Genomic DNA, 243,793 nt, shown 5'->3' with positions numbered 1-243,793 from the left:
TCCAAACAGGTTTGTAGACAACGCCAGAAGGATTTCAATCTGCCAAACTCACATTCAATCACCATTCTACACCTGCTGAGAGTGCAATTAAATCTTCTTTTGCCAAGCTCTCTGAGATCAGGATACGGTTCCATCAGCCAAGGCAAAAGGGGTTACACTGGGGGACCCAAGCTAAAAAATTCTTAACCTAGGGTCACCAATGAGTGTGGACACGCAAGCCCTGGGCTTTCAAACCCAGGGTTCATGAACTCAAATCCCAGTAACCCAGGTCTTACACTGCAGTGTAGAGATACCCTCAACTGACCAGCCTGCCAAGCCTATGAAGGAGGTGGACAGAGCGCTTCACCCTCAGGAGTCAACATCATTCTTGCGGGAATGGAATGAACACAACAGCCAGAATGAGTCAGACCAGTGGTTCATCTAGCCACGCATCCTGTCTTTTGTCAGTAGCCAACAACAGATGCTTCACAAGGAATGAATAAAACAAGGCAATCATCAAGTGATACATTCCCGTCATCCAGTTTCAGCATCTGTCAGTCAGAGGTATAGGGACATCTAGTGCATGGAGTTGCATCACTGACCACCTTGGCTAATAGCCACTAATGAATTTATCTAATTCTTTTTTTAATCCAGTTATAATTTTGGCCTTCACAACATCCGCTGGCAATGAGGTCCATAGATTGACGGTGCACTGTATGACAAAGTGCTTCCTTTTGTTTGCTTTAAACCTGCTGCCTAATTTCATTGCGTGACCCTTGGTTCTTGTACTATGTGAAGGGGTAAATAACACTTCCTTATTCACTTTCTCCACACCATTCATGATTTTATAGACTGCTATTATCATATCCTCCCTTGGCTGTCTCTGTTCCAAGCTGAATAGTCCCAATTTTTGTTCTCTCTCCTCTTATATAAGCTACTCTATACCCTTAATAATTTTTGTTCTGAACCTTTTCCATTTCCATTTTTTTTAGATGGGGTGACCAGAACAGCATGCAGTATTCAAGTATTCCCAATGCTTCCGAACATTCTTTTAGCTTTTTGACTGCTGCTGCACAGTGAGCAGATGTTTTCAGAGAACTATCCACAGTGACTCCAAGATCTCTTTCTTGAGTGGTAACAGCTCATTTAGACCCCATCACTTTTTAAGTATAGTCGGCATTATATTTTCCATGTATATTATATGGAATTATATTGTATTTCCATATACATTATATGTATTACTCTGCATTTATCAACATTGAACTTCAGCTGCCATTTTTTTGCCCACTCACCCTGTTTGTGAGATCCCTTTATAACTTTTCATAGTGTGCTTTAGACTTAACTATCTTAATTTTGTATCATCAACAAACTTTGCCTTCTCAGTTTACCCCTTTTTCTAGATCAAGCAGGAAGAGCCCAGCAGCTCAGGGTAACTGTTCCCTTCTCCCCGACTCATAACCAACAGGACAGCTCCTAAACCCTTCCCCCAGCCTGGTACTGGTAGGGTGAAAGTCCCAGGAGGGGCATGGTGGTAGAAGGGGGCAGGATTGGCTGGTGTAACCAGGCCCTCTCACCAGTACTCTTTTACTGTTTTCTTATGCTCACCTATCTGCCTGCATGCATCTGTTTTCTCATCTTGGACTGTAAGCTCTTTGAGGCAGGGCCTGTGACTTTGTTCTGTTTGTACAGCACCTAGCACAATGCAGTCTTCATCTATGACTGGGCCTCCTCAGTGGCACTACAGGACTACTGATAATAGTGCTTAATTTGGGGGTTCAAGGCAGAGTCAATTGCTGGCCAGCGAGATGCGGGGGCCAGGTAGGAGAACTCCTGCGGCAAGAGTCAAAACGCGCCTCAGGGGGCAGGCACCGGCAGCAGACCACTTGTTTAGTTTTAAGCTGGACCATCCTGCCTTTTTACGGTTGGTCCCCTGCCCAGTGGTAAGACAAAACGAAACGTGACTTTGTCTGTCATCACCACCACCACCACCACCACCACTCCGGCAGCCGCAGGGCAGCACACGCTCCTGAACGGCGCCCAGCGGCGGCGCGCCCTTGCTGCTCCGGCGCTCCGCCCGCTCCCGTCCGGTAGCTTCTGTGGGTGACGCTGCCATCAACACCCAGGAGAGGCGGTTCAAATAACAAGAGCGAGAGCGAGATCCCCCGCGGCTCCCAGGCCCAACTCATGGCTTCCGGCGGCCTGGAGGGGTGGTTTGGTTATAAACCCCACGGGGTCGTCACAGGGGAGGCCACAGCTCAGCCCCCGGCCAAGCCGGCCTCCTCTGCCGAGGGACTGCGGAGTGGAAGGAGTTCCCGTCCCCAGGCTGGCGGCCACAGCGAAGTCGAGCCGGCCAACGGCTCGCCGAGGGCCGTTGAAAGGGGTGACTCGCGCCCGCCCACCACAGCGCACCCCCAGGGGCGGAGCTTGTTGCCGGGCGCGCTCGCGAGGCCGCGCGAGGCCGCGCGAGGCTCCCGGGCCAAGCCGCCGCCATTTTGGGTGCTGTGCGGGGCAGCTTCCGCCGCCGTGAAATAAACAAGGGGGCGGAGGGAGCGAAAGGACGGAGCCGGAGCCACCGCGGGAAGCTTGTTTGGCTGGTGGGAGGCGGGACGCTGCTTGCCAGAGCCGCTGATGCGGCGGGAGCGGAGGCGCCAGTGTGGCCTGGGCCCAGGTTAGCGTGAAGCGCAGCAGGGAGCCGCCGCCGCCGCCAGGTGAGGGGCTGGGGCCCTGAGGGGAGAGGCTGACGGGCCGGCGATGGGAGGAGGAGTGATGGAGCTGTCTTTTCTCCCAGCTGCCCAGAGCCAGACCCCGGTGCTGGCAGGTCCCTCGTCTCCGCGGGGCCGGGCAGCGTGAGTCCGCACAGAGCGGAGACCCAGTGCTTGGCGCGGCGCAGCTCGGGCGGCCCGCCCCCTCCCGGGGCTCGCTGTCCGTCCGTCCGTCCGTGCTGCCTGCAGCCGGGGGGTTATCCGAGCCGGGGGGCGCTTGGCCGTACCTAACACGCGCATCCCGGTGATGCACACGGGCACCTGGGGGACGGCCAGCCCGGCTAGAAGCGCCGTTGGGGCGGCGGAGGGGGAGTATTTTCCAAGTAATAATTGTGGCGCCAGGTTAATTGTTGTAAGCGAGCTGGGGCAGGGCTGCTTATTTGCAAAGCATCCCGTGCACTGATGTTGCTTCCTGTTGAAGAACAGCAGTAAACTTCCCTAGCTGTAGTTGTAGGTGCTCTAATGACTGCTTGTCGCGGCCCCAGACCACCAGCCCTTGTTCTGTTTCTCTTCCACGCACTCTTAATGCTTCATCCCAAACGCAGGCACAACAAGCCCGCTCAGCATCTGTTCGGTTTGTTCATGTGAAGGAAGTAGGCTTGCATTAAAACGTTGACTATCATTGGTCGGCTTCTATTGTGTCTGTGCCTTTCTCAACACTCAAAACTTGAACGTTAAACAACATCTGCTTTATTTCTCATCTGAATTAATGACTGAACTGCCTAATTGCTTTGGAGTGTGATTTGCATTGCAAGCAAGTTATTGTAGCATATGCCCAGACTTGGCATCTGGGAAAATCGCAGGTACCAAATAAACTAATCTGTATTGAGAAATCTCTTGAGAAAATATCTTGATGAATCAGATAAGCAGAAAAGTATTAAGTGAAGCTAAATCTCTTCTATAGTGACACTTTGTTATGACTGGTTTTACACTGTATATCTTTTTCAGCCAAGTTCATTACAGGCTATGATTTGGAAAGAACTTGTCAGTAACATATTGTGTCCTAGGCAAGCTGGAGAGTATTATTAATAGGGTTTGTTTGGTACTTTAAGCATATGGAAAATGTTCATCTGTTAATGTCTGCTCAAATGATGACACCCATGTTGTGATTTTTTTTTTCATCGTGAAAATGTTGTCTGCTGTGTCCAGTGTTGCCTTTCACTGTTTGCTGTTGTCTGTAATTGTTTCAGGATTCAGTATGGTGGAATGTTTGGTATTTCAGAAACACAAGGCCAAGTTTGGTTAATTACCTGACTGAATTTATTTTTTTCTTAAATTTGGTCTGCAGGACGAATGGCCTCGTTTTCCTTAATGGCATCCACTTTGGATCTTTTCTGTGGACAAATGATACTTAAACTTTTTTTAAAAAATTTATTGATGGAACTGGTCTCAATATTGCAGCCTACACTTTAAAAAAAATCCTGATATCTTAATCATGTATAAAATAAAAATTATATCTGTTCCTACATTCTGTTGCAAAAAATATGCTTTTAATGAACTGTATGCTCAAGTGCAAAAAGTTCCATAATATAGTACTTTTGAAGTCTAATCAGGATTACTGTCTATGTTCAGTTCTGTGTGCACCATAGATTTCAGTAATTGAGCGTTTTCAGAATTTAATTTTGTTTCTTTTCGCCACTGCTGTCTGTGGCAAATAGATTCATAAATACTAAGGTCAGAAGGGATCATTATGATCATCTAGTCCGACCTCCTGCACAACGCAGGACACGGAATCTCACCCACCCACTCCTGCGATAAACCTCTCACCTATGTCTGAGCTATTGAAGTTCTCAAATCGTGGTTTAAACACTTCAAGGAGCAGAGAATCTTCCAGCAAGTGACCTGTGCCCTATGCTTCAGAGGAAGGCGAAAAACCTCCAGGGCCTCTTCCAATCTGCCCTGGAGGAAAATTCCTTCCCAACCCCAAATATGGCGATCAGCTAAACCCTGAGCATATGGGCAAGATTCACCTGCCAGATACTACAGAAAATTCTTTCCTGGATAACTCAGATCCCACCCCATCTAACATCCCATCACTGGCCATTGGGCCTATTTACTATGAATAATTAAAGATCAATTAATTACCAACATCATGTTATCCCATCATACCATCTCCTCCATAAACTTATCGAGTTTAATCTTAAAGCCAGATAGGTCTTTTGCCCCCACTGCTTCCCTTGGAAGGCTATTCCAAAACTTCACTCCTCTGATGGTTAGAAACCTTCATCTAACTTCAAGTCTAAACTTCCCAATGACCAGTTTATATCCATTTGTTCTTGTGTCCACATTGGTACTGAGCTTAAATAATTCCTCTCCCTCTCTGGTATTTATCCCTCTGATATATTTATAGAGAGCAATCATATCTCCCCTCAACCTTCTTTTAGTTAGGCTAAACAAGCCAAGCTCCTTGAGTCTCCTTTCATAAGACTGATTTTCCATTCCTCGGATCATCCTAGTAGCCCTTCTCTGTACCTGTTCCAGTTTGAATTCATCCTTCTTAAACATGGGAGACCAGAACTACACACAGTATTCCAGGTGAGGTCTCACCAATGCCTTGTATAACGGTACTAAAATCTCCTTATCCCTACTGGAAATACCTCGCCTGATGCATCCCAAGACCGCATTAGTTTTTTTCACGGCCATATCACATTGGCGGCTCATAGTCATCCTATGATCAACCAGTACTCCCAAGGCCCTTCTCCTCCTCCGTTACTTCTAATTGATGTGTCCCCAGCTTATAACTAAAATTCTTGTTATTAATCCCTAAATGCATGACCTTACACTTCTCACTATTAAATTTCATCCTATTACTCCAGTTTACAAGGTCATCCAGATCCTCCTGTAGGGTATCCCTGTCCTTCTCTAAATTGGCAATACCTCCCAGCTTTGTACCATCAGCAAACTTTATTAGCACACTCCCACTTTTTGTGCCGAGGTCAGTAATAAAAAGATTGGTCCCAAAACTGATCCCTGAGGAACTCCATTGGTAACCTTCCTCCAGCCTGAGAGTTTACCTTTCAGTAGGACCCGCTGTAGTCTCCCTGTTAACAAATTCCTTATCCACCTTTCAGTTTTCATATTGATCCCCATCTTTTCCAATTTAGCTAATAATTCCCCATGTGGCATGGTATCAAATGCCTTACTGAAATCTAGGTAAATTAGATACACTGCATTTCCTTTGTCTAAAAAATCTGTTACTTTCTCAAAGAAGGAGATCAGGTTGGTTTGGCACGATCTACCTTTTGTAAAACCATGTTGTACTTTGTCCCATTTACCATTGACTTCAATGTCCTTAACTACTTTCACCTTCAAAAAATTTTTCCAAAACCTTGCATACTACAGATGTCAAACTAACAGGCCTATAGTTACCCGGATCACTTTTTTTTCCCTTTCTTAAAAATAGGAACTGTGTTAGCAATTCTCCAATCATACGGTACAACCCCTGAGTTTACAGATTCATTAAAAATTCTTGCTAATGGGCTTGCAATTTCATGTGCCAATTCCTTTAATATTCTTGGATGAAGATTATCTGGGCCCCCTGAGTTAGTCCCATTAAACTGTTTGAGTTTCGCTTCTACCTCAGATATGGTAATATCTACCTCCATATCCTCATTCCCATTTGTCATGCTACCATTATCCCTAAGATCCTACTTTGCCTCAGTCTTTAATAAGGCTAAAGATTTGTTTAGATATTGGGCCATGCGTAGATTATCCTTGACCTCCACTCCATCCTCAGTGTTTAGTGGTCCTTCTTATTTATACGGCTATAGAACCTTTTACTATTGGTCCAACTCTACTTGACTTTTAGCCTGTCTCACTTTATCTCTACATGTTCTGACCTCAATAATGTAGCTTTCCTTGCTGATCTCTCCCATCTTACACTCCCTGTACACTTTCTGCTTTTTCTTAATCACCTCTCTGAGATGCTTGGTCTACAACTCCTCCCAATGAATTTTTTCCCCTTTCTTGGGATGCAGGCTTCCGATAGCTTCTGCAGCTTTGATTTAAAGTAATCCCAGGCTTCCTCTGCCTTTTAGATCCATAAATTCTTCAGTCCAATCCACTTCCTTAACTAATTTCCTTAATTTTTGAAAGTCAGCCCTTTTGAAATCATAAACCCTAGTTGCAGATTTATATTTGTTAATCCTTCTGTTCAGTTTGAACTGAATTAGCTCATGATCACTTGAACCAAGATTGTTCCCTACAACCATTTCTTCTATGAGGTCCTCACTACTCACCAAAACCAAATCTAAAATGGCATCCCCTCTAGTTGGTTCAGCAACTACTTGATGAAGGAATCCATCAGCTATCGCATCTAGGAAAATCTGAGCCCTATTATGACTAGCACTCGTCCTCCAGTCTATATCTGGGAAGTTAAAGTCTCCCATGATCACACAGTTTCCATTAGTATTTACTTTATTAAAAAGATTAAAAAGGGCTCTGTCCATATCCAAATTAGATCCCGGCGGTCTATAGCACACCCCAAGCACTATCCCAGTGGAGGCTCTAATAGTTTTCTTCCCCATTGTAACTTTTGCCCAGACAGACTCTCTTATCCATTCCATTGCTTCTTATTTCTTTACATTCTACCTCATCATTGATATACAATGCTACTCCACCACCTTTACCTTTATTTCGGTCTTTCCTAAACAGCACATGCCCTTCAATACCTGTAGCCCAGTCATGACGACTATTCCACCATGTTTCTGTTATCCCTATAATATCTGGTTTCACTTCCTGCACCAGTAGCTCTAGTTCCTCCATTTTGTTACCTAGGCTCCTCGCATCGGTGTACAAACATCTTAATTTTTGCTGTTTGGCCTCGCTCACATTCTGTACCCTATTAGGCACGGTCATTCTACAGCCAGTATAACCTATTAGACTGGTATCCACACTGCCCTTCTTCCTTATAGGTTTCAGAGTAACAGCCATGTTAGTGAGCTGTAGCTCACAAAAGCTTATGCTCAAATAAATTGGTTAGTCTCCAAGGTGCCACAAGTACTCCTTTTCTTCCTCCTTATATACATTCTCCTACCCACGGTTGTATCCTTTCTTAATTCGTTTTCTTCCCTCTCTATGCTAAAATGCGGTGTGGAGATTACCTGGACATCTCCCAACCATCTTCCCCAGATTCCTAGTTTAAAGGTTTCTTAATCAGTTGTGCCAGCCTCCATCCTAGAAGTCTATTTCCTTCCCTACTCAGATGAAGTCCATCCTGAGAGAACTGTCCTCTGTCCATGAATGCCTCCCAGTGGCCATACATCCCAAAGCCCTTCTTATAGCACCACTGCCTAAGCCATTTGTTGATAGTCATAATCTTGTCACACCTTTGTTGCCCTTCTCTAGGAACAGGCAGAATCCCACTAAAGATCACCATATAGATTCAAGGGTACACTTGTGACTGGAAAATAGTGCTTTGGTTCTCTATCGGCCCTTCTACTGAGCAGATTGGTAATCCATCACATTCTCTATATAGACACACTTCAGGCAATCTAGTAGAAATGCCCTGTTGACCGTGTGATGCTTCTGTGGCAGTTAATCTAACCTTGATTGGACCTGAATTTTAATTAACCTGCCTATACAGTTGCAGAAGGCACCCAATCCATAGAGGAGCAAAAACTGGCAAATACATTATTCATTACTATGCTGGGCCCTTTGCTTCCTCTATACAAATAGAAAGCCATCTGCAGCTTGGTCAGAAATTTCAGATGAATAGCCTATTGCAGCACAGTAGTAATGACTTTCTGCACGCTTATGTTCATGAGTTTATGGATCATTGTGGATAAATTAAATAAGTGCATGAGAATGTGTTTACAGTAGTGCATTATCAAAATAAGCTTGTGTTGTGAATGCTGCCAATTCTGGGATAGAACAGGGATATTGAAAGGATAAGGACATGGAAACGCAACTTGTCAGTATATGTTCAAATTTGATTATTTCGTGTTACAAACAGAGCGTCTGACCATGCTTTCTCTCTGTTACTTTGACTCATGCTCAAAAATAACTTTGTGAACAATATGGTTGTGATGGGGAGGGGAGAATAGCTAGGAAATGTAGTTAAGGGAGCAATGAATATTCCTTACCATATTTTACTTTATGCATCCTTTTGTGCTATCTAGCAACTATATCTGTGATAAATGTTTCACTTTTTTTTGTCAGCTATAATGCTTTTTTTATAATGCAGTTCGCTGAAACATTTAGCAAATGAAAGCTTGTTGGGAATTGCACAAGTAACTTTCCAAGCTTCAAACTGACAATATATTATTGACCTTAACCATAGTACCTGAATAGTCATTTTCTGACTGAAGATGTCTGTCTTTTTACAGAAAGTTTGGGGTTTGGGGGGTTTTCCTGTAGGACTGCCCCAGTATTTGGAGGACTGGGAATGAGATATTATACAGGCCATGTCAATTTATTGTGATCTCATGTTCTGAGTCTTTGAAAAACTGCTGAAGTCAGGACTTGACATTTGACAAATTCTTGTTTTTTTTTCTTTTTTTTTAAATTTCATTATTCTATCTTAATACATCAGAGCACTAAAGTAAAAGTAAAGGATTAATGGGCACAAACTGTTTTAATTTTGGTTTCGAAGCTGACATCTGTAACTCTAAAAACATCCTAAATGTTATCTTCATTTTAAAATGGGCTTACAAAATCTGACCCTAAATTTTATCCCTGTCCATAACTTATTTTCTTAATTTATTATTTCCCCCCATAATAGGCAAAGCAAGGTAGAACTTGCAGAACACCATGTTTTAAAAGAAATGCATACTGTTGAGAATTGGGTACCTGTTTGCCATATCACATCTATTCAACTTAATAGAATAACATTTTGAATATCTAATTAGAATGTAAACTGTGGTGCTCATCTAGATGTTTAGCCCAAGAATTAAACTTCACTAATATTCATGAAATGTAGCTGTTTAGAAGTTAGCACTAATTGGCACCTTCGTAGTCTCAGCAAAGAAGGTGCCAATTGAATGGACCTGGAACCAAAACTATTTTTTTCACCCTAAAATGTGATGGTCAAGTCAGGATTGAGACTCATTGATTTGGGAGGGGATGTGTAATAGCAAGGATAAAGTGTCTCTTATAGGGTCTGGGGAAGAGTGCACACATAATGTCTTCGCGCAGTAGTGAGACGGGAAGTGCAACTGACCATTCACAAAATAGTGAAATTAAACAATCTGAAAAGAGTTTTTTCTCTAATCTTTTGGTTTCATTAATCTTAAATTTTACTTGTAACTGTGGAAGGTACAATGCTTTCATATGTTAAGATAATATCCAAGATGACTTCTCTTCCAGACTTACGAAAGAAACACCATTAGGTAGCATAGAAATAAGCTGTCACAGGGTTGATAGCTCCTATTTTGAAAAAAATTCCGTTTCACCATAGCATTTTCCGCATTTTTCAGTTTTGACTTGACGTTGATGTAGCAAGAGGAAACTTCTCTTGTGAAAATTCTATCCTGTGATGTGTATTTCCATGGTGCCTGGGACCAGGACCCCTTTGTGCTGTAAGTACTTAATGTCTCTGTATTCTGTGGAGGTATGGAGAGTAATACATTTTTCTTATTTTGATAGAATGAAACGAGGAAGGAAAAATAGTGAGGCCAACAATAGTTCATCAGAGGAGGAGATTGGAGGAGAATCTAAGAAACAGAAGATTACAGATGAAGAATCCACTGAGATCTCTCTGAGTCCTGATTGGGGTAACCTCCTTCCAGACATTATTCTGCAGGTGTTTCAGTACTTACCTCTTCTTGATCGTGCTCATGCATCCCAAGTCTGCCGAAGATGGAATCAGGTGTTTCATATGCCTGATCTCTGGAGATGTTTTGAGTTTGAACTGAATCAACCAGCTACATCTTATTTGAGGGCTACGCATCCTGAGCTTATCAATCAAATTATTAAAAGGCATTCCAATCATCTGCAGTATGTTAGCTTCAAGGTAACATCTTTTACATTCTTATGTTTGAAAATGAGTAATTAAAAAAATTGATTTGCATTTCAAATAAGGTTTGAAATTGAACAAGTTTATTGCAGTTCTATTAAATTTAAACAATTCTTAAAACTCCTTTTTATTTGTGTATGACATGGCTGAAGATAACAAAATAGTATTTCTTGAATACTCCAAGATAGCTTTCACAGTCTTGATAGTATGAGTTGTAAGAGATTTCACTTATCCAAGAAGCAATAATTGGAAAAAAAGTAGCATTATTGATTAAGTGAACAAAGCATTTTAACATAATGACGTTTCCTAATTCACTTAGAAAAACAGCTTCCATTTTAAAAGCCTGTAAGTGCAAAGTTAAAAGACCATCCTAATCATGAGTATTGTCAGTATAAAGTGATATGGGTAGTTGTGATTTTTATGTATCTCCTTTCTTCAGAATGTTTCCTTGTAGAACAGAGGAACTTAATGAGTGGAAAGGGATTAATAACAAAGTACATACTGACTTTTCAAATGAAAGGTGTAGTGGTATTACAGGGAGGAGGTTTATTTGGTGTGGAGAATTGGCAAGGCGTGGCTAGTGGATTTTTCAGAATATATATCTTTTTCTCATTTTCCCCCTTTATTGTCTGGCCTGCAGCCACAGACAATCACACTTGGGTTCCTGCACATAGTGTTTCTTCTGGGACCTATCCGAAGCAGGAAGTGCTGTGAACAGTAGCAGAGATATTGACCTGTTGAGGTGGCTGACTAGATGAACAGGGAAAGGAAGAAGCATATGAGAGAGAGCGTGAAAAGAAGGGTGGCTGAAACAGAAGGGAAAATGAGAGTGGAAAAAGGAAGAGACTGAAATAGGTGATGTGGTGGTAAAATGCAAAAATGAGTGGGAAAGACTGGCAGAAAAGGTGTCAAGAATGAAATATAAAAGGAAGGGGAAGACCTAGAAATGGGAGAGGTGAATCAAAAACAGAAGAATTACTTAGAGCTAGTTGACACTGAAACCTTATATTATCATGGCTAAGTCTGAGAAGTGTGCAAAGTCCACCTCCCTGAGACATAGCAATGCTGACCAAAACTCCACTGGGTCAACAGAAGAATTCTTCCATCGTACTAGCTACCGTTCTCGGGGAGGTGGATTAACTACAGCTATGGGAGAATCCCCTGCAGTTGCTATAGTGAGTGTATACATGGCAGCATTACAGCAGTGCCACTATAGGTTATGTCTACGCTATGACTTTTGTTGGTGTGACTTATGTTTTTCAGGGTGTGAAAAAACACCCTGGTGAGCACCATAAGTTACACCAACAGAAGTGCTGGTGTGAACAGTGCTATGTCGATGAGAGAGCTTCTCCCACCAACATACCTCCCTGAGCAATGTTAGCTGTTTTTATTATGTCAGTGGGAGAGCTCTCTCCTGTTGGCATAGAGCAGCTAAATGAGCGATCTCACAGTGGCGCAGCTGCAGCAGTACAGCTGTGCTGCTGTAAGCTTGCTAGTGTAGATGTGGCCTAAGAGTGCAGCCTTTAGTCTTAGGATGGACATACTTTCTACCCAGAAGACTAGCTGGATTGGTAGCCACAAGAAACTCAAATCTTTTGCCTAAAATTTTGGCATATTTCTCTTTCCCAATCCTATTCAAAAGGGCATCTGGATGTGTTTGTGTGTAGTTTGTTCCCCCTCCTTTCCTTCTGTCCACACAAATTAAATTAAAAACTTAGCACTGAGTAAATTTGGATGTTTTGGTTACTACCCCAGTCTAGATCAAAACACCCAACTCGGCTCAGTTCAATATTTGCAGTTTCTGCTGTGGTATATGAATTGCAACGTAGCACAGTTCCAAGTCAAAATTGTGATGTATTGGCAGAGTACAAGGAGGAAACTTGCTCAATCTTTGGCTATGTATCCCTGTTCTAGCCTATATAACAAATTTATCACTACATATTTGTTCTGTAGTTCATCACCAAAATGGCAATTAATAGCCACTTGAATTTGAGTCTAATGTAAATGTGGAAAAGCAAAGGCCAGTGTTTTAACTTGCGCCACTAATGTATTCCCAGATTACGATGATTTTACCTCTTGAGAGCCCAAGCTCTGAATCCTTGGGAGATGCTGTTTTTCTTGCCTGCCTGCATTCCTTCTAAATAAGGCTAAGGAGACTTAAGGAAGACTAGTTAGCCACACGCACTGTACCTGTTGGACTGTGTGTGTGGCTGTGCCTGAGGTAAAGACCACTATTAGTCAAACAGTGAATGCAGAAGGGTCATCTAAGTGATGTTCCAAAAAACAAAAATGTGAGATTAGTTGGAAAACTAGACAACTGGTGATTGGAGTAGTTGCATTTTCAACAGACTTAAGAAAAAAAATTAATACAAAAGTAGGCAATTCCTGTTTAGTTTTCTGTTGTGTGTCAATCTTGTCTGGCAACCCCTGGCTATATCTATTCTAGGCGTCTCCGATTTAGAGGTCGCCAAGCAGTCATGCTGAGTTAAAGGGACATTGGCTCAAATTTCTTGAAATTGACTAATTTTTAAAAAGTATTGTATGTGATATACAACCTTTAAATAGCACATGCTCATTTTATTAAAATATTCCGATAAAAATCTAATGAGCTTTTTTTGCTTCTCTAGCTATTTTTACAAGGTTATTGTATTGAACTGAATAACACTACCAAAAAATATTCAGGCCTCTCTCTTCTTCTCCCTTCCCTCTGTTTACATGCTGCTGTGCTATCTGGTTTTATGGTTACTTTCCCAGACCATATACAGGAGTTCTTCTGAGAGTCGTGTATTGGGCATTAGCATCCTCACAGGAAGTGCAGTTAACTATCAGCAAAAATAAAGTAGTTATTTTTCTCTCTAACTTTAACTTTAGAAGGTACAAAATCTTCAGACAAAAACGTGGGGTTTCAAATGGACTGTATCCATTTAAGCTAAACGGTGGAGGTGGTTGTTAATGTTTAGAAATACAGATTAAGATCTCAACTCTCTTTCACTACTGTCTTAAACCAGATTTGCTGTTAGTATTCTTTTCACCTTCAAATATTTGAACTAATAGTGAACTAATCTGCATTCAACTCACTTGGGTTCCCAATTTTGTTTTATAAAAATGTAAAGAAAAAGCAGTAATAAAAAATACCCATAAATTTAACAAGAAATGATCACCTAGTTGGACCTGTCAACCCCTATCCCTGCCTTCACTTCATAAGTCTATTTTAAGGGTAATTTAAACAGGGGAACCAGAGAAAGCACAACATGGCCTGGAGTCCCTTCACTTCCCCCCTTCTAAATTGATTTCTTTCTGCTTAGAACCCTTCTACCAACTCACTTTTTTTTTTAAATCTAAACTTCTGCTGTGGCAACTGGCAGGTGATTTGTGTCCAGCTGTATGGCTGGAAGCTACCTGGGCCAGTGAGAAGTACCTGCTTCTCTTTATCCAAGACCATAGTCTCTGTATAGAAGTACCTTATTCCGTTTCCCTCTCACTCTGCCTTTTGGATGCACCATGTCTCACATCACTCTTCATGGAGCAGCTGCATCCCATACAGGACAGACTTGCAATAACCAATACATCCCCATGTCGATATGCAAGCAAGTTACATACAGTAACTTTAAGTGTAGTGCTAGTCCAAAAAGTGACATGATAAAAATAGTACCTTCTTTTCAACAGAACTGCTTCTGTGTGTACTTGCTCATTTTTCGTTGACTAAAAATGGGTTGGGCAATAATTTAGTCAATTGGTCAATCAAACATTCTGATCAGATATTTTAAAGCACTACCTTATTTGAACAGTAACAAAAAGGAGTAAGACTTTGTGGTCTCCAATGGATGTAGCCTTAAATATTTAAGCCTAATTACCAAAAAAAGTTACTTAATTGAGTTATTTTAAATCAGAAAAATGCAAAACAGTGAAATCAAGCTCTAAAAAAATTCAGGAATAATTACCTGTTGCAATATTGCATTAGCATTTTCATGTGAATATTAGTCTTACTGAACAGATACAAAAGAGGAAAAATGAAATGAAACAAAACAAAGACAGCAACTATAAAATTTTGTAAATGTACTTATGCTAGGTAAGGAGCAGGCCAATTCTTCAAGCATCTTGCTTCTATTTTCTTTATTGGCTCCCACTGCTTCATCTGTATTCCTGTCATTATCAAATTCATCAGTCTCCTTCCTCTTCATCTGATGAATATTGAGTTGACTCCACATGTGCCATTTTCTTCTTGTGATACAGTCACCAGTTTCCCCGCAGCGGAGAACTTTTGTCTGCTTCTGGGTTTTGAATGGATGATTCTCCAAACTAACCGCTCTTTTGTTATGCACATGCAGTAGTACATGGAAGTGTTAAAATTTTCTCCCATTGTAGCTAGAGTACAGGGAGGACTCGGCCCTTTCTACTATGATGAGGCAAATTATTTTGATTCAACTGCTGGGATTGTACTCCATATTGTTCTACAACTGAATAGGCTTCTTGTTTTATAACTTTCTAGATCCATCAGAGTTATTTGTTTGTATGTTTAAAATTTGCAACAGCCACTCTGAGGTTACAAGCTGGATCAGATTCATCATCAGAAAGGTCTTGGTCCTGGAAGCATCAAGAAGGTAGGCAGCAACATATGCAGGACTGATCATTTGATTTCCCCCTCCCCCATGATATTTTATCTGTCTATTTTTCTTCCACTTTTGTAAGTGGACAGCATTCAGAATTTTTGCAGATATATTTTTTTTTCACGTTCAGGAACTTGTTCTTGGTATCAAAACAGAGTAGAACTATCATTTTCCGTACTCTGAAAGGACTGAGCTACAGGTTCAAGCAGTGAAATGAATTTTGTTTTCAAAAAACATTGTCATGAAGAATGTCAGTGCAAATTACTTTTGGGCAACACTGAGCCGCTCCTTCAACAGCAACTGCGTGAAGAGCCTTCTTGAATATTTGGAGGCCTTTGAAACATTTAATTAAGATGTCCATTGAGTCGGCCAGGCTTACTCAGTGTGGACAAAAATGAGTGCAGTATTAAATGATGCTGAAAAATGGCTGCTGATACCAGTTTTTGAAAAACTTGAAAATGCCGTTCACTTTTACATAAGTGATAAGAAACTTGTTACATCTCAACAATCGCCTGTGAAGAGCTGCATTGTATGGGCAGCACATCCGTAACACAAGTAGATATTGATTTAGCAAAAATGCTCAAGCACCTTTCTTAGCCATGTTGTCTGTCACAACCAAAATAACTTTCCATTGACTCAATTAATTGCTTATATTTTTAAACTGGTCAGCAATACATTGGGCTGAGTCATGTGGTGATGCTCAGTTGTGCATTGGAATCAGGTTGTGGAGTTGTTACCAGGAAGTTAGTGACACCTTTATCATGAATATTTCTCCATCTAGTAAGCAATAGAGACACGTGAGGAATTTGTGCAATAACAACACCAACTCTTTTTCATTTCATCCACTTCAGCATTCAGAAGACTTCCTTGTTTCCAACGTGATACTTCGTAAATTGGATGCAACTTATGGAAAAAATGCAAGCATTTAATGGTGAATGAAATGGTGTATTGTTGACATAAATACCTCTAACAAACTTAGCTGTGTTTTGGTTTTTTTTCTAGGCCTGGGACATTCAATCGAAAAACCTTTTAATACCAATTTAATGTGCATCTGAAGACTTTCCAGGAGTAGGAGTTTTCAGTGCTGAAGCAGATAGGGTAGCTATCTACTAGCTATAGAGTAAACTCTTGTTAGAAGATGAAGAAATAGAATTAGTTTCACTTTCATTAGAGATACAAAGTAGGTGAGGCAATATTGTGTATTGGACTAACTTCTGTTGGTGAAAGATACAAGCTTTCAAGTTTACACAGAGCTCTTCTTCAGGTCAGGGAAACATACTCAGGCCTGGTCTACACTACACCGCTAGGTCAATATAAGGCAACTTATGTCAACTCAGTTATGTCAGTGTACACACTATAGCCTTGTCCCACTGATGTAAGTGCGCCACTACATTGATGTAATAACTCCACCTCCATGAGAGGTATAGGGCTTGTGTCGGTGTAGTGAGGGCGCAGTGTCTGTCTGTGTAGACACTGCATTACTTACATTAGCTGTAAGCTGTCTTGCTCCATGCTGGAGCTGTGGAAATTGACCAGAAAGCTGGATAACTAGAGCCTGGGTGTCCCATCTCTCTCCGGGCGGCTGCTCACTGCTCCTGGACTCTCAGCCCCCTCCACCCCTCTTCAGTCGGTGGAAGCACTCCTAGTGAGGATGCACATCACCAGCAGAAGGAGGGTAGTGTGGACATCAGCCACCAACGTAATTACTATGTTGGCTGTAAGTTGACCTAACATAAGTTGTCGACTTAAGTTAGTAGTGTAGACATGCCCTCAGAGTGTCACAGCTAAATACTGTACAAGGTGGAACAGACAGGCCTGCCGACAGGGGTGGGGGGCAAAAGGGGCAATTTAAAAGGGCCTGGGGGCTCCCGGCAGCGCAGCAGAGCTAAGGCAGCTTTCCTGCCTGCCCTCACTCCGCGCTGCTCCTAGAAGCGGCCAGAACGGCCCTACGGCCCCAGGGGAGCAGGGGGTCTCTGAGCGCTGCTCCCACCCGAGTGCTGACTCCGCAGCTCCCATTAGCCGGGAACTGCGGCCAATGGGAGCTGCAGGGGCGGTGCCTGCGGGCAGTGGCTCATGGAGACCCCCTGGGGCTACTGCCAGAGGGGTGTGCTGGTCTCTTTTGAGAGCCGCCCGAGGTAAGCACTGACCCTATAACCCCCTCATTCACCGCTTCCCAGAGCCTGCACCCCTTCCCACGCACCCCTCCTAGAGTCTTCACCCCCCCAGCCTGGTGAAAGTGAGTGAAGGTGTGGAAGACCAAGTGATGGAGGGAGGGGGGATGGAGTGAGAAGGGGTGGAACAGGGGCGTGGTCTCAGGGAAAGGGCAGGGCAAGGGACTTTGGATTTATGCAATTAGACAGTTGGCAACCCTAGCAGGCAGGCACGTGGAAGCCCTGGCCATGCTGGAAGAGCGAGCCCAGCAGCTCAGCTGGCAGCTCATTCGGCACCAGCCAGCGCAGGCACAGCACCACCCAAATGTCAGGCAGACTGCATCAGCTCTGGTGCAGCTTGTGCGTGTGTGAGGGCCAATTGACTGTTCTGCCCTGGGACCTGGAATTGCTCGGGCCTGGGAACAGATTGTTTAGCATAAGCAGGAAGGTAGTTTTGTGCATCTGAAAGTTCTGCAGCCACTGCTCGTCATCCCATACTTGTATTACGATGCAGTCCCACCACTCGGTTCTTATTTTCCAAGCTCCATACCAGTGGTCCACCATGTGCATCTGCTCCTTGAATGCCAACAGCAATCTTGAATTGTTTCTTTCCATTGCTCGCAGCAAGGCAGACGCCACTGTGTCATCGTCATCAAATTTGCAGCTCCTGAAATAATGCAGAATCAGTTGTTGTGTTCATGACGCTCATCACAAGATAGAGCTGTGCAGGATCCATGCTTTCAGATAGCAGCACGCAATTTACTGGGGCTGTTGAAAAACAGTGCAAAACATAGTCGGAAACCCATGGAATGATGGGATGGAGAAAACTGCATCATGGGCTGGTGAGCCTGCCCCTATGAGACACTGTGATCCCTTCCCAGAGCACCCAGCGGCAGATGGTGGTGAATTGTACAATGAGATAGCAGGGTGCTGTTGGTAGCTCTCTCGATGCAAGAGCACCAATGGTGGATGCGCTCTGCCATCACAAGGAGCATTGTGTGGACATACAAAAGCTGTTTAATTACAGTGGTGGATGATTGTCCAGTTTAATTAAGTCAACTGAACTATGTAGTGTAGACGTAGCCTGTATCTGAAATCTTTGTTTATTAAGGGAGAGGGTTAATGGTTTTGCATCTCTTCTCTTTGTATTGGTGGAGAGGCTTAATGAGTGGGAACCCTCCTCTTCTTTCTGTGTTTTTGTATGTTTTTCTAGTCAGTTTTAAATTGCAAGCTCTTTAGGGCAAGGACTGCCTTTTAACTTGTTTTAATGTACTTTTGTAAGCTGCCATGTAGGTGGTTGGCCCAGTATGCAAATAAAGATAGACATACTTGTTACATCTGTTGACCATCTTTGCTCAAAAATAAAACCTAATAAAGTGATAGGGAATAGCCAACATGGATTTGTCAAGAACAAATCATGCCAAAAAACCTAGTTTAATTCTGAGATGTATTAACAGGTGTTGTATGTAAGACACAGGAGGCAATTGTTCCCACTCTGTTTGGCACTATTGAGGATTCAGATGGAGTACTATGTCCAGTTTTCAATATCACAGTGTAAGAAAAGTGAACAAACTGAAGAGTCCAAAACTAAGAAGTCTTCAGATGTTTTCTTAACAAGTTTAGAGACCTGGACATTTTAAGGCAAGAGAAGGCTTAGGGTGCGAACATGGAAACAATCCTCAAATAATAAAAAGTAATTGTATAAAGAGGGTGGTAATCAATTGTTTTCCCTATTCTCCAGGGGTAGAACAAGGAGTAATCAGTTTAGGGTGCAGTAAGGGAGATTTAGGCTGGGTGTTAGGAAATGCTTTCCAACTAAAAGAATAGTAAAGCATTGCAACCGGTGACATGGGGTGAAATCTCTGTCTCTGGAAGTTTTTAAGAACAGTTTAGACAAACATTTGTCTGGAACGATCTAGGTGTACTTGATTCTGCCTCAACTGAGGCGGGTAGACTAAATGAATTGTCCTTTCCAGCTGTATATTTCCATGATTCTCTATTCTCCTTGCTATAATGTAATTACATCAGCAGACATATGTTCTTCTTTGATAATGTTGCTTGGTGAGTGGAGTTGACTTAGCTCAGGCAACATACTGGGATGGATAGGTCAGCGCTTGTTTGGCTTGGTTCCTTCACGGCTGAGAGGTCCCAGGTAGTTGTCTTGGGTAAATGTATGAGGGTTGTCATAAATATAAAGGGAAGGGTAAACACCTTTAAAATCCCTCCTGGCCAGAGGAAAAATGCTTTCACCTGGAAAGGGTTAAAAAGCTAGGATAACCTCTCTGGCATCTGACCAAAATGACCAATGAAGAGACAAGATACTTTCAAAAGCTCGGAGGAGGGAAAAAAACAAAGGGTCTGTGTCTGTCTGTGTGTGATGCTTTTGCCGGGGACAGCACAGGAATGGAGTCTTAGAACTTAGTAAGTAATCTAGCTAGATATGCGTTGGATTATGATTTCTTTAAATGGCTGAGAAATTAAGCTGTGCTGAATAGAATGGATATTCCTGTCTGTGTGTCTTTTTGTAACTTAAGGTTTTGCCTAGAGGGATTCTCTGTTTTGAATTTAACTACCCTGTAAGGTATTTACCATCCTGATTTTACAGAGGTGATTCTTTTTTTCTTTTTACTTCTATTAAAATCCTTCTTTTCAGAAACTGAATGCTTTTTCATTGTTAAGATCCAAGGGTTTGGGTCTGTGGTCACCTATGCAAATTGATGAGGATTTTTACCAAACCTTCCCCAGGAAGTGGGGTGCAAGGGTTGGGAGGATTTTGGGGGGAAAGACGTTTCCAAACAATGCTTTCCTAATAAAAATAAACCCAGATAAACATTTGGTGGTGGCAGTAGAAGTCCAAGGGCAAAGCGTAAAAATAGTTTGTACCTTGGGGAAGTTTTACCCTAAGCTGGTAAAAGTAAGCTTAGGAGGTTTTCATGCAGGTCCCCACATCTGTACCCTAGAGTTCAGAGTGGGGAAAGAACCTTGACAAGGGTCCTCTCATGAGAGGTGCCACAGTTTATCTTGTTACCCCTTTTTTTAAATGGGGGGGGGCTGTTCAGAGGCTGAGGTATGGGTTAGTGTTTATACTCAACATTGTCTCTATCTTGCTTGATCTCAGATGAAGGGGACTGAGTCCGATGGCGTACATAAGAACAAAATGGGACTAATCCAGACAAGATACTGATGTGGATAGGTTGGGGGAGAAAAATGGAAGCTATAGCTAGAGTCTTATCAGCTTGCTTAATTTGAGGATGTGTGCCCATTGTGGGTTTTTTTTTGTTTTTTTTTTCAAGTTCTTAATTTAAGAATTTGGTGAGAACAGCAGCTGCATTTAGATGATCAAGTAGCAGTTTTGGCCAGGAGAGCTTTTTTCCATCTACACTTGACCAGAGGAGCCACTCTTCTTTCACATGCTGTTCTTGATATTATGTCTGTCACTTGGAAGTAAAAAGAAAAGGAGTACTTGTGGCACCTTAGAGACTAACCAATTTATTTGAGCATAAGCTTTTGTGAGCTACAGCTCACTTCATCGTGTATGCATCCGATGAAGTGAGCTGTAGCTCACAAAAGCTTATGCTCAAATAAATTGGTTAGTCTCTAAGGTGCCACAAGTACTCCTTTTCTTTTTGCGAATACAGACTAACACAGCTGTTACTCTGAAACTTGGAAGTAAGATTACTGTAGTGTTCTCTAGGTTGGTCTTACAATATAACAGCATTTTTTTTCAAAGTTTGGGTCGCGATCCAGTACTGGGTCGTGGCACGTAAGGCACTGAGTCACTCTGGTCAGCAATGCTAACCAGGATGTTAAAAGTCCCATTGGCGGTGCTGCCCAGCTAAGGCAGGATAGTGCCTCCCTGTTCAGACACCGTGCTGTGCCACAGAAGCAGCTAGCAGCAGGTCTGGCTTCTAAGCAGGGGGACCATGGGGCTCCACATACTGCCCCCACCCCAAGCACTGGCTCCGCACTCCCATTGGCTAGTGGCGCCTTTGGGCGAGAGCCGCACGGAACCGCTTGCACGCCTCCACCTAGGAGCCAGACCTGCTGCTGGCCACTTCTGGCGCAGCGTGGTCCAAGGTGTCGGGACAGGTGGGAAGCCCGCTTCTGCGCTGCTGACTGGGAGCCGCCAGAGGTAAGTCTGTACCCCAACCCCGCACCTCAATCCACTGCACCCCAACCCCGCACCTCAATCCACTGCACCCCAAACCCCTCATCCTCAGCCCAGAGCCCTGACCTCCTCCCACACCCCAACCCCCGCAACAGCCATGAGCCCCCCAAACCCAGAGCCCCCTCCAGCTCCCCCAACCTCTTTGCCCCAGCTCCGTTGGGTCACAGGCATCGACAGTTTTCTTCAACTGGGTCCCCAGAAAAAAAATTTGAAACCACTGCAATATAAGCCACTTACTGAATAGTGGTGTTGGCAGGAGGATTTGACCCCGCTGTTATCCACACTGCTTGCTAGCTGACTTTCAAGTAGAATTTAGGTGTTTGGATTTCATCCTGCAAGGTCCTAACTGATCCTGATATCTGCCCAATTGAAAGGAAGCCTTTCTCCCAAAGCAGCATTCCCACAGATGAGATCAGGAGAGGTGATCAGACTGACTCTTTCCTTTTGTAATCATGGGAGAGACCTACCAGTGGGATATTCACAATGAAGCGCACCTTCAGATTTGTAATTCTTTTCCCTTTTCTGTGGCTCTGATCCCTGGATCTGAAATAGCCCAGATCTGTTGGACTTTGTGACATGCTGTCAGGCACATCTGTTTTTAGGACTTTCAGTGAGGAGGAGAATATAAAGGAAATGGGATAGGATTTGAGGCTGTATGGATATTGGCTTGTTTATTACTTGATGCAGGTTGGATTTTTGTAAGAGGAATAGACTGGCTGAGGTGCTTTATTGTATTGACTAACTTCATATGTAATTTTTAACTGATGATCAGTGGTTCACAGTCATGCTGGAAGGGCATAATGAGTGGGGTCCCACAGGGATCAGTTCTGAGCCCAGTTCTGTTCAATATCTTCATCAGTGATTTAGATAATGGCATAGAGAATACACTTTTTTATAAAATTTGCAGATGCAACCCCTTCCAGCTTTGTATCAAGTGCTTTGGAGCATAGGATTATAATTCAAAATGATCTGGACAAACTGGAGGAATGATCTGAAGTAAATAGGATGAAATTCAATGAGGATAAATGCAAAGTCCACTTAGGAAGGAACCATCAGTTGCGCGCGCACACAAAATGGGAAGTGACTACCTGGGAAAGGGATCTGGGGGTCATAGTGGACCACAAACTAAATGAGTCAACAGTGTAACACTGTTACATCCCAGAATGATGTTCGCTTTTTTTTGTATTAGCAGGAGTGTTGTAAGAAAGACACGAGAAGTAGTTCTTCCACTCTACTCAGCGCTGATTAGACCTCAACTGGAGTATTGTCCAGTTCTGGGTGCCACATTTCAGGAAAGATGTGGACAAATTGGAAAAAGTCCAGAGAAGAGCAGCAAAAATGATTAAAAGTCTAGAAAACATGATCTCTGAGGGAAGATTGGAAAAGAGAAGACTGAGAGGGGACATAAGTTTTCAAGTACAAGTAACAAAAGGTTGTTACAAGGAGGAGGGCAAAAAATTGTTCCTCTTAACCTCTGAGGATAGGACAAGAAGCAATGGGTTTAACTTGCAGCAAGGGAGGTTTAGGTTGGGCATTAGGGAAAACTTACTAACTATCAGGGTGGTTAAGCACTGGAATAAATTGCCTAGGGAGGTTGTGGAATCTCCATCATTGGAGATTTTTAAGAGCAGGTTAGACAACCACCTGTCCGGGATGGTCTAGATAATACTTAGTCCTGCAATAAGTGCAGGGGACTGGACTAGATGACCTCTCGAGGTCCCTTCCAGTCCTTTGATTCTTTGACTGAACTGTTGATAAGCACTTTTTTTAAGAAATTGAGAACGTTCAGTGTAGAATTAGTAAGACACACATGGGACCCTACGCTGAGATTTTTACACTTTTCAAAGTAGAACTGCAGTTAAAGGAAAGCTGTTCTTTTTGAACTCTTTATTGCAAAGTTCATTGGCTTGATGTGTTGTTTTCCTGGACTAATAAATGGTTTGTTTCCATTTAAGGTGGACAGCAGCAAGGAATCAGCAGAAGCAGCTTGTGATATTTTATCACAACTTGTGAATTGCTCTTTAAAAACACTTGGACTAATTTCAACCGCTCGACCAAGCTTCATGGATTTACCTAAGGTAGCTTGTGCATGTTTAATTTATTTATTGAAAGACTGTAGTGGTAAGTATGATACTGATATAACTTAAAGTATATAGATTTTAAAGCAGTAGGTTCTCTGTGGCTTCATCTGCTCCTGGGAGCTCTTAAAATGCAAGCACTGAGACTAGTACTTAAATTTGACTAGAACTTTATTGATTGTATCTGCATCATGTGGGTGTTTACAGTACTTGTTTAACTTCCCAAATATTTCCCCAACATACGTTGGCTTCAGTGTAAAAATCTGTGCAATATTCTCTAGTAACATAGTCCTAGTCAAGAATCTGGAGGGACTATGCTTAGGATATTGCATACATGTGTGTGTGTGTGTGTGTGTGTGTGTGTGTGTGTGTGTGTGTGTGTGCGTGTGCACACGAGAGAGAGAGAGAGCATCACAGTCTGTATATAAAATAAATCTAAGACCAGCAAAGAGCATTCTGATCATCTAGTCTGACCATCTGCATGATACAGGACATAAAATTTCACCCAGTAATTCCTGCATCAAGCCAATAACTTTTCTGGTTGAGCTAGAACATAATTTTTAGAAATGTATCTGATTTTCATGTCCTAACTTGAAGCAATGGAGAGTCCATTGCATCCCTAAGTAAGCTGTTCCAATGATTAATAGCCATCACTGTTAAAATTTTGCCTCTTATTTCTAGTGGGACTTGGTCTAGCTTCACTTTCCAGCTATTGGATTTTGTTGTGCCTCTGCTAGATTAAAGAGCTTCCACTACCGGAAATCTCCCCATCCATAAGGATGCTTATAGACCAGGGGAGGGCAAAGTATGGCCTGCAGGCCGGATCCAGCCCGTGGGATTGCCAGCCTCATGGTGCAGCAGGGCTAAGGCAAGCTCCCTGCCTGCTCTGGCCCCACGCCACTCCTGGAAGCAACTAGCACCACATCCCTGCAGTCCCTGGGGGTGGGGAGGGCAGAGGACTCTGTGCGCTGCCCTCGCCACCAGGCACTGCCCCCCGCAGCTCCCATTGACCAGGAACGGGGAACCGCAACCAATGGGAGCTTCGGGGCTGGTACCTACAGGCGAGGGCAACGTGTGGCGGAGCCGGCTGCCCCACCCCGCCCCCAGGAGCCACTGCCGGACATGCTGGCCACTAAGGGAGTCTGCCTTAGCTGCACTGCGCGCCGCTGCCACCCCAGAGCCACTCAAGGTAAGCTGCACTGGGCCAGAATCCACCTCCCTATCCTTCCTCAGTGTCGGGTAGGTCTTCCTCTTCAGTGAACAGCATTACTGTCTGGTTGTGGTGTTGCAGCAGCATACTAAAAGTGATCTGAATCTTGTTTTTCTTCACAGCTGCTCACAGGGTTCTCAATAGCAGCAGTGAAAACTGAGAAGACAAGTCAGTTTTCATTCTCCTGCTTGAGAAACAAAGGTACTGGAGCTGTCTGTCTGCAGATTTAGGAATACAGCACTCTTTGAATTATACTTGGTTCTTCAAGTGATTGCACTTGTCCATTACACTTCAAGTCTGTGTGCATATGGTGCACTGGAGCTGGAGATGTTTTTCACATAGCTGTACCTGTCAGAGCAGCACATGTGCCCTCAACACCATTGTGCTACCAGCTGCAGTATAATGGCATGTAGCCACCCCAAACTCCCTCAGTTCCTTTTAACTGCCCATGATCATTAATTGGACTGCCTGTGCTTGTGTGCACCAGTTTCTCTTTGAGAATAGCTAATTTATATTTGTTAGTATAGTAGTACTCATAGCTTATTGTATAGTTTTTGTTTCCTGTCTTTGGACTTAGTGTCAGATCTCTTCTTACGAGATAAGGTGCAAACACTTGGTACTGGGGTATGCTTCAGTCCCCAGGTTTTAAGCCCTGTGCTGAAAGCAGGAAGTCCAAAGTTGGTTAGTGATACTCATTCTCTGTGCCTGAAGTGTCTGGGTGAGGGCAATGTTCGTGATCGGTGCCAACTTTGTAGAGATTTCAAGCCCCATGCTAAAAAGGACAGAGGTAAGCCTTTACCACATCCTAATGGAGGCTGTCTTGCATCCTTCCTCTGAGCCCCGCCATTGATACACTCACTACCCCATCTACGAGTGCTCCTGAAGACTATGCCCTCTCTTCTCCTAGAAAAATTTCTGAGAGGGAGACACTGTTCCCATTCTTTGGTGCCCATAAGAAATTAGATGACCGCTGATCTTTAAAAGCTGGAAGGTCTCCTCCTCTTAGGAGCTCTAGGGTCTCAGGTGGCATCCTTGAGCAGGAGGGAGGGTACTGGGGGTACAGTTCCAGCCTTGGCTTGGCACTCCCCAACACCACATACCACTGCCTTCTGTCAGCCATAGTCACTGACTCCAGCAACTACCTTGGTGCCATCAAGATTGGCTCCTATGAATGTTCATGCTTCTTCAGTACAGGGGTGTCAAACCAAGGATGCCTCTCAATACCACAACTCCAGAGACTCTCTGCCTCGCAATACTGGACTCTGATTGTCCAGGTTGTAAATTTATCAGTACTAGTCACCTCACAAGCTTTGGTCCAGCCTGTGTCAATTGGGGCATCCCATTCCACTCTGGCTATTGAGCGTTAGCCCTCAGGACTGATAGCAGTCAAGGCTTTAACAGACCTCCCCTGGCCATGCAGTGCCATCACAAATTAAACAGTGTACTGACTACATCAAATCAGAGATCCTAATTACCAGCACCAAGCAGTATCGCACAGCCTTGGCCATCAGACTACTCCATGTTTTCCTGGGAGTACCTAATTCTGCAACAAGAGGCCTTACATTCCTTTGCCCTCATCAGGAAAATCGAGGTTTCAGTACCCATACGGGTACAGAAGCAGATCTAAAGAGAAGGAACCATGGAACAGTCTTAATTGGGATCCTATGCCACATAAGTTGCCTTTCTATAACCCATGAGTGATGCCACCCACATCATGTTCTATGCCAGTTTCCTCAGCTGACAGCTTATCTCAGTGGCAACACTGGAGGTCACCAGACAAGATGAACCATGGTCCTGGTACCAGTCTCAATACCAGTTGAAATTCAGAGGTCCCTCACCAGGATTTTGTCCCATCAGCTTCGCATTCATATCCAAGAGGTCCAGATTCAGTCTTCCATGAACGTGTCCTCCCTGCCTCCATATGAGGTGACAGTGTTGGAGGCATCCTCTTGTCCAAGATGATTATAAATCTTAAGACTTGTTAGAGTAGCTAGCTCTCTTGATATTCAAATCAAAATGATTCAGGGGAGTTTGCCTAGATCAGTGGACATCTTGAATACGGCAGGGCCATCTGAAGAGGCTCTTCTAATAAATGAGGAAATTCCACCTCTAATTGGGGCCAACTCTGCAGCTAGAGTTATGGCATTTGTGTTTCCTCCAGAGATGCAGCACAGAATTCAGGCCCTATGTTGTTTTCAGGGAAAATGGCCCCGGCTGTGCATCTATCTTAACCTGTTGGGAATCCCACTTCTTAGATGCTCAGACCCATATTACAACTGATCGCTGGATTCTAAGCACCGTGGAACTAGGATACACCCTGCAGTTTTTCTTTCCCTCCTTCCTACTTACCTTCCCCATCTCTCTTCAGGGTCCATTTTTATGAGGCTACTCTTATACAAGAGGTACAATCTCTTAAACACCTGGGAGTCACAGAAGAGGTTCCTCCTCCTTAAAGGGGGAAGGGTTTTTATTCCAATTATCTTCTGGTTCGAAGTCAAAAGGCAGACTCAGACCTATTCTGGACCTGCAAAACCTAAACAAATACTTTAAAGAACAGAAAATATTTGTATGGTCATTCTGGCTCCATCATTCCTTCCCTAGATCCTGGCAATTCATACACTGCCCTCAACTGGAAGGCTGTTTACTTCCACATGGCTATCCATCAGAACCACAGGTAGTTTAAGACTTGTGGCCATGGACCCTTATCAATTTGAAGTCCTCCATTTGACCTGTCTGAACCCCAAGAAGTCTTCATAAAGTGCATGGTGGTAGTACATTTTTCTCAGAAAAGCAGAAGTGTTCCTGTATCTGGATGATTGGCGGATCCAGGGTCACTCCAAAAATGAATGGAGATCAGTTTGGTCAGGGTTCTCTCTTTCATTCCTTGGGCCTGTTAATCAACAAGGACAAGTCAGTTCTTGATCCTGTTCAGAAAATAGAATTCCTAGGAGTTGTGCTCACTGTACAGTGTCAAAGGCACCTGTCTCAGCTCAGATTCCAAAAAATTCTGAATCTCTGCATGGACCTCAAGGCCTATCCTTGCACAAAGGTAAGAAATTGATGAAGACTTTTAGGACACCTAGCATCGTGCATGTCCATGACTTAGCATGCCAGACTTTACCTCAGGAAGCTGCAGTGGTGTCTGAAGTTTGTTTATACTCTCTCATCATCCACTGCACATCCTGACTCATGTACCTGCAAGGATTTTATATTCTCCCCAGACTGGAGGATGGATCCTGCCAATGTATATACAGGAGTCCCCTTCTCCCCATCTCTACCCTCAGTGACTTTATTTACGGTTGCTTCATCTTGGTTGGGAAGCACATATGGAGGACCTCCACAGATTCAGGACTTGTGAGCAGACCAAAATCTTTCTCTACACATAAGTGTCTGGGAATTGTGGGTAATTCACTTGGTGTTAGGCTTTCCTCTAGCACATCAAAAGAAGTGCAGTTTAAGTCCTCACAGACAATACAGTTGCAATATTCTGTTTGAACAGACAGCGTGGTGCCAGGTCAGATTGCCTTTGCCAAGAAGCTGTGGATCTGTGGGACTTTTTGTATTGGCAATGCATTAATATTCAAAGCCTCCTACCTCCCAGGTGTGCAGATCTGCCAGACAGTTCTCAGCTGATCTTTCTTTCAGCAAAAATCCCAAATGGTCTCAGACCGGATATCGTCACATTCATCTTTCATACTGTTGGGATGAGGTTACCAGAGTTAGATCTCTTCACCACTTGACTGACCAGAAAGTGCCACCTGTTTGTGTCCCACTCTGAAACAAGTGTTAGCTCCATGACAGATGCTTTCCTTTTGTCTTGGAGGAGCAAGCTACTGTATGCCTACCCCCTGATTCCAAAGGTGCTATAGAAGCTCAGACAGGATCATGTCCACATGAGCTTCATAGTGCCAGGCTGCCTTTGTCAACATTAGTCCTCAGACGTATTGAACGCTTCTGTCAAGAAAATGATAATACCTCAGGAATCTGAATTAATATCTCAAAGTCAAAGTTGGATGTTGCATCCCAATCTATCCATTCCATACCTGAGAGCATGGATGCTCAGTGGTTAATATCTCAGGAAGCAGAGTTTTGTCTGGGTTCAAAACATCCTTTAAATACCAGAAAACAGTCCACTAGATACTTAACTGATGAAGTGGAAGCATTTTTCAGTGTGGTCTCAGCATTTATTTAACTTTTGCATTCTTCCATCCAGGGTATTCTGGTCTGTTTACCTAAAAGGAGATGGCCTCTCTGTTCGTTGAAAGTTCACCTGGCAGCCATGCATTCTGTCCTCTGGAGGAGGATGGTCTGTTTTGTTTTTTGTTTTTTTTCTAACTCTGATTCTTTTTTTTTTTTTTTTTTTAAAGGTTTGGAAAGGCTAATTCTCATGTCGCAGAGCTCTCACTTCTCTGGGATTTAATTTGGTGCTGGCAACTCTAATGGAAGCCATTGTTGTTGGTAGCTGTTTCCTCAGCTGGGAGGATAAAGGAGTTGAACGTGTTGGTTGCTGCCACCACCCTCAAATGCAGCATTTTTTCTAAGGACAAGGACTGTTTACACCCTCACTGTAAATTCCTGACTAAACTTAACTGACTTGCCCCTTAATTAAGCTATCTATTTGCTTTCCTTTTTTCCAAAGCTACATTCCCATAAGGAGGAAGAGACACTGCATACTTTGGATGTTAAAGTGTTAGCTTTCTGTTTAGACAAAACCTACCTCTTTAGGAGATCTCCTTAGCTGTTTCCTTTGCTGACAGGATGAAGGGCCTTCCTTTAGGATTTCATCTTCTATTTGCATATGCTATGACATTGCCAAAGTCCCTATGCTGAGCAGTTTTAGCACACTCTACAAGAGCTCAAGAGGCTTCAGCTGCATTTGAGTCATATCAATAGGGTAAATCTGTAAAGCTGCAACCTGGTGACGTATACATGCTCTCACAAAACATTATGCTGTCATCATTAAAGGGATGATGCCAAATTCAGACGTGTAGTTTCACAGTCATTGTTCAGGTAGACTCTGAAACCCTTTTCTGGGCTGAATTGTTTGACTCAGTGGAAAATCCCTTTAAGAATCAAAAACAGTTACTAACGTACTTCAAGATGTGTTGCACACGTCCATTCCATGACCCACCCTCCTTTCCCCCTCTTATCTTATCAATCTCTTATCCAATAAGAAGGAACTGACAAGGACCAAATCCACCCCTTTAGACCATTGGCTGGCAGCATAAGTGTGTCAAGGGTGCATGTGCTGCCTCAGTGGGTACTGCTATGGGAAGAACATATCTGGCTCCGGTACACTGGGTGCACACACACCTGAAGTGGAATGGATTTGTGAAACACATTTCAAAGAACAGTTACAAAACAGGTTTACTCTTTTTTTACACATTTGGAAGACTGCCTTCACAATTATACGGGTGACCTGTGGTGCACAGGAGGTCAGACTATATGACCTAGTGTTCCCTTCTGGTCTTAAACTCTGGTATCTTCTTCTTTTAATAATTCTGATTAAATTTCAGACTTGCATTTTTGCTAAACTTAGTCTTTGTATGTAGATAAAGTGTTTAGAACAGATTTTATATATTGGAGTTTTCCTTCATGTCTGAGTCTGGAGGATGTTGCCTTGGAAGTGCACTTTGCAAGTAATCTTCAGAGCTTACTTTTAGGTTTGTGCACTTGTATAGGATATTTTGAATTTTACAGCACTTCATTTTTTTGGCCCAGTTCTTTTTAATGTTGAATATTATCAATGACCATTCATAGACAAGGATTTATAACAAAAAAACTAAATACTTGATTTAAAAAAAAAGCACACTTGATCAAATGTTTTACTGTCTAGTTGAAATAAAATGGATGCAGTAATGTTAAATATTGCGATAGATGCTACAGCTTCCTTTAGGCTATCTATATGTGAAGATGTAAGGAAACATTAGTTTTGAAAATATATTTGGAATGTTTCACATCCCTGTTTCACTGTTACTGTTTTTTCCCTTCTGCAGTCACATTTTATCTCTGCACTGACAGTGGTGTTTGTAAACTCCAAATCCCTCTCTTCACTTAAAATAGATGATACGCCAGTAGATGATCCATCCCTCAAAGTACTAGTGGCTAACAACAGTGATACGCTTAAGCTGTTAAAAATGAGCAGTTGTCCTTATGTTTCTCCTGCAGGTGAGCTACTCTGTGTGTGTGTGTGTGTGTGTGTGTGTTTAAAAAAATTTTTTTTCTTTTCTTTTTCTTTTATTTTCTTGCACAGTGTGAACTATCCAGAAATCTTCTGAAAAATTGGTGGGTCTTTTAGCTAGTATTTACAGCCTCTGACATTTTAATACTTGTTCCACTGTCTTTGTTTCATAAGAATATCAAAACTGTATGCCTATGAAACATAGTATTTGACCATCATGGACAAATAATTTTGAGCGGGGGGGGGCAGGACGAATGAAAATTGATTTTAATTTTTTTTTAAAAAATAAGCAGTATCTGTTTGCTGCTAAAGTTTTAAAGAGTGTGTTGAAGTGCTAAACCATCTTTTGACAGCAGTATCCTCTTCCACAAGTGCAGAACAAATATTTGTTTACTCCAGTTTGTTCAGTTCAGTGACTAGTTCATTCAAAGTTAATAACCCTATTAGGAGCTGAAAAAACAAGAAAACTTCTTTTTCTTTTCCTTTTCCAGTCTAAGAATAAAAATAAGGTGTGAGATTGACTAATTCTAAAATCTTAAAGGACATGGTAACCAGAAACAATCAGTTCAGTTCATTCACTACAGATGATGCATCCTTTGTTTAATAAATGTTTATCAAAAATATTTTGCATTTAACTTTTTTCTTTGTGTATCAATCACATAAAAAGTAGTTTCATTTAACCAATACAAATTTAAAATGCTGTTTTAGTGCATTTTTTAAATAAAATTCCAATTTCCATCCAAATAGAGCATGGTACAAATAAAAAGTTAATCCTCTAGTAAGTGGATCATTCACCATTTTCTAACATAAGGAAAAAATTAAGAATCTATATATGCTATATAATTGCTGAAATAAATGTGCATAGCTATAGTGATCCTCCTGATTACAATAAATTTGGTACTTTTTGATTAAGTTTTATATAGTTGCAAATCAGCATGTTTTAATGGCTACCAACTAATGAGAATAAACTTTTATTTAGGAAAATAACAAGTATAAATACACAAAATTAAAACCAGTGATTTAAATCAAGGTTTTCTACTTGTTGATTTAAATCAGCTCCACTCTGGAGGGTGATTGATTGTGGGGGGGACATGGAGGAATCTTTTAGAAGTCTCAATCCAATTTGATGACTTAAAATAGGTTGACAACTCTCTTGTGCTTCACTGGAAGTAGAATACATTCTCAGGTATTTCAGAATGTGAGTTTCTCCAGAGCAGTTCATTATGACTATGACTTGAATTATGGAGTGCCATGGATAATGGAGTGTCTCATTTCCTTGTTCTGAAAGAGCAATTTTATCCTTTACAGTAACTCTTCACTTAAAGTTGTCCTGGTTAACGTTGTTTTGTTGTTACATTGCTGATCAACTGGAGAACATGCTCGTTTAAAGTTGCGTAATGCTCCCTTATAATGTTGTTTGGCAGCCGCCTGCTTTGTCCGCTGCTTGCAGAAAGAGCAGCCCGTTGGAGCTAGCTGGTTGGGGCTTGGAACTAGGGTGGACCGGCAGCCTCCCTATCCATGGGCACCGACTCTGTGGGTGCTCCAAGGCTGGAGCATCCATGGGGGAAAAATTAGTGGGTGCTCTGCACCCACTGGCAGACAAGCTCCTCTCACCCCCACTTCACCTCCCAGCACTTCCCACCACCAAACAGCTGTTTGGCGGTGATTAGGACTTTCCAGGAGGGACCGGGGAGGATCAGGGATGTGGTGTGCTCAGGGGAGGAGGTGGAGAAGGGGCGGGGACTTGGGGGAAGGGGTGGAATGGGGGTGGGGCAAGGGCAGAGCCGGGGATGGGGTTGAGCACCCACTGGGAACAGTGGAATTTGGTGCCTGTGGCCCTAAGTTCCCTGTGTGGCAGCTGCCCAGCAGCTTAATTTTTGATTGATGACAAAATGATTAATTTTGTCAATTGCCGGGCAGCTCACCTGTCCCTCCCCCCACAGCTGTGTGCTGCTCCTGCCCTCTGCCTTGGAGCTGCTCCCTGGAGCCTCCTGCTTGCTGTGCAGAGGCGATGGGAACAGGGATGCTAATGTCAGGGTGTCCTGCTCCTGTACCCCATCTCCTGAACCTTATCTCCACAGGGGGGATGACACTACAGGGCTAAGGACTGAGGAAGCTTGCTGGCAGCAGTTGCTGTCTCAACTTGCTAATCTACTTTAAAAGGCAATGTACCTTTTGAGTGGAGTCAGCTTACTCAAAGGGGCAAGGCACATCTCTCTCACAGGGTGTATGTCTCTGTCTCTCTCTGCCATGCTGTCTCCCCTCCCTCCATTCATGCTGCCTTGTAGAGTGTGAGGCTACATTAACAACAATGGGATAACCCTTGAGGGCTCGGCTGAGTGCTAGTTCATCATTTAGCAGTAAGGCATTCCCTGGGAAATATCCCACCCTCTGACTTCACCACCTCAACCAAGCTTCACAATCGCTGTTGCTGAGTACAGTATTAAATTGATTGTTTTAAAACTTATTGTATAGTCTTTTGTCTGGTGAAAAACATTTCCCTGGAACCTATTTACATTGATTCTTATGGGGAAATTGGATTCACTTAACATTGGTTTGCTTAAAGTAGCATTTTTCAGGAACATAACTACAATGTTAAACGAGGAGTTACTGTACTTGAATTGAAAACAAGAAAATAGACACCCAACATCAAAGGGGTGAAGGACCTGGGCTGTACAACACATCTTCTGTCACTGACAGTTCTACTTCTCTAACACAGAAGGGTCTGCTGCAAAGGTGAAGCTAGTTTGTGTAGTAGACAGAGCATTCTCAAGCTGCTTCAAGACTGTAGAACTTTCTCCTGCAGGAACTAAGAACTACCTTAAATTTCACTACTTTCTGTTCCAAAAACAATGCATGATTTGAGCTTGCTTTCACAAATAACAGCACATCTGTTTAAAAATGACAGATACATTTTCCCAGAGGAAAAGAAAATAGCAGGAACCAAACATGACATGCTATTCATTTTCTTTAATTTATCTTTGGAAGGTAGTTGGACACCAGGGTGATACATATAATGTAAAAGCCTGAATGAAACAGTAATTTTAATAATTACATATAAAATTTAGCAGCACAATGCTTACTAAAGATGTAAGGAAAACAGGATAGTCCACCCAGAATGACCAGAAGTCTCAATCTAATAAATTTACTTGGTGGTATTTGGATGTGTAGCTTTGCACAAATAAGGGTATATAATGTTTTAACATGGAGAAATCTGTGGAGTGCTAGTATCTTTAAAAATTTTTAATCACAATTACTTTCAAGAAGACCTTGACTTGTACACTATATCATAGCACTAAAATAACTGTTTTTCTTCTCTTTCCTCCCCCTCCCCCCGGTTTACTGCTTAAGCACAGTAAAGTTTGTAATAGTTGGTATTTGACAATACTTTGCTTTCATGAACATAGAAAATCATCTTCTGTTTGTTTATATTCTAATGGCCTGGTTTAAATGTAAAGATTTTTAGGTGGAAAATGGCATTTTTAAGAAATAGAGCAAAACTACTGTTGCCCTTTTGTGAGGTGGTAGAATGGAGCAGAATGAAATAGTGACAAAACAATGGACTGTGCTAAGCAACTGGGAAAAGCACTCAGCTGAGGTCTGGTGTGCCTGGCTAGAGAGAACAGAGAGTGGAACAGACTGGAAATAAGCTAGCATGTAAACAGTTGGCTTCATGTTATGTTTGAGCTCCAAAGCAAGGAAACTACAATAGAAGCAAGAATATCTGGAAGAAAATAAGGAAATTTTGAGTACTCTGGCTTACCACTTTTTTGTGTGATTGGTTGGGGTGTTTGGGTTTTTTTTTGTTTTTTTGCATGGAAGTGATCCACTTACCAGATTGCTATAAACTGTTGAAAAACTTGAATTCATAGAATAATAGGATTGAAAGGGACCTCAGGAGGTCATCTAGTCCAACCCCCTGCTCAAAGCAGGACCAATCCCCAACTAAATCATCCCAGCCAGGGCTTTGTCAAGCCTGACCTTAAAAACCTCTAAGGAAGGAGAATCCACCACCTCCCTAGGTAACCCCTTCCAGTGCTTCACCACCTCCTAGTGAAAAAGCTTTTCCTAATATCCAACCTAAACCTCCCCCACTGCAATTTGAGACCATTACTCCTTGTTCTGTCATCTGCTACCACTGAGAACAGTCTAGATCCATCCTCTTTGGACCCTCTTTCAGGTAGTTGAAAGCAGCTATCATATCCCCCCTCATTCTTCTCTTCCACAGACTAAACAATCCCAGTTCCCTCAGCTTCTCCTCATAAGTCATGTGCTCCAGTCCCCTAATCATTTTTGTTGCCCTCTGCTGGACTCTTTCCAATTTCTCCACATCCTTTTTATAGTGTGGGGCCCAAAACTGGACACTGTACTCCAGATGAGGCCTCACCAGTGCTGAATAGAGGGGAATGATCACATCCCTCGATCTGCTGGCAATGATCCTACTTGTACAGCCCCAAATGCCGTTAGCCTTTTCGGCAACAAGAGCGTTGTTCACAATTCACAGTGCCTAAATCCTTTTGAGCATTCAATCCTAAGTGACTTGCCTAGAGTCATAGGATGTTTGTGGAGGAATAGGAATCCTACATTGCAGGCTAGTGCTCTAGCCACTGGACATTCCTTTCTCTCTGATTTATTATGGAGGCACCAGTCACAGCTCTTTGGTTGAGTTCTGCAGTTTATATTGTTTGAATTACAGTGAGGCACCTGACCATCATAGTTACCAGTCATCTAGAGGTTTTTATTATGATCTTCATATTTTCCTTTCAAAAATAATACTTCAGAAAGGATTACATTTCACTGAGTGCTGTTTTAGGAAACAGTTTCCTTTTTAACAAAAATATGAACATTTGTAATGTTACCATGAACAATTCTTACTCCCAAGTCTTGCAGTATCTCTGTATGTATCACTTTAGTTTTTCCATAGGGTTACTGGGGAAGAGGGCATCTCTGACCCCTCTATTTCAGTGTGTAAATTACTGAATCCCAGATTATGATGTAATTTAAGATTTTGGGTTTGTTACTTTGTACTCCAATCTTTATGAAGTTGAAGAATTTCACTCAAGTTTAATCTTAAAATTAATTTTGAGAATAAAGACAATGTTCATATTTGCATTATTTTTTACAAGAAATTAAATAGAAAAACACTTTAGTTATACAACAAAGAATTCAATGGTAAGACATTGAAATGAATTTAACTGGTATACACTAAATGCAGCATTAAAGTGACAGATTAGAGAATATTATTGATATAATGAAAACTGGTTTACATTTAATATTTCTGATCCTGAGGTAGAAAACACTTAAGTGTTTGTAGTTTTGTTGAAGAAATCATTACATTTTTAAGATCAATGTTTTGAGTAAGTAGAGTTTGACAGATATATATATATTCAGTTATTTCAAAGTTGTAGCTTAATTTTTCAGCTAAAATTTTCAGTTCCGAATCAAATGTTTGTTTGTTTTCTGTAGATAAACAAAATTGGACCATACCCAGCCTAAATTTTAGGCTGAATTCTGCAGCATGCAAAACCCAGAAGGCTGTATATAGTAGGAGTTTACTACAGTTGGAAAGGGTTGGGGTTTTTTTAGTTTAAATTTACCATAGAATGAGACTGCAAATACAAAATATAGGGAACATCTCATATATCATGGGGTGGTGGTAAAGATGTTGTGTGTTTTTTTGTTTGTTTGTTTTTTTTTATTGGCACTGTCTGCATGCTACTTAACCACTAGGCAACGTGGCTGCGTTACAGGAAGAAGTGAGCACTCTGCAGGGCCAAAAAAAACCCACTAAAAAACTCCACAGTAAAACAGCCACTCTGGAAGTTGCTGGCTCCAGTTTTCAGTTCCCTCCTTTCTACACTGCTACACTTATTCAGGCTTGGAAGGGCTGTAGTAATGTCCTTAGTGGACAGAGTGTGAAACAGGTTGTTAGGTGATTTTTTTTTTTTTCCCTTCCCATGTAAGACATCTAACTCTTCACTAGGAACTTGATACTCTCACCCCAAATCTTGCAGAAAGCAGACTTCGTGTCTCCTAATTGTTTTTCTAAAGCTGGTTGTGAGCTCCATATTTCCATTGTTTTTGTTTAGGAAACTGTCCCAAAACACACAGTGATTGCTGGAGGTGAAAGGAAAGCCCTGGCTGGGATGATTTAACTGGGGTTCAGTCCTGCTTTGAGCAGGGGGTTGGACTAGATGATCTCCTGAGGTCCTTTCCAACCCTGATATTCTACGATTCTATGATTCTTCAGCTAACAAGCTCCTGTTACCTGGCTGACAACTGTAAACTAATAGGGAGAATTGTTTTTCTACTGTCATGTTGATGTCTTTAAAATTCTTTCCTGGTTAACATCTGTCTACCTGGAAAGATTCTTTCTTTTCCCCCCACCTCCACTGAGGGCCTTAGGGGTGAGTACATTGACCTCAGTGCTTCCTCCTCCAACATACAGCAATTTGGCAGGACAAAGTCAAACTCCATGTAGAAATGTGTTACTACTTGAAATGTCAGGCCAGGGAGAAGTGCAGTAGTCACTTCAGAGCACATGTTATGCAGCTGTGGACGACCTTTATTCTTGATAATCCATCTGTTCTCACTGTACCTTTTTCTTATACTTGAAATTTTTACACTTCATAGAACAAACGTCAGTGCATAATATGAATGCTTTGGACACCGAAATTGCATGCTACAACAAAACATACGACTTGGTGTAGGAAAGAATGATTTGCAAGTGTAAAAGAAAACAAATGTTCAGTCATTAGTGCATATATGCCTAACTGTGTATGTACAGAGAATACATTATAGTACAGTCATGAAAAGGTCTTAAGGCAGGAGTTTGAGATTAATGAATTATTCACAAGGATGCTTATCAGCATCCTATCAAAGATAATTTTATTTCAGTGTCTGTAACTCATAATATAGATATTCTAGGTTACTCTGGATTTTGCACTTCAGAACTCCTGCTTCTGTTTGACATGCAAAAGCTAATTTTTGTTTGAGGTTAAATTCAAGAAAACTCGCTTTGATTTATAAGACATTTTCCATGAAAACAAATGTTAACACTTCAATGTTCTTTTCAAGGTATCCTTTGTGTGGCTGACCACTGTCATGGTTTACGTGAGTTGGCATTGAACTACCATCTCTTGAGTGATGAGCTTCTGCTTGCTTTGTCTTCTGAGAAACACGTCAGATTAGAACATTTGCGCATTGATGTAGTCAGTGAGAATCCTGGACAGACTCACTTCCACACAATTCAGAAGAGCAGCTGGGATGCTTTCATCAAGCATTCTCCCAAAGTAAACTTAGTCATATACTTTTTCTTATATGAAGAGGAGTTTGACCCATTCTTTCGTTATGAAACCCCTGTCACCCACCTTTACTTTGGGAGGTCAGTAAGCAAAGATGTACTTGGTCGTGTTGGAATGACATGTCCTCGATTAGTTGAACTGGTTGTGTGTGCCAATGGATTACGGCCACTAGATGAAGAGCTTATTCGTATTGCAGAACACTGTAAGAATCTGTCAGCTATTGGCCTAGGGGAATGCGAAGTCTCGTGCAGTGCCTTTGTGGAGTTCGTGAAGATGTGTGGTGGCCGCCTCTCTCAGCTGTCTATAATGGAGGAAGTCTTGATTCCTGATCAGAAGTACAGCTTGGAGCAGATTCATTGGGAAGTGTCAAAGCATCTTGGTAGAGTCTGGTTCCCAGACATGATGCCCACATGGTAAAGTCCTTAAAGACTTCACAGCATGTGAAATAGCACCTTAAATTTGAGAATACCATATTGCAACTTATCACAAGCTTATTTAATATTATTTTTATTGTAATGTCACTACTTCGATTAGTAAATGGATGTCCTATTTAGCACTAATTTCTGAAATCCACATTTTCTATGCTTAAATCTGGATATTCCAGAAACCTTTCATCCTAATAAAATTAGTCTGTTTTAGGTTTTCTCACTTTGCCATTGACAGTGACTCTAAATTTATGTAAATAATAAAATTTGAAAAGATAGACATATTTAAAAGTTGTGGTAGCAAAATATTAGCTATGAATTACAATATTTTATCCCTGTTACTTTGATATAAATATTAATAGTGAACATGACTGATTTGTATTGACTTACAAAGGGAGATGAGATTGAATGCTTTTACTGCAGACTATAGCAGTTACCTAGTGTTTAAATGATATGAACTGCCTGAAATACAGAATTTTAAGATTACATGGAGCATTTAGTAGGCTATGAAACTCATACATTACATAGTAGTAAATTAAGAGGTAAGGCAACAGAAATATTGTTTAGACACTTTAAAAATATTAAATTTGCTACTCATTTAATTTCTGATTAGTAATTTGCACAGGATATATTTTATAGATTTAATAATGAGGGTTACCAAAAGCTTTTTTTCCTCTATGCATTTTTTAATGTAAACTTGACATTTTAGGGTCTTCAGGGTCATTTCTAAACTTGTTTTAAAATATTAATTATAGCTCAGAAAGCGGAAGCATTCTGGAAGAAATTGTAGATACACTATATTTTTGACTGGTTGAAATTGACAGGCTTTTCTCAAAAGTTAATCAAATGCTGCAAGACTGGTTTTATCTGGAATACTGCATGTATTTCTAGGTAAGTGGAAGTTAAAAATATGCAGAGAAATGTTGAATGTAATAATGGCTGTTTAAGTAAAGATAACAGAGCAGAGTGAACACTGAATTTTAAAAGGAGTCTAACGAGCCATTTGACCAAAAAAACCATCTTGGAAGACCCATTAACTGCTTACAAATTTAAGAGAAAAATGGCTTTGTAACTAAACTGCCTAAACCATATATAAACATTTCTGAATAGCAATTTATATAAAGTGATGTTTGATAGCTATCCATTTTTTGTATTCCTTTATTTCAGCTAGTTTCAGATCATTTCATATTTAAAACTCAGAGAATCAAACCTGTGTGAAATAGAGCAATATGCAGAAATTAGATGTACAATTTCACAAAAGTATGGTTTATAAATTGTTTTGATCAAAGAAAATGTTAGCCTACAGTGAACTTTGCTGGTGGCATGCTTTCCATTTTTGGGTTCTACAGTTCTTGTAATAAATTAAGTAGATTTTGTTTACTTCTAATGTTCATTGTGCTCCAAATGTATAGTTTGAGGATAAACTGTAAAATTTATAATATGGGCATATTTAACTTTATAATGTTTTTGAGCAAGCATTACTCAGTGGACTGACATCTTAACAGTAAAGCTATATGTTTTTGTAGAGGTTTGTCATTAAGAATCATACTATTGAGTAGGCGATTTTTTTTGTATTAGAATTTGTTAAAAGCAATTTTAGTGCTATATTTTATCTGTACAAAGGTGTCAATATACTTAGTCTTTGTAAAAGAAAAATGTTAAGTTTGGTGTTTTAATACATGATATTTCTTTGCCTTTATTTTTGTAAATGGTCTTTGACACTGGTACTTCAAATGGTCACAGGCTGAGTGGTGATACTATAATGCCATTACAAGATTTTTCTAGGGAAAAATTACCAGTGATTACTTCAAGCAATATCAGCGGCCAAATCCCGCTGATATTGTATGACTATGGTAAGCAGTATTGGCCACTACTTATTGCATTGGCTCAGAATACCTGTGTGCGGAAAGTAAAGCAGTTAATTTACACCCCCGTCACCTCAAATTGTTGCTCATCACTAGGAATTTCATCCATTTGAGTGCCATCATTATGCTTCATAGATGCTGTTGACTATTGGATCCTGAGGAGAAAAGATGCAAGTAGAGGGAGGCGCTATAAGTATAATTAAAAGTTAATTGCCCCCAAGCTGAGTTAATTTTTCATCCTATGCAATTATAAAGAGAAATGTGAAATAAAGGTGGTTTTTGTTTAAATGAAAGTGGGTAAAACAATACATACAGAAACTACTCCAGGTGATGTCCTATCTCAATCAAAAACAAACAGTATTGATATAAAAATGATGAATAGTATTGTAATAGTATCAACCTTTAAAGCAATGTTGGTCAGAAAAGGGAAACATTTTGAAGTAGACAAGGCCTTCCACCTTAGATTGAAAATGTTCAGCCCCCAGTCAAAGTGGTGACAAAGCATTCTCAGTTTCAGGGAGCCAGATGTGGCTCAGATGTTTAGAGAGGATCAGGCACATCAGTCTGGTTGTCTTCACTAAAACTTTCATTTTCAAAATGGTCTCCCCCCCCCCCCCCCTTAAGAATGAAACTCGCATATTTACCTACACTTCTACCCCAAAAACACACCCAGCCAAAACAACCCTGAAACATCCACTCATTTAAAAACAAAAAACACCCTCCCTCAAAGGGAATAGGGCTTGTCTCCCATGAAGTCCACTGGGTATGTCACTGTTGATTTTATATAGAAGATGTTTATAATCTGGTTTAAGCAATATTGGGGCTCATTTTCTGCTACTTTCAAAGAGTATGTGAATACTTTTACATTTTGTAGGAGTTGACTTAAATGCTTCAAACATTTGTTAAATTTACAAACAAGTTGAATATAACTTCAAACTGAACTTTCAGCATATACTCAAATGCTAGCATATTAAGTAATCTGGGTTGATTTGTAGTAACACTAAAATGTCTCTTACGTTGTCATATCAATATGATCTGTAACTCCTGCTGAGAAAACGGCTTATTGAATGTTTTGGACATATTAGCTAAATCCATCAACTCCATTTACTTCACTGGAATTAACAGCATTAAATTTGCCCTCTTTGTATTTTCGATAGGTCTAGTTCATGAAGCAAAGTTTTGGTCATTTTTGGACTGTATTTCAGTAAACCAATCAGAGTCTCTCAATGGTCTAGATGACCAAGAGTGTTACTAATGCTACTGTCTTCTAAAATTAGAGTGCTTTGCTAACAAGTTTTTGGAAAACTGAAGTAGTTCAAGCAGTAATTTAGGTCAACTAGTAAATAGAACAGACTAACTTTCATTCTCATAGTATAGCAAAAATTTTAATATGCTGTTTGTCTACTGCAGAAGCTGATGATGCTTGCCTCTTGATTACTGGGGACAGGAAGTCAAAGGCTTTTGTATCTCCTTTTCCTGTACCCTTGTTATATTCTAGGATCGTTTGATGGAATTTCGTTTGACGAGCTCCATTTTCTTTCCTTGTGGGTTTTAGTAGAAAAACAATTACTTTTCACTTCTGCTTGACTCTGCAGGGGTAAGCTCAACTCAGAACTGCTTTACAGGGGAGGAATAGTAGACAGCAACACTGTCTCTATCATGTAATGGAAGCAGCTAGGCTTCTACATGATGGTACCAGCTAGCCTGAGGAGATTTTGTGGTCTAAAATCTTCAATTTGTGAGCAGGCTGATACTGTACTTTGTCTTATTTTTTTTGTCCCCTTCCATTCAGAGGCAAATCAGATGTCAGTCTTTGGCAATCTCTGAGAGTTCTGAGTAAGTCACAGGATCATTCCTTATTTGTAATGAGGTTCATTGGGTTCCTGCTCTGCGTAGCTTTGGAGATAGACCACACATGTGAGTCCCTGACAGGGGAGGTGTAGTCTACTTCCATGCTCCAGGAATGTAGGTCAACTCATATTCATGGAGTGCAGCATGGGGGAGAAGGCTGTGAAGAAAGAGGTAGACAAACTGTCTTGCTAGATGAGTACCTGTTCTGTGAGAGGCCTAGCCTCAGATCCTGCTGGCTGATGTGGAGCAGGGCTTTAAACCCCCATCTCCACCCCCTCCCCTCAACTACTAAGCTATGAAACCATTCTACTTCTATATAAATTAAATAGTCATTAGGCCAGAAAGAGCTAAAGGGTTAGGGTTCTGATGTGGGAGACACATGCTAGAATTTCCCATAGTCCAGGGCTTGGGGCACTTCCCTGAGACATGGGAGATGCAAGTTCAAATTCCTGCTCCATGTCTTCCAGAGGGGGATTTGAACCCACATGAGGTAGGTGCTCTCACTGCTGACCTAAAGGCTATAAGGGAGCAACACTTCCTTGGGCTTTTTTGTGAGAAGAAAGGCCTTTGGTGCTTAAAGAGGGTTCACAGCTGTGCATCCTGAGCAGAGCTAGCACTGAAGTGTGCCTTTTGAGGGAGTGTGGGTTGGCCAGTGTTCTCAACGACTGGCTGAGGAACAGAGCTGGTCCCTGAGATTTCCCTGATGCAGTTTAGGAAGGTAGGAAGCTGGTCCCTGGTATCAAAAAGGGTGAGAAATACTGGGTTAGGCCACACACCTTTCCTTAACATTTCCAGGATAGTTTAGGTGGATATATTTACTGTATAGCATGGAAAGATCAAAGCGTTCATCATCTGGTATTGAACAGAGAAGCCTTCAAGCTTCCATTTGTAGTAGTAATTATCTCAGAGATATACAAGTCAAAAAACACACTTCCATCTTTCAGAGTAAGAGCTCACCCGCTCAGTTATTGTAATGTCATGGGCAGAAAAAACTCTCTCATACAAAGTAGTCACCTGCTCAGCCAATCATTTTCTGATGCTGCCCTTGGTAGATGGGTGCTCCCCGGTACAGCATCCTGCTAACTACCCTATTTCACCATTGTACATAGCAGTGTCCCCCTTCGGGAACATACTAGTATGAAAATCCCAATGGCATGGAATTCTGGGCCTCATGAAAATTTTATATATTTCTTATTAAAAATTTAGGTTCTTGAAATAGAGATCTACCCTATGCTGAATAGGCTATTCTGTGGGGGAAAGATATGAGATGAGTTACTGGCACTCAGTTTGTTTCATTATATTCCATGCTCTTTAGAAGGATTGGTCTGTTAGTCTTAATGTTCACTTTCATTACTAAGGCTTGGTTTACACAACAAAGTAGGTCAATATAAGTCACCTTGTGTAGCCCTATTGGTACATGTTTCTAGACATAAATTTGTCTCCTGCTGACATAAGCCGCCTGTTATGGTGATGCAGTAACACCACCTTTCTGAACAGCATGCTGCTGTGCTTGACCTATGGAAGTCAACACACTGTGAATGTATATACTGCACAACCTGTATTGACTCTAACAGCAGTTGATGCATACTGGCCCATTCCCTGTAACACTGCTTGCTCACATCACAGTTGTAAACTCCCTGGGTCACAGAGAACCAAAATGACCCCCTTGCCCCTCTTTTAAAACCCAGTATTTTTGAAGTGCCTTTTCCTGATTGCCTGTTTTGGCAAGTACACCCATCAGTTCTCCCTTGTGTGCAACTCTCTCACCAACCACACCAGCTTGACACATTCCTGCCTGGAGTAGACAGGCGCTCTCAGCTTTCCTGGACCTGGAGGGAGAAGTCTGCCAGGCCAGCCATAGAAATGTGGACATCTGCAAAAAGATTGCATAGGGGATGCAGGAAAAGGCATACTCGGGAGCAGCAGCAGTGCCCCATGAAAACAAAGGAATTGTGGCAGGCATGTGGCGAGGGCAGGAAGTCCATCAAGCACTCTGGTGCTGAGCTGCGGACTTTGTGTCTACAAAGAGCTGCACACTAGAGACCCTAAAAACACCCCATAAAACACTATGGACATCTTGCAGGAGCCCAAGCCAGAGATCCTTGCCATGGTCAGTGAGCGGGAGACACACCTGGGCGAGGGGGGGTGGTCCAGCCATATTAGGAGCCATGATCAGTTCAAGTCCCACCGCAGTCTAGCTCGTCTGACTAGCCGAACACCGATGAGCCTGCTGAAGGGGAAGTGTGTGCATATATTTTCCCTTACAATGTTTAAATTTAAAGATGGTGCCCAGCTCATCCCCAAGCTGCCATGACACACAAATTGACTTTTCAGTGTTTTACTTGTTCAACAAACAGGGGTAGAGTTATCTGCATTTCACTTCCCCTGTCACATTTGGTGAGGGTGGCCATGTGAAGTACTTTATTTATGCACAGCGGGACATCCTCGTATTCTCTTGAGAGCTCTTGATGAAACTTTCACAGAGCTACTTTGCAATTCTTTCTCAAAAATGTATAGGGATAGCTTCCTTGTTTCTTCCTCCATGGTAGGACATGCCCCTATGTGAAAAGTTTGAGTGGAACCATTGCAGTAAACCTATTTTTTGCAATTTGTTTTTATCAAATCGATACATTTGTAGTTTTTAAAAATAAAATATCCGTTCACAACACATGGTATAATGCATAGTACTAGTCAAAGCACCCACTACTTGTAACGGTAGAGCACCACAGAGCCCATAGGTTAAAAAAAAATCATATTTATAAATGTACAGCAAGCCCTACACAATTCCTAGCAGTAGCAAAAGCTTCAGACACAGAGAACAATTCCACATAGAACACTACTGTGGCTGCCCACTGAAGTGTTCTTTCAAAGCCTTCCTCAACTACTTTGTTGAGCTCTTGTAATGACCCTTGTGTCTGGCGGCTCAAACTCAGTGGACAGTCACTGTGTAACTACTGCCCACGCCAGTGGCAGCTTCTGTCCCTTTGGGGCTACACAGCAGCAACACACCTGGGGCTGGCCTGCATAGCCAACTCAGGCTCACAGGGCTCAGACTGTGGAGCTGTTTCAGAGCTGTATAGAGTTCGGTGGCTGAGCTGAGGCCCAGACTACAGCAATGAAACAGCCCTGCAGCCCCAATGCGAGTTGGCTGGCACAGGCCAGCCACGGTTTTTCTTTGCTGCTTAGTCATACCCTTTGTCTCACAGCTATTATGCAAGCAACAAGAGGCAGCTCTAACCAGTGGGATATTTTTCTCACTGAGATCCAATCTAGTGTGTAAACACTGCCAGGGTCCCTTCAGTCTACCAAAAGCCCAGTCAGACTGCACCCACTGAGGCAGTAGTTGACTCTTTCTTTGGTGCTGTCATGGTGGCCATGAGCCAGGAGCACAAAGGGTAGGGTGGGGCTCCCAGAGTTATTGGCCTTTCATTATCACCAATAGTAATCTGCCAGTTGGGAAAGAATGTCTGAACAGTTATGTGTTCTTAAAGCTGTGAGCATCATGCACCTTCCGTGACAAGCCCATATTGATATCACTGAAGCATCCCCAGTGATCCATAAATGTTTGCATAACCACAGAAAAGGAGTCCTTTCTGTTGATGTACTCTGTTGCAAGAAGGGTTGGTGCCAAAATAGGGATGTCCACGCCACCTATCAACCCACTGCAGTTCAGGAACCACCTTGCTGTGTAACAGGAGATGATTGATGGCCCTACAGCTGTGCATTGGATTTTCCAATTCAAATCATAGCCCACTGATGGGTAGCAAGCCAGCGTTAAAAGCTTCCAGAGTGCGATCGCCCTGCACTTCTCATCTACCAGCGTGCAGCTCTGATTTGAATGTCCCTTCGCTGCAGGACTTGGGATTGCTCAGGCCACAGCAGCAGGAACATCTGCAGCCACTGCTCATTGTCCCAAACCTGCATTATGATACAATCCCACAAGTCAGTGCTCATTTCTTGGGTCCAGATGCAGTGCTCCATCATCCACAACTACTACATGTATGCCAACAACCACCTTGAATTGTTTTTCACTATGTCCCTTAGCAATCTTTCCTTGAAGAAATTGTTATATCCCTGTAATGGTCCTTTCTGCAGGTCTGCCAGTACAGGAGGGCTGTGCAGCCTGTATTTGCAACACACCTGCGACTAGTGCAAAGCTGGGGGGCGTGCTGTTGTGGATGGCTGCCAGAAAGGTGCTCCTCAGGTTTGTGGAATTTTTTAAAATGGCATGAAAATTATGGGTTTTGGATAACATTATGGGATGGTGAAAGTTGCATGCTGGAAACTTGACCACCAGCTCCCAGAGATCTAACCCCACCAGATGTGAAAATTTCCCACAAGGCATTTTGCCAAATGGTGGCATGTGACACACTGGGCTACCTACCCATGGTGCATCACACTTTGCATCAACACAAGCACTCCTGGTAAGTACATGCTGTGCTGACCCAAGCATGCACACCAACAAGCGCTATGCTAACTTTGGCAGCTGTCCACCAATGTAACTTGTATCAATCAAAGTTTGTAGTGCAGACATGGCCTGATACAGAGTGCTTAGATATTGTCTAGGCTGTGGAAACGTCTCAGCTGGCAGATTTTGCCCTGCCAGTGACTGAACGGTAAGATGTTCCTCCAAAGCTGCATAAAGCAGAGATCCTCAACATCATAGATCTGTGGCCCTCATTACTCCAAGGGAAATTTTCAGGTAAGGCACTGCAATTTTCATGTTGCCAGCCTAACCTGCTCAAACCATACTTAATGAAAGGCAGGGAGGGAGGCAAGAGTAGAGTTTCAAACTGGTAAATTCTTGGCGTTTGTCTACAAAAAGAAGAAAGTATTCTCTAAAGATTCATTTCACTAAACATTAGTAAGGTCTTATCTAGCCCTAATTTCAATAACTGGTGCTGCTACTACTTCTTACTAGAACAAACCCATGATCTTCACTGGCAGAGTTTACCCCACATTTCAAGCTTTCCTTGGCCAAGTATGTTGTTGGCTTTTGTTTAATTGATATGCAGGGGAGGAACACTCTGCTTAGTCTGGCTGAAAATCATATTTGTTGTTTAGAAGCCTATGTTTAGGCTCCCAATTTTTTTTAAATCTTAGCCTTTATCTACAATAGGGTTTTGCATTGATGCAACACTGCTTGTTGGACACAGGATTTCAGTGAGCCCAAGAGCCTCAGTGGATCAAAGGGTCAGGATTTATGTGGCTCACAGGAATATGCAGAGTAGTTAGTTACAGTAAATGCAACTGTTTTGTCAAGGATATTAAACCCTCACAATTTAGGCCTCTCAGGGGTGAGAACGAATTTTCCAGGAAGCTGCTTATTCTATAGGTGCCTGCCAGGGTGTCTCTGAAACATTTGGGACTAGCCTTTAAAGTGACAGAATACTGGATGAGGTGGACCACTAGTCTGACAACTATATTGTTATACTCTGTTCCTATATTGCTGAAATTAGTGCTAATCACCCCTAAGGCCTAAACAAAGGAGACAAATTTAAAGTCAGACTGAAAGATCAAAGGAGACGAAAGGCAGGGGTGGATAATGTGGGAGTCATCTATAACTGGTTGTTGGTTCTTAATCTCTCCCGGGAAGCTCCATACAGAAGGAAGCCATCCTTTGCTAGAAGCTCCCTTAAGCTCAGGCAGGGCCAGTCAAGCTGTCCTACTTGAGGCTCCTATAGGCTGGTAAGCAATGCAGCAGCCAGAGCTGCTGCTCCAGGGGAAGTGAGGAGAGATGTCCACTGTTCCTCCCCATAGTAACACTCCCTGCTCCCCAGACCCGCCGCCAACTGCCCCCTGCCGCCTCATCCAATCCCCCCCTCATTCCTGAGTGCCCCCCTGCGACCTCTGCCCCATCCAACCCCCCTGTTCCCTGCCCTCTGACTGCCCCAACCCCTATCCACACCCCCAACCACACCTCTGAACTCCCCTGCCATCTATCCAACCCCCCTGTCCCCTGACCGCGCTGCCTGGGGCGCTGGTGGCTGGCGGCGCTACAGCCATGCCGCCCAGAGCACCGAGTCAGGCTGCAGCTCTGCAACTGCACTGCCTGGCCGCCCAGAGCACTGCGCCCACGGCTTGGGGCATGGCTGCGGGGGAGGGGAAACAGCATGGGAGAGACTGGGACTAGCCTCCCGGGCCAGGAGCTCAGGGGCCGGGCTGGAGGGTCCCACGGGCTGGATGTGGCCCGAAGGACATAGTTTGCCCACTTCTGCTTTAGACAATAGCTCTAAAATGAAATTGCTCCTATCCATGCTAGAATCTATTGAACATAATTGGCAACACTAATTTTTATTTGCTAGTCCTTAGAGCAGAATCATCAAGATAACTGTACTATTGTTGGAGGCAGTGGCAGATACTGAGTGAAGCAGCTACTTTGGAATCAACATGCCCAAAAAGAAGAAGAAAAGATGCAGGGCTTCCATGTACCAAACATCAACTACCTGAGGCTTGCAACCTCCTCCTTTGGCCAAAAGTTCTAGCTATTAGTCTCTAGTTTTTATTTGGCAAGTTCGGTAATGCATTTCACTGATTGATGCCTTAAATTTGCTAGGTCTTCTACAATGTAAACTATACTGAATGTTAGGGGAAAATGTAGTAATTGTAGCAGACAGAGGGGGGAGCTGTCAGAGGGAGAAGGGGCTGTATAATACAGGTCTAACATGGGCCCTTATAATCGTACCCTGGTAGCTCTACCACCACTGCTATGTTAGCATATTCCAGAGTAGAGTGTTCATTTACATGAAAGGAATAATGCTACCAACTGTTATTAGACCAAATATTTTAATCTTTATTAACAAATTTACAAGTTTTGATGTTGCTTCTGTAACCAGTCACTAGTTCCAAATGTCATGCTTATAAGAAACACACAGGATCTTTTCCAGGGGAAAATGCAATATGCCGCGCTTATTGGCAATACAACAATTAGCATATGCATTCAATCACACGCACAAGTCGATGTTATACTTACCAGTTCAGAGTCCGGAGCAACCTAGTGGCCAGCTGGGCTGATCACAGGTACGGAGGAGCCGGGTTCTCTTGGTCGCAACACGATCCTCCGGGGAAGTCTTGGCAGGACGAACCCAAAGTTTCATGACAAAGCACCCTGTTTATATAGTGATCTTTCTTCATTGGGACCAATGAATTTTGCACTGTCATGCTGTAATCAATCGCCATTTGACGAGTGCTTGTTTTCTTAAATTGTTCTTCTCATCCTTTATCTGTCTCTCAGGAAGTTACCCCATGCTGATTTTGATCACAGCTATCTTGTCCTGATTGATAGGTGCCTGCTTCATCTTTAGAGTCGTCAATCTGCTCTCCTCTGACATCTCAATAGGGACATGTTGCAATCTCCTGGCGCCTTTATCTCTGTTCTTGGTTCTTCCCTAGAACATCTGGTCCGGTGATGGCCTTCATACTTATCTTCTAAAACACACATTCCTCATTCACACACAAAACTGGAATGATTTACACAGAACATTTGAACAGGAACATCAAATTGCAATGCAGCACAAAACAATCATTGCATTATTTTACTTATTTCAAAATGCTAATTTTAAACCTACAACAAAGTGGTGACCCTAAAGGTCTATTACTGCCTTGAAATCAGCTTCAGACACAAGATTCTGGCTGATGCATCTTTACCAATGGCACACTAGGCCATTCCTTTCTGCTTTCAGAAAGATGGCTGGCAGAATATGGTCAAATCATATCATACATCAATACATTTAATACACACTTTATCCTTCATTCTAAATTATACAAAATACAACCATAAAATCCTAGTACTACACAAACAGACTGCAAGCTCAAATTAGATGTGATTATTCCTCTTTCATCAATACCCATCACCTCAGCAGATTACCAACAGCAAAGTGTTCAGACGCTAACTCCCTAGAACCAGAGTCAGACTTTGCACATCACCACCACCACCTTCTAACAAAGGAGTCATCAGCATGACAGCTGTAATCTACTAACAGCTCTCAACCCATTTCCGTGTCTGCTGACTTCATCATGTTCCAGGACAACTGGTCCCAGTTCCATCCTTTCAAATATGAAATATACACTGTTCCAATGGGTATAAGGTACATTTTTGATGGAGTCAAGCTAGCAAGCCCCTGTGTCTGCTGGTAACCAGCTCCTGCAGATTCCCATCCTTAAGAAGAAGCAGATGATTGGCAATCATGTGGCCAATGACAGGTCCAAACCCCTTGAGAATTCCGGGGCTGTAATGCAGCTAGCAAGCAGGGGACTCTTTGTTCTGCCCTTCCTTGGGTGAAGAGTCAATGAATATACATAGAACCTACATTCAAAAAAGCCTTCTCACTGCAGATACAGTATAAGGAGCTGCCATTTCTGCAGTAATCGTACCAATATAACATCAACATCCTTAGGAACATCTGGGAGAAAGGGCATTTTTGGTACTAATGAAATAATTACAAACCAACCTTCATATAGTCTTCATTAGGTAAAGGGATCTCTTCATAAGTTATTTTGATGTAAGGGGACTTCATAGGTAAAAGCCAGTATTCTAAGTTGTAAAAGAGGTAAAACTGGTGGTTCAAGACAACCTGATCTACTATTTTTAAGACATTCAAGAAGAACTCCTCAACAGACTGATGAGGTTTGAATAGATAGTAGAAATCTCTTATGGCTGCAGCCACCGTCTTGTTTCCTAGAGGTCCAAAAATAGATGTTTCATTCCCCAAATAAATGGGTTCTCCAGTAAACAAAGTAATGCTGGTGTAATTTGTTTGTATCTTATTAAATACAGCCCCTAAATCGGCCAACTTCTGGTATGTTCTTAATATAAATTTCGAGCATTCATAAGATTCAAACCACACTACCGCATGCTTGTCAGGACTTGCTCGAACTGTCCAGGTCTCATAGTATATGCCAGTTTCGTTGTCACATTGTACCCATTTTCCCATTTGGTTAAACATTGTTCCTGTAAAAAATAAAAATAGGATATGTCCATAAGCATTATGGAAAACAATACTGACAAATGCATACAATTAATAGATTACAAAGCTAGAAGGGACCATTATGAACTTCCCCAAAATACTTCACAATGAGCATGCCTTTTAGAAAAAATCCAAACGTCATTTAAAAATGGTCAGTGCTGGAGAATCCACCACAACCCTTGGTAAATTGTTCCAATGGTTAATTATTAAGGCTATGATTTCGTCATGGAGATCGCAGAATTCACGGAATCCGTGACTTCCAAAGACCTCTGTGACTTCAGCCTCGGGAGCTAGGAGCTGAAGAGTCCTGCCACCTCCCCCAGCGGCGGGGAGCCGTGAGGTACCCCCGCCACCTGAGGCAGCGGGTCCCCAAGCTTTGAGCCGCCATGGGCGGTGGGGGTACCCCGCAGCTCCCGGCCGCCACAGGCTGCGGCGGTACCTTGCAGGTCCCAGCTGCTGAGGGTGACGGGGACCCCGGAGTTCCCCGCTGCTGGGGAGGGGGCAGGGAGACCCTGTAGCTCTCTGCCCCACAGGTGGTGGGGTCCCAGAGCTCCCAGCCACCCTGCAGCTGCCCAGCCTGTGCCCATTTTATCATGGAATATTTTTAGTAACAGTCAGGGACAGATCATGGGCTTCCGTGAATTTTAATTTATTGCCCCTGACCAGTCTGTGAGTTTTACTAAAAATATCCGTAACAAAATCTTAGCCTAATTAATTACTCTCACTGTTAAAAATTTACACCTTATTTCCAGTCTGAATTTGTCTAGCTTAAACTTCCAGCCATTGGATTATGTTATACCTTTCTCTGCTAGACTGAAGAGCCCTTTATTAAATATTTATTCCCTGTGTAGATATTAATAGGCTGTACTCAAGTCATCCCTTAACCTTCTCTTTGTTAAGCTAAACAGATTGACCTTTTTGAGTCTATTACTATCAGGCATGTGTTCTAATCCTTTAATCATTCTCATGTCTCTTCTCTGAACTCTCCAATTTGTTGACATCCTTGAATTGTGGGTGCCAGAGCTGGATACAATATTCCAGTAGTGATCACACCAGTGTCAAATACTGAGATAGAATACAGGGCTATTGACAGAGGTAAAATATAGGGTTATAAACCAGAGGTTCCGCTGTTTATGCATTTCAGGATTGCATTAGCTCTTTTGGCCACAGCATCACAATGAGAGCTCACATTCAGCTGTTTATCCACCATGACCCCAAAAGCTTTTTCAGTGTCACCGCTTCCTAGGATATAGTCCCCCATCATGTACATATGGCCTACATTCTTTGTTCCTAGATGTATACATTTACATTTATCCATATTAAAATACTTTGCTTGCACACACTTTACTAAGCAATTCAGATCAGTCTGAATCAGTGACCTGTCTTCATTATTTATCACTCCCACTATTTCTGTGTCATCTACAAACTTTATAAGTGATGATTTTATGTTTTCTTCCAGGTCATTGACAAAAATATTAGTGTAGGGCCATGAATCGATCCTTGTGGGATCCCACTGGAAACACACCCACTCGATGACAATTTTCTATTTACAATTACATTTTGAGACCTATCAATTATACAGTTTTTAATCAATTTAATGTGTGCCATGTTAATTTTAGATCATTCTAGTTTTTAATCAAAATGTCATGTGGTACAAAGCCACATGCCTTACACAACTCTAAGGGCTTGTCTTCGCTACTGTGCTAAATCGGCTGCCGCTGCAGTCTTGCCCTTCTCATATCCATTCAGAATGCTCTTGCGAATACCCTTTTCCTAGCCTGTTGCTTTGACCACATCACCTCTCTCTTCCATCCCTCCACTGCATCCCCTTTCGCTATTGCATCAAATCTAAGCTGCTTATCTTCACTTGTAAAGCCTTTAACTGTCTATCCCTACTCTGCCTATCCATCTCTCATTCACTTACCTCCAACTGGCCCATGATGCCAGCATCCATCACTCACTTGTCAAATTTTCAAATAAGCACCTGTGCTTTCTCCCATGCTGCCCCTCACTGCTTCAGAGGGGCTCCCCATACACATCCGAAAAGCCACTTAATTGTTCTCCTTCAAATCCCTCCTTTAAAAAAAAAACACTTTTGCCCCAAAGCCGACAAAACACTTGGCAACGGTTTGCTAAGACCACTGCCTAATATACTAACCAATTTTGTCTCATTGTTTCCTTGTACTCCCCTGTCTGTCTGTCTCCACCTGTTTTGTACTTAGATTAGAAGCTCTTTGGGGCAGGAACTGTCTTTTTCCTGTGTTTGTACAGCACCTAGCGCAAGGGGGTCCTGGGCCATAACTACAATACAAACAACAATAGCAACAACAATCCTATTCTTTTATCACAGTTAGTTGAATTTTTGGAACTTCCTATGATTCAGGTTCATAATAAAGCAAGTCATAAATCCTGTATTAACAGCCACCCTGTCACTGTATGCCGCACAGAGAAGAATTTTAATTACACTTCACATTCTTGGGGTGTGCCGCAGTGTATATCGTGGGATGGCGTTTCCCTCTCTTCACAAGACTGGGATTTTTATTGTTAAATAAAAAACACTGGCCACAAACAAACAAAAGATTATGCACGAACTGGGCATGCAATTTAAATTATCTTTTTTACTTTTTTAATGTTTCAAAACATATGCCCTTACTAACAACTCTGACTCTTTAAAGTGATTTTCAATTATTACAAAATGTAAATCACCAAAACTGGCACAAGCTACCCAAAACACGTTCAAACCTACCCACTGAAGAAATCCAACCCACACACATTTCTTACGAAGTTAAGGTCTGAGGGAGTAAAAGTGCCATGCCGTATTTTCTGAAGGTCAACACACTCCATCTTCAGAGCAATGAAGAAAGTGATTTCCAGAGCATTCTCCTATCACAGTGAGAATGCCAGTAAACCACAATTGCACAAGAAATGCTGTGGTATTAGGAGCCCAAAACTGCAGACTCTTGGTAGTGCTGATTTGCTTAGTTTTTGCAGCATTGGGTCCCAAGGTAGTAGGTCCAAAACCTCCCCACAGATTCCTTTGCTTCCTTGCAGAAAATGGTTTCTGAGGGGAAGTAAAGAGAAGCTGCATCAGTACTCACTCACCCTCCCTGGCAGCTTGGCAGCTCAGATGCTTCTGTTAGGGCAGCCAGAGAGAGAGGTAAATCACTGGGGGAAGTGGGATCTGGGGATGCGCTGGCCGCCCAGGGATGTTACCTAGGCCAGGGAGATGGTAGAATCCCCATCCTTAAAAACCTCTACGGCCTGGCTTGACAAAGCCCTGGCTGGGATGATTTAGTTGGTGTTGGTCCTGCTTTGAGCAGGGGATAGGACTAGATGACCTCCTGAGATCTCTTCCAACCCTAATATTCTAGTCTCAGCTGGGTGGGGTGGGGGAGGAAGAGGAGGATTGAGATGGAGTTCCCCCTTCCCTGCATAGAGCAGCCGGGGCTGGGTCAGATCAAGCCCCAGAAACTTCCCCTGGCTACAGGAAGTTCTGCACCATGGGGGTGTGTGGGGGTGTCTCTGTGCAGGGGGAGGGGGGGTCGTCTAGATGCACGGGGACTGGGCGGACAGGGAGCACAGCTCCCTGTACAGTGACACCCTCCCCACACCAAGCCCCCTCTGCATCAGGAACCCCCTGCACCTGGAACCCCCGACTGAGACCCTCAAATCCCTACCCGGCCAAGCCTCACTCCCTGCATCAGGATCCCCCACACCCAGACCCCCATCCCACTGAACAGCTGCACCCTGACCCCCACACATCCTCCCCCCCGCGCACACACACACGCACACTGAGCCCTAACCACCTTCATCTAGACTCCCCTGCAGAGTCCCATTCCCCCTGCATCCAGAACCCCACACCGAGCTGCCTGCACCCAGATTGCGCCACACAGACCCCTAGTGCTCAAGGGAATTCTGCACCAAAAATTTAAAAATCTGCAAAGTTCTGCATATTTTAATTGTCAAAATAACACAGAAACGCAACAACAATATATCCACATCATTTTCAATTATTTTCCCACAAGTATTTTGAAATAAAATTACCAAAATAATTGAAAATGGTGTGATTATATTGTTGTTGCGTTTCTGTGTTATTTTGACAATTAAAATATACTCCCAGAAGTGGCCAGCTCCTGGGGGTGGGGTGGGGCAGCCAGCTCCGCCACACGCTGCCCTCACCTGTAGGTACTACCCCTGAAGCTCCCATTGGCCATAGTTCCCCATTCCTGGCCAATGAGAGCTGAGGGGCGGTGCGGGGGGGGCAGTGCCTGCAGGCGAGGGCAGAGCACAGAGCCCTCTGCTCCCCTAGGGGCCACAGGGACGTGGTGTCGGCTGCTTCTGGAAGCAGCATGGGCCAGAGCAGGCAGGGACCCTGCCTTAGCCGTGGTGCAGCGAGGGGCTGGCAATCCCACAGGCCAGATTTAAAGCCCTGACGAGCTGGATCTGTCCCATGGTCCGTAGTTTGCGGTCCCCTGCACTAAGTAGTAATGATCACAAGACAATTAGATTCAACATCCTATGGGGAAGTCAGGTACCAAAAAACAACATAAATTACACTAAACTTTAGAAAGGAATATTTCAATAAAAAGGAGACTAGTCAAAAATGCCCTAAAGTCAAAAGTAAAGGCAGTTAAATCCTTAGATGTGGCATAAGGAAATAATAGCAAAGTCTCAGAAGGCATGTATACCTCTGAACAAAAAGGCATAAGGAAAGCAAAAAGGCAACCAGTCTGGCTAAATGGCCAGGTTAGAGAGGTTATTTGAACCAAACAGATCTTTCCAGATTTGGAAATATAATCCCAATGAAACCAATAAACACACATAAATTACAGCAAGCAATATGTAAAATGGAAATTAGGGGGGGTAACATGGATTTTGAAAAGCAAACAGCTAAAAAGGTATAAAAACAAACTATGAAATTTTGTAAGTCTATTAGAAATCAGAAGCCTGCAAAAAACTGGTGGTCTGTTGCATCAGAGGAGTGAAAGGGAGCAATTAAGGAGGATAATAAGGATACTGCTGAGAGAACAAATGATTCCTTTGCCTCAGTCATCACCATAAAGGACGTCAGGGAGATAGTTACCTCAGATCTGCTCTCTTCTGGTAATACACATGAGGTACCACCAGACATTGAGGTGTCAGAAGACAAGTTGATGGAGCAAACTGATAATTTAAAAAGCATCTAGTCACCAGGCCTAGTGTACGTCCAAGAGTGCTGAAGAAACTTAAGTATGAAGTGGCACACTGGCTACCAAAAATACACAATCATTAAAAACAGCCGGTATACTTTGGACAGAAAGGTGATATCTATGTTATAAGAAGGCTCCAAGGCTGATCCAGGGAATTACACACCAGTAAACCTAACAGCTGTACTTGATTGAAACGATAATTAAAACCCAAATAATAAAACACCTGGAAGATCATGATATGATGAGGCCTAACCACAAGGTTTCTGCAGAGGGAAGTTGTCTCAATAATCTCTTAAAATTCTTTGAATAGGTCAATAAAGTACCGGGCAAAAGAGAAACAACTCCCCTTCAACAAGGTCCCTAACAAGAAGCTACTAAAGAAGCTAAGTAGCCCTGCGGTGAGAAACAAATTAGTGTCCTGGATCAAAACTGGTTAGCATACAGAAACAAGAAGTAGAAATGGTCAATTTTCATCATGGCACAAGGTGAACAGTGGGGTGCCTCAAGATTCTGTGCTAGGTCCAGTGATGTTTAATACATTAACAATCTGGAAAGGATGCAAGTAGTGAGGTAGCAAAATTTGGAGATATTATAGAGTTATTTAGGATAGTCACATCCAGAGATGACTGTGATGGACCAAGCTAAATAAATGGACAGCACATCTGCAGATGAAGTTCAGTGTTGGTACATCCAAAGTAATGCATGTTGGAGGGGGGGAAAATTGAACTGCCTGTACACTTTATATGATTCTTAGTTAACTGTGTCAACTCAGGAAAGAAACCTCGGCATCAACGTAGACAGATTAATGAAAAACCACTGCTCAGTATACAGCCAAATTCACAACTGATGAAAAGAAATACTTTTTCATACAATGAATAATTAGACTATGGAACTCATTGCCACAGGATGTCACCAAGAGGGAGCATTTAACAAGAATTAAAAGAGGGATTAGGTATTTACAAGAACAACAAGAATATCCAGTGTTATAACAATCAACGTTAAACATTTTTGGAAAGGATATAAAACCTCATGCTTCGGGGCTTAAGCCAATCTCTAATTAAGAAGTAGGAGGCCACTGGGAGGGGTGGGGGGGGGAGGAGAAAGAGATTATCCCACATCTGCCTACTGTAGGTTTTTTGCATCTGCATATGAAGCACCTGTTGCTGACCATTGTTACAGATAGGAAACTGGAGTAGATGGACCATGGACCTGATGCTGTCTGGCAATTCCTATGTACACCAAATTAGCACATGTATATATGATTATACGAGACACACAGGAATAGAGATTCAGGTAAAAGATGTATGAGTGTCATCAATGTGCTGCAGCACTACAACCCAAACCATCTGACTTTCTCCCCAAGCAGATTCACGTATGTGCCAGAGAACAGGGAAAATGGAATGGAGTCAAGGATTACCTTCACAAAAGGCCCTTGGAAAAATGAGCAACCTGCCAAAACTGCACATAGCATCTCCCCAAAAGGAAAGTACCTCACAAATAATATTCTAACCACTCCCGCTAGGACCCACAGGAAAGTTCAAAAATACATTATGATCAACAGTACCAGAGGCTACCAACAAATCTGAAAGAACCGGTGTGGATGTATGAATAATATGGAGGAGACCCATGTAGTTAGTTAGTTAAGGCTCTGTCACTTTATATGGGCTGCTTTTTATTTCTTAGCAGCATCAGTCAAATGGAATCTGCAGACTCAAAGGTTGAGATGCCAAGCTGATGAAAATGGAAGGGAACTTAGGTAGAATAATACATTACGTTAGCATTTGAAGCACATAAGTCCATAGTTTTAATCGGATTTTTGCTGCTTAGAAAGAAAAGCAGCCTGTAGAGCAGGGGCGGGCAAACGTTTTGGCCTGAGGACCGCATCGGGTTTCAGAAATTGTATGGAGGGCCTGGCTCCCGCCCCCTATCCGACGCCCCCCGCTTCTCGCCCCCTGATGGCCCCCCGAGAATCCTGCCCATCCAACCCCCGCATTCCCTGACAACCCTTGCCCCATCCACCCACCCTGCTCTCTGTCCCCTGACCGCCCCCAAACCGCCCCACCCCTAACTGCCCCCCGCCACCCCATCCAACCCCCCCTCTCCTTCCTGACTGCTCCCCCAGGACCCCTGCCCCATCCAACCACCCCTTCTCCCTGACTGCCCCTGGAACCTCTGCCCCCATTCTACCCCCGTTCCCTGCCCTCTGACATCCCCGACCCCTATCCACACCCCCGGCCCCTGACCTCCCCTGCCCTCTATTCAAACCCCCTGCCGCCCCCTTACCGCGCTGCCTGGAGCACCACTGGCTGGCGATGCGGCTGCACCAGGACAGGCAGCCACGCCGCTCAGCTGGAGCCAGCCACGTACCGCGCAGCACAGAGCAGAGGGGTCTGGACGGGCTCTGCAGCCCTGCTGCCCAGAACATTGTGCTTGGCAGCGCAGTGAGCCGAGGCTGTAGGGGAGGGGGGACAGCGGAAGGTGGGCCGGGGGTGAGCCTCCCGGGCCAGGAGCTCGGGGGCCGGGCAGAATGGTCCTGCGGCTGGATGTGGCCCACGGGCCTTAGTTTGCCCACCTCTGCTGTAGAGTGTGCCAGAGGCTTAGCAGGCTAGGTGAACATACGGAACACTTCTATACATTTTATTTAAAAGGCAGCAGATTCTTGTATGAGCTTTTCATGCAATTTGTTCAGTATCTGTTAAGGAGAGTATTATTTTATTCTAGCATTTCAGTTTCACATTAAGGGGCCATGATGAGCCTATAATGTAGATTGAACCAAGAAGCTATTTTGATAAGCTATACAAAAAGACTAAGTATAATAAATACACCACTTGTCCTGCAATATGAGATAGATAATCCCAGTAGCAGTAATAGGCCTATTTGCAGCTTTATGATACAGCAGTTGGAAAAAAGAGACGAGTGACTGTAGCTGTTCTTGAGAGCATTTCCTGTTGTGCTCTCAAACCGATAAATAGAACACAACACAATTCTCTCAATTTTTCCATTTTAAAATTCATCTGCCACTTGACAGCAGGAGGTTGTGTTCCAACACAAGTGTATGAAAAGAGGCCAGAATGGTTCCGCTGTTTTGCTATTTTTACACTCAAAAGACTGCATTATTCCGACAGAGGTGCTCATGTGACATAGCAAGCAATTCTCACTTAACAGCATCTTTTTAGCATGGGTTGTTCAAAGAACAGTATTACCATATCACTTCCTATATTCAGAAAATTAGAAAACTAATATTTCAATTTCAAATTAACAACTTCAGTCACTGTGCATTGCAAATGACTCACAAAAAGTGAGTGGAAAGATATTGTCTGACATGATATTAGTGTCACCACAGGATTCCAAAATCTACCTGATATAGTAGTCACCAGAACCAAGGTCCCATTTTCCTTCCAGTGTACATCATCTATTCCTTCATAAAAGCAAGCAGCTCCCTGATTACACCAGAATGGTGCATCCCTGTCAGGCCGGAGATGCGGAAATGTGCAGTTTCCAAGCTGGAAGAGTTCATACCATTCCATTGTGTAGTTTTTGCCAGTTAGAGAGCTCTTGAAGCCAACAGCATCATGCATAATATTCTGAGGAAAGATCATGAACACAAAGAAAAATGGTCTGGTAGTGGCAACTTCACTTTGCATTACTTACCTACTGTACAGTAGTTTAGAAAACAGGGTACTGTAATGGGATGTACCACACTAAATTACACAAACATTGATTCACATCATACTTGTCTGTATCCTGCACCTACTTCCATTTGCAGCCTGTAGTAGTGGTAATTATGAGTTAGATATTCAATCGTAGTTAGGCATCAAACTCCCTCTTACCTTTGCATATCCCCCCCACCCCAAATTGTGGGCCAAGGATCAACAAACGAAGCTCCTTTTGTGGACCCAATCCTGTACAAAGTAATGTAAAGCATTTGAAAACCTCAGTGTTGCCAACTACAAGCATTCAAAAATCATGAGTCAGGCCCCCAAAATCATGGAATTACCTTAAAATTCATGCTGTTAACAATAAGCGTTGGATTCAGCTTATTTGCCTTTTCATTTTTTACTCTCTAGAGTCCGCCTATTTAAGCGTCCCTCTGCAACCATGAGGGCTAGAAACTTACTTTTAAAAAAAGCAGCTGAGATTCTGTTGCATTCACATGATTCCAGGAGCTGTGGCTTTAAGAGAAACACCATATATTGTAAGAGTTGTTATAAAAGTCAAAAGAGTTGGCAACACTGTCAGTGAGTGATCCACAGGGAAGACTGCAGTCTGGTTTTCCAGATCAGACAGATATCCATGTTCATACAAAATTTAATTCAAATCAGACTTTGTTTACTGTGAGATCTTACTTCTTCATTTAAAAAAAACAAAACAAAGCTGTAGATGTATAAGATTAACAAGATCTTTCCTACACACTAGCCAGACATTTTGTCATAAAGGATCAACTCAAAGGTGTTCTTTGTAAGTGATGTTAAAGTCAATGTAAAAATGCAAATAAATACAAGTTAATGCACACACAATACATTTCCAATGCTTGGTATGTAAGGGCAAAAATACCACATCATGTTCTTTTCCTAATCTGTCTTGAATTACTCCCATAATTCGTTTCAAGGTTAGTGGTTTTCTAGCCCATAGCCTTCAATACTCCACACAACTGTGCTGAAATAGTACAATGAATGAAGTCCTATTGTTGACATTTGCTGCTGAATTTAACTGATTTGCAACTACAAATTTTTGTTAAATGAAAACATCACCTTACCAAATGTCCAAGCAGATCCCCATATTTGAATTCCCACACTGGAGCCTGTAATCGATAGACTTCAATGACATCCTCATCCTTCATTACTGGAATGAGACAGCCAGTAGGACAGAAAGTGTAACGAGCTTGACAATAGGGATCTGTTTTTGGACGGTAATCAAAACGCCTACGTTTAAAAACAAAAGCATGGAAAACTCTCAGTGTAGCTTCAGAGGAAAGGTAGGAAGCCACAAAGACACTTATTTTAAGAGCCACTTTCCAAAACAGCCTCTAATGGCCTGATTTTTAGAAGTTCTGAGTACCTGGGGCTCCCCTTAAAGTCAATGGGAGCTATGGGTGTGCAGCACCTTTAAAAGTCATAATACCTCAATCCTGAAAACACGTACACAAATGAGTTCATAGGATTACTCAGGTGCATGTTTGTAGGACTGAGGCTTAAAATAGCGTCTTCAATATGTGCAAATAATAACATTTAGATGTCTAATGTGGGAAACAATGTTAATTGCACTGTAATTACTTGCACTTGCAAGTAACTTGCACACACTACACTGTGGTCACAAGATTAGAGGTTGGTTTAAGATGTGTCTCAAAATTTGGTCCTAAGGGCTTTTCTACACAGGAAATAGCTATTCTGGAATAGGTATTCCAGAATAGCACCCTGTAGACACTATTCTGGAATAAAAATTGACTTTACTCCAAAATAATTATTCTCCTCACAATGTGGAGTAATTATTCAGAAATGAGATCAGTTTTATTCTGAAACAGTGTCGACAAAAGAGAGTTATTTGGGAACAGCTAAATTATACCACAACAGCTATTCTGGAATACTGATACCAGTTAATTTCCCCCATATAAAGAAGGCCTAAGAATATGAAATCCACTCATATCCTCCAGAGATTTTCAGCTCTCCCATTAAACCTCATTCTAGGTAATCATACCTTGTTTTCACGATAACTGAAAACCAGACTCTACTTGTATAGTACTATCAATATAGAACATAAAACCATGATTTCTCCACTGCAAAAGTTCTCCAATAAAGATATGAGATGATCAGGCTCCTATATGCTTTATAAGGGTTGGTTTTGTTTCAACAAGTTTGAAGTCATAGCGCCTAATTCTGCACCCACTGAAGTCAATGGCAACCCCACCACGGACTTCAGTGGATGGAGGAACAATCCCTCAGTTACTATGTGTTTTGTTTCCTTTCTAGCATTCAGTAATCAGTCTTTGATACTGGGAATACACTGCCCCCATGGGCAGCGAGTTCTATGGGCCAGTGCACCAGGAATATTCCTGTCCCAGGGGCCCAGCTCCAGCAAAGTTTCCCACCTCCCCACCACACACACTCCCCCCACGTTTCCTCCGGCCCCACCTGCCACCCCCAGGCGATTATAAAATAGCCCGCGGGCTCCCGCCGCCACCCAGCAGGGCAGCGGGGCTAAGCGGCTATCTGCATGCTAGTTCCACGTGGCTGCTGGCAGGTCCTTGCGGCCCGTGTGAGGGGGTTGTGCTGCTGCGCGCTGCCCCCGCCCCAAACACCCCTGTGGCCAATGGGAAGCTGCAGGGGCGGTGCCTGGAGACAGCAGCATGAGGAGACCCCCCCCGGCCTGCCCCGCCTAGGAGCCGCTGTCGGAGGGGGTGCCCCAGGTAAGCATCGAACCCCCCCATCCACTTCCAGAACCTGCACTCACACCCCCTCTGCAAACACACCCTTCGGCCCCCAAATTTCCTCCTGCATCCCCACCCCCGCACCTCCTCTCGCCCCCAAACTCCCTCCCAGAGCCTGCACCCCTCACCCCGCACCCCCTCCCCCCTAACTCCCTCTTGCACTCCCACCCCTCCCCTGCACCTACTTTTGTCCCCAAACTCCCTCCCAGAGCCTGCACCCCTCCCCCCCATCCTGCACCCCGCACCTCCTCCCCCCTAACTCCCTCTTGCACTCCCACCCCTCCCCTACACCTACTTTTGTCCCCAAACTCCCTCCCAGAGCCTGCACACCCACCTGCTCCCGCACCCCTGCCCAGAGCCTGCACCCAGCACCCAAACTCGTTCCCAGAGCCTGCACTCCAGATCCCCTCCCCCACCCAAACTCCCTCCCAGAGCTCGACCTCTCACCCCTTCTGCACCCAAATTCCCTTCCAGAGCCTGCACCCTGCCCCCCAATCCCCTGCCCCAGCCCAGAGCCTGCACCCCAATCCCCGTCCCCCACCAAACTCCCTCCCAGAGCCTGACCTCTCACCCCTTCTGCACCCCAAACTCCCTCTCAGAGCCTGCATCCCCACCCCCTCGTGTACCCCAATCACCTGAACCCCAGACCCCCTCCCCCACCCAAACTCCCTCCCAGAGCCTTAGGCTGGTGTGTGTGTGGAGTTTGCGGGGGGAAGGGGGGGGTTGTTTCTGGGCACCACCAAAATTTCTACAAACCTGCTGCCCCCCTATCCCTCATACACTCACTAGATGTAATAATTTACACCCCTCTCTACCCCCTCCCACAAGTCCTTCCCTACTTTATAACACTGAATATTTAAATTTTAATTTAAATTAAAGAAAAAAAATCCTATGGCACAATTAACTTCTGTTAGCACTGAAGATTCCATACAGCCATAGAACAGTGAGCAGGAATCTATATTGGTTCATGCATCAATAACAATTTTTAACTAAGTTCCAATTACAAAATATTTTGACCTGATTTTCTGAGGCCTCAGGCAGCTGCAGCTCCTACTTACTACAATGAGAATTAAATTATAAGTATCACTGAAAATTGGGGCACTTATTACTGTTTGTGGCCAAGATCCACCAGCTAGAAAGAACACAGGTTGATTTTCAGATTCCAGGTCAAGTCTACAGGACCTATCCTCTTACTCATAAATTGAGAATTTGATGAGATGCTACTGACAAACAAGGAATTACTCTGAATGACTTAAAAAAGAAGTAAGTCCCAAACTTTAATTTTTTTTTTTAAAGGAGTCAATTGCTGCCAGTAGGGAATCGTTAGTACAGATTTATAGTCTCTCTGGAAATCTGAGTTTTAAATGGAAAGCATGCCAGGTGCTTTAACTATATCACTATTAACACCTTATTATGTACAATAATGAAATGGGAGGATGGAGTCTACCAAACTAAAACAGGTATCAGAAAAAAGCAGAGGTCTCACTTAAACAGTCCTTTGGCAAACTAGATTTACTAATGTACTAGAACTAGAAAAAAAATGACTAAAATGGTTCGAGTCCTGACACAGAAGTTCCAATTTTTAGGGCACTTAAAAAACACCCTTAGAAGAAAGAAAATCATTGCAGAAAAGAAATCAATGGTGACCTCAACATTTTTCAGCACTCTGCAATTTTCAGGCTTGCTCTTGACCCATTACACACTTCCTCAATCTGGACTGGAATTTTGAAAAGCAAAAACCAAAAAAGCCATCTTAATTAGTTACACAATATTTCACAAAACTTTTTGCTAAGTCAAACCAGTGAAGCACAATGACTTTCTGGAGTTATGAAACCTGTTTTCAGAGACTGTCCCTGGTTTTTTGTATTGGTTTAAGACTCTATCTTTTGCAGGCAGAAGAAGGGAAGTAAGTAGTTGCAGTTTCTATGCTTAAACAGTTCAGAGATGGCTTGATTTATAATGTGCTGTACATAAGAATGGCCACACTGGATCAGACCAATGATACATTTCCTCTGAAGCAGCTGACGCCACTGTCAGAGCACAGGATACTGGGCTACATGGACCATTGGTCTGACCCAGTATGGCCATTCTTAAAGTTTTTTAAGGCTTTGACCAAAACTGCAACTTGCAAACTGTTACTCACTTGGATAGTCCCTACTGATACAAATCAGCCCTTTGATTTCAAAAAGAGCTACCTGGATGAACAGAGACTCTTCCTGGGTGTATACCTCTGATTAGCCACTTCTGCAATCAAATCCAGGGGTCATTTCCAACTAAATAGGAAGCGTGCCTATAGCGCTGCAGGCGGACACTCAACGTAGGCCTTTTTAACCCTGTGAGTCCCTGAACAAGGAAGCTTTACAATGATGTCTGGTTTACACACACTCACCCAAAGAGGAGAGGCAAAGAGGCTCTGAATTAAGCGTCTAAAACAAACCCCAAAGTGGGAGTGATTTCGGCTGCCTGACTCTGTGTGTGTGTGTGTGTGTGTATACACACACAGTGAGTCAGCCTTGCTCCTTGAGCAGCCCACCAACTCACCTGTAAGGCACAGGCCACTTGCGCTGCTGCTGGGGCTGGGATCCTGCAAAGCGGGCAGGCATCCCAGCCACGAGCAGCAGCAGCAGCAGCTCCCGGTGGCCATCAGCCCTCATCTCTCGGCGCGGCCCCTTCCCGCAGGCCCCGGCCGCTGGTCCGGACGCCTGAAGCTGCCCCGGGTGGGGACGAGGCAGCGGACTCGAGTCCGCCCGTCACATGGGCTCCGTGACTCAGCCCTGGCAAGGGCGGGGGGATTATGCGGCCTCCGTTTTCCTTTCGCTTTCGGCTTCCTCCTCCTCCTCCTTCCCCCGCCGGCCTCTGCTCGCCTCCGCCCCGGGGCTGGCTCACCAAGCAAGGGGGCGGGGAGGGAGCAGACTGAGTGCCGGTCGCAGCTGGCCGCCTGCGAGGCCTTCGCCCCGGGCCCTTGCAGCGGGGGTGGCACCGTGCCCGCGGCCAACTTCTTGGTCCGCCTTTGGGCATCCAGTCTGGGGGGGCGGCGCACCAGCCGGCGGGGGGCTGGTTGCACTGTAGCTGCAGCCCGCGCCGGCCGGGCGCCGCTTTTCTTATTTATTTATTTATATTTTACTAAAAGCTCAGCTCTGCCTGGGTCCCTCTTTCTTCCCCACCTCCCAGCCTGGAGCCCCCTCCGGCGCCCCAAACCCCTCATCCCTGGCTCCACCCCAGAACCTGCACCTCAAGATGGAGCCTTCACCCTCCCCAGCCCAGAGCCCCCCCAACACCCCGAACCCCTCCTTTGTGGCCCCACCCTGGAGCCTGCACCCTCAGTGAGAGCCCTCCCCCACCTTAACCCCCTGCCCCAGCCCAGTGAAAGTGAGTGAGGATGGGGGAGAGCAAGCCAGGGAGGGAGGGGGAATGTAGTGAGCGAGGGGGGAGGGACAGGGTCTCGGAGAAGGCGGGGCATAGGGCGTGGCCTTATGGAAGGGGCGGGACTAGGGTGTTCAGTTTTGTGCCCTTAGAAAGTTGGCAACCCTAGTAGATGCATGTGGAGATCTGGGGTCAGTTGGGGGTGCATGGGGCCCTGCCTGGGGCAGTGGAGTGGAGGCGCTTGGGGCCCTGGCAGGGGCAGTTGGGGTGGAGGCGCATGGTGGGGTCCGTAGCTGGGGCAGTTGGGAGGAGGCACATGAGAGTCTGGCAGGGACAGTTGTGGGGCCCTTGCAGGGTCAGTTGGAGGGGCTCATGTCTTTTGGTTTTGGCTTTTTATTTTTTTTCCCGCACCACCAATGCTGGTTCATACAGCGCCCCGCCACCGACCAGCACTTAACTCACACTTGCCTGCCTGGCTTGGACTGGGGCGGTAGGCCAGGGGTGGCGCCGACCAGGGTCAGCAAGCTGTTTGCATGTGATCCGCGCCAGGTGCAGCATCGCCTCATCTCCGAGGGTGGCTCTTCCAAGCCTGCTGGGTCTTGCGCGCACGTCCATTCAGAGCCTGCCTCCTGTGAGCGGCCCTGGGTGAGTTAGGAGCCCGAGACAAGCAGCTGGAGCTGGAAATACTGGGGCGGAGCAAGCCTGCAGGTGTGTTTGGTCTCCTGGCCTCTTCCAACCAGGAAACCATCCTCACTGTCGCTTTGCAGCCTCACCTTGGCTCTGTGCCGCTGCTGCTGCTTTGCTGATATGCACCCTTCAATGTGAATCCCTGCTGGGACTGCTTGCATTTTTAGCTATTTAATGGAGGGAAAATCTGGTACCAGCCAACCCTGGTCCCTGCTATTCTGCACTGCTTGCTATTTTGATTTCACCCCTACTTCCCCCCTAAATGAGATGGGGTGGGATGGGCTAGACACTTCATTTACTATCGAACCACTTGGAAGATACAGGAATCTTTGATTTATCATTTGCAAGTGCCAAGATCAGGGCTGATGGAGAGACTCTGTAGGATGTAATTGGGAAAAGTGCCTATACCAGGTGCACTGCTGGGACTGAAAGAAAAAATTGAATGTCTTTGCCTATTCCATCCACTTAATGGGAAAATGCTTCACCGTTAGAGTGCACCTTAACTAACTGGGTGTGAAATCGACTCTCCACCTAGTGTAGATAAGGAAGAGCAATTATATTTAAAACCCCTAAGGTTTCAGAGTAACAGCCGTGTTAGTCTATATTCGCAAAAAAAAAAGGAGTACTTGTGGCAATTTCTTTTTGCGAAAACACCTAAGGTTAACCACAACAAGGTAACATGTTTTTAAACATGACTTGGCCTGGTCTACACCAGGTACAAAATCATGTTTATGATAAGGATAATTAAGACATTTTCTAACTGCACAGTCACCGTTGAGACAGTCCCCAAAGCAGCATTAGAAACAATTGAAATAAATAATCAACCGAATAATTTTCTCCCTCTAATGGTAACTTGTCTGAATAACCTGGAAAAAATATCACTTGTTCAGATTAGGTTTCTGGTTGTGTCGGTCTGCTGGATAATGGTGTATTCTCTAGTCTGGTTTAAGCACGGCTCTTTAATATACCAGATCTATCATTGAAAATGCCACTTCTGTGCTGTTAGAGAATGTGTCTGCCCAGCACATCCATCTTCTCACACTTAGGGAATTCCACTGAGAGGCCAAACAGTCTGAACCAGCGCAGCAATAGGACTTTCCTGTGGTGGCAGGGATGTCTTGGCAAACCTACTCAGATAGCAGCAGGTTTTTGCTGAAATAAACCACACAGCCTCATCCCCTCTCCCTGCAGGGAAAATGCCTTGCATGAAGGGGAACCCAGTGCATACACCAATGGCCAGGTTTCAGAGTAGCAACCGTGTTAGTCTGTATTCGCAAAAAGAAAAGGAGTACTTGTGGCACCTTAGAGACTAACCAATTTATTTGAGCATAAGCTTTTGTGAGCTACAGCTCACTTCATCGGATTCATAAAATGAATCCAAAGCATATGTGAGGTGGTTGTTGTAGAAAAACTATTGCGGTGGTTGCATACCCAGCAAAATAGACAGAGGACAAATAGATGCTTACATATGTGTTTACCATTTATTCAGTACACTTTCACATGCAAAACCCATTTGTTTTGTGGTAGATCAGGCACTCAGGTACCTGATTTTTAACTTGAAAGACCAAGTTTTGCACATATACCATAATCCTGTAAAGTTTCCTGTACATGCTTAATTTTAAGCACAGTTTAGTCCCTTTGAAATCAGTGTGAGCACAAATCTCTGCAGGATCAGGGCCATAATATGAACATGGATTGTGGGTTGAGGAAAAGTGGAAGCCCCTTGAAAAATTGGTTTATGCATATTTACTGAGCGTCAACTGCAGCGGGATACTCATAATTTGTCTCAGGAAACCAGTTTGTGTAGCATGAGAGACAGAGACCTTACAGCGCCCATAACACTGTTAAGGGCCAGCTGTTGAGCACTGCATGACATGTAGATGATGGGGACGAGCTTCTTGGCTACTTTTCTGCGCAGCACCTGGCACGATGGGGCTCTGCTCTTTGGCGTTGCTAGGTGCTTCAGGAATACAGACGATACTGTGGTTATTAATCAGAAGCGGCTGAAGCACTTTCCAGGCATATTCCCTTTAGGGACATTATGGCTGGTCCGTTCCTATCGTCTTGACTCCAAATCAACAAATCCCCGCTCCCTGCCCGTCCCCGAGGCTCGGATTGGAGGCGGCCCCTGTCGTGCCTAATACAAAGGCCGCTGGGCAGCAGCGCGGGGCGTGTAGTCCCCAACTTCCGGTGCCCGCAGTTCCCGACGCGTCCTGCAGCGGGTGCCTGGCCGAGCCGAGCGAGCGAGCGAGCGCGGCATGGGGAAGCGGGCGGCCCTGGTGCTGGCCGGCTGCGGGGTGTTCGATGGCAGCGAGGTGCACGAGGCCTCGGCCGCCCTGGTTCACCTCAGCAGGGGCGGAGCGCAGGTGAGAGCGGAGCCGCGCTGCACGGGGCGGGTCCCCGGCTCGGGAGCAGCCCCGGAGCCGGGGGGGCCGTGCTGCGGGCCGCTACGCCGGGACGGCCGCCGCCCCTTGGCGGGGCCTGGTCGCCGCGGGAGCCCTGGGGCAGCTGCTGCTGCAGCGCGCGTGGGACTCGTCGTGTCTCAGTCCAGAGTAACCGCTGGCTGGGGTCTTTGGCACGGGGACCCTTCTCCGCAGGCCGCAGACGCTGCGCTGTGGTGAGCTGCAGCGGCAGGTTTCAGAGTAGCAGCCGTGTTAGTGCGCTGTAGCTCACGAAAGCTTATGCTCCAATACGTTGGTTAGTCTCTAAGGTGCCACTAGTGCTCCTTTTCTTTTTGCGGCGAAAGGGGGTCTCTCTTCTTCCCCCTGCCCCCTCCTCTCATGGCCCCCTCCCCAGCCCAGGGTCAGAAAGAGCGTGAAAAGTAGAGGTGGGCCCGGGTTTTAAAAACTCTGATCCAAATACCTGCCCTCTTCTTCCCCCCCAACTTTGGATCTAGATCCAGATCCAAATTTTGCTGCTAGCCTGTGTCTTGGGCTAAATCAGTTTTATTGGGAGATGTTTGAACCTGGATTCAAATTTTGCGCTTGGGCCCCACCTCTGTATTCAGACAACAGAGACTGGCCCCCTCTCAGTTGTGCATAACAGATAATGAGGTGCTGGGCCTAGGAAACAACAGCCCTGGGAGCCCATCACAATCAGGGACATGGGTACAGATTTGAGATTTATTAATGGATAAAAATTAGATATTTCCTGTGCTTGTACAAAATGCAATAAATGCAACCAACGAAAGGTGTAAATAGAAGTGTGAAAAGCATGTTCCATAGTAGTTATGCAAAAATATCAACCATACCCCTTTTTTTGAGGCTTCATGGTTTTTCATGCTGACTTCTAAAGGCTTGTTGAAGAAATGTGTTCTTCTTTTAAAACCATTTTGTTCTTCCTCTTTAATCTTTCAACAAAAGGATAGGTTGCTGGATGAAAATGCAATTCCCATGGCAGTGAGCTATGACTGATTGTGAGGTAGAAAGCACATTTTCAGAAATAGAAAAGCAGAAAAAATCAGCCAACAAAATTGCTCTTCCTAGAAACTTTTTTTAAAGTTTGCTCTAATACAGGGGTTGGCAACCTTTGGCACGCACCCATCAGGGTAATCTGCTGGTGGCTGCAAGAAGTTTTGTTTACATTGACCATCCACAGGTACTCAGCTATAGAGCCCAGTGACAGGTGACTGCTCTAACCACTGGGTTAAAAGTTATAAATTGGGCACCACGACCACCTCTTCTGCCTCCTGCGATTTGGTGTGGAGTGAGGCAGGCACCTAAGCAGCCTGTCTCTGGGAAAGGGTTCCCAACTGTGGATCGCAAACAGAGAGAGCCTGCTCCCTGAAGCCCAGAGTTAGGTACCTAACTCTCTGTGAAAGGGTTAGGGCTTTGGACACAAGGTCCAAAGCTCCTGTCCTTGGCATCACCCATTGGTTATTTCAGGTGTTTCCCCACCTAGCATGCTGGCTTTTGTAGTCCGATTCTCAGACACGTCTATCTCCCAATCCAATGTTCTTGGGTAAGTGTCTCTAGTTTTAGTGAAGTTGTTGAACTGATATGATCCCTGGAGCTCTGCAGCTACAATGTGTTTTCCTAGTCTTAATTTGTTTCTATGTACAACCTATTTTGTTCTGTATCTGTATTTTAGGTAAGGATATTTGCACCAAACATAGAGCAGATGCATGTAGTAGATCATTTCAGAGGAAGTCCAACAGAAGAGAAGAGAAATGTGTTGGTTGAAAGTGCCAGGCTAGCAAGAGGCAACATTGAAGATCTGGCTGAACTGAAAGTTGGTGAATTTGATGCAGTCATTTTTCCAGGTGAGTTCTGTTTTAAAAATAAACAGAAAATGCCCCACCCCCATAAACTGTAATTACAAGTAACTATTTTAACTTTCTGTAGCTAATTTTTTACAAATCCCTTTAAATAAAGGACATTCTGGACCTGTCCAACTTGAGAATCTTTCTTATAAACATGGATTTTGTAGAGGGTCTCAAAATATTTCTGAATAAAAATTACTCCATATAGCTCTCCTTGTTAGGTGAGTATTGTTATCCCAATGTATAGGTGTCAGGATGCTGGATTTAATGTTAGCATACATGTCACATTGTTCCTTCTTGTCAGCAAGTTAAGGAAGTATGGGCTGGATGAATGCACTATAAGGTGGGTAGAAAGCTGGCTAGATTGTCGGGCTCAACGGGTAGTGATCAATGGCTCCATGTCTAGTTGGCAGCCGGTATCAAGTGGAGTACCCCAAGGGTCGGTCCTGGGGCCGGTTTTGTTCAATATCTTCATAAATGATCTGGAGGATGGTGTGGATTGCACTCTCAGCAAATTTGCGGATGATACTAAACTGGGAGGAGTGGTAGATACGCTGGAGGGGAGGGATAGGATACAGAGGGACCTAGACAAATTGGAGGATTGGGCCAAAAGAAATCTGATGAGGTTCAATAAGGATAAGTGCAGGGTCCTGCACTTAGGACGGAAGAACCCAATGCACAGCTACAGACTAGGGACCGAATGGCTAGGCAGCAGTTCTGCGGAAAAGGACCTAGGGGTGACAGTGGACGAGAAGCTGGATATGAGTCAGCAGTGTGCCCTTGTTGCCAAGAAGGCCAATGGCATTTTGGGATGTATAAGTAGGGGCATAGCGAGCAGATCGAGGGACGTGATCGTTCCCCTCTATTCGACATTGGTGAGGCCTCATCTGGAGTACTGTGCCCAGTTTTGGGCCCCACACTTCAAGAAGGATGTGGATAAATTGGAGAGAGTCCAGCGAAGGGCAACAAAAATGATTAGGGGACTGGAACACATGAGTTATGAGGAGAGGCTGAGGGAGCTGGGATTGTTTAGCCTGCAGAAGAGAAGAATGAGGGGGGATTTGATAGCTGCTTTCAACTACCTGAAAGGGGGTTCCAAAGAGGATGGCTCTCGACTGTTCTCAATGGTAGCAGATGACAGAACGAGGAGTAATGGTCTCAAGTTGCAGTGGGGGAGGTTTAGATTGGATATTAGGAAAAACTTTTTCACTAAGAGGGTGGTGAAACACTGGAATGCGTTACCTAGGGAGGTGGTAGAATCTCCTTCCTTAGAGGTTTTTAAGGTCAGGCTTGACAAAGCCCTGGCTGGGATGATTTTAACTGGGAATTGGTCCTGCTTCGAGCAGGGGGTTGGACTAGATGACCTTCTGGGGTCCCTTCCAACCCTGATATTCTATGATTCTCTCTAGGAGTCCATAGGTAGAGAATTGGGAGTTTACAAGACAAGAACAGAGCGCAGAGGAAGAGCAGAACAATGACGGAACTTGCCATTATACAACACTTGCTGTACTTTAGTGACTCTAAAATGGTTGCCAGAGTGTGATTCCCAGTTGGATAACATTCCCTGTCTGACATTTTGTTGAAATTATAGCTCCATTTTTTTTGCTGCTGACATAGCAACACTTAGCACATGTATAACTTCTTTCATTCATAGATCTTAAGATGCTTTACAAATATGGGTAATTATTATTTCCATTTACAGGTGGGAAAACCAAGCCCAACAACCCTGTGACTTGCTCAAGGTCGCTTTCCAGAATCACGTATACAAAACTTAAAGTACTAGCACCTCAGTTGGCCATTAGCAGCATTCATTTTTAAATCCTGATAGCGTTTTCGGTGGTAGAGCTGGTAGAGGGAGCACCAGTATAATACAGTATAGTAAAAGCTGTTTTATCTGGCACTTCACCAAGCAGAAAGCTCTATAAACCAGCATTTCTGATCTTCATTGAAATTCCGGTTTATGGTCTGGTTGGGGCAGGGCCAGCAGGGGGTTGAGGCACGGGAGGGGGTGTGGCGTGCAGGCTCCGGGAGGAAGTTTGAGTGCAGGAGGGGTCTTGGGGCAGCGGGTTGGGGCATGGGAGGGGGTGCTGGATCCAGGGGGCATTCACCTCTGGGTGGCTCCTTGGGAGCAGCTGGGACAGGGTGCTGCTTGCAGTTGGAGACACTGCAGGCAGCTCTGCACGCTGCCCCCGCCCCGCCTCAAGTGCTAGCACTGCAGCTCCCATTGGTTGGGAGCCAGGGCCAACAGGAGCTGCGGGGGCAGCGCCGGTGGGCAGAGGCCGCGCACCAGGCTGTCTGCCACACCTCTGCATAGGTGAGTGCACCACGGATCCCGCACACCCCCCCGCACCCCAACCTGTTCCCCTGAACCCGCTCCCAGAGCTTGCACCCCAGCCCCACACTCCCTCCTGCACCCAGACTCGCTCCCTCTTAATTAACCAGCATTTTTCACTTATTAGCAGCCCCCATTCCCTCAACATGCAGGATAAAACCGCTTCTACTGTATTAATAAACCCATTTCCCAGGGCTGTGGTGAGTTGGTAACATCATCACTGCTGCAGGTGCATAGGCAAGTTAACAAATTCCATATGAAGTTATTGCTTCATTAGAAACCTGGTGGAGGGGGCTGGGAAGAATGAGCATCAAAGGGAAACAGTGTAAACTTTAAGATTAAAATCTTATTTTGGAACTTCCGAGATAACAACATTCAAAACAGTGAGTAATGGGAATAGGCTGAAAGCAAAAAATTAAAATATTGTCCCTTAAAATAGTTCTTTCAACACTATCATCATTTATTGTAGGAAAGCCAGTGGTTGTGTGCATTACACAAGGAATCAAATATTATTGGATGATTACACTTGGTAATTTTTTTATTACTTTTGATCATTTAAACTAGTGTAAATCCAGCAAATGAAATTGCAGTAAAATTTAATCTGTTTCTATCAAGAAATGAGGATTAAGTGCAGTCACTTATTATAGCGCATCTCCAAAGATGCTATTAAAAAAAACAAAACGCACTGCAACTTGCTTTATAATTCACAAGAGAGACAGCCCAAAGCTCCTAGTACTGCAGTGTCCTTAAAGTGAGACATCTCAATAACTGTAAAGGTCAAACAGAGTTAAAAGAAACATATTTTTAATAATTGTTTATATCTTGAACTAAAACTTGCAAAAGAAATTACTCTAGAGGATAAAATATATTTGCTTTATCAATCTCCATTTTCTTCATCTGGAATGTCTAGAAGACTCATGCTGCTTGTACCAAAGAAAACCAACAGGGATTGGGACAGAGGATTCCTGCCTCATAAAATAGCCTAGCCCACAACAAGAATGCTTAATCATATTTATCAGCTGAATGCAGGCTTGATTTTCCCCAACACTCATGAACTACACAAGTATTGTCCAATTCTCAGTTAAATGTATCATCATTCTTGTTTTTAGTTCCTCCTTGTGTGTTGGTAGGTGCAGATCAAGTGGTAAAACCTAGTGGGGAGAGGCCTCTGCTGGGTGGGTTTGAAGGTTAAATTGTTCTCTCACCTCCTGAAGAGGGTTGAGCCTCCTTGCTGGGACGTGTGGGAATGCTTGCACATCTGCTGCCTAGGCAATCCAGGATTTCTATTGTTAATGTTGTAAATCCATCACGGTTTGCATGCTGAATGGTTAGTGGGCTGAACTTCAACAAATGTAGATAGGCTATGATTAAAAACTCTGCTTTGGCTAAAAAAAAAGGGTACAATGTCCTTCTAGTGCTGTAGCAGATAACTAATTGCTCTTCAGACTGCCTTAAATGTGAAAGTATTCCTTTTTTTTCCCCCTCTCCCCCCCCCCCCAAGGTGGATTTGGTGTAGCAAAGAATCTGTGTTCCTGGGCAGTGGATGGAAAGAACTGTACTGTCAATGAGCTTGTGAAGTCCACTCTTCAGGCTTTCCATAGTGCTAAGAAACCCATCGGTTTGTGCTGTATATCCCCAGTGCTGGCAGCTAAAGTCTTCCCAGGTTGTGAAGTCACAGTTGGCCATGATAAAAATGTAGATGAAAGGTAAGACAGGGTTACAGACGCTTTATTTTGTTATGAGCACAAAATATCACAGGCTTATGATAGCAGCATTTCCCAGAGAATGCACTAGTCACACCCTTTCTTATTTTACACTGTGCATTTCATAATAGCAATAAGAAATGCACTTTTGGAGGAAGAGGGCTGAATGTGTGAGGCTGGTTGGTTTGTTATGCACTTGAGGGGGAATCATAATTTACCCTAACCAAGAAATACACTGGTCCAGTACTTGTGTGCTAACAACATCCATAGTTGTTACACTGGTTTTTTTAATTCTGTCTAAGTAATATATGCTTCAGAGCACAATCAGGTTAGTAGATGCCTATGGTAAGACAGCAGCTTCCCATCTTAGCATGGTATTCCTGTGTTGTCCTTGTCTTCCCTAAAGCATCTGCTACTGGGCCACTGCTGAATTAGATGGACCATTGGTCTGATTCGGTATGGTGGTTCTATGTTTCAGGATGTTAAACTTGGCTGCTGGCAGATGTCCAAATGATAACGCTAAATAAACTTAACAGAATCTTAGGCCAGTGTCATGCCTTGGACATTCTCCTTACACTCATTGTTTTAATGGAATTGTCCTTTCTGGTGGGATGGTTTTGAAGGCATGGGCAGGTAGCAGATGAGAAGGAAACCTAGCAGAAGTTAACGCTGCTTCATGTAATGTTAACTACGGATAGGATATCTGAATGGAATTCTATAGACTCAGTCAAGAGTGATGATAGGCAAACCAGCTGTTTCACCCCTCTCCTTAGAACAAAATCAGTTCACTGCAGATGTGGTGGAAGGTCTTCTAGACTAGAAGAGCCCAGAAGACAATTTAAAGTTGCTGAGAGCCTAACCTTGCCTCCAGGCCCCTCAGGAGAATGTATTTTTGAGTGCCAAATGTTATGATTGGCATCTCCTCATAAATTCATCAAAAGATTGTTAGTTTTGCAGTTATCCAGGTCATGGATTTGTACTGTAGATGGCAAAACCTCTTGATTTGGCAAGATATCAGATCAGTGATAAATAGGGTGTGGGGAGGGAGTACTTTTCTTTGCTGAAGTCTCTGTAAATCTCAAATCTGGCTGTCTGAGATCCCTTCATGTCATCACTAAGGCTAAGATTTTTGTCATGGATATTTTTAGTAAAAGTCAGACAAGTCATGGGCAAGAAAGAAAAATTCACGGAAGTAGTGACCTGTCTGTGACTTTTATTAAAAATATCTGTGACAAAATGGACTGCAGGGTATACCTGCAGTGGCTTGGAGCTCTGGGGGCTGCCAAAGGCAGCAGGGGTACCCTGCAGCTCCCTGTGCCCCCCACTCCCACCCAGGCAGTGCAAGGCCTGCAGCTTCCAGCTGCTGCAGGCTGAAGTCACAGAGGTTGCTGGAAGTCAGATTCCATGACTTCTGCAACCTCCGTGACTAAATCGTAGCCTTAGTCATCACTGCTAGAAGTGGTTTGACTATTTCTGTAACTCTCTCTCTGAAGTGGATTGCCAAAATCTTATGGCTACAATGTTTCTGTTTAATGTTAACAGGTTTCCTGATGCTGAAACTGCATCTGCTATAGTAGAACTTGGATGCAAGCACATTTGTAAAGATGTAACTGAATCCCACGTGGATGCCACCAACAAAATAGTCACTACTTGTGCTTTCATGTGCAAAGCTCCTTTGCATGAAATCTTTGATGGAATAGGAACAATGGTGGCAGAAGTCCTGAAACTCAGCTGAGGGAACTCTGATGTCTGCTATCCCCGGCAATGAAATGACTACCAGTAAATATAAAACATTTACCTGTACTTAACTATATTAATAAAATTATGCAGTTAGTGAGCTTTTTTTTCTCCCTTTATTTGAAATATAGGCAGCATCTCTTCAGTTTTATTCCGAGACTTGGGTAGGAATCCTTCTTGCCTAAATGGGTTTTTGTAATACCCAAGTGTAATAAAATGTGACAGCAGAAGAATTAAATCAATACAGCAAAACCACGGAAATAATCTGGAATTTATGTTCCTGTGACTCTTTAAACAAGCCTAACTCTAATATCTGTTAGACCAGTGGTTCTCAAACTGTGGGCTAGGATTCCAAAGTGGGTCATGACCCCATTTTAATGGGGTCACCAAGGCTGGCATTAGACTAGCTGGGGCCCAGGGCCAAAGCCCAAGCCCCACCTCCCAAGGCTGGGGCCAAAGCCAGTGGGCTTCCACCGTGCGTGGTGGGACTCAGATTACAAGCCTCCTGTCTGGGGCTGAAGCCCTTTGGCTTTGGGCCCCCCACCCAGGACAGGGGGCTCAGGCAGGCTCAGGTCTCAGTTCCTCCTCCTGGAGTCATATAGTAATTTTTGTTGGAAGTGGGTGGCATGCAATGAAGTTTGAGAACCCCTGAGCTAGACAAACCAGTTTCATGTGTTGATAGTGTGTTTGAAATTTAACACAACTTATTTTGTTGAAAATCATCTTTTTATAGTCAAATTACATTATCTTTGCTGTTTTTAAATGAAATAATGAAGGATTCAGTTAGGAGGAATTAGTTCAGTTACAGATATTTGCACACAAATTGCAATGGCAAGACTTACTTAACCAAGTGGATTATAAAAACTCAACCATCTGTTTTCATTGAAGATGTGGGGGCAGAAGTCAGCATTTCTTATAGGCACAATCCTTCAAGAACTGTTAACTTCCATTAACTTCAGTAGGAGTTGGTACTAAAAACTTGACGGGATTGGGTTCCATGGCCCCAATCCACAAAGATACTTAAGTGCCTCAGTCTCCTGTTTAGGCTCTGCTGAAATCCACAAAACTGCTGTCAAACCCTGTCGGTGCCTAAACTCCTCTAGCACCTAAGTTTCATTCTCTGAGTATGCACACTGACTGACTAGGTGTTTGGACACCTACTTCCACAGGTGCCAACACTGGTGGGTGCTCGCGCACACCTCTTCCCCAAGCATGCCGTGTTCTTCCTCCCCCCCCCCCCCCAGCACTTGCTGTGGGAAACAGCTGGTTTGCGGCACAAGCGCTGGGAGGGAGGGGGAGAAGCAGGCTGTGGCAGCATGCTCTGGGAGTAGGCAGAGCAGAGGCAGAGGTGAGCTGGGGCAGGTTGGGGAGCTGCCAGAGCACTCAGAGTTGGTGTCTATGCCTATCTCTAGCCTAAGCCCTCGAGTAATCCACTGATTGGGGAAGATAGGCAGGTGATGCCCGTCTCATGGGCAGGGCCAAGGCAGCAGGTGTGCTGACAGGCCACCTACCAGATCAGCACCTTTCACAGGAGGAGATGGTAGTGCCCACCTTACAAGTTTTAACCCAGTGCTTAAAATGCTTGCCTGGGATAGGGGAGACAAAGGTTCAATTTCCCCCTGTGCCTGACGGGAAGAAAGTATTTGAACAGGAGTCTCCTGTCAAAGAGGAGAGTGCTCTAATCACTGAGCTATTCTGATGTGAATCTCCTTCAATCTCATGTTAAAGCTGTTTTGGATAAATATTGAAAGAGTGATTGGACAAGAGGGACTGGACTCTAGGTTGCCCACCTCCCATGTGGGTTCCCTAACCACCCCTCTCTGCACCAGTGACTTTTCCCCTGTGTGAATAAATACTTTACTTATTTATCCAGTGGAAAAGTCATTGGGCCACAGAAGAAGCAACAGAATAACTCTGTAGCCTGGAGGTAGGGGTATGCAGCTGGGCCATGGGAGAGCCAGGATCTATTCCCCCTGCTGCAATTACACCTTCATTATTTATCCACAGAGGAACGGCTTCACAGAGAGATGGAAGGAGCCCTGTGACAGGTGTTGCAACTACATGCAGTATCTTTGGGAGGAACGGGGGTGTATATTTTAGTACTGTGGGCCAGGGATTATTTGTGTTCTCCTCTCTGGGAGGAGAGTCACTGCAGCTCCCTCAGGGACCGAGAGTGTGTGTGTTGGAGGGGGAGATTAAGGTGAATCACTCACATTATAGACACTCCAGAAGGTAGTACCTCCTGGTAGAAGTTCACCGATATTTGTTCAAGCTAGGCTCCCAGAGTCTAGGAAATTGAAGAAAGGGCTTTTTCCTTAAAAAGGCTGTGCTTAGGCAGACTCAGAACCTTTTTGCTGATCCAGCAAATGGACAGGACCTTCTGTCTAAGGGCCCCAATCTTTGCAGAAGGGTTGGAAGGCTTTTGGCCTTTTAAGCACCCATAAAACAGATTGGTAACATCTAGTAAGCTTTTAGCATGTGTATAGAAACTTCTTTTGTTTAATAAATTTCTCTGTAATCCTTTTCCCTTAAGGACAAAGGTACTTGCTTAGAAGGAGCAGTGTGATCACTTGTAACCTGTTCATAGCCCTCAGAGAGAAAGCAACACACACGCACTGGCCCTTAAGCAGAGTGGCTTGCTGGGGACATCATGGTATGAGATAGGGAGCTGTGTAGCTTTAAAACCATGACCAGGCTGGAGAGAGGTGGGAGCTAGAAATCTTATGTGGGTCCCTTCCAGAGACAGAGGGGTCACACAGGTGCAGTTACCCTGAAGCTGTAACAGTAGCCCCCCAGCAGAATATCCTACACCTCAGATGCTTAGAGCACTCTATTGGAAAGTAGGATTTGAACGCAGGTATCCTTTCTCCCCATGGCAGAGAGGGGGCAATTGAACCAGGTAAGCACTCTAACCACTGAATTATAAGGTGGGAGATGCTTCTGCTGCCTCCTCCAGCAAAGCAGGCACCTCTCTCATTCCTTCAAGAAACTGCTTGGGCACCAAAGCCACCCTGTTCCAGGAGACATGTTCCTGTGTGTGGGTTACTAAGCAGAGATAGAGGCTTCCGTCAGAGAGAGGAGGGGCTTAGGTCATACCTCTCGTTGCCATCTTGCCTAGCTTAGCCTAGTGTGCTGGCTTTTAAGGCTTGCATTCTAAGGTTCTTCTCTCCCTCGATTCATTGTACAGGGAGCCCAGGTGCCCACCTTAGGCTTTGTGGATCACAGTGTTGTTCCTGTGATTTTTCTAGGTGCCTAAAAGGTGCCACAACACTCACTGTTGCAGTGCCTAAGTCCCTTTATGGATCCAGGCTTATGTAACTAGAGATGTGCGCTCTAACAACCATTTGTATGCTGCCCTGTAGAAGTCATTCATCTAGCTGAGCTGACTGTAGATACAGAAGCTGATCATTCTTTCAGTATAATAAGTGATTGGATTCCAGTGTGGTGGTAGTTATGCTGAAAGGCCTCCGTCTACCATAACAAAATGTACTTAAACACAGGCTTTTCTTAATCCCAAAAGGCATAACATTGTGAGTGATCCATGCAGCCTGGATATGACAGTGGCTGAGGGGTGGAAGAGATCTGCCCCTATGAACAAATAGCTCATGTACAAAATTGAAACATCACAGAAAGTCTTAGTATATTTAGTAAAATTATACAAATAGTTACAGCTTTTTAAAAGTTGTATCACTCCAGACACATTAACATCCACAACTTTTGAAGATATAACAGTGATGTGAACAGCATATCAAACATTCCTCCTAAACTAGCCTGATTTTAAAACATAGGCACCTAAATAAGCAATCTAGACCCAAATGCTATTACAGGTGCCTAAATATGGCTCTAAATGCCTATTTGTAGATCCTCAAATAAGAAAATTAGTCCCTTAAAGCAGAAGACAAATGGTGCACATGGCTTCTACAGTAAAGCACAAGCTCCGTTAAGCACATGAACTAAGATATCCATCTGCCTGCAATAGTCACAATTACTGACTTAAAATATACCTTTCTGTACTGGAGAAAGACAAATCTGATTTGATAGACTTCAGTGTAAAATGTGCAAGGATGTGTTAGCAGCAGTGTTATGTTAATTTAAAAATATTATTTAAATCTTGATTGAGTTCTTTTAAAAGTGAAAACCCCCTCTAAAACTTTCCTGGAACAACAGGTTAGACAGTTCGGGTCAACGATGCAAGTCCTATGTACTGACAGTGAATAACAAGGGAAGCATCCTAAGGCTACATTCCTTAACATGTCTGGTCAGCTACATTGTGGCTGGAAGGATGTGACTTGACTGATGTTAGGGAAGGTATAGTGAAGGCAACCTCAGAGTTACAAAGAGCCAGTGCCACACAACTGGAACAAGTGTAATTTTCAGCTACGGTAGGAAACAGATTGTCAAAAGTGAGTCCTTATGTTTTTAGAGCAGCCAACTGTGGAAACAGAAAGGATCGTATTGTTTACCATTGGTGTGATTGTCAACCCAGCTTATACAAGACCAAGTTTGATGGGGAAGTTGGGATGTTTCTTGGAGAATACCAAGCACTACAACTTTGGTGCCTTGGGTTTTTCTTTTAGCGTAGACAGAATTTTTACATATATTAGCTATAAATTGCTTATTCTCTACCTGACCTTTCAACTGCTTCCCTCCCAGAAGCAGTGACTGCCCTATCCCTCCAAAATTCAGGTCTGCGCTACCCAATCCTCTAATATAAGCAGGATATTTAGGAAGAGGCTTTTGTTTCTGGCACCAGCATAGCAGAGAACTTGGTAGCAGGAATCCGACAGCAGCAGTGGTACTTGGTGGAGCCTGCAGCCAACACTCTTCTAGTAATGGTATAAGGATAATCAAGGGGGACACTGCCAGCACAGGATCTTCCTTCCAGGCAGTGGCACGGCACAGCTACAGCAGAACACAATCTTTGTAACTAGAGCCGCAATACTGGACTTAAAATGCTGCTCATGTTACAGGAGTGCAATATGATAGGAGTTTTCGATTCCTGATTCATTTTAAGCGCAAAGGAGTAGCTATGAGGATGTAAGTCAATAAATGTCAATTATTTTTCAAGGTAAGCACATTTTTGAAAGTACTTTGGTTGACTGTGTCCCTTTTAGAAATGCACTTAACACAGAACAGTCTTCTACTTTTTCTAAATTCTCCACAGTCTCTATAATGCCTTCTGTAGCTTCCACTGAGAGCACACTGGAAGCATTGGAGTGAAACTTTTTCTTCAGATCATCTGTACTCAGAGGTTTCCTCCAATGTCCATAGAATGTATCGCAGTGTTCACAAAACACCTCGCCATCCTGAAGAGTGACATTCACCTCACAATAAAGGTTCTCAAAGCTAGGCTTGTTATCGGCAGGATGCTCTAGCTTGGTTTTGCTGAGCAGTTCCTTTAACTCTGGCCTAGAAATGTTCTGCTCACTGAATGACTGAACAGAGATGCTACCATCCAGTAGAGCAGTGCATGCAGCAAACTGGAAAGAATGCCGGGCTTCGTGTTCAGAGTTAGGGAAAGGTCTGTTCACATATCTAACATCTGGGACTTTGACAACAATTTTCTTAATTCTACTAATGGGGACTGGCTCATCACTCTCCACAAGGTGCTTCCTCAGTGAAGAGACTGCATCTGCCACCCAGTGTGTTCCAAGATGAGCAGGAAAGCGCTTGATGGCCACGTCTTGTTGATCCAAGAGCCAGGAATAAGATTGTAAAGTTGGCAGAAACCGGGGGGTATAGTCTGTATAAAAGGCACCCAACCCTGACTCCATGTCCAAGATCTGTTTGTTTCCTTGAAGACCCAGTGATGCTAAGCAAGCTGCTTCCAGGCCATGCCTAGCTGCATTGCCAATGTGGAGGGGTTTGGTTTGTGTTGCTGCATTAGCCATTGGGGCACCTGCATAAGAAGCAGCAACAGCCAAAGCTGCTTTACATTTAAACTGATCAAGTGCTAACAATTTAGCAGTAGCTGCTGCACTCCCCATGGTACCAACCACAGTTGGTGGATGAAACCTGAGAAAACAAACACAAAAAAAAAAAATGCTCTTCATTACCAGATTTCAGAGAGAGAGAGACATGAATTTTAGGAAAGAACTCACTGTAAGCACCTCATCCAACTCTTTTTGACATTAGTGGGAGTTGGATCAGACCATAAATCAGCATATATTTAAAAGCTCAGGGTCCAGTCTGGTAGTCCTAAATCTAGAAAAGCTCCCGTTTTGCCTAGATGTTGACCCAAAATGCTGTATATTATTATTACTAATGCAGAGAAAAAGCTCTTCAGAACCTCCAAACACGGTGGAAGGAGTGCAGTTCTGTTGTGAGGCGGAAGAGCACAAAGTCTTTAGGGCAGGCTTAATAGCTTTAGACTAGATTCACAAAGGTACTGAGGTAGCTAGCTGCCTCTTTAAGCATATAACCAAAATTAAGGACCACTGGAATTCTCAAAAAAACTCTGCTCTAATGCCAACTTACCTTGCAGGCATCTGAATTTCCACTGGCAGGCATGTGAAAAGCCAGCTAACACCACCAACAGCTAATTAGCCGCATGGAGCCCTAGTGCAAGCAGAGGCCCCAGGACCCTGAAGCAGACTTCTCAAACCAGGTCTGTCCTTCTATCCAATCTTGCCAATGAGGTCCAATCCTGTAGGCATTCTCAGAACATGCCTACAGGCTCGGATCTCTCACGAAAAAGTGTGTCCACCTATGTCTAGAATACCAATAGCCCAGTGCATAGGGCCAACACCTAAGTACCTGTGTGAATGTGGCCCTTTGTGATACATCACTAACTCCTCTACTCCATATGTAGTAAGCAGCAAGAGAACTCTAAGGCTGTGGTAGCAACAGCAAAGCGTACATCCTGGTGGAGGGGATTTTTTGTTCCTGAACTGCTTTGAGGCTATCTTCAGTCTATAGCCTGTTTGCTCTGGGATTATACTGAGCCGAAGGTTAGTGCTTGGGAGAGGTGAATCTTCATTTGTGGGAGCAACCGATGGTCTTCTGTTTGCATATTAAGATCTGATCAGATGCATTTCCATGTCCGATTAAAACTGACAGTCTGAGATTTTTCCCCTGAGCATTGTTCTCTTTTCACTATTTTGAATCAATATAAAGGCTAATAGAGTCTTTTTAAATGTCCCACTGACTGCACAGCAAACAGTGCCCCCACCCTAAAAAGACAATGCCATTTATTATGCTAAAAGGCAAAAATTACAATGGAATGGTTTTTTTGTTTTGTTTTTAAAGATTGGCTTCAATTCTTGTTTTTGAAATTCTGGACAGAACCACATAGAAAATGAGATTAGCTGTACAACTTTCATGACTTTGAATCCTGAAGTGGAACAGATGATAGTTACCAATTGTCTCTAGCTATGAAAGAAATTAATTTATTCAGACTTTGAAAAAAGTGTCACAAAAAGGCAGTTCTGGAGAGGTTTCTGACAGAGTAATTGGAGATTGGAAATGAGCATTGCTTTTACCTCTTAATCTTAATTATATTAAAAAATGAATAAATATAGCACCTCCATTCGACCCAAATACTATATTTCAAATATCCTTTACATACCTTTTTGGAACATTGCTGGCTTCGTTGGAAAAGTGCATCAATCTTCCTTGTACTTCAATCCCTACATTGAAAGCTAAGAGCATGTCAAGGCCAGAGAATTTTTGCTTTTGAGGCAGGACTTCTGATAGAGCAAACAGAGCAGGAAGCACAGCCCCAGATGGGTGTGTGGCTGGATGCCATGTATCATCAAAATCCATTGAGTGAACCTTATGGGAAAGAGAAAGGCCTCGATTTGTAATCAGAGATTCATTGTCTGCCTTGACAAGATCAGCTAATCCCAAATGAAAAGATTTTAACTACATATAAATAAACGTTGAAGAATTTAATTTTCATTCAGGATAATCTTTATTTTTACTTATGCTTTCTTTTTATTGAGGTATGCACAAAAATGATAATGAAAAATTAGAATATTATAGTATATACTTTGCGGAGAGGGGGCTTGATTCAGATCTCAGTTTCACCAGCTTTAAAGCAGTGTAACTCTAAAAGCTTGTCTACTCTAGAAAGCTTTGCTGTTTTAAATATATGGATATTATTTAAGCAGAAAAAAAAATCCTTGCGAGGGCACAGTTATACTGGTATAAAATTACTTATACTGGCATAGCTTATTTTGGTTCAGGAAGTGAAATTAGCTATATTCGTAAAGCAAGGGCTCTACATATAACTGCCTGCACACTAGAGCTTATACTGGTATATCTATAAAAACTCTCAACCCTAACTGACATAGCTATGCTGGTAAAATGTTTCTAGTGTAGACCAGCCCTAAGTGACAACAGAAGTAGGCTTATGAATGCAGACATTATTTATGTAATATTTATATTACATACGAAAAGAATGTTTTCAGTTTCAAAACACTAGAAAGTTAGGAAATGTCAGATTTACAGTTGCCTGTCCAATCGTATTTCTGCCCCTTTGAGCATCCATTCTGTGCTCCAAAGGAGGCAGAGTTCTTGTAGGAGAATAGTATGTGACCATGCAATAAAAGACTGTGTCATGTTTATGAACAAGAGCTAGAATTAAAATGGCATGGGCAACTGTAAACTGGCATCTCCTAGCTCACGAGTGCTTGGCTTTGCATTCTAAATAATGTAGCTTTTTCTATGTAATTGCCTAGGTTCTGGGAAAAGGAAAAGGTGAAAAAAACCTGTTATGTGTAACCGTAGCCACCTCCCCAACTTGTATCATCAGTGGGGTTTCAGCCCCTCACAACAGATTTCTACCTCTTGAGTAACAGCTGGTACCAGGAGAAGGCTGTTATCCCAGAGTTAGGATGGCCATTGGCCCTGTGGGGTCATGTGCTGCATCCATGGAGTATTTGGGGTGGGGAGGGAGGGGTCCAATGCAGTCTGGGCTGGTTCCTCAACCCCACTCCAGCTGCCCTGGCAGCTCACAGGTGTTTCCAGGTACAGTTTCTGCTACTGTAGCGGCATCATGAGTCCTGTACTTTAGAATGTTTGTGTCTTCAGTTGTTATTCTGGCAGGCTGCCAAATTTTTCCCTTCAGAACTTGAGCCCCACAGGGAAGGGATGTTTTTAACAGTTTATATCTCTGCAAAACCTGGATGGAATTAAAGGGACAAAAGACACTTTTCTTGCTTACAGACTATTACCTTGCCACATTCCAAAGGCCTGCTGCACACGAAGTATGTGTTAGCCCATCTCAAGAAAGGTGGCAAGAATCTTTTATAATGGAATATATCAGACAATCTAAATACAGGGCTCACTAACAATGTCACCTATCATTATGGTAACACAGAGAGCCTGTCAGGTCCTTGTTGTGTTTCATGCTGTACAAACAGAAGTAGACACTGTTCCTGCCCTGAATAGTTTTGAGGTCAGCTATGAAAACATCCTGTCCTAATGGGAGCTGAAGGTTATGCCTTATGCTACTGGTAAAGCAATTTTCCTTTGATGTTCAGCGCGGTCTTGTGTTTGACTTATGACCATGATGAATGAAGGAATTATCATATATAGGATTTGGACATTCTGAATGTATTAACTGTCATACTTGAATACCTTCTAGACCATTAGGGGTGCTAAGTGTCATGTCAAAAATAATTTTTCCTCCATTTGAAATGAGAGGTCTGATTTGACTTATGACCTCATTGTCACACTAGTTTGGGCATTCCTAATATACCATTTCCCCAGATTGGCACCTTCACTAGCTTTGCATAATTCAGAATAGGTCTAATTCAAATCTGGTGTAAGTGGGTGGAATGCCATTGACTTCAGATTGGGTCTGAATTTGGGCTAAATTTCTGCCCAAATCATGACTTTATTGATAAAACGGAGCAAGTACAAAATGTATGTTTTTTCTCAACATGTGTGACTAAAGATTAGAATATTTTCTTGCATATATTTGTGATTGCTATGATACTGTGTGTGTGTATGTCTTTCTATATTATTGCCTGCTGTGTGTGAAATCTGGGTCACATTGAAATCAGTGGGAGCTAGATTTTTTTGTGTGACATGTAAGTACAGTGCCTTACACAATGGGGCCCTCACCTTTGATTATGGCCCCTACATACTACTTCAATACAAGTGTCATAAGATGGACAATGAACTATCCTATTTCACCCTTAAAAATTGGTCCCCGGAATAAAGTTGAGGCACATTGGTAGGACAGTCTAGGGGAGTTTTATAGTGGCTGTAAATCTGGCATCAGTCCTAACTCCAGAAAAGCTCCTGTTTTGCCTAGATGTTGACTCAAAATGCTGTATATTATTATTATTAATAATAAGGATGAAGTAAATTAACAAATGTAGTGAAAATAAATGTAAATATCACTGCATATAGCATATAAAAGCAGATGTAGAATAGAGAGAGAAGATGTTTCTTACAGCTATTCCGTTCACAAAAGCTGCATACAGAGGAGGAAGTCTGAAATCCGAGTGACCCCAAACCGTGCTGGATGCATCTGAATGGTAGATCTGGGAGTAATTTGATATCATTTAATGTAAAATACTGAACTCAAGCATAAGACAATACATTGTGCCTCACTCTTACTGTTTTCATTATTTACAAAGCAATTATCTTTACCAGCTGTTGAGATTAAATCAGTGGAGTAATCAGAATAACCAAAGGGTGCAGAAACACAGGGCCAGATTCTGATCACACTAACACCAGTGTACATGCAGAGTAATTTCCTTGAAGGTAACAGCGTATTTTGGTAATGGAGTTAGTTTTAGTAATGTAGTTAATCAGCATCCATGCTGCTCTAACTAACATCAGAATCTGACTTTTTGGGACTGAATTTGAACCCTCTCATGGGAGAGGAAAGCCCCAAGAACGTCACCTCATTGTGACTCCACTACCGTGTTCAGTCAGGAGGTGTGGTGAGAAAGTTTGCTGTTCTGCAAACTAAACCATGGGACCCACCCCTCTACCCTGTAGATCTCAGGGGATCAGCAGAAGGGCAAGGCCATCAGTATGTAAGTTTTGTGCCTCCATAGCATCTCTAGTCATTGGTATCTCCTCCATCAAGGTCCACCAGCCACAACTCCCAGGGTCTTTCCCCATCCCCTTGAAAGACATTCCCCCCTTGCAGAGAGTCTCTGGAAAAAATGAGAGATTCAGGCTTTTCCTTGCAATCTTCCCTGGATGCTGGGGTGAACAATGTATGGCCTCCTGCTTCTGGACAACCCACACCACCCTTGGCCCATCATGTCCCTGGCCCTCTCCCTACATGGATCCCTGAACCACCAGAAAGGCCACCATGGGATTCAAGGAAAGGACAAAGTGCCAGAGAGGCAGCTAAGTCCCAGTCAGCTTGTGAGGATCCTCTCTGCATACAGACTTCTGGAACACAATCCCAACCCACCGTGGTTTTCTAAAATAAAACAATGGGCCCAAACAACCTCTCATTTATCCAGGAGTGATACCACTTGTTAGGGGGCTTATTCCTTCACCCACTTACTTCCCTGGTCCTTCTCGCATGAACAGAGAGCAACAATACCCAAAGTCCAAAGGCGCAAACAATTCGATGTTTATTGGGGAGAACTTCCAGCAAGCATGATTCCAGTTTCCTTCCTTAGTGTCCCCCTTCCCAACTCTGATACCACAGAGCCTTACCTGTGGCCCTGTTCCCATTCCTGCCCTTAGTTAAACATGATTCCAATTTCCCCACCCACATTCCCTGTTCCCATTTCCCCCTTTAGCAAAACATGATTCCAATTCACCCCCCCATTCCCTGTTCCCATTTCCTCCCCACACCCACTTCCTGACTGACTGCAGACTATATAGTAAAACTTGAGTTCTGCTTAGCTATACCTTAACCAATCATTTTCCTAAAATTTAACTCACCAATCCTAACATATTGTAACATGATTATGTAACCAATTATATCCCACACCTTAATTAGCTTACACCCAGCAAAATTAATTATACAGCAGACAGGAACAATCACAGAACCAGACAGAGATTATACAGACAAACAATAGCAAAGTGGGAACTATAATGACAAAACAATACAGAAGTGAGGATTTCACATCCCAGCTATTGATAAGTGAGTTCTTGCCAGACAGGATGCTATCAAACTAAGTTTCCTTTTACATTTTCTAGGCACTTCCCTTTCTCTGGAGGTGATAGGCACTATCAGGACAGGATTGTATTACTAACAGCCCAATAGCACCTTATTTCAATGTGACTAGTTTGGAATGTGAGGAGGTGACCGGTGGCTTCCTAGCTTATGGCTGCCTCTGTTGCTTAGCCAAAGGCCTTAGCCTAAGAACAGGGCCTCAGTCTGTCACAGTAAGAGAAGGACCTTACACTGGCAGACAGTGATTTTGATTCTTTCTTTTATACCTCTAACTAGCCAAGTGATAAGAATACACTTAAATTATTAGAGTATAGGCTGTTACAGACAGGCCTGAATATCTATATCCTAACACCACTGAAGTGCAAAGAGTTTCCCTTGTGTAAAGGACAGGAGATTGGAGGGGAACCAGAGCCAAAGTTTCTATATAGCAGTATATTATATAGTAGAAATTACTTTAACAATGTTGTGTATTTAACATTCTTGTATCCTGTGCATTATAACATTGTAGAACTGTCTTCTTAATATTGTTTGTTTTGCTAATATCTTTCCTAGAATCTCAGATGTGAGAGAAAAGGAGTACTTGTGGCACCTTAGAGACTAACCAATTTATTTGAGCATGAGCTTGATGTGAGAGAAAGGACCTGCTTGGTCTGCAGGGATTTACCATACAGCATACTTTCTAGTGCTTTGTCCAGCATAAGTTTAAGTAACTCAAGCAATGGAGCTTCTCTACCTCCAAGGGAACTATTCCACCATCTAATAGAGCTCTGGGAATTTTTCCTTCATATCTTAAATTTACTTTTTCCTCAATTTTCTTTTAGCTACAACTTTTCTATAATGTGAAGTTCAAGCATCTTACTTTACTGTATTGTGTAACTTTGTGGAAGACATCCGTGCTGGTACCCAGCAATCCCACTCCCAGAGTATCCAGGATCATCCGTTTGCTTCTCTGAATGACTAGATCTGTCAGGTGGCTTGCATTCAAACCATGGATAACATTAGCAAAATTTTCAGTGACGGTCTGGGGGAAAAATAGAGGTCTTAATTTAAAAGAAAACATTAAAAATCTCCAACATTTTATTTCTACTAAATTGTTTTGCTTTTATTCTTTCAAGTCTAAAATATGGGACTTTTAATGTTGTGGCTTTACTCACCAATAATTTATATTGCTTCCATCACTCTGTAGATGACTGATTTACACAAATTACATAAAGTCAACCGAAGGTTTAAGTTAGCTGAGTTTTGATTCACTTCCCCTCTTTTCCAGTAAGCATATGGGAATATTTTTATTTCTCTTTCTCCATCTCCTTTCAACACCCACTCTTGCTTCCTTCTCTCATTGTCATACTTCAATGTATTTTTGCAGTGTTGTTGTAAGTATGGATGTCCCAGTATGGAAGCGAAAAGGTTGGGGGAGGTATTAGACCAACTTCTGTTTGTGAAAGTTTTGCAGAGCTCTGTGGAGTTCAAAAGCTTGTCTCTTCCACCAACAGAAGTTGGTCAAATAAAAGATATTACCTCATCCACCTTGTGCTTTTCATATCCTTTAATTATTTTTATTGCGTGGTGGGTTTTATTGTGGGGAAGTTATGGAGAAGAAATAGAAATGTAATCCTTGAAGTGATGAGGCCCCTGCTTTCATTCACAGTGGTTAAGAGTACCAGTTGTGATTGCACAGATCACTGTGGTCAAGTCTGCATCTGTCAAACTAGGACATAATTTCTTGGCTAGTTTTAGATGGAAGGAGGAATTTCTACTATTTGTTGGTCTTTGTGCATCTAATAACAGAGAGTCCGTAGGGCTGCGTACCATTTTGCCATCTTTAGGGCAGACTTTTCAATTGAGGGTGAGATTATGATGTTGGCTGGCTCTTCAAAATATCCCCTCCTCCCCATCCCAGAAATGGGTTCAGTTCTCCCCTGATTCCAAGTAAAGCTCAGGTGCAGGATAGACTGTGAGAGCTGACAGGGATCTGATGTCAGTTCCCTGATTTTGCTCTGTCCAACCCTGGCATAACTTAAGGCTGCAGGGGGAGTAACAGAGAATCAGATACAACAGCACCTCACTCCAGCATACCTCCTCACCTGACCCCTTCGTCCCCTTTGACCTACACCTTACCAGCCCTCACCCAACACACCCTCTCCTTGCCCACAACATGGCCCCTCCTCCATTTACGCCAGACAATGCAGCTTTGATGGAGGAAGTGTCATTAGTGGATGGTAGAGCCTGTGCAAGAGACAGCAAAGCCCCCTCTGCCTGCTTTATACCAGATGGAGATTCTCTCTACACCTCAAGAATTCTCCATAGGGTTTCTCTGGGCTATCTAAGTTCACTTTGCACTGCACTGCATAAGCAGAGTGGAGCTTCCAGCCCATCACCTCTATGTTGCCTGAAATCAGTGACACCTCACAATCTCCCCACAATGTTAACTTGGATTGGGGTGAGGATAGAACCTTGGGTGATACAAGAAGTCTTGGCATGGAGGTGCAGCTGGTCATCATGAGCCACTGGGTCAATAGCATCTCAATGCTATTACAGTACTTCAGACAGAAATTCTCACATTACGATGTATACTTTTCATAGTGGTATCAATAGTTCTGAAATTATGCACTTTATTGGAGGGACAGATGCTCTCCATGGTTCCTCCTATACCTGGGTGTCCACACGGCCACAGATAGAGTGCTATTTTTAGTGTGCTGGCTTGATGGAAGCTAGTGCACACATGGCTGCCTGAATTAGGGTATGTCTATACTGCAGCCAGGGTTGTAAATTCTAAGTCACTTAGACCTTGTAATGCCAAGCAGAGCAACAGCTCAATACCTTTAAAAAAATGGGCCTTAGTCTCTCTGTGCTTCAGTTCCCCATCTGTAAAATAGGGATGAATAGCACTTCCTTACCTCACAAGGGTGTTGTAAGGATAAATGCATTAAAGACGGCAAGGTGCTCAAATACTATGGCAACGGGGGCTATAACTACCAGATAGATGTGAAACTAGTTTGGTATTATCAGTCCAGATCTTGGAGGCCAATTGTCTGTATCACAGAAACCACCATGACAGCTGGTAGGAATTGAGACCCTGTTGGTCAGTCTGAGTAGAAAAGGCCAGTGATAAAATGCACAGAGCCTTTCAGCCCTCGAGGTGTTCTTTCCAGAACAGGACTGATATTGTGAGGGTGTTGTGGATCGGCTTCCATTGCTGCTGTCTGTGGGGACCAGATGTTTTGAGAATAAATACCATACTTCATTCACCAGACTGTCAACCTGGTACCTTCCCAAGAATTAAAGTCACTGAAAATACTTTAAAAAGGAAAGGTGAAATATAATGCTGCAAAAAATAGTTCTGATTTGGGTTCCTTGTTTTCCAAGATGGGTCTAATTTATAGCACAATGATTAAATCATTCCGTTGAGCAGAATTCCCCAATACACCAACAGAGCAAAATCCCCCAACAGCCACAGCTCCCTGATTACTCCCCTTACCCACTGTCTTCTCAGAAATCCATGTGTCCGAATAACAGGATTCACTCTGGCTAATATATTGATGGAACAAAGAAGGAATACACTTTTGTGTATCAAATCTGTGTGATTTTCTCCCTCTTTTCTTTTCTTTTCTTTTCTTTCTTTGTTGAAGAACATATGAAACCTAAAGCAGATGAACTACAGGCCCCACAGGAGCCTACTGAAGAATGTACAGCAAAGATACAAAAGGTTAAAATGAAGACACAAACTTAAAATGCAGAAAAAGAAAGCAATACCTTTGCCCACATGTTGCAATGGATGACAACTGGTCCCTGGAGTGAAGATATGAAAGGAACAGCAATGGGTAAGCTAGTAGGAAGCTTTGTCTCTATATAAGCAGCTCTGGGCTTCTGTACTTGTCACCCTGACCCACCCCCTTCCTTCTCTACCCAGAAATTTCCCCCTTTCATAACCTCCAGTCTTCCTTGACTAACTTCCTCCACACCACAAATTGCTGAGACTCCTGGTTACAGCACTGTGTGGGGCAAGTTCATAAGTCATGTGCAAATTGGCATTTGTTTTATGGCCATAAGAGTATAAATTGGGGTAATTTACATCTGGAGCCCATGGAAGATGTCAGTTAATGTGTGTTGGTCTTATCCAGATCTCACTTCCACCAGCATAAATCATGAGTAACTCAACTTGAAAGTAGTGCAGTTACATTACTGTCAAACATGTGAGAGGAGAATCAGGTCCTGTGTGTGGCACAGTCATAACTTACATAATCCTGTTATGTTTTGTCCTGCTATATTCCTCTGTCTTTGTACCTTATGTAACTTGAGCTTTGTGCAATTAGAAGCTCCACCAGAATGTTGTATTAAAACAGCTGTGTGCATTTAAACTACCCTTTTCTAGACTGAGTTGTCACAGTGAGTGCAGTGGGGATAGGCGTCACCCCCTTGCACCTAAGTGGGCTGCTGCACCCTAGACATGGATTCCTCCCCCAGGTAAGGGCAGGAATTGTTCATTCCATAGAATCATAGAGGTATACGATTGGAAGGACCTCAGTAGGTCCGTTAGTCCAGTCCCCTGCATTTAAGGCAGGACTAAGTATTAGGTAGACCATTCCTGACATCACCCCCTTAAGAGGTTCAACCAGGGTAGGGGGCTCCGAGATTCTACAGGAGTCCTTGCTAATCAAGGCTGTTCAGAAGATGACTTGAATAAACACATCTCTTGGCTGCCTTGGCCAAACCTACCAGTCTTGCTGACTTTCTAGGCTGTACTGGCTGGTTCAATATTAGTGAAAGATGATGGCTGCTGGTACCATACCCTCCTGCAAATCTTGTCCAATGACTTCCAGCCATTGGGGATCCACCACTTGATTGTGCAGCATTTATTTACTGCAGTATTTGTTATAATGTCCAGTGTTATTACAGTTTACGAAGCAGAAGTTTTCAGACATCCTTGCTTCAAGTGCAGTCAGAAAATCTGAACCACAATGGAATAAAATTTGCTTTATGTGGGGTACTTGATATGATGTGTCATTGCAAGTTAACAAGGATTTCTAAAGTAATTAAAGTGAATACCCCAAGAGACATTTTATTACATTATAAATGTACCATGCTGAGCTATAACAAAGTATTACAAATTACTACAGAAATCATTAAAAAAAAAAGCAACAAAGTACTGGATGGTGACACTTAATTGAAACAAATATGGTTACAAACAATTTCTGAACAAAATGAACACCAGACACCATTTTTTAGAGGAAACGCTTATTTCTACCAATTAAGAGTATAGGAAATTCAAAGTGGAGTCTTGACTGATATATATGAATGCAAATTGCTGGGCTCATTCATGTAGGACTGATGAATATATTCTTAAAAAAGTGTAGCAAGTTTTGCTTGGAGTCCTAACTTATGCATCAAGTGCATGGTCAGTTGAAAATTTGGGACTGCATTTTTCTAAGTAACAGCAGTGTGCTTGATGAAGGAATATAGTTTGTTAGTAATTTTTTTAGGGTTGTCAAATGATTAAAAATTAATTGCAATTAATCACAGTTTTAATTGCCACAATAAACAATGATAGAATACCAATTTAAATTTATTATAAATATTTTGGATGTTTTTCTATATTTTCAAATGTATTCATTTCAATTACAACACAGAATACAAAGTGTAGAGTGCTCACTTTATATTATTGTTGATTACAAATATTTCCACTGTAAAAAAAGATAAACAAAATATAGTGCAATCTACAAGTCGAAGCATGAAGGGGCATATGAAGGTTTAGCATATCTGACATATAAATACCTTGCAACGCCAGCTACAACAGTGCCATGCGAACATCTGTTTTCACTTTCAGGTGACATTGTAAATAAGAAGCAGGCAGCATTATCTCCTGTAAATGTAAACAACTTGTTTGTCTTAGCAATTGGCTGAACAAGAAGTAGGACTGAGTGGACTTGTAGGCTCTAACGTTTTACATTGTTTTGTTTTTGAGTGCAGTTATATATATAAAAAAATCTACATTTGTATGTTTCACTTTCATGATAAAGAGATTGCATTAGAGTACTTGTATTAGGTGAATTAAAATACTATTTCTTTTGTTTATCTTTATTACAGTGTTTATCTTTATTACATTATTTTTGTAATAAAAAATAATAATATGAAGTGAGCACTGTTCCCTTTGTATTCTTTATTGTAATTGAAATCGGTATATTTGAAAATGTAGAAAAACATCCAAAAATATTTATAATAAATTTTAATTGATATTCTAGTACTGTTTAACAGTGTGATTAAAACTGCGATTAATCATGATTAATTTTTTGAGTTAATTTGTTTTATGTTAATTGTTTGAGATTACTGAGATTAATTGACAGCCTTTTTTTTCCCGTATACAAAGAACAACATGACTTTCTTTTGGCTAAAGGGGAAACAACAAAACAAAAGAATGAATCCATGTAAAGTCACAACAATGTATGTCCCCTCTGTAATGCAGTGCATCACTTCTGCCTTACAAAATGACAGTTGCCTCTGTAGACTAAAATAAAGTCAGAACAGTTACCAGCTAAACACACCAGCGTACACCACAGTCATCCATACCCTCCCATGGGCCACTGAATATGGTGAGGGTTCCTTACAGTCCTAACATTGGACCTTGCAAATCACATCACCCTACCTCATCTAACTGGACCATCCTCATTTTCAAAAATTGACAAAAATTATCGAGCCAAATGGTAACAGAAATTCTGTCAGCTATTCATGATGGCAGAAGACTGAAGAAGGGGATGTTATGAAGGCTAAATTGATAAAATCCACACTTTTCTTCTTCTTTCAATTCCCACTTTCCTGCCAGGAAGATACAATAAAATGTAAGAGCTTGAATTAAATAAAAAGTTATTTAACCTTAAATGTGTGTCATTCTTTTATTTCTTTTCCATTTGACATTTTTAATCCCCATGCTTTTATCCCATTTTCATTCTTTCCATCTGGGATAGTCTCTGATCTAAGTGAAATTCTAGCTTCCACTATGGCTCCTCTATGCCCCAGTGTCAGCACAAAGGGTGTTGACTAACAATAAAAGCTGCACAGCCACATGGGGGAGAATTTCCCCAATGCAGTCACTGTGCAGTTCCCCTCATGACTCCAGTGCAAGGGCATGCCATGGTCATGAGGGGAATTTTTCATACTGAACTCAGATGACTAGTCCATAGTCCAGGGAGGAGAAGACCACAAAGTAGAGCCACTCCTGACTGTTCTCATTTATGCTAGGGCAGTGGTGTGCAAACTTTTCCAGTCATGCCCCCCTTATCATTCATGGAATTTGACAGGCCCGTCTTCTCTGGGACTGGGATCCCACAGGACCTGCTGCCATAATAGTTAGAGCGCGATAAAAATTTCAACAAACAATGTGGGAGCAGGTATTGTGGGACAGGGATGGGAGGAGAATTAAAAAATATGATCTTCCTGCACCGCAAACAACATGAATGCTCTGGCCAGCAGCCACTGTTCTCCAGCTGCCCAGTTCTGAAGGCAGCAGCACAGAAGTAAGGGTGGCAAGGGGCACTAGTAAGTGCTGTGAAACATACAAATATCACTCTTGTATTTTAAAAGGGCCAAAGTCTGAAATTTCTTCATGACCCCCCTCCAAGAGACTCTTGTCCCCCAATCGCCGAAGGGCATGCCCCCATTTGTGCACCACTGTGCTAGGGAACAAAGCCCCAAACTGGGATGGTGCAAGAGTGTCAGCCACCATTGCCCCCCTTCCTGGTGAGCTGCATCTTCTGTGCTGTGTCTCCAGGCGGCACAGCACAGAATCCTCCCTATGGGTATATACTAAGTGTAACTCTATGGAGTAGAGTGTAACTCTAAGTGTAACCCTACTTTTTCCCCTGTGCAAGTGGCTCGTACAAGGCCTACTCACCACTTAAGCTCTCAAAATAGGGTTTAAATGGGACTTAAGTGGAGCATAAGCCTCGTCCTGGCCCTCTGGCACAGAATAAACTTTTTCACTGGTCTCCAGTCACACAGATTTTGGATATAACTTACCTTCCTTCTGTAAGATCACTTGTAGGATACATTATTCAACACTTTATGACTAAATGACTTTAGAGGAGTTATACCAGGAACAGATTTAGCCATTTATGTGAAATGGACTTTTAAACCTTAAGTGGAACTGAGTTCTATAAAAGTAAATTGCTTGCAGACTGACAAAGGCTCACCTCTTTGACATAAGGGAATCCTCTTCTCTGACATAAAGGAAACAGTTCTGCAGTTTTGGTTGAAAATTGCTACCAAGTGAACGTACTGGAAAGGCAAAAATGCACTAGTTTCGTTTCAACTTTCAACAGCAGAGACAGGTATATATATGAGCATGCTAATTATAGACAGAGGCTTTGGGTTGTCAATGTCCCATTGTTGCTTGTCTCCTGCAGACATATATTTTTCTTAAGCTCCTTACTTTTCATTTTACCACTGCTGACTTAGGGCTGAACTCTGCTCACAGTTACAAAACATACAGTCAGTGGGAAGGTTTCAGAGTAACAGCCATGTTAGTCTGTATTCGCAAAAAGAAAAGGAGAATTGTGGCACCTTAGAGACTAACCAATGTATCTGAGCATAAGCTTTCGTGAGCTACAGCTCACTTCATCGGATGCATACTGTGGAAAATACAGAAGATGTTTTTATACACACAAACCATGAAAAAATGGGTGTTTATCACTACAAAAGGTTTTCTCTCCCTCCCACCCTACTCTCCTGCTGGTAATAGCTTATCTAAAGTGATCCCTCTCCTTACAATGTGTATGATAATCAAGGTGGGCCATTTCCAGCACAAATCCAGGTTTCCTCCTCCCCCCCCCCTTTTCCACACATACAAACCCACTCTCCTGTTGGTAATAGCTTATCTAAAGTGATCACTCTCCTTACAATGTATATGATAATCAAGGTGGGCCATTTCCAGCACAAATCCAGGGTCTAACAAGAACGTCTGAGGAACAGTGGGGAGGGGGGGGGGAAGGAATAAACAAGGGGAAATAGGTTACTTTTTATAATGACTAAACCATTTCCAGTCTCTATTCAAGCCTAAGTTAATTGTATCCAATTTGCAAATTAATTCCAATTCAGCAGACTCTCGTTGGAGTTTGTTTTCGAAGTTTTTTTGTTGAAGGATAGTCACTTTGAGATCAGAAATCGAGTGACCAGAGAGATTGAAGTGTTCTCCGACTGGTTTTTGAAAGTTATAATTCTTGACATCTGATTTGTGTCCATTTATTCTTTTACGTAGAGACTGTCCAGTTTGACCAATGTACATGGCAGAGGGGCATTGCTGGCACATGATGGCATATATCACATTGGTGGATATGCAGGTGAACGAGCCTTTGATAGTGTGGCTGATGTTATTAGGCCCTGTGATGGTGTCCCCTGAATAGATATGTGGGCACAGTTGGCAACGGGCTTTGTTGCAAGGATAGGTTCCTGGGTTAGTGGTTCTGTTGTGTGGTATGTGGTTGCTGGTGAGTATTCGCTTCAGGTTGGGGGGCTGTCTGTAGGCAAGGACTGGCCTGTCTCCCAAGATTTGTGAGAGTGTTGGGTCATCCTTCAGGATAGGTTGTAGATCCTTGATAATGCGTTGGAGGGGTTTTAGTTGGGGGCTGAAGGTGACGGCTAGTGGTGTTCTGTTATTTTCTTTGTTAGGCCTGTCCTGTAGTAGGTGACTTCTGGGAACTCTTCTGGCTCTATCAATTTGTTTCTTCACTTCCACAGGTGGGTATTGTAGTTGTAAGAATGCTTGATAGAGATCTTGTAGGTGTTTGTCTCTGTCGGAGGGGTTGGAGCAAATGCGGTTGTATCGCAGAGCTTGGCTGTAGACAATGGATCATGTGGTGTGGTCAGGGTGAAAGCTGGAGGCATGTAGGTAGGCATAGCGGTCAGTAGGTTTCCGGTATAGGGTGGTGTTTATGTGACCATCGTTTATTAGCACTGTAGTGTCCAGGAAGTGGATCTCTTGTGTGGACTGGACCAGGCTGAGGTTGATGGTGGGATGGAAATTGTTGAAATCATGATGGAATTCCTCAAGGGCTTCTTTTCCATGGGTCCAGATGATGAAGATGTCATCAATATAGCGCAAGTAGAGTAGGGGCGTTAGGGGACGAGAACTGAGGAAGCGTTGTTCTAAGTCAGCCATAAAAATGTTGGCATACTGTGGGGCCATGCGGGTACCCATAGCAGTGCCGCTGATTTGAAGGTATACATTGTCCCCAAATGTAAAATAGTTATGGGTAAGGACAAAATCACAAAGTTCAGCCACCAGGTTAGCTGTGACATTATCGGGGATAGTGTTCTTGACGGCTTGTAGTCCATCTTTGTGTGGAATTTTGGTGTAGAGGGCTTCTACATCCATAGTGGCCAGGATGGTGTCATCAGGAAGATCACCAATGGATTGTAGTTTCCTGAGGAAGTCAGTGGTGTCTCGAAGGTAGCTGGGAGTGCTGGTAGCGTAGGGCCTGAGGAGGGAGTCTACATAGCCAGACAAGCCTGCTGTCAGGGTGCCAATGCCTGAGATGATGGGGCGCCCAGGATTTCCAGGTTTATGGATCTTGGGTAGTAGTTTATGGATCACAACTCCAGGTTGGGGTTGCACGTAGATAATAGAGGGCAGAATCTGGCCCCTGAATCTTATGCTTTTGACATAAAATCCACAAGTTGATCTTGCTTTGCCCCAGGCACCTACGTACTTGTCTCTGCTCACTGGTTGTGACAACAGGAGTACATGGAAGCGAATGCATATATGCTCTGTTGCTACATGTTGGTATGTTTAATGGCTTTGCTAGGACATTTTAGCCATGGTATAGGGGTAGGAATGTTGCCACACTTTGGCCTTCTCCTCATGTAGAGTCTCTGTTAATGATCTGAATTATTTGACAGGTTTCAGAGTAACAGCCGTGTTAGTCTGTATTCGCAAAAACAAAAGGAGTACTTGTGGCACCTTAGAGACTAACCAATTTATTTGAGCATACTCAAATAAATTGGTTAGTCTCTAAGGTGCCACAAGTACTCCTTTTCTTTTTGATCTGAATTAGTTGTATTAGTATATAGTTAACAAACTTACAGCTATAAAATCCTTTGATTCTTTAATTCATATCACAAACAGGCCTCCCATTTTCACAGTAGCACCAGGGAGAAACTGATGAGTTAGCGTACTCAAGCAGAAACCGCAGAAGGGAATAGCAAAAGAGGCACCCGCACTGATTACACCACAAAGGACAGCCTGATATGTTTAACTTTTGAAATCATGTAAAATGCTGAAGGGAAAATTCCCCTACTTGTAGCTCTGTTACTCATTCAGTTGCGAAACTGAAGACAACTGAAACAAAATATACAAGTTACTTGCAACATCTGAGGTTCCCATTTCCAACTTCTTCAAAACAAATATCAGAATCACTATGCCCTATACCAGTAAGTGTTTACCCAGGTCAGTGCAGTAAGTCCAGGATATGTTCTTCTCCTTCCTCTTTTGATATAGTACATATGTATAAAGAGATGAACTTTCAAAAAGGATTTAAATTTACAACTAGCACTAACTATGAGATAGCCAGTGCTAATTAACAGACGGGAACTAGATGTGGCTGTAACATTCTGTGCATAGCATCTTGCCCAAAGGGGACTGAGCAATAATCTCAGCAGATTTAAGACGGGATATCGTGAACTGGACACCTGGTTCTCACTTAGGAACAAAGGTGTGTTTGAGGTGAGCCAAGGAGTGCATTGTTGGACTAACAAAAGAACCCATTGAATAGTGTTTATGGAACAGTATGACTGACAACAAAAGGTGACACCACAATTCCATGAAATTCCAACCCAACCCTGTGAAAATCTTACTCACCGAGTTAAACTGTTGCACCTGATCATAATAAATTACTTCCCCAATTTCAGCTATGTATATGGCCTTTTCTTGATCTTCTCTAAAGAAGGTGCAGATACTTAATATTAATTAGGCCTAACTCTCTTTGAATCAAGCCCTAACTCCTTGTTAGTCTTAAGAAATACACTGACTAGTATCAATAGTAGGTACATTGCTGAAGTCAGTCTTTTTACCTGTGCTCTAGGTTCTGGTACACCGAGGACAACAACATTTATTGAACATAAACATTTTTGAGATGCCAGAAGCAACTCCATGTACAATATACAGCCTAACATCATAAAAGTGTTGCAGGCACTGTACATTGTGGTCTGTCTAGGGACATTCAAGTAATTTGAGAAAAAGAAAATTTGTTGCTGTAACCGTGTCTGTGTGGGTCGCAACTGAGAATACCAAACAGGACAAACCACTGAGAAATAGGGCAGCTACACCCCAAAACTAGCAGTTATTTTTCCATAAGATATACCAAGCCAACAACAAAAGTAAACTTCTGTCTCACCACACTGGCTAACAAGAAGTCATAAAAGCAGTTTCCAAGGTATTCCAGTCCTTGTATTACCCCCCCAAAAACTGGATTCTCTGAAGTAAGCTGAAAACGTTAAAATTGTATTTTTTCATATTCTCTGTGTATAAATAAAGTCTGCTGCAGTTTCCACGGCATGCATCCGATGAAGTGAGCTGTAGCTCACGAAAGCTCATGCTCAAATAAATTGGTTAGTCTCTAAGGTGCCACAAGTACTCCTTTTCTTTTTATCAAATAAAAGGTTCTCCTGATCCCAAAGGACCAGCCACACACCCAGGGCAATATACAACTCAGATCTTACCCCAAAATCATGCTGTTGCCAATCCTTTAGTATCTAAAATCTAAAGGTTTATTCAAAAAAAAGAAGAAAGAGAGGTGAGAGTTAGAATTGGTTAAAGGAATCAAATACATACAGTAACTGCAAAGTTCTTGGTTCAGGCTTGTAGCAGTGATAGAATAAACGGCTGGCTTCAATCAAGTCTTTGGCTGCTTCCAAAACATTGGAAGGTCCTCAGTCCCTTGGTTAGAATGCTCCCATTAGTATAAGTTCATAGTCCAGAGGCTTGATCAGGAAAAAGGCTGGAGCAGGATAGAGGCAAAATGGAGGAGTTTCCATGGCCTTTTATCTCTTTTGCCACGTGGAGGGAAACCTATTGTTCTGACTGTGGAAAAGGAGAGTAACAAGATGGTGGTTGGAGTCAAATGGACGAGTCACATATCTATGCATTTCACCTAGTCACAGCAGGAAAGTCCATTAAGTGTAACAGGTATCTCCCGTGGTTCATTGTCAGTTAAATGTTTTTTTTGATGGGCCACTCAATTTGATTAGTCCCTCCAAGATGTGCTGGCTAACCACCTTGGGGGCATTACGCCAGGAGCAAACATTTGAAAATCCAGGTATAGAGCCAATACGTATAACTTCAAATACAAAAATGATACATGCATACAAATAGCAGAATTATATTCAGCGAGTCATAACCTTTCCACAGACACCTCACTTGACAACCTTTGTACAAGATTTGTGGCAAATATAGAACAGTGGTTATATCATATAGCGGATGTCTTGGGTTTTGTGTATTGCCTTGTGTGCTCCACTCTACTAGCAATGTCCTGGCATATATCAGGTAGAGCAGTACCTACAAAGATGTAGAGGCTGTTGACTTGAGTAGACTTAAGGCAGCCTGTAATATACCAGTGGGCTGTGTTAAGTACAGTGTCAGGCTTCTGGAACTCTGGAACCTATATACTTCAGGGATCTTAAAGCTTCATTCCTGTAGCTGGTTGCATAGTAATACTGTCAGCCTAGAAGGAGTTCAGTCTAGGTCAGGGGTTCCCAAACTTGGTTCTCAGCTTGTTCAGGGTAAGCCCCTGTCAGGCCGCGAGATGCTTTGTTTACCTGAGCGTCCTCAGATACAGCCGCTCACAGCTTTCACTGGCCAGGAACACAGTTTTTTCATTCAGTAGGTGCCATTGCCAATGTTTTTTTATATGCACTCTGTGGATCAACCATCACTATCTTCTTAAAGAACCAAACTTTTTTTAAAAACCACTCTATAAAATTCTACAGCAGGGATAAACTTCCTTATTTAATTCTGTTGCTTTTAACGATGCTGTGATTCAATCTATGCTGATAAATGTGTTGTTAACAGATGTGTGTTGGACTGATTCCTGAATGAATTCCTACCTCCCCAAAGGCTCCAGGAGGTATCTTCACCTTAAGGCAAGGGATGCGAGTTTGGAACTAACTGCCAGAGAGGGGAACGAGCATGATTAATGCTGTTCAAGGTCCTCATTTTTTAAGTAAAGGAAAGCACAATTAAAAATAAAATTAATAAGAGCATTATAATATTTTCCATTTTTAAAAGTTGAAGGATCGCTCTCGTCCAAATAATAAAAACACTACATAGTGGAGCAAAAACATACCACAGGTATCGCTGGTTAAAAGCATTTATATAGTTTCATTCTGAATTTGGAGGGTATGTTGACAGCTACTCCAGAGAAGCTTGCAAGAATCTTTCCACTGCTTGTGGGCAGAAGCACCTATGATTGCTGGAACTTTAGCCATCTAGCATATTTCATGAAATGGCTTCTCTGAGCTGTGATACTTCAGTGCTTTGACACTTGGGAACAGAGACAACACTGCCACCTACTGTCCTCAAAAAGCATTGGTCTCCCTCTTGCCAGGAGAATCGCAAGTTAAACAATCTCCAGCACAGACAGTAGGAGTCCCTTATCAGACTTTAATGATTAAAAATAAATATCAACTATGCCCTTTGCCAAACATCCTGGGACAAATTCTGCATCAGGACAGTCCCTTATCACATTTCAAAAAGTAAAATGGGCAACCTCCCTGTCTCTTATTTTGTTACTTAGAAATGCACCTAGACATTCACATTTTTTGTTGGTGCAATGTGTACAATCTTTAAGGAACTGTGCACTTCCAACCCCATCAATGGGATTTGAGTATTCTCGGCACCTCCCTGGACTGAGGTTCATGGTTTATACTGCTAAAACTATTCCCAAAGGAAGATTTGATGGACAGGACCAGAAAAATGTAATTTTTCCAGAAAGGAAGAAGAGTAGAGAAGAAAATCAAGATCATGTTATAGTAGATGAACTAGCAGTGAGAATCTGTTTAAGGGTTTTCTATAGCATCTGTTACCATAATATATCTAAGAGCTGAACAACAAGTTTAAATCTGTAAAGCATTGCCCATGGCAGACATCACAGTAGATTCAACCATTACCAGAAAAATGCCTGAAAAGTGTTTACACTCTAAGATCATATGACAGGTTTCAGAGTAGCAGCCCTGTTCGTGTGTATTCGCAAAAAGAAAAGGAGTACTTGTGGCACCTTAGAGACTAACAAATTTATTTGAGCTTAAGCTTTCGTAAGCTACAGCTCACTTCATCGGATGCATAAAAGTGGAAAATGCAATGAGGATGTTTTTATACACACAGATCATGAAAAACGGGTGTTTATCACTTCCAAAGGTTTTCTCTCCCCCCACCCCACTCTCCTGCTGGTAATAGCTTATCTAAAGTGATCACTCTCCTTACAATGTGTATGATAATCAAGGTGGGCCACTTCCAGCACAAATCCAGGGTTTAACAAGAATGTCTGAGGAACAGGGGTGAGGGGGAGGGGGCGGAGAGGGGGGGGGTTGCGTAGGAAAAAACAAGGGGAAATAGGCTACCTTGCATAATGACTTAGCCACTCCCAGTCTCTATTCAAGCCTAAGTTAATTGTATCCAATTTGCAAATGAATTCCAATTCAGCAGTCTCTCCTTCACTCTACTTACAATGTGTATGATAATCAAGGTGGGCCATTTCCAGCACAAATCCAGGTTCTCTCCCCCCACCCCACTCGCCTGCTGGTAATAGCTTATCTAAAGAATGGACACAAATCAGATGTCAAGCATTATAACATTCATAAACCAGTTGGAGAGTACTTCAATCTCTCTGGTCACGTGATTACAGACATGAAAGTTGCGATATTACAACAGAAAAACTTCAAAACCAGACTCCAGCGAGAGACTGCTGAATTGGAATTCATTTGCAAATTGGACACAATTAACTTAGGCTTGAATAGAGACTGGAATCTGAGCTCACTCAGCCTGGCAAGGCAGTTAGTCTAATTTTTTGCATCTGATGAAGTGGACTGTAGCCCACAAAAGCTTATGCTCAAATAAATTTGTTAGTCTCTAAGGTGCCACAAGTACTCCTGTTCTTTTTGTTGATACAGATTAACATGGCTGCTATTCTGAAGTCTAATTTTTGATGCTCAGGCTGAAAACCCTCTCTGCTCTTATGTCCATCAAGGAGTTGATAGGGGAACCCAGGCCCACGCACTCCACTGGGTTCCAGCTCAGGGCCCTCAAGCTAGATAAGGGTTCATTGACTCCAGCTATGCCCAGAGCTCCTTCCTACCCTCCCCTGGGTTTCTGAAGGCTCTTCAGCCTGTTGGTCTTGTCATCTCATTTTTGGGTGTTGTCCCTGAGTGGCTCTTCAGCAGCTTGCTGGCAGGCGTTCCCTTCTCCAGCCTTCTCACTTCTCTGGTAGCTGCCCCACCCCGCCACTTCCCAGCCCTTTTATCCTCTGAGCTGCTGTGAGGCTGCCAATCAGCCAGCGCTGGCAGTGCCTGGGTTAACCTTTTGATTGCTGGGCCAGAATGGGGTATGTGACACTACACCCCATATTCGTCATAGTAATATTAGTATGATATGATTATGGTATAATTATGAAGCATTTTGTACAAGATGGGTCATGTAAGGTATCATTGGAAAAGTTATGATTTGCTGAATATGATTATCCTATTTGTATGCATGTATCATTTTTGTATCTGAAATTATAAATATTGACTATGGATCTGTATTTCAAATGGGCTTTCTCTGGAAAACACCAGTGTTGGGCTTTCAGGTACAATAATGAAGAAGCCAGACAGTGCTAATGGCTCATCAACAAAGACAATGGGCTGTGGAATAGCTTAGCCTTCCTGTAAACGTTTCAGATGGCCTGTAAGTAATGGCAGCTATGACTCTGCAAGGGCATGTGACCAGGCCATATGACTCTGAACTCCAGTTTGGGTACCTGTATTTTTCCACAAACTGGTCTGGGAACCAAGTTTGGAACAAAGGTCTCCTGCCAGAGGAAAAAATGTTATATAAGGCAGGGAGTGACCTCATCTGTTCTTCACTCCCCCCACAACTCAACACCTGAGAGAAGCTCTGAAAGAAAAGAACTTGGAATGGGGGTGAGGAGCCCAAGCTGCAAAGCAAGTCCAGCTTGTGCCTTAAGAATCTGCAAGCCTGCTTGTATCATCAGTCAGGGTGAGAAATTGCTAATTCGTATCCAATCTTTCTAGTATTTTAGGCTTAGTTTGCGTTTTTGTTTATTTACTAGGTAATCTGCTTTGACCTGTTTGCTATAATTTATAATCACTTAAAATCTATCTTTTTGTGGTTAATAAACTTGTTTTTGCTTTATCTAAACCAGTGTGCCTTTGAGTGAAGTGTATGGGGAAAAATCTCAGCTTGGTTAACACAAGTGTATTGTGCATATCCTTCCCACATCGAGGGGAGGGTGAACTTTGTGAGCTTACAGATCCCTGTGCAGTGCAAGATGGTACAATTTTGGGTTTATACTCCAGCAAGGGTGCAGGGTGGAGGAGCTTGGAAATTGGTCATTGTCTCCTGCCTGTCTTTGAGTAAGGCACTCAGGTAGTTCAGTTTGGGTGTGAGGTGCCACCAGCTGTCGTGTTCGGTGACCACAGGGCCTTGAAAGGCTGTGAGTCACCAACAGAGCAGTGTAGGAAAGGCTAGCCCAACTGGAAGGTTAAAGGGGAGCAGTGGTTCCCATGGCTCCCAAACTGCACCCCAGGGGTGACAACATGTCACAGGGTACATATACCCCATGATCGGGTGACACTAGTAACTTTTCATGCTAGTCAAAGCTACAATAAAAAACCTAACAATGTGACTCTTTTAATATAGCTAAAACGACTAGGCCTTGCCCATCTCTCAAAATGCATATGAAAAAAAAATCCAACCTCCACAAAAAACCCAGAAACCACTGAATATGTGATGAAGTGGTAATAGGAAATGCGACTATGAAATTCAGACTTGCAGCATGGAGAGGGAGGGATGGAAGTTAACACACCAGTTATGCTGGTTAAATTACTGAACATGTGTGTGCAGCACTAGTAGGGAGAATGTATCAAGCTCTCTCATGTGTTTAGGAATATGTTATTCTCTCACTCTCCAGTAGAATATCTTGAGGGAGTATATGACCACTAACAGACTAACAAGCAGAAGACCATCCTTTAGCTCAAGTGACAGAAGCATATGCTTTAGGAGTAGAAATTCATTAATTATGCTCTCATGCTCTGCATGAGTTTTCTAAGTAACTATGGCATCTCTGCATTACACAATCAAAGGTTCAGATTTCCAAAGCTGATTAGTGGATTTAGCTACACAGCTCCCATTAATTTAAGAGGAAGTTGTATGGCCAAATCCCCTAGTTACTGTGAAAATTTCAACTCAGGTTCATTACAGTGGCATGCCACTATCTGTAGCATCAAGTGTTGGTGTCTGGGGACAACAGAAAGGCTGAATACTGAACGGTACAATAAAAGTTTAAATCCTGCAGGAAAACCCAAGATAGGAACACAAACAGAAGTGCCTGAAAGGAACTAAATAGGAGTGTTAATTTAAGTTGGTGTGATCTATATGTTTTAAATATTAAATATGCTTATTGCCAGTACCCAGCTTTGGGTAAGTGAGCCAAAATGTTATTCTGTAGAAGTGCAATGCTGGCAAACCTGTGGCTTTGCTCAGTGTATGGTACAAGGGTTACACAGAGAGAAACAATCCTGTTCAGCTTAGGGAAACTGGCCATATAGTGCTCTTTTTGCTACCAAATGTGGTTTATAGAATCAGTCACAATATTTTCTATATATGATACCACCCTGAAGGATCTCAAATTGCTTTGCAAACGTATTACTGACATACAAGTTATACATCACTGAAACACAGCCAACCCGTTGGGGAATTCACTTTTAAAAGTTCAAGACTCTTCCTATTAATAACATTTTAAAATATATTTTTTCTTTGAATAGCTGTCTAAAGGACTTCCCCTTCACATCTAACTCTAGGGAGTCCTCTATTCCTGTTTCTGTGGCCGTTCTTGCTCCTTACTACTCTGGATGCCTGAGGCATACCTTACTCAGCACTACTACAGACAAGGTCAGTAGGCCTAAGAATTGACCTAGTGCAGCAGTCTCAGGATCCCAAAGTGGGTCTTGACCCTGTTTTAATGGGGTTGCGAGGGCTGGCTTAGACTTGCTGGGCCCCGGGCCAAAGCCAAAGCTGGAGCCTGAGGGGTTCAGCCCTGGGTGCCGGGGCTTAGGCTACAAGCCCCCTGCCAGGGGCTGAAGCCCTTGGGCTTTGGCTTTGACGCCCCCACTCAGGGCAGTGGGGCGTGGACTTCGGTCCCCCATCCTGGGGCCATATAGTAATTTTTATTGTCAGAAGGGGGGTTGCGGTGCAATGAAGTTTGAGAACCCCTTACTTAGTGTACTTTAACAACTGATAACCATTACACAGCATTCCTCTTTCCCCTCCATCATCCCTTCTATGGGAATTCTTATTATCACTTATTATATCACTTATTCTTAAGTGATAAATAAATAGGTTAGTGCATATGCTTACTCTAAATGACGGAAAGCTATTAGCACTATAAAAGCGATGTGGTATTGTGTCTAACAGTGTCTGATAAAAGTGAACAGTAAGTTCTAACAAACACTACCAGTTACTTCTATCCAAAGACCGTGAGCCAAATTCTACCCCCACATACATATTCACTTCCTACTGAAGTCAAGGGAAGTTTCATATGCATATATAAGGGCAGAAGTTGATCCTTAAAGAGGAACGGGGGGAGGGATAGCTCAGTGGTTTGAGCTTTGGCCTGCTAAACCCAGGGTTGTGAGCTCAATCCTTGAGGGGGCTATTTAGGGATATGGGGCAAAAATTGGGGATTGGTCCTGCTTTGAGCAGGGGGTTGAACTAGATGACCTGCTGAGGTCCCTTCCAACCCTGATAGTCTATGATTCTATGAAGAGTGAAGGAGAGAGGTCATGTGTTTGTGTGTATTGCTCTTATACAACAAAAGTAATATGAAGCAGCCATAAGAGCACAATGAAATTGAAATAACTATCTTTGCTAACTATATATAGTATGTAAGACCCCTCTACATACATATACTGTTGTTCTGGCAGGATTGTGGTAGCTTTTGAAACATAGAAGATGATGAGAGCCACTAGAGGGCTTGCTAACTATTTAAAGAGTGTGTAGCCTACACGCTACAGTTATGCTGATGTTTCTAGTTTATATGTTTTGTTTCTTTTCTTCCCTTCTCCTCCCTCCACCCCAACAAGATTTGTTCTCAGCTGCTTTGTTTTTACTTTTCTTTTTCTGGCTCTGACAAGAAGCTCTTTTCTTATCCCTTGAGCTTTTTGTCACTTGCCTTGCAGGCTTCATTTTCAGCCTCTGCCCTTTAGATAATCTTCCTTTTTACCAGAAGCCATCCTGCAATCTCATCCTGTCTCTGTGTGACTTAATAATGTCCCTAGTCTGTTTCAAGGCTTAAGAAAAATGGATTTCTCTTTTTGCTTTATTTGTGCTTGTAGCATAATTTCTTTAAAATGACATTAAATAAAAGATTCTATTCTCCAGGGCTGTTAGTCCAGCATTTACATAAAAATCTTAAAGTTAAAATAAAACAGAGCCTTTCCCTTAACAGAACACCCTCAAGCTAACAATAAGCTGTAGCAGTGACATACAGTGAAACATCATTTTGTGGCACATATCACAGGCATGCGTATGTGCACGTACATATAGGCATGAAGAGTCCGAGGCCATGTCTACACATACAGCGCTGCAGCTGTACTGAGGCAGCTGTGCTGCTGCCGTGCATCTGGTGAAGACGCTCTATGCTGACCTCCTCTGTGAATAGCAGCTCTGTGAACAACAGAAGCTATGTTGTTGGGAGAAGCTCTCCCACTGACGTAGCACTGTGCACACGAGCACTTATGTTGGTGTAACTTATGTCACTCAGAGGGCTGGTTTATTCACAACCCTGAGCGACATAAGTTATCATAAGATGTAGTGTAGACATAGCTTGATTTTCAGACCAGCCTCAAACTGGCCTCCCTTTTTGCACCTGCAACTATTTACAGGTGCAGCTAAGACAGTTTATGTGCCTGAGTGAACCCACATATCAGATAATTATAGTCCAAGTGATCTTAATTTTGTCATCAACTGCAGGTGCTAGCTAGCCAATGGAAATGAGATGTATTGGGGCCTAACTCTGTTTGGGATTTGTAATCTTACCCTCTCCTGGAGTTATGAATCTAAAGTCTGGTCTACACTGGGGAGAGGGGGGATCGATCTAAGATACGCAACTTCAGCTACGAGAATAGCGTAGCTGAAGTCGACGTATCTTACATTGACTTAGAATCACTTACTTCGCGTCCTCATGGCACGGGATCGACGGCCGCCGCTCCCCCGTTGACTCCGCTTCTGCCTCTTGCCCTGGTGGAGTTCCGGAGTCCACAGCAGAGCGATCGGGGATCGATTTATCGCGTCTACACTAGACGTGATAAATCGATCCCCGATAGATCGATCACTACCCACCGATCTGGTGGGTAGTGCAGACATGGCCTAAGATGTTCTTTTGTAAGAAATGCCATAGCAGCAGCAACAACTGTAGCCCAGTGTTTACAGCACTGTAAATATAGAAGACTTGGGTTTAGTTCCCCCCCTCAGCCTGCAGTGGAAAAGGGATGTGAATGCCCTCACTGGTGGGATATCCCGGTTTGGGTTTCTCAGTCTGTTCTGTTGAAACTGTTCACCTGTGCATAAATAAATATGCATTGCGCTAGCAAGAGTACGAGTAACTCTGTAGTCCGGTGGTTAGCGCACTTGCATAAGCAGTGGGAGACCCCTGTTCAAATCCCTTCCTTGCCTCAGGTGGAGGAATGAATTAAACCGGAATTGTTAGAGTGTATCTACACTGCTGCTGGAAGTGAGCCTCTCAGCAGACAGATGTGTGCTACAAACACCAAGGTGGATGTTCTGACTCTGGCTCTCAAGCCCACTTGAGAGCCTGAACTTCAGAGCTGGAACACGTGGACTGTTATTTTAGTACGCTAACTCAAGCCCTTCTAGCACAAGTCTGTCTGCTCAGGGATGGAGGCAGGCTTGCTCCCAACTGAACTGTAGACGTCTCCCCCACATCCAGGGTGAGTGTGGTGTAACCACTGGGCTAACGGTTATAAGGGGGCCTCCTCACCACTCATCTGCTAGATTGGGCCCAAAAAGCAAGATAGATGAGGGAATGCCTAGTTTGCAAATCTCACTGGGGCCTGGAAACTGAGTGCCCATTCTGTCTGGTGGTCACTGAGAGTACTCAGAGGGAGTTAATACAACTCTGAACTGTGTTAACTGCTGACTAGAGATTCACACACAAAATGTGGTGCGTCTGTATGGGACAGTGATTGAGAGAAGGGCTGGATGTGCTCTGTGCTACCCTGCAGATGACTGATTTCCCTCTCCCCCCCTTCATCGGGTTCTGAGAGAAGCTGATGTTCCAGAGGTAACATCTCCTCTCCCACACTGGCAGTGGGAGCTCTACCTACGGAGGGTAGAGCTCCAGACCACTATTAAGTTCTAGGTGATTGTCAATTGTGATAAAATACTTGGGGTCTGTTCAATGCATGACTTATGTAAAATATTTTTTCATAATGTCTGGCCTTTTAACAACATGCCATCAGATAAAGACCAATGCTCTCAGAATAGTCTTTATTGATGCGCAAAGAATAAATTTGCAGATAACTTCCACTACTACTCCTGTGAAATAAACACTCTCATGTTAGCTGTGGAGCCATATAAAGCAGTTTAGGAGGGGTTTTGTAGGAAGTGATCTATTTTGTTTTTTTCTGGTTCAGATAACTTATACTTCAATTTTTTTGCCACCACCTACCCAACACTTGGGTCCCATGTGAGAGATTTTATGAACAGTCTACTTAATGGCCATCTGTGAATACTACCAATGATGTTAATGTGCTATTCAACTGAAGATAATGGGTGTTTTTGACAGTAAAAGTCAAACCTACAGAACTTCAAATATTTCAAGAGCACAGATACGGTCAGAATCATCAAAATACAAAACTTTAACAATCCCCAAGCTTTAGCAATTAAACTGTGCATGTTTTCAGTTAAATGAATGAACTGAATGAACTGCAGGAGATAAGGGAATCCTTACTGTCACCCCCACCACTTCATTCTTTAACCATGCATTGTCAAGCTTAAATAGTGACACTTGATAAGCCTTCAGTTCAATAAACAGTCCTATTCATCTAGTGGCATTTTCTGTAGTTAGTAAAAGTTAAATATTTTGCTTCAGAAGCAATTGAAGCATATTGAAAGGTGCCATCCGCTAATTAAAGTAATGTAAATCAGTAAAATCATAAGCAACCCGTCTTTATTTGTGAAACATTAGACTCTAATATCCATATTGGTATAGGAGCAGAGGGTCAAGTTTCTTTTTTTGTCAATTCTAATGGGGAAAACTCTGGATGTAGTTACACTAGCTAATTTACAGCTATTCTTATGATAAAAAGGTTTTAATTTTCTCTTTACTGTAGATGTTCTGTTGTCAACAGTTTCGAGCCTTTGAGCCAACTTCTATTTTGGCTGCAACTTAAATCTCATACCACTAGGTGTTACCCTTTCTCTATCATAGGTGAAACTGCTTTATGAAGAAGACTGTTTTGAGTGAAAAGAAAAGGAGTACTTGTGGCACCTTAGAGATCATGTTTTGAGTGAAAAACTAATCTTGATTCCCAGTTTCCTCTGTGCTATCTGAATATAATTAGACTTCTGATTTTTATTAATGATTACTGTTGGTGGGGAACATGACTGAAACATCCTTCTAAACTCTGATACAAGGATTAAAAAAACCCAGCTAATCAATATCACTTGACATATGTTTCATATTCTCTGTGTATATATAAAGTCTGCTGCAGTTTCCACGATATGCATCTGATGAAGTGAGCTGTAGCTCACGAAAGCTTATGCTCTAATAAATTGGTTAGTCTCTAAGGTGCCACAAGTCCTCCTTTTCTTTTTGCGAATACAGACTAACACGGCTGTTACTCTGAAACTTGACATAGTGTTACAGCTTTCCTATAATGTAATCAGTAAAATTATTAGAACACAGATTAAAATAGCATGAATTCATGCACAGACAGTCCTGATATGATGCTAACAATAACAAACAAAAATACTTGCCTGTCTTCTTTCAAGTCACTGTTACTCATTTGGAAATGACAGGTCACTATACAACTAAAGAAGTTCACAGATTTGTTCATCTTTACAGAACCCAAGCTGTCTATTACTCCATATTTAGCTCTTTTAAATGATGATGTATATTTCCTCATAAGACATTTTGTTCCAAATGTAGCATTTTGAGTGTTATAGCTACTAATACTCTAATTGTGTCTCCTACGTAAAATTAAATGAGTGTAAAATACTGAGATTACAATAGTGTTGTACAACCAAGTGACTGAATATTTATCTGCCATATCAATGTGATGTATTTGTTATCCATTTTAAAATAGCTTATTTGAAGAGGAATCCAATTCCATTTCATGGAAATGTACCAAAGTGGGAGAGAAGAGATGAAAAATGATGATACTCCATTCCTACCCAAGATTCACCAGCTTGATCTAGTGAAGAGAATCTTGAAATAGCTACTGTCCCTTTCTTTTCAGGATATATTAAAACAACTGAAAGCAATCCCACTTGGAAAATACACAGAGAGTACAATATTTTTGAACAGACATTGCTTTACAATTGTGTTTATAGTTCTAGATATCATGATGTGAGGCACATTTATCACATAAAACGATCGCTATTTCACCGAGACAGGCTTCAAACACTACTTGTGTCATGGGCCAATATTTTGTGATACAGTCTGAACTAGCAGAGGCTTCCCCTTAGAAGACTCTTTCTTCACTTTATAGATACCACACCACACTCTGCATATGTCCTGGTTTATAGTACATTTTACTGTAATTTACCCAGAGTTACCCAGAGATAGTTAGCCTTCTGTGGCAGGGATCTGGATAAATTTGTTTGGCACAACTCCCGTCCCTTAGTGTGCAGTGCCATGTACTCAAAACAGTGCTATATAATGATACAGTGAACCAGTCAAATGTTGCTTCCCAGCAGATGCTAGGTTTGGAAACAATGAACATTTATAAGGGGTTGCATGTGAGGGAGCAATACAACTTATTAATTTGTGCAACTGCTAAATTAGTTATGCTCTAGACCTATTAACCTAATAAATAGGTTGCAATATGCTTTTGTTAACATATTTTAAAGCCCACTTGAACATGGAGAAAGCCACAGTTTATTGAAAGGTAAACTGAGCACCCATTTATGCTGATTCAAATATTTGAAAATCTATATATTTTATTGTAAGCTCTGTTATAAATAATAGACCTTGCCAGCATTATGTATTCTCACTTTCTGGATGCACAGTTCAAACACAAGGCTCTCAATACATTGCTTACACTGGGGAAGATTAGTTTGAAATATGAATGAGTGGGAATCTGTAGAAAGCCACCTCAAAACACAGGGTGCAGTTGTAGGAAGTTACTAGTTTAAGAGAAGGAGAGCCAATATCAACCATCCCCTAAAATGGTTGCCAGTTAACCATAATCTGAAAATCTAGTGTACATATATACTCAGGGTCAAATGGTTCTAATACAGTTCAAGAAAAACCCCTTCCTAACCAGCAAACAGGTACAATAAATAATACAAATCATCTTTTTTCCTCATAAAAAACAATGCCAAAACCATTTTATAGTTACATGGGTAGCAGATCAGTTCAATTCAAGGTTCTTTTCCTGCTCTTGCCATGACAGTGCTATCAGACCAAAAACCAACAGCAAATTCTTTATTTTAAAATAAAATGAGTTTAACATTTTGCATTGTTACCCACAACAATGCAAAGTTATTGGTGGCTTAACAACCCTTTGGCAGCCAACTTTTTACCAAATAAAAAGTAATAGACTGCCTTTAAAAAAAGTTTTCTTGGTTCAACTTTTTCTTTCCTCAACATTTCCTGTCTCAGTTTTCTTCAGACTAGATTAGCTAGAATGTTCACTTCAAGTGATGGTTTTGCCAAGCTAGTCTTGATTTCTTTCTTAGTCCAAAATACCTTTTCTGATTCTCTGTCATTTCGGCATTTTCCTTGTCAGCCAGTTTTTCCATTAATCCTTCTTTCTATATATACCCACCTGTTTCTTAACTGTTTTTCTTTTCCTTTGTAAAATGCCTCCCTTTTGAGCTAATCTCCCCCTAAACACTCTCTTTTCTTAAACCTTTCTAAAGTCTCTTCTTTCTCCATGCCCACCCCCCTCCCCCTGGACCTCCAAACCTATGATTGCTCAAAACAAGTTTACATCTGTAGATACCTACAGAGTGTATTGCCTGCTGCTATAACTCTCCTCAAACTTTCATGCCTATTCAGTTGTTCTCTGCTGGAAGTCAGAAAGAGCACTTTCACTCTCAGAGGAGAAAAGCTGAGAAGCTGGAAGCAGTGACTATCTCTGCTATTGCTTGCAATGCCCATGCCATACACCAATATGTATGAAATTCAATGGAGGTAATTTACAATCAAAAGAAAAACAAAAACATAAACTTTAACCAATGCATTTAAAATATATATGCATGTTTTGTACAAAAGCCTAATCAAATGAATCAACATTAAATCAGAGCTATAACATCACCTGATAAAACACATACGTTCACACAGCCCTACATGTGTCATCTTGTAATTAAAGTACTGGTTTATTGGTTCTACCTCTGTAGGATGGAATATATCAGACCTACACAAATGTTTTATCATTTTGATATTGTCTCACTCTCTATTGACTGAATCAAGGACTCATATGAGGATTACCTCCCTCCCCATCACAGCTATCAGCCAAGGGAAATTCTTCATTCATTCAAGTGGCAGAGTTCTATGTATTAGAGAAGAAGATTGTAAATTCTGTTCCCTGTGTGGTAAGACTGGCAACTTTGGTATCTGTATGTACGTGACCACCATTCATGAATAGAACAAACATGCTGCAGTACTGAAATTCAGTATTGGCTTTCTTGGAACTTGTGTGTGTGACATTAAGGATCAATGTGACAAAATACAGAAACTTATCAACGAATTTATTTGTTGAACAACATGGTGAACTACTTGTGGACTACATCCTACTTCAGCACTGATGGTAAACCTGTAAGTGTTTTCACAGATGCCACTATTTTAAAGAGCAATAGACATTTATTATGCAAATGACAAGTCTTTTAACTCCAGGGAAATGCACTGGACTAGAGAAAAATACATTAAGATAGAGATAAACATGTCCATGTTGGAAATAAATTTTCTTTAAAAAAAAAAAAAAAAGGTGCATGGGTGAGGAACATACTTCTCATCTTGTCAGGGCCCAAGGGGGAGATACAAGTTTGGACAAAAGCTTAAAAAAGACTAGTGCAGCAAGCTCCCTGAACGATGCGGGATTAATTTCTTTACCATCATTAACACTTTTAATTTTATTTTCACGATTCTGCATTTGTGATGTAAATCAATTAAAACAATGAAAATGAGAGAACACCAATTGTGTGAAAAGGAGATTAAATTGGACTCTGAGGGATGTCCTTCATCAAGAGCAGATGAGAGGCATTGGGTATAGGGGTGTATGGAAACAGCTTTGACTGGTGGCAATCATTATTTGCAGTACCAATCCAAAATAAATGCTTGAAGTTTATTCATAACGTTTAGAAACTTTGCATTACATTGTGCTATACATATCCAAAGCATTGTCCAGCCATTAAATCCTGATTCCTGCCTGCGCTGTGTAAGGTAAGCGGCTAACTACTCTGATGATGTTTATTTAGATGGATGAGCAAATGATCCGAAGTACGGACATTCCCGCAGTGAATCTCAGAGGCCGGAGCCACATTTGGAAAAGGAACCCGGCTTTGCAGTGGATTAGGAAAGGGACACAAGGGCTCTGGAGTCTCCTTTGTAATTGGGGAAGGGAGGGTACGTCAGTGTAAATCCACCCCCTTTCGCTCCGTCTGAGAGTCTCTGCGCTCAGCTCTGCCTCCCAGCCACCCTCCCACGCCTCCTGCGAGGTGCAGCAGCTCTACATAAACACAGCCCCGCTGCTCGCGCAGGGCACTCGCCTCTCAGCCTGACCCAGGAGGCTCGCCCAGCGGGCAGGGGGGACGGAAGCGGGACATAAGCGAGGCGGCGGCGGCGGCTCCTTCAGCGCTTGGCGTGAGGCGCTGCGGCAGCTCAGCCCGCGCCCGCAGAGAGGGAAGGGGCCGGAGGAGACGCTGCCCGCGCCCGCAGCGAGAGGCTCTGCCAGCGCGGAGCAGAGGACAGCGAAAGGGGCCGAGCGGCGGCGGCGGCGGCTCTTCCCAGGGCCGGGGGGAGGAGAGGCGGCTGCACCCCCGCCACCCGCCGGCGTAAGGGCAGGAGGCGGCCGCGGGCTCGCTCCGGGATGGCCCTGGCGGACAGCGCCCGGGGGCTGCCGAACGGGGGCGGCGTGTCCCCGGCGGCGGGGCCGGGCTCGGGGCCCGCGGGCTCGACCGCCTTCCCGGAGATCGTGGAGCTGAACGTGGGCGGGCAGGTGTATGTGACGCGGCGCGGCACGGTGGTGTCGGTGCGGGACTCGCTGCTCTGGCGCATGTTCTCGCAGCAGCAGCCCGGCGAGCTGCCCCGGGACAGCAAAGGCCGCTTCTTCCTCGACCGCGACGGCTTCCTCTTCCGCTACATCCTGGACTACCTGCGGGACCTGCAGCTGGTGCTGCCCGACCACTTCCCCGAGCGCAGCCGCCTGCAGCGGGAGGCCGAGTACTTCCAGCTGCCGGAGCTGGCGCGCCGCCTGGCGCAGGGCCGGGGGGCGGCCGGCGGGGGGACGCGCCCCGCCGCCCTCCACCGCGACGGCTCCCTCTGCCCCGACGAGCCCCCGCCCCCGCTCGGCTCCCTGGAGGCGGAGTCGCCCGAGGGAGGGGGCGCCGCCTCGGCCCCGTCGCCCCCCTCCAGCCGCAGCCCCTCGGGCGGCCCGCTGCTCACCCCGTCGCAGTCCCTGGACGGCGGGGCGGGGCGGCGCTCGGGCTACATCACCATCGGCTACCGCGGCTCCTACACCATCGGGCGGGAGGCGCAGGCCGACGCCAAGTTCCGGCGGGTGGCGCGCATCACCGTGTGCGGCAAGACGGCGCTGGCCAAGGAGGTGTTCGGCGAGACGCTGAACGAGAGCCGCGACCCCGACCGGCCCCCCGAGCGCTACACCGCCCGCTACTACCTCAAGTTCAACTTCCTGGAGCAGGCCTTCGACCGCCTCTCCGAGGCCGGCTTCCGCATGGCCGCCTGCTCCTCCACCGGCACCTGCGCCTTCGCCCCCGAGCAGGGCGGCCCCGCCGACGACAAGATCTGGACCAGCTACACCGAGTACGTGTTCTGCAGGGACTGAGCCGGCAGACGCGGCGGGGCTGGGCGTCCCCAGCCCCTCACACACGGCGCCCTCCCCGCCCCCCCCCATCAACCTCTCCCCTGCACCCCCGCCATGCCCCCAGCTGCGTGCCCGCCCCTCCTCCCCCACCCGATAGCAAGTGTGGAAAAAATTGGAACAGAGGGGAGTGGGGGGCTCATTCGAGCCCATATAAGGAAAAGCCCCAAATATTGGGACTGTCTATACAATCGGACATCTCCTCACCCTTCGCACAGGAGATGTTCAAAACTCTGGCTGTCCGCTCTCCACCCCTCAGACCCAGCCGGTGAGGGGAGCTCCCTCTCCCTTACTCCCAGGGACTCTCTTTCCATAAACTGGGCACTCTACCCCACTGAGAATGCGGGGGCAGAGGTAGATCCCATCCTCATGTTTTAACTTCTCCTCCCATCCCATCGTTTTAACTTCTCCTTCTTGCCCCTGTTTGGCAACCTGGCAGATTTACAACTGCCCACCCAACTATGATATGGTGAGTGGGACAGCTATCTGTGATGATGGGTTACCCCTCTTGCTCATGATTTTCCTCCAAGAAGAGTGTGTGATTGTTGGGGGTGGGAATGACTAATCCTCCAGGACCAGTTACTTCCTTATCCCTTCTTACTCCATCTCCTCTATCCTTCCCCAAAGCCCTGAACTTAGAAACTCTTGAACTGGATCAAGTATGGCTGACTGGTGAAGAAGGCTGATGGCCAAGGACAACTATCAAACCAAGTACTCTGGATTATATAAAGCAACAATTTTTCTTGAAACCTTACAGTGCTTGTGAATCATAACTTTCATAGGTGGTGTAAAATCCTTAGTGTCACAAAGTTACCATATACGGTTGAACTTCATAAAAATCCATTGCACGTTCCTTAAACTCCTTTAAAGTGGATTGGTGTGACATAAACCGGGCTGGTCAGAGAGGAGACAGAGTGACTGTTTCCTATGAAAGTGAGATTTTTAGATGTTGAAGTGATACAAGTTTACAAATCCAAGTAAAAACAAGTGAATCCTGATTGCTACTTTCAGTGTTGTCACTTTAGCACTATATAATTGTTGAAGCTGACTGAAATGCTTCCTCAAATGGCTTTCTTAACAAAATAAATACTGATTTTTAGTTTTTTGTAGCAGTATTATCAGAGAAATCACACTGCTAAGTTCTAAGTAACATTTCCTAGGCATAATAAGTACTTTCTCAAAATAAGGTACAGAACTAAACGCAGACCCAGCAAAAACAGGAGCAACAATATCTTCCTTCAATGGGAGTTACCCCTCCTTACAGTAGTGCTGAACTTGGTCTATATAAGCTAACAAGTTTAGAACTGCTTCTCTTCCAGAGGAAGCAGCCATAGCTTTCCGTGGAAGAACAACATACTATATAAGCACAAGCTTTTGTAATGAATGAAGGTTTAGCCTCCCTTTCTAATAAGCAGCTAAGGATCTGAGAATAAAAGCACTTTATACTTCTTGAATTTTAAAACATGAGTTATCTATTCAAGCTTCAACAAAAAAAATTACACCTTTTTAACCATCCTAAACATTCAAGGACTTTAATGGTGCATATTAAAGTTTGAAGTTACAAAGATAAAACTGCAGTTTAATTGGTTGTTCTGACTCTTGTATTTAGAGATAGTACTAGCACTTACAATCTAACCAAAGAGTTTCACATTGGGATTTCAATTTTAAACCTTATTTCCTTTTTACAAAGCTATAGCTTCAGATAATATGAAAACTTTTTATTTAAGCAATGTTAATCAATTTGAGTTTCAGTGCTTTCTCTCTTTTCACCACCTAGTCTCTTAACTAAAGGCATGCATGAAAGTAATACTGAAAATAATTTGCAGTTTTAGTTTTTTTATACATTAAGGTAGAGTTTATCCATGTGATTAAGCTGAAAATATACATGAGAGCACCAGGTATTGTCCAGTTGTAGATAATTGTAAAATGAAATATTTTTAAAAGTGAAATATACATTTCAAATTAGATGAGCAATAATAAGATAGTAGTGGGAGGCCAGTGCACCAGAAAACAGAGTGAAAGCTGGTTGTCCTATGCCTTATTCTAAGATGATTTATTTGTGCATATTTTATCTATACCACAAGTGAAAGGATATTGATCACAGCTACTAAGTATTTAAAATGTCATTCTTAAGTCAATGACTGTCTTTTTCTAGTTTCTGTTAAGTAACTTTATCTGAAGTATGTTTTTTAAAACTTTGTATAAAATGGGTTTTCAGTAAGTGTTTAAATTAGCTCCAGCTAGTTTTTTTTTTAAGAACCTTATACTATGGCTTAATAAATTCATCATAGGAGTTATGAATGGAGGACCATTAAATTGAATTTGAGATTTAGTGTATATACACTATATAAACATTTTACACGAATCATTTAGTTTTTTATTCATTTTAGTGCTACAAAATTTCATAAAGTATATCTAGCCTGAACACTTGCATATTACTCTGTATATAATATGGTAATGTTTTGATCCATTTCTTATTCCTGTTTCTATGGAGAAAAACTAAGTATGAATATCAACATAATTGTAGAACTAAGTTTGTCTACACTTATTTGCTTGAATGTGAATTATAACTAAACTTCCTGTTGGCTAGATGCCCCCTTAAAATGAAGATACCTGTATTTTGATCAGTGTCTGTTTAATAGCTAGCAGATGACCCAAAAGCTCATATGATTATTTTAAAAAAGAATGGGTGTAAATAAAATCAACTCAAATGAATCATTTTTTCTAATCTTTGTGTTTGTGATATTAAAGACTAACCAGTGACTGGTAGTGAGCTATGGAGCCTTTCACTTATAGGTCTCTGGTTCTAATTTGGACTCAGATTGATGATGACCTAAAGTAATTAGCTGTTTGATAGCTATCATACTTATTTGTAGTCTATGTAAAAACTGAGTTGGTAATTGCAGTCAAATTCCTAGTGGGCAGTCTTCCACTGGACAAGTTACTGACTCTTACTGTCTCTCTCAGAGAGCCTAAGGAGTGCGTGGATGTGGTTGCCTTTAGAGGTAGTCCCTCTCCAGGTTAAAGTGGAGGCATGCTAATGGAGCATTGTATACATTTCTCTAATTACTGTTGCTCACTCTTTGCCTGTTCTGTGAATAAATACAAGTCTGATACTTTTAATGAGAACTTTTTTTTTTTTTTAAAAAGGCACTCTTTTTTAATTAGAAATGAAGGCACAGGTACCATACTTTTATCAGTCTCGTGTGTCAGATGGTATCTTTACAACAAATGTTTGATAGGATGTTTATATTTTTATACATGTAGATAATTAGTCATATATTCATTTTTTTTTCACATTGTATAGTGTTGGAAACAGACATCCTTCTAGTTACAGACCAAATTAAATTCTTGTTCTTTTGATACTAACTTAGTCATGTTATTTATACTGTCCTTTTACTTCCGTTAGCGGCAATTTACATTATGTCATTACCCTTACTTTATATTTAACAGCATTAGGTTCACCTCTTCAACAAAGCTTCCTAACTAGTCTGTAAAGCTGAAACATGGAGCAAGGGATAGTATGTGTATAGTGCTGTTTCTCTAAGGACATTCATGATGATGTGGATAAAGATTAGTAATGCTGATAACGTCACACATGTTCTCTTTAAGATATACAAGAAACTATTGTGGTGCCAACTTTGGTGATAGGCGCCATCCATCAGTCTAGAAGAAACCATCATTTTTCAGTAGCTTAATTTGGATAATATAGCTGGCCAGCTGAGATATTAGTATTAGTACTTCATATAACACTGACCTCTAAAGAGGAAAAGGTAATGAGAGCATCTCATGACAAATTTTGTTTGGATTCATTAAAAAAGCAATAAAAGCTTTGCTGCACTGATGGAAGAGTGACTTTATTAACTAAAGCTGATATCTCTATAATGCATATTTTAATGTAATGGAAGTGAATTTTGTCTCATTCATGGAAGATTAGTCATTAATTGTTAGTAAAAATCCAAATTTTCCATTACTGTGAAGCATTTGGATATTAAGGGATTTTCTTTAGCTATCCTGTTGAAGATTTTAAAGAATCAAACTACTGTTCTTTTATAAAATACATCTAAGTCAGCTGCTTCATGGTATTTGAAAGTGTTTCATTATGACCGCAATAATAGTAGAAAAAATATTGACCATAGTCAGTTTCTGGCATTGTTAAAGTAGAACTTTTTGCTGAAGTGGAACAATGGCAATCCAGGAATGTTAACTAAGGGTGGGGGAGATTCTATGCTGTGTTCCCAAGCAGCACAGCATACAACTCTCAGCCAAAGAAGTGGGTGGGCTAAAATGGCTTTAAGTTGCTTCCAGGGGGCTGGAGAGGCTCCTGGCATACAAAGTCTTTGGGGTCCTGTCTGAATTTCAGTAGTCTCCCTATGCTGCTCAATATCTCGGCTGCCTAGCCCTACACCAGGGAGAACAATAGTAGTTCCTGTATGGGCCCCTAGTGCAGTCCAGTTGAGAGTTAGGGCTCTTCAAGCCTAGTCCCTGGGTGTCCTGTCCAGTCCAGTCTGTATTCAAGCAAATACGAGCTTGTGGGTTTCCAAGCTAGGTTCAGTTGGTGTCTCTCATTGGGTCCCCTTTGCATGGGCTTCCTTTCCAGTCACTGCTACTTCCCCAGATGTCCCACACAGACCTGCACCCAAGTGTAATACCGATGAGAAGTGCAGTCGGCAAAGTAACTGAAATACTTCCCTGATGGATTGTATTTTCTAAATGGACAACCTACCCTAAATTCTCAATTACTTAGGGACAATCTTCACTCATTGTTATATTTTGCTTTCCACAACCAACTCTCTGTACAACTTTTCATGAGTGATGTACCCAAATACTTGGATGTTAATATCTAAACTGTATTGTTAAATTTATTCACCTAAATTTGGGTTATTGCTGATTATGCACTATATGTATCTTATGACTTTTAAAACAAACTTTGTATTTGTGGATAATGTAAGCACTATCCCCAGATGTACAGATACTCTTTTCTTAACCTGTGTATTTAATTTTTTAACATTAGCTTTAATAACTTTTTAAATTTGGCACTCACAGCCCTCCGTACGCAGCTCTGCATATGGTTCCTAAGGAAATCTTTTCTGCCTCCAGGTTCCTTGCAGCTCCTGGCTATTCTTGAGGCCTCTGCATCCAAACAGAGCCAGGCCACTTCCTGGTTCAGGGCCTTTCCTTGCCAGAGGAAGGGGATATGCAGTGGGGACAGAGATGATGGGACTTGTAGTCCTCTGGTTAGCAGCTCCATCACTGGCTTCTCTGAATACTATTCTCGGGTGTCTAACTCTTCCCATGCATTGTACAGTGTTGCCAACTCTCATGATTTTGTCATGAGTCTCCTGATAATTATTGTTTTCCTTAAAGCCCCAGCTCCTGGAGTTAAGTGGATATGTGATGATTTCAGCCTTCATTCTTAAAGAAAAAGTAAGTTTTTTTTTTTTTTTAGTCCTTGTGGCTGTGGAGAAAGCTTCGAAATGTGACCTAGTGCACCCTAAAGGGTCAAAAAGCAGAAGGCAAATAAAAACACCAGATCTATTACTTTTACATAATCTTTGATTTTTAAAATCATATCTCATGATTTTTGGTGAGCCGGATTTTTGAACATTTGAGGTTGGCAATACTGATTGTATAGGGATCCTGAGCTCTGCTTGCGGTAGTGGATTTCACTAGGCAGTGGGGTGCCTAAAGTTATGCAGAGCCTAAATACCCTTTGTGGGTCCAGTCCAACATGTGTATTCCCCCCTCCCCATCTTTTCCAAATTGGAAATAAAATTGTTTTTACAATATTAAGTCCTACACTTCCAGCTGTGAACTTGTTTAGAGTATATTGTAGAATATTTGGTGCATTTCTATAGAACCTGCTCTAAATTAGCAGCAGTTGGTAAACGTTTAAAAAACTTCCCTTCTGCAGTGGAAATAAAAAAGTAGTGCCAAGTAGATCAGAAAAGCAAGAGAGCCTTTAATACAAATTCTGCAGTAAACCCTTTGTAGTTTTGTGCTGACTTTAAGAGGAAGTTTCTTTTGACACTACCGGGTTACTCAGACTTTTCATATCTAAGTGATAAATTCAGAGATTAATGGAACATCATTATTAGTATTTGGCAAACTTTTTGGAAGATCTATTCTTGAAGATGCAGGGCTAAATTTTCATTGGTCTGTTTCATGTGTCTTTTCTGGATTTTGACACTGCTTCATTTGAGGGAAAGCAGGAACCCTTTTTCCTCCATTTAAAGAGACTTCAGGGGCTGTAGCTGCTGAGAAATGTGGATGCTAGCAGTAGCATGAGCTGAGATAGATCTGTGGACAGAGTGCAGCTGTGGATAATATCTTGTCATCCTTGCCATTTAACATGTTAATGAAAGAGTTTCCACTTTATCCTGTAGTGATAGAAATGCATATAGATGGTGGAGTGGGCTGTGATTTCTTCAGTATGCTGAGGATACCCAGCTCTGTATCTCGTCTAACCTGGCTATTACAGATGAATATTACTCAATCCACGCATCACACTATGGTTAAACTGGCTGAAGTTTAAACTACAGCAGACAGAAGTAATATTTATAGATTAGGGGAAGCAACTGGAAAAAATGGCACTTAAGTGTGCTTGTTATTCCAGTTTCTAATTTTGGGGTAAAATTAAACCCACTATTACTGTATGTCCCTGGAGCAGCTGTGGCTAAAACCACTCTTTCCCAATCTCCTTTTCCCACTCCCATACAAAGTAGAGTTCACTGTAGGGATAATCATGGTATCCAGTGCTGGTGAGAAGAGTGTAACCTTTCCTTTTGGTTTCAGGCCTTGCTACAATTATCCATTCTCTACCATCTTCAATATAGATGTCTACAATGAGGTTGGCTATACCTTAAGATCATTCAAAAACTTGTTAGTGTTAAGTGTCTCTGCCTACTTAATAAGCAGTGCTTCACAGAGAGCATGTTACATCAAAGCTGTGTAGACAGCACTGGATTCTGATATAGTTTGGGTTTGATGTATAAAACCCCAAATAGTTTGTTTCCTACCTACCTAAAATCAGCTCTCTCCTTTTGATATTGCATCAATTGTGACAAATAAAGGTACTTTAACTACAGCCCCCTGCTTTAAAAGGCTGTTGGCAGGAGGTGTTTGTATGTTTTTGGTTTTTGTTAGGGGCCTTAACTCTGGAAATCTCGTGATCCCACTTTCATCCAAACCCTTTTGTCACTGTTTCAAGTGAACAGTACCTCTAACCCTCATGGACTATGAGTGCACCCTTTCTAGATCTCAAGCAGTCACCTCTCTCTTTAAAGGTTCATAGATTCTAATGCCAGATCTAGTATGCTCTTCTGCATAACACAAGCCATAGAACTTCCCTGAATTAATTCCTGTTTGAACTAGAGGAGATCTTGTAGAAAAATATACAGTCTTGATTTCAAAATCCCCAGTGAAGGGGAATCCACTACAACCCTTGGTAACAGAGTGACAGCCGTGTTAGTCTGTATTCGCAAAAAGAAAAGGAGTACTTGTGGCACCTTAGAGACTAACCAATTTATTAGAGCATAAGCTTTCGTGAGCTACAGATGCATCAGATGAAGTGAGCTGTAGCTCACGAAAGCTTATGCTCTAATAAATTGGTTAGTCTCTAAGGTGCCACAAGTACTCCTTTTCTTTTTGCGAACCCTTGGTAAGTTGATCCAATGATTAATTATCCTTATTTTAAAAAAATGCACTTTATTTCTAGTCTGAATTTGTCTATCTTCAGCTTTTAGCCTTTGGATCTTGTTATAACTTTGTGTGCTACACTAAAGAGCCCATTATCAAATTTTGCTCCCAATACACATATTTATAGCCCGTGATCAAGGGATCCCTTAAGCTTTTTTTTGTTAAGCTAAATAGATAGACTCAAGGAACCCAATTTCTAAGCCATGTTTTCCAATCCTTTAATCATTCCTGTGGCTCTTCTCTGAACCCTCTCCAATTTATCAACATCCGTCCAGTATTGCTACACCAGAACTAGATGCAGTGTTCCAGTGATGGTTACACACTGCCAAATACAGAGGTAAAATAACCTCTCTACTCTTACTCAAGATACCCCTGTTTATACATCCAAGGTTCCCCTTAGCCCTTTTGGCCACAATGTCGCATTGGGAGTTCATGTGCTGCTGATTATCCAGCTGATGATTCTCCAAGTCTCTTTAGAGACATTACTTCCCAGATAGAGTCCTTCATCCTGTAAAAAAGGCCTACATTCTTTGATCCTGGATGTATAACTTTACATTTAGCTGTATTAAAACACATTGTTTTCTTGCACTCAGTTTACTATGTAATCCAGATTACAAGTCAATAATACAAAGCATTTTTCATTATTTACTAATCCCCCAATCTGTGGGTCATCCGCAGACGTTCACTGATGTTTTTATGTTTTCTTTCAAGTACACTTCTTTCAAGTACATTTTATCAAAAAAATTAAAGGGAGGTAAAGTCTCAAACACCCAAATGGCCCAATGGATGCTTATTTTAGTTAATAAAGGGGTAACCACAAAAACAGTGTCCAAGCTAATTAAAAAAGGGAATCAACATAAATGTCCAGAGGTCACTCTAAAGCAAAAAATTGCCTTGGTAAAAGCACTGCCACTAAAAGAATTAAATACTGTGGGTCAAGAAAAGCACATCTGGTTTACTAACAAAAGAGCAATGATAGTATTAAAAAAAAAGTGTAAAATACACGGCCCTTAACTTAAAAAAAAAAAAAAGTAATTCAGGGACGTTTAGACCATGAATCGGCTCAGCATGCCAAGTTCCATTCAATTTATCAGGTTTTAAGGCAATACAAAAATTCCTCATGGCCCGTGTATATTTATGCTAACAGTAATTTTTGTGTAAAAAAAGAATACAGTTTTAAATATATAATTGGTATAAAAATGGTAAAAAGCAGCAAATAAATACTGCATATTCAAAAAAATAAAAATTAATTTACCAATGGGTAACAAAAAACCCTAAACAGTTAAAGGTGTGACATGTAAAAGCACACAGTAAAGGAATGGGTATAAAAGCCATCTAAAATCGGGTAAATACAATAACCCAACAGCATAACGTAACAGTTATAACCAAAACTAAAAAAAAAAAAAGTCTATGCTAACACATCTGAGCCAACAAATGGCACTACAAACCGCCCTAAACAAGTTCCAAAAAATACCCCCCACCACAAAAGTTCCTTTAATGTAGTCCATCAGTTTATGCATAAAATAGTAAAAAAAAAGAACACTTTAAAAAGGTTGAAACAAGTAGCAAAATAAAAGTATATAAAAATGTTAAAACATGGGTGCAAAATTGTGTGCAGTGTGCTCAGGACAAGGCTTGTCCACCGCATTAGCTACCCAGAATGAACCAACAAAGGCCTGGGCCATGGCACAAGGTTCAAATTAATTTTATTAATAAATTGCCAAACAAAAATTAAAAATCCAATATTTATTGGTAATAATTCATTTTCAGGATGGGTAAAGGCATTTCCTACTAAAAATAATAGTACCAGGGTAATGTTAATAAAATTGTATGTAAATATGGCACCCCCAAAATAATAAATTCTAACAATAAAAATGCCTTTGTAAAAAAATTTTTTACAACAATAATACAAGCCTTAAATATTAAACAAAAGCTTGGTATACCATACTGGCCTCAGGCCAAGTAGAGTGCATGAATCACACTATTAAGGAAATGCTCCAAAAAATAGTAAAAAAAAACCCTGGCCAAATAAACTGCCTCTAATTTTGGCTGCCATCTGCGCAGTAATAAACTAAAAACAAAAATTCAACCCTTTCAGATTCTGTTTAAACATCCAATGCGCCTAATAATTAATCCTAGTTACCTAATACAAAATAATAAAAAGCAGCTCTAATATAACCCATCATAATTATTTCCATTAGCTCTTACAATTACAAAAAAATAAAACCATCATCCAGTATAAAATTAATCAGGCCATCAAACACAAATAACAAAATTTAAAAACAAAGGGCCACAAAAACAGCCCTATAAAAACAAAAAAACAAATCATATTCCTTAAAATAAAAAAAATAAACTCAAATAAATACATATTTCACAAATTAAATTATTTACATAAATAATAATGTTTAAATTCTTGCAAAATATAAATAAATCCCAACACCCAAACACAAAGCACTGCTTAACCATCACAATTTTAATCCACAAAAAATAAAACTCCAGTGTAAGGTATGGCTTTACCAGCTTCTAAAAACTTTTAGTAAAAATGCAGCCCTCCTTATAAAACCTAAAAGTAAGTAAAAATAAGTTCAGTTCCTTTTCATAATTGAAAAATAGTCTCATTCAAAAGCAAGCAAATAATACTATAAATTTAATACAAATAATTCTAAAAAACCTAAAAGCAACATAAAATATGTGGCGGTGGCTAACCACCATCTCCTAGCTGCTATATAAACAACAAATAAAAAAAATAAAACGCAACTTCTTAGTTTAGCATCACTTAAACATAAAATGTTTTGGGTAATATCTAAAAATGTTCAAGTATTAATGCATCTTTTAAAACAACAAAAAAAGTCCTTGTTCAATACGTACAAATATAAATAAATTAAATATATTTCCAGCATAATTAAGCCTAATTTGTTATTAGGTGAAATTATTGTTAAAATTGCTCACCAACAATCTATAAAAACAAAAATATAAAAAATAAGCTCACTCCCAAACTTTATCATAAAATCCTTTTGGCTACCCCAGGTTATAAAGCAATATATTACTATAAAACAATTATATAAAATATAACCCACTCAAGTATTGTTCTTAAGGGGTCAAGAGGGACATGTAGTAGCAGGATTTTATGTTTGTATTTTGTATAATAAAAATTTATTTTGTATAATTTAAAATAAAGAATAAAAAATAAGATAATAATGTTGCATGTATTAAATGTATTGATGTATGATTTGACCATATCCTGCCAGCCACCCTTTTTGAGTAGCAGAAAGGAATGGCCTAATGTGCCATTGGTAGAGATGCGTCAGCCACAATTTCTTTGTGTCTGGACTGATTACAAGGCAGTAACAGACCTTTGAGGGTCACCACTTTGTTGTAGGTTTAGCATTTTAAAATAAGTAAAAGAATGCCATGATTGTTTTTCTTCTGCATTGCAATTTGATGTTCCTGTTCAAAATGTTCTGTGTAAATTAATTCTGTTTTGTGTGTAAATAAAAAATGTGTGTTAAAAAATAAGTGTAAAGGCCATCACTGAACCAGATGTTCTAAACTCCCCCCAAAACAAACACAAGGGCGCCAAAAGGCTGCAACATGCCCCTATTAACATATATTAAAAAAGCAAATTATCAATAAAAACAAAATAACTATAATCAAAACCAGCATAAAATAACTCCCTAAAAAACTTAATTAAAAAAAAATTTAAAAAAAACAAGCATTCATCAAACAACAGCTAATTACAGCATGATGGTGCAAAACTCATTGGTCCCAATAAAAAAAAATCACTTGATAAACAAAATGCCTTGCCATTAAACTTTAGGTTCATCCTGCCAAAACTTCCCCAAAGCATTGTGTCGCGACCAACAAAACCCAGCTCCTACCTACCCATAATCAACCTAGCTAGCCACTAAATTAATCCAAAGTCTAAACTAATAACTATAATATCAACCAACAAAACTCTCTCTCTCTCTCTCTCTAATTAAATGCATACACTAATTATTATATCTTCAATAAACGTGGCGTATTGCCTTTTCCGCTAAAATAAAATCCCATATGCTTCTTATAAACATAACATCGGTATCCCATGCTATAAGGCAATACCTAAGTGTTTGCTCTATAACTGTAAAAGGTTTGTTCTGAAATTCTGTAACGCACCAAACAGGAACAAATCTTCACCTAATGCAAACTACTGGATTCCTACAGAAGGAATTATCTCCTGCCCATCAGGAAGGACTACTGAATCCAAATGGGCCATTGTGGAACAAAGACTTTGTTGAGTGCTCCCCTACCCATCCATGAAGAGGTTATATGCAGAAGCACTTGTCCCATTTGCTTGGACTTCAGGAAGGGTGGGTGGGGAAGAATCCCTGACCAGAAGGTCCTGGAGTCTGTTTATGCTGTTTGGACTCTAAGGGGCAAAGCTTTCTAAACATAAGCAAGAGATCCCAAAGCTGCTTGGCTTGGGTTAGCTCCAAAGGACATAAAAGCTTGCTTATGATAGATGCTTCTATTACCTTTTGAATTTAAGCTTGCATCTCATTTGCGTTTGTATGCTTACCTGCTTTAACCTTATAAATAATGCTCTCATTTCTTTTTCCTAGTTAATATACCTTTAGTTAGGGCTTGTCTACACAAGTGGTTCACAACCAAGGGTATGTGTACCCCTGGGGGTATGCAGAGGTCTTCAGGGGGTACATCAACTCATCTAGAACAGTGTTTCTCAACTGGGGGATCATGGGATGGGATTAGTGGGGCTGCAAGTGCAGGGTTGGCATTAGGGGGTGGCAAGAAGAGCAATTCCCCGGGGCCCCAAGCCACAGGGAGCTCCACAAAGCTAAGTTACATACTTCAATATTTATTTTCTATGGCTATTTCATTTGCTGTAATGGAACAATTTTAGAAGGAAAACACGTTCTCAAAAGCCTTACTTTGTCTCAGTACAGATTCCCTTTATTTTTTTTTTGTAACAATGCTGACTAATGTAGATGTATTTGGAATGAGTTTTCCATACATGTTCAGCATGGCCAAAAAGAAATATCTGAATAATCCACACCCCTGAGCGACACAAGTCACACTGATCTAAGTGCTGGTGTAGACAGAGCTTCTCTTGTGGAGGCGGAGTAATGAAGTTGACGGGAGAGCTCTCTCCCGTCGGCTTAGAGTGTTTTCACCAGACGTGCTACAGTGGCACAGCTGCACGGGTAAAACTGCGTCGCTGTAGCGCTTCTAGTGTGGACTACCCCTTAGTTTGTTACAGAACTGATTACAAGCATTGTCTTTGAGGTGAGATCTACAGTGCAAATTGATCTGAGGAAAGTAACTGGTCCTTTGGGACTGGGAGTAACCGGAATATTTTCTGATCTTTGGTGTAAAGTGACCATCTGTCACAGAGTCAAGCTTGCCTGTGTGGCAAGATAGATTGGAATGCCCAAGAGGACTGTCTGTAACTCCATGTTAAGGCTGCACGGTGCCTGCCCAGTGTTTGCACTTGTTACTTGGTTGGTGAAATCTAAGTATAGAACTCACAGCCAGTTTGGGGTTTGTGTTCTGCTTCTTAACAGTCTGCCCTGAGGTTGATATTCTTGCTCTTGAGCCACTCCAGACAGTGTGACATACATAGACCCTATGATCAAGGCATACAGGCCCCTCTAAGTACATCAAATCTAACAAGTAAATGAGATTTTAGAAATAAATTGCAGTGCAGTCATAGAACACACAAATTGCCATACTGCACCAGATCATAGGTCTGTCTACTCAAGTATCCTCTCTCCAACTGTGGCCAGTACTAAATGTTTCTCAGGAAACTGCATAAAGACCAAAAATGTTCTTCATCATCTATTCCACTTCTGGACACCTGCAGTTATCATCAGCTCCTCCATAATAACAATTACCATTACATAATTAAATCAGCATCCTTTGGCAAGCCTTTTGGTAACACTACCTCTATTCTCCCATTTTTTCTGGAGCAATAAGGATGAACTCTCTTATCCACTATGTGATGTTGTCATCTGGAGAGATTGTGTTGCATTACTTTGTTCAAAACAATATTTATTTTCTGTGGCTATTTAATTTGCTGTAATGAAACTATTTTAGAAGGAAAACGCTTCTGTCTCAGTACAGATTCCCTTTATTATTTTTGTAACAATGCTGACTAATGTAAATATATTTGGAATGTTTTCCATGCATGTTCAACATTGCCAAAAATAAATATTTTTAGGTACAGCCACATTTTCAAAAATGTGTCTTTTTAAGGGTTGCATCTGTGCTAAGCCCCAACAAGCTGAACAATTTATTTCTAGAAGAAAGCACCTTAACTTAAACCTTATTTTTGTAATCTTTCAGAACATCTGAGATCTTCCCTCCTCTGCATCTTTCTCAGTTATCAGTGTCACCCAAATAAGAGATGACATCATTTAACTCTCTCAGACATTTGGGTTGCAATCTTTTCCCTTAGTTTTACCACTTTTTTCAATCAGCGACTTCAGGAGGCCAAAATGTGACTCCTCATCCATCACTACTACTTCTTATGCTATCTCTTCATATCTGAACAACTGTTTGTGTATTTTCAGAGGTGGTTCTTTTTAAAAATCTGGCTCTTGGAGCAGGTTTAGTTTTGTATCCTTAGTAAATTAATCTTGTGGTTTTGTAACTAATGGCATACTGGGCCACCTAAAACCTGTAGTCCATAGTAACTTTGTAGGACCAAACAAACTCTAATACACATGCATACCATGTGCAGTCTATTCACTGAACTCCAAAGGTGGAAATTATTCTCTTCTCTTGTATTTCTTCTAACTGTGTTTCTATGGGGTCCTGCAAATTGTAAGGTTAAAGGATAAGCCTTTAGAAATTGCACTTTCAACCATGTGCAGCTTTGCCATTACCCCCTTATTAACTACATGTCTGTATTAAATTTACATTTCACTTTTTAATTTCCCTTCTGGAATCACAGTGTTCCAATGTGAGCTCATTCAGCCAATTTCCTCCAGTCAAAGGTAAGAGACATGGTGAGAAATTACCTTTGTAATGTACAGTGACCTGCAGGCATTCTAATACTTGTCTTTCTCCCTAACTATAGTTTTTCGAAGCTATATCAATTTCTCTTGGTTTATGATTAATCAACATTTATTTGCATATTTCTGGTGTCCACGTATCTATTTCCATTCTCATTTTCACATCATTTCTATTTAACCCAGTATGGAGTATTTGAGTCCTGTTTGCACATTGCATATAGTTCTATTAAATAAGTAATATACAAAAGTCACTTTATTCTAAGATGAGCTCCTCAAAATTTAGAGCTAGTGAGGGGGTTCATGATTGTAGGTATTATGGATTTCCTTTTCTGGGTGTGCAACAGGCCCTGACAGTCTGTCCCTATTTCCAACAGGTCAGAGTTTCTGTTCTGCAGCTTATTGAATAAATCCTACTCTGACCATTGCAATGTCTGTGAGCAACAGAAATATGGATCCATCTAGTTTGCTGATATTATCTGGGTTGTGGCAAATCTTGTTGTCTTAGGCTCTGTCCACTTATTTTTTTTGCACATGGCATGCTGCCAGAGGTGCCTTCATATATTGTCAAGTAAGGCTGAGATTTTTCAAAGCTGCAGTGAGCATCTGGACATGCACTTTTAGAGGGAATTGGGCATCTGGATCAAATCCATTAGTTGACTTTGAAAATCTTAGTCTAAACTCCTTCCTGAACAAAGCATCCCTCTTAAAGCCTTAGAGCAGTGGTGGGCAACCTGCGGCCCATCAGGTTAATCTGCTGGGGGGCCACGAGACAATTTGTTTACATTTGAATGGCCACCCACAACTCCCAGTGGTTTTGGTTGGCTGTTTCCAGCCAATGGGGGCTGTAGGAAGTGGTGGCCAGCATGTCCCTGTGGCCCGTGCCACTTCCTGCAGCTCCCATTGGCTGGGATCTGCGGGCGGCTGTGCAAATGTAAACAAACTGTCTGGCAGCCCACCAGCGGATTACCCTGATGGTCCACAGGTTGCCCACCACTGCCTTAGGCTCCTTCTCATTCTTTAGAGAATGTTTTTAAGCACTGCAAATGTCATCTTCCTCCACACTGGTATCAGAAACACTTTTTTCCTGTGCCACAATTATAAATAGTATTTGCATAAACCGTTCGTTTTTCTGAACATGTGTTCCAGTTTCTTGAACCTCTCTATGAAATGGAAGCTTCATATTTTCAAAGTGGATATTTTGTTGTTTTTAAACAAAAAAAAAAATCTCTTTGCCGTTGCTTCCCTTTCTCTGAACTTTTGGTTTTAGGTACATCCATGTTGCTAGTGCTAGTACATCCATGTTCTTTGTTTTCCTTACCCAGAGAGCAATTGTACAAAGAACTCTTCTTTTTTCTTCTCAAGCTAAAAAATGCAAAAGTAAGGTCTCCATGAGAGAGGCGAATGTGTCTGCTCTGTAAGATGCTGCATCTGAACTAAACAGAAAGCAGCAGCTGTGTCTAGCAAAGAGACCACTAGATATTTAAAGGTGCTGTGCAAAGAAGCCACAATCTTTACACCACTGGCACCAGTGGAACTTTCAAGAACCATGTCCCTTTCATGCTGCTGCTTTGGAAAAGCTATCAGCAGCAGAAACAGGCACAGGAATCACGAGAGAAGGACTCCAACAGGAGGATGGGTGAGGAGTGGAATAGTGGAAAACTTTCACTGCCTCCGTAACAGGAGACTTGGGGGAGTGGAAGAAGAGGAGACATCCTTCCTACTAGGCTGGAGGAAGCAAAGACAAAGATCTTTCTTTCCTTTAGTCAGTGTGGAGTAGAGCTTCAAATTTATCAGATACTTACTTGCCAGAGGTTGAGGGCAAAAGATGAGACCCATGAGTAATGTCCAGAGACAATAGTTTGGTGGACATCCTGGCATTCTTCCCCTTACCAGTAACTGTAGGTTGTTCTTGGACCTCTTACCCTAGCATGAAGCCCTTACCCTAGTCTTTCATATCTACTTCTGGCAGTGTGGTAAACTTTCCAAGCTCTGAGCTAAAGGTGAGTACATAGTATGTATCTGGAAGGCAGGATCTCTGGGGCATATTGGAAGGGTTATTAGAAAAGGTTTTAAATCACTCTACATAGCATGGAGATTCTTCCCCATGGTGAAGTAATAGGTGGCAGAAGGGTGGTATTTTTGCACCAGGTAGAGAGTAAGATATGATTTAGTTAAAAAGAGGAATTAATTCAGGAAAATCCTATGGGCAGTATTATGCAGGAGGTCAGAGTAGAAGATCACAAGTGGTCCTTTCTGGCCTTAGATTCTATGAATAAGATGTGATATGTTGTGGTATCTTTATGATGTTGTGCTATGGTGGAGGATAAGAGGCAAATGCCTCTATGGTCTGTACGTTGAAGCTGGGCTGGAATAGGAGGGCAGAGCTAAGGTTATTTATGGTATTGCAATGCGATTTGCATTTCTTTGAGAGCGAACTGAAAGTAAATTATATATATATATATATATATATATATATATATATATATATATATGATCTTCCCTTAATGTTTTGTTTCCATATTTTTAACTGCTCAAGTATTTTAAGCCTAGTGTCCATTGGTATATATTTGTTTCACCTTAAAGTTAACTAGCAACTTTAATGTAGAGATAACAAAGTGCTGTTACTTTTCTTTGCTTGCTAGTTTCCCAAGTTTGTTTCATCAACACACTTTGCCCATTAATGACAGCTGGTCTGCTAGTTGTGGTCATTTACATATATTAACAGCTGAAGGCCAAGCACTCACTGGGATGTCTTAGAATGCTATCTCTGAGTTAGACAAAATGTCTGTTACAAGAAGTGACAGTGACAAATAGTCTCATATTTTAAATAGTTTCCTTACACTTAATGCCTGTTGCCTCGTCCAACAGCTTAGTACTTAAACAGGTGCCTGGGGTTTTGAGTTCTGCCAAATCATCTTGAAATTCAAATTATAAAGCATATGGTGGGTGGCAAGACTTTTTAGGTACACATTATATTATAATGACAGGTTTCAGAGTACCAGCCGTGTTAGTCTGTATTCGCAAAAAGAAAAGGAGTACTTGTGGCACCTTAGAGACTAACAAATTTAGTCATTAGTCATCTGATGAAGTGAGCTGTAGCTCACGAAAGATTATGCTCAAATAAATTTGTTAGTCTCTAAGGTGCCACAAGTACTCCTTTTCTTTTTATTATATTATAAGGAGCTTATAAAAGAATAAATTATGTTTGTCCTTTCACAGTCAGCATCAAGTAGAAAACAAGTTCACATTTATGGCAGGTATTATTGTTAGAGGCATCATTACAACAACAGATAGGGAGAGAGGATGGTGTGGCAGGCATGATGCTAGCATGGGACTCTGGAGACAGGGGTTTAATACACTATTCTGTGACAGACTTCCTATATGACTTTGGGCAAATCACTTAGTCTCTCTCTCTCTGCCTTGGTTCCCAGCTTTAAAATAGAGATAATAGCACTTCCCTACCTCATAGAAGTGTTGTGAGGATAAAAACACTAACAATTGTGATGGTATTCAAATACTATGGTGATTGGAGGCCATATAAGTACCAAAGCTAGATACTATAAAGCTTAGGGTCTCTTCATTTAGTCAAGGTAGTTCTGAGACACTGCACAAGGATGAGTGAAAGTGCTACCCTTGGATCTTTCCCAAGATCATAAGTTTGGCATGAAATTACATGAATTAATGAGTTTGGCATGGAATTACTTTTGTAAAGCACTTTGAGATCTACAGATGGAACGTGTTATATAAGACCTAAGTATTATTATTATCTTCTTCACCAAAACAGCACTCTAAACAGGGAGTTGAGCTTCTCATATGAACAAGAATAATATACCAAGTAGTAGTTTGAGGTGTACTGCAAATAAACAGTTGAATTGAACCACGAAACATGGTGAGAGTCCTGCTTTTCTATTGAACAAATCTGTTCAAAATCTATCTGCAGGAACTGTCCATGTGTAAATAAAAATTCAATGGGATAAACTATTACTCTTGTGTCTGCTGTCCCCTCATGTTTTCTCATAGAAATAACTCATTGCTTACTGCCTGACCCTGATAGTGCTAACAACTGGAAGTGCTGTTATGTTACAATAGAAGACCAATACCTTTAAGAAGTTGGTGCTTGGATTTTTTTTTTAAAGGCAGCATTTCGTGGCTGTATGAAAAAGGAAATCCTGCTTTACTGCATTATTCACCTTCTCCGCAAGCCACTCAAAATTGTCAAGTAAAATGTTTGACAAGCTACACCTCTTTCTCATCCATAATTGTATTGGATTATTTTTTTCTAATCTGTAGTGTATACTGTTCTGTTTTGCCCCTCAGCACAGTTCCTTTCCTTTGCATCTTGCACATTACATGGTGTGGATATCAAGCTGGTGAGACTGTGGCTTTTGTTGGATGGGTTTCTCTTTTTTTAAATATAACTGCAGTGTCATCCTATACCTAATCTTGTGAAAAGAAATTAAACTACCAGAAGTGCATAGTGAGTTTTATGTATATGAAACTTCTAGCTTCTAAATTGCTAAAACCATTAAACTAAAACTATTAGTATTGTATCTAATGGAAAGGAGATGAAATGATTGGTTCTGAGACCCACTACCCATAAAGGAAGGTAAAGAGCTGAGGACCAGCCTCTCATCTGGTGTTAATTGGGGTAGCTCCATTGGACCCATAGTAGGATTTTATAATTTCCCCTTAATGTTCACTGTTGCATGTGGGACTTGTGCATGGCCCCATAGGTTACTGCTTTGAAATGGCTCCAGGACTCAAGAGTATGGTTCTCGAGTAGTAACTCTCAGAGAACTTAACCTATATGTTCCAGTATTATATAGTTAATTGTCTAACTTACTAAGAAATTTTGATATTAAACCAGTACTGATGTAGTACTTAATACAACTAAACGTTCTTACATAGGGATTCCACATTGCTGGTGTCATAAATGATGGCTCTTTGCAGAGGTATGGCTACCACTACCATTAATAGGCTCAGGCATATTAATTATAATTAAAAAAAACAACGAGGAGTCCAGTGGCACCTTAAAGACTAACATATTTATTTGGGCATAAGCTTTCATGGGTAAAAATCCACTTCTTCAGATGTAAAAACCTATGTGATTAGAGCATTTGTCTGTGAGATCCAGTATCCAAACCTCCTACTCCAATGACTTTTTAAAATTATTTATCCACAGTGGAACATCATAGAGTGCTCTAACCACTGAGTTTTGGAATATTCTGGTGTAGGGCCCCCTTAATCTCTCCTTTTGAAGTTGCACTGTGGACAAATAATGAGCGGTTGGAGCAGGGGGATGGGACCCAGCATCTCCCCACCTTGGTGCTCTAACCACTGAACTACAGACTTGTGTTCTCTCTCACTCACTCAGTTCCCAAAAAGACTATTCCACTGTGGATATATACTTAAACAGTCATTTGGCCAGAGTAGGGGTGGGCAAATTATGGCCCGTGGGCTGGATCCGGCCCCTCAGGGCTTTGGATCCGGCCAGCAGGATTGCCACCCCCGTGGTGCCACGGGTCCCACACTGCTCCGGGAAGTGGCCAGCACCATGTCCCTGCCACCCCTGGGAGCGGGGGGCGCAGAGCTCCTTGCGGCTTGCCTGTGGGTACTTCCCCCGAAGCTCCCATTGGCCAGAAATGGGGAACCATGGCCAATGGGAGCTTCTGGGGAGGTACCCACAGGCAAGTACAGCGTGCAGAGCCCTCTGCCTCCTCTCCCGCAAGGGCAGCAGGGACGTGATGCCGGCTACTTCCTGGAGCGGTGCGGGGCCAGGGTTAGGGCAGGCTGGGAGGGAGCCTGCCCTGGCCCTGGTGCGCACTGCTGCTATCCCAGAGCCCCCTGCCGCACCCCGCACTCCTCCCTGCACTACTGCCCTGAGCCCCCTCCCATACTATGCAGCCCCTCCTGCACCTCAACCCCCTTCCCTGAGCCCCTTCACACACCCCACACTCCCTCCTGCACCCTAATCACCTGCCCCAGCCCTACATTCATGATCCTGCAAGCAATTTCCCCACCCAGATGTGGCCCTCAGGCCAAAAGTTTGCCCACCCCTGGACCAGAGAGAAAGAGGCAGAACTGAACCTGGGTCTCCGACATCCCAGGTGAGTGCTCTAACTACTGGGCTAAACATGATTAGGTGGACATCACCATCACCACCACCTCCTCCTCTTCAGGCTGTTTTGCATGCAGTGAGTCAGGTGCCTAAGTCATTCCCTCAAAAAGTGGCTTAGTGGCCTAAGCTGCCTGACTCTAGTCAGTGGGTTCCCATTCATGGATCACTGAGGAGAGATAGGCATCTCCCTGCAGTCTGAACTTGCGCACCTATCTCTGTGAGAGGGGCTGTACTTAGCACACACTCCTCTTGTTGGCAGTGACCATTGGCTAGTTTAGGCAGGGAGCCATCTAGTGTGCTGGCTTTTGTGCATTCTAAAGCATCTGTCTCTCCCTATTCATTGTATAGGGAGTTTAGGCACCAAACTCGGCTTTGTGGATCTCAGTGTTGTTCCTCTGATTTTCTAGATGCCTAAAAATTAAGTGCCATAATTCTCAGCATTGTAACGCCTAAGTCCTTTTGTGGATCCTGCTTTGAATATCTTACAAAGTTAAATATTCTTTATATGCAATCTGCATACATTTTAAGTGCTTCATTTCTGAATATGAACCTTGCATTAACATTAGTGTTTTTATAGGGGATTGATTATTGTGCTTATATAAACATACATATAACATACATGCAGGACTTAATTTTGTGTGTGTAACTTTAGTACCCTCATGGCCAATATGGAGTCTGCACTGTAGGCATCTCCAGTCAAGAAAAGGCGTGTCCAGGAATTCAACAGGGAAAGTCCCTTCCACCCGAGACGCAACAGGGGAAAATATAGGGGGAGTGGTAAAACAGAGTTACATTCAACAAAAGGGTCCACAGACCCAATGGTACCAGTCTGAAAGGGCAGATGCCAAGCAGATTCAATGCGCTTTGTGAGGATACTTTCCATCCACACTACCTGCTACAGCATATCCTCTAGTCGCTTGATGAAATCTGACAACCGTTTGTGGGGTTCCTGATAGGTGTGGTGGAAATGATAATACAGGTCTCCACCGCTATGAGTGGTGCCGAAGACACTCTCAAGACTGATTAAATAGTCTTGCACTGTTGCAACTGATTGGGAGTTTTTTAGGGCTTGGACGATTCACAAAATCACCTCCGGGTCTCATGTGGGTTACATCCCTGAGAAAAAACATAACCGCTTGTATGGTGCTGTCATAAATATAAAGGGAAGGGTAAACGCCTTTAAAATCCCTCCTGGCCAGAGGAAAAATCCTCTCACCTGTAAAGGGTTAAGAAGCTAAAGGTAACCTCGCTGGCACCTGACCAAAATGACCAATGAGGAGACAAGATACTTTCAAAAGCTGGGAGGAGGGAGAGAAACAAAGGGTCTGTGTCTGTCTGTATGCTGCTTTTGCCAGGGATAGACCAGGAATGGAGTCTTAGAACTTTAGTAAGTAATCTAGCTAGGTTAGATTATGATTGTGATGTGTTATGATGTGTTAGATTATGATTTCTTTAAATGGCTGAGAAAAGAACTGTGCTGAATAGAATGACTATTCCTGTCTGTGTGTCTTTTTTGTAACTTAAGGTTTTGCCTAGAGGGATTCTTTATGTTTTGAATCTAATTACCCTGTAAGGTATCTACCATCCTGATTTTACAGAGGGGATTTCTTTACTTCTATTAAAAGTAATCTTGTAAGAAAACTGAATGCTTTTTCATTGTTCTCAGATCCAAGGGTTTGGGTCTGTGGTCACCTATGCAAATTGGTGAGAATTTTTACCAAACCTTTCCCAGGAAGTGGGGTGCAAGGGTTGGGAGGATTTTGGGGGGAAAGACGTGTCCAAACTACGTTTCCCAGTAAACCCAGTTAGAGTTTGGTGGTGGGAGTGGAGATCCAGGGACAAAGGATAAAATTAATTTGTACCTTGGGGAAGCTTTAACCTAAGCTGGTGAAAGTAAGCTTAGGAGGTTTTCATGCAGGTCCCCACATCTGGACCCTAGAGTTCAGAGTGGGGGAGGAACCTTGACAGGTGCACTTTTATACACTGACTTCAATGTATCTTTGAGTGAGTTCCCCAGCTCTTTGGCCCACTCCACCAGGCTGGGTGCTGCAGCTGCTCCTAAGGTCAAGATTAATTCTTCTCTTAGCCACTTCTCATCTACCATCAGAACTTGCAGTTTCTGTGCTAATGAATCCACCTCAAGTGACACAAGTACATTAGGAGAGGACTGCTCTGGCTGCGGATTTGTCCAGAGGGTACCTCCCAGTAGCACCTCTTTGGGCACCTTATCAAGATCTGCTTCCTTGGAGTGAATACATAGTGTTATCATGCCATTCAATTTGTGGCTGTAAATACAGGTGTGGCACTTCACTCTCCCCAATATTCCCACTGCATCTAGAATCTCCTCAATTTCATTGGGTTCCATCTCTTCTGGGAACCTCACCACCAGCACCACCTTGGTTACTGAGGTCTGTGTCCCTTGGCACAGGTCTTCTAGTAACCCCCTCTCCTTTTCTTTTCTTTTTTTTGATTGAGAGGAAAATCACTCAGGTGTCTCTTTGCTCTGTGAAGGAGTGCCCAGTGTGTGTGATGTAGGTGTGTGCATGTGTGTACTGGAATTCCCCATATGGGCCACCAAGTGAAAGTAGTGCCCTCATTCCCAAGATGAAGTCTGCGCTGCAGGCAGCTCTGGCCAGGAAAAGGCACATGCAGGAACGCAGTAGGGAAAGTCCCTTCTACTCCAGGGGACCTGTTCCAACCCTCCTCTGCCCCCCGAGTGAACACACACATCCTGGAATAGTACAAGGAAAATAGGAAAGGGAAATATTTGTTCACAGAGGGATGAAAAACAACCAGGGGAAAGATACGGGGCATGGTAAAACAGGGTTACATTCAACACCAGGTCCCACAGGCCTGGTGGTACCACAGTTAAAGGGCAGACACCACAAAATGTGTCTGCAATCAGAGTTCAGGAGTCCTGGGTTGGTTCCAGTCCAGTGGTGAGTCTGGATGTTCCTGGTCATCTTTCACGCCAATAAACTTTCCCCAGCAACCCCTCTGGTGCCCTCTTCTGCCGCTTTCTGCAAACCCACACAGAATGACAACCTCTCCACTTAGCTAGCTAATAGCCTTCCTCCTTATTCCCAATGCAAAGTCAAAAGTCCCAGTACTCACAGCCGCACACAGCTCTGGGCAGCAGTGATAATCCAGCTCTGGTTTGTCCTTTTCAGTGATTCCGTCTTGGCACAGTGTTCCTCTTGGCTCCTGTCCCAGGGTATTCCTGGTGGGCCACTTTGTCTCTTCCAGGCAGGTTCTCGGCTGCTTCACTATGGGAGGGCCTGCCTGCTGTATCCCTTCTGTCTGGAGCTCCCAACAAAAACTCTGTTGCTCTCCCTCTCTCCATGCTCTCCCTCTGTAACGTTCTGTGCCTCGGTGGAATATCCTGCACCCCCATGTTCATCCTTATAATATAATGGTGTGGTATCCAATGCAAAGTTTGTCATGTCGGGTGTCTTCAGAAGGCTCATGACGCACTGAGAATTATTATGGTAATGTTATAGGTTGTAATTTCATGTATTAGTTATGAGGCTGAAAATGTGTCCTCATGGCTTAAAACAAGCCCAGGCAAAAACTCTCCAAGAGCAGAGAGGCAGTTGACATCTCATCAGGGCATGTATGGAACAAATCCAGCCCAGCCTCACAGAACAAAGGATACAGGCCTACGCAGCAACCAAGGATTTGTTGGACTCTTGAGTGAGTCACCCCCCTTCCCTTGGTCAGTTTGGGACTGTGAAGAGGTAATGCGCACCTGACTCTGAAGGTGGGGGGGCAAAGCCAAGAGGGAAGAAAGAACATGATAAAAAGGGGGAGACATTTGCCATGCTCTTCCTCACTCTTCCACCTCCATCTACAGATATCCCCACCAAGCAACTACAGCGCTGATCAAAGGGGAGAGCCTGGCTGAAGAGTAACCAGCCAGCCTGTGGTGAGAAGCATCTACGTTTGTAAGGACACTGAAAGTGTTAAGATCAGCTTAGAATACCTTTTGCTTTTATTTCATTTGACAAAAATCCATCTTGTTGGGCTTAGATTTTAAGTGATTATAAGTCAATCTATTTTTGTAGTTAATAAATCTGTTTGTTTATTCTACCTGAAGCAGTGCATTTGGTTTGAAGCATGTCAGAGACTCCCCTTGGGATAAGAAGCATGGCACATATCCATTTCTTTGTTAAATTGATGAACTTGTATAAGATTGCAGTGTCCAGCAGGCATAACTGGACACTGCAAGATGGAGGTTCCTAGCTGGGACTGGAGATATTGGCTAGTGTCATTCGGTTGAACAATCCAAGCAGCTTACATGCAAGAGGCTGTGCGTGAACAGCCCAGGAGTGGGGGTTCTCACAGCAGAGCAGGGTAAGGCTGGCTCTCTGAGACTTGGATTGGAGTGACCTAGCAGATCACCGGTCCAGATAACACCAGGGGAATGTCACACCCTTCGCCAAACGTCACTTACTCTTCCTGGAACAATCAGCACTTCCTCCCCCCCGGGCAAAGGTTTAAAGAGGCCATGCTCTCTAGATCTCAAAGGGGTTACATTTAAAATTAGCAAAATATGGTTAATGGTCATATTTGGCCACTAGCAACAGAATGGCATGCTTTCCCATTTATATGCACATATGATAAAATAGTACTGCACTATAGTAGTGCTTGCATTTCCTTCAGACGAGATGCTCACTGATGATTTAGGTCCTGATTTTGTAAAGATTTATGTACATGAATAACTTTATGAAACTGATGAATTTCAGTGGGACTACTTAGGTATGTAAGCCTTTGCAGGATTGAGCCTTTAGATTGCTGGTGAGCAACAGACAGGTGTAATCTAGCAAATACAATAACCCATACCATAATGTTTGTGCTATATTACATAAGAAAATATGGAAGATATTAGATTACTCAAAGGCTGTTCATATATCTGTAGTTAAAACTTCAAAAATGGCTTTCTGAAGCTGGTAATATTAGTCTTATTGCCAAAATAATGAACACAATTTTCTTTCCATTGTTATACTGACTTTGTTTACTGACACTATTTGTCTAACTAAGATAAATTGATAGGATTTTCTTGTCAAACTGGATTTCCATATTATATTAAACAAGTGATCTTGAAACTGAACATTTGCTAGCTAAGAAAATAGACTAATTATAGATAATTTAAAAAAATGAATATAAATTACCTTGCAAGAAACAAAGTAGTGTTTTTTTTAAATACATGATCTTTGTCCTTAAATGAACCATCATAGGAAAAATATAAAAAAAGATGCAAGTAAGTATTTAATATCTATTTGCTTGTCTTAACATAAATCAGGGTAACAGATAACAGATTCTTGCATGTGACTGGCAGCAACCCATAGTGTTAGTACCATTTATGGTGATGAAGAAACACAAATGTAGCAATTTACATATCCCCCCCCAACCTCCTGAGGTAACTTCTAAGAACTAGTTTTCTGTTTTATTTCTTCCAAAAATGCCTGCACATATAAAGCTGTTTATTTTAAAATCAGAGCACAAGAGATCTCAGATCTGATCAAAAACTGTCAAAGTCATGAAGTATTCAGAATACAATGTTACATTTTACACATTTCAGACAAAAACAGATAATTATGGAAATGGTAAAATGCATACACTCATATAAAGATAGAGGTAGCTATGCGTAGATATAGTTTTACAACGTAAGATCCCAATTCAGGATCACTTAAGCACATACTTAAATTCACTTCTACTTAGCAAAGCACTTAAGTGCACTTGCTCAATTTTAAGCAAATGTCTAAAAGTCCCTTCACATCACTGGCAATTAAGCACATGCTTATGTATAGTCCTAAATTATGATGGTTTTCGGAATTGAGACCTAAATGATATAGTGGATTGGAACATCTTCCTTGAATTGTAAACACTTGAAAGTCTACAAGAGCACAAGAATGAACTACACAGATGGGCTGAGCTGCAAAGTTCAATCTGAAGCTGAACTGTGCTTAGATTCAAGTGTGTTTTGATCTGAGATTTTGGTTCTGGCCCATCATTAGAGGATGGGAAGCCAATGCAAGGAGGAGAAAGTGATATGAACCGAAGAAGGCTATTAGACTCAATATTGTTAACTGTTCCACATCTGAAGCAAGTGTTTCACCCTACTAGTACAGGGAAATTCTGTGTCCCTGGAGTGGTCACTCACTCTCAAGTGGAGAGGGAGGCCACTCTGTCTCACTATGGCAGGCAACAATAGTTGGGCTAAGGCCCCTCAGACTGCTTGTTGCTCTGCTCCAGCCAATGACCTGCAGCCTCCTGGCTGGGGCAGATAACATTTTAACAGGCTATGACTAGGTCTTTTGGCCTCAGGTGAGTAGACAGCCAGCCCCCAAGCATGAGGTGGCAGAATGAAGGGGGACCTAGATGCCACCCTACTCCACTGGGTCCCAGCCCAGGGCTGTAACAGTGGCAGGTGGTCCCACCACTGGGTCAGTGGGGAAACCACTGAAACACATTGCCTTGCTTCCTGGCAATGCAACGGGATCAATGTCTGTTTCCCTGGGCTACTTTCTACCCCACTCAGGTGACGTTGTTCCATTGACACTAAGCTCAGTTTGGCTGCTTCATAGTGGAGCAGCATCCCCTCTGGTGCTCCTTGGGGCCTTTTACCTCTTCCGTCAGCAGAGTGCTTCTCTGCTTAGGCACTGCTCCAGGATCCTGCAGGGGGTTCAGCTTTCTGGAAGAGACATCTGCTCCCTCTCTGGGTCCAGCACTAACTGAGCTCCAGGGCTCTCCTTTTATACTTCCTGTCCTGCTCTGATACTTCCAGCGAGGGGGGCAGGGTGGGCAGCACGTCCCTCAGCCTGTGCTACTTCCTGTAGCCCCCACTGGCCTGGAATGCTGAATCGTGGCCAGTGGGAGCTGCAATCTGCCAAACCTGCGGACGCTGCAGGTAAACAAACCATCCTGTCCCGTCAGCGGATTTCCCTGACGGGCCGCTTGCCAAAGGTTGCCGATCCTTGGGCTAGACTCTGAAAGTCCATCCTTCACTTTACCAGTGAATTTGAATCCCAGTACTTTCTTTTGATGATGCTAGTGTGTACACACATGCATGTGTGTATTTTTATAATAGCAGTTTAGTGCTAAAAGACTGAGGGCACAATCCAGCTCTTTCTAAAGTCAATGGATAGACTCCCACTGATTGCAATGGAAATTGGATTGGACCCTTAGTTATCAACTTGAGTTCTGTCAACTTAAAATTTGAGATACTACTGCAAACTATGATGGAGGACTAATTTGAGACAATTGGTGAAAGTAGCTGTAGTGGTTGGGTAGCAATCTTTCAGTGTTTCTATGTTTCTGAAGTTAAAATGAAAACCAGCCCATAGTGCTGAACTGGCAATCATAAGGATGACACATATTGAACTGGTGTCCTGGATTTAACAAATTTAGAGGAGAACCACCTCTTAGTTATAGTTGTTACGAAGCTTAGGTTAATGGCAGCTGCTGCTGTTAGCTAATGGGTTTTTAGAATGAGAAACCATTAGTTTCTTCAGCTATACATTTAGGAAGTGTCACTGTGTGAATAATTAGCTCATACTGGTAAAGCTGCAGATACCTGATATCACATTACTTTTTTTCCCCTTCATTTTTATCTTTATTTTCCTTATCTACCCAAAACAGTCCAGTTGTTGTCAATGTTAGTTTACTACTTTGTATTACAAATACTTGGCAGATGAAGACATTTTATACTTAGCAAAACAGCCTTGATGTTCGCATTTCTTATGGCTGTGTCAAAATTATAATTGAAAACCTAAAAAAAGCTTTTGCTTCTTATTCTAATGCAAGTCAGGCCAATTAAAGAATTTTCACATTTCCTATATGGAAAAATAGCTATTCAAGCCCTCCGTCTGTAGGAGAAAGGAAGTCTGCTATTAGAGACAATGTCTAGCTTCAGTCTGTTTTTTTTTGTTGCAGCTGTTTTTTCCCTAGCCTCAAACGCTACACATCTGTAGATATCTTTGCTTTTCCATATGGTGGATCAGCTTTGGTTAGCAATTGAAAGGGAACTGTAGTTCTCTCTCACAAGTCCATTACTAATGCAAAATTCTTTGTTCCATACTTTTATTAAGACTTCCTTTAATATTATATTAAAAAGTTTACTAAAACCCCTTTTGTATTGATTTCATTAGGCTGCTAGAACCTTTCTGCTGATCTGGATGTCTTCATAGTATTCTTGCCAGCAAGTTAAAGAAGTATGGGCTGGATGAATGGACTGTAATGTGGATAGAAAGCTGGCTGGATTGTCAGGCTCAACGGGTAGTGATCAATGGCTTCATGTCTAGTTGGCAGCCGGTATCAAGCAGAGTGCCCCAAGGGTCGGTCCTGGGGCTGATTTTGTTCAATATCTTCATTAATGATCTGGAGGATGATGTGGATTGCACCCTCAGCAAGTTTGCAGATGACACTAAACTGGGAGGAGAGTAGATACGCTGGAGGGTAGGGATAGGATACAGAGGGACCTAGACAAATTAGAGGATTGGGCCAAAAGAAATCTGATGAGGTTCAACAAGGACAAGTGCAGAGTCCTACACTTAGGATGGAAGAATCCCATGCACTGCTACAGACTAGGGACCAAATGGCTAGGCAGCAGTTCTGCAGAAAAGAACCTAGGGGTTACAGTGGTCGAGAAGCTGGATATGAGTCAGTGTGCCCTTGTTGCCAAGAAGGCCAATGGCATTTTGGGATGTATAAGTAGGGGCATTGCCAGCAGATCGAGGGACGTGATCATTCCCCTCTATTCAGCATTGGTGAGGCCTCATCTGGAGTACTGTGTCCAGTTTTGGGCCCCACACTACAAGAAGGGTGTAGAAAAATTGGAAAGAGTCCAGCAGAGGGCAACAAAAATGATTAGGGGACTGGAACACATGAGTTATGAGGAGAGGCTGTGGGAACTGGGATTGTTTAGTCTGTGGAAGAGAAGAATGAGGGGGGATTTGATAGCTGCTTTCAACTACCTGAAAGGGGTCCAAAGAAGACGGATCTAGATTCTCAGTGGTAGCAGATGACAGAACGAGGAGTAATGGTCTCAAATTGCAGTGGGGGAGGTTTAAGTTGGATATTAGGAAAAACTTTTTCACTAGGAGGGTGGTGAAACACTGGAATGAGTTACCTAGTGAGGTGGTGGAATCTCCTTTCTTTGAAGTTTTTAAGGTCAGCCTTGATGAAGCCCTGGCTGGGATGATTTAGTTGGGGATTGGTCCTGCTTCGAGCAGGGGGTTGGGCTAGATGACCTCCTGAGGTCCCTTCCAACCCTGATATTCTATGATAAGATCTAATAGCACTTCCTATAGATAAACTGAACAGTCTAATATCAAGTCATAAGACCCAAGAATGAAAATCATAGGGCTGATTTACATTAAGTATATTCTTTTCATATTGTTATATGATGCATTTAAGATGCATAAATATAGCAGTTTTCTATGTCTACTTTAAGTGACATTCAGATGTGGTTTTAATATTGAAATGATTTTTATTCATTCAGTTAGTGTTAGATCCACAGAGGGATTTAGGAACCTAACTGCCAGTTTAGGTGGCAAAGTCCAAAATTTAGATCCTCAAAACTCCTGCTCAACTGCTGCCTAATTCTGTAGATGCCTAGAATTCTTAGGTGCCTAAATTTCTGCCATTAAATTCCCCATGGTGCCTAAAAATTTGAGTGAGTGAGTATGGACATAGCTGCCTGTCACACCTAAGCCCTGGCATGATTGTTATTTAGGTGTCCCCTCACGTATTCTGTCTGCAGGGCTCAATCCAGTAAGTGGTCTCAGAGGCTGCCTGAGATCTGCTTCACACAAAACAGCTGGAGAATGAGATAGTGCTGCCCTTACAACGTTTACCCCCGTGGTTAAAGTGCTCACCCAAAATATGGGAGACCCAGCTTCATATCCCCCGCCTCTGTCTGGTTAGGAGCAGGGACTTGAACCCATATCTCAGGAGAGTGCTCTAACCATTAAGTTATGGGTTATTCTAAGGTGGGGCTTTCAATCTCTCCTGTTGAAGATGATCCGCTATGTATAATTACATAAACATTAGAACAGGGACTTGAACTTGGCAACCCTGCGTCCTGGATGAGTGCTCTAACCACTGGGTAAAGGGCATAAGGGAGGCAGTAGTGGCACCCCTACCACCTTCTTTTCCTCCATTTTTGTAAGAATTCAAAGAGAGGGCTCCTGATTGGGAATCTCAGGCAGAGATAGGCACTTCCCTCCTCCAACCCAGACTTAGTCACCTATATCCCTCTGAAGAGGTGGGGCTTTTGGTCAGCCCCCAGCTAAGCATTTCCTATTGGCTAGTTTAGGCAGCTCCACACTCAGCTTGCCGGCTATTGTGGATCTGATTTGTAGGTGCCTAACTCTCCCCATCCATTTTAGAGGGCACCTGGGTGCAAAACTCAGGACTGTGGCTTTCATTAGGTGGCAGGGCACCAAAAGTTTGGCCTTGCAATGCTGAGCCTAAGTCCCCTTTATGTATCTAGACCTAATGGAGATGACACTAAACTGGGAGGAGAGGTAGATATGCTGGAGGGTAGGGATAGAGTCCACAGTGACCTAGACAAATGGGAGGATTGGGCTAAAATAAATTTGATGAGGTTCAACAAGGACAAGTGCAGAGTCCTGCACTTAGGACAGAAGAATCCCATGGACTGTTACAGGGTGGGGACTGACTGGCTAGGCAACAGTTCTGAAGAAAAGGACCTGGGGATTACAGTGGACGAGAAGCTGGATATGAGTCAGCAGTGTGCTCTTGTTGCCAAGAAAGCTAACGGCATATTGGGCTGCATTAGTAGGAGCATTGCCAGCAGATTGAGGGAAGTGATTGTTCCCCTCTATTTGGCACTAGTGAGGCTACATCTGGAGCATTGCATCCAGTTTTGCGTCCCCCACTACAGAAAGGGTGTGGACAAATTGGAGAGAGTCCAGCGGAGGGCAAATGAATATGATTAGGGCAGGGATTGGCAACCTTTGGCACGCGACCCATCAGGGTAAGCCCTCTGGTGGGCCGGGCCGATTTGTTTACCTGCCGCGTCCGCGGGTTCGGCCAATTGCAGCTCCCACTGGCTGCGGTTCACCACTGCAAGCCAATGGGGGCTGCAGGAAGCAGAGCGGGCCGAGGAATGTGCTGGCCACCACTTCCCGCAGCCCCCATTGGCCTGAAGTGGCAAACTGCAGCCAGTGGGAGCCGCGATTGGCCGAACCTGTGGACACAGCAGGTAAACAAACCGGCTCGGCCCGCCAGGGGGCGTACCCTGGCGGACCACATGCCAAAGGTTGCCGATCTCTGGATTAGGGGGCTGGGGCATACGATTTATGAGGAGAGGCTGGGGGAACTGGGTTTATTTAGTCTGCAGAAGAGAAGAGTGAGGGGGGATTTGATAGCAGCCTTCCAATAACTGAAGGGGGATTCCAAAGAGGATGGTGCTAGGCTGTTTTAGTGGTGGCAGATGACAGAACAGGAGCAATGGTCTCAAGTTGCGGTGTGGGAGGTCTAGGTTGGATATTAGGAAACACTATTTCACTAGAAGGGTGGTGAAGCACTGGAATGGGTTACCTAGGGAGGTGGAGGAATCGCCATCCTAAGAGTTTTTTGAGGCCCGGCTTGACAAAGCCCTGGCTGGGATGATTTAGTTGGGGTTGGTCCTGCTTTGAGCAGAGGGTTGGACTAGATGAGCTCCTGAGGTCTCTTCCAATCCTAATCTGCTATGAGTCTAATCTAAATAAAAAGACATAAGAAGATATTACTCTAGCCTGAAGAGAGGAAAATACTTAAAAAAAAAATCATAGAAGTTTTTTTGGTGAGTAGTTTTGAATGTTTATTTCCGCCTCCCCCCCTACTTTTTTTTTGCCATGCTATACTATAATGACATCCAGCCATACAACATACAGAGCAATATGGTAAGTGTTAGCAAAAGCAATGATTATAAATCATACTGTTTCAGAATATTTTAAATGGAACATAAGGCCAGTGCTAGGTTATAGGAAAACATGCTACTGGAACTATTTTTTCATTTTAGGATGCTGGTGCTTAGCCAGTGAGAATATTAATAGGATTATTTCTGTTGTTAGTAAAGTGTTACCAAGTGTATAAAAATTACTGCTTCTCTTACTTATACCTCGCCAGAACAATCCTGTCACATAGATAAACAAAGGGGAAACATTGTCCTCCACACTAACAGGCCTGATTTCCTCCTAGGATTCTCAGCCCACTCTCTACCCAATGATATTGATGATATTAGGACTGAATTACCTTCTCTTCGCCTTCAAGCCTCACATCATCCATGGGACTCCAGCATCTGTAGCAAATTCTCTCTTTCTTGAGGCTTGTTGCTACTGGATTATGCATGTTAGTGTTCTGTCCCCCAAAGCAATTTTTACTCACTAGTATTGGAGTGGTCAGTGTGCCCCAGACATAAGGTGCAAAGGAAGGGCAGACATTAAGTAGAGGTGAGGGAGGCTGGCAATGGCCTAATTAAAAGTCATGGGGATGGAAGGAGCCCAGTTTGGTCACACCAGCATGAGGGCGAGGGCATCCTTCTCCAAACTTTTTCACATCTCCAAGAAATTTATTTTGATTTTATTTCAGTAACTGAAGCAACTACTGATGCTTGCGCACTTTGCTTCTGCACCCATCCTCACAAATTTGTAAAAGGGGAGTGTCATTACAGCCAGACTATAGCCCTTGATAAAATCCTTCGAAATCAGAGGTGATTTTTTAAGGGCATTCAGCCCGTTCTACCCTCTGAAATTCAAAACTGCACTCAAGGGACTTGTGTACTTCTTGACTGAATATGGAATTGAGGAGAGAAATAATGGCAATAGTTCTATGGAGAGGGATACAGATGGAAGGGGGATTATTTCTCACACATAATAATATGCATTTATTTAAGGGAGTCTAAGAATGGTGATTTTTTTTCAGGATGGGTAGGTGAAGGCATCAGAGCCCAAGCATTGCTCTCTGACTACCTCAAAGAACAGGCCAAGCTGAGTTACTGATTGATATGCATCTAAAGCAATTGTGAAACTATTCATCAAATTAGTTGTTAGTTTATCTGCTGTCTTGTTGTTTGCAAAATAAAATATAGGGAACTCCTGGATGTGGTTATACTGATTCCTTCATCAGTGATGTCCAACCATCTGCAACGTACAATTATTCATGCTACATTTGAATCAGCTATAGTGGAAAAATTTCTTCAGTATAATTCCACCCTATAATTTACAAATTGAATTTGTTTTTTTAAAATGAGTCATGGCTTAGGCTTGTCAAAAAACAACTTTTAAAATATGTCTCACTTACTGAACTACAGTAAAAAAAATGGCTGAATATACTGATCGATCAGTATGTCCTATTTGTGGAGAAGCAAAAAATGGTTTTCCTATCAAGATATATTTCAATAATTTTTGTACTATCAAGTAAGTAAAGGATGCAAACCATTAACAAGTACTTGCTATAAGTGTAGGAATGTCTGTAGTAACAAGTAAATATAAAACATGACAGGAAGAAACAAACATAGTAGAGCTTGAACGGAAGACTAAAAATATCACATATGTGCTCAGGGTTGATGCTTCAGGTTATGATGCCCTAGGCAAAAGTCCATCCCCACAAGCTCTCTATCACTCAAGCAGTCACTGAACAGCATTTGCATGACCCAGGAAACTGGTCTTGAATAGGCTTAGTGGCTGTCTGAATTAAGTTTGAATGCATTACTTAAAATACAGTTAAGAATGGGTACTTCAGCAGCTATACATAATTTTAAAAAGTTAATTGGAAATAATTAGCTTCAGGATAATTTATTGCAGAGGTTTATCTTTCTGCAACATTTTTGGAAATTCATATGAGTTCTTCTAAAGTTGTAATGGGTACACAGCATGTGTCACAGATAGTGGAACTTGGCTTTGCAATCACTGAGTAGAGGTATTGCCTCAGGACCTCCTGAATTATGAGGGTTCTTATTATTGGCACATTTCTAACATTATCACACTTTAAAAACTGCCTCTACTTGATGCCTTTAAAAAAAAAAGTGTTTCGCTCTGTGCAGCTGCATAATACAAAACCATAAATTGATTGTTGGCTCACAACTTTCACTTTGAAATCATACAATCACAGGAGGTTAAATGTCCAAGTATGGGCCCTACTGATTTCCAGCTCACAGTATGATTCTCTAGACACACTATTTTCATTTTTGTGTACTGAAAAACAGTGATTTATTGACTCAGTTGAAATTATATTCACTTGTAAATATTTAGTTGCATTTATATCAAATAAAGGCTCCTGTTTCACTATGACTACCAGATAAAAGCTAGAACAGCAGTTGATTCCAAGTGTATCATCAACAGGCGATGGGTCCGACACACTTATCTTTTCTAGGGCTTGAATATCACCAAGTGTAGTGAGGCGGCTGCCCCACTCCAGGAAAGCAGGGGTTAAAAGCAGCCCTTGGAGAGGGCTGTGGCTGGGACCCAATGAGAAAAGGGATTAAGAGCAGCTGAGGAAGGCTGGCTGAGTAGCTGGCCACATGCTGGTCCTGATAAGAGGGCTCTGAGCCAGGAAGTCTCACTCCAGCCTTGGAGTGGGAAGGACCTAGTTGCCTGGGAGCACAGGGTACCTGAAGCAGAGCAGAGCAGAGCAGTGCTGGGAAAGAGCAAGAGGAGTTCCAGTCTGGCAACTCCTGAGGCTGAGGCCTTGTTAAAGGCCTAAGGAGGCACTGAGGCTGCAGAGATGCAGCCTGGGGATAGGCAGAGGCAGCTGGTCCAACCCCCCTTGCCAATGATGAGTGGCCATTACAGACTGCAGTTTGCCCCAGGGAAAGGGGGCTAGATGATGACTGGCAGTAGCCACTGAGGCAAGGTGGGTATCGGGGATTGGAGGTTCCCCTGGGAAGGGAGACCCAGAGTGTGGGGGTACTGCTGTGGGCAGAACCCCAAGGTAAGGAGCACTGGGGTCCAGGAGGGATGGTGGCTCGAGGCAGGAGAGACACTGGCCAGCAGGAGGTGTTCTGAGGCTGGTGAGCTAATGCCGGATGACCAGCAGGAGGCGCCGCGGCAGTGAGTGCTCAATCTGCTACACCAAATATGTCTGCTGCTTGCAGATCTAGATCAGCAGTTGAGTGAAGAACATGTTAAGGCTGTGACAGACCAAATGACTTATAGCAAACATCTTACAATATTCCATGAGGATTATAAGGCCTACAAAGTCATCTCTGCAAACATGGATCATGGTTATTTACATCATTTGCTACTATTTTTCACATTGACTCTTGTAGCTGTAAGTTGGTGTCTTATACCCTGACTGGTATTTTGTCTCATAACCAACAGCTTAATTGATGAATACAGCCCTCGGGCTGCAGATACTGTCAAATACTGCAGTAATCAATTTGTACTTTGTTTTTCAAACATCATTTTTTAGGATAATAGAATGAGTAGAGGACTTGCCACTCCCTTACCCACAGCAGTATTTTTTTTTTTAAATTGAGTGTATTCTGCCCCTGATATTAACTGCTGGTACAGGTAGGGTAGCGTTATGTCATGAGGAGAGTGAATGTGCTTTCTACACCATTGCTTTGGACGTACCTCTGCCAGAAGCTGAGATGGTAAAATGATTGGCTATATCTTTCTGCAGGTGCATTAATTTGAGTACTGAGTCAAAGTAATTGTCAGGGAAAGAGGTTAACAGCAGCAAAGCAGGAGATGCCTTTGAATCCAGCAATTAGTCTTTTGTCGGCCAACAACACACTAGCACAGATTATCACAGTCTAATACAGTGGCATTACACTCATGGTTAGTGTAGCACAGAGGTGGGCAAACTACGGCTCGTGGGCCACATCCGGCCCACGGGACCCTCCTGCCTGGCCCCTGAGCTCCTGCCCCAGGAGGCTTGCCCCCGGCCCCTCCCCCACAGCCTCAGCTCACTGCGCCACTGGCGCAATGCTCTGGGCGGTGGGGCTGCAGAGCCGCAGCTGCCTGTCCTGGTGCTCTGGGCGGTGGGGCTGCAGAGCCGCCAGCCACCGGTGCTCCAGGCAGCGCGGTCAGGGGGCAGGGGGGGTTGGATAGAGGGCAGGGAAGTTCAGGGTGGTGGTCAGGGCTGTGGATAGGGGCCGGGGCAGTCAGAGGGCAGGGAACAGGGGGGCTGAATGGGGGCAGGGGTTCCAGGGGGGGCAGTCAGGAAAGAGGAGGGGTTGGGCAGCAGGGGGGGGCAGTCAGGGGTGGGAGTTCCGGGGGCTGTCAGGGGACAGGGAGCAGGATGGGGCAGGAGTCCTGGGGGGGGGGCTTTCAGGGGGCAAGAAGCAGGGGGAGGGTCAGATAGGGGGCAGGGACCAGGCCATGTCTGGCTGTTTAGGAAGGCTCAGCCTCCCCCAACCGGCCCTCCCTACAATTTCCGAAACCCGATGCAGCCCTCAGGCCCGTCCCTGGTGTAGTGAGATGAGGACTCACCGCTGCAGCGCCGCCTCCTGGTCATCTGGGAATTAGCTCTTTTCCAGCATATGGAGCACTCTCTGCGGGTTGGTATCTCGCCTGCCACTGGCCCGGTGCCCCTCCTGGACTCCAGTGCCCTTTACCTCAGGGTTCTGCCTCAGCAGTAGAATCATAGAATCGTAGAATATCAGGGTTGAAAGGGACCTCAGGAGGTCATCTAGTCCAACCCCCTGCTCAAAGCAGGACCAATCCCCAACTAAACCATCCCAGCCAGGGCTTTGTCAAGCCTGACCTTAAAAACTTCTAAGGAAGGAGAATCTACCACCTCCCTAGGTAACGCATTCCAGTGTTTCACCACCCTCCTAGTGAAAAAGTTTTTCCTAATATCCAACCTAAACCTCCCCCACTGCAACTTGAGACCATTACTCCTTGTCCTGTCATCTTCTACCACTGAGAATAGTCTAGAACCATCCTCTTTGGAACCCCCTTTCAGGTAGTTGAAAGCAGCTATCAAATCCCCCCTCATTCTTCTCTTCTGCAGGCTAAACAATCCCAGCTCCCTCAGCCTCTCCTCATAACTCATGTGTTCCAGTCCCCTAATCATTTTTGTTGCCCTCTGCTGGACTCTTTCCAATTTTTCCACACCCTTCTTGTAGTGTGGGGCCTGAAACTGGACAAGGTACTCCAGATGAGGCGTCACCAATGTCAAATAGAGGGGAATGATCATGTCCCTTGATCAGCTGGCAATGCCCCTACTTATACATCACAAAATGCCATTGGCCTTCTTGGCAACAAGGGCACTCTGTTGACTCATATCCAACTTCTCATCCACTGTAACCCCTAGGTCCTTTTCTGCAGAACTGCTGCCGAGCCATTCGGTCCCTAGTCTGTAGCAGTGTATTGCAGTCTTCCGTCCTAAGTGCAGGACTCTGCACTTGTCCTTGTTGAACCTCATCAGATTTCTTTTGGCCCAATCCTCCAATTTGTCTAGGTCCCTCTGTATCCTATCCCTACCCTCCAGCGTATCTACCACTCTCTGGGTCTCCCCTCCTAGGGGAACCCCAACCCTCTAAATCCACTTTGCCTTAGTGGCTACTGCCAGTCATCATCTAGCCCCTGCTCACTGGGGCAAACTGCAGTCTGTCATGGCCACTCATCATTGGCAAGGAGGTTGGATCAGCTGCCTCTGCCTGACCCCCAGCTGCTCCTCCCAGCCCACATACCTACGTAGGCCTCTATCAAGGCCTGCAGCCTGGGGAATTGCCAGGCTGGAGCTCCCCAGCACTGCTCTGTCTCAAGTACCCTTCTCTCTTAAGAGCTAGAGAGAGACTCACTTAGCTGCTGGCTCACAACCTTTTTTATAGGGCCAGCTATGGCCTGATTGGGACGTGGCCCCAGTTGTGGCTGTTTCCCCAATCAGCCTAGCCTTTTTTCTCCAGAGCGGGGTAACTGCCCTGCTACAGTTGTTAGGATATAGATATTCAGGCCTGTCTGCAAAGGCCTGTACTCTAAGAATTTAGGTGTATTCTTATCACTTGGCTAGTGATAGAGGTATAAAAGAAAGAATCAAAATCACTGTCTGCTGGTGTAAGGTCCTTCTCTTACTGTGACAGTCTGAGGCCCTGTTCTTAGGCTCAGGCCTTTGGCTAAGCAGCAGAGGCAGCCATAAGCTGGGAAGCGAACGGTCACATCCTCACATTCCAAACTAGTCACATTGAAATAAGGTGCTATTGGGCTGTTAGGCACTATCAGGACAGGATTGTATTCCTATCACCTCCAGAGAAAGGGAAGTGCCTAGAAAATGTAAAAGGAAACTTAGTTTGATAGCATCCTGTCTGGCAAGAACTCACTTATCAATAGCTGGGATGTGAAATCCTCACTTCTGTATTGTTTTGTCATTATAGTTCCCACTTTGCTGCTGTTTGTCTGTATAATCTCTGTCTGGTTCTGTGATTGTTCCTGTCTGCTGTATAATTAATTTTGCTGGGTGTAAACTAATTAAGGTGGTGGGATATAATTGGTTACATAATCATGTTACAATATGTTAGGATTGGTTAGTTAAATTTCAGGAAAATGATTGGTTAAGGTATAGCTAAGCAGAACTCAAGTTTTACTATATAATCTGTAGTCAATGAGGAAGTGACGGGGCGTGGGTGGGGGTGGGCATGTGGGTGTGTGAGATGGGAACAGGGAATGGGAGTAAGGAAGTTGGAATCATGTTTTGCTAAAGGGGGAGATGGGAACAGGGAATGGGGGTAAGAAAATTGGAATCATGTTTTGCTAAAGGGGGAAATGGGAACAGGGAATGGGAGTAAGGAAGTTGGAATCATGTTTGGCTAAGGGCAGGAATGGGAACAGGGACACAGGTGTAAGGCTTTGTGGTGTCAGAGCTGGGAAGGAGGATACTAAGGAAGGAAACTGGAATCATGCTTGCTGGAAGTTCACCCCAATAAACATCGAATTGTTTGCACCTTTGGACTTCGGGTATTGTTGCTCTCTGTTCATGCGAGAAGGACCAGGGAAGTAAGTGGGTGAAGGAATAAGCCCCCTAACAACAGTTAGTAAAGAACATACTCTCTGCCACCCAGTGGTGCAAGTAGAATTCATTTCTTATTGGTACGCTGCACTCATGGGAGGGACACAAAAATGGAGGCACCAGCTAGAGGCGGGGCACATGACTTCCCTATGTCACTCCTTCCCGCCCAGCCCCCAGCTGGGGCTCCCACACTCTCCCCATGATCCATCCCTCGTTTCCCGGGTAGCGGGGGGAGGGGCTCTGTCCTCCTCCTGCTGCACTAGAGACTTCTGAACTGCAGGGCTCTCCAGAACCACAGCAGCGAAAGGAGCAAAATGTGGGGCCACTAGCCAGCCCCATGCCGGCAGCTCCTCCGATGCGGATGTACCACCCCCAGCCCTGTCCTCTGGCGGAGCTGCTGTACAGACCCCAGACAAGAGACGCAGCTGCATGGAAGGACTGGGGCAGGACTGGGGGTGGTACAGCCGTGCAGGAGGAGCTGCTGGCATGGGGCTGCCTGGAGGCCTCAGTTTTGCTCCTCCTGTGTCTTTCTGGTACAGAGTACTGGCTATAAATATCTTACTGGTATGGTGGACCGGACACCCCTACTTGCACCATTGCTGCTACCACTGTCCCACTTGTGAAGCATCCCCTGGGTTGCATGAGGATAGGCCCTTGTAACTAGTGTTTTCAACTCTGTTGTTAGCATTGAAACTTGATTGGTATTAGTAAGTTTTTGTCATGGTTACTGGGTGAGCTGTGCCTTGGGCCTCTTTTAGTCCCTTCAGTACTTCACTACCTTCTCCTTCTTTGGATGGAACCACACAATCCAACCACACTCAAACTGGATGTCTGGGGTGCAGCACCCCACCCCCCATTTCCCAACTGTGTTAATCTGACAGATCCTGCTGAGTTTGGCACCTGTAAGTCTCTCTTCCTCTGGGAATCTTTGACTGGCTAATAGATAACAGGTGCATATAACTCATATGACTCAAACAGTTTTTTTTCTAACACAAAGCATTATTTATTCTTTCACTCAAGGGCACATAGCACACAGAACTAAGGGTTAAAACAAAAAAGAATCCCATATATGTATTTTCCTTTATCTACCCCTTAATCCTTCCTTGCCAGAATTTTAGTCCCTTTCAGCCCAGCTAACCCCCCATCTCTGACTGCGAGAAGCAGACTGTTCTGCATGGATCAAGGAATTATGACGTGATTGGAATAACAGAGACTTGGTGGGATAACTCACATGACTGGAGTACTGTCATGGATGGTTATAAACTGTTCAGGAAGGACAGGCAGGGCAGAAAAGGTGGGGGAGTAGCACTGTATGTAAGGGAGCAGTATAACTGCTCAGAGCTCAAGTATGAAACTGCAGAAAAACCTGAAAAGAAAAGGAGTACTTGTGGCACCTTAGAGACTAACCAATTTATTTGAGCATAAGCTTTCATGAGCTACAGCTCACTTGATCGGATGCATACTGTGAAAAGTGTAGAAGATCTTTTTATACACACGAAGCATGAAAAAATACCTCCTCCCACCCCACTCTCCTGCTGGTAATAGCTTATCTAAAGTGATCACTCTCCTTACAATGTGTATGATAATCAAGTTGGGCCATTTCCAGCACAAATCCAGGTTTTCTCACCCCCCCCCCCACAAACCCACTCTCCTGCTGGTAATAGCTTATCTAAAGTGACCACTCATTGACTGTCCAGTTTGACCAATGTACATGGCAGACGGGCATTGCTGGCACATGATGACATATATCACATTGGTGGATGTGCAGGTGAACGACCCTCTGATAGTGTGGCTGATGTTATTAGGCCCTGTGATGGTGTCCCCTGAATAGATATGTGGGCACAGTTGGCTATGGGCTTTGTTGCAAGAATAGGTTCCTGGGTTAGTGGTTCTGTTGTGTGGTCAAACTGGAGAGTCTCTACGTAAAAGAATAAATGGACACAAATCAGATGTCAAGAATTATAACATTCATAAACCAGCCGGAGAACACTTCAATCTCTCTGGTCACGTGATTACAGACATGAAAGTTGCTATATTACAACAAAAAACTTCAAATCCAGACTCCAGCGAGAAACTGTTGAATTGGAATTCATTTGCAAATTGGATACAATTAACTTAGGCTTGAATAGAGACTGGGAGTGGCTAAGTCATTATGCAAGGTAACCTATTTCCCCTTGTTTTTTCCTACCCCCCCCGACGTTCTTGTTAAACCCTGGATTTGTGCTGGAAATGGCCCACATTGATTATCATACACATTGTAAGGAGAGTTATCACTTTAGAAAAGCTATTATCAGCAGGAGAGTGGGGTGGGAGGAGGTATTTTTTCATGCTTTGTGTGTATAAAAAGATCTTCTACACTTTCCACAGTATGCTCCGATGAAGTGAGCTGTAGCTCACGAAAGCTTATGCTCAAATAAATTGGTTAGTCTCTAAGGTGCCACAAGTACTCCTTTTCTTTTTGAGAATACAGACTAACGTGGCTGTTACTCTGAAACCTGTCAGAAAAACCTGAGTGTCTCTGGATTAAGTTTAGAAGTGTGAGCAACAAGAGTGATGTAGTGGTGGGAGTCTGCTATAGACCACTGGACCAGGGGGATGAGGTGGATGAGGCTTTCTTCTGGCAACTCGCAGAAGCTACTAGATTGCATGCCCTGGTTCTCATGGGAGACTTTAATCATCCTGATATCTGCTGGGAGAGCAATACAGTGGTGCACAGACAATCCAGGAAGTTTTTGGAAAATATAGGGGACAATTTCCTGGTACAAGTGCTGGAGGAACCAACTAGGGGGGGAGCTTTTCTTGACCTGCTGCTCACAAACTGGGAAGAATTAGTAGGGGAAGCAAAAGTGGATGGGAATCTGGGAGGCAGTGACCATGAGTTGGTTGAGTTCAGGATCCTGACACAGGGAAGAAAGGTAAGCAGCAGAATACGGACCCTGGACTTCAGGAAAGCAGACTTCGACTCCCTCAGGGAACTGATGGGTAAGATCCCCCTGGAGGAATAACATGTGGGGAAAAGGAGTCCAGGAGAGCTGGCTGTATTTCAAAGAATCCCTATTGAGGATACAGGGACAAACCATCCCGATGTGTCGAAAGAATAGTAAATATGGCAGTCGACCAGCTTGGCTTAACAGTGAAATCCTTGCGGATCCTAAACATAAAAAAGAAGCTTACAAGAAGTGGAAGATTGGACAAATGACCAGGGAAGAGTATAAAAATGTTGCTCGGGCATGTAGGATGAAATCAGGAAGGCCAAATCGCACCTGGAACTGCAGCTAGCAAGAGATGTTAAGAGTAACAAGAAGGGTTTCTTCAGGTATGTTGGCAACAAGAAGAAAGCCAAGGAAAGTGTGGGCCCCTTACTGAATGAGGGAGGCAACCTAGTGACAGAGGATGTGGAAAAAGCTAATGTACTGAATGCTTTTTTTGCCTCTGTCTTCACGAACAAGGTCAGCTCCCAGACTGCTGCACCGGGCAACACAGCATGGGGAGTAGGTGGCCAGCCCTCTGTGGAGAAAGAAGTGGTTAGGGACTATTTAGAAAAGCTGGACGTGAACAAGTCCCTGGGGCTGGATGCGTTGCATCCGAGAGTGCTAAAGGAGCTGGCAGATGTGATTGCAGAGCCATTGGCCATTATCTTTGAAAACTCATGGCGATCGGGGGAAGTCCTGGACGACTGGAAAAAGGCTAATGTAGTACCCATCTTTAAAAAAGGAAAGAAGGAGGATCCTGGGAACTATAGGCCAGTCAGCCACACCTCAGTCCCCGGAAAAATCATGGAGCAGGTCCTCAAGGAATCAATCCTGAAGCACTTACACGAGAGGAAAGTGATCAGGAACAGTCAGCATGGATTCACCAAGGGAAGGTCATGCCTGACTAATCTAATCGCCTTCTATGATGAGATTACTGGTTCTGTGGATGAAGGGAAAGCAGTGGATGTATTGTTTCTTGACTTTAGCAAAGCTTTTGACATGGTCTCCCACAATATTCTTGTCAGCAAGTTAAAGAAGTATGAGCTGGATGAATGCACTATAAGGTGGGTAGAAAGTTGGCTAGATTGTCGGGCTCAACGGGTAGTGATCAATGGCTCCATGTCTGGATGGCAGCCGGTATCAAGTGGAGTGCCCCAAGGGTCTGTCCTGGGGCCAGTTTTGTTCAATATCTTCATAAATGATCTGGAGGATGGTGTGAATTGCACCCTCAGCAAGTTTGCAGATGACACTAAACTGGGAGGAGAGGTAGGGATAGGATACAGAGGGACCTAGACAAATTGGAGGATTGGGCCAAAAGAAATCTGACGAGGTTCAACAAGGATAAGTGCAGGATCCTGCACTTAGGATGGAAGAATCCAATGCACCGCTACAGACTAGGGACCGAATGGCTAGGCAGCAGTTCTGCGGAAAAGGACCCAGTGGACGAGAAGCTGGATATGAGCATTTTGGGATGTATAAGTAGGGGCATAGCCAGCAGATCGAGGGACGTGATCGTTCCCCTCTATTTGACATTGGTGACGCTTCATCTGGAGTACTGTGTCCAGTTTCGGGCCCCACACTACAAGAAGGATGTGGAAAAATTGGAGAGAGTCCAGCGGAGGGCAACAAAAATGATTAGGGGTCTGGAACACATGACTTATGAGGAGAGGCTGAGGGAACTGGGATTGTTTAGTCTGCAGAAGAGAAGAATGAGGAGGGATTTGATAGCTGCTTTCAACTACCTGAAAGGGGGTTCCAAAGTTTTAGACTATTCTCAGTGGTAGAAGATGACAGGACAAGGAGTAATGGTCTCAAGTTGCAATGGGGGAGGTTTAGGTTGGATATTAGGAAAAACTTTTTCACTAGGAGGGTGGTGAAACACTGGAATGTGTTACCTAGGGAGGTGGTAGAATCTCCTTCCTTAGAAGTTTTTAAGGTCAGGCTTGACAAAGCCCCGGCTGGGATGATTTAATTGGGAATTGGTCCTGCTTTGAGCGGGGGTTGGACTAGATGACCTCCTGACGTCCCTTCCAACCCTGATATTCTATGATTCTATGATCATGCTCTCTGTTTGTGTCTTCATTCTCAAGCTTCTGACAACCTTACTCCTCTCCTTCTCTAGGCCAGCATCTTTAAGGTTAGGATCCCCTTTGATCCTAGGCTTTCAGCCTTGGGAAGAGTAAGTTATTCCAGCCTGCTGGGAGTCAAGCAGGAGCATTCCTCAATTAGTAGCTGGGGAATGCTCCTGCACTGTTGCCTGAAGGAGACTTATCGTTGCCATTTTTTCATCTCCTATTTACTGTCCCCTTGTATTTAACGCCTGACAGTCAGGCAGGCTAACGGATAAGAGGTGCACATAATACTTATAAAAATATACACAACTTCCTCATTCTCCACAGTCTTGACTGACAAGTGCTTCCTTGGAAATCACATCCATCTCCAACAGTCCCTGTTTTCATTTGTATGTTACTCATACATCAGACAAATATCTTTATGACAATGGGTGCCAGATGATGTTACATCTGCTGTGGGAGATGTAGTTCTTAGACCACTGATGGCTGGATCTCTTTCAGAAAGGTCAGTTTTGTTGACTGCAGTCATTTTTAGTGTCTTCTCACAAATATCTAAAACTGTAAAAATCCTGACTTAACCCAGTGAGGTTAAGCATTGGCATGAGACATCAATAGCAAAATGACCAAGTGAAGTGATTAACATAGCTATTTGTGAAAATGAAACCACACTTAGTCTAAACCAGGGAATAATTATAGGGTACTTATAATACAAGCGTCCTTCAGTTACTCTAATGCAGTAGCATTATTGTACTTTTATCTGCAAAGTTCCCCAACTTCCTCCTGCTCACAACATACTTTGCTTAAAAGACCACTTCTGATTCTGGCTCTGCTATTAGCCAAAAAGTCCTGAGCAGAGTTTAATTGCAGGGAAGTTGCTGTAAGCACCAATGTATTCCCTAGTTTGGGGTTTGGATTTAAAATGTTGAATAATTTGAAGTTTAAAATTACTGCTTCTTTTTAAAGTTTGTAGTGTTTCTTTCCATTTATCTGCAGGAAGGACCTTGCTGTAACAGGAAGGAGTAACCAGTGTGGTAATGAGATTACAAAAGCAGCTAAAATAATCTGTATCGGTGAAGGAGAAAGAAGGGGAAGGATGTCAGCTATGGGAAATTGAACAAGAATGTAAGACATTTACAAGCCTTGACAACTCCTTCAGTGCCATGGGGGCCTTTTTCCTCCCCTCAGGTCCAGACTGCAGCAAGAAGACCAATGTGAGACAGAGGACTTCACAAAACCATAACCACGCTTGATTGTTTCTTTCATAGAATGGCTTCTTTGTCTTGTATGATGGGCAGGAGATCAAAAGAAGCAGGCATGTTGGAACAATTTGCATAGCGGGGGTGCTGAGAGCCATTGAACTAAACTGTAAACCCTGTATATAATTGAAATCACTTCAATCCAGGGAGTGCAGCAGCACCCCCAACACGCCTAGCTCCAGCACCTATGAAAAGAAGTGACCCCCCATCTCACAGTGAAAGCTCTTCCCTACGCCACCCTCCTGTGATGTCACTCTAGAGGAGCAGTGTGCTCTTTGCCCTAACAAGCCTGGTGATCTCACCTGTACCACTGTTAGAATCAGGCAACCAGGGTTTTCTTCTTAACCTGACCACTGCCTTCTGTTTTGACCTTGAACACTTAACCTCTCATTCTCAACTTCCCCATCTGTAAAATAGGGATAAGGCTGAACTACCTTTATTAAGTACTTTGGAGGACATTGAATGAATGGTGCTATATAAATACAATGTATTATTATAGATTGCCTGGGACTTCTTCAAGGAGAGACCAGCCTTCTTTTAATATATAATTGTGGACACTAATTACAGAGCTAGCTAACTTAATATGGTCACATGACTTTAAGTGCAGTCTAACCAAAGGCTCTAAAAATCACTTGCTTCACAACATTTAATCTATGGTAGAGTATTTAAGCAGTCTGTGGTATCTGTGTGAAATACACAGCTTCTAAACATCATTGTCAGACAAAGTTTTATGCCATTAATGTGACATTCTACTGTCTCTTGAATGTGTGGCCTTTGACAGTCCCCTCTTGGAAACCATGTCTGAACACAACAGACAATAAGAGAGATCCAAAGTTTATAATTCCTGTAAGGTGTAAAGTAACTTAGTCAGTACCAAGACTTTCCTTTCCTCTGTACTTACTGATACTTCATACATCGCCGTATTAATGCTGATGTAGATCTCATTCTACAAATATCAAGATATCTCTTAGGCCCTGAAGATTCCAATTTTAACTTTGTTTAAAACACAAGAACTGGGGATCACCAAATGAAATTAATAGGCAGGAGGTTTAAAACAAATAAAAGGAAGTATTTCTTCACACAACGCACAGTCAGTCTGTAGAACTCTTTGCCAGAGGATCTTGTGAAGGCCAAGACTATAACAGGGTTCAAAAAAGAACTAGATAAATTCATGGAGGATAAGTCCATCAATGGCTATTAGCTAGGATGGGCAGGGATGGTGTCCCTAACTTCTGTTTGCCAGAAGCTGGGAATGGGCGACAAGGAATGGATCACTTGATGATTACCTATTCTGTTCATTCCCTCTGGGGCACCTGGCATTGGCCACTGTTGGAAGACAGGATACTGGGCAAGTTGGACCTTTGGTCTGACCCAGTATGGCCTTTCTTATGTTCTTAATGATTACACCTGTCATGTAGTAGCAGCATATAGACCAAAATACCCATGAAAGGAATGGATGCTGACATTCTAGTTTTAATGTTTTTTTTTTCTGTATAAAAGAGAGAATATATGACACTGTGTTGTTGTGACATAAAGATTTTAATTCTTTCATTAGGAATAAAGTTGTACTTGTACCTTTGTGATGTGTGTAATGTAACCATTTCAAATTCATGCTGTTAAAACCTTTATACAACAAAACCCTATGCCCCATCAGGCATACACACGCTGTCTCTCTCGCTCTCTCTTTGTGTTTGCAAAATCTCCTTTCAAAATCTGACATTAGCTTACAGACATTTTGCATTGTGTTTGATTTGTACTTGTTTGACTTAAACCTAGAATATCAGCATCCGTTCCTTTCATCGGCATTTTGCCATATATGCTAATACATGACAGGTATAATCCTTCTGTGATCAGCATTGTATTCCTATGTTGAATTTCTACCTACAATGAAACAAAGACTTTGTTTTAACAGGGTAGAGAGGTTTACTTTTAGTGCCTTAGACCTATCATGTTTGTATCTAGTGTGTTTATCTTTTTCTCTCGTTTTTGTTGCATACTCTTCTACTCTATATAGCTCAAGACAGCATAATTAAAATTTGGAATTCTGATATTTAAGAAGTGTATTTTTCTTCTGGAGAAGTTTCAAATGTGTTCAGAGAGGTGTTTTACTGACCCTGAGCTCTTTGATATTCTCAATTCTCTAAGATTCAGTGACTCAGTCACTGAGCACTAGACATCATCTGTATCTTTTTCTTATTTCTAAGATCAAATGGTATAAAGGGCAGAATAGAGAAAAATAAAATGATGTGGGTGGTAACATGGCAAATGAATACCAGGAAACTGATAGATGTCACACTCATCTTTATTTTGTTAGTGATGCAGCACAAGGTAAATTGAACCAGTTAGGTCATCCCATTTTTCACTCTGTCCTTATGGGATGTTTAGAGCAATGAGGTCAGCTGAGAGATGGACATAAAACTTACCAGAGCTGGCCCAAAATAACACTTATCTTTATACTGTTTTTATGCCTCTAAACATTCACTTCACTTGTTTGCAGTGATGTGCTGCCAGTATGTTAACAAAGGATTCCAAACAAAAGTTTTCCCTCTTAGCCAGTGACAAACCTGGTGTATGTGAGTAAACATATTAAACAGCACTTTTCTAAAAATACTTATACTCTCTTCCTGTAAAAATATGTGGAGTTTATTAACAGTATAGCATAGTGTTCAATTTGTATAATCTGAATAGTCTGCAGACTTTATAAGTGTGCCAAGCAGAATCTTCTCCTGGATTTTTTTCTTCAAAGTAATTGTAATCTGGTCTATTCTAAAGGCAAAACACTTGTAAGTAATTTACGAAGAAGTAATTTATATGTCATCTCTGGAAGGGATGAATTCACAGTATTCAGAGATTTGGTTAGCCTTCATAGGCAGGCTAAACATCCCAACCTTCATTAAACTGGTTAGCAGAATTTTAACAAGGGAACCCCCTGAACCCCAAATACTCCTTTGGAGTATTTGGAGAAAATAATATACAGACATTGTAATGCTGTGTCTATATATTTATTTATAGCTCGTTTTTTATAACAATGAATCTGTGTAGGATGGGATTGAGAAAGGAAAAAAAAATAGAAACAGCTGGATTTTTAAATCTTGACTGGCATAATTTGAGAGACGCTTCTTACAAGAGTATCGCTAACATAAATTCTGTATATGGCTATGATTAGAAAGTTGAACCTCATGCCTTGATTTTGAATGTGATGAACTGTTTAGGCTGCACTTAGCTAGGGACAGAACCACAGGCTGGTGTGTAATGGACACCATCTTATGATTGAAGTCATTTTATAATGTTGTACAGTCATAGCACTGCCAATTCCTTCAGATCCACTAGTCTGAAGAAAGCCAGTTTGAGTATTAGAAAAAGTAGTGAAATTTACCATTCACTGGGCTATAATCCAGTTGTAAATACTAGAAGTATTAGGGAAATACAAATATGATGATATAAACTAAGGTAAACAAAACTTAAATTCCAATTAAAAGCAAATCAAGGAAAACCTGGTAAGAACTTAGTTGATTGTGGGTGTTCGGTTTTGGGTAATAAATACTATTTATCATAGCTGTAGTTCTATTACACTGTAGAACAGACAGACATTCTGGTTAATTTGCATTAAAATAAGGAAACATTAATTTGTTGAGTGGGATCACTCACACATAGTTTGAATTATGTCTTCAGTGTTTTTACCAGTTGCGCTCAAATAATAAAGACTTTGGCCCTTTGGGTCTGATTCTCTTCTCATACCAGTTTTACACGGGTGTAACTCTATTGACTTTAATGGAGTTATTCCTGATATACATTGATATAAGAATAAGGCCTCAGTTAAGGCGATGATGGACACAGTTAAAAACCTAAATAGAAGATTTAGATGGAAGGTTAGTATTTTGCTAAAAAAACAACCTTAGTCACAGGAAATATCCTCTGATTTTACACAGAAGTGATGCTCTTGGAAATATTTTTATATAAATATACCACATTGCTTTAAATCTTCCGGATTTCTTTGTCTTGTGGTTTTGTTTCCTTCTCATATTTGCCATCAGCTAAAGGATCAGAACTGATGAACTGCATGGAAACATGTTGTGATGTTGTATATAAATTTCTTACTTTCTAACAATTGTTTTTTACATTTAACTTGTACTCCTTTGGAGAGGAGATGATTATTTACTGTTATACTTACATACTACTTGCCCATCAAAAATGCTTTGCAGATGAACCTTTCTAATAGGGCTTCCAAACACTGCACTGTCGAAGTTTGCACTGGCAATCACCAGTGTCTGTGGGCTGCCCTTAATATGCAGTCATTTTCATTGGTTCTGACTTTGGACAGACAGTGTTCCTCCTTGATCTCATCAAAATTGTCTGGATTGTCTGGAAGAGTGCATCCCAGGGCACAGACGTGCAGTGTAAGGAGACTACATGTTATGTAGGAGGATGGCTGAGGACCTCATTTCAGATCGATACGGGCCTCATTTTTAAATGTATTTGTTGATTTATTCACATTTATAAAAGCACCAATGCAAAGCTCCTGTTTCATGGCAATAGTTATATACACATTCATACAAGTATTTGACTGTCAGGCTGTAGTTCCTATGACTAGCCAACTCCCTTCCCCTCTAGGGAGTGACTGCACACCGCCTTCCTGCTCTCACTTGCTGATTTATAATCCTATCACAGGTCCACCTGAAGCTGGACTTCATCTACCATTAGGTTTTATCTATCCATGGTTTCCTTCTGGGTGCAGCATAAGATTTAATTGGCCCCTTTTGGCCCACATTAACCCACTCAGCACTTGTGTGGGGTGGACACCTCAGCGCAATATTCCTTTCCACAAAAATTGGTATGTTTAATTATAATTTTGGATTGTCCTTATCAATATAAATGTCCAACTCCTTTATGAATCTGATTAAGTTCTTGACCTCAGCAACTTCCTGTGACAGTTTTTCCCCACCATTTAACTACATGTTGTGGTTAAAAGTATTTTCTTTTATTGCTTTTGAATTTCCCACCCTCTAACTTAACGGAATGTCCCTGTGTTCTGCTGTTATGAGAAAGGGAGAATAGAAGTTTTTGATCTACCCATTATCAGGTCTCTTCTTATTCATCTTCTTTCTAAGGGAAATGATCCCATTCCCTTCAATTTCTTTTCATATGAGAAATTTTCAGTGCTCTTGTTCATTCTCATCACCTTTCTCTGAACCAACTCCAATTCTGTAATACTCTTTTTGAAATGAAATGACCAGTAATGCACATAGTATTCTGGATGAGGCCGCACTATTGCTTTATATAAAGGCATAAATATTCTCTGTATTATTCACCATCCTATTCCTTATGCAAAGGTAAATTATTGTTTGCTTTTTACAATGCAGCTGTATCTTGAGCAAAAGTCTTCATTGAGCAGTCTACAATGATACTTCTTCTTGAGTTGATGCAGTTAATTTAGAACCCAGTAAGGTCTATGAATAGTTTAAATTTTTCCCTCCAATATGCATTACTTTTCATTTATTTGCATTGAATTTGCAATGTAATGTATGTTGGAGGTTAAAGTTTAAGCTACTCATCCACCTTATGGGGTTCTAAATTAACTGTATCAGTTCAAGAAAGAGACCTAGGCATCGTGAAATTACTATCTCATGACTATTCAATGTCTAAGGCATTTGATGGTCTCAGTCCAGTTCCTGAGGTCATGTGTCCACATAGCAAGAAACCCCCACATTTGGCACTAATCTGTATAGTTGGTGGCAGTTTCAGCTGAAACTGCCACCAACTGAATGGATATGAAGAATGAACAACAGTCCCATTTGTAAAGGTGATACCTCCAGGTCAGGCTTTAGGCACATTGCCAGGAGAATGTGGGGACGCTGCCATTGTCCCTGCATGTGCTGTACCTGTTCTGCGGAAACAGGAATTTTGTCTTCCTTCTCTTACTCTGATCTTTGTCTCATGATCACCTAAGATAGTTTTCTACATGTCTGTTAGTTGACAACATTCAAATGCCTCCTGAAGAGACTTTTTCCCTGATGTCTTTCACAGACAGTCTACCAGAGAAAGATATTTAAATGATGGGGTGAAATTTTCAAAAACACGTAAGGGATTTAGGAGCACAAGTCCCATTTATTTTCAATGGCACTTGTCCTCCTTACTCCTATATGTGTTTTTCAAAATGTCTCCCTATACAGGTATTTAATAAAAGTGAAGAAAATCAACACGAATTTTGGTAAATAATCTACGTACAAAGTTGGATTTCTGTGGGCAAACTGCTCTCACTGAATAGCATTCTCCTCTTATGGCTTTCCACTATCACTCCATTTCCCAGTTTCTTTCTCACCATGATCTGTCATGTTTGTTGTGCCCTTGATTTCATGCTGCATGTAAGTTCCTCTAGATTGGGACTTTGCCTTTTTCAATTTTATTTTACCTATTAAGTGGCATGCACACTTCTGCATCATATATATCACTGCTGTGCCATGTGTGTTCCGGGCCTGGTTTGAATACTCAAATCTGGACAACCCCCACCCGCCCACTACAAAAACAAAAACTGAAAAACAACACCCCCAAAACAAACCCTGAAATCACCACAAAGTAATTTTACAAAGGGATCTGGTTTCAGAGCATGCTAGGAATCTCATTAATTAGCTCATCCCAACCTGCCATGTTTCTGAGTTCCCTATAGAAATAACAGCTAGATTGCTTAACCTCTTTTGCCCCATAGGCATTCTTAGATAGGGCTTGATTAATTTTAGCTTTTCAGTAACAGCCCCAGGTACAGGAAGACTGCAAAAAGTATGCAGTACTCTTTCTGTATATGGAAACTTAAATCTAAAAGCCCTTTTATGAATGTAGCTAAGAAGATCAATGGGCGACTTCATTTCTAAGTCATCCTTACAGATTTCTCACAAAAAACTGTCAAAGAGCTCAATGCTATTCTCAAAGCTCTAGTTTAGTCTAAAGCAACAAAAACACCCTCAACCTGATTGTGTAGTAGACAGTTGGTCAGCCAAGGTAGAGGTAATCTCGGCATGCTTTGGCATTTTAATGTAACACTAATGTAATTTTTCAGCAAATCCCAATGAACGTGGAAAACAGGGTATACAATCTTTGAACAATTAAAAAAAAAATAGAACAGCTTGGGGAAAATCATTGCAGCAGTTCTCCAATAAGATTCAGTGAGTGGACAGTACATGGGATGAAAGACACATAGTGATTTATGTCAGAAACTATGATGTGGTTAATCATGCCTAGTGATCGGAACAGTGGCAGTTGGGTCTAGTTGTGGGAGCCAGGGGTCAGAGCTGGAATCAGGAGTCCAAAGCAGAGTTGGAACAAGACTAGAACGGGACTAGGGCTGGAGCAGGAGTCAGTTACCAATATCTGACAGAGGAGAGGTCCAATCCATGAAACACTGTTGTGGGAGATTGAGTGGCTGTTTCTCTGAGTCTGAAATACCTGAATTCAGTCAACAGTCCAGCTCTGGCTTGTGGATTGGCTGGAGCCTAGCACAGGAATGACTCATTACTGGATGTCATTAAGTCATTACTGACTTAATCAGTGTCTACTTCAGAGATGACTCATCACCTTACAATTTACCTGAAAATTTGATTTTGAACACCTATTGCAGCCATATTAATTCCATTGTCATAGCTTTGTCCTCTGCAATCAGCAATATCTAAACCATCTTTTTTCAGCTTCTCTAAAATAATCTCCATAACACCCTCCCCTGTTTTGGTGTGGATAGCTATGAAATCTACAAAGCATTAAACAGGGCCCTGAATGGTCCTTGGGGGCTGAAGATGGAAAAGGTTAGGGCCCCCACAAAGGAAGAAAAAAAAGAGAAGTTGAAAAACAAAACAACTCCTGTCACCAAACCAAGGCCCTTTATGGACCCCTAACTTGCTCAGGTCCTTTGGAATCATTTGAATCCCCCTTCCAACAGCAGTGAGATATATAATAAATAAATAAAAATGGTTAGTCTAGTACCTTTCATGAGTACCAAATTCACACACACAAAACTCAGAAGAGTAGAATAAAAGCACTTTTTTATGAAACCTGGTAGTTGCCAAATGGAAGATTGAAAAATATTTCAAAATGTTAAGGAATTTGAGATTGGTGTATGATATTAAATACATTGTTTCAGTATTAAAATGTTTGGGTTGTTCTGTTTAAGGATGCAAATAAATAGCTCTCTACAAATTACTGTAAGCTGCCCATAATGCTGCTCACATTTAAGACCTTGTTAATTTTTTCAAAATTATTTGTAGGAGACTAAGAATTTCTAATATATTTCATAACCAATTAGAAAAGTCTTTTACTGGGGCTTAGGATATAGAACTAATATGCATACCAGTTTTAATGCACAATCTTTCCATATGTCTGTGTTTTTGATGCATTGAAAAATAGTTTGTGCTCCATTTGGAATTCGGTTTTACTGAACATATTGCTGTGTTCAATTCAGCCACTGAGCAAACCGTTTAGAGGCCCACTCTTCTCCAGCATGAGTATATTTAAAGTGACCTAGACAGAGCTGTTAATGATGGAAGCCACTTTTACATTCATCTAGTCATGGCAGTATATATTGATATGTTAATCTGGTTAGCCATGTTCCAAATAGAAGCATTATTGCATATTGGCTGGTTACCTATTTGTTAATATCTGGATCCTTGAAATAATTCACTCTGCAAACATATAGGCTTTATACCCTGTGACTGGGTGGAGTCTCCATTCTACTCCAGCTAAGGTTTGTGTGTGCTACATAAGGTCAAGTTCATCTCTTTTCCGGGATCTGGTTTACTTAATACAGAACATATACCTGTCTTTCTAAGCCTGGCTGCTTATGGGGATTTCTACAGGATCTTTTGCCTCTGCCCCAAACAACACTTGCAAATGAACTTTCAGAAGCCCCTCATATTTTTGCTGTTGTGAGTGGTGGAATAATGTTTCAAAGCTATATTGAAAACTTAATAGTTCAGCTGATTCAAAGGCTTTAAACTAGGTTCACCGGGGGAAGGAGACCAAAGCTCTGAGGTAAGTGGGGAAGTGGGATACCGGGAGGAAGCACGAGCAGGAGCACGTGAGAGGGGAGGGCTCCTACCTCATACTGAGAAAGAGGGGCGATCAGCGGATTATCTCAAGTGCCTATACACAAATGCACGAAGCCTGGGAAACAAGCAGGGAGAAATGGAAGTCCTGGCAAAGTCAAGGAATTATGATGTGATTGGAATAACAGAGACTTGGTGGGATAACTCACATGACTGGAGTACTCTCATGGATGGATATAAGCTGTTCAGGAAGGACAGACAGGGCAGAAAAGGTGGGGGAGTTGCACTGTATCTAAGAGAGCAGTATGACTGCTCAGAGCTCCAGTATGAAACTGCAGAAAAACCTGAGAGTCTCTGGATTAAGTTTAGAAGTGTGAGCAACAAGGGTGATGTCGTGGTGGGAGTCTACTATAGACCACCGGACCAGGGGGATGAGGTGGACGAGGCTTTCTTCCGGCAACTTGCAGAAGTTACTAGATCGCACAACCTGGTTCTCATGGGAGACTTCAATCACCCCGATATCTCCTGGGAGAGCAATACAGCGGTGCACAGACAATCCAGGAAGCTTTTGGAAAATGTAGGGGACAATTCCCTGGTGCAAGTGCTGGAGAAACCAACTAGGGGCAGAGCTCTTCTTGACCTGCTGCTCACAAACCGGGAAGAATTAGTAGGGTAAGCAAAAGTGGAAGTGGGAGGCAGTGACCATGAGATGGTCAAGTTCAGGATCCTGACACAAGGAAGAAAGGAAAGCAGCAGAATATGGACCCTGGACTTCAGAAAAGTAGACTTTGACTCCCTCAGGGAACTGATGGGCAAGATCCCCTGGGAGAATAACATGAGGGGGAAAGGAGTCCAGGAGAGCTGGCTGTATTTTAAAGAATCCTTATTGAGATTACAGGGACAAACCATCCCGATGTGTAGAAAGAATAGTAAATATGGCAGACGACCAGCTTAACAGAAATTCTTGCTGATCTTAAATACAAAAAAGAAGCTTACAAGAAGTGGAAGATTGGACAAATGATCAGGGATGAGTATAAAAATATTGCTCGGGCATGCAGGAGTGAAATCAGGAAGGCCAAATCACACCTGGAGTTGCAGCTAGCAAGAGATGTTAAGAGTAACAAGAACGGTTTCTTCAGGTATGTTAGCAACAAGAAGAAAGTCAAGGATAGTGTGGGCCCCTTACTGAATGAGGGAGGCAACCTAGTGACAGAGGATGTGGAAAAAGCTAATGTACTGAATGCTTTTTTTGCCTCTGTCTTCACGAACAAGGTCAGCTCCCAGACTACTGCACTGGGCAGCACAGCATGGGGAGGAGGTGACCAGCCCTCTGTGGAGAAAGAAGTGGTTAGGGACTATTTGGAAAAGCTGGATGTTCACATGTCCATGGGGCCAGATGCGTTGCATCTGAGAGTGCTAAAGGAGTTGGCGGATGTGATTGCAGAGCCATTGGCCATTATCTTTGAAAACTCATGGCGATCCGGGAAGTCTCGGATGACTGGAAAAAGGCTAATGTAGTGTCCATCTTTAAAAAAAGGGAAGAAGGAGGATCCTGGGAACTACAGGCCAGTCAGCCTCAGCTCAGTCCCTGGAAAAATCATGGAGCAGGTCCTCAAGGGATCAATTCTGAAGCACTTAGAGGAGAGGAAAGTGATCAGGAACAGTCAGCATGGATTCACCAAGGGCAAGTCATGTCTGACTAATCTAATTGCCTTCTATGACGAGATAACTGGTTCTGTGGATGAAGGGAAAGCAGTGGATGTGTTGTTCCTTGACTTTAGCAAAGCTTTTGCCATGGTCTCCCACAGTATTCTTGCCAGCAAGTTAAAGAAGTATGGGCTGGATGAATGGACTATAAGGTGGATAGAAAGCTGGCTAGATTGTTGGGCTCAATGGGTAGTGATCAATGGCTCCATGTCTAGTTGGCAGCCGGTATCAAGTGGAGTGCCCCAAGGGTCGGTCCTGGGGCCGGTTTTGTTCAATATCTTCATAAATGATCTGGAGGATGGTGTGAATTGCACCCTCAGCAAGTTTGCAGATGACACTAAACTGGGAGGAGAGGTAGATGCGCTGGAGGGTAGGGATAGGATACAGAGGTACCTAGATAAATTGGAGGATTGGGCCAAAAGAAATCTGATGAGGTTCAACAAGGAGCAGTGCAGAGTCCTGCACTTAGGACGGAAGAATCCCATGCACCGCTACAGACTAGGGACCGAATGGCTCGGAAAGCAGTTCTGCAGAAAAGGTCCTAGGGGTTACAGTGGACAAGAAGCTGGATATGAGTCAACAGTGTGCCCTTGTTGCCAAGAAGGCCAATGGCATTTTGGGAAGTATAAGTAGGGGCATTGCCAGCGGATCGAGAGACGTGATCATTCCCCTCTATTCGATACTGGTGAGGCTTCATCTGGAGTACTGTGTTCAGTTTTGGGCCCCACACTACAAGAAGGATGTGGAAAAATTGGAAAGCATCCAGCGGAGGGCAACAAAAATGATTAGGGGACTGGAACACATGAGTTATGAGGAGAGGCTGAGGGAACTGGGGATGTTTAGTCTACGGAAGTGAAGAATGAGGGGGGATTTGATAGCTGCTTTCAACTACCTGAAAGGGGGTTCCAAAGAGGATGGCTCTAGACTGTTCTCAGTGATAGCAGATGACAGAACAAGGAGTAATGGTCTCAAGTTGCAGTGGGGGAGGTTTAGGTTGGATATTAGGAAAAACTTTTTCACTAGGAGGGTGGTGAAACACTGGAATGCGTTACCTAGGGAGGTGGTGGAATCTCCTTCCTTAGAAGTTTTTAAGGTCAGGCTTGACAAAGCCCTGGCTGGGATGATTTAATTGGGGATCGGTCCTGCTTTGAGCAGGGGGTTGGACTAGATGACCTCCTGAGGTCCCTTCCAACCCTGATATTCTATGATTCTATGAAATTTAAAATTTGTAAGCAATTTTCATGTTGGAATGAATAATATAATTATATCAGATTTACATTGGTTTTCATTTTGCTGACTTTCTTCTCTTGTTTAAAACATATGTGACCTAGAGAACAAAATGCTTCATTACCCGCCTTTGACTTGCCTCTTAATGTTTTTTCTCCCTTTCCCTCAACAATTAAACGGTACTCCCACATACAGGAGAAAATGTCCCTTCTTGGCCCAAAATTTTCAGTTTTCAATTTTTTCATGTAAAAGTCAAAGTTTTCTGTGGGAACCCCTCCTCCCATTTTCCATCCAACTCTATTCTACACACAAAAAGCAAACAGACTATTCATAGGTATAGAGGGCAAGCTGAAAATTTAGGTGACTGATGATGTCCCCATAACTTTAAATGTTAAGGGGATAAAGTGGAACATTCAGCCTTAGCATAAGCAGATGCAACTCCATTGACTTCACTGAATTAGAACTCTGCCTGCTTATGCCCTGAATATGGCCCTACATTGGGTAAAGTCCTACCTTATGAATGAAGTTATTACTCTGAATTTTGAGAACTTTCCTGTTTCCCCAATGGCTGAACTCCAGTAGCAATTTGTCTAATTGCCTATTCACAGTAACAATGGATAATTCATCAGTAATACTGCTCACTGATTCAACTTCATACATAATATTATAAGAAAACCAGTTCTAAAATTGTAGAAATCTAAATATTTTCAAACTTCTATGTAAGGTTCTGATCAGGTTCAGTTTGCATTTTGAATCCAAGTTTGGGTATATAGGTATTTTCTCAAGTTTTTTGTTATTAATTTCATCTGTTAATAATTGGTTGACGTAGGAAGTACATCTTTCTCCCTTAAATGATTTTAACGATTGTTTTTGGTGTCAGACACTGTAGCACCTTTGGTGAAACATTATAAACATCATATCTGCAAGACAGGCTAGAGTATTTTCAAAGTGTCTTGCTAAGGATAATAAAGTAAGAATGCCTTTTACTGATATGTGCTACAGCCATTCCTTTATTTGTAATTTCTATTCACAGCACATACTTCTACTCTTTGGCTGGTTAACATCTTTCACTTTAGATCATGTTTTGTGGTAAGCGGAGGAATTTGGTTTTGTGAGGTTTATTGCAGCTTAATATACTGTAGCAATAGTATAAATTTATCTACAAAAACACTTGCATAACTGCAGAAGAAAATGAAGACATAGTGAAAAATAAAGTGCATGTTACATTTTCAAAGCAGTAAATTAAACTTCACACTGTGATGATGCTTTGACTCTGTATAAGCTCTTTACCTCCAGAAGCCACTGTAGCCTTACATTACCTTTGTTTCTTTTTCTTTAGAAATTATCAAGCAAATTTTAAATCTCTTAAACCTCGCACATTGAATATCCTGCATAGTAATTAATGTTTAGCTTCTTCTAAAACTGTGTGTAGAAGGGCACACACAAAAGTCATTTGCCAGCTGGGGTTTCTGTATGCTTCTCCCATGTATTTGAAATGTTTAATCTTGTATGGTAAAGACCTTTACTGTAGCATTGCAATTATCGGTCATTGCAGATTTCATTTTCATTATCTTTGTTGCAGTCTATTTCAAAATAGAGTGGAAACCTATTATCGGGAACTAGAATTCTGTCTAGTCATCTGCAGTTTCAGTCACAACAAGCCACAGGATTAATTTTAGTTGCTTAGATATACTCGAAGTGACTATCACATGGCGATTTGCTGAAGCAACTGAAGCACACTTATAGAAAAGTTGTTTTTACAACGGGAAAAGATAAGTGATTAAGTTATTTGTATAGTACCTTTCTTGAATACTTATGTTTAAATGTAGCTGCTACCAAGGTATCTTCATGGAGATTTACACATGCAGCTCCCATTAGTGTCAATGGGAGTTATCCATACAGTTATTCAGACTCACTGAGTCAAGTGGTTTGACTCATAGCTCTCTACTAGTCCTTTCAAGCTCTTTGTGGTAAGCATTAATCCTGATTTTTCAATTTAGCAATGGGCATGCTTCAAGTTTTTGTTCTGGGTCTGTTTTCTTTATATTTAGAGTCTACTGCGGCTTTAAGTCAGGTAATAGGTCTAGTACTGTTTCTGTGCTGGTGACATTATATATATATATATATATATATATATATAAATAATGCTCATTTTCCAGATGTGTGTGTGTGTGTCTCTGTGTGTGTGTGTGTGTAAATATTATACACACACACACACACACCTGGAAAATGAGCACATATATGTATCTATATAAGTGTGCTCAGAGCTCGCCTACCAGATTGGCCCTTACAGATGAGCTTACACAAAACGGATGGGGGGAGGGAAGAACCTCCCTCATAACCTTTAGCTCAGTGGTTAGGGTACTCACATGGGATGAGGGGAGACCTCCAGGTTTTGAAGGGATTTGAAGAGAGCCCTGCCAGTTCTAGAATGCATGCTTTAACCTCTGAACTATATGATAGTCTGAGGTGGGGCTGCTCAGTTTCTCCTGTTGAAGCTGGTCTAATGTGAATAAATAATTTTTTAAAAAGAAGTCACCAGAGCAGGGCACTGAATCCAGCTTTAACAGGAGAGACTGAGATGCCCACCACACTATCCAATAACTCAGGGCACTCACCTGTGCGGTTGGAGACACAAGTTCAAGTCCCTCCTTGTACTCAGGCAGAGTGCGAGTTTGAACCTGAATCTCCTATGTTATGGTTGAGTGGTCCAACTACTGGGTTATTGGGTATGGGAGTGGGGGCACCTCCTCAGCTTTCTGAGACAAACAGCTGACCTGGATTAGGTGACTAATTCCAGGAGAGGATTCATGGCTATGAATCCTGAGTGAAGGGAGGTGCCTTCCCCTGCCCTGGAGTTAGGCACCTAGGGCCAGATTCACAAAGAAACTCTTAGGTGTCTAGAAAAAAAAATCCACTGGAGTCACAAAGCCTGAATTTGGCACCTAGGCTCCTCATACCATGAATGGGGAGAGACAGGTGCCTCGAATGGGATTCACGAAAGCCAGGATGTTACGCAGCTTGTTGCCTAAAATAGGTGATGCCAAGCTGAGAGGTGTGTACTAAGCCCTGCCCCTCTCTTGCAGATAAGTGCCTAAGTCCTGGCTGCAAGGATGCACCTATGCCATTTTAGCAAGAAGTCAGTGTAGGAAGGGAAGGAGCACCCGCATAACTTTTAGCCCTGTGGTTCGGATACTCACCTTGGATGTGGTTGATATCTGGTTCAAATCCTCCCTTGGCCTGAGGGGGAGAAGAGATTTGTATAAATTCACTAGGCCAGAGAAAAAATTACAATGACTCATTAGCCCATTGGTGAGGGCACTCACCTGGAAGGTTGGATACCCAATTCCCTGTTCCAATAAATGTGTTTATTAATACAAAGTGGAACAGCTTCAAATGGAAAGATTGCAAAAGAGTGCATTAGAGCTGGATTGGATGCCACAGGAGAGGTGGGGGAACATAGTTTGTGAATCCTGCTGGGGCTTAGGCACCAGGCACCTCCACAAAGTTAGGCTTTATGTAGCAGTGCACATGTGCACCACCAGAAATTTAGGCACGAAGGGAATCTTAGCTATCTATGGACTTTGTGCGTATAGGGTTAGGTGGCTGCTAAGCAGGGGTTTTGAGGATCTAAATTTTGGACATAGGTACCTCAAATGGTAGTTAGAGGTCTAAATGTGGATTTAGCTCATGGTTTTTTCCCAGTTGTCTAACTTTAAAGTTCTAGTCTTCCTACATGACATCATCCAATTTGTGACAATGTTCATATATTTTTTATGCTGACCTATCATTTGCCACTCATATTAGTAACAATTGCCAGATTTTGTATCCTCCATAAGTCTAACATCAAATATTACCTGTTTGTTTCTCACTGTAGTTTTTTCCCTCACCTTTATTATTATAATGATCATCTTGCTAGCCTTTCAGATTTTTCTGTTCCGCCCAGGAGCCACTAAAAATGCTGCTGCTTGTTTAACTTGTTACAGCCTCCCCAATTTCCATATTAGACTTCCATTCAGGAGTTTACATGGTTACCTCTGAAGCTGACAATTAAGTTCAAAATCTTATTCACATTTAAGGCTCTTAAAACCTCAGATGCTTTGGTACTTATGGAATCTGATTCATGTTTAAATTCCCTTCTGAAGTTTGCATTCAGCTTCTGATTTATCTCAACTTCCTCCCTTGCCATTTGTTTTGACGAGCTATCTTACCTTTGCTAACACTATCCTGATTTGGTGGACATCTCTCCCTTTATTTGACTTCTACTCTTTTCTTAGTATGTTTTATGTGAGTTTAAATGACAGATTAGCAAACCTTTTTTAATCCATAGAACGCATACAGTACAGATGGAAGCAGTGTGCCTCTGTCCTGACCTGGAGGAACCAGCACAACAAGCAAGAGGGCAATTCTCTGCCCATATTCATTCAGTTCCTGGAGTATCTGCTGCAATTGTCAGGAAGGATGTCAGATGTGATGGAGACTTTTTGTGGACTCACCTCTGCTAGAATCACCAACTCCTTTCCAGTGGACTCCAAAACAGCTTTGCCACATACTCACAAAGCAAGCTTGCTTTAATTTTACAGTAATAAACTGATACTTAATTCAAGATGGACCCCTCAACTTTAAATTCCATAACACTAACCCACAATCCTTCATTGGTATAATCAAAATGTGCAGTCAGTGTTAAGTCCTGATTGGTCCGGGCATCTTGGATGAAGAGAGGGAAGATCCTTTCTTCATGTCCCAGTTCCACCTAGAACTGGCCCTTGGTAGAAGCCACCAGCCCCTTTTTATCTTACCTGCTAGGCCCAGGTAGGCCCTCCCACAGGGGCAGCATAAGCCTGTCACAAGCTAATTTCCATTCATGCTGTCAAACTGATCAAAATCGAAATGGGCAATATACAGTTTAAAAATACTGTTTAACCCTTTAACCCATTCTTGAACTCGACTTTTTTCCAATATTTTCAATATTTCCAGTCTGACGGAAATAAGAACTATCTAGACTCTCTACCCATTACCTGAAATGGGCATTTTGTACGGGTTTTAGCAGTCCCCCCACACTTCTGTCACTTAAAGTGTAATAGGCAGGAAACTTTCTGTCTACAAGGAGAAGTCCAGCAGCTCTCATACCCAATCCAGTAGTGGCATGAGCAAGGTCTCCCATGCTAAGCTAGACCACTTTTCTTCAAATTAAAGCTGCAGTCTGGTGCTTCCTGGGAACAAAGCAACTCAGATTGCATCATGACTTCTGAAAATGCAGAACCATTTAAACATTCAGGGGGAGGGATAGCTCAGTGGTTTGAGCATTGGCCTGCTAAACCCAGGGTTGTGAGTTCAATCCTTGAAGGGGCAATTTAGGGATCTTGGGCAAAACTTGGGGATGGCCCTGCTTTGAGCAGGGGGTTGGACTAGATGACCTCCTGAGGTCCCTTCCAACCCTGATATTCTATGATCATGTACTATAGAGTTTCATCAGCTGTGGTGTGCTTTGAGGCATGAGTTATGGGAAAGAATACATCTAAATTTAGAAAGAACTATTCAAAAGGGCCCTGCAGGAGGAGATACTGGGTCCTGCCCCTCAATTGGGTGGACAGCAAGAAGCACATCTTCCTCCTTCCCCCACAAACCAAAACATGCCCAACCACCCATTTGACAATGGTAGTGAATCCCAATCACTTTCTCGTAGTACTGAGTATGAAACATAATAATGTTATCCCTGAAATTTACATGCTTCTTCATAACATATGAGACCTTTCCCAGGCTCCTCCTGCTTGGAGTCTCACTACAGATTTAACCTCTGCCCCCTCCTCCTTTTTTCTGCATAAACAAAATTACTATTTAACAATAGTTATAGGTAAGGCTGTGATTTAGTACGGACGTCATGGAAGTCATGGGTTCTGTGACTTCAGCCAGCGCCGGCTGGGAGCTGCATGGTTCCCTGCCACCTGAGGAGCCCCAAGCAAGAGGAGCCCCCTGCAGCTCCCAGGGGGATCCCCGTAGCTTCAAGGTGCCAGCAGAAGGGGTCTTTGGAGCTCTGAACCCTCATGGGTGGTGGAGGTCCTTGGAGCTCCCAACCCTACTCGCAGCTGCCCAGGATCCTCATTTAATCATGAATATTTTTAGTAAAAGTCAGGGACAAGTCACGGGCTTCTGTGAATTCTTCATTATTGTCCATGACCTGTCTGTGACTTTTGCTAAAAATATCCGTGACAAAATCTTAGCCTTAGTTATAGGTCAAGATGAGTCATTGGTTTCACCACCTGTCCACATTTATTTAGATTTAACATTAAAAACAAAAACTGTGCCAGGTGTCACTCACCTCTTGAGCACCTCCTACTGCTGCATCTGGTACTGCAGGCTTTTTCTTGCTCCTGATGCCCCCCTGTAGGCAGTCAGCCTCATTAGGGAGGTCATCAGTGGCTCAGCCTTCTGGCAAAATCGTACAGTCAATACGAATGAATGAACAAACGAACCAACCCCTTCCGGGATTAGAAAGGTCCAGCAAGGACAATTGGTGTGCCCTTGTTAGTGTCTTCAGCACTGTATCTGGGCCCTCGGGAGTCTAGCCCCTTTCTTGGGCTTTTTGTAAAAAGTCAAGTCAGAATGGGTTGTTTGCCCTCACCAGGGTCTTCAACCCTATCTCTGGACCCTTTTATCTAGCCCCTTTTCTTGGGCTTTGAAACTAGCCATGTTCCCTTTCCAGGGCTTCAGCCACTCCAGCACTGTCTGGCAGGGGGACCAAGGCCTGCCCACTACTCTGGGTACCAACCTAGGGACCCTATACACTGCAGCCACCTATTTGTCCCTCCAGTTTGCTGCTGTTACTACTATTTCCTGGGCCTTTTCCTACATAGCCCCCTTCTCTTCACCTTCCCCTCGCGGCTAAAGTTCTTAAAGTCTCTTCCTCCTGGCTGAATGCCAAAATACCACCAGAACTCTTTTTCTGGTTTTCTCTCAAGCTCCTGTGATTTACAAGGAGCACCCTTGATAGATCCTCTAGTCCCAGCAAGGGACTGACTTGCTCAGGCCCTGCAGCTCCTTTTATCTGAGCCTGCTGGGCTCTGATTGGCTGCTTCCATACAGCTTTTCTAGGCAGACCTGGAGGGCCCACTTTCACTGCTCTTTTTCTGGGGCATTGTAGGACCACAGGGACTCTAGCAGGAGTTCACAACAGCCTGGTACACCCCGTCACAACACATACAGTCATAATGCAAAGGCACTGAAAACCCTGCCTTCTGACTTACAATAACCATCCAGCAGAATAAATATTAATATAAAATAAATTAACTCTGCCAGCCAACAACAGAATAATCACATGGAGATAACAGATTGTCAGCTGGGGCTGAGGTAAATAATACTTGAAAAACTCCAGAAAATCCTCTCACCCAAAATCATACCCAGTAACATCCTCATCTCCTTCTCCATGAACAGCTGGTTATCTTATGACCTTGAGGAGGATTTGTCCAATTGATTCATTTGGATTCTGAAATCCTAAAGGTTTAAACTCTTGTTCAATAGGTTTAGGACTTTCCTGAACAGTCTTTCGCCTTTCACTCATGCTGTGGTGAGTACCATTTTTTCTAGGTTCACACGGCTATTCTGATGTGAATTCTCTGGTGACTCAGTTCCTCGGCGATAATATGGTGTTTTTTGTTCTACAATTTTCTTAGAAATATCTATTTCTCTCTCTGCCATTCCCATGTCTTATGCATGATGGGGTCTGGAAGGAATAGGTTTGAAATCATACAATATCCCAAAAGTTTGGAAATCAGAGCTAGAAAACAATGACTCATTGTCAGTGTGTATTTCTTGGAATCCTAGAAGCATAGGGTTAGAAGGGATTGCAGGGGTCATTTGGTCTAACCCCCTGCCAAGATGCAGGATTTGTTGTGTCTAAGCCATCCAAGACAGATGGCTATCCAGCCTCCTTTTGAAAACCTCCAGTGAAGAAGCTTCCACAACCTCCCTAGGCAGTTTGTTCCATTGTCCAACTGTTCTTACAGTTGGGAAGTTTTTCTTGAGATTTAATCTAATCTGCTATGCTGTAGTTTGAATCCATTGCCTCTTGTCCTGTCCTCTGTGGAGAAAGAGAACAACTTTTCTCCATATTTTTTATGGCAGCCTTTCAAGTATCTGAAGTCTGCTATCATATCCCCCCTTAATCTCCACTTTTCCAAACTAAACATACTCAGTTCCTTCAGCCTTTGCTTATATGGCTTGTGTTCTATCCCACTGATCATCTTTGTCGCTCGCCTCTGGATCCTTTCCAGTTTCTCTACATCCTTTCTATACATTGGTGACCCAAACTGGACACAGTACTCTAGCTGAGGCCTAACCAGTGCTGAGTAGAGATGTACTATCACCTCCCGTGACTTGCATGCTATGCCTCTGTTAATGCAACCTAAAATTCCATTTGCTTTTTTTGCAACAACATTTCATGCTGACTCATGTTGAAGTTGTGATTCACCACAACTCCCAGATCCTTCTCAACAGTGCTGCTAGCAAGCCAGTTTCCCCCATTCTGTATTTATGATTTGGTTTTTCTTCCTTAAGTGTAGCACCTCATCTATTTTTGTTGAATTTAATTTTGTTTCTATAGCTCAGTTCTCCAATTTATTGAGATCCCTCTGAATTTTAGTTCTATCCTCCAAAATACTGGCAACCTCCACTCCCACCCCCCAGCTCTGCGTCATCTGCAAACTTGATCAGTGTGCTCTCTATACTTACATCCAGGTCATTAATTAAGATGTTAAACAACACCAGACCCGAACAGATCCCTGTGAAACCCCACTTGAGATCTCCCTCCAATCCGACATAATTCCATTAATAGTTACTCTTTGTTAGTGGTTGTTTAACCATTTATGTAAGCACGTAAGGGTAATTCTTCCAAGCCTACATTTCTGCAGCTTATTTATCAGAATGTCATATGGGACTGTGTCAAAAGCCTTGCTGAAGTCCAGTATATTATGTCCACTGTATTCCCCCTATCCACCAAATTAGTTACCCTACGAAAAAAGGACATCAAGCTGGTTTGGCATGATTTGTTCTTGGTGTAAGCAGAGTCAGGATGAGCTCCACCCTGACATCTGGTGGTGAGGTGTGGCAAGTTGTGGAAAAGAATTTCAAGGGCTGATCTCATTTGCATAGGCACACCCATCCCGCCTAGAATGAGGCCATAGCTGCCCAAATGGTCACTTTGGCTGTTGTGGGATCCCCAGTGTCTCTGTTATTGGGGCAGGAAGAATAAATTGTTATTACCTTGATTATGGGAACTGTGCTTGGCCTTTTGTTATGATGGAGGGACTCACCATCAACTAAATAGCACTCACTAGGCAAGGGTCATGGGTTCCAAAACTCTGTGAAGTGAGAGAGACTAGGGACAAGTATTAATACTTGGTGGTATAGGCCTCTTGGTGAGGGCCTTACATGCTAATTGCACTTCCTCCTCTCTCCACGGTGGAATATCAGAGCTAATTTTGATTCTATTAGGAGTCTAGTTACAGGCTGCTGAGCTCACTTTGGGCTAATGGTGCACCAGCACCGAGGCTCCCCTACTACAAGCTGAATTCACCAAAGAGCTGAACTGACTAAGAGCTGAAATCACTGAGTGTTGTGTTAAGCAGTGGAGGAGCCTGAAGCTATATTGTGGAGCAGTTTGCGGGATGGCTGGAGTGCCTTGTGGACAGGCTGGCGGAGCAGTTCATAGGAGGGCGGGAGCTGCTTGTGGGATGCGGAGCTAGTGGAGCGGAGCCCTATGGAGCTGCAGGGCAATCAGCTTCAGATCATGTAAGGTGCCTCTTATCTCTCTTCCACCCAGGTTGGGAGGTAAAGCTCTGCAGATAAACTTTCAAACTCTGGGGCTGCCCTGACCAGGGACAGAGACTTTTGGGTCATTGGACTTTTGGGACTTTGGGTGATTTTGGGTTGCTGGACTCAAGAACCAAGGGGAAAGGACACGACCCAATTTGCTTGGGGGGGGGTTGCTCATGGGTTGAGTTATGAATCCTGTTGGTGGTGTTTCCCCAACATAATGCCACATTGTTTCTCTCTGTTATTAAAAGGCTTTTTGCCACACTCAGACTCTGTGCTTGCGAGAGGGGAAGTATTGCCTTTTGGAGGCGCCCAGCGAGGGTGGTATATATTTGTCCCAGGTCACTGGGTGGGGGCTCGAGTTGGTTTTGCATTGTGTTATTGGAATGGATCCCCTAGATATTGAACCCGGCCCTTGTTGCTGCCAACTCTGACGGGCAGAAGGGTTACATTGGTAAATCTATGCTGGCTGCTAGTGATTACCCCTTCATCCTCCGGTATTCGCAAATTGAGTGTTTTATACATTGCTAGAGTAGCTTTCCAGGTATTGAAGTCAGGCTGATTGGTCAATAGTTCCCAGGCTCCTCCTTTCCCCCTTGTTTAAAGAGGGGCAGTGTGTTACAGTCTTATGTGAATTCTCCTGTCATCCATGAGTTTGTAAATATTATTGCCAGTGGCTCTGAGATGTCTTCAGCTAATTCTTCAGCACCCTGGGGTGAATAGCAGCTGGACCCACTGATTTGAATTCATTCAAATTGGACAGATGATTTCTTATGTGTTCTTTACTTACCCTGATCTGCATCCCTTCCCCTTTATTGTCTATAGTAACTTCACTAGTCATCCAGTCACATGTTATTTTTTGCAAGAAGACTGAAGTAAAGTAGGCATTGAGGCAGCTCTGCCTTCTTATCCTCTCTGTTACCAACTCATCTTCTCTACTGAGCAGTTGACCATACTGTCCTTGATCTTTCTTTTTGCCTGACATATTTGAAGAATTCCTTCTTGTTGTCTCTCACTTTTCTTGCCAGCTGTAACTCATTCCTTGTCTTGGCTCTCCTGATTTTGTCCCTACATACACGTGCTATTCCCATGTATACTTCCTTGGTGACATACCCCTCCTTACATTTCCTGTATGTATCCCTTTTGGTTTCTAGATAGCCAAAAAGCTTCTTGTGCAGCCACATTGGCCTCTTGTGACTCTTCTTATCTTTCCTCTTCATCAGAATAGCTTGATGTTGAACTTCTAGTATTACATCTTTTAAGAACTGCCAGCCCTCTTCCGTTCCTTTTCTTCCTAATTGGTCTCTCCATGAGACCTTGCCTGCTATTTCTCTGAGTTGGCTGAAATCCTCCTTTTTGAAGTCCAGTGTCCTTCTTTTGCTGTTCTCATGTCCTCCTTTCCAAAGGATCTTGAATTCAATCAGATCATGATCACTTTCTCTCAAGTTCCTGACCACCTTCACTAATGCAACTAATTCAACCCAATTGGTCAAAACCAGAGCCCAAATGGATGATCCCCTAGTTGTTTCCTCAACTTTTTGAATCAGAAAGCTGTCCCTACACACACTATGAATTTGCATGACGTATTGTGTTTTGCTGCAATAGTCTTCCAACAGACATCTGGGAATTTAAAATCCCCCAGTAATACTACCTCATGTGTGTGTTTCTTCTGGAATGTCAAATAAAAAAAGAGATACCTTGAAACTGTGATGACCTTTTGTGGGTCTAGTGAAAAATAGAATTTTGACAATTCCAGAAATATATTTCAATAGCTACCAGATATGTATGTCTTTTCTCCACACCAGGTTCTAAAAAATGTTTACACAGCCATGCCCACCCACTCTCCCCCAAGATACCCAGCTCTTTTAATCAAAACAACAATTCTTGAAATCAAGTATCAGAGGGGTAGCTGTGTTAGTCTGGATCTGTAAAAGCGGCAAAGAGTCCTGTGGCACCTTATAGACTAACAAACACATTGGAACATAAGCTTTCATGTGTGAATACCCACTTTGTCAGATGCATGTCTGTTACAATTCTGGAAATGTAATTCAAAATTTGAAAATTAAATCTGTATATTATTTTGTGAATCACAAAAAGGTAGGGCTGGAAGGGACCTCAAGAATTCATTTAGTCCATCCCCTTAATGATATATTAACCATCCATATAAGAAAGTTTTTTCTAATATCTAACCTAAATTTCCCTTGCAGCAGATTAAGCTGATTACTTTTTGTGCCCTGGGTGGACAGGGAGAACAACTGATCACCATTCTCTTTATAATAGCCCTTTATGTATTTGAAGACTGTTATCAGGGCCTACCTCAGGCTTCTTTTTCCAAGACTAAGCATACCCACTTTTTAAAACCTTTCCTCATATAATATTTTTACTAATGCAAAAATGTCTTCCTTCAAAATTATAAATATTTAGGGATCTTTATGGTATATAGACTTTGTATGTGAAAGGTGATATAGAAACTGATATATAATCACTAATAAAATGTGCTGAAACTTCATGTTTATTGAGGTGAGACTATATCCCTGAGGTGATTAAAACATTGTGTCTTATGCTCAGACCAGTTCTAGCCTACTTTACATGCTGAGTGAAAAAGCTTTTGAGAGAGTCTCCACTACTGTTTGTCTCCAGTGACCATCACACCTCATATTATGTTTTGTAACACAATTGTCAAATATTTTCTTTGGACTGATCATGCATGAAAGACTGAAATCTTTTACATCAGCGAGTGTGTTCTCTTCAGAATTTTCATGTCCTAGCACTGCCTCTTTCTCAAGCGTAAATGTGACCTTCCTGTCTCCCTCACCAACAGATTCCCTTGAATAAAGCAAGGAGGAAGAGAGAAAAAAAATGCCTTGTGATTTCCTGTTTTGGCATGGGGAGGGGTTATGCTGCTTTCCCCCCCTCTTGTGCAACCAGCCAATTCCCTCTCCATCTTTAATGCTGATTTCTGTAGCTAGTTTTTGTTCTGTTTGATACATTCTGACAAGGTCAGCATATTAAGTTACTAAGCTTCTCATTAACAGTATGTAGCAAAACATGGAAAAAGAGAGGGCAGTTACTTCCCTAGTAAATACAGAGGCTCAGCTTTGCCTGGAGATCTCTATTGCTATTTGAGTAATCCAGGGAACAAAGGCTAGGGACACTAATCTAATTTCTGCAGTGACACTGCTAAATCATTTAAAAGTCTTCAAGTATAGTTGTCTTGCTCAGGAACATTTATATATGAAAGAATGTAGCCCAATTTTATTTTGCTGCTATATAAAATTGTTTGCAGTTCAGCTGCAGAACATTTTCTATCCAAAGAACACAGAATCTAAAAACACTGTTACCACTTTTGCTACATGTAAATCTGATGCAAATGACAGAACACAGAATGTACTGTGGATTTTCCCTTCTTACTTCTGCTTTTTGTTTCCTTTATCATTTGTCTATGAAAATATATTACAGATCTCCATTTTCAGACAGTTACTCTAACTATGGCCATAATAGGAAGAAAGACCAATACTTTAATTTTATTTTCTTCTAGAACTTTTTCAAACAGTGTTAAACAGATAGTTCCTAAACTGCACCAAATCTGACCTGGCAAAACATATTCTTACAAACTGCACAAACTCTATTTTGTTCCATTTGAACAGAGCAAGCAGAATGAAAAGCCAATGTCTGGCACCTCCCCAGTCTTTGACAAAGGCTCAAATGCTGGCTTTTTGTTCTCTATTGCTGTTCTATAGTAATAGAATAAAATATCAATCATGCATTTCTATAAATATAACTTGATTGAGCTCATTTAATATTTCAGCTTTGGTGAATGGTAGTCTGAATTTTCATTTTCCTCTATAGCTTAAATTATGTAACTTTCCATGGGCCCCTCACTACTGGAGTCTCCTTAAGAATCTTTGAAGGGTTTTGAGCTCTATGAAGATCTTACTTTTTAATATTGTGAAAAAACCCACAGGCATTTCTGAAGACTCCATAGACAATAGTTGCTTGTGTGCTGGCAGGCCATATGGGCCATATTTAGACTAGGGAAAATCATAGTTTGAAACAATTGTGTTAGCTAATCTCATTTGCAATATCACTTAAGTCCTGGTGTAGCTGCAGTTTAATACCTTGAAACCCATATTTGCTGGTCAGGTTTGAACCTAGTGGGGAGCCAAGTGTCAATGCTGACCAGCTAAACTAGGTTTAAAAGTGTTAAATTGCACGCAACGCTGAGTCCTCAGTGGTCAGTGGATGCCACTTAATAGCAGACCTGATATTAAGAATTTATGGTTAATAGCAACATTGTGCTGTGAACTAATCCTGTCCCATTGACTTTAATGTTAATGGGATTTGGAAACTAGCAACAGAAATGTGGATTATTGGTAATGTTTTGATGTGCCTTCCTTGGCTGCAGCCTGGCCTGAGGCTGGGAGGGGAGGCTGCAGCCTGGATGCCAGGGCTTCCCAGGGGGATCTGGGTGCAGGGGGCTAGTTGACTTCACAGTACCTCTCTCTGCTCTCCAGGTTGCTCCCTGCCTTGGCACTGAGGGCCAGGCTTGGCACAGCCCAGTGTTCCATTCCCGGGCTATAGCCCCGCAAACCTGCCAGAGGTTCTGCAGCCAGGGAAGGAGGTGCTGAGATGTGCAGAGGAAATGCTGGGACATGGCAAGCACCAGCCACAGGCAGGTTTGTGGGGATGCAGCCAGGGAAGGAAGCGCCAATGTAAACAAGGTGGCCCATTTCAAAACAGTTGACAAGATTGAAATGGGCCGCCTTGTTTACAGTGGCCTCATTAGCACTACAAACGTGATTTCCACCCCTTCTTGTCAACTGTTAAGAATAGCCCACTTCCACCTTAATTGAATTGGCTCATTAGCACTGACCCCCCACTTGGTAAGGCAACTCCCATCTTTCATATGCTGTGTATTTATACCTCCCTTCTGTATGTTCCACTCCATGCATCTGACGAAGTGGGTTTTAGCCCATGAAAGCTCATGCCCAAATATATTTGTTAGTCTCTAAGGTGCCACAAGGACTCCATAATTTTAAAAAGTACTCATCACTTTTAAAAAAAAGCTTCTGACACTTGTGGGTGCTGAGGACTTTTGAAAATCTGGACCTTAAGTGTTAATAGCATGAATATCCCTGTATTATAGGTCAGTTATTGACTTTGTAGCTCTGAAGAAAGTGGACATTTTCTAGAGCCTTCCTCCCCCATCATGGATATTTCAAAAAGACTTCCTTATAAAAATCTGTTTTGTTTTTGAACACAGACCAAATATTCTTTCAAGCTTGTTTATCCCTTTTAGTTAAGTGGCTCCACTGTATCCATGACACAAATGCCTGAAAAAGGAAAAGGAAAAACATCTTAAAGTTATAATCCAAGCCAATCAAACTCTTAAATGTGGCTAGCAAGTTTATCCCTTAAAATCTATGTTTTACTGTGCTGTTATTTACTATGTCATATAAAGTAGAATGTACTGGAGGCAAAGAGTACAAAAAAGGGAAGCCAGAAATTTAAGTACAACTCTCCAAATTATCTTCATTAAAGCTCACACTTAAGCCCTAGCAGAATTCACAAGATACAATGTAATTTGAGAGTGTAAAAATTAGATAGGTGCTCGTTTCAGATTTTTGTGCACACAGCTTCATGCTTGGGCCTAGCTTACCTGCATCTGATTTACATGAAAAACCTCTCACTTTAGCTCCAAATTCCCTTCTATTTTCTGTCGGTAACAGCAGTGACTCAAAAAAGGAATCAAATACCATTTCTTTACTTACTTTAAAAATTCCTAATAAGGCAAACTACATTTTGTTCAAAATTAAATTTAATGGTGCTTGAGTTGAGATCTTTCCTTATATTTTTGGCCTCATCCAAGCTTTCCCCTTACAGATGAAAAGTACATATAGTACTATGTATACAAGGAAGCACAAAATAAATACAGCTTAGCTCTTTTTGTTCAAAATCATCCCCACTGAGACATTGGAATCTGGAAAACTCCCAGCAGAGATGACTGACTGAAACAGATTTATATATTTTTATAGAGATGGATAACACTTTCTGCTTGGCTAGGAAGCCAGAACAATTGTACATAGTCCAGCTGCCCTTTCTAAATGCCAGCAGTATATCTGTTTGTGACAGGATGTAATTCTATTCTCTTTCTTCTAATCTGGTTTACATGTATCTGTTACTTCGGTAATATTTCTGTGCCACCCAGGGCAGCAATAGTAGTTTAGAGCTGTTTTAATTTGCCTTTAGCAGATAATGGCCTTGATGACCAGAATTAGTGGCACTTATTGTGCCCCAGCCCCACTCTGCTGCCATTCTTGATACACCTTCACTACAATGGGTGGGGCATACAGGGTCTGGTTTAGGGTTGGTTAAGTTACCACCTCAAGGAGCAGAGCAAAGGAGACTTAAGCGGGGCTAAGGATATGGCCCTCATTCTTTATAATCATCATCTAGTATCCTTCATTAGGAAAGAAAACACTGGAGTTTTCCTTTTGGGTCTGGAATAATTTCTTCCAAGTAACTCAAATTACTGCATATGATTCAAAGTCAATTATGTAAATCAAAGACAAAGTTTCCAATGTTCTAAGGCTACAAAAGTCAAATTTTCAGTGCCTTTTGCAATTGCAAAAAATTTGAAAAGATAGGCTTTTACTCAAGATTGTGGAGATTCTTATGCATAAAGGACTAAATTTGGAGGTAGATTAAGTGATGATGTAAATTAAACAATGTGGAGTCACTTCAAGTTGATATAGTTTACACACTGAAAGGACAGAAAGGAGGGGTAGACCATTTAATGGTGATGGGTACATTACAGAGATACAGAACCCGATTCTGTCAGCCTCAGTTGCATCTTGCTCCGTGAGTAATCATAGTGTAGTCAACATGTATAAGACTGGAAAAATTAGGTACATTATAATAGTAGCTAGAAGAGAACCACCAGGATAGTGTCAGATGGTGTAAGGTAAAGAAATATGATGGGTGACCTTATCATAACCTAGATAGAAAACAGTTCTCCTACTTTATCTTATACCTTTTTACTCTTGCTTTCTTTTCTTTCTCCAGCCTTGTTCTGCTACCCATTTGGGATGTAAGTTACACCATCACTTTTTACATTTACTTAGGATGTGAATTTGATCCCAAGTTTTGTATTTGTTTATATCAATATACAAATTATATAAAATTTTCTGATGAAAACCTTGAACTATCTGACAGTGGCTTTGCCAGTCTTTTAAAACCATCAATCCTTGACCAATGCAAATTACCCTGTTCCTCTGAAAAATTGTGAGCATTTATTGGACTGTGGATGTGGAGAAGAAAGAAGCTCAATGTGTGCTAGATGACCTTTTGGTTCTTTTCTTCTCTTTACTTGCAGCTGTTGTTGATTCAGGAAAGGGAGCTTTTCTAATGGTTTTGCCAAAACTTGGCATGAGACATTGTTCATTTTTCACCCTGCTTTTCCAGTTTACCAAATGATTCCCTAGGGCATAGCTATATAATAATATTTGCCCATAAATCTCACAGCTCTTTACATAATGTCATTATATCCATTTGACAGATGTGGAAATTGAGACATTGAGGTTTGAAGCATCTTGCCCATAGTCACATGGTCAGTGGCCTCTAAGGTCCCGATATGTATTCCACACCAAAAAATTAGTAAGCTTAGAGTGATGGGGCCAGATCTTTGGCTATGTCTGAGAAGGATGCAGTGCAGGTCAATGTAAGGAATGGAAAGATGGCATAAGTCTAACCTTTACAATTCACTGACCTTAGACCTGTTAGGTGCCAGCACTGTCCCTAGATGTGAGTTACTGCTGTAAGTTAAGCATTTTCCAACAACTCCAAAATGGTAGCCAGAGACCTGTGGAGTATAGGGAAGTCCTGGCCATACCCCTACACCAACAGGAGAGTGGGGGATGGTGTAGGAGACCTCCACTGCTTGTACACCAATAGAGCACCCCCCTACTTTTAGGCAGTACCAGATTAGAGTATCTGGGCCATGCTGCTACATTGTGCATCCCACCAACACAAACTCTAAAAACCAAGGAAATAAGTAGTTAAGTCACCAAACACCCCAGCAGGTTTAAATAGGAATAGTTCCATTGATTTCATCACTAGCTGAGGATCTGTTTCTCATGTTTTCCCCTCCACCCCACTGATACTGCACTCATCAATTCCCCTTCTCAAGGTCAGCTATTTTTTCTTCCACCACCCACAGCTTTCATATTTCCATCTTCATTCTGAGGAACTAATGGGCACCCTTGAACAACAACCATGGCTATTTGTTTTGGTGATGAACATAGGGTTGCTATAGCTTTCAGAAGTTACATTGTATTTAGTTCTGTACATGATCTTGTACTGGTATGTGTAAGTAAATGAAGTATGGTGACCACTGCTCAGTATGCTCCCCACATATTCCTGATTTCTAATTATGCCCCCCCTTTCTTTCCTAGGCTCAATTTCTGGGTCAAACACAGACTTCCTATGTGAACTTGGATAAGTCATTTTATTTAAACCATATCTGAGTTTCCCATCTGTAAAATGGGAAGGATTCTTCTGTAACTTACAGTAGTGTTAGGATAAAATCCCAGTTGTATGGCATTCTGAGGTGATGTGGGCATATAAGTACCTAGGCAGATAAATGTCCCACAGGAAGTTAATCAGATGGAGAATTGGCTTGTGTAGCAGAGTTTCAAGCTCTTGGTGCCTCTTGCTATTTGTAGGGGTTGAGATAGAGTTGGAGGAGGAGGAGAGAGTTGCAGCCCAGGTTGTGTGGGACTAGGGTCTAACTCCACAAAGGAAACTCAGCCTCAGCATTACAATGCCTAACATTGAAGTGCCCTGCCATCTAGTGGAATCCACCACCCTGAGTAGGCACCCAGGATCCCTAGACAATCCATGGGGAGAGTTAGGCCCCTAAGAGCAAGGGGACTTACAAAAGCCAGTAAGCTGAGTGGAGAGCTGTCCAAGCTAGCCAACAGGAAATGCTGAGGAGAGGGGTGAGACCTAAGCCTTGCCACTCAAAGGGAATTAGGCACCTAATAGGAAGCATCTTGGTCCATTTGGGATTCATACTTGTGAATCCTCTACAGATTTAGGTGTCTAACCTAAGTCTGTCCTTTCTTGCACAAAACCAAGGAAAAGGAAGTGCTCTGCTTCTACCCAATAGCTCAGTGGTTAGAGCACTCAGTGAAGATTTGGGAGACCTGAGTTCAATTTTCTCCTCTTCCTGATGTGAGGTCTCCCCTATATCAAGAGTTCCCTAATGACAGGGCTATAGCACTGGCTCCAGTTGCCTGGAGTCCCTGGCTGTAGGCTGGCCCCAGCCCCAGCCTGGGGCTCCGGCCATGGGGGAAGAGCTGCAGAGTGCCGGTGGGAAGCAGGCAGGATCTGGGGGTGGGCGGGACCACACGGGGCTGTTTGGGGAGGTATAGCCTCCCCTGACCTTTGATACCCATCGCCCATGCTATAGAGCAGTGGTTCCCAAACTTGTTCCGCTGCTTGTGCGGGGAAAGCCCCTGGTGGGTCGGGCCGGTTTGTTTACCTGCCGCGTCTGCAGGTTTGGCTGAAAGCGGCAGCCACTACGTCCCTCGGCCCGCGCTGCTTCCAGCGGCTCCCATTGGCCTGGAGCAGTGAACCCCGGCCACTGGGAGCCGCAATCGGCTGAACCTGCGGACGCGGCAGGTAAACAAACCGGCCCGGCCCGCCAGGGGCTTTCCCTGCACAAGCGGTGGAACAAGTTTGGGAACCACTGCTATAGAGTTATTCTTGCTCTCTCTGGCTCAATGACTATTTACGTGGTTATACAAAATGGAACAACTTCAACGTGAGGCATTGAGAAGCACATGCACCAGACTGCCCTTTATCCCAGTGGTTTAAGTCACTCTGCTTGGATATGGGAGACTTGGGTTCAAATCCCCACTCCAAATCAGGCAGAGGAGGGATTTGAACCTAGGCTTCCCAAATCATGGGTGTGTGCACCAACTGCTGGGCTATTGGATAAAATGGTACACTACACCATTTCCTGTGGGGTCGGGTTCAGTAGGTGGCCTCTGAGCCTGCCTACTGGATCAGGCCCAGCAGATGAGATAGGCAGGGGAACACCTAGCTTGTGAATTCTGCTGGGACTTAAGTGTGAGCTGGGTGTCAGGACAGAGGTGGCTTTGTGCATGCCCACCAGCAGAAACTTAGTCACCAACAGAGGTAGGCAGCAGCTGGGTGGGATTTTGAGAATCTGTATTTTGTATTCAGGCACCTAAAATTCCATTGTGGATCTAGCTCTAGGAGCTTGTATCTCTGCTTACAGAAAGCTGCTCCCTGTAACATTGGGAAAGGGAAATAAATGACAGATCTGAAGAGTTAGTTGATTTTTCTTGGGCAGACATTAGTTAAGTTATTATTACTAAGAGGAATAGCCTCCTTTTGTATTTAATTTTAAAAAGTAGCTTGTCGTCAGAGATGTTATGATACAGGGTGCATGTGGTTCTGAACATTGGTGTTTGTGGTGATTGTTTAGGAAAACAGAGTGAGCCTGCCAGGGCAAAAGGGAATATTTAAAAATGTGTCAGCTAGAAAAAGGCATACATACTTTTCTTAAGAAAATGTGGAAAATTCAATCATTCCCAAATCTGGCAGATTTGGAGATTAAGTTCAAGAGGGACTTTATTCCTATTTTAAATTCAAGTTTCCCGGCAACCTGAACTATGGTGCTGCTACGTTGATTATGTAGTTCAATGTGAATATAAATTCTGGTCATTATCATTCCTCCAGTTGAGATTTTTGTTGTTTACAAGTTAAATAACTTGTAACCTATATTCTCATTTGCTGTTTCACTTTCCACTTAGAGGAATAGTGAGATAACAATGGATATTTCAGACTCTTGTAGACACAAGCCACTTGTGAAATGAATGGGAACACATGATGGAAAGAGGAGAACTATCACTGTGTTTGTGCAGTTAAACATGAAAAGTAAGTAATCCAAATACTCTTAATGTGCAACCTGTGACCTAAGCAGATTGCTTACATACACAAACCAAAGTGGATTATATTTGAACAAATTGTACATTCAAAGACTGGCTGCTCCTCTTTACCCAGCCCCCACAACACCTTGTCTTTCCCAGCAAAAATACTCTTAAGCTCAAAGTTGACTGTTTTACCAACTGTGTGCTGGTTAATAACCAGAATTCCTTTTTAACTAAACTAGCTCTCTGTTAAAGCAACTATTTACAGAGCTGCTCCAGCCACAGCTTATCTTTCCTAGCCATATGCACGCAGACTGACTTCTTGATGCTTCCTCCATACTCTTTCCCCGTGTAATCAGTGCTCCTCCATCTCAAGTGCCAGGCCAGTTCCTATACTGGCCACTTCTAGAAAGAGCTGCAAGATGTACCTTTTAACCCAGGCTTTTCCAATGAATTAAATTATTAATTCCAAGGCTTCTAGCTGAATGGTCCAATCAAAAGCTATGCTGGCACGTAAGCATGCTGTTTTACTTCTCTTTTTTGGATCCCGGATCCAACTCTCATGATTTCATCAGCTGAAGCCAATCTCACCATGACAGAAAAGCACCAGCTGTCAGTAAATGGGAGAATGCCTCTGATTAGCTGCCTTCCCCACTTACTCTGGTGAAGAGCAGCAAATCAGTGCTGCATCAGAGGCAGGTCTCTCATACCTCCTGTGGGGCTGGGAAGAAAGCGCCTCCCTTTCTTCCCCCCTTTCAATCCTGCCTGTTACTCTGAACAAACCTGAGGGGGGGAGTGCCACTCAGAAAGAAGGACGTACAATTAACTCTGACCATCTGGGAGGGTTTGAGTGAACGAATAGACCAGGCAGAGCAAGACAGTACACCCACCACCATGAAGGAACAAAGAAGCAGCAAGCAGCAGCTTGAGTTGCGGCAGGGAAAGAAGCAGAACTGGGAACTGCTTGGAGAGCCAGCTGCTCGCAAAAAGAGGATCTTATAAATGCACAACCTGGAGCAGACACGAGAGCTGAGACCAAACTAGGGTTACCACCTGGCTGGTATTTGACTGGACTGGCCGATATTTTTATGGATTTTCCGGTTGCCAGAAAAATAATTTAATCTGCCTTTTTTTGCATGGGTATAAAGATTTGCATTATTACCACAATATATTGGAATACCTAATGTTAAAAGTCTGTCCAGCTAAAGATTCTGCAATGTTCCCAATTCCACAATTTAAGTGATAACAGGTCAAAACTGTTGAAAATACAGTAGCTGTCTGCCCACCAACACATAAGTACACTGTGCATGTGTGTGAGAGAGGGTACTCTCTAGATCAGGGTTGGGGAACTTATGGCCCTTGCTCATTTTCTTCTGGCCTGCAGGCCACATGTTCAACTCACCTGCTGGAGGGGCGGAGTCTTAGTGCTTCTCCACTGGGCTGGAGCCACAAGTGCTGGCTTGCCCCACTGCAGGGGGAAGCCCTGAGCCTCTGTGCCCCCTGGGCAGGTGAGTTGAAGGTGTGAGGCCCACCTTTGATTTTTTCAGTAAATCAATGGCCCCTGATACAAAAAAAGATTCCCCCCCCCTTCTCTAGATACTATAAATGGCTGAAGGGGGAGGGTGGCTTGCAGATTTGCTTTGTGGTTGTGGTTGCAGCAGTGTGTGGGGGTGTGGTTTTTTTTTGCATTTCAAATGTGGTAACCCTAAATAGAACCCACCATTCTGAGCTCACATCAAACACCAGCATCAGCATGCACAGACAGGTTGGACTGACCCAAAGTGGGGGAATTGCATTGGGGTGGGGCAAAGAGTGTGTGTGACCAGCTAGGTTGGGGCGGTGGGAGGGCTGTGTGCTGTATCTGGACAAGGGAGTTGCCTGTGTAATCCCTGCTTGAGATCCTGACCTTGGTCTACTCCTAGCTTTACATGGGTTCAGTAAAAGTGGTGTTCTCTTGTTAAGTGTGGTGCTTGTTCCAGGGGTTTAATTCTGGCCCCCTGTAGGGGGGAGGGGTTGCTGTTTGTGTAGAGGTGCATGGCTGGGGCCTGGGATCCTTCTCCCAATTCTGGAAATCCCTAACCTGACACCTCCCCTCAGGAGCTGAGAGGAGTTTTTGGATGGGAGTGGGGAAAAGCAACAGACACCATTCTCACAGTAGGAAGTAGAAACAGATCATCTGCTCAGGGTGGGTCTAGTCCCTCCCTGCTACCCCCTCCTGTGAACAATGGATCAGACTTCTGTCTGCTCCTTCCCCCTTCCCATCCCTGCAACACAAGGTCTCGGAGGGGTGAAGAGCCCCTGGAGCTGCAGGAGGAGCAGAGGTGAGAGCTGTGTGGGAGAGGCAGGTGTGGGGCTGACAGTGTTGCCAACTATCCCAAAGGTACAGAGTAAGGAGATTTGGGCCCTAGCTGCAGGAGTTCTTGCTGGGAGACCCAATGGAGATCAAATTATACAAGCTTCTAGCTTTGCTTCTCCACAAAACTCTAAGTAATTAATTGTGTCTCACCCCCACTTCTGCCCATTTCTCAGCTCAGGAACCCCCCTCCCTCAGCACTGATAGTAATTGGCTTATGCCTTGTTTTATGTATGGTGAGGATTCTGATGGGGCAGATTGCCCTTTGAAGATATGGAAGGTGCCTCTTTGGGTTATCTCACTGAGTTCTGGAGGTTAAATGGAAGCCAATAGATTTGTTTAGGTAATAGAATAGATTAAATGGAAACCAATCCATTTAATCTATTTTACATTTGTTGCATTTTATTTGAGTGCACTCTTCATGAGTTTTACAATTTCACATAACAGGAGAAAGAAAATTGATTTCTTTGTAACAGTCATTGATATATATGTATACACACACACCTATCATATCTCCTATTGCTTTTCTCCTTTTAAAATGTAATACTCTTAATCTTTTAACTCTCTCCTCATATAGAAGTCCCCACCCTGCACTGCTACACCTATAACCAATTATTCTAATAATTTTCCATTTCCCTTTTCTATTTCAGTTGTCTTCTTTTAACTAAGGCAACTAAGCTGACTGAAATATTCAAAGGGTACTATATTTTGAATATATCCTAACCATGTATTTGCTTATTAAGTTTTTGGCTGAAGTCACAAGGCCTTATGATCAGCCTGATGGCATTTCTCTGTTTATGGATAGAGTGATAACTTCTGAATGGTTCAAAAAGTGGAAACATGGATAAATTACTAAGAGTACAAAAGAATAACAAGCATATAGACAAAATCAGAAAGGCTCAGGCACAAAATGAGTTACATCAAGCAAGGGACATAAAAGGCAACAAGAAGAGGTTCTTTCAATATATTAGGAGGAAGAGAAAGAAAAAGGAAGTGTTGGTTCTCTACTTAGCAGGGAAGGAGAGCTATCAATAATAAGGTGGAGATGTTTAATGTCTATTTTGCTTCAGATTTCACTAAAAGGGTTAATGGTGACCAGATACTCAAACACAATTAATATTAACAAGGGGGAAAACACATGCAAGTGATAATAGGGAAAGAACAGGTTAAAGAATATTTAGATTAGTTAACTGTATTCAAATTGACAAGGCCTGATAAAATTCATCATAGGGTACTTAAAGAACTAGCTGAAGCAATCTCAGCACCATTAGCAATTATCTTTGAGACCTCATGGAAGATGGGTGACGTTCCACAGGGCTAGAGAATCCTCTTTAAAAAAAGAGAACAAAGAGGACCTGGGGAATTATAGACCAGTCTGCCTAAACTTGGATACCTAGAAAGATACTGGAATAAATTACTAAACAATCAGTTTGTAAGCACCCAGAGAATAATAGGGTTATACAGAATAGCCAGAACCAATCTAATTTCCTTCTTTGACAGGTTACTGGCCTAGTGAATAGGGAAGAATTAGTAACTATAACCTATCTTGAGTTTAGTGAAGCTTTTGATCCAGTCCCACATGACATTCACATAGGCAAACTAGGGAAATGTGTTCTAGATGAAATTACTATGAGGTGGGTGCACAACTGATTAAAAGACCATAGTGAAAGAGCAGTTATCAATGGTTTGCTGTCAAATAGGGAGAATGGGTCTAGTGGAGTCCCACAATGGGCAGTCCTAGGTCTGGTTCCATTCAATATTTTTGTTAATGACTTGGATAATGGAATGGAGAATATACTTATGAAATTTGTGGATGACACTGAGTTGGGAGGGGTTGCAAGAGCTTTGGAGGACAGGATTAGAATTCAAAGGGAGCTTGAAACGTTGGAGAATTGGTCTTAATTCAATAAAGATAAGTGCAAAGTACTTCACTTAGGAAGGAAAAATCAAATGCACAACTACAAAAAAGGAATAATTGGCTTGGTGGGCATACTGCTAAAAAAGGGCCTGCAGGTTATAGTTGATCACAAATTGAATATGAGTTGCTAAAGACTAATATTATTCTGGGGTATATTAACAGGAGTGTTAGGATAGAGATATTCAGGCCTGTCTGTAAAGGCCTATACTTTAAGAATTTAGGTATATGTTTATCATTTAGCTAGTTATAGAAATATAAAAGAAAGAATCTGTGTAAGGGCCTTCTCTCACTGTGACAGTCTGAGGCCCTGTTCTTAGGCTAATGCCTTTGGCCAAGCAGCAGAGGCAGCCATAAGCTGGGAAGCGACAGGTCACATCCTCACATTCCAAACTGCCTTATTTCAATATGACTCATCTGGGGCTGTTAGAAAGGTGATTCAATCTATCACCTCTAGAGAAAGGGAAGAGCCTAGAAGATGTAAAAGGAAATTTACTATGATAGTTCTCTGTCTGGTAAGAATTCACTTATCAATAGACACAGCTGGGAAACCCTTATGTCTTTATAGATGTAGTTGTGAAATCCTCACTTCTGTATTGTTTTATCAGTATAGTTCCCCCTTTACTATTGTTTATTTGCATGGTCTCTGTCTGGTTCTGTAATTGTTTCTGTCTGCTGTATAATTTTGCTGGGTGTAAACTAATTAAGGTGGTGGGATAATCGGTTAGCTAATCATGTTACAATGTTAGTATTGGTTAGGTAAATTTCAGTAGAATGATTGGTTAAGGTATAGACTATATCAATTCGGGGCAAACAGGAAGTAAGTTGGGATTCAAAAAGAAGGAAAAAGGAACTTGCATTTAAGCTTGCTGGAAGTTCACCCCAATAAACAATGAATTGTTTTCACTTTTGGACTTTGGGTATTGCTGCTCTCTGTTCATGTGAGAAGGACCAGGGAAGTGGAGAGTGAAGGAATAAGCCCTTGGAATGTTATTTGTAAGACATGGGAAGTCTACTTGGTGCTGGTGAGGCCTCAGCTGAAGTACTTTGCCCAGTTCTGGGTGCCACATGGGCAAACTGGAGAGAATCCAAAAAAAGCAACAAAAATGACAGAAGGTTTAGAAAATGTGACCTGTGAGGAAAAGTGAAAGAAACTAGGCATGTTTAGTCTTGAGAAAAGAAGGCTGAGGGGGACTTGATACAGTCTATAAAGAGGATGGTGATTAATTGTTTTCCATGTTCACTGAAAGTAGGACAAGAAGTGATGGACTTAACCTGCAGCAAGAAAGATTTAGGTAAGATATTAGGAAACACTTTCTAAGTATAAGCTCTGGAATAGGCTTCCAAGGGAAATTGTGGAATACCCATCATTGGAAGTTTTTAAGTACAAGTTAGACAGATACCGGTCAGATATGGTTTAAATTTACTTGGTCCTGCCTGCCTCAGCACAAGGTGTGCCAGTGTGCTCCAAGCCAGCACTATCACCTAGTGGCCAAGTGTCCAGGGCTACTTTGCCTAGCTGCTGCAGGTCCAAGAATGTCACCCAATGGTGAGAGTCAAGGTTTCGCTGCCTAGCAACTACAATTCCAAGGAGGGTGGGTAGGGGAAATCAGGCCCATCCTACTCTACTGGATTCTGACCCAGGGCCCTTCAAAGCAGTAGGCCTTATACATGGCCTACTGTCTGGTACCCTCACTCACACTTCCTGGGTCACTTCCTACCCCTGTTTCCTGTACATCCATTGGTGTCTTGGCATCTCTCCTTGCTTCCTCACAGGTTCATCTCTGGAACTCCTTCCTCTGGCAACAGCAAGTTGTTACCCTTGCCTCCCACAAGGGCTTCCAGTGGCTTGGCTATGAGGCTCGGTCCCAGCAGCTTGGAGGCTGGGTGGCTTCTCTGTAGGAGGCTGCTGTATCCAACTGGTCTTCACTTCAGCTAGCCCAGACTGAGCTGACCTGCTCCTTTTTGAATGCTCCCAGCACTGGGAGCATGTCCAACAGAGATGAGGGGGCATGGCTTCTTGCATCTGGAGCAGCTCCTTAACCCTTGCATCATCACTGTGGGGTTGATACACCCTCTCACAGGCTGGACTCAATGACTTCTCAAGGTCTCTTCCAACCCTACATTTCGATGAGTCTATGAGTTCCAAAATTTAAGGGAATATTCTAGGCATCAATGGGCAGAACCCTAGTGATTTTGGTAAAAATTGGAAAAACTGAAAAAGAGATATGGGAAACCTTGTAATCTGGTTAGCAAATTTACCAGCTTCACCCAAGTTTGTAATTGTCTATAGATCAAAAAACCAGTTAATGGCAGCCATTAACACCTTCCAGCATAACAATATCCTTCATTTTAGCTGTTCTCATCCTCTCAATACAAATTTAAAATGTCTTGAAAGAGAAAGAAAAGAAGAAACAAGGAATATAAGAATAGTTGTAGGGAAGGGGGTGCACACAGAGCCCTTGGCACAGAGGAAGAACAGGGAAACCTAGCATGGGAGGAATGAGTAGGCATACAGAGCTCCTCGCATGGCAGGGAGGAGGGTACATAGCTCCTGACATGGGGAGAGAATGTGAAATCCAGGAATGAGGTAATAGGGGTCACACAGAACCTCTAGCACATGTGGAGAAAGGGGGACTCTGATATGCTCAGTACCAATGTGGACAAAAGAACAAATGGATATAAACTGGCCATCAGGAAGTTTAAACTTGAAATTAGATGAAGGCTTCTAACCATCAGAGGAGTGAAGTTCTGGAACAGCCTTCCAAGGGGAGCAGTGGGGGCAAAACACATATCTGGCTTCAAGACTAAGCTTGATAAGTTTATGGAGGGGATGGTATGATGGGATAGCCTAATTTTGGCAATTAATTGATCTTTGACTATTAGCGGTAAATATGCCCAATGGCCTGTGATGGGATGTTAGATGGGGTGGGATCTGAGTTACTACAGAGAATTCTTTCCTGGGTGTCTGGCTGGGGTGAGTCTTGCCCACAAGCTCAGGGTTTAGCTGATCTCCATATTTGGGGTTGGGAAGGAATTTCCTCCAGGGCAGATTGGCAGAGGCTCCGGGTTTTTTTCACCTTCCTTTGCAGCATGGGGCATGGGTCACTTGCTGGAGGATTCTCTGCACCTTGAAGTCTTTAAACCATGATTTGAGGACTTCAATAGCTCAGACATAGGTTAGGGGTTTGTTACAGGAGTGGGTGGGTGAGATTCTGTGGCCTGCGTTGTGCAGGAGGTCAGACTAGAAGATCATAATGGTCCCTTCTGACCTTAAAGTCTATGAGTCTATATGGAATGGAATGGGGAGATGGAGGGCCTGGGGGGAGGAAAGTGGGAAATACATGCACATTCAGGCCCTGGCATGGAGGGGGAGAAGAGGGGTCCTGGTATGTTGGGGAAGAAGGGCATGGGGGACACACAGAACCCCTGGTGGGGGGCAGAATGGGGAACTCTGGTATGGCGGTAGGGGACAATAAGGGGCATACAGAGCCTCTGGAATGGGGTAAGGGAAATGGGAGATTGGATACGAGAGACTGGATGAGGGGGTTGCAGGGAGTCCCTGAAATTGAGGGGGATGGGAGGGTGGCACACAGGGAGCTTGTGAGGGAGAATGAAGGGACGGAAGGAGCCCCTGGTGTGCAATGATCTCAGCCTACCAAAGCGACAAAGTATGTGACGCCCTAGGCATTGCTGCTATAATTTTAGAATATAAAACTGAGTTCCCCCTCTGCATTATGACAGCTCTGTAATGTTTGGCAATCATTTTGTGGATCAGCCTTTTTTAACCTCATTGTGTAATACCTACGGTTTTGCAACACAACACACATATATTTGTGAATTGTGTCAGTTCTGAAACTTGCCTTCATCCAGTTTAAGAACAACTGTGCTACTTTAAATTATGCAGTGGGGGGTGAGAGAACATTCTGGTTTTTGAGAAAACAGAATCCTCCATTTATGAGTGTGGTCTGTTGAAAAAGGCTGAATATGAAATAACACAGTTACATGTTCTGGGTCTCTTTGTTGGTGAAAATACCATGCATGTGGTTGTTCCTGCAGTATTTTCAATGAATATCATGGGAACAATCTGTGCCTGTGACATTTTGGTTTGGCCATCTGGTAGGAAAAATAGGATAAAAGAAGAGAGGAAAGAGAAATGGCAAGAGGATTGTCTGTGTGTGTGTGTGTACGCGCACACGTGCATGTGTATCAGGTAGGAAGACAAATAATCAGGGAGGAAGAAATGAGAAGGGTATAGAAGGTGGGAGGGAAAGAAGAACAGAGAATAAAAGCAGAGTAGAAACAGATTGTAGCTCTGGAAAAAGACAGAAACGAAGAACTTGCCAGGGAGAGATACAGAAGCAGAAAAACAAAGCAGAAAGGCTAAGAAATAAAATTAGAAATTGTTGGATCAATTCCAGTTTTGTCAGCAATTGAGTTTAGAACCTCCCCCTGTCACTATGTTTCATAATCTGAACCTGAACTGTGCTATACACAAGACAGAGCCCACTGAACTTCTCGAAAAGTATCCTTGTGGCAAAGGATATCTGTGCTGCATGACACAGCTCTTAGAAACCTAGAGGGTGATTCATGAACTTTGCTTTTGTACTTAAGTGAATATTTATTAAGGCTTTACACTATTTTGAGATTGTTTTTATAAATACCGGAGCTATCCCATTCTATATTATTATGACAATAATAGCTGCAGTTTGGGGTAACACCCAAAGAGCACTAAAAGAGCCTGCTGATAGCAAAGACCTTCTCTGTCTCCTCAACATTGGTTCACATCTTACTGCATTTATCATTTTGAACTATATACTGGTGAACAGAGCTTGCCTTTAAACAATGCTGTTTCAAACAATGATGGTCCTCAGCATCAACCTGAGACTCAGTGGGATTACATTGATTTGTATTTATTTCCTTGCTTTTCTTTATAGGGGTGTGTGTGTGTGTAGTGAATGGGAACATCCAGCCCAGATCCAGATAGAATGCCTCGAGCACTGAAGGAGTGTGTTTATGGTGCTCCTTACATCTCTCTCTTTTTTAAAAAAGCATCAGATAGTAATATGTGTGCAAGGGTGGCAGACCCTTGGTGACACCTCTGGCCATGCTGGGCATGCTTGTTTAGGGGAATGGAGTGCACTGGGTAGGCTAGCTGGTTCCACAGTCTAGTACCCTGAGCAGGGTTACAGGCTGTGATGGTGAAAACGCCCTGTGCTGTGAGTATAGTACATCTTCCACCATTGCTATCACATGTGAAGCTGTCCCTAATGGAGAATTATGCATCTGATTTTTTCTAATGAAGATGCATTTTAGGAAGCTGACTCATTGCTGACAATGACTGTGTCAACAAAAGTCCTTGACCTGGTGCTAAAAATGGGCTTACCTGCAATCACAGGTAGGACATAACCACTCACAGCAATGTTATAGGAAGTGTTATTGAGACTTGTGGAACTTAGAATCCCAGGTTACAGAGATGCTCAGTTAGCTAACATCCTGAGTACTATAGTTGGATAATTAGTTAAAACTTTGTCTCAGGAATCTTTTGTGTAAGGGTGCGGAAAATGGTTTTGTCTAGCTTACACAGGCAACTGAACCATCTTCAGCACCCATTGTTGACAACCATTGTCAACAATAAGCCATTTTCTTCCATGGGCAGGGTTTTTTGGTTTCACTTTCCATATTGAGTTCACATTTCATTCATTATCTCTTTCTCAACTCATTCCTTTGTTTTTTTTTTTGTTAGTTATTGATGTGATTTTACTAGATATCTTAGCTTTTAATTTTGGCTCAGTGCTCAGGAGCCAATATCTTTCTCTCATGCCAGCTCTGTCTGACACATGTAGTATGTCTAAATTTCAAGATTTATTAAAATGAGAGAACGTAAAGAAAATATAGGGACAATAACTGGATAGTCATGATTTAAAATGGCACTAATTCTCCAAAAAACTTGTTAGTACAGGTGGGTTCAAATGCTGGATCTGAATATCTCCAAATTTTGTCAGATGAAAGTCCTCTTAACGTCACGGATTGTCAGATCAGGTCCATGGTGATCAAAATTGAAAGTAAGTCAAATAAAATCATACACCAGTCTCACTTTGGGAGGCAGTGTATCCTAGTGGATAGACCACTGGGCTAGGACTTGCAAGATCTGGCTTCAGTTCTCAGCTCTTCCATAGAATTGCTGCATAACCTTGTATAAGTCATGTCACCACTCTGTGCCTCAGTTTCCCAATCTGTAAAATAGGCATAATGATGCTTACCTCCTTTGTACAATGCTTTGTGATGTATAACACTTTTAATCTATATAAAGCCAGTATTTTGGCTTCACCCAGATTAATCTATTTATCAACTAAACAGTTAGTTTCACAACCTGAGACAGAAGTCTTATGGGTACCTAAATAAAAATAACCAAAAATGTAATGTAGAAAAACAACAGCAATTTACCCAAATCATTGTATAAGCAGGAAATAATACCAGTCTGACATATATTAGGCAAAAACTTCAGCAATAAACACCACCAATTAAAATGGACACAAAAAAGTTGCTAGCCTTGTCTTGAAGAATGGTGCAGATTTACTGCAATCTGATGAGTCTCAAGGGGAAAGGCCTTCTAGAATGTATGGAAAAGGCCCTACCTCCTGCTCATGCTAGATTTCATGGTCAGCAGCTTCATCCTCATTTATCTCAGTTCTCATGGCGTTATCGTAATTTTATTATTTTGTTTGTTCAGTATTGGCAAAGTTTCTGATTTCTTCAGAACTAATTGACCTAAGCCTGGAGCACAGATACAACAGTTGAACCTATCTGGGTTCTTTGAATCCTGTTTTTCAGTCACTCTCACAGTACTTCTACAGCCACTTTAAAAGTACAATAAAAATAGAAATACTTGACTTGAGTATGAACCTCATTTCCTTGTTATCATGTGATTTGTGATGTTAAAGCCAATGAGAGAGGCCCAGAAATTGCTAAGTCATTGTTCAATGTATTTTTGTTCAAGTGCTAGATTGATGGACTGTACTTTCAGTGGAACTAAGGTAAGAAAAATATCCTTTTCCTTTTGCTGCCTAAATGCCTCACTAAAAGAAAATAGGAAAAATATAGGAGACCAAGTAGTATAATAGCAAAAAAAAAAAAAAAAAAAAAAGGAGGAACGAGGAAGAAAAGAGAAGAGGTTTATGTCAGAGCATTTGACCCTAAGAGTTGAGGAAGGAAGACAGCCTCATGTAAAAACCACAAAGTACAACTAGCTTACATATTATATCAGTGAGAGATACAATTTCAAAATAGTGATCCAAAGAGACAGTGAATGTTACTGGTGCTGAGGTTGGGGTGCTGAATTCTGCAAAACTCTGGGTAGTGTATTGTGTCTTTTTAATATTTGTGTTTTAGTTTTCCAGGACTTCAAAAATCCCAAAAGCCCCCCTGCCAGGAATAAAGTGTAAGTCTTCCTTGGAGGGTGTGGGGACAAAAACCACTTTTTTCTTCAGAATTTAAAATTTCATTTACGGAAAACGAAGTTTTTAGTCCTTATAGTGGCAGAACAAACCATCCGAATGTCAACTGAATGTAAGCTAATGAAATGTTGTCTTAATGCACAGATAGACTTACGCCACTGCTCCTACTAGTACTTATAAAATCATAGAAATGAAGGGTTGGAAGCAGGGCTGTCCCTAGAGGGGTGCAGGGCCCGGGACAACCCCCCCTCTCTGCCCCAGGCCCTGCCCCTGTTCCACACCTTCCCCCAAGCCTCCACCCCTGCCCTGCCTCTTCCCGCCCCTGCTCCGCCCCCGCCCTGGCCCCATTCCATCCCTTCCCATTCCATCCCTTCTTTCCAGCTTCTACCCCCTCTCCCGAGCAATGCCGGGAGCTGGAGGGGCAGGGCAGAGTGGAGGGGGAGGGCTGGGGCCGGGTCACTCACTGCAGCCAGCGTCAGGCCCCCCGTTAACCTCCCAGGCTGCTCTGGACTCTGCGTCCTAAAGCATGGGGCCCCCCAAAGCGCGGGGCGCGGGGCGGTTGCCCTGGTCTGCCCTATGGATGGGACAGCTCTGGTTGGAAGGGACCCTGACAGGTCTTCTAGTCCATCCCCCTGCACTGTGGCAGGACCAAGTATACCTAGACCATCCCTGACAGTGTTTGTCTAACATGCTCTTAAAAATCTCCAGTGCTGAGAATTCCACAACCTCTCTTGGAAACCTGTTCTAGTGCTTAGCTACCCTTATAGTTGGATATTTTTTCCTAATATCTAACCTAAACCTGCCTTGCTGCAGATTAAGCCAATTACTTCTTGTCCAACTTTCACTGGACATAGAGAACAATTAATCACAGTCCTCTTTACAACAACCCCCCCTCAGTCTAAAACAACCCCTCTCAGTCTTTCCTTGAGACTCAACATGCCCAATTTTTTAGCCTTTCCACATAGGTCAGGTTTTCTAAAGGTTGATCATTTTAGTTGCTTTCATAGAATCATAGAATATCAGGGTTGGAAGGGACCTCAGGAGGTCATCTAGTCCAACCCCCTGCTCAAAGCAGGACCAATCCCCAATTAAATCATCCCAGCCGGGGCTTTGTCAAGCCTGACCTTAAAAACTTCTAAGGAAGGAGATTCTACCACCTCCCTAGGTAACACATTCCAGTGTTTCACCACCCTCCTAGTGAAAAAGTTTTTCCTAATATCCAACCTAAACCTCCACCACTGCAACTTGAGACCATTGCTCCTTGTTCTGTCGTCTGCCATCACTGAGAACAGCCGAGCTCCATCCTCTTTGGAACCTCTCTTCAGGTAGTTGAAGGCTACTATCAAATCTCCCCTCACTCTTCTGCAGACTAAACAATCCCAGTTCCCTCAGCCTCTCCCCCAGCCCCCTGATAATTTTCATTGCCCTCCGCTGGACTCTCTCCAATTTGTCCACATCCTTTCTGTAGTGGGGGGCCCCAAAACGGGACACAATACTCCAGATGTGGCCTCACGAGTGCCGAATAGAGGGAATAATCACTTCCCTCGATCTGCTGGCAATGCTCCTACTAATGTAGCCCAGTATGCCGTTAGCCTTCTTGGCAACAAGGGCACACTGCTGACTCATATCCAGCTTCTCATCCACTGTAATGGGTCCTTTTTTGCAGAACTGCTGCTTAGACAGTTGGTCCCCAGCCTGTAGCAGTGCATGGGATTCTTCCATCCTAAATGCAGGGCTCTGCACTTGTCCTTGTTGAACCTCATCAGATTTCTTTTGGCCCAATCCTCCAATTTGTCTAGGTCACTCTGGACCCTATCCCTACCCTCCAGAGTATCTATCTCTCCCCCCAGTTTAGAGTCATCTGCAAACTTGCTGAGGGTGCAATCCATCCCATCATCCAGATCATTAATAGAGATGTTGAACAAAACCGGCCCCAGGTCCGACCTTTGCACTCTCTTCTGTTTGTCCACATTTTTCTCAAAGGGTGGCACCCAGCACTGGACACAGCCCTCACCAGTTCTGAGTAGAGTGGGACAATTACCTCCTATGACTTACATATGACAATCTTGTTAATATACCCTCAGAATGAAATTAGCCTTTTTTGCAACAGAAGCACACTGTTGATCATGTTCAATTTGTGATCCACCATAACCTATAGATTCTTTTCAGCAGTACCACAGCCTAGCCAGTGATTCCCCATTTTGTAGTTGTGTATTTGATTTTGCCTTCCTAAGTGGAGTACTTTGCACTTTGTAGTACTCGTCTCTTTTGGCAAGCAGCAGCAAAGTGAAATTAACAAGATTCTGTTCAGTTTTCCTGCTTCTGTTCAGAATCCTGTGGGCAGCAGTGACAGTGTCAAGAATAATATCAATTACTTGCTGCTGTTGCTTGGCAAAGATATAAGCAGAAACAGGGGAAGAGTGTAAAAAGTGGAGCCATGGGAAGGGGAGACTAGTGGAGATCGACCCCATTATCAGTGGTAAGAAGTTTCTGGAAAGGGAAAAAACGAAAACTTTCTTTTTTCTAGAAGCTAGAGGAAAGTGGAGCTTCAAGCCTACTAGTCACTAACTGATATAAAATATGAAGCTCACATGCAAGGTCCAAGGCAATTCTCAGGTAGAAATCTTAGCATCTTTTCTCTTCCCAGTCAGGTGGCAGAAAGCCTTAAAAAACAACAAACGAACAAACAAGCAAAACCGCAACTTTAGGATGTTAAAGGTTCTGCCATTCATTTTCTGAGAAAAAGAAAAAAACCAAACAGATTCTTCTGATGAAGAGTATTAAAATTATTTCCTGCAGTATAGATCACTCCCAGCCAAAGATTATGTTATGATGAAGTTACGGTTGAGAGTACATACCAGTCATTTAGGACACAATGTATTTCAGAGCTGTTGCAGTTATCTCAAATGAAGTGTTATAAACACAGGAAATTCAGTGTTATTGTTAAATTTCAAAGAAATCCAAACATGTTAAGATATGGAAATATCCAGTTAAGGGATTGAAAAAACCATAACTCTTCCCTTTAGCTATGCTATGCAATGCAATAACCATGCGAGTATGATTAAAATATCTTAGTATTTGTGGTACCAGATTAAATTAAACTGATTTTTGAAAAGTGTTTGATATTTTCTTCTTTAGCTTCTATTCTTCCCCTCTCCTTTCAGTAGCTCTGATACAATGGGTATTTCTGAAAATAAATATTTAGGATTAATGGTCACTTAGTGCCATCATTTTTACAACTGAAAGTTTACCTGCCAGCAGAATCTGGTGCATAAAAATCTTCTCGTTCAGAGAAACTCACAAAGAATTGCTCTCTTTCAAAGTGGCTGCCTTACTCCCTTTGTTCCCAGTGGGAGTTAGGCCACACCTGACCTCAGTTAAGATGCCGTTTTCAAACCATGACCACCACCTTCCTTTTGTCTCCAGTGAGAGTGAAGCCAATAGGCAGCTTTTTATAAGAAAGGCTGTGGCTTTAGTCCAATAGAAAATGATGGGAGATAGAAGCCTTTCTTAAAATGGTCAGCTATCTGTTGGTTAGGTATGAACTGAGACCTAGTGAAAACACTGGGAGATGACAGCCATTTTGAAAGAGGGCAGTGTGACACTGTGCCCCAAAGCAACACCCTGGCATCCTTACATTCACCATAGTGATATAATTATGATATGTTATCAGTGGTGAGCTGGAGCCAGTTCGCACCGGTTCGCTAGAACCGGTTGTTAAATTTAGAAGCCCTTTTAGAACCGATTGTTTAACCAGCCAAAAGTGGTGCCTTAGGCAGAGCACCCACCGGCAGCTCCCCGCCCCACCCCCGGCCCCAGCTCACTTCCGCTCTGAGGAACAAAGACTGAACTGAGGGATGTGCTGGTCCTAGACAGGAAAGAAGAAAACCCTGCCTGTGTATTAAACATCAGCAAACTCCTTGTACAATCTAACTAGGTGAGACTCAGCTTGATTCAACTCCTGCCTAGTATATGAAACATAGTTTGTGATTTTGTTTAGGTAATCTCTTTTGATCTGTACATCTATCACTTATAATCCTTTAAACTCTATCTTTCTGTAAATTAATCTAGTATTTTATATATAATCTATAATAAATCTATATTTTACCTAAAAACTGAGGTTTGAGTGAAGTGCTTTGAAAAAAAATCTCACCTCAGTTAACTAAATCTTGTGCATATGTAACCCACACACCTCCAGGGTATTGTGTTTTGTCCCCTCTAGTGGCATCAAGACCACTTAGAGAGAGAGTTAATGAGTTTGCTCTACAGCCTTAGCTAACAGGAAGTTGGCTTTTAGCTCATGTGGTAGAAGCTCATGCTCTGAGGTCCCAGGTTCTATCCTGCTCGCCAATGACCAGGGTTTGTCGGTGTTACACATATACCTCTCCACAGTGAGGGAGGGGCAGACTGGAAAATAAATGTACATGGGTCAGGCTTTTGACCAGGGTAAGATGATATTGTTCAAGGGTGCAGGGCTGGGAACCTGGGGGAAAACTGGCTGGAGCCTTTCTGTTGTTAGTTCATGCAGTGGCTGGCCAGAGCATTCATGAACACAGATGGGTCTGGCCCCTCCCTGTGGATGTTTGTGTGAGGGCAAGCTTGGAGGGCTTTGCAGCTTGTCACAACATTACAGTGTGATAAGGAACGTAGATTGGTAAGACAGAGGATGCAGCAGTACCCCAGTTCCAGGTTGTACCTAGGAACAACCTACACAGGCAGTTCTATATGTAATAAAACATTATTCATCAGCCCTTGCTAAAGAAGAATCTTTTAGTTAGGAAGACTAATGGTAAAATATCATTAGTCCTAAAGAAGTTCTTCAAAAGTAGCCTATACCTAAGATTTCTGTGAGTTTTAACTATGTGGGAAGATGAAGTGCCTGAGTTCTTACATTATTAAGAACATTCAGGGGAAACAAAAGTTTGACACCAGGAGCTAATTTTCTTATCCATTTAAAAATTAATTTTAACAAACTAGTTGACTCATTTACTTGTAAATTCTCAGAAAATTAATTCTGTAGTTAGAGTAACTGCTGTAAATTTGGAAAGGATATTCTGTATTTTTCTGACATAAAGTGGTTGGATTCCTGCTTTTAATATAATACTCATGTCACTCTTAACTATGGAACTGCAATCAGTGGTTCCATAATATATATTATATAAAATCATGGTTACCTGCTTTGCTTAATTGTTTTTGTCATGATGGAGAATGACTCCTCTGAAAAACATGTAAGACCTGAGAAATTATATATGTGTTCTACTGCAAATTTGAGGAGGCTAATGCAGTCCTTTTGTAGGAGTCTTAAATATGCCAGTGTAAATTCCATAAGGCTATCCCATATTACACTCCTCTCCCTTTTCTAGGCTCATAACTGCATTTCTTGATTTCCACCGCTTCTGGTTTTAATATAATGTACTGGATTTTTGTTTGTACTAGATAGTGTAATGAACAGGTTAATGTGTTGGTGTCACCACTGCCCTCTGATAGTATCATCACTGGTGAACTATGTGTCAGACTACGTTGTTAACATAGCCATATTCTTTAAAATTAAAATTGTCAGTTGCCTAGAGCCCAGAATAGGTTAACAGTATCCAGGAGCGCCACACATTTTGTTACATCAATAAATAAGTTTATAAATAACAGATCACGGAGCACTTTACTTCAAGTGCTAGGAGCTTGTATTTTTGGAGCAGGAAGATTTGAATTCAGTCTCCATTGTGCAGTTCCAAAAGCATCAGAGTGACAAAGCTGACCATGGATTTGTTACAATATCCTGTTTTGTCTAGCTATGCTTAAAGTTAAATAAAATACAACTAGTGAAAATAATCCATGTTGTACAGTACTGTCTGCCAGTTCCTAGCAAGACTGTATCTACATTGGGCCCAATCACTGAAAGACAGTATTTGGCCCCGGTGCTTTCTTTTCATGGCTCACAGACTGTGGTGCATGTTCCTCCTCACTTCCAAGGCTCTGTGTGTTGTAAATGTTTCTCTCTTCTGTCAAACCCTCCCTTTACTCTTAGGTCCTTTCTTTCTGTTGCCAGGCATACTTTTTTCTTATGTTGCTAGGCAATTTTAGCTTTCTCCTGATTCTGCCACAATGTCACAGTTGTTCACCTTCTACTCCTAACATCACCCCTCCCCCACCTTTTATTCATTTACCACTACTGCTCATACACACATACTAAATTACAATGAACTAAATAAGGGGCAAATGAAGTTTTAATGAAGCTTCCTTTACCTTAGCTAACCTTAAACAGACAGAATTTCCAATAGAGCTCGAATTGAAAAAATGTGATTCCATTGAAAAACATAGACAGTGAGTTTTCCTCCAAAGTATGCTGGTTAATCAAAATTAAATCCAGTGTGTACAGCTCTGGAGAGACGGGTAAGGTACTTGCTGTAATTATCTATTATGTGGTCATGCATAAACATAAGATAGATGGCTGTTGAGGTTAAGCTACACTTCACGCTGTTTGTTTAAAAACCTACCATATAACCCCTTCTGGCACCTACTTTATTAAATGCACTTCACTAAAGAGCAGCATGAATAAAAAATAATTTCCAGCGCTTGTACTAAAAAAAAAAAAAGAAAAGAAAAAAAAAAAAGATAGGCCAAAGGCTTGGCATTTTATTTCAATGAAACCAAATGATACGGAGCGGACATGCTGTCCTGGTGTGACAGCATGAAAATTACTGTGCTATCAGCTTTCAAAGGTTCTGATTGCTTTGGCCTTCAAAGCTTGCCCCATTTTTGTTTTCTCCCCAGATGCCATCACGTAGGCTGATTCCAAGGCGCCGACTGGCCTAATTGCTTTTGTCATGTAATTTTCTCATAGACCTTGTTGTTCGATATGACATACAGGAGAATGGGACTAGAGGAGGGCAAATAGCTCACTCCTTTTCCCAGCTAAGAAGTAGACCCAACCCTGGTAAGAGCTTCACTTCAACACCTCAGCTGTCCAACTCTCTGGCTACCCTTATGAAAAGCAGCTCAACTTGTCTTTTCAGTAACCAAAGTCCTGACCAACCAAAACTGCCAAACTCCATATTACTCTTTCCTATGACAAGAGGAATGATGGCCAACCCCCCAGGTGCCAGACTCCCTGTCTTCCCCCCAGCCACAAAAAAAGCCCCAACTCAGCCCCACTTCCTCAGAATGAGGAGCCCAACCTGATCCACTGGGAAATATGCCCCAGCTCCTCATTATATTCTTATTCCCCGGTTCCCTCTGCCCTCACATAAACCAGGTACCTAAACACTTACACACTCCCCATCTCCAAGTTACAAGCAGTGTTGCATACTGGCAAAACTGATACTGTCAATGTTCTATAGTTTCCGAGTTCTGTGACCTCATCCTTGGCGCATAGGCAGGAGCAGATGGCCAGCCACATGGGGAAGCAGACATCCTGGTGGCAGAAGGCATCTGGGCAGCAGACCATGATCACAAAATTCCTAACATCTTGTAGTAAGGCTTGTAGAGAGTTTATGATATGGCAGCAGGCACCCTTAGAAATATTCTTCATATTTGTTAAAAGAAAAGGAGTACTAGTGGCACCTTAGAGACTAACCAATTTATTTGAGCGTAAGCTTTTGTGAGCTACAGCTCACTTCATCGGATGCATTCAGTGGAAAATACAGTGAGGAGATTTATATACACACAGAACATGAAAAAATGGGTGTTGTCATACACATTGTAAGGAGAGTGATCACTTAAGATGAGCTATTACCAGCAGGAGAGTGGGGAGGGGGGAAGAAAACCTTTTGTAGTGATAATCAAGGTGGGCCATTGCCAGCAGTTAACAGGAACGTCTGAGGAGCAGTGGGGGGTGGAGGGGGAAATAAACATGAGCAAATGCAGTTGTATCGTAGAGCTTGGCTGTAGACGATGGATCGTGTGGTGTGGTCTGTGTGAAAGCTGGAGGCATGTAGGTAGGACTAGCGGTCAGTAGGTTTCCGGTATAGGGTGGTGTTTATGTGACCATCGCTTATTAGCATGGTAGTGTCCAGGAAGTGGATCTCTTGTGTGGACTGGTCCAGGCTGAGGTTGATGGTGGGATGGAAATTGTTGAAATCATGGTGGAATTCGTCAAGGGCTTCTTTTCCATGAGTCCAGATGATGAAAAAGATGTCATCAATATAGCGCAAGTAGAGTAGGGACATTAGGGGATGAGAGCTGAGGAAGCGTTGTTCTAAATCAGCCATAAAAATGTTGGCATACTGTGGGGCCATGCGGGTACCCATAGCAGTGCCACTGATTTGAAGGTATACATTGTCCCCAAATGTGCTCCAACCCCGCAGACAGAGACAAACACCTACAAGATCTCTATTAAGCATTCTTACAACTACAATATCCACCTGCTGAAGAGAAGAAACAAATTGACAGAGCCAGAAGAGTACCCAAAAGTCACCTACTACAGGACAGGCCCAACAAAGATAATAACAGAACGCCACTATCCATCACCTTCAGCCCCCAACTAAAACCTCTCCAATGCATCATCAAGGATCTACAACCTATCCTGAAGGACAACCCATCACTCTCACAGATCTTGGGAGACAGGCCAGTCCTTGCCTACAGACAGCCCCCAAACCTGAAGCAAATACTCACCAGCAACCACACACCACACAACAGAACCACTAACCCAGGAACCTATCCTTACAACGAAGCCCGTTGCCAACTGTGTCCACATATCTATTCAGGGGACACCACCATAGGGCCTAATCACATCAGCCACACTATCAGAGGCTCGTTCACCTGCACATCTTCCAATGTGATATATGCCATCATGTGCCAACAATGCCCCTCTGCCATGTACATTGGTCAAACTGGACAGTCTCTACGTAAAAGAATAAATGGACACAAATCAGATATCAAGAATTATAACATTCATAAACCAGTCGGAGAACACTTCAATCTCTCTGGTCACTCGATTACAGACCTAAAGGTCGCAATATTACAACAAAAAGACTTCAAAAACAGACTCCAATGAGAGACTGCTGAATTGGAATTAATTTGCAAACTGGATACAATTAACTTAGGCTTGAATAGAGACTGGGAGTGGATGTGTCATTACACAAAGTAAAACTATTTCCCCATGTTTATTTTCCCCCCCGACCCCCCACTGCTCCTCAGACGTTCCTGTTAACTGCTGGCAATGGCCCACCTTGATTATCACTACAAAAGTTTTTCTCCCCTCTCCCCCCGCTCTCCTGCTGGTAATAGCTCATCTTAAGTGATCACTTTCCTTACAATGTGTATGATAACACCCATTTTTTCATGTTCTGTGTGTATATAAATCTCCTCACTGTATTTTCCACTGAATGCATCCAATGAAGTGAGCTGTAGCTCACAAAAGCTTACGCTCAAATAAATTGGTTAGTCTCTAAGGTGCCACAAGTACTCCTTTTCTTTTTGTGAATACAGACTAACATGGCTGCTACTCTGAAACTCTTCATATTTGTTGTAAAGAAAGACTGAGTAAAAGAGGAGGATAGAGTGGAAGGGAAATAGGGAATGCTTCTTATTAGTGGTAACTAAAGAGATACTATCTACTTCTATAATCAAGATTATTACTCATTATAATTCATTTTTAAAGTGCTGACAGAGTGCTCATTGCTATAGCAGACACAGATATCAAGCAAATCATTGTCTGGAAGAGTTTACTGGCAATTAAGAAGAGACTCACTGAGCAAATCTGAGGAGGGAGCTACTACCATTATGTTTTTCATTCTGTTTTGTGTTAGTGGGCCTCATGACAGACATAAGTCCTTAGGAGGGTTTGAATGAGGACAGGAATAGCGCCTGAAACTCTGTGGTTGCCAGAGTATTCTTGTGGTTACGACATGGGAGTAGCCAACTAAAACCATTCTTCCTGAAAATCCTGCTTGGGATGAAAGGGAATTAAAATGCCCTGCACAAGTATAAAAGAACCAGTTTCCGCTTGGCAAAAATCCCAATTTAGACACTGTGGGCCTCTGATGTTGCTGGAGACAATTCTATGCTATTAGTGAAATCAAGATTTGTGAGCAAAGTCAATCCCTTTCAAATTTATTCTGTTTGAAATGGATTACTCACACGATTTTGGTGAGCTATAAAAATACAACATTCAAAATACAGGTCAAAGCTATTTAATAATATTCCAGTTTAATGAAAGCATGTTTTAGTGCCCCAAAATGCCTTATATTTGACTAAATCAGTCTTTTTGGATGGTCTCAGGCCTATATGAATAAATGGTTAGTAAAACAATGGATATACAAAAGACAACACTTCCTCCAAATGCAACCCCTTGTATATTAACACAATGTTCACACAATCATAATTTCACAATGAGTGAACTGTCTGGACCACCCTCAGTTGCAGACAACTGGATCCCTCTTTTGCCATATCTACACAGTGTCATGCCACAGCTTTTTCCATAGTGAAACTCATTAGGATTTTCCTGTCCTTTAGTCTTTAATCCAGAAGGACTGGATCTGGTTTAACTCCATTGACTTCAAAGGAGTCACTGTTAACTTATATTGGTGAAAGAGAGAAGAGAATTAGGTCTATTTTCAAGTCTATCTACTGCCATTGCAGAACACAAACTAAACACAGCGATCTTAAGTATCAGCTTTATAGAAAGGCTCAATTCCTTTTATATATCAGCTTCATAAAGAAAAGGAAAAGATACATTGCCTGATATTCCTAGAATGGGTCTATCTTGAAAACATTAGGTCAGATTCTCTGCCAGTGTAAATAAACAGCTCCATTGAGGTCAGTGCCGATTTATACCAGCTGGGAATGTTGATGTGTGTGAATTGTTCATTTCACTATTATAATAAAATGTTTTTACATAGAACCTTTTGTAATGATGTTCTTAGGAAATGCTACAGGGTCAAAGCAGAAAGGGACAGAAGGTAAAGAGCTCAATGCTCCTATGACTAATCACTCCAGAGCTTCTTATATTTCTGAAGCTTGGTCTTACTGGTGGAGGTTGACATGGATGAACTTAAAAGTGAAATATAAAAGAGGTCCCCATGCCAAATGTTTTTATTTATATGGCACACTGCCTTGTTAATTTGGCCTTGCTTATTTGACAGCCTGAACTCTTTTTTCTTGTGGTGCACAGACAGACTGTGTGTGGGCGTTATTGTTATTAATTCCACCTCTCTTTGTAAATACCATACAAGTTTGCTCAGTAATCTTATCATCAGGAGATGTTATCAGGTTGCTTGCAAAATTAATTTTCTCTTGCAAACAGTTTGAGAACCACATGCATAAACACTTGATAACCTGTTTCCTTATAGAATTGTCTTTAGCTTGGAGTCAGCCCCAGTTTTACCCTCAGCCTAAATTGCAGACATGTAGCCAAGTGTCAAACAAGTTTTGTAGAATTCAGCATGGAAGAGTGGGCAGAATCTCTCTTTCTAAGTGATGCTGATCAGGGCCCCGCTTACACTGTGTGCATAATTGATTGTCTTATGCTGCCTCGTTTATCAAAGGGCTCAAAGCTCCTCCTTCATGTATTACCCTAGTTTATCCCATTAGGTTCAGAATCTGAAAATGTGCTGAGGATGAGCTCAGAACTACTATTGCTGCTTTTCCTCGATTAACACATTCTAAACATAATTCAGTAAAAATGTTAATAAAATACTAAGGTTGTGACTGAAACCCACCCAAGTGAAGGCTTCCATTAATACATTGAGCCAGATCAACAGTTGGTGTAAGTCCACTAAAATCAAAGGAGCTACACTGATTTGCACCAACTGAGAAGGAGGTGACCCATTAACTCTGACCATATAAGAAATGCGATTTGTACACTACACTTTCATTATGTGATCTCATCAAAATGGGACATTCTAGAAAGCAAAACCAAGTATAGACACCTCTAAAAAGGTCATAGGAAGGAGAGTCATTTATATGTTCCCTACACAGATATCGTGCCCTTTAATTCTGAGTCACCAGCTTAATTCAGTTCATCTGAGAAGGGGCAACTTTTAAAAGTAAATAATCTCCCCTTTCTCTAACTGAGATTGCCTAATACTAAGAGGTACAGATCCCACCCCCGCAAAAGAATACACGAGGTTACCCACCGTCACTTCAAAACATTTAGAACTTAGTCAGGTAGCCACACTGTGTATGAAGCCTTTATATACTTCATTGGGAGATCTTTGCAGACAGTGGGTCCCAGACTGATCCCTTCAATGGTTTATTTTCTTTAAAATGCCAGATTGGCATTTAGGCAATGCTTAGTACATATTGAAAAAGGGGTGGTGGGGAAAACTACTTTTAAACCATAGCAATTCCATCCAATAATCAATTTTTATAACATCAGATTTAAAATAACGCTTTTATTCAGAGTCTTTACTTATTGCAGTAAGTTCATGGCAAATATCCATGCGAATACTATTAAATCTATCAGTGTCAGTGACTTTCAAAAGGGTGGTGTACAAAGTACCACTAGCTTGACTGAAGGACCTGGCTGAGGTAGACAGAGTACCTCCATTCAAAGAAGGGTGATGAACAATTGCTTTTCTTTCCAAGGACCCTAATCTGTGGAGCCCTGCAGGACTCAGTCCTTTCATTCTTCATATGCAAAATCTATGTGAGGCCTCTAGGAGGGATCATAAGATGATAGAAGGCACAACAATACCACTAATGTGCTGCTCCTAGTCTCTACAACTCTGCCATGAACAGACAGTTCATTTTCCCTGGTGTCTCACTTTCTGGGAGAAATAGGAACATGGAGAAAAGCTGCTGACTCAGAGCCATGCAGAACAACAGAGTCACAGCAACAAATGGCAGAGGGAAGCACCTTAAAGAACGGGCAGAGTTTATGGCCCCCTCTCAACTGGGGGCATACATCCCTCAGTGACTTGCTGGACTTGACCCCTCCTGGACTTTAGTATAGCAGCAGTGGCCAGCATGGATATCTGAGCCTTGTGAACTGCTTGCGGGAGGTCAGGTACCATTAAGTCCAACACGATCTTTTTACCATACTACACCTAAAAACAGACTGACAGATCAAACAGATCAAAGAAATCTGAGGATTCCAGAAAACTCCAAAGTTACCACTTTCTACATAACCTTACCCAGGAAGGGAAAGTTAGAAGTGATTGCAAGGTCATCAATGTATAAAGAGTTAGTGAGCAAAAGCTGACTGACTACTTGCTTGTGGGAGGCTGGTACCTTGCTGCCCCTTAAGGAAGGTTTAATTATTTTTGCCTACAGTGGACACAGTGCCTTTCTGCTTAATTTTACCAATGCGGGAGCTTGGTTCTACCTGACAAGTAGCAATCTAAAGCTCCTGCCTGGACCTCCAAAACCTCTTAATAAATGTGGTCAGAATTCAAACAGAGCTGGTATCTGTCCCTTCCAGAGACAGATGTGTCCACAAACAAACAACCAATTTACTGCTAATTCAAGAAACCTTTACAGTGAAAAATGTCAAAAAATCATAGTGAGAAATAGAGTCAACTCTGCTGGTAGGTACTGGCAACTTGGATCTCCTCCAAGATTTCTGCCCCACAGAGCAGTGCAGCTGGGAAAGATTTTGCAGACATGATTTGGAAGAGAAAAAATCCTTCACTACCACGATGGCCATTGCACATGATTTTAAACACACTCCAACTACAGTCAGTTGACGTCTGACTATGACATCTGCTCCTGCTTCACCCTTCCATACATAAATCAGATGTATTCACATTGGCCTGGCCTGATGAACTTCACCCTTGAGTACTTAAGGAACTAGCTGAAGCAATTTCTGGACCAACAGCAATTTATATTTGAGAACTCATAGAGATTGGGTGAAGTCCCAGAAGACTGGAGAAGGGCAAACAAAGTACCTGTCTTCAAAAAGGAGGACTCAGGGAATTATAGACCTGACAGCCTAACTTTGATACCCGGAGAAATACTGGAACAATTTATTAAACAATCAAGGATAACAACATATCACGTAATAGCCAAACAAGGTATGCCAAATCAATCATTCACTGCACGCTACTGGAATTAAATAATTACTTTGTTCAGTCTCTTCCGATTATGATGTTTATTATTTGACTGATGGTACCTCTCAAAATCTATTAGCCACTTTATAGACATAGGAAAAGCTAGTCCCTACCCGAAAGAGCTTATCCAGAGTTTAAAAGGCACATAAACATCAAAATCAGACTCTGATCAAACTGAATATTCCAGCCCTGTTTGAAACTGCACTGACCTTCGCTAGTTTTTCTTTTGAAGCCTGTATTAATCTGTCTGAAACTCATTGCTCTAGGAATCATTTTTCTGTGTTGTTGCCTTTGAGAGTTACTTAGATCCTCTTTTGTTTCCTGTTGCTTATCCTCTTACAAATCTGAACTACTGCACCACTGATACATATTTTGATCTGTGAAATATGCCCAAATCATTGCGCAACTCTACCATATTTGGTAAATACACAGCTGTTGTGGCCATTGATATCTATATACTTCTGTTTCAATAACACACATTGCTATAGATACATTTTACAAACATAACCTAGATAGACCATGCTTGCAGATGATATCCTCATAGAAGCTGGTTTGGTGACTTCTTGCTTTCAAATGTCTTACAATGAATGCTTCATGAGATGTGCACATCACTATCCAAAGATTAGAGGTTCTCTACGAGTTCAAGTTAGGGTACCAGGGTTGCCTTTGAATTTCTATGTTTTTGTAGATCTGAGTCACAATTTAAACAGATCTTTTTTTACGAGCACTGTATGTTTCATCTTTCCTTTATTAAAAAAATAGAACTTTAAAACTAAGGTCTTCAGAGAAGTAAATATGGGTTGACAGCTAGACCATAAATCACATCAATATGCTCAAAGTACACGAGACCGTAGAGCTCTGATTTAATACGGTATCCAAATGTACTTTCATTTTTTATTTTGTCTGTGATGTGTGTTTAAACTCCACTCTTATGCCTGCTGTGTTTGTGGGATTAGCATATGGCAGTTATGCTGAGTGCTCATGGGAATGTCCTCCAAACACTGCCAATTAAAAGATCTGGTCCAAGCAGGAAATGAACAACGTGCACTGACAACCATGGTGGCAGTAGAGACATTTGCTATTACAGCATTTCTGTGTTCAGTCATTTTTATATATTTACTATCAATTTCATTTGAATGATTAAAAATAATTTAGGATTATCATTTTCCCTGAAAAGAAAAGGAGTACTTGTGGCACCCTAGAGACTAACCAATTTATTTGAGCATAAGCTTTCGTGAGCTACAGCTCACTTCCCTGTTACACCAATATTTTAGCCATGAGCTAAAGCTCTTTGTTCAGCTGATATGGGTTTACTGCTGGAGACTCCAAAAACTAGAATGTTGGTCTTCGGCAAAGCACAGCAGGTCACTGCTCTCCTCAGCTGTAGAGACTGTACCATTAAGCAGTATTCTGCATACGACCCTATTCTCTACAGAGTGAGAAGATTCTAGAGATCTAAGCTAAAAGATGATAAAGATCTATTAGATCACCTCCATCCCAGGTGCTGACAATGGAGGACTTTTACCTATTGTACAAGTACTAGATTTTTATCCCATTTAGTTTCAAAATCAGGCAATTGGTGTGTGATGGGTGGAGGGTCCCTGTCTACTGCAGAGTTTGAGTGCACGCCATCCTTTGAGCAGCCCTGTCTCTAGGCAGTGAGACTTAAGGGGTAAAGTCAATAGAATTGCCCTGAGCTGCAGGGCTGTAAGGCCTAGTGGCCAGAGTCTATATAATTGCTCTGATCTGCAGGATGGTAAGACCCAGTGGCCCAAGTCAACGGGGTTGCTCTTGTCCTCAGGGCAGCATGGCCTGGCGACCAGAGTCAATAATATCCTGGTTCGCAGGGCAGCATGGCCTAGCAGCCAGAGTCAATGAAGATACCTTGGTTCGTATGGCAGCTAGTCTAGGTTGAGAAGAAACTCAGAATACTGTGGTGCTGTACTACAGGTTTGACTGATCTTCCCTCTGGTCATGGCTGCCTCAGTTCCCGGCTCCTGTGTGAGGGTGTGAAAGAAAGATATAGAGAGCAGCACCCTCAGAATGTTTTCCTCAATTGCCTTTGAGATAGGGGCAATGACGAGAGGTATTTCCCAAACTACTTCAGTTTGGACTAAAAAGGAAGCACAGAGTTCAGCAGCCTCTTGTCCAGGGATCTCAAGAACAGCCCTTGTAAATTCCCAGACAGAATCAGCCAACTTTGCCTACTTCTTCAAAACCTGTGGGGAATCCCATTGCTCCTCTGCAGTGAAGGTAGATTTGGCATCAGAAGTCTTCTGGCTGCTCTGTGTGCAGTTGGCAGCTACTGTATCCTTAGTCATCACCCTGTTCCCAACCAGGCAACACATGCTAGTGAGGCAATGGGAAAGCTTAGATCACTGAGAGTGCCTTGAAAGGCATTGGCAGTGACTACAGTGAGAACTTAGGTGCATGGATGCTGGTGTCCCAGTGTCATGAGCAACCCCTCCTGTGCCAAATGAGCTGACTCCCAGGGTGAGGGCATTGATCTTGATGTCCTCCAATTTTACTGAGGGGGACAGTAGCTGGACAGCATATGCCACAAAGCAGGAGGGGCCAGAGCACCCAGAAGATGGATTGATTTAATGCATCTTCTCGGCCACTTCCTGTGATCAGAGTTTAAGGGTACCCTCTTCTGATAGAAGATGGCAGTGATATCCCTGCCTGCCTTCTCCCCAGGATGAAACTTAGTACAGCTGGCATGATGGTAGTAAGAGTGCAAACTGAATCATCTTGTGTCTGCTGGGGTGAATCAAGCCTATTAACTAAATGAAGTACAACAAACAGTATTTGTGGGGTTAACTTCAATAGATAAAGATAATGCAACAAATTTACTACTGGCATAAGCAAATGCAGCTCAGCTGAGGTTGATGGAGTTGAACTCTTTTACAGCTGCAGTGATTTTGGCTCAATATTTCTTTGAGATTATTTTTGCACTATGTTCCCAACTGATCCTTTAATATCAGGTAGTACAGGAAATCAATGGCATTTTCACAGAGTGCTGGCAATGCATACAGCTTAATTGATTTTGAATAAATAGGCAACAGAACTGTGTGCAAGATTTGGTTTAATTTTTTTGGTAGTCTAAATAGGAATAAACTATTTGGTTACTGGAAATTTTTATTGTACATCTTTTAATAGTTCCTCAGGTGCATCTGAGTACAGAAAATACCAGATTTTAGAGTTAGTGAAATTCTGAACATACATTTATAAGCAAATACATGTCTAAATCTAGCTGTGGAGAAATTCATATTCAGTAGTATTTTTTTAAAATGAATCTGACAACCAAAATTCTGAATGGTGTTATTCTAGTTCACTTTACAATGCTCTGGATAGTATTTTTAATAGGGACTTTAAAAAAAATTGTTCTTGCATAAATGCTTTACCTGTTTTAGCTGAACGCTTAACCTTCCTTAATTCTCTATTCCCTTTAATCCTGGGATTGGTTCTATTGTGCCTTGCTGAATCTTTAAATGCTATGTTTTCATGATGTCATTAGGTCCTTTTTTTTCTTTCTCTAGTTCAATATTTTTTCAAGCAAAACATTTTCAAGCAAAAAGCTATTTTTATAGCTATGTAGTGAGATTTCAAATATTTTCCTGTGTTTCAATTCTGCCTTTTTTCAGTTTAATTTGTAGCTGGTAAATTAGCTAAGAGTTTCTTTCCTTTTTCACACATTCTAATACTTTTTTTTTGGTAAAGTCTAGAGGTCCTGATGTGGGTTTTAGTGCCAAAGAAGCAATCTCAGTGCTGTGGGATGCTACTGTTTTTCCCTGTGAGGAAGTCCCAGTCCTCCCTTTCCCGGTACCAGATGGACCTGCTATACAGTGGGGAAATTCCCAATGGCTTGGTATGGATGGGGATTTCTGCTTCTTTTTAGAGGAATCCATGTAAAGTTTTAGGCTTCCCAGCTGTCATGTCTTTTGGGGCAGGTGTGTAGGCTTGCGGTGCCTCTGCACTTGACTGTGATTTCCCAGAAGATCTGACCAGGGTCCAGCACTAGGGAATAACTTTCTTTCTCCAGGGCCTATAACAGTGTTCACCAGTTAACAACCAATCTTCACAAAGCAAACTGCATTTATTCTTAGGGCAAAAGGATTACAGGAAAAAAAATGTAAAAATAATGAGAGAACCTATACACACAGTAAAATCTTACCAGAGGTAACCCCCAACTCCAACATAGGGCCCTGGTATGTGTCAGTCTTTCAAACCCCAGAACAGTCTTTCAGGCCCATTTAATTACAAGTTCACTCATGACTGGTTTTTAGATCAGGAACCAGATAACAACTGGACCATTCAGCTGTTTTTTTATACAGCTTGGGCCTTTGACCTCCGGTCTCCAGGAACAAGTAATCATCAGTCAATGGCCCTCGCCTCTGGGCATAGCTTCAAAAGGCTGGGTTTTTGCATAACCAACATTGTAGAATTTGCATTAACCTCTCCCCAGGAAACCTGCTTTATACTTATTGTCACAATAGTCCATGCCTGTCTGGCACATTTCAGTATAGTTGGCTGAACTCATTACACTCCCCAGGCCTCACATCAGTGACATTTATGTGGCCCTCAATACTATAGTAGCTGTGCACTTAACAATCTTTAAGGAATTTATCCTCAGCACCTGGTGAGGTAGAGAAGTGCTATTACCACCAGTTTATAGATGGGGAAGTGAGGGACTAACGCCCAGATCCACAAAGTTACTTGGCTCCCTAACACCAGATTTAGGAGACTACCTATCAATTTTGGCTCCACTGCAATTGACAAAGCTCTCACCAAAGCCTGTAGGCACTTACACTTACTTGATGTCTAAGTTTGCAGGGTAAAAGTTCCTTCATATCCGATGTTTCTGCCTCTGAGTACATGTACTGCTTCACTCTCAGGGTCCTGACACCTATCCCCTGCCTAAGCCCTAGAGCGATTCATGAACTGGATAAGATGCCTATATTTAATTCAGGTCGTCTTCTGGTAGACATGCTCAGAGGCCATCCTAGATCTGTGGGTGTGGTGGGAGGAAGTGGAGACAGTTCCCATCTTCTGACTTTTAGCCCAGTGGTTAAAGCACTTGCCTGGAATGTGGGAGACTCAGGTTCAATTCCCCACTCTCTACCAGAAGGGGCGAAAGGATTTGACCAGGGGTCTCCCACATCTCCGGCACATGTGTGAACCACTGAGGTATGGGATATTGTGATGTGATGTGGTCTCCCAGGCTGAAGCTATTGCACTCTGGATAAATAATGAAAGAACAAGTAATTAGAGAAGAGGGACTAAATCCAGGGTCTCCCACCTCCCGGGGGGTACCCTAACCACTACACTACAGAGTCATTCTCTCAGGCTGTGGCATAATGCCCGTTCTACGGTGATAAATACTTAGACACTAATTAAAAGTCATCAATAGCTGCCACTTCAGGGTGTATATCCCAAGACCCTGCAGAGGAATTCTGTCTGAGACATACAGAATTGCTTAATGACAGGTTTCAGAGTAGCAGCCGTGTTAGTCTGTATTCACAAAAAGAAAAGGAGTACTTGTGGCACCTTAGGGACTAACAAATTTATTTATTTATTGTTTATTTTTATTGTTAGAGACTAACAAATTGCTTAAGGGGCTTCTGCTGCAGTATGGCGTGCCCCCCCCCCCTCTAGTTCAGGGATCGGCAACATTTGGCATGCAGCCTGTCAGGGAAATCCGCTGGTGGGCCAGGATGGTTTGTTTACCTGCAGCGTCCACAGGTTTGGCCAATCGCAGTTCCCACTGGATGTGGTTCGCTGTTCCAGGCCAATGGGGGCTTTGGGAAGCGGTGGCCAGCACATCCCTTGTCCAGCGCAGCTTCCCACAACCCCCATTGGCCTGGATGGCAAACTGTGGCCAGTGGGAGCTGCGATTGGCCAAACCTGTGGATGCTGCAGGTAAACAAACCGTGCTGGCGGGCCAGCTTATATCCATAAAAGCATTCAAACATTAGAAGGATTTAGTATTACAACTGATCAGGACAATTCCTGTTGGACTTGACCAGAACAGCTCTGATCAATATGCCTACATTTATCACTCTAAGCATAATAATTTTTTCAATCAGTATTGAAAAAGAAGACTATAAAATAACCACAAGGGTTTATTTTTATCTAAAAGGAGAAGGCTATCTTGTGAACTTTAGCACCATATCCAGGAGAATATAATTCCTTTTATAAAATGGCCTAACTGAACATAGCCTTACAAATACTTTATAGTCATGTATAGTACAATGACAATATTCCATCTTTTGATTATATTTTTTCCCTCTGAAACCTAAATTTTTTTTAAACCACCTCATAAAAAATTTTAACTGAAGGTTTCAGTACTTCATAGCTTCTCCACAGTGGGAATCCACACGAGACTGTATATTCACTTAAGTCCATTTGTTATATATTCCCTAGAATATGCTCAGTATCCTGGTGTTTTGTTCTATTGTATTTGTGTACATTGATCTGCATTTGTTGGTGTTCAGATACTTTAGGCCCCAGTTCTTCAAGGTGTTTCATGTGAGTGGGCATCTGTACCTGCGTGGAGCCCCATTGGTGGCAGGGGTCTGTCAGCATGGAACATCCTAGCAAATCAGGTTGGAAGAATACTCTAGCAGAGCAAATAGGGCACTGGGTTAAGACAAAGAAAACCTGTGTTCAGTCTTTGACACAGGCTTCCTGTGTAATGATTGGCAAGTTACTGTGATAAATGCAAAGTAATGCATGTTGGGGAAACAATCCCAACTATACATTCAAAATGACAGGGTCTAAATTAGCTGTTACTGCTGAAGAAAGATCTTGGAGTCATTGAGTGGATATTTTCAGAGAACTATCCACAATGTGTAGTGGCAGTCAAAAAAACAAACAGAATGTTGGGACTCAGTAGGAAAGGGATAGATAAGACAGAAAATATCATATCGCCTCTATATAAATCCATATCTTGAATACTGCATGCAAATCTGGTTGCCCCATCTCAAAAAAGATATTAGAATTGAAAAATGTACAGAAAAGGGCAACAAAATGATTAGGGGTATGGAACAGCTTCTATATGAGAGATTAATAAGGCTGGGACTTTTCACCTTGGAAAAGAGATGACTAATGGAGGATAAGATAGAGGTCTATACAATCATTTATTTTCTCCACATCAGTCATAAGGAAGTGATATTTACTCCTTCTCATAACACAAGAACTAGAGGTTACTAAATGAAATTAATAGGCAGTAGGTTTAAAACAAAAGTGAGTATTTTTTTCACACAATGCACAGTCAACCTGAGGAACTCTTTGCCAGAGGATGTTATGAAGGCCAAGATTATAACAGAGTCATGGAGGATAGGTCCATCAATGGCTATTAGTCAGGATGGGCAGGGATGCAAAACCATGCTCTGAAGTGTCCCTTGCCTGTTTACCAGAAGCTGGGATTGGGTGACGGGAAGGATCACCTGATGATTATCTGTTCTGTTCCTTCCCTCTGAAACGAATGACATTGGCCACTATTAGAAGACAGGATACTGGGCTAGATGGACAATTGGTCTGACCCAGTATGGCCATTATCATCTTATGGTCTAAATTTTTAAGTTATTTGAGCTACTCTGTGCCTCAGTTTCCCATCTCTAAAATGAGGATAATACTTCTCTACCTCCTAGGGATATTTTGAAGATAAAATCCATGCATGGTTGTGAGGTGCTCAGGTAGTATGGTGATGAGGGCCATATAAGCATCTAGCAACCTTAGACATTGGAGATGATGTTGTTTGCATCATAATGGAATCGTGTTGTATAATTGCTCCCCTTTGAGACCGCATGAAACTGAGATACACATGGCATTTTAATTAGGCTGTCCTTGGGAGAAAAATGTTTCAGACAGATTTTCAGAAAGTGCTAAGAATTAGGCATTCAGCTTCATGCCTTTGCATGGCCAGAGTAAAATGGGTGAGGTAGTTGGGTGACTAACTCCAGTAGGCTGTTTTGAAAATCCCAGCTGAAATAAGGAAACAAACAAGCCCTTCTGAACTGAAGTGCATTGGTTCTAGAACCATCATTGTTGTACCTCCATTTTTTTTTATCTTCCAACAAAGAAATTCTATTTTTGATAGTCTCATCCAATTCATATACAGTATGTATACTACATACAACTGCAGTCCTAGGACTAACCCTGCTTGCTCCCACCTATTACTTCTTTCCAGCTAAAAATGTTACCATTTTCTGTCCAGCAAGAAGTGACAGGTTGACAGGGTTTGTAATGAAAGGTTACAAATTATTTATGTAACATTCTAAGAACCAGGCATGGCAGGAATCTAATAAGCAGGTGATTGAAGGTCAGACAACTGCACTCAATAAATTAAATACAGAAAAGCAGTTGTAGATGCCAGAGAGGCAAACAACATATACGAAATTCCAAGAAAAGCCCAGCTAGAGGACAAAATCCACCCTATGACAGCTATTCATTTTCACAAAATGCTTCATTATTATTTGTATTGTGGTGGTGCCCAGAGGCTCCAGTTAGGATCAGGTCCTGTTTGTGCTAAAATATCGTACAGTTTTCTAAAGCCACTTAGGAGCCTAAGTCCCATTGACTTTCAATGAGATTTAGCTTCCTAAGCACCTCAGTTACTTTTGAAAAATTTACCCACAGTCCCTGCCCTGAAGGACTTACCATGAAAGAATTCAGGAAATGAACACAGGGAGAGCGATACTGTCAAAAATAAATACTGCCATAAGATACCTAATAAATAGCTAATAAGTGTACACTGTCTAGGACATGATGGGGTGCTAATCTAGTACAAAACTGTCTTTGCATTTTTAATGGACAAAGTGCCATCATTCTAGATTACTAGATCTCTGCTGGGTAGCTTGAAAGAATTTGCAAGATGTATGTTGATGGTGATCAATGAAAATAGAAGAGGACGACTTGTGGCACCTTAGAGCCTAACAAATTTATCTGAGCATAAGCTTTCGTGAGCTACAGCTCACTTCATTGGATGCATTCATACAGACTAACACGGCTGCTACTCTGAAACCAATGAAAATAGATTTCAGAGTAGCAGCCGTGTTAGTCTGTATTCGCAAAAAGAAAAGGAGTACTTGTGGCACTGAATTGGAATTAATTTGCAAATTGGATACAATTAATTTAGGCTTGAATAGAGACTGGGAGTGGTTGAGTCATTACACAAAGTAAAACGATTTCCCCTTGTTTATCTCTCCCCCCTCCTCCCGCCACTGTTTCTCAGACGTTCTTGTTAACTGCTGGAAATGGCCCACCTTGATTATCACTACAAAAGGTTTTCTTCCCTCCCCCACTCTCCTGCTGGTAATAGCTCATCTTAAGTGATCACTCTCCTTACAGTGTGCATGATGAACACCCATTTTTTCATGTTCTCTGTGTATATAAATCTCCTCACTGTATTTTCCACTGAATGAATCCAATGAAGTGAGCTGTAGCTCACGAAAGCTTATGCTCAAATAAATTGGTTACTCTCTAAGGTGCCACAAGTACTCCTTTTCTTTTTAATGAAAATAGAGTATGCTTTACACTTAGAAAAGGCTTTCATCTGAAAATCTCAAAGGCTTTCTAAGGGGTGGTTAAGTATCATCATCACTGCTTTACCAATGGGGGAGTGATTAATCTCCTTTGGTGCAGAGGGATGCAAAGTACACTCTTCTGTATCAGCAAAGATGTCACTGCTGGGAACGGGCAGGTCTACCAATACTTAAACCAGGGGGTTCCATCAGGAGAGGCAACTTTAAACTGATTGGGGCTGCATATGAAAACCATTGAATCAGCATCTCTCGGTGGTGCCTTGGTTCCACCCAAATCAGCTGGCACAGCCCCAGTGAACTAAGCCCCAAATCACAAAAGAATTAAGTGGCTTGGAGCAGTGCCAGGAACAGAACTCTGGTCTCCTGACTCCTAGCTGCCAGTGCTAACAACTAGAGTATGTTAAAAGAAAAGGAGTACTTGTGGCACCTTAGAGACTAACCAATTTATTTGAGCATAAGCTTTCGTGAGCTATAGCTCACTACATCGGATGCATACTGTGGAAAATACAGAAGATGTTTTTATACACACAGACCAGGAAACAATGGGTGTTTATCACTACAAAAGGTTTTCTCTCCCCCTACCCCACTCTCCTGTTGGTAATAGCTTATCTAAAGTGATCACTCTCCTTACAATGTGTATGATAATCAAGGTGGGCCATTTCCAGCACAAATCCAGGGTTTAACAAGAATGTCTGAGGAACAGTGGGGGTTGGGGGGAGGGAGAAGGGAGGAATAAACAAGGGGAAATAGGTTACTTTTTATAATGAATCAACCATTCCCAGTCTCTGTTCAAGCCTAAGTTAATTGTATCCAATTTGCAAATTAATTCCAATTCAGCAGTCTCTCGTTGGAGTCTGTTTTTGAAGTTTTTTTGTTGAAGGATAGTCACTTTGAGATCAGAAATTGAGTGACCAGAGAGATTGAAGTGTTCTCCGACTGGTTTGTGAATGGTTTCAGAGTAACAGCCGTGTTAGTCTGTATTCGCAAAAAGAAAAGGAGTACTTGTGGCACCTTAGAGACTAACCAATTTATTTGAGCATGAGCTTTCGTGAGCTACAGCTCTGATGAAGTGAGCTGTAGCTCACGAAAGCTCATGCTCAAATAAATTGGTTAGTCTCTAAGGTGCCACAAGTACTCCTTTTCTTTTTGGTTTGTGAATGTTATAATTCTTGATATCTGATTTGTGTCCATTTATTCTTTTACATAGAGACTGTCCAGTTTGACCAATGTACATGGCAGAGGGGCATTGTTGGCACATGATGGCATATATCACATTGGTAGATGTGCAGGTGAACGAGCCTCTGATAGTGTAGCTGATGTTATTAGGCCCTGTGATGGTGTCCCCTGAATAGATATGTGGGCACAGTTGGCAATGGGCTTTGTTGCAAGGATAGGTTCCTGGGTTAGTGGTTCTGTTGTGTGGTATGTGGTTGCTGGTGAGTATTCGCTTCAGGTTGGGGGGCTGTCTGTAGGCAAGGACTGGCCTGTCTCCCAAGATTTGTGAGAGTGTTAGGTCATCCTTCAGAATAAGTTGTAGATCCTTGATAATGCATTGGAGGGGTTTTAGTTGGGGGCTGAAGGTGACGGCTAGTGGCATTCTGTTATTTTCTTTGTTAGACCTGTCCTGTAGTAGATGACTTCTGGGAACTCTTCTGGCTCTATCAATCTGTTTCTTCACTTCCGCAGGTGGGTACTGTAGTTGTAAGCATGCTTGATAGACATCTTGTAGGTGTTTGTCTCTGACTGAGGGGTTGGAGCAAATGCGGTTGTATCGCAGAGCTTGGCTGTAAACAATGGATCGTGTGGTGTGGCCAGGGTGAAAGCTGGAGGCATGTAGGTAGGAATAGCGGTCAGTAGGTTTCCGGTATAGGGTGGTGTTTATGTGACCATCGTTTATTAGCACTGTAGTGTCCAGGAAGTGGATCTCTTGTGTGGACTGGACCAGGCTGAGGTTGATGGTGGGATGGAAATTGTAGAAATTATGGTGGAATTCCTCCAGGGCTTCTTTTCCATGGGTCCAGTGTTGGATCATATTAAAGAAGTTCTGTATTAAAATCACAAATGAGTTTGATTCCCCATAGTTTAAATTCCAGGGTATTACTAATTAAGAGGTCTCTTGGTTTTTGGTGCTGTTTCTCTCCCTCTATGTGTGAAACTTGCAAGCTGCTAATTGTGTTAGTACATTCTAAGACAGTCTGTTCTCAAAGCAATTCACAGAGAGAGAGACTCAAAGCAATACTCTAACAACAGAAACAGCACCCAGAGACTCCCCGCCCTTTTGTTGTATTAATAATTGTGATTAAAATATAGATAGAGGATGTATGTGGATGGATGCTTGGTGTGGATAATAACTGAATGATCAGGGAGGTGCCAGCCTAAGAATCCAGTGTCCATCGGCTGAAGAAGGCGTCAAGTGGAAATAACCAGAGGACCCCCGGAGTGCAGACTGGAATCCACCCAACAGCCTCAAGAATGGGAGAACCAAAGAACAAGATAACATCTAGCAGCACGGAGCCATCAGGAATGTGCTATCTGCTGATTGATTCAGCAACAGCATGATGAAGCAATTCCCATAGACTGGCATAGGAAGAAATTCCTATAAAAATAGACTCTAAAAAGTGAGAACTTTGGGGTCTGATTCTGCAAACCAACTTCCAGGAGCATCAGATGAGCATCTGACAAGGCCCTGCTCCCTCCTCATGTCCAGGCCACCTGGCCAGTGGCTTAGCATGAGCAACTCTAAGGCTGGTAACTGTGATAACAACCTTGCAGAACCTGTGTGTGTGTGTTTGTAGGAATGAATGTGTGAATTAATATGAGATTGAATGGAATGTTATAGCTATAACTAACTGCTTACTATGATTCTTTCTGTATTCACAATAAATGTGGTATTTTACCTTTTTCCCTTTAATAAGATCCTGCTGGTTTTTATTTTATTGGTATAACACCAGATGATGAAGATGTCATCAATGTAGTGATAAACACCCATTTTTTTCATGGTCTGTGCGTATAAAACCATCTTCTGTATTTTCCACAGCATGCATCCGATGAAGTGAGCTGTAGCTCACGAAAGCTTATGCTCAAATAAATTGGTTAGTCTCTAAGGTGCCACAAGTACTCCTTTTCTTTTTGCGAATACAGACTAACATGGCTGTTACTCTGAAACTAGAGTATGATGTCTCTCTGCTTAAATGCAATGGTTTTAAAATTTGTCTGAAGAGTGCGTTCCATGCTGTCAAGAACTTAATTTAAATAATTTCACATTAAAGCTACATATCAGAAGCCATTTGCAGTGTAGTACAAGAAGTTTTATTGGTCTTATTAACTATTTACATACATGCAGACAGCTCTCTTAAAAGATCACCTCTGTATACTCACCTCAGAGTAACAAATGGGGCATCAAAGCAAATCAATGCATCCAATACCATCACTATTCAGTGAATCATGAAAGACACAACTACTGGTAATCAAGGTGGAGAATGTACTAACCCATACAGAGAAAACCCATTAAATAAAACGTATGGGGCCAGATCCTCAGTGTCACTGAAGTCAAAGAAGCTTTACCAATTTTCACCAGCTATAGATCTGGGGCTTTGTCAACTCTAACAAAATACTGGCGCTTGAAAAAAAAAATCAATAGTTTAGCTGAGTCACTCACTTTTCAATAAAAGCTGCTCTTGCCTTTAGCAGCAGACAGCTAATGGCACCTCAGACACACCACTTGGACTAAATTATATTAGAGACCATGCAGCAAGATCACTAAGTAATGTAACTTCAGCTAGATAGAAAAGGAGTACTTGTGGCACCTTAGAGACTAACCAATTTATCTGAGCATAAGCTTTCGTGAGCTACAGCTCACTTCATCGGATACATACTGTGGAAACTGCATGCATCCGATGAAGTGAGCTGTAGCTCACGAAAGCTTATGCTCAAATAAATTGGTTAGTCTCTAAGGTGCCACAAGTCCTCCTTTTCTTTTTGCGAATACAGACTAACACGGCTGTTACTCTGAAACCTTCAGCTAGATAATGTACTGCAGTAAATAAAACTTAATTAGATCTAACAGTTCACTGCCTGAGTAAAAAGTCGACCTCATCCTAGGACACCATCAGTAAGGAAACTCTGCCAACTGGCATATCAAGAAGAATGTCTTGGATTTTGATGATTATGAGACGGTCACTGATGGAGGTTGGTGATGGGATTTAGCGATGCGAACGGGGTTATTTTTTCACAAAGCTGAGAGAGATGAGCTTGTCTGAGACTTGTCTGGGGTCTTGGGTCAGCTGCATGTGCTGAGATGATTCTGAAAATCACGCTGCTCCAATAAGTGAAGTTCCTGTACTTGCCTCTTAAATGGGGCTGAAGATGTTTCAGTGCTTCCTGTGTGACAGATGACAAGCATTTTCCTCAGCCTGTGCAATCTTCTGTTAGCTATTTACCATACTGCAACTCTGGATTTGTTCTGGTAGTTTCTCTTGTGCTGATAGAAGCAAGCCTGGTGTGGTGGCTGAATAAAGAATTCAGGTTTAACATGTCATGTTTTGTAAGCCCTTGGCAGTACGAAAGCTAATACCTTGATAATGAGCCATCATGATGCTGAAACTATGAGTACTAATTCAATCTCTTGGTCTGAAAGAGGTAGGAATTTGTAAATGCTGTCACTGAAGAAAGTCTCTGATAGACAGGAGCATAAACCAAAACCATGGCTCTCAATACCCCTATCTTTGGTGAAGTTCAGATCCAGATTTTGTAGCTCTGGCCTCTCTCTAGTACTAATATTGGTACTGGTCGGGAACATAGTTCGTTTCCTTTAAGAAAGGATTGTGCAACTTGTGGTGCAAACATCCACAGTTTCACATTTTGGAGCTAAGAACATCACTGTATTTGCCACCTTCTGCTCATGTAGCCATTTGAACAGGTTTGGTTTATTACCTGAGTGCACTTTGGCCTCTGTAAATAAGCATTTTTGAGGGGTACTCTAAGTAGGAATAAAGTGAATTGTTTGGAAATGGAAAAGGCTAGAAGATAGGTGCAATGTGGATTTAATAGGTGTCTGCTTGTTTTGTTTAGCTAGACAGTAATAAAAGTCTAGCATGTTTTAAGTACCATATGTATATAAAATTTTAATAAAATAATGTCCAAGTTGTCTGAGAAGTTAAATAAAATATGATCTACTCCCACACTGGGAACAGTGTGATCACTGAGTTTTACAGTTATTAGGAAGCTTATGGACAGAAGGATACATGTTAGAAGTTGGCACTAAAATAAGCTTCTTGAGCAAAAGGGAAATAACCCTAAAATAAGTACAAAAGAGCTATATAAGAGGAAACCAGAATAAGAAAAATGTGTTAGGTCTCTGCAAAGCTACTTTCAAAACTCTACCTGACAAGGTAATATCACAAATCCCCACCTCTGTGGTTCAGTCCTCCCAGAGGAACAGAACACATCTCAGCAACACTATGGAGAACACTAACCCAATTTCCTCCTGAGGATGCCCAGAATGGATTGACAGGGCTCTTACACTGACACACGCCCAGCTAGTTGCCGACTGAGAAAAGATACCGGCAGCAGGCAGTCTCAGATGGCAGATCCATCTCAGTGATTGAACGGGCCGCACTGCAGAAGGTACTGATTTGAGAATACTCAGGGTTGTGTCTTTAGTCAGCTGCTGAGGGTCAGAAATGGCATTTGACAGTTGTCACGCATCCTTCTTGACCTCCACCCTACATGTTTCTCTTTGTGTGTTTTATTAATTGGCTGTGGGGGTTGTTTCCAGCTGATATTGTGTCCTGTTTACATTTGATTTGTAAAAGAAGGAAATGGTAACAGGACCCACTGGAGTCAATGGATATGTGTCCCTGCCATGTCACAAGGTATAACCTTTTGTCGCCGTCTCCCATGTCGTGTGACAGGTCAGCAAAAGGAGACCAGCCTCCTGTGTGTTACACTCTATAATCTATTTTCTATTTGGTTGTTCCGAATGCCTCCAGTGAGCTTCTACCATTTCCACTGGAGCACCCTTCAACAGTCCAATATTACTAAAGGTTTAATTTAGAACTCTTGTTTTCAGCTCCTTTTAAAAATAGTCTTAAAAGAACAAAACATTGAGGATGGCTTTATTTTAAACACAAATTTTAATGTATTTTAGTTCAGATATAACCCAAATCATTTTATACACAGGTTTTTTTGTTTTCTCAGCCAATCTGGTTCCTTGGCATACAGCTATATTGGCATTCAATTTGATTTACTGTGTGTCAGGATAATTGGGTAGCAGATTTATTGGAGCTCTTTTTGGGATGCATCTTTTTCACTTCACCTCTATGACATGAACAGTGATTGCAGGCATATTTAACAATATTAAGTAGTTTTTGTTCTGTTTTTGTGCCTTACTTGTTTTGGGTGTAGTTTAGAAGTTACATGTTTAAAGGGACAAATTGTTGACAACAAGAGAACAAGGCCAGCGTATTTGTGACAATATTTTAGGAAAAATATCATGGGAGGATACATAAATAGCAGCAGCAATACAAATACAAGCTGATAACATACACAGTATCACAGTGAAATGGTACTGGTATAGTACCTACTGGATAGGGCACGGAACTGAAGTTATGGGAGTAAAGGTCTATTTGCAGCTCTGTCATTGACCTCTTGTGTGACCTTGGGCAGGTTGTTACACATCTCTGTGCCTTCTTCCCGTCCCATCCTTCAACTGTCTTGTCTATTTAGATTGTAAGCATTTTGGGGCAGGGGCCTTTAAATGCTGCCACAGCACAAATGATAATATCAGCACAGCTAGAACAAAAATGCTGATTCTTACTGGAAAATATGTCTATTTTTCTAGAATAAAACGATAATTCCTAAGGTGCCCTCAAGATATGTAGCCATTGATTCACTGTGTGTTTAGAGTTGTGCCACTGGAGGGACATACTGGATACAGTTTTCAGCATGACAGCCGTGTTAGTCTGTATCTGCAAAAACAACGAGGAGGACTTGTTAGACACCTTAGAGACTAACAAATTTATTTGGGCATAAGCTTTTGTGGGCTAAAACCCACTTCATCAGATGCATGGAGTGGAAAAAAACAGTAGGCAGGTATATATACAGAGTACATGAAAAAATGGGAATTGCCTTACCAAGTGGGGGGGAGGGGAGAGTCAGTGCTAACGAGACAATTCAATTAAAGTGGAAGTGGGCTATTCTCAATGGTAGAATACCAAGGGAGGAAAAATCCCCTAGGTAATGAGGCCAATGTAAACAGGGTGGCCCATTTCAAACAATTGACAAGAAGGTGTGAGTAACAGTAGGGGGAAATTAGTTTTTGTAGTGACCCATCCAATCACAGTTTTTATTCAGGCCTAATTTGATGGCCAGTTCTGCAGTTCACTAGATACAGTGCTGGCTTTCATCCTTTTAAACACTGTTCATCTCAATTAGCAGTAACTGTAACAAAATGACTGATGCCACAGCACATTATGTGCAGAGGAGGGTGTACTGTAGTTAGCCAGTTACTGTTTTATGACGACCACTCTTTGAAACAAAAATAACCTTTTGCTATTTTGTAAGATGTAATAAAACTAATTTTAAAAGGTCTGCACCTGTGTCCAGATAAAATGAAATGTAATCTTAGGTAATATTCAGATACTACCTTTCTCTGAAATTCATCATATTTGAGTAAGTTACCATTCCAGTAGCTGATCGTGTAAAAGTAATAACTTGAAAATGAAAGGCCCAGATTTTGGTCTCCGTTACACAAGGGAAAATCTGGAGGAACTCTACATACATTTGTGGAATTACTTCAGATTCATTCCAGTGTTACCTTGAAATTAATTGGTCCAAGGAGTGCAGCTGTCCAATATCATCATCTTTACACTAAAGCATTTGATTACTTTGCATAAGAGGGGACATGTACGGCTGTAACTACAGGATAACTCAGCAATCCCCCCCAAGCCCTGTGGTACTATCATTATAATAAAAAGGGATACATTCACCTACCAGCTTCTCCCCAGCATTTGAAAATCTGCTTGAAGTGGAACTGCAACTGCACAAGATTAGATTGTAAAAAAGATCTTTTAGATTGCAAGCTATTTGGAACAGCTGTCATTTGTGCTGTCAGTTCAATGCCTAGCAAAATGGGGTCCTGACCAGGTTGAGGCCTTTATTACAGGCAGGGCTGGTAGTATTGCCTATTATTAAGGTTGCCTAACACTTCCTATTATAAGATTCTGTTTTCAGTTACTTATAACTTTGCCAAAAACTTTAACTGAAAAAGTTTGCACTGAAATTTTTCATGCTGGTTGTCTCCTTGGGCTGATTTTTTAATCTCTCTCTCTCTCTCTCTCTCTGTCACAAACAAACAAACAAACACACACACACACACACACACACACATACTTTTTTCTTCTTTTTTTGAAAATTTCTGCCAAAATGTTCAGTCATCCCTGAAAACGAGGTTGGAGAAAACCACATTTTTTCCCTAAATTAAAAAACTTCTGGTGACCTTTTATGTGAAAAGCTTTGCAGCAGGGACTTGAAGTTTGCCAGGGGGATGGCCTTCATGACAGGGATGTGCCTTTTGCTGATCCTGTGACAGCCTGACCAAACTTAGCCAAGATATAAGCCTTTGAAAAAGGCTGTTCTTTGAGATGTTCTGGGCATGCAGATCCCACTTGCACAATTGTTTGCAAGTTCAAATAGTAGTGTCCAGATTGGGTTGTGCATGCACCCTCCATGCCCTCACACTCTCTTTCATATGCATAAAGGGCAGTGTGAACCCATTCACCCTCAGTTCCTTCACCACCCAGAGTCCCACAAAGAGTCTGTGAGCTGTGGAGATGGAGGGTGGGTCACGGAATCCATGTGCATAGGCCACCTTGAAGAACAACAGTTACTGTTTGTTTCTTCTTCTTCTTCATGTTCTTGTGCATGTGGCTCCCACTTATGATGTTTAACTAGCAGTTCAGTATGTAAGGTAAGAGCTCATTTGAGTAGATCATTTGATGAAGTGAGCTGTAGCTCACGAAAGCTTATGCTCAAATAAATTGGTTAGTCTCTAAGGTGCCACAAGTCCTCCTTTTCATTTGAGTAGAGACTGTAGAACTGCTCCCAAATTGACCATGCGCTCTAGACGCTGATGCTGGAGAATAATGGTTGACAAAGGTGTGCACAGAGGACCATGTCACTGTTCTACAGATTTTGATGACTGGAACTCTGCTGAGGCAGCATGGGTCCTTGTAGTCCCAATGAGCAGTCACTTGAACTGGAAGCTGTAGTTTATTGATAAGGTATGAAATCTTGTTATAGTCCACAATCCATTTAGACAGTCATTGCCATACTGTATGCACTGCTGTATGAAATAAGGAATTTAGGGGATTTTCTGAATGGTCTTGGACTATTAAGATAGTGTAAGAGGGACCTTCTGAATTGAGTGTATGTAACTTTGTCTCATTAGGGGATAAGTGAGACCTTGGGAAAAATATTGGTAAGTGTATATATTGAGTCATATGAAAATTTAAAACAATCTTTGGGATAAATCTAGGGCAAGGTCATGTAGTTACTCTGTGCATGTGGAAAATCATATATGGGGGCATTAGGCATGAGTGCTTGAATCTTGCTTACTCTGTGTGCAGAAATGATTGCTACCAAAAATGCAATTTTAATTGATAAATGTAGGAAACAAGAAGCCCGGGGTTAAATGGAGGTTCCATTAGCGAAGAAAGGACTAAGCTTAAGTCCGATGAAGGAGGCATTTCTTTTTTCATTGGAAACATGTATAGCAACCTCTTAAGAAAGCTTTTGATCTTGGATGGGAAAACACCAAACACCTTTGAACAGGAGGATGAAAAGTCAAAATTGCAGCTTGGTGAACTTTGAGCAAGATAAAGGGAAGTCTCAGCAGTTTCAACAATAAAAGTTATTCCAGAATTCAGTGAATTTATGCCTGTAATGGATCAGATTTTTTAGTTTTCACCTCTAAGGAAAAACGCTTCTACTTAGCTGTGTGCATTTTCCTGGTCAAAGGTTTTTTACACTCCACAATAATCCTCTGGACCTCAGCAGACCGCTCTTATCCAGTGATGTTAACCCAAGAGTCTCCATGGTGTAAACTGAAGAGATATTAGATATGGATGTATGTGCCTGGAGTCCTGAATTATTATATCCAGTAGGAAAGGAAGAGTTATAACTCAGGGATGGGATACCAGAACTGGTGAGGTCATGCTGCAGCCAACAGGATCATTTGAGCCTTGTATTGACTCACTTTCCTTAGAATCCTGGGGATAATGGGAAAGGGAGGGAACACATACACTAGGTGTTCTGATCAGATCAGGAGATTAGAAATGCACCCACTAATAAATCACTGTCAGATCTACATGGTGACTGATGCACCATTCCCGAAGTCAAATGGCTTATTGACAGAGGAATCTGACTTTGCCTTCCTTGTTGGAGGGTAAAATTGAGGTAGAATTGTTCATCAAAATCTCTGCATTGCCTGGTTTTTCCAAGAGGAGTAGAAATAATTTCCAAGCAAATCAGTCAGCTACAACATGTTTCTGTGAGTTGATCCATCTGCAAAAGTCCATAGACAGAGAGTCTTGAATTGGCCCAGAGGTGCACCCCAGCCCCTTGTGGATGCATTGGTGACCAGCATCTGGGTGGGAGATACCGGGAAAGAAAGGTATCCCCCAGAAAACATTGCCCAGTTCTAGCCACCAATGAAAAGACAAAAGGATTGATCAAGGAATTGTGACTTAACGGTTCATGCTGTGGATGTTTGGATGGTAAACTGACCTAACTCAGTATTGCAGAGGTCTTGGTCTCAATCTGGCGTAAAGTATCACATCAGTGCATGAGATCATCTGACATAGTTTCAGACAAGTTCTT

The 243,793-nt window shown here is 42.5% G+C and overlaps 5 protein-coding genes and 2 long non-coding RNA genes across 12 annotated transcripts; 5 read left to right on the top strand and 2 right to left on the bottom strand.

Annotated features, from left to right (window-relative positions):
- Positions 1 to 2,431: 2,431 nt before the first annotated feature.
- On the top strand, positions 2,432 to 40,517 carry FBXL3 (F-box and leucine rich repeat protein 3). 3 transcript variants are annotated; one of them, XM_073347125.1, is made up of 5 exons: positions 2,432 to 2,687; positions 10,326 to 10,692; positions 23,576 to 23,701; positions 30,905 to 31,076; positions 38,167 to 40,517. In XM_073347125.1, exons 2-5 carry the CDS (start codon positions 10,327 to 10,329, stop codon positions 38,808 to 38,810), a joined length of 1,308 nt encoding a protein of 435 aa, XP_073203226.1. In that variant the 5' UTR covers positions 2,432 to 2,687; position 10,326; the 3' UTR covers positions 38,811 to 40,517. The 3 variants fall into 3 exon arrangements, with proteins under 3 accessions (XP_073203226.1, XP_073203207.1, XP_073203216.1); XM_073347106.1 differs by lacking the exon at positions 2,432 to 2,687 and having other exon boundaries at positions 4,464 to 10,692; XM_073347115.1 differs by lacking the exon at positions 2,432 to 2,687 and having other exon boundaries at positions 4,468 to 10,692; positions 23,576 to 23,698.
- Positions 40,518 to 49,303: 8,786 nt separating this feature from the next.
- On the bottom strand, positions 49,304 to 66,179 carry CLN5 (CLN5 intracellular trafficking protein). The gene is made up of 4 exons (XM_073347092.1): positions 65,655 to 66,179; positions 61,446 to 61,611; positions 60,048 to 60,273; positions 49,304 to 51,484 (listed from the first exon to the last, which is right to left on the bottom strand). Exons 1-4 carry the CDS (start codon positions 65,765 to 65,767, stop codon positions 50,973 to 50,975), a joined length of 1,017 nt encoding a protein of 338 aa, XP_073203193.1. The 5' UTR covers positions 65,768 to 66,179; the 3' UTR covers positions 49,304 to 50,972.
- Positions 66,180 to 69,364: 3,185 nt separating this feature from the next.
- LOC140912533 (glutamine amidotransferase-like class 1 domain-containing protein 3, mitochondrial) lies at positions 69,365 to 77,296 on the top strand. 2 transcript variants are annotated; one of them, XM_073347061.1, is made up of 4 exons: positions 69,365 to 69,529; positions 71,253 to 71,424; positions 75,258 to 75,462; positions 77,002 to 77,296. In XM_073347061.1, the coding sequence occupies exons 1-4, from the start codon at positions 69,422 to 69,424 to the stop codon at positions 77,192 to 77,194; spliced, it is 678 nt and encodes a 225-aa protein (XP_073203162.1). In that variant the 5' UTR covers positions 69,365 to 69,421; the 3' UTR covers positions 77,195 to 77,296. The 2 variants fall into 2 exon arrangements, with proteins under 2 accessions (XP_073203162.1, XP_073203173.1); XM_073347072.1 differs by lacking the exon at positions 69,365 to 69,529 and adding an exon at positions 69,620 to 69,780.
- A 3,515-nt stretch (positions 77,297 to 80,811) lies between these two features.
- On the bottom strand, positions 80,812 to 93,151 carry ACOD1 (aconitate decarboxylase 1). Of its 2 annotated transcripts, XM_073347037.1 has the most exons (5): positions 93,053 to 93,151; positions 90,159 to 90,320; positions 87,603 to 87,692; positions 84,764 to 84,969; positions 80,812 to 83,211 (listed from the first exon to the last, which is right to left on the bottom strand). In XM_073347037.1, exons 1-5 carry the CDS (start codon positions 93,062 to 93,064, stop codon positions 82,260 to 82,262), a joined length of 1,422 nt encoding a protein of 473 aa, XP_073203138.1. In that variant the 5' UTR covers positions 93,065 to 93,151; the 3' UTR covers positions 80,812 to 82,259. The 2 variants fall into 2 exon arrangements, with proteins under 2 accessions (XP_073203138.1, XP_073203149.1); XM_073347048.1 differs by lacking the exons at positions 90,159 to 90,320; positions 93,053 to 93,151 and adding an exon at positions 85,984 to 86,320 and having other exon boundaries at positions 87,603 to 87,663.
- Positions 82,400 to 94,291, top strand: LOC140912539 (uncharacterized). Its single transcript, XR_012159307.1, has 2 exons — positions 82,400 to 83,803; positions 92,929 to 94,291. It is a non-coding gene; the product is annotated as an uncharacterized lncRNA (long non-coding RNA).
- Positions 94,292 to 117,428: 23,137 nt separating this feature from the next.
- KCTD12 (potassium channel tetramerization domain containing 12) lies at positions 117,429 to 122,205 on the top strand. 2 transcript variants are annotated; one of them, XM_073347025.1, is made up of 2 exons: positions 117,429 to 118,782; positions 119,468 to 122,205. In XM_073347025.1, the coding sequence occupies exons 1-2, from the start codon at positions 117,830 to 117,832 to the stop codon at positions 119,487 to 119,489; spliced, it is 975 nt and encodes a 324-aa protein (XP_073203126.1). In that variant the 5' UTR covers positions 117,429 to 117,829; the 3' UTR covers positions 119,490 to 122,205. The 2 variants fall into 2 exon arrangements, with proteins under 2 accessions (XP_073203126.1, XP_073203117.1); XM_073347016.1 differs by having other exon boundaries at positions 117,429 to 122,205.
- A 56,321-nt stretch (positions 122,206 to 178,526) lies between these two features.
- On the top strand, positions 178,527 to 181,495 carry LOC140904004 (uncharacterized). Its single transcript, XR_012156411.1, has 2 exons — positions 178,527 to 178,859; positions 181,220 to 181,495. It is a non-coding gene; the product is annotated as an uncharacterized lncRNA (long non-coding RNA).
- Positions 181,496 to 243,793: the final 62,298 nt, after the last annotated feature.

The sequence above is a fragment of the Lepidochelys kempii genome, chromosome 1 (genome assembly GCF_965140265.1).
Source record: "Lepidochelys kempii isolate rLepKem1 chromosome 1, rLepKem1.hap2, whole genome shotgun sequence".
Taxonomy (NCBI): domain Eukaryota; kingdom Metazoa; phylum Chordata; order Testudines; family Cheloniidae; genus Lepidochelys; species Lepidochelys kempii.
The sequence above is the reverse complement of the archived record's forward strand: the minus strand, read 5'-3'. Positions and strand labels throughout refer to the sequence as shown.

Coding starts and splice junctions, on each gene's coding strand:
- KCTD12 (XM_073347025.1), top strand. CDS start 117,830: ATGGCCCTGGCGGACAGCGCCCGGGGGCTGCCGAACGGGGGCGGCGTG. Junction 118,783..119,467: donor ATCTGGACCAGCTACACCGA/GTACGTGTTCTG, acceptor CCTTCCCCAAAG/CCCTGAACTTAGAAACTCTT.
- FBXL3 (XM_073347106.1), top strand. CDS start 10,216: ATGTGTATTTCCATGGTGCCTGGGACCAGGACCCCTTTGTGCTGTAAG. Junction 10,693..23,575: donor TGCAGTATGTTAGCTTCAAG/GTAACATCTTTT, acceptor TTTCCATTTAAG/GTGGACAGCAGCAAGGAATC. Junction 23,702..30,904: donor TCATGGATTTACCTAAGGTA/GCTTGTGCATGT, acceptor TCCCTTCTGCAG/TCACATTTTATCTCTGCACT.
- LOC140912533 (XM_073347061.1), top strand. CDS start 69,422: ATGGGGAAGCGGGCGGCCCTGGTGCTGGCCGGCTGCGGGGTGTTCGAT. Junction 69,530..71,252: donor TCAGCAGGGGCGGAGCGCAG/GTGAGAGCGGAG, acceptor TCTGTATTTTAG/GTAAGGATATTTGCACCAAA. Junction 71,425..75,257: donor TGATGCAGTCATTTTTCCAG/GTGAGTTCTGTT, acceptor CCCCCCCCCAAG/GTGGATTTGGTGTAGCAAAG.
- CLN5 (XM_073347092.1), bottom strand. CDS start 65,767: ATGAGGGCTGATGGCCACCGGGAGCTGCTGCTGCTGCTGCTCGTGGCT. Junction 60,274..61,445: donor GGGATCTGCTTGGACATTTG/GTAAGGTGATGT, acceptor ATCTTTCCTCAG/AATATTATGCATGATGCTGT. Junction 51,485..60,047: donor TCTGGTGACTACTATATCAG/GTAGATTTTGGA, acceptor TATTTTTTACAG/GAACAATGTTTAACCAAATG.
- ACOD1 (XM_073347037.1), bottom strand. Junction 84,970..87,602: donor CTTTTGTGAACGGAATAGCT/GTAAGAAACATC, acceptor CTTTCCCATAAG/GTTCACTCAATGGATTTTGA. Junction 83,212..84,763: donor GCCAGCAATGTTCCAAAAAG/GTATGTAAAGGA, acceptor TTGTTTTCTCAG/GTTTCATCCACCAACTGTGG.